The sequence below is a fragment of the Hemiscyllium ocellatum genome, chromosome 4 (assembly GCF_020745735.1).
Source record: "Hemiscyllium ocellatum isolate sHemOce1 chromosome 4, sHemOce1.pat.X.cur, whole genome shotgun sequence".
In the NCBI taxonomy this organism is placed as follows: Eukaryota; Metazoa; Chordata; class Chondrichthyes; order Orectolobiformes; family Hemiscylliidae; genus Hemiscyllium; species Hemiscyllium ocellatum.
In genome coordinates this window covers 17,693,711-17,942,535 of record NC_083404.1, presented here as the reverse complement: position 1 = coordinate 17,942,535, position 248,825 = coordinate 17,693,711, and the positions used below count along the sequence as shown (strand labels likewise).

The 248,825-nt window shown below is 41.4% G+C and overlaps 1 protein-coding gene across 2 annotated transcripts; it reads left to right on the top strand.

Annotated features, from left to right (window-relative positions):
• The first annotated feature begins 60,687 nt into the window (after window positions 1-60,687).
• Window positions 60,688-241,314, top strand: znf704 (zinc finger protein 704). 2 transcript variants are annotated; one of them, XM_060824157.1, is made up of 10 exons: window positions 60,688-60,956; window positions 71,617-71,858; window positions 189,445-189,554; window positions 191,690-191,919; window positions 195,415-195,515; window positions 206,523-206,784; window positions 210,283-210,384; window positions 237,418-237,515; window positions 238,835-238,966; window positions 240,734-241,314. In XM_060824157.1, exons 1-9 carry the CDS (start codon window positions 60,696-60,698, stop codon window positions 238,944-238,946), a joined length of 1,518 nt encoding a protein of 505 aa, XP_060680140.1. In that variant the 5' UTR covers window positions 60,688-60,695; the 3' UTR covers window positions 238,947-238,966; window positions 240,734-241,314. The 2 variants fall into 2 exon arrangements, with proteins under 2 accessions (XP_060680140.1, XP_060680139.1); XM_060824156.1 differs by lacking the exon at window positions 240,734-241,314 and having other exon boundaries at window positions 238,835-240,489.
• Window positions 241,315-248,825: the final 7,511 nt, after the last annotated feature.

The window sequence follows — 248,825 nt, the reverse complement described above, 5'->3', positions numbered from 1 at the left end:
GTGGACTCCCCATCCCAGACTGACTGAGCAGGATGATCCCATTTGATCACAGCCCACCCTCCCAGACTGATGTCTCACCAGCACCCATCCTGACTTACCTGTAATCCCAAGATAACTTTGTTCTTGACCTCCAGGTCTGATTGTGGCTCGATCCACAATCTGCAAGGGTGTGGATCCCTGCAGTCTGAAAGAACCAAGCACCTGACTGTAGCTAACTCCCTGCAGTGTAAATGGTTGCAAATGTGGTTCCCTTTCACCTCTCTAAGGAATGCTCCCCTTTTGAGTTTCAGACATGGTCATTCACACCACATGAGGTTTGTCTGCGGCATAAGCTGCTAATGCACTGTAGCTCTGACAGTGACATAGCACAATACTGCCTCTCTCTTGATGCTAAAAAGCAATGCAAGCCACAGGCAACCTGCAACTGAGCCCTAAAGACAATGTGTGCTGAGAAAGGAATGCATCTGAAACAAAGCTGGCTGCCTGTAAGTCAGTGCTGACGTCAGTAAGTATTCAGAAAGCAATGCAAAGTAGACAGTGTTTAGCAGTTTCCAAGTTAGCACTAAAGTGAGTGAGTGCTAAGAAGGGAAGCTAAGTGCAATTAGAACATGAAGCTATGTGAGCAGAAAAGCATTCTGTATAAACACATGAGATGCACAGCTATACTTCCCAATAAAGCAACCTGGTGGAAGCATGTAATTGCTAAGTATCACGCTGAGACCTAAATAAATTTATTGAAGATCTGAAATAGTGTTTGAGTAGCTCCAAGAACAGGTGTGTTAGTGTGCTAAGGCTGGTGGTTTGCCAATGTTGATTGAGGAGGATGGGGGCCCAGAAACTGTCAGTGACAGCTGGAGAAGTAGTTACATAATGGCTGGGATGAGCATTCTGTGAGCTGCACCACCAGGTGCCCATTCAGGGCAGGAATTTGACACGTACAGTTTCTGGGGCAGAGAAGGGGAAAATTGGAAGCGACATTGAAATAAGGTGAGCTGGGATTTTAATGAGATACCAATACTGCTTCCAAGATGGGGGCAGCAGAGTTGGGAGCATCCAGAGTCAACCTGCGACTCACCCTTTCCATCCACTTCTCTTTTATTTCCCTCCTTTTTCCCATTTTTCTCTCGTAGCTTATTTTAAAAACTTACCCTGTGGACAGCACGTTGGAGCTTAGCAGCAGTTGAGGGCCCGAGACAGACGGTTAGACAGCATGGAGCAGAGTGGGATGGCCAGATATTAGTGTGCTGGATTGGGGTGGGATGGCCAGATATCGGTGTGCTGGATTGAGGTGGGATGGCCAGATGTCGGTGTGCTGGATTGAGGTGGGATGGCCAGATGTCGGTGTGCTGGATTGAGGTGGGATGGCCAGATATTGGTGTGCTGGATTGAGGTGGGATGGCCAGATATCGGTGTGCTGGATTGAGGTGGGATGGCCAGATATCGGTGTGCTGGATTGAGGTGGGATGGCCAGATGTCGGTGTGCTGGATTGAGGTGGGATGGCCAGATATTAGTGTGCTGGATTGGGGTGGGATGGCCAGATATTGGTGTGCTGGATTGAGGTGGGATGGCCAGATATCGGTGTGCTGGATTGAGGTGGGATGGCCAGATGTCGGTGTGCTGGAGCTGAGCAGAACGGTCAAATATTGGTGGGCTGGAGTGGACGGGACGGATAGTAGTCAACTGACCCAGGAAGGACTGGAGTCACTAATGGGGTGGGGATAGCTAACGGTCAGGAGACCGGGGACCGGTACAGTCAGCATGTCACAAGGAGCGTCAGGAGACCAGGGCCAGTACAGTCAGCCTGTCACAGGAGGCAGTCAGAGGACCGGGGCCCAGTGCAGTCAGCCTGTCACAGGGGGTGTCAGGAAACCAGAGCCTGGTACAGTCAGCCTGTCATGGGGGGCGTCAGGGGCCTGGTACAGTCAGCCTATCATGGGGAGTGGTCCGGGGATGGTTACTGTCAGCCTGTCACAGGGAGTAGTCAGGGGCCTGGGGCCCGGTACAGTCAGCCTGTCACAGGGAGTGGGCAGGGGCCTGGGGCCCAGTACAGTCAGCCTGTCACAGGGAGTGTCAGGGGACCGGGGCCTGGTACAGTCAGCCTGTCCTAGGGAGTGGTCAGGGGCCTGGGGAACAGTGCAGTCAGCCTGTCATAGAGGGCGTCAGAAGACCAGGGCCTGGTACAGTCAGCCTGTCACAGGGGCATCAGGGGCCTGGTAGAGTCAGCCTATTACAGGGAGTGGTCAGCGGCCCGGTACAGTCAGCCTATCACAGGGAGTGGTCAGGGGCCTGGGGCCCAGTACAGTCAGCCTGTCACAGGGAGTGGTCAGGGGACCGTGGACCGGTACATTCAGCCTGTCCTAGGGAGTGGTCAGGGGCCTGGGGCCCGGTACAGTCAGCCTGTCCTAGGGAGTGGTCAGGGGCCTGGGGAACAGTGCAGTCAGCCTGTCATAGAGGGCGTCAGAAGACCAGGGCCTGGTACAGTCAGCCTATCACAGGGAGTGGTCAGCGGCCGGGTACAGTCAGCCTATCACAGGGAGTGGTCAGGGGCGGAGGTCCTGGTACAGTCAGCCTGTCCTAGGGAGTGGTCATGGGCCTGAGAACAGTGCAGTCAGCATGTCACAGGGAGTGGTCAGGGGCCTGGGGCCGGGTGCAGTCAGCCTGTCACAGAGGGCGTCAGGAGACCAAGGCTGGTACAGTCAGCCTATCACAGGGAGCGTCAGGGGCCCAGTACAGTCAGCCTATCACAGGGAGTGGTCAGGGGCCTGGAGCCCAGTACAGTCAGCATGTCACAGGGAGTGGTCAGGGGACCGGGGACCGGTACAATCAGCCTGTCCTAGGGAGTGGTCAGGGGCCTGGGGAATGGTGCAGTCAGCCTGTCACAGGGGGCGTCAGGAGACCAGGATCCGGCACAGTCAGCCTATCACAGGGAGTGGTCAGGGGCCCGGTGCAGTCAGCCTCTCACAGGGAGTAGTTAGGGGCCCAGTACAGTCAGCCTGGCACAGGGAGTGGTCAGGGACCGGGGCCCGGTACAGTTAGCCTGTCGCGGGGGGCGTTCAAGGGACCCAGGCCTGGTGCAGTCAGCCTGTCACAGGGGGCGTTCAGGGGACCGGGGCCCAGTGCAGCCACCCTTTCACAGGAGGCGATCAAGGGCCCGGGAATTGGTGCAGTCAGCCTATCACGGGGGGGCGTCAGGAGACCAGGGCCCGGTACAGTCAGCCTGTCACAGGAGGCGGTCAGGGGACAGGGCCCAGTGCAGCCACCTTTCACAGGAGGCGATCAAGGGCCCGGGGACTTGTACAGTCAGCATGTCACGGGGGGTGTCAGGAGACCAGGGCCCGGTACAGTCAGCCTGTCACAGGAGGCGGTCGGGGGCTGGGGCCCAGTGCAGTCACCCTGTCACAGGGGGCGGTCAGGGGACCTGGGCCCGGTGCAGTCAGCCTGTCACAGGAGGCAGAGGACCGGAGCCCAATGCAGTCATACTGTCACAGGAGGTGGTCAGGGGACCGGGGCCTGGTGCAGTCAGCCTGTCACGGGGGGGGTCAGGGGACCGGGGACCGCTGCAATCCCCCTGTCACAGGGGGCGGTCGGGGGACCGGGGCCTGGTGCAGTCAGCCTGTCACAGGGGGCGGTCAGGGGACGGGGGACTGGTTCAGTCACCCTGTCACAGGAGGCGGTCAGGGGACTGGGGCCCAGTGCAGTCACCCCTTCACAGGGGGCGGTCAGTGGCTTGTGAACCCAGTCAAGGGTCAGCCCAGTGCAGGGACAGAGCACGACTGCGTGTGGAAAGCTGCCGGCGTGTAGTGACTGCAGGTTACAGAAGGACTCTAGTGTTTATCATTTGTCTTTGTTTCTTAATTGCCTAATTTATACTCTGCAGAACTGTAACGTAGGAAAAATATTGTTTATGTTAAGAATCTGAGTGTTTTCATTCCTACCGTATTGCCCTGCCCTCCCCTTTTTTATCATTGCTCACTGCAGGGGATGAAAATTCCCCTAACCTTCCATTGAATGGTTAATACAGAATGTAGAAATCCAGATACCTGAATATAAAACTGTCCCATTCAATTGACTTTTGCATAGGCTTAGATATTGGAGTCCTGAAACATTTTAGTTACATTTTTAACAATAATGTTATGCCAATTTTTCACTCTGTGTGAATGATGAGTTGGAAAAAGTAATCTCCTTCCATAAGAAATTAATCAATTAACCATTACACTAAAAGTCTTCTGACTTCCTCTGTTTCCAATAATATTTTTGATATCCACATTGATAATATGCTTATTTGAAAATGCCATGTTGTAATTATAGGTCACGTCTCTTTAAAGTGCTGTCACACTATCCCTGGTGACAGGGTGCACTTACATTATGAGAATTCTTAATGGGAAATTTCCAATATAAATCTGGACATAAAAGATTATTGCATAAAATGTTCACTGGAAACTTCTGAGATTTAATATTTTGTGCATCAATTATTTGTGCATCAATTATATGTTAAATAAAAATAAAGACAGGGATAATCAGTTAGGTTAGTTCCAGAATTGACTCCTCTTAAATATGAAGAGGAAGTTTGGTATTAAGTTAAATTGGAAACAATGTCTTACATTTTGAGTCTTTTCTAGATAAATCAAACATTACACAAAAAATCGGAACAGAATGTCAGAATGAATTGTTCTAATTTTAAAATGCAGTTATTCCCAGTCCCTTTAATATTGTTTCACCCGGAGGCTACATTTGACCTCAACTCTCGAGGGAGGAAACCTTGATAACCTTGAAAACAGGACCAGTGCTTGCCTCGCTAGATTACCCCTCCCTTGCTCAATATGTTGCACAGCATGTCAACTTTATGTTGTCTGCTCAATACTATGATTTAATGCAAACCCAGCACCAACTGTGCTATGAGTTGTTCCATGCCTCAAAAAGGGGTCAAAACTGAGAGGTTAGCATGAGTTACAACGGTACTGATAAAACCACTGTGTTCTTCTTAAAGTGCAATGCATTATGTCTGGTTGATGTGATGAATGTCCTTGTACAATTCACTGAATTGGGCACAAAACAGACACTATCAACCTTCCATACCAACCTTCCGAAGAGCATCCCACCCAACCCCATCCTATCCCTGCAATTCCCATAGTTCACCCACTTTAACTAGACATCCCTGGACACTAGGGGCAATTTAACATGGCCATTCCATCTAACCTGTACACCTCTGGACTGTGGGAGGAAACCAGAGCACCTGGAGGAAACCCATGCAGACACAGGGAGAAGGTGCAAACCCCAAACAGACAGTCACCTGGGAGTGGAATCAAACAGGTTTTGAGGCAGCAGTGCTAGCCACCGTGCTGCCCTGTTCTGCATACACAAAGGTCATGGGACCAGATAGCTATAGAGATCCATGCTGAGGGTCAAGCACCCAAGGACCTGAATGCAGTTCTGCAAAAATGTTTAATGATCTGAAATGAATGGTAGTGTTTAAGACCCTTAAGGAATCTATGTGTTCCAGTGAGAGCGCCTCTTAATCTTTGAAATTCCAGTGAGTACAGTCCCAATCCGTTTGACCCTTACTTGTAAGACAACCTCTTCACACCAGGGATCATCATCGTAAAAGTTCTGTGAACTGTCTCTGGTGAAATAATATATTTCCTGAAATAAGGAGATCTAAACTGCTCACAGTACTCCACATGCGCTCTCCCCAACACATTGTACATTTGCAGTAAGACTTCCCTACTCTTATATTCCAATCCCCTTGAAATAGGAGCAACATTCCATCAGCCTTCCTGATTACCTGCTGCAGCTGTGTGCTAGCTCTCTGTACGTCTTGCTCAGGCTGTTTCAATATCTGAGGAGTCATGGATAGCGCTGAGCATCCATGCTGAAAATTGAAGTCCCTTTAAAACTGCATTTTTCTATTTTCCCTGTGCGACAGGGGACTTTATAATGGCTACATATAAAGGCTGCAGTAACTCGTCTTCCCCAAACACAAACACATTTCTAGTAAATAAAGGCAAAAGGACTTGTACAAGAAAGGTCACCAGGATCATGACATTCCATTGAACTGACAACAAGGACTTATGTGCATCCTATTATCAAGGCAGTGTTTGGCAAAAAGGAAGTCTGTTCTTAGAAAGAATGACAACTAACCTTCAGATGAAGTGGACAAAGGGACAATGGTTATCCTGATGTGGCTGCTCTGTGTCCATTGAGTTGAAGGATTTAAACAGGCCATTGACACTGCATAAACTACCAGCACATAGGAATAAGGTCAATTGACAAGTGTTCAGGGTCAGAGGGCAAACCTCATCTGGTCGATCTTGTTAGGTTCATTTCCTAGTCAGGGTGATGCCCATGTCAGCTGGAAGATAGACCAGAAGAGATACAGCAGGCTCCAAGGAAAAGAGTTCCCTGGCAGTTTAGTTGAGTTGGCACAGGGGCTCACTGGTTAGCACTACTACCTCACAGTGCCAGGGACCTGGGTTTGATTCCACCCTCAGGTGACTGTGTTGAGTTTGCACATTCTCCTTGTGTCTGCATTGGTTTCCTCCCATAGTCCAAAGATGTGCAGGTGAGATGGCTTGGCCATGCTACAGTGTCCAGATGGATTAGCCATGAGAAATGCAGGGTTAATAGAGTAGGGGGGCTTGGGTCTAGGTGGGATGCTCTTAGGAGAGTCAGTGTGGACTCGATGGGCCAAATGGCCTGCTTCCACACTGCAGGGATTCTATGATTCTTTCAGAGAGCAGGATTCTGCCTTCACAATTTCAATGACATCAATTCATTCCTGCCAGCTGGCCGACCACCCTATGGTATCAGTGAATCATCTTCAAATTGTTGGAAACTGTATAATCTTCTTTGTCTGTTTAATTAATGTATCATATCTACACTGCTGCAACTAAAAAAACAATTAAACCTTTTGAAAATTCCTTAAAATGGTTGACTGCCTATATTTAGGTAACTGTGATAATGAACCCCAAAACCTAACAAATGGCATCAGGAGTGGGATCCAGAGGAGTCGAGGTATAATTAGATTAAAATTTGAGAAGCAGCAGTCTTAGATTATAGCTGAATATATGTTGAGTAATTCTTAAGTGAAACAGGAAGTTACAATAGCATTCAAATATTCGATAGACAGTTTAACAGAAAAGATAATAGCATCAATACCAGGAGTTGTACTGGAAATTGTGGAAGAGTGTGATGGATCAGCCTTTTAGAGAGGTTCTGAAAGGAATAAATGAGATAGAAACAATCTGGAATGTCAGCTTACAGTTGGATATGGAACAAAAAAATCTACAGGAGTTTTTTTTAAATTAGATTACTTATAGTGAGGAAACAGGCCCTTCAGTCCAACAAGTCCACACCAACCCTCCGAAAAGCAACCCACCCAGACCCATTCCCCTACACCTAATACTATGGGCAATTTAGTATGGTCAATTCACCTAACCTGCATATTTTTGGATTGTGGGAGGAAACCTGAGCACCCGGAGGAAACCCACACAGACACGGGGAGAATGTGCAAACTCCACATCTGAGGCATGGATTGAACCCAGGTCTCTGGTGCTGTGAGGCAGCAGTGCTAACCACTGTGCCACCATAAGTTGGTGCAAGGGGATGATGATGGCTGACAGGATTTGTTGCTTTCCAATATAATACAGTGTGCAGCTGTAAATGAGACAAAGAAAAACTATTATTAACCCCGGCATTCAAACTGGATATTGATTTGCAGACAGAAAATGCCAATTTCAGTCAGAAGCTGGGGCATGACTTCTCCTAGTAAAAAATGAGGTCTGCAGATGCTGGAGATCACAGCTGAAAACGTGTTGCTGGTTAAAGCACAGCAGGTTAGGCAGCATCCAAGGAATAGGGAATTCGACATTTCGGCCTATTCCTTGGATGCTGCCTAACCTGCATGACTTCTCCTATAATGGTTAGCTAAACTGAAAGAGCATCAACTACAACTAGGCTGTGAACATGCAAAGCTACGGCTACTGTCTCTAAGATTAGGGTTGGTAAAGTTTGGCTGTGTTGGATTTTAGTTGAGAATACTCCCTGTACTGCTCTGCCTCTCCAATGTAGTGAGTCAAACCTGCATGCAATATCACCTAGAACAGAGCAAGGACAGGAGAAGAAGGGATGGGTGAAATACCCTCCAGGGTAGTCACCAACTTGCACAAATTCCTTATCTTCAATCCCTCACCCCCAGTGAAGCTAAAGAGACGCTCACTGGAAATCAGACCTGAGAGATTCTACGACAGTTACAATGAGACCACACCTTACATTCAAAACAAGTCGTTACTAAAATTGTTTGCAATAATCAAAGATTCAAAATTAGTTTGAGGAAGACATTAATAAGTATGGAAGAACCTGACAAGAATATGAAGTATTGTGACATCCTTTGCTGCAATGGTAGTAGCTGTGAAAATTTGCAATTTATTCCCATAATGTGCAGATCAGCTGAAATTGGCAGATATCCAAATTGAATGCAGCATTTGAAAAGTGTTTGAAGAATAAGAATGGTAAACAAAGGAGATAGGAGAATTATTATGCTCAGTATGCTTGTTTTTTTTAAACTTAGTCTTACAAAAAGTACTAAAAAGATTTTGAGATAATTGGAATATTTGAGCAAAGTTAAGGAAAAGGCAAGTTTAAAAAATTCTGAAATAATCAGGTTGTGTTTTGTTCCAAGATATAATGTCATTTGGTGAACTTTTCTCATATCTGCAGATAACTCTTTCTGCTGCCTGTGTTTTTTAAACCGAATCGCTTAACTATATTGCTAGATGTGTGGTTTTGGACATTACAAAATATTGCATTTCTAAATTTATAGATGGGACTGGGCGTTATTAACCCACTGGGGTTCTAACCACAACAGAGTTTGATTTTTGTGTTTTAAATAGGTTTCAGGCACTGATACCACAGCCAAGGACTCAGCACTGGGGAGATGATGACCTGGTGGTATTATAACTGCTAATCCAGAGACCTAGGTAATGTTGTGAGGACCTGGGATTGAATCCTGCCACAGCAGATAGTGAAGTTTGAATTCAATTTTTAAAAATCTGGAATTAAGAGTCGAATGATGACTGTGAATCCATCTTTGATTGTTGGGGGAAACCCAGCTGGTTCACTAATGTCCTTTAGGGAAGGAAACTGCCATCCTTACCTGGTCTGGCCTATATGTGACTCCAGTCCCACAGCAAAGTGTCTGACTCTTAATTGCCCTCTGGGTAATAAGGGATGGGAAATAAATGGTCAGTGATGCTCTCATCCAGTTAATGAATTAAAAATAAAGAACTTAGTACATGTATTAGATTTAATCTAAAGTCTTTGCCTTCCAGAAACATGACCTTGATTTGTCAAGCCATTTGTTGTCTTCTGAGGCAAAGTGTTTTGAGAATGGGAGAAGCCTAAACTGGATGCGATCACTTGTATCTCTGATATAAAAGCACTCTTTAAAAATACCACCTGGACAGAATTATTTTCAAAATCAAGATTGACAAAATAATTGATGTAAATTAATATTTCAAGAATTCAAAGGGAAATTTACATTCAGTTTAACAGGAGAAATAAATTTAGAAGTTTAAATTTTATTTTAAATCAATAGTCAATGAGAACAGCCTAAGTAGTATTAAGTCATATCAATAAAAAGAAAAAAGTTAAAAAGTAAAGTAAAAGGAATTTGGGGTTGAGACAACTGAAGATTGGGAATGTGGATGGAAAATACTTAATAATCCATTGGGTAGGTACTGGAGAATTTTCTGATGTCCATGTGTAATATCTTAGAAAGCCTGACTAGAAAGGAACATCATTTATTCTTGAACACCAAAATGGAGGCACTATTTGTGGCATGAATAGGCTAGTCCCAGCCTAGACCAGAGACTTCTGCAGACCCAAACCTAGGTCTGATTTATTTATTTCCACATCAACATGTTCAGCTATGTGTCTTGTGTAGGTGGGACTTGCACCATATCTTCTAGCTGAGAGGTAGGGACACTACCATTACGTCACAAAAGCCCTCTTGGGTCTGTTCTTTTTGACTCTAGCAATGTTATCACGGACAACCAAATGATGTTCCCACCAGAAACTGAATGATTTTTTTTCTTGTCTTTCCTGTATAAGCAGGGGACCTCACCTATTGGCTGCTATCACAAAAACTAGCCTTCTCTAAGTATAATCAAGTTTCTAGTAAATAAAGACAAAGGGAAGATACAAGGAAGGTCTCAAGAGTCACTAGGTTCACTAAGATTATGATGTTCCATTGAACTGATATCAAATATATTTATCTGACTCCATCCACTGTCAACATCCTGGGGATTATCATTGACCAGAAACTCAATTGGATCACCACATAAACACAATGGCTACAAAAGCAGGTCAGAGATTCAGAATATTGTGGATAGTAACTCATCTCCTGAATACCCAAAGCCTGTCCACAATGTACAAGGCACAAGTCAGGAGTGTGATGTAATACTCCCCAGTATATTGAGATAAGACTATAAGATGAACTTTATTATTGTATTTTTATTTCTAGCTTTATCTTCTGTGGTTTGGTTTATTTTTTGTGCTTTAGGTTGGCTCCAGAGAGTGGCGACACTAAACAAGACTTTTCACTGTATTGTAATAAGTACAAGTGACAATAAATCAAATCGGATCAAAATGCTTCAGCGTTGTCTTTTGCACTGATGTGTTGGATTATTATTTGGACAAATTCTGTATCTGGGGAATACCTCAGGGATGAAAAAGTGGCAAAAAGCAAAATCCAGGATGGGTTGTTTCCCCACAGAAAGGGCTGAAAGACATCATAAGTTGTTCACAGGTTTGTGCAATTAGAGTCACAGAGCTGTACAGCACGGAAACAGACCCTTCGATCCAACCCGTCCATGCCGAGCAGAAATCCCAACCCAATCTAGTCCCATTTGCCAACACTCAGCCCATATCCCTCTATATCCTTCCTATTCACATACCCATCCAGATACCTTTTAAATGTTGCAATTGTACCAGCCTCCACCACTTCCTTTGACAGCTCATTCCATACACACACCATCGTCTGTGTGAAAATGTTGCCCCTTAGGTCCCTTTTATATCTTTCCCCTCTCACCCTAAACCTATGCCCTCCAGCTCTGGACTCCCCCACCCCAGGGAAAAGACTTTGTCTATTTATCCTATCCATGCCCCTCATGATTTTTTATAAACCTCAATAAGGTCACCCCTTAGCCTCCGATGCTCCAGGGAAAACGGCTCCAGGCTATTCAGCCTCTTCCTATAGCACAATCCTCTAACCCCGCCAACACCCTTGTAAATCGTTTGTGAACCCTTTCAAATTTCACAACATCGTTCCAATAAAAAGGAGACCAGAATTGCACACAACATTCCAAATGTAGTCTAACCAATGTCCTGTACAGCTGCGACATTAATAAGAGGCCTTGGTATGCTTTTCCTTTCTAGATGCTCTCTGTTGTGCTGCTTTCAGCATATGACCTATGCTGTCACTTTTAAAGTAATTTTGTTTGTGTTTTGTTTTAAGAGAGAGTTTAAGGCAGAGGTGCTGAACTGGCTACTTGAAGACGAGTTAGGTAAACAACTTCTGAGGCCTTTAGGTTGTTTTTAAAGTTGGAACAATGGAAGCAGCTGAAATGGGCGTGGCCAGCTGGGTTTTGATTTATCAGTAACATCAGAAGCTGATGGGATTTCAAAAGAATTGGAGGCATCGTGAGTGTTTCTGGATGGCTACACTCTGAAATTTCTCTTGATTGTTTTTCCTCCTGGGCTGGAGAACTGCATGTAAGAAACTGTGTCTGAATCTGCTTTTCTGCCAATGTGTGTGTTTATGAGGATGTTACTGTATTCTAACAATTAATTAGTAATAGGTACTGTCTCTATTATTCAGTTAAGTTTTCCAATAGTTAAGTTATTCTAAGTCCCTCTTTCTTTTGTTTGTATTTTAACTACAGTGTTTACATAGATTGTGTTTTGCTTAATGTTGAATAGTTTGACCAATTGCATTGCATCTGGAACACACACTTCATATCCACATTTACAATAAGAAAATATTAGAGTCTAGGCTACCTTCTTGAAATATTTTGAGGGTGTCTGGTCTGGTCCATAACACCTGACAAGAAAATGGGAAAAGATTGGCTTTTTAAGCCAATATATTTGATGGTCTTCAAGTCACCATTCTATTTAATGGCCTTGCATGACCTCCAGTTGAAGGAGAAATGCAAGGTTTAAAATGAAAATACTTCAGCTATCTGAACGTGTTCATTTCCATACTATTGATTGAAATATCTCTGAGCGAAAAACTTGAAACAAAATAGTTTGTACGACCTTTCAGAATTTCTTTGTGCATTCTTACCACAAACGTAGCATTGAAACAGCTTTATGTTGCGGTTAATCTTGTGAAGCGTATGTGAAAGCTCATTATGTCTCCAAAGAGGAGCCTTTCAGTCCCATTTCAGATGGAATCTTCAGATTCAGGCTGCATTTGCACTAAAAGCATTTTCTTTGGATGCTGTAATTATGACATAATTTCATCATTAAGCACAACAAACAAATTGTGATTTGTAACATTGGTTATTTGAGAATATATCATGCATGAAATGAAAGTATCATTTTTGAATCTGTTTTATTTTGCAAGCAGACAATCAAGTGGACATTTGGGTTTTAACAGCATTAAATGTTTCAAGCTCGATTCCTGAGTTTTGGCTGATGTTTGTATTACATTTCAAAACAAGCAGCTCTTACTAGACAATAATTTAAAAGGCTAATTTCATTTCAGGATGGGAAATGGAAGAAGCCTTGGTTATGCTCTTTGAATGCCTGGTTTCATCATAAGGTAAAGCTAAAGAAAGCATGAACCCAGTTTTCCTCAAAAACAGCAGTCTTTGAAAATATTATAAGACCAAGACCATAATCTTCTTGTTGGCTAAAATACCCCTGGGGCTAATAGAGACCAGTGATAGATGGACAATATTGAATAATCTGAGATTTTAAAGATCATGAGGCTCAGCATAAGAAAATTTAAGGTGAGTAAAGATCTCTCACTGAAAGTGTTGTGAATCTTGGGAATTCTCTACCCAGAGGGTTGGGAATGTTCCAGTATTGAACATGTTTAAGGCTGGGATTGACAGATTCTTGGTATTTCGTGGAATCAGGGATATGAAGAAAGGGTGAAAAATTAAAGTAGAATCCCTACAGCTTGGAAGTCAGCCATTCAAATCCATACTGACTCTCTGGAGGGCGTCCCACCTACCCTATATTTGGACTGTTGGAGGAAACCCATACAGGCACAGGGAGAATGTGCAAACTCCAAGCAGTCAGTCACCTGAGGCTGAAACTGAACCTGGGTCCCTGATGCTGTGAGGCAGCAGCGCTAACCACTGAGCCACTGTGCTGCCCGAGAAAAAGCGTAAGGTCAGCCATGATCCTATTGAAGGGCAAAGCAGGTTTAATGGAGTGGTTGATATGGTCTTCTCCTGCTCCTGTTCCTTATATTCTTATAGTTTATTATTAAGATTATAGATAATAAAAACAATTAGGAGCAGCTCAATAGCTGGTGAGCTGTACTGGTGGCTGATTTACAGGGTTGGCAATGGTCTTAAGTCAAGGAGAGGGTGGTGTGATTGTAATGGCCTCATTTCAAAAAGAATGAGACAAACTTTTAAAAATTACTGTACAAGTCTCATGTCTGTTTTCCTCAAAAATAAACCAACGTAGATTGCCAGTTCATTTATAAAGCTCAACAGTCGTTTATTTAATCCATGAGATCTGAGCTTTTTACAACTATATGAATGCAAATGAAAATGTTTTACAAATAAATCTTTTATAAACCCTTATCTGTTATCCAAGTCAGGTTGAGCCTACAACCTGAAGGTGAGAAGAAGAGTCCAAATGCCACATGGTCTTCTCAGAGGGCAATGTGGAAGCAGGTCTCACAGCTACTGGAGCCTGGGCAGGAAGGGAAGAATCCAAAGCTAGGTGGTTTGGCCATACTAAATTGCCCCTAGTGTCCAGGGATATGCAGGCTAGGTGGGTTAGCAAGGGGAAATGGAAGATTACAGGGATAATATGGGATGCTCTTTGGAGGGTCGGTGTGGACTCGATGGGCTGAATAGCCTGCTTCCACATTGTAGGGATTCAATGAAGAGTGTTCCTGTTATGATGTTGTGATTCTATGGCAGCATCTATGGGGTTTGCACATGTAGGAGGTTTTTAACATGCTGTTAAGAAAATAGTATTTTTTTACCTTCAGAGAGATGGCTGTGTCTGCTTCTTACTCCTATGTCTTCCTGTCAATGGTGTTATGAAGGTGCAGGTAAGTACTGTACCTTCAAGAGAGAGAGGAAGTTGGCAAGGACTGACTGAAAGCTCAGAGTGTGCTGAACAATTTACAAATGTAACACTTAGTTGAAGCAATTATATGAAGTTGCATTGCCATGGAACAAAAACAAATTCAAATTCGGCCAATCAGTTTAAATTATGCCCCATGTACCAATTTTCAATTGAATTTGAATTTACTGTTTGGGATGACATTAAACCGGTGAAATGATGCAATATTTTGGGTTATGAAACCAGACATTTTGAACAACTGGGGGAGAACAGCAAAGAGCATCCACACATACAGACTGCTGGCTGAATAGCTCTCTTCAAGGTACCTGTCCATAAGAAAAGTTGTGCTGAAGAAAAGACGACCAAGAAAAATACAAAGGAGAATCTACCGAGGAAAATCTACGAAGGAGAATCGACAAAGCTGGTGGGTTTTTTTTGAAACGGGATTATTTTCTTGTAAATCTTAATCTGGGTTTGTTAATCAGACCAGTACTGTAGAGTGGGAGGTAAAAGATAGGTTTAAGAGAAAAGAGTTGTAAATATTTGTTGTTTAAAAGTTCTTTTTTGGACTTAAAGAATAAAATAATTAATTTTTACTTTAAATAGTGAGATCTAGGATAGTTCTTTGTCTCTTGAAATTTAACAGATTCTGACATGAAGTGAGCTTCGCTGTGTGTCAGGTTTAAATTAGTAGAGGGGTTTACCCCATGTCGTAATAATGGTCAACCAGGTGGACCTCATAGAATACGAAAGCTGGCTCTGAGGAAGCCGGACCAGTGTTAAGTACTATGGACTTGTAAGTAAACGGTGACCTGGTGATGGGATACCAGCCTCTGTGGAGTTACTTAAAATAGAGCAGTGCCGGAACAAAGGTTAGGAGACCCAAGAGAGTTTGGAGGGCCCAGAAAAGTGTGAGGAACCTCAGAGAGCAATTGGAATGATGGTAGTAAGGCTCAGAGAGCATTTAGGCACAGCACTGGAGGAGTAAGCATGTGAGGTGGAACGAAAGAAAAATTGGAGGCTTTATTAACCTGGTCACAGATGGAAAGTAGACTTTTTCTGAATTTTCCAGGGTTTGAACCAGAAGTGATGTCATTCTGACCAAGATTACTGCTGACTTACTTGCATCAGTGCAAGTGCCACTAACTGGAACTAGAGTATGTTTAACTCCGTATAAAACTGGTTTTGTAATTCATTTGAATCTTTTTGTTTCTATTTCATAAGAGTACCTACCATGCACTTATCAGGACCTGATCTTAATAACCACGTTCTAGGTGTTGATTCAGAGATAATGGGGACAATCAAGAGCCATAAAAGAAGCATTTTATGAAAACCAATCACACATTCCAAGAATCTAAAACAAATTCACAAATGGACCTTAATTTTGCTTTGAAATTGTAATAAAATCATGAGTTGACATACCTTAAGATATAGGATTGGAAACTCAATTCAAGGTTGAACATTTTTGTAGTGATTATAATGTGGTCAGCCAGGTGGACCTCATAGAATATGAGTTCCCTGACTGGGGCTGTTAACCTGCTCCAATCAGGGATCCTTGGCCGTCAGATAAAAACAGGAGTGTCAGAGGTTCTGTTCACTCTGAGAGCTGACTCTGAGGGAGCCAGCTCAATATCAAGCACTCTACGTATATAAATAAGGGCTCATATTCGAAACGTCGATTCTCCTGTTCCTAGCATGCTGTCTGACCTGTGGCGCTTTTCCAGCAACACATTTTCAGCTCTGATCTCCAGCATCTGCAGTCCTTACTTTCTCCTAGTGACTTGGTGACAGGCTGCCGGCCTCTGTGGAGCTATTTCAGTTTTATTGAGGAAGTCAGTCTGGTTGAGCCTTAGGCAGTGGCAATGGGAGGAAATAGAGCTGAAGGCGAGGATAAATATCACATGAGGGAGGCCCATTCTTTGCTTTCTCACATAACCAATCCTGTACTCTCAGGATACTGAGTTTGTAAATTGAAGACAGTCACAACAAAGGTGTGTGGGTTTTTAGTCAAACAGAACCAGAGATAAGGTTAAAGAAAACCCCACACAATTATTTACAGAATTTATTCTATAAATTGCAAAATGAACATATTTTTCAAGTACCAAACCCTGAGTAACATTTAGGAAGCTCAAAAAACTGGGTTTCTCAGCCCCTGAACAAGTAGGCAATGGCAAGTCAGTTGGGAAAATAAAGCGAAATCGTTAAAATGACATTCCTAATGTTGTGAAAAACAATCTGATTTCCAACCGATGTTTGAACAGCGACATAAGAATCTTGTTAGTGAGCATTAGTGGCCTATTTTCATATATTCACATCTCATTAGTACCTAATCTCGCCTCGTTTGTATACAGTTTGCTATTCTCCCTCATTGCTAGATGGGAGCTAGATGCTGACAATTCCTAACATGTAAGTCAGTATGGGTAATTGGCAGCTTCAGCTTGCAGTTTGCTCTTTTGGGTCTTCATCTTGCACAGGCGCCCCCAGCATCTCAGCTCACTCCATGGACAGGAATTGCCGGTGACCCCCGTTCTCAGGTGTTACCATCAGCATGCATCAACCTCACCAGATCATGGCACATGGAGTCATAGAGATGTACAGCACGGAAATAGACCCTTCAGACCAACTTATCCATGCTCACCAGATATTCTAAACTAATCTAGTTCCATCTGCCAGCATTTGGCCCATATCCCTCCAAACCCTATTCATATACCCATCCAAATGTCTTTTAAATGTTGCAATTGTACCAGCCTCCACCACTTCCTCTGGCAGTTCATTCCATACAAGCACCACCTATGTGTGCAAAAGTTGACCCTTTTATTTCTTTCCCCTCTCACCCTAAACCTATGTCCTCCAGTTCTGGACTCCCCATCCCAGGGAAAAGACTTTGTCTATTTAGCCTATCTGTGCCCCTCCTGATTTTATAAACCTCTATAAGGTCACCCCTCAGCCTCTGACGCTCCAGGAAAAACAGCCCCAGCCTGTTCAACTTCTACCTATAGCTCAAACCCTCCAACCCTGGCAACATCCTTGTAAATCTTTTCTGAGGAGAAAGTGAGGACTGCAGATGCTGGAGATCAGAGCTGAAAAAGGTGTTGCTGGAAAAGCGCAGCTGGTCAGGCAGCATCCAAGGAGCAGGAGAATTGACGTTTCGGACATCCCTTCTTCAGGAATAAGGAAGGTGTGCCAAGCAGGCTAAGATAAAAGGTAGGGAGGAGGTACTTGGGGGAGGGTCATTGGGAATGCAACAGGTGGAAGGAGGTTAAGGTGAGGGTGATAGGCCGGAGAGGGGGTGGGGGCGGAGAGGTCGGGAAGAAGATTGGAGGTCAAGAAGGCGGTGCTGAGTCTGAGGGTTGGGACTGAGATAAGATGGGGAGAGGGGAAACAAGGAAGCTGGAGAAATCTGCATTCATCCCTTGTGGTTGGAGGGTTCCTAGGCAGAAGGTGAGGCGTTCTTCCTCCAGGCGTTGTGTTGCCATGGTCTGGCAATGGAGGAGGCCAAGGACCTGCATATCCTTGGCAGAGTGGGAGGGGGAGTTAAAGTGTTCAACCACGGGGCGGTTGGGTTGGTTGGTGCGGGTGTCCCAGAGGTTTCTCTGAAACGTTCTGCAAGTAGGCAGCCTGTCTCCCCAATGTAGAGAAGGCCACATTGGGTGCAGAAGATGCAGTAAATGATGTGTGTGGAGGTGAATTTGTGATGGATATGGAAGGATCCCTTGGGGCCTTGGAGGGAAGCGAGGGGGGAGGGGTGGGCCAAAGTTTTGTATTTCTTGCGGTTGCAGGGGAAGGTGCCGGGAGTGGAGGTTGGGTTGGTGGGTGTTGTGGACCTAACGAGGGAGTTGCAGAGGGAGTGGTCTTTCCAGAACACTGATAGGGGAGGGGAGGGAAATATATCCCTGATGGTGGGGTCCGTTTGGAGGTGGCGGAAATGACGAAGGATGATATGATGTATCTGGAGGTTGGTGGGGTGGTAGGTGAGGACCAGTGGGGTTCTGTTCTGTTGGCGATTGGAGGGGCAGAGTTCAAGGGCGGAGGAGCGGGAAGTGGAGGAAATGCGGTGGAGAGCATCGTCAACCACGTCTGAGGGGAAATTGCGGTCTTTGAAGAAGGAGGCCATTTGGGTTGTTCGGTATTGGAATTGGTCCTCCTGGGAGCAGATAAGGCGGAAGCGAAGGAATTGGGAATATGGGATTGTGTTTTTACAGGGGGCAGGGTGGGAGGAGGTGTAATATAGGTAGCTGTGAGAGTCGGTCAGTTTATCTAGATAGCTGTGGGATCTTTTCTGAACCCTTTCAAGTTACACAACATCACTGACCCACTTAGAATGCAATGCTCCACTTCAGTGCTACACTTCGGCGCACACCAGCATGTTACATTGTCATAAAATACCGAGGGAACTGTGGATGCTGGAATTCAGAAACAAAAACACAAATTGCTGCAAAGGTTCAGCACCCAGCTCAGAACTGTTCCAAAGAACAGTCACTGGAGCCAAAGCATTAATCCTGCTTTCTTTCGGCAGATGCTGACAGACCTGTTGAGCGTTTCCAGCAATTTCTGTTTTTGCTCCTTACATTGTAATGTTACTGCGAGGCTGCTATGTGCACAGGGAAAGGCAACCATCAAATTGCCTTGGAGGATGGTCAACTTCAGGATTCTTTACTTGCTCATTTTGTGCTTAACTGGCCCCTCTCAGCATCTCTGTCTTGCCTTCCCTTTTTGTATTTAGCTTCTTAATTCATTACTTAAAGGCTCAGTACTGCTGTCTTACCTTCTTATTCTGGTCACTAAGCCAGGCAGCTGGGTATGATAATGCCATTGGAGGATATGGGTTACTGCAGGGGCTGTGTTGGATGAGGAGGCGGAAGTTACTGGTGGTCACCATTACCCTGGCTTCAGTGGAGAGACTGTACAGTGCAACAGTTGGCTGTAGACAGGGTCTCAGGGATTAATGTTAGGAGATAATGATTTAACTGAAAGAGTTGGGTGGGAATGTGTGAAAACTCAATATTGATGAGTTTGACCGAGAATGTGAAGAAGGAAGGAACATGGAGGTTTGAAGGGGTCTGGCTCCTGGATTACCAGCCTGCAAGCTACCAAGTGTGACCTACATTCACTTCCATCCTCACTCACATCATAAATGTGCAATAGAAATGGAAAATGTCTCCGACAGCACAGAGTGGGAGGAGTGTTTCTTTTCTGTCTGAACAGGCAGAATAGGCTCTCTTTGTGAGTGGTGTGAGGTCTTTAAAGGTGCAATTGCATTAATTGGGCACTTTCTCAGTCTATATTGAAGACATCTGTAATCATCAACACAGTATGTGGTATACATGTAGTGTTCAACTGTGTAGAATACCTGGCCACAAGCAATCTTCACTGTGTCATTGGTTATTGCAGAATAGTCATAATCATAGTCATCTCTATGAAGCAGAAGTAATCACAGGTGACCATAAATTCACAAAGACAAACATAAGCTGCACAAGGGCATGGAGCTTATCTCCTCTCACCTGGAGGTGTAAATATTCACCGACATACAATGCTGCCTTTCTTGGGTGATGTGAAGATGGAGTTGGAGTTGGAGGTGGAGGTGGTGGGGCAAGGTGTCAATAATTATACAATACTTACAATCTCGAGATCAATTTGCATGACATGGCTTACGCTCCATTCATCACATAAGATCCCTATGTCACACATCCATGTAGAGACATTCCATGGTCCTCCTTATCTTAATCCTCCACTGTACGGTGGACTATGCTAAACCATCATTTGTGAGTGATGCACATACCAACTGCTCATATTGGGAAGAATGTATTCTGTTTCTGAAAACCCCCACACAGGTTCTTTGGAACCAGGACCAATGGATCCAGCTACAGCAGGAATCATCATTGCCGTGATTATGAGGCTATGAAGGCACAGAGGAATAGAAGAGGAATAAATACATCAACAAGACCAGGACCTGTACCAACCTCCAGCAGATGCCAAACAACCTCCACATGAAGAAGTCACAACTGAAAGTTCCCTCTGAAAGCAGAAGAGGTGCAGGAAGCCCAGAATCCACTGTCCTTGATGCCATTTTCTCCAGATGACAGTTGTGCTAATGAACTATGTTATCTACTAGAGCATGACTTGTGACCTGAAATGGTGATTGGACATCCCATCCTGGTTGCAGTTGAGGTGACAGCTGCATTAAGTTTTACATAACCAATTGCTTCCAAAGATCCTATGCGGAGCCCCTCAAACCTCAGCCCACAAGTGTATCAAGACAATGACCACTGTAACTTTTGCCAGATCAACCTCTTCATTTAATTTCCCTGTGATGAAGACAGTATTGCTGCCTGGGCAGAAGGCTTTACCAACATAGCTGACATCCCCAAGTTACAGGGTGTTATAGACTGTTCATACATTGAGTTGAAATCATGACACAGCTGACTTCAATGGAAAGGGTTTCATTTTATCAATGTACAAGTGATCTGTAATCTGAATGCAACCGTGGCTGATAACTCAGTTAAGCAACCCTCTGAATGTAGGTACATACTGTTGGAGGTGTTCTGTCTAACTGGAGCAGACAACAAGGGAATGTAAGGAATGCTGAAAAGCTGAGACAGTGGCAGCAGGAGGATAATGAGGACATTACGCAGTAGGAACATCACCTTTGAAGTAGTAGAGCACTGCAGCATCATGCATAACAAGCCAGACATGATCATCCATTGACTGTAAATTTGTTGTTGCTCCAAAGGAAAGCAACTCCCATTGGTTCTCAGTAGCAAAGGCTACCTTCTATTATTTGTTTTTTTTTCTCATGTTATTCAGTAGAGGTTACCGTTTTCAACCTTTTGAAGGCTTTCTATGAAATTCCAACACTGAATAACTACAAGATGTTCTGCTACCTCGGGTGAAGGGGAAAAGTAGTGCTTACTTAAATGGTTCCAAGATGGTGTAGCTTCAATCTTATAGCTGCAGTTAATGACAGTTTATCACTCAGGTGATGCATTACATGTACAAACCTGACTTTGAGTCATAGAATCTCTACAGTGTGGAAACTGGCCCTTCAGCCCAACAAGTCCACACTGACCCTCTAAAGAGTAACCCACCCCCCACCCTATTATCCTATATTTGCCCTTGATTAATGCACCTAACCAACACATCCCTAAACAGCTAATTCACCTAACCTACACATTAGATTAGATTACTTACAGTGTGGAAACAGGCCCTTCGGCCCAACAAGTCCACACCGACCCGCCGAAGCGCAACCCACCCATACCCCTACATTTACCCCTTACCTAACACTACAGGCAATTTAGCATGGCCAATTCACCTGACCCGCACATCTTTGGACTGTGGGAGGAAACCGGAGCACCCGGAGGAAACCCACGCAGACACGGGGAGAACGTGCAAACTCCACACAGTCAGTCGCCTGAGTCGGGAATTGAACCCGGGTCTCAGGCGCTGTGAGGCAGCAGTGCTAACCACTGTGCCACCCACACATCTTTGGGCTGTGGGAGGAAACCCACACAGACACGGGGAGAATGTGCAAACTCTACGCAGACAGTCGTCCGAGGCTGGAATTGAACCCAGGTCCCTGGTGCTGTGAGGCAGCAGTGCTAACCACTGAGCCACCATGCTACCCCCGTTTGTATTTACAATGAAATGGCACCTGTGCCCACTCAGGAGCTTTTCCTTTGTTTCCCCTTCCCATTACATGTGCTGTGAAGGGTGTTTGATGGCTGGCAACCATTGATCTAAGTGCACAGCTGGGCTTTAAATGGAATGCTGCCACTGGAAATCCCAGCAATGGTCAGTATTGCCACTGGCAGGTGCATGACAGCACGAGCATGGTCCCAAAGAGGTGAGCAGTGCAAAATTGTGTGAGATAGACCTCACAGCCAGCAAAGCTCCATAAAACTGCCCCAAAATTGATACGTAGGCAATTTTTAGTAAAATTCCCTCCAACATTTAAATGCTGAAACAAACAATAAAATGCAGTCATGCCAGTTTCTAAAACAATCTTGGTTTTCTATTTGTTTTTGCTGCTTATAGACCAGGCAATAATTGTGAAGTTATTGTTCAGCAAGGTAAATCAACTCATGGTCAGATCCTTTAAGATGAAATACAGGCCATTACAATCTCTTTCTGTTATTCTTGCAAATGGCACTAAGAAGCTGTTGTGAAAAGAAGGCAACTCAATTTTGGGAGAAATTAAGTTGTTAACTATTGTTAAAAAAAAATGTCATGCATGAACTGGCATTCTTGGTAAACCAGCAACAATTATATTGCTGAAGTATCAGATGTGTACTTTATTATTGTGATCTCCACAATGCCAGTGCAGTCGGTTGAGGGTGCGAGTGAGAAGGCTGTCTGCCAGTAAGTTCTATTTAAAGCAAGTTGTGTTATTATTTAAGTGCACAGCAGTTCAGGCAACATCCGAGGAACAGTAAAATCGACATTTCGGGCAAAAGCCCTTCATCAGGAATAGGCTTTTGCCCGAAATGTCAATTTCGCTGCTCCTCAGATGCTGCCTGAACTGCTGTGCTCTTCCAGCACCACTAATCCAGAATCTGGTTTCCAGCATCTGCAGTCATTGTTTTTTACCTTGTTATTTAAGTGAACTATGCTGTTAGTAAAGTATAACAGTGATGTGTATTCCCCCTGCATTACGTTTCTATTGCTGAGTGTGTGCTTTTACATTGATGATGTGGATCTCTTGATCAACACTCTTGGTCCTAAAGGTACCAGTTAATAAAAAGCTTGCTGATATTTGGAATTTTTGAGAATCAGTTCACTAAGTAAACACCATTTCCCCAGCCTCTTTAAACAATCTTTGACAGTAAGTACAATTCATTATTTGAATTCCTGCAGTTTTAAACCAATACTGTCCGAGAAGCGATCATTTCCAAAATGAGCTGGCAAGCCCTAACATATTACACTTTATCCCAACATTACCAAATTGTTCACGTAAAATAATACATCGGAGATCACAACAGTTCGATTACACAACAATTAAATATTACAAGGCATTAAATGGCGTTGAAGTGGAAGATCAGCCAGCAGCTGATGAATGGTGGGGTGGGCTCAAAGGGCTGACTGACCGATTCCTGCTTCCATTTCTTATGTTTGTTTGAATTGCTCTATGGCTGGTCCCACTCAATTTCTGGTCAATGTCAACCTTCAGGCTGTTGATAGTGGGGGAATTAAGCAATGGTAGTGACATTGAATATCTTGGGACAATGTTTAGATATTTTCATTTTGGAGATGGACATTATCTGCCACGAAGACTCAGAGAATCATAGAACACTTACAGTGGGGAAGGAGGCTGTTTTACCCATCAGGTCCACAGGAAGCGAATCCCACAAAAGGGAAACCGGAGCACCTGGAGGAAACCTACACAGACATGAGGAGAATGTGCAAACTCCACACAGACCGAGGCTTGAATCGTACTTGAGTCCCTAGTGCTGAGCCACTGTGCCACCACTTGTGTGGCAAGAATGTTATTTGCAACTTATGTGCCCAAACCTGAACATTGTTCATGTCTTACTGCATATGGTCACAGATGTCTCAGTGTTTGAGGAGCTGTAAATGGTACTGAACATTGTGTGGTCTCAGCAAACATCCTTATTTCTAACTTTATGATGGAGGGAAAGTCATTAATGATTGGGCCTAGGACAGGACTCTGAGGAACATTTGCAATGATACCCCAGAAGTGAGATGGTTGACCTTCAACCAACAGAATCTTCTTTCTTTGTGCTAGCTTTGACTCCAATCAATGAGGAGCTTAGTCCTGATTCCCAGTGACTTCAATTTCGCTAGTACTCATTCATGTCACACGGCATCAAATTCTGTCTTAGTATCAAGGATAGTCACTGTCATTTAATCTCTAGGATTTAGCTTTTTTGCCCATGTTAGAACCAAGACTAATGAGGTCAGGGGTTGAGTGGCCTGGCAGAGTTGCAACTGAGCATCAAAGGGGTGGATTTTCCAAATTCATTCATGAGATGTGGATGTCACTCATTAGGTCATGTTGCCCATTCTTAATTGTCCAGACAGCTTTTAAGAGTCTTAGAAATATAGAAACTAAGAGCATTCAGCCCTTTGAAATTGCTCCACTATTCAAAATGTCCATGGCTGATCCTCTATCTCAATGGCACATTCTCACTTTCACCCGATACCCCTTAATGCCTTTAAAATCTCAAAATGTAGCTATCTCTTTCTTGAATGTATTCAATGAGTTCGCCTCCATAGCCTTCTGTAGTAGAGAATTCCAGAGGTTTACTACACTTTGAGTGAAGAAATGCTCCCTCATTGAAATGTTTCCTAAATGGTTTATCCCATATCCTGAGACTGAAATCCTCAGTTTTAGATTCCTCAACCAGGGAAACATCTGCCCTTTATCTAGTCTATCCAATCTGTTCGAGGTTTATAGTTTCAATTATATATTTCCCCTCTCATTCCTCTAAGCTATTGTAAATACTGGGGACAGGTTGAATCAATCGTTCCTGAACGGATAGTTCTGCCATCTCAAGTCTTAGCCTCATAGAACATAGAACACAGGAAAATACAGCACAGTACAGGCCCTTTGGCCCTCGATGTTGCGCCGATCCAAGCCCACCTAACCTACACTAGCCCACTTTCCTCCATATGCCTATCCAATGCCCGTTTAAATGCCCATAAAGAGGGAGAGTCCACCACTGCTACTGGCAGGGCATTCCATGAACTCACGACTCGCTGAGTAAAGAATCTACCCCTAACATCTGTCCTATACCTACCACCCCTTAATTTAAAGCTATGCCCACTCGTAATAGCTGACTCCATACGTGGAAAAAGGTTCTCATGGTCAACCCTATCTAAACCCCTAATCATCTTGTACACCTCTATCAAATCACCCCTAAACCTTCTTTTCTGCAATGAAAACAGCCCCAAGTGCCTCAGCCTTTCCTCATACGATCTTCTTACCATGCCAGGCAACATCCTGGTAAACCTCCTCTGTACCCGTTCCAGTGCCTCCACATCCTTCCTATAGTATGGTGACCAAAACTGCACACAATACTCCAGATGCGGCTGCACCAGAGACTTATACAACTGCAATGTGACCTCAGGACTCCGGAACTCAATTCCTCTACCAATAAAAGCCAGTACGCTAAATGCCTTCTTCACAGCACTATTTACCTGGGTGGCAACTTTCAGAGATCTGTGCACATGGACACCAAGATCCCTCTGCTCATCCACACTACCAAGTATTCGACCATTAGCCCAGTAGCCCATCTTCTTGTTACTCTTACCAAAGTGAATCACTTCACACTTACCTACATTGAACTCCATTTGCCAGCTTTCTACCCAGCTCTGCGCTTATCTATATCCCGCTGTAACCTGCCACATCCTTTCTCACTGTCAACAACTCCACCGACTTTCATATCATCCGCAAACTTGCTCACCCAACCTTCTAGCCTCTCCTCCAGGTCATTTATAAAAATGACAAACAGCAATGGTTCCAAAACAGTAACTGCACTCCAAGATGAACCTTTACCATCAACTACTACCCTCTGTCTTCTTCCAGCCAGCCAATTCCTAATCCTAACCTCCAACTCACCCTCAATGCCATACCTCCGTATTTTTTGCAGTAGCCTACCATGGGAAACCTTATCAAACGCCTTACTAAAATCCATATACACCACATCTACCGCTTTACCCTCGTCCACCTCCTTAGTCACCTTCTCAAAGAATTCAATAAGGTTTGTGAGGCACGACCTGCCCGTCACAAAACCATGCTGACTATCCTTGATCACATTATTCCTATCCAGATGTTCATAAATCCTATCCCTTACAATTCTCTCTAAGACGTTGCCCACAACAGAAGTGAGACTCACTGGCCTATAGTTACTAGGGTTATCCCTACTCCCCTTCTTGAACAAGGGAACCACATTTGCTATCCTCCAGTCTTCTGGCACTATTCCTGTAGACAACGAGGACATAAAAATCAAGGCCAATGGCTCTGCAATCTCCTCCCTTGCTCCCCAGAGAATCCTAGGATAAATGCCATCAGGCCCAGGGGACTTATCTATTTTCACCCTTTCCAGAATTTCCAACACGTCTTCCCTACATAACTCAAAGCCATCCATTCTAATTAATTGTGACTCAATGTCCTATTCCTGAATGTACTGATGAAAAGTATTCATTCAGTGTCTCCCCAATCTCTTCAGCCTCCACACGCAACTTCCCACTATTATCCTTGACTGGACCTATTCCTACCCTGGTCATTCTTTTATTCCTGACATACCTATAGAAAGCCTTTGGGTTTTCCCTAATCCTACCAGCAAGGACTTTTCATGTCCCCTCCTTGCTGCTCTTAGCTCTCTCTTTAGATCCTTCCTGGCTACCTTATAACTCTCAATCGCCCCAATTGAACCTTCACGCCTCATCTTTACATAGGCCGCCCTCTTCCCTTATACAAGGGATTCCAATTCCTTATTAACCCACGGCTCCCTCAAATGACCCTTTCCTCCCCGCCTGACAGGTACATACTTATCAAGGACACTCAATAGTTGCTCCTTGAACAAGCTCCACATATTGATTGCACCCTTCCCTTGAAGCCTACTTTTCCAAGCCACGCATCCTAAGTCATGCCTCACCGCATCATAATTTCCCTGCCCTCAGCTATAACTCTTGCCCTGTAGTGCACACTTATCCCTCTCCATCACTAGAGTAAAAGTCACCAAGTTGTGGTCACTGTCCCCGGAGTGCTCACCTACCTCCAATTCTAACACCTGGCCTGGTTCGTTATCCAGAACCAATCCAGTATGGCCTCACCTCTTGTTGGCCTGTCTACATATTGTGTCAGGAAACCCTCCTGAACCTCGTGAACCTCCACAGCACTCCCTCTGTGGTGAGTGAGACCAAAACGACACACAATATTCTCAGTATGGTCTCACTAAGAACCTGTATCACCAAGAGACAACCTAATAGCTGTGGGTCTGGAACCAATATTTAGGCTAGTCCAGGTAAGAGTAACAGATTTCTTTCCCTGGCAGACATTAATGAACCTGATATGTTTTCTGCAATAATCGCTGATAGTTTAATTGTCACCATTATTGATATTAGCTTACTATCCTGACCTACCTTTTTAACTCTCCTTTTGTGGAGGAGATTTTACTTTGAATCATAGTTGGGATAACAAACACTAGAAAATATTTTAAACTTTTGCCAAAAACTGATTAAACTGCATTATTTTTTCATAATTTAGTATTGTTAACAAAATTGTAGGGAAGCCTTGTGTACTTCCTGTAAACAAAATTTTGTTATTAAGATTGAAAAATGCATAACAATAATGTGGACCACCTAACAAAGCACTTTACTGCACAAATGTTATAATGCAATTGTGGAATGCACCATTTTTGCAATAAGTGGTTCAATGAGAATTGAGAAAATGCTGCAAATGTCTCCATGTATCAAGGAACATTGTTGTAATCCTGCTATGCTTGCTTGGAAAACGTGAAGTGTACAATGCAATTGTTATATTGCTTCATTGGAGCAAACTGATGAACCAAGCTGGCAAAATTATACCTGTGATTTCTCAGGCTTTGTTTTGTTTTCACAAGTCTGAACAACTCATCTCAGCCTCAAAACGCCTCTTCACCAAACTTCAATTTGTTTTATTTATACTATTATGGCTAGGTGAAGAGAGGTCACATACTCGGTCAGTTCACATTTATCTTTTTGAGCAGGTTGTGAATTGCAGTTCACTTAAACTAACAGGTTACAACATCAAAAATGAAGGAAGCCAGTTCCAAGGTTACCTTGAGTAAAAAGCAGGGTAAGTGATGGCCTAGGCAGCATCCAAGGAGCTGAAGAAGGGCTCATGCCCGAAACGTCGATTCTCCTGCTCCTTGGATGCTGCCTGACCTGCTGCGCTTTTCCAACAACACATTTTCAGCTCTGATCTCCAGCATCTACAGTCCTCACTTTCTCCTAAGTGATGGCCTAGCAGTATTGTCACTGGACTGTTAATCCAGAGACCCAGGCAAAGTCCAGGGGACCTGGGTTTGAATCCTGTCACAGCAGATGGTGGAATTTGAAATCAATAAATCTGGAATTAGAAGTCTAATGATGACTGCAAAGTCCATCTGGTTCACTAATGACCTTTAGGGAAGGAAACTGCCATCCTTGCCTGGTCTGGCTTACTATGTGACTCCAGACCCACAGCAATGTTGTTGATTCTTAACTGCCCTCTGGGCAATTAGGGATGGCTCATAAATGCTGACCTAGCCAGTGATACCCATATCCTGTGAATTAACTTTTTAAAAAGTGGGATTTCATAAAGATTTTTGGTACCTGGAAAAAGTGTAGCAAAATACAATAACAACACACGCACACAGGGAGAGATGATGTTCTTACACAGATCCAACTCTTTAACTTCAGTTTTGAAGAAGAGTCACTGGACCTGAAACATTAACTCTGATTTCCCTCCATAGATGCTACTAGACCTGCTGAGTTTTTCCAGCAATTTCTGTTTTTGTTTCAAATTTCCAGCATCTGCAGTTCTTCTTGTGTTTTTATTTAGCTGTCTGTATGGCAACATTGTCAATATCTTAGAAGTCTTAATAACTCACTGTTGTCATTCCAAGTTACTTTTCATTTCTGAGCTGGAGGTTGAAAGAGAAAAGAGCTTTTGTATCCCTGCTCTTAACTTCCATGTTGCTTTCTCTGCCTGCAACTCAATCAAAGCAAGCTACTGAAATAGTGTGCTTCCAATTTAACCTGTTGGACTATAACCTGGTGTTGTGTGATTTTTTACTTTGCACACCCCAGTCCAACACTGGCATCTCCAAATACTGAAATATAGTTCATTTGTGTATTCCCACTCTTGCTCATTGTCTTTTTCAAACTGAACACTCTGCACACTTTAGCTTTTCATCTTCAAGATGTAAAGTTATCATGTGAACATGAATAAAACACGAGATGCAAATTTCTTGATGCATTTCTGTGTTTCAAGGCATCTTGATTAAAATGCTATTCTGAGGCAGCTGGATTTGTATATTCAATGTGAGTTGCCTGTGTTTGCCACATGATCATAACAACCAGCAGTATCCTTTTCTAAAGTCTCAGGTTATAAAGTCATAGAGTCTTATAGCACAGAGACAGACCCTTTGGCCAAACTGGTCCATGCCAACCAAAATGTCCACCTACACTAACCCCATTTCCTTGACTTGGCCCATATCCTCCTAAACCTTTCTTATCCATGTATTTGTCCAAATGCCTTTTAAGTGTTGTTAATATAACCTCAACAACGTCTACTGGCAGCTCATTCTATATGCATGCCACCCCTTCAGTCAAATGAAGAAAGTTGAATATTGAAAGTGCCTTTTCAATATATTAGTAAGAATATATTTAATTTATGTTGCTATTTCAATAAACCGCCTTGCTCTCATGTTTAAATTTCCATCTTTGGGAAATGATGGAATGTTCCAATGAAACTAGAGAAGCAACACCCCAGTTTTCAACTTCAGCACTTTACAGCTTTTGGGACTCTACATTGAGTTCCACAACTTCAGTATTTACCTCTGCTTACAATCACAAACGTCCAGTTGCTCCGCCACTAATGCACAGTAGCAGCAGTGTGTACCGGTTACAAGATGCATTGCAGAAATTCACCACAGCTCCTTAAACAGAACCTTCCAAACTTACAATCATGACCATTTCAAACGACAAAAGTAGCAATAGAATCTCTCAAAATTCTACATTCTTGTTACGTTTCTGTCTTCCAATTTATTTTTTTTAAAATTCTGCAAAGTGTCAGAGAAATACTACCGCCTGCAGGTTCCCCTCCAGTCCATTTACTATCTTGATTTGGAAATATATTGGTTTTTCTTCAGTGTTGCCAAGTCAAAATCCTGGAACTCTCTCTCTAACTGCATTGTGGGTCTATGTACACCAAATGGACTGCAGCAATTCTAGGAGGCAGATCATCACCACATTAATTACTGAAAGGAAATTAATGCTGGTCCAGCCAACAAAGCCCACATCCACTAGATGAATTTTAAAAAAGAGCCATATTATGGCCATCATTCATATAGTAACAACTAAACCAGTAATTATATTCTTCACCTCCTGGAACAGATCTTTAATTTCAAGTCTGAGAGTGAGATGAAGTGGTTTAAAATTGTATAGAACTTTTAAACAAAATAAATGATAATCACTATGAATGGGAGAAGCTTTTAAATCTTGCATTTTTCATTTTTAAAATTTATTTGGTAATATAAAATCAAACAATTATTAATAATGACTTATTTTGTAAAAATTCAAAAGATGTATATTAAAGTTTCAGGGCATTGATAACATTGTAACTATGATCAAGACAAGAATGTTATTATTTAATACATTTGTAAATTTATTATGTATATTACTGATGTCAGCATTTTCAGTAATAAAGTTTATTTGGGTAGAATGAACTATCTGTGGGATATTGTCAGTATTATTCCTATGCTAATGCGTAAAGAGAGTTTTCTCAAAATTCTACATTCTACGTTTGAGTCTTCCAATTTATTTTTTAAATTCTGTAATTTGTCTTTATTGCAGCTTCCACATTTTTTAAAACTAGTCAGAAGAGGAAAGCTCTTTTAATGTCAGTAAAATGTATTCACAAGAAGAATCATATTTCAAGGTATTAGTTGTGGCACAGTAGTCAACACTTACCTCGAAGTCAACAGAGGTTGTGCTTTCATTGTCCCATGCCAGACACTTGAACAGAAAAAGGTGGCTGAAATTTCAGGGTGGATACTGAGACAATATTAGGTGAAAGTGGGTACTGCAGATGCTGGAGATTACAATCAAGGTTAGAGTGATGCTGAAAAAGCACAACAGGTCGGGCAGCATCCGAGGAGCAGGAAAATTGACATTTCGGGCAAAAGCCCTTCATGATTACATTTTGTCAGAACTGCCATCTCTCATTTGAGATTCTGCCCCCCGAATAAATGTTAAAGATCCCATAGACCATTCAAAAAAAATCAGGAAAACTTTGAAGAAGACTAATGATTTACCTTTCATGTATCCTAAAAGATGATTTTCTCACTAATAAATTATTTCCTATTTCATTACACAACTTCAACAATGAAAAGTAATTTAACAAATCTTTGCAAATATGCACACTTGACATTATGTTAAATGGCTTTGTTAAAGTACCTCCATGAAGCAAATTTCACAGCTGGTTTACGAAGGCTACCTAGTCTCCTCATATGTGGTGCTGTACTGTCAGATTGTGGACTGTTTGATCCAGTCTGGCACTCACAAAAAATCTGAAATTAATCCTTCAGACACTATTTTTGGATCAGAAATCTACGGTCTGCTGCTTAATCAATGCTCTTAAAGTAGAGCCCTAAATACAGGTTTTGTATCATATGTTCCATGTTCTCCATTTCTGGTAAATGTTCACCTCATTTGACTTACATTGTAGTTGTTCATAGTAATTCAAAAGAAACTCTGCAAAATTCCACTATTTCACTCCTCTGATATGTATTCCTTCTTTAAATGGAACCACTTCATATTTTCACAGAGCTTCTCCGAACACCCAGAAATCCTTTATAAATCAACAGGTAAAAAAATGTAGATTCTAATCTTAACTCCTTCTGATCAATGGTACAATTTATTATTATACCATATGATACCATAACACCCTTCAGCATTATAAGAGATCTTCATTTCAACAGAAGTTCCGAAAACACTTCCACTTCCTATCAAATCTATCATTTTGAATAGAACAGGAAATCAGAATTACTGTGACCTAACCCTACTTACTCAGGCATTTTTATTTTTATTTTTTGAATCATGAGGTTATATTTCACTTCTTCTTTATGAACAGGATGTGTGTTTAAACTAAGTTATAGATACTAGAATAAAAACATCTTCCCATTGCCTTAGCCCTACCACAATCCTGTCCCAAACCACGGGTATGGGATCATTACCCAATCACATTCCCATCTCAGCATAGCAGTGCAACAGGAATGCCAATGCAGCAAGTCACACACAACCTCAAGGTGCAAGGACATTTTATAATGGTGGGTTTAAACCAGTTGAGTTAAACATTTAAGGTGGGCTGTTATCTTCACTGTTTTCTCCCATACTGGTAGGCCCAGAATGAGGCATTCATTATTAGACATTTAGCTCTGTGATTAAATATTTAGAAATGCTTTTATTATTTTCTTTTTGGCATAATACATTTGCTAGGAGAGAGCACTTGAATGACACACAGTACATGCTACATTTCCTGTCTCACATTCAGTCTTTCTTATTAGGATACTCCTTGACATATGAAGAAAAAGTACATTACGTAAATATTGCATTTCTCAGTTGTTTGGACAACACTTTCCCATATTTTTTATAAATATATAAAGGAATATCCATTAAGGAATAATGCATCAAAGCTATTATAAAGAGGTGAGTGTATCTCATATTGAACAAGCTGGGCAAATATGAGGAAAGCTACTGGTTGAAATAATGCATTAAAAAAATGGATCACGATACGCACTTAGAAGTTATAGTGAGAATTCAAAGATTTTCCTGTGCATAGTCTAAAGCCTAAATAATAATTTGCTTCAACATTTTCCAGTTTGCAAACCTGAACAGGAATCCCTTAACACTTACAATTTACAATGTGGTGCAGTTGTCCGGTTAATGCTGGATTTTGATCTGACCATAGATGAAATAGTTCTCCTAAGGAGACCTAGTGTAAAGCAGATGATTTAAAATCTTTGTTTTGGAAGCACAATGAAGGAAGCATTACTTTTATTGTGGAGTAGAAATTAATGCACATTTCACCCATTTCTCGGGTGTAAAATAACTTAATTGATCATAAAATGATCTATTCAATCAGTAGAGTTGTGGAGAATTTGCTGTTTAAACTGTTAGAGTTGTTACCTCTCAAGATACAGTTGAATTATTTGAGTCTCATAGCAAAAGGAAACAAAATCCAAGTTTGCATTGGAGTGTGAACAATGTTACCATTTTAATCTTTTTGACTGCACCATAAAAATATACATGCAATATTGCATTGTATAATGATTTATTAGCTGGTTTAACACAATTGTGTTTAAGACTATTTCATGCAATTATAAAGATGATCTGTAAGTGTTACAGATCTCTCAGTTAGTCTGGGCTGCTGGAAGGAATTGAGTTATTGCAAGGAATTGAAGATTGATAACCAACCTGTATGGACACATACAAATGTACCTTCCTTAGGCATCAAGATATAAGCGGGACTCAAGTGAGGAGCTTCTGATTGTGCTACAAACTCCTAAACTTGCCTGACAAACCTTCAAATAGCAATCTCTATCATGGGGAATATGAAATGGAAGGCAGATGATTACCCAGAATGAGCCCTGAGGGTGTATTACACTCAAGGTATTGTTGTTGACGAAAGATCAGGGAGCATTTTAACAAGAAGAGTTGGATAATCCAGATATTCATGTGGGTAGCCTGCTTGATACTGGACAATTATTAAAAACAAGTGAGTTGGATACCAAGATTTGCTAATCCTAACCCAAAACCTAACCCTAAGCTCCCTTACCAAGTTAAGAATCTTTGTTTGAGTATTATATGAATAATTACATAGCAGCAGAGCTTATAATTCAACAGTGAAACCAAAGCTGATTCCTGACTGCAGCAGTAAAAGTCATGATGGATTTAGAGTCATAGAGTCATATAGATGTAATAGTATGGAAACAGACCCTTTGGTCCAATTTGTCCATGCCAACCAGATACCCCAACCAAATCTAGTTACACCTGCCAGCACCTGGCCCATATCCCTCCAAACCCTTCCTATTCATATACCCATCTATATGCCTTTTAAATGTTGCAATTGTGCTAGCCTCCACCACTTCTTCTGGCAGCTCATTCCATACATGTACAACTCTCTTCGTGAAAATGTTTCCTCTTAGGTCTCTTGTATATCTTTCCTATCTCATTCTAAACCTATGCTGTCTATTTCTGGACTACCCCATCACAGCGAAGAGACTTTGTCTATTTACCCTATCCATGCCTCTCATTATTTTATAAACCTTTAAAGGGTCACACCTCAGCCTCCGATGCTCCACAGAAAATAGCCCCAGCCTATTCAACCCCTCTCTATAGCTCAAATCCTCCGACCCTAGCAATATCCTCGTAAATCTTTTCTGAACCCTTTCAGGTTTCACAACATCCTTCCAATAGGAAGGAGAGCAGAATTGCACGCAATATTCCAAAAGTGGCCTAACTAATGTCTAGTACAGCTGTAACATGACCTCCCAACTCCTCTACTCAATACTCTGACCAATGAAGGGAAGCATACCAAACACTTTTTTCACTATCCTATCTACCTGCAACTCCACTTTCGAGAAGCTATGAACCTGCATTCCAAGGTCTCTTTGTTCAGCAACACTCTCTAAGATCTTACCATTAAGTGTATAAGTCCTGCTAAGATTTGCTTTCCCAAAATGTGGCATCTCGCATTTGTCTAAATTTAACTCCATCTGTCACTTCTCAGCCCATTGGCCCATCTGATCAAATTCCCATTGTAATCTGAGGTAACCTTCTTCACTCTCCACTATACCTCCAATTTTGGTGTCATCAGCAAACTTACAACCTATACCTCTTATGCTCCCATCCAAATCATTTGTATAAATGACAAGAAGTAGTAGACCCAGCACTGATTCTTGTGGCACTCCATTGGTCACAGGCCTCCAGTCTGAAAAACAACCCTCTACCACCATCCTCTGTCTCCTACCTTTGAGCCAGTTCTGTACCCAAATGGCAAGCTCTCCCTTTATTCCATGAGATTTAACTTTGCTAATCAGTCTCCCATGGGGAGCCTTGTCGAACGCCTTACTGAAGTCCATGTGGATCATGTCTACTGCTCTGCCCTCATCAATCCTCTTTGTTACTTCTTCAAAAAACTTAATCAAGTTTGTGAGACATGATTTCCCATGCACAAAGTCATGTTGACTATCCTAATCAGTTCTTGCCTGTCCCTCAGGATTCCCTCCAACAACTTACCCACCACCAACATCAGGCTCACTGGTCTATAGTTCCCTGGCTTATCCTTACCACCCTTCTTAAACAGTGGCACCGCATTAGCTAACCGTCAGTCTTCCGGCACCTCACCTGTGACTATTGACAATACAAATATCTGAGCAAGAGGCCCAGCAATCACTTCCTTAGCTTCTCACAGAGTTCTAGGGTACATCTGATTAGGTCCTGGGGATTTATCCATTTTTATATGTATCAAGATATCCAGCACTTCCTCCACTGTAATATGGACATTTTTCAAGATATCATCAACTATTTCCCTACATTCTATATCTTCCATGTCCTTTTCCACAATATTTGAATGCAACCAAAAAAGAAAATCTACAGCTTAGTCCAAAAAGGACATGCAGGGCAAGTTTTTTACACAGAGGGTGGTTTGTATGTGGAATGAACTGCCAGAGGAAGTAGTGGATGCAAATACAGTTACAATATTCAAAAGACATTTGGATAAATGTATGAATAGGAAACGTTTGGAGGGATATGGGCCAAATGCAGGCAAGTGGGACTAGTTTGGTTTGGGAATCTGTTTGGTATGGACTAGTTGGATCAAAGGGTCTGTTTCCAGGCTGCATGACCCTATGACTCTATAACTCCAGCCAAAGGTAAAACTATACATTCCTGAATATCCACAATATCACGGTCTAGAAAACTCAAACTTAAGAGCTGAATAAATCTAAATCCCCAAATATGGCATTGAACAAGATTGGGTTATGCCAAATTGTAAATGCTTTCTGATTTCCTTACTTTGAAAAAGAGCATCTCAGAAAGAATTTGCTGACTTTTGAGAAGGATAGGTTCACTGGAGTGATTGCAGTACAAAAGGGTTAAATTATGCAAAAGGTTGCATAGGTTTGACTGGTATCCCACTGAATGTAGAAAATTAAAGGTGGCATGATTGTGGTTTAAAATATGACCAAAGAAGTTGAAATGACTGACAGAGGGAAACTAGATCTGGAGGATGCAGTGTGGAGATGGGAGTGGGGGAGGAGGAGGTGATGGTATCTAGAACTGTGAGCATAATCCTATTCAGGGATGATGTTAAAAACAAGGGTCAGAAATATAAAAATTAGGAACTGTCTGCCCCAGAAAGCAGAAGGTTTATGGGTTGCCAGGACTTCGCGCATGATGACAGGCAGCTCGCTAACTGAAACATGGGAAATTTAGTCACTTCCTTCAGAGCCCTTCAGCTGAAAATGTGCACTTAAAGTGGGAAGGCAGGAAACATGGTGGGACTTACAATTCCTCACTGCTGGCCTACAAATATATGTTGGTGCTTAGAATTAGTTCGCAACACGCAAAGCCACTTTGTGACAGAGGTAAACCTGAAAGCATTACTCCATGAGGAAATGCGTCCAATTTGATGAGTGCCTTTGTACTGCCACAGATCCTCGTGCATAATTAAACTGGGGAATGGGGGAGGGAGTTACATTTTGACTCCATGTGCCAGTATAAAACAGGTGATAATGAGCCAGCAGTCTGTTAAACATATCGCCCAGCTGCTGACACACTATCACATGGAGCTGAGATCTGCTCTCTGGAGTGAGGAGAAAAAGTACTATAGGATTGAAAATGCAAATGACTAAACATGAGTGATTGATAAGGCAGCTGGCTGTGGTCTGCTAGTGACTTCATTATCAGATCAGCACTTGAAAATTCAGGAAATTTCTCAGCTTTTTTTATTTTCTGGAATGGGTAAGCTGAGCCCATTAGCAGACTTGTTTTTGTTGGCTAGGGCTGGTCAGACAGACTCTCAGAAGTTCATCTTGCTATAAATGTAACCATTTAACTTGGTAATAGCCAGTAGTTTAAAAGCGATTAGTAAGTGGAGCTGTTTATCACAATAAGCAATGTCTCTACAACATCGGCCTGACACAGACATATTCCAGAAACAGGAATCACTGCTATCTTCTAGCTCCTCACCAATCTGAAAACATTGATTTGACATCTGTGTTCAATTGGACCATAATTTATTCTGGCAGGGCATCAAAAACATGTGTGACTGGTTAGACTTGCCCATACAACTCATTTTTGAAAATATTTTTGCATGGCTGGTTGTGGTAAAGCAAGAAAAATTGGGCATCTGGAATTTAAGAGCAAAGAGGAAGTAACAGTGCATTTCCTTAACCAACTAGACTAGAGCACAGTAAAGTGAACTGCAAAAACTGAACAGGAAATGCACATAAGAGCAAATAAGGGTGAATTCTATGTGAATTCTGGTACAGGAAGGGAACTCAAGGGCAGATTCTAACTGTTTGGCCAGAGTTGGGGGTGTGAATTCATGTGCAAGTAGTGGTGAAGGTTAACTCCCAAAAATATTGGTGATTTTCAGACAGAAACAATGATCTTGCTCACTTTCACATCTTACCCCATGCGTTGAGAGGCATGTGGGAAACCCCCAAGGAAATATTGATTCAGTTTTGTAAATATTTGAAGTTAATTCTTACCATTAACCCAGAATTCTGGCTTTGACAATTCTAGCTCTTGGTGGGTAAGAGTACAGCAGTAACTCATTGACTAATGAAGCGTTGGGAAATCTTTAAAATGTGCAGCTTTGCTGCTTTGTGAAATGCTTGTGCCCATAGCACTTGTTCTGAGGGCATATTTTCATTGGTTTACAGGGATTTTCACCTGTTTGGAAGGCCTTTCATTTATAATTGACTTTGTCCATTTTGATCTAAATTTCATGCTTTCACTGCAGCATGGGGAATGTATATATAATCTACCTCTGACAAAGAACAAGAGGGCTATTCACACTGAAACTAACATCACCAACAGAAGGAAAATTATGGAAGTAACAAATTCCTTCTCCATAGCTACCTGCAAGTCCACAGGATGGAAGGGGTAGATACTGATCTCCAGCTCACTCAAGTGGATCAACTTCCTAAACATGATGGAGCAACACAGCAATAGGAAGATCAGGCTTTCAAGGCAGGTTAGAGCTGACATCAGTAACCTCTTGGAACAAGATCTTTTTCCAAAAGGTCCAGGCATTGTCAATGGCCATCAATCTCAATTCAGCCCAAAATATTTTCATCTCCAACTCCTGCAAGGAATCTGGCTGTTAAACCTGCCACATTTCACAATCTGTTGCCTTCAGTGACAGACTGGTACAGAAAAGGTTTACAAGGATGTTGTCAGGTTGAAGGGTTTGTGCTATAGGGAGAGGCGAAATAGGCGGAGACTGTTTTCCCTGGAGCATCGGAGGCTGAAAGGTGACCTAATAAGGTTTATCACATCACAAGAGGCATGGATAGGGTAAATAGACAAGGTATTTTCCCCGCAATAGGGGAATCCAAAACTAGACAGCATAGGTTTAAGGTGACAGGGGAAAAATATTAAAGGAAACTATGGACAACTTTTTCATGCAGTGGGTGGCGTGTGTATGGAATGAGCTGCCACTGGAAGTGTTGAAGGCTGGTTACAAGTACAACATTTAAAAAGCATCTGGATGAGTACATAAATAGAAAGGGTTTAGAGGGATATGGGCCAAATGCTGGCAAATGGGACCAGTTTAATTTAGATCTGGTTGGAGTGGACGAGTTGGACCAAAGGCTCTGTTTCTGTGCTGTGTAACTCTATGACCCTATGATTCAATATCACCCTTGTCAAGGCTTGACTCTGTTGAAGCTAGTCAGATACAAAGTCTTACAATCGCTGCAGTGGCTGCATTCCCAAAGGTACAGAGTCAATACATGTGGCATCCACTCCAACAATATTCAGTTGCTATGTGACCACTGGAAAGCTTTTGTATCTGTCTGTGTGAGGTGTCATGCAAGATGCCATTTCCTGAAGATTGTATCATCAGTGTGAAGGAAAATTCACCTGTAGGAGACAGAAGCTGAGTGAGCTTATCAGAGAATTTGGTTCGAAGTAACAATTCAACTAGTAAATCTTTATCAAGTTCATTTTTGGAGTAAAATTCAGATTCTGATCTAGATCTAATTGCCTTTGAGTAAGTTACAAAAGCCTAGTTAAACAGTCTGATAGTGGCTGTAATTTACTACTCATCTGAAATCCTTTGATTACCATAGCAGGACATTAAGCTAAAACGTGACTTTTCATGGTTATTTCTCAGAAACAAATGTTTAAAGTGCAGTCAGGCACATGGTTGCTGTGAGGAAGACATCACCTGAGTGACGCAGAGACTGACTGAATAAATCTGGAAACTTTGTTCAAAGTGGGAATTTAGTGCCGAGGTAGACAGACACTTTTAATAAGGTTCACGATGAGAAGTAAAGTGCAGAGTGGGCATTTGGTGAAGGGTGGAGAGGAAGAGCTGTTTTCTTCTATCTTTCTCAGTGTGTTCTAGTTGGTAAGAAGCTGCTATTAGGGTTTGTCTTTAAATTGCTGTGAACTAGAAAAGTGCATTATTTTTAAAGAGCTAGCTATAATTGTAATTCACCAAGAAAAAGGAGTAAGAGAAATTCAGGGCTATTACAACAAAGTAGCGTGTGCAATCTAAAGCAGAATAAAGTTGACATCAGAAAGCAAAGATACAGCAGCTCAACCCAGGCAAATGGAATGTCTGGCCTGTCGTATTTGAGAAGTCATAGATCTTACCAGTGTCTTGCACGACCAAATGTGTAGGAAGTGTTACCAGCTGCACAGACTTGAGTTCCAGTTTTTGGAGATCCAGTGGAGGTTGGAGTCACTGTAGTGTATCCACAAAGCTGAGAGTTATATGGATAGCACAACTAGAAAGGTGGTTACATTTCCCCTTAAGGATGTGGGCCCTAAACTAAATGGGTAGCCATCAGGCAGCCCAAGAGAAACAGGGAGGTATTGCATGAGTTCCCTGGGGTCCCAACCAAAAAAATCAATATTCCATTTTGGATGATGATGAGGGTGATGGTTGTAACAGGCAGACAGACAAATACAGCAGGCAAGTGCCAACTAAGGACATTTTGTGAACTCAAAGCTGAAACCTGACAGAGGCAAGTCGGGGCATGTCGCAGTTGATCTCTTTTCTGACTCTATATAGGAAAAGGGCTCTTGGAGAATGAAAAAAAATCTCCATAACCGGTGGAATCACCATTGCAGAAGGAGAACCCTGAGTCGAAGGAGAACAACAACTCTGAGTCAGGGCCTTGCAGAGAATGACACTGAGTCAGGGATTCAGAGAAGACAGCAGGAACCCGAGAGCAGCACTCATAGGAAGGAGGAGCCTGAGCTCGGAGCTCAGAGAAGATGAACATCGTTGTGGAAAGAAGACCCTGAGCTCAGAGCTCACACAAGAGGAAGGTATCCATATTGAATGACTGAAGCCTGGCCAGCTCCTTCACCAGTGTGGATAATTCCTAGATCTCAGTAATAAGCCTGAGTTGTCCCTGTAGTAGATTCACAGAAATCATGATTCGGCTAGCTCTTCTGAATAGAGTAGAGTTGCACTAAATTTAAGTATCTTTATGGTGTTTACCTCAGTCAATCAAGTAAGGTTTTGGTTCCTTAAGGAAGTGCGGTAAAGAGAGGGGGAAGAAGAAAGGACAATGGACTTGTTTTTATGGAGAATATTAAAGGACTAGTATATCTGTGGCTGTAGATATCACTACAGAAGGGTATGTTGCCTCCTTGGGTCAGGTTCAAGGATGTCAGAGTAGTTGCAGGACATATTTCTGAAAAGGTGAACTGCCAGAGATCTACATTGGTACCAATGATTTAAATAGGAAGGGTGGGGGTTGTGGTCCTGCAGTTTGAATTTAGGGAAGTATGTAGAAAATTAGCAAATCGCAAAGTCGAAAGCATGACCTCAAATGCATGTTCTGAGGAAGTGTTATATCAGACTCAAAACATTAACTCTGTTTCTCTTTCCATAGATGGTTGAAAGACCTGTGGAATTTCTCCAGCACTTTTTGTGTTTACTTCAAAGTTGGGACTCTCAAAGTTACTCCTAGTGCCTCGTGCAAGTGAGTACAGAAATAGATGATTAGGCAGATGAATGCATGGTTGGAAAAATGGTGCAGGAAGGAGACGTTTTGATTCTTCAGACATGGGATCAGATGCTGAGGAAGGGGCACTGGTACAAGTCAGACACATTGCACCTGAACTGATCTGGTACTGGGTTCCTTGCAGACGGTTTTGCTAGTGCTGATGGGAGAGGTGTGGGAACCAAGAGAAAATATTAGGCAAGAATAGTGGTGTTCAGACAAGATTTCCAGATACAGATAGCATTAGCATACAGAAAAGGTGAAGTCAGAGTAAGTAATAGAATCTAAACCAGTGTTACTGTGCATGTATATGAATGCACAAAGAATAATAAAGATGCAGACATAAATTCCCATGTGGAAATATGATGTTGTGGCCTACCTCAAAGAACAGAAAGATTAGGTGTTAATTATTCTTGGACACAAGGCATTCAGAAAGGGTAGAAAAGGAAGACTAGGTGAAGGAGTGGCAGTATTGTTTAAGGAGAGCCATACAGTACTAGAAAAATAGGTTGTTTCAGAGGGTTCAAAGAAAAAATTAATATGACTACAGCTGCAGAATAAAAAGGGTGCAATTATATTGATCAGTGTAGTCTACAGATGACCAGTTCGTGGAAAGGGTTTAGAGGAACAAATCTTCCAGGAAATTACAGAGATGACAGCATTATAGGCTAGTTATAATGGAGGACAGTAATTACCCGAATATAAACTGGGTTACTGATAGTGTAAGTGGTAGTAAGGGGCAAGGATTCCTAGTTGCATTCAGGAGAATTTCCGATGATGGTATGTATCCAGCCCAACAGGAAAAAATGTCCTGTTTACCAGGCTTTCGGAAATGAGGTGGACCGTATGGATCAAATTTCTTTATTTTAAATCATTCTAGGGATGTGGGTGTCACTGGCTGGGACAACATTCATTGCTTATTCCTAATTGCCCAGAGGGCAGTTAAGTGTCAACCACATTGCTGGAGTCATATATAGACCAGACCAGGTAAGGATGGCAGATTTCCTTCCCTAAAGGACATTAGTGAACCAGTCGGGCTTTTCTGACAATTAAGAACAGTTTCACGCTCATCATTGGACTCTTAATTCCCAACAAGAGTGTGATGCTGGGAAATGACAGCAGGTCAGGCAGCATCCAAGGAGCAGAAGAATCAGCATTTCGGTCAAAAGCCCTTCATCAGAAAATCTTAATTCCAGATATCAGTGAGAAAGTATTTATGAGACAGTGATCAGTGATTGTAAGGTTTAGGATGATAGTGGAGAATGACACGAGTCAATCCAGCGTGGGAACAATGGGTGACACAGTGGCTCATTGGTTAGTACTGCAACCTTGCAGTGCCAGGGACCTGGGTTCAATTCCCACCTCAGGCGACTGTATTTGTGGAATTTGCATATTCTCCCTGTGTTTGTGTGGGCTTCCTCTGGCTGCTCCGATTTCCTCCCACAATCCAAAGATGTGCCCATCAGGTGAATTGGCTATGCTCAATTGTCCATCGTGGTATGTGCATTAATCAGGGGCAAATACTGGGTCGGGGAATGGGTCGGTGTGGACTTGTTGAGCCAAAGGGCTGTTTCCATACTGTAGGGAATCGAATCTAATCTAATCAACTGGAGTCGATCCAACCTCACTGGAGCAAGATGAAGCTGGGCAGGGTAGACTGGAACAAAGGTTAGGTGGAACCACTGTAGCTGACAGATTGGCTACCTTTAAAATGCAACTGTCTGTGTGGAGTTTGTACATTCTCCCCGTGCCTGCGTGGGTTTCCCCTGGATGTTCCAGTTTCCTCCCACAGTCCAAAGATGTACAGTTTAGGTGAATTGGCGGTGCTAAATTGCCTACATTGTTCAGGGATGTGGAGGTTAGATGCATTAGTCAGAGGTAAATATAAGGTCGGGGAATGAATCTGGGTGCATTACATTTTGGAGGGTTGGTGTGGACTTGTTGGGCCAAAGGGCCTGTTTCCACACAGTAGGGGTTCTAATTCTAATTCAAATGAGTCAGGTCAACTCAGTTGGTGGGAAGGCTTCTAGAAACAACTCTTTGGGATAGAGTTAGTAGTTACATAGAAAAAGGTGAGTTGAATAGGAAGGACCAGCATAGATTTCCCAAGGATAAGTTGTGTTTAACTAACTTAGTGGAGTTTATTTGAAGACGTAACAGAAAGGGTAAATGAGAATGATGCTTTGATGTGGTGCACAAGGACTTCTAAAATGCACTTGAATAGTGTCATACATCAAACTTGTGAGAAAAGTTATAGCTCATGGAATAAAAGGAGTAGTAACAAAGTATAAACAAAGTTGGCTGAGTAATAGGAAACAGAGAATAATAGAAAATGGATATTTTTCTAGCTGGAGGAAAGTTTGTAGTGAAGTTCCCCATGGTTCAGAATTGGAACCCATAAATACATTATCCAGATCTTGGCATGCAGGGGACCATTTCAAAGTTGGCACATGATATGAAAGTTGGAAGAAGTGTAAACTGTAAGGAAGACAGGAGAACTTCAAAAGGACATTTACAAGCTGGAGGGTTGGTGGAAAGGTAGTAGATGATGTTCAATGAAGGGAAATATGAGGTGATGGTAGGAGGAACACAAATAGAAAATATAACAGGGAGCATGAACACAGAGGCCAGTATGTATATTCACACAGATTGTTGAAGGTGACAGGACAGGTAGAGAGGGCAGATAGTAAAACATACAGTATCCTGGGCTGTATTAGTAGGGGTAGAGAGTACAAAATCAAGCAGAGGATACTGAACTTGCATCAGGCACTTATTTGACCTCAGCTGGAGTATTTTATATAGTTTCAGTTGCCATACTATAGGTAGGAGAGAGTGCAGAACAGGCTTACAAAGAATGTTTCCAAAGATGAAAAACTTCAGTTACGAGAATAGATCGGAGAGACTGGCACTGTTCTCACTGGAGAGAAAGAAGGCTAGGTGGAGAACTGATAGAAGTTTTCAAAATTGTGGGGGTGCTGAATAGATATGGAGAAACTGTTTCAATGGATCATTAATGAGAGGGCACAGATTTAAAGTAATTTGCAAAAGAAGCATGTGTGTTCAACATAGGACTGCAGAAAGAGGATGATGCAAACAGATAACATTGTCCAATCAGGTTGAGGAATCCGATGTGACCAGGATGATTTTAGCCACTCACCTGGCTGTCCAAGAAACCAATAACAAGTTCATACAGGCATGCAAGACATAATCTGAATGTGTAAGGAAGTCTCAAGTGACAATCCAGTACTATACCCATCTGCAAGGACAAATTTCCTCAGCCATACATCCTTCCAACAATTTCACACCCTTCACTATTCTTCCACTGTGCTCATACCATTCTCCCCAAGGCTAATGTCCATTTGAAATTCACTATGCAACAGTGGGAATGGAGGAGAAAGGAGAAATTAAATGAAGTGCTTGATTCACTGAAGTTTCCACAGAAATAACAGTATTAACATTATCATAGGTGCACAGGTGAATCTCATTGTGCAATTACAAAGTCTCCTTCTTCTCATTTGTATTACTTCTGGATGATGCTGTCCCTGTGACTTCAACAGAATTAGGGGCTTATTCCCACAGTTCTGACACATGAAATATGCAGAAAATCCAAACACTGGCTTTTGGAGCCATTGAAGGAAGAGTAGACACCATCGTGTGACCAGGACAGAATATATGGGGCTCTGGCTAAGGCTGTGAGAGATGGGGGGAGCAAAGGTTGAGAGTTTTGAGGCCTCAATTCTACTTTCCCAACCTCTGTATTCTTATAGCCCATGTCCCTGCTAGCCCCATCACACTGTACTCAGTCAGCAGCAAAGTGATAGAAGGTGCAATATTGTTAATGGTATCATGACCAGTGTGTATTTACTAATAACCTGATCACCCATGCTCAGTTTGCAGAGGCACTTAACTCTGGGAGTGTATACAGCTTTGGTACAAGTATGAGCAGTAGAGCTGAGTTCTAAAGGTGAGATGAAAGAGACCACTCTGGACATCATGGTACCATCTGACCATTTGTGACATTAAGGAATTTTACCAAGATTGAAGTCAATGCAAATTGAGGGAAAATTCTTCACCAGTTAGATTCATACATAAGTCAAATAAAATGCTTGTAGTTATTGGAGATCAATCATCTCAGATCAGGGACAGTGATGTAGGCTTTCCTCAGGATTCTGTGTTAGACCAAACCATCTTGGTTGCTTCATCAATGACATTCTGTTTATCATAACTTCAGAAATGTTGATGTTTGCTTGCCAATAATTGCTGCATTCAGAACTGTTCACAACTACTCGGATATTGGAGTAGTCAATATCCATATGCAGAAGGAGCTAGTTAATATTTAAATGTTAGTTAATAGTGTAAAGAACAATTGTTCCACACAAAAGTTAAGCAATGACCATCTCAAGCAACAGAGTATCACCTCTCTCTGATATTTATCATCATTGTTTAATGAAAGATCATGGACACACACTGCACCTGGTTCAGCTCAACAAATTGGGTGACAGCCATTATCTGGTTAATTTTTTTCAGGGCAATGTTTTAAAAAGAGCTTAAAACTCACACAACACCAGGTTATAGTGCAACAGGTTTATTTAGAAGAAAGCTTGGCAGTTAACTTTTCACCATCATTGAACATGGTACATCTCCATAGTAATACCTCCACTTGCCAACCAATCAGGTTTTCCCGTGCCAATATAAATGTTGTTTCTCTTATCCCTCGGCATTTCTTGTTTATTGTCCAGCTAAGTGTTTTTGTTTTTCAGCGATATTCATGATTTTGTATCTCTGCAATGCCAAAGGAGGTCAACCGATATAACTTAACAAATGGTTTGCAAGTTTTAAACATCTGTGACTCTTCCTATATTCCATTAGACAACTGGCCAAGATTGAGGAAAGTGTTTTCAGTGTGCATTTAGCTTACTATCAACTGAGTCCAAACTTTGATTTTAAACATTGCCAGTAAAGTAATACCCACAGTTGTCTAGCCATCTCTAACCAACTGGAAACTTGTTAGGCGGGCTGGGTGAGGCAGGCCAGAGGTATTTTTAAACACATCAAGAATTACAATCAAAGTGCTGATGCAGAGAAAAACCGTGAGAAAAGAACTAACCGCATGAATTTTAGTTGTAGCCCTTTGATAATCTTGGCTTTTGATTTTATAAATTCAGAGGATGAGGGTGCCGCTGGCTAGGACAGCATTTATTGCCCATCCCTAATTGCCCAGAGGGCAGTTATGAGTAAATCACATTGCTGTGGGTCTGGAGTCACATGTAGGTCAGACAGTTTCCCTCTCTGGAGGACATTAGGACTAGATGGATTTTTCTAACATTCGACATCATTAAACTCTGAATTCCAGATTTTTTTTATTGAATTCAAATTTCACCATCTGCTGTGGTGATGTGACTGTGCCATATCGTCGACATTAAGCAGAGTTAGTTACTGATAATATTGCTTCTCGATTACACAATATAAAAATCCTAATGTTCAAATTTGCAATGAATAGCGGCTGAGGCAATGGAGATATTGAAATGCCTTGATTGTTCCTTGATGTTTTCCCGATGTGTTCAGTTTAGAAACTAGTGTCTGGGTCCATGTATTCCTGGCAAGTACAACATACACAACTTCCCACAAAAACAGAAATTACTGGAAAGACTCTAGCATCTGTGGAGAGAAATCAGAGTTAACCTTTCGAGTTAGTGACCCTTCTTCAGGAATGATGGTAGCTAGGAAAAGGTTGGTATCTGTGCAGAAGATAGGGTGGAAGGAAGAGGGAGGAGTGAATGACAGTTGGAGATAGAGCCCAAAAAGAGAGAAAAGCAGTTGGATAGGACTGGGTAACGGTCAGCCTGAAAGCTGCTAATGGGGATCATTTGTAGCGACAATAGATTGTTGGTGGTGGCAGTCCACGTGATGTTAAGACCTGGTGTTGGGGTAAGGGCTTTGAAGAAGGTGGTTAATCCCTAAGATTGTTGAACTCGATATTAAGTCCAGAAGGCTGCAGAGTCCTCACATGGAAAATGAAGTGCTGTTCTTTCAGCTTGCACTGAGCTTCTGCAAGCTGCATTTCCCTCAGATGCGGGCAGTCATTGATTGTAACCAAGTAGCCATCAAGCTACTGACTGAACGGGATGGCTAGGTAGCTCAGTAGTTAGCACTGCTGCCTCACAATGCCAGGGACCTGGGTTTGATTCCAGCCTGGGGTGACCATCTGTGTGAAGTTTCCAAATTCACCCCGTGTCTGCATGGGTTTTCTCCATGTCCTACAATCCAAAGATGTGTAGGTTAGGTGAATTGGCCATGCTAAATTGCTCATAGTGCTCAGGGATGTCCAGGTTTGGTGCATGAGTCAGGGGAAATGTAGAGTAATAGGGTTGGGGAATGTGTCTGGATGGGATACTCTTCAGAGGCACGGTGTGGACTTGTTGGGCCAAATGACCTGTTTCTACACTATTGGGATTCAATTGATTCATATGAGCAACCAGGGCAATCCCTTCATAGAAAGGGATTTCACATACAAAATGTCCAACTGGTTTGTAACCACAATTGACATTACATGCAGGTGGATGCCCTGTATCCTGGTAGCTGCCAAAACTAGTTCAAGCTCAGATAATCAAAGGTGCTGCAAATCTTTTTGGCATCTGAAAAACTTTGCTCAAGGACAGGAATATCACCTGTAACTGAAATTGAAATGAAATCCTGCAGAGAGGCAAGGAGATGCTATAACTGAAACCAACATCTCACTGCCCTCAGAGAGGTGTCGACCAAGAGGAAGAAGCAAGGGAGCAACACATTTTCTCAGATCATGCAGACAAAGTGACAATGGAGGATTATGTCCAGGATCGGATTAGTGGTCACGGCATTGAACATGACAGCAGGGAAATTCAAAGCTCTTATCCAGGATTGTTTATCCTGAGCTTGCCTCATTCTAGAAAACACTTTGGTTTGATATAAATTTTCATTAAATTAATTACCGCATCCATGCTATACACGTTGAAGAAGTTTTTCATTGTTTCTGACATTGAAAGAAGCACAATTCGCCACTGGTCACAGGGGTGGCACAGTAGCTCAGTGGTTAGCTCTGCTGCCTCACAGTGCCAGGGACCCAGGTTCGATCACAGCCTTGGGTGACTGTCTGTGTGGAGTTTGCACATACTCCCTGTGTCTGTGTGGGTTTCCTCCGGGTGTTCCGGTTTCCTCCCACAGTCCAAGAGGTGTGCAGATCAGGTGAATTGGCCATGCTAAATTGCCCATAGTGTTAGGTGCTTTAGTCAAAGGGAAATGGATATGGGTGGGTTACTCTTTGGAGGGTCAGTGTGGAATTGTTGGACCGAAGGGCCTGTTTTCATATTGTAGGGAACCTAATCTGTAAATCTGACATATGGACACAGGAATATCCATCTTGTGTGTCTCTTCTTTGACTGTGCTCCTCTGCTTGATTCAGCATGGTTATGTCTATCTTCCATTTCAAACAGGGACAGCCCGTGGCTCCTCTATCTATCTCTCCCTCAATTCCTCCTGTTCATCATGGAGCAGTGATTAAAGTTACTGGTTTGGCATGAAGGAAACTGGGGAAGAAGAAACTTCATCCCTGTCATCTGAAGATGTTCAAATCATTTCAGCTTATTTTCAATTCATTCCAATATCACAGTTTGCAGTTTTTATGAAGATATGTTAGTAGCAGGAGCTACTGTCTGTCCTGATGATATTGCGATTTATTTACGGTAAATATTAAGCTTTAGTCTTCATTTTGTCTATTTAGAAATTTGTGAGATAGCCAAAATGAATACCAATGTTGTGGTTCTGTTCACCGAGCTGGGAATTTGTGTTGCAGATGTTTCATCCCCTGTCTAGGTGACATCCTCAGTGCTTGGGAGCCTCCTGTGAATCACTTCTGTGATCTTTTCTCCGGCATTTATACTGGTTTGAATCTGCCGCTTCCGGTTGTCAGTTCCAGCTGTCCACTGCAGTGGCCGGTATATTGGGTCCAGGTCGATGTGCTTGTTGATTGAATCAGTAGATGAGTGCCATGCCTCTCAGAATTCCCTGGTTGTTATCTGTTTGTCTTGTCCTATAATAGTAGTGCTGTCCCAGTCAAACTCATGTTAAACTAAAGAACTACAGCAGAAACTGAAACACCTGATCAGCGGATCCAGACACTCTATCCAGTCAACACAGGAATTCTTGGACATCATCAGAAATATATAGATAGACAAGGAAGAAACTATGGTCTCATTCGATGTAACGGCACCGTTCACCTCTATCAACAAAACCCTAGCCAGAGAAACAATAGCCAACCTACTGGACATACAGAACAGACAACAAGGCAGTGAACCTATCAACAAAGACTGCATACTCAAACTACTGGACCTGTGTCTCACAACACACTTCACATTCAACAATCAAATATATGAACAAATCAACGGCACACCCATGGGCTCAAAACAGAAGCTGTAATGCAAAGATTAGAACAAACAGTCTTACCGCAAATTCAACCGAAACTCTTGGTCAGATACATGGATGACACCTTTGTAATCATTAAAAACACAGAAATAGAGAACACACACCGGATCATCAACGTCACACTCACAGGAATCCGATTCACTAGAGAGGAAGAAAAGGACGACCAACTCCCATTCCTGGATGTGATGGTACAGAGAACACCGAACGAAGAATTCACCACAAAGGTATACAGGAAAGCCACACACACAGACCAAGTCCTGAGCTACGAAAGCAACCACCCCAACACACACAAAAGAAGTTGCATCAAGACACTGTTCAAAAGGGCCACAACACACTGCAGTACTCCAGAACTGCAAAAAGAGGAAGAAGAACACCTCTACAATGTATTTGCCAAAAACCGATACCTCCGCATTTTCATCAACAGATGCCTAAGGGAAAGACAACAGAATGAGGACATGCCACAACTCAAAAGACTAGCCACTTTGCCATACATCAGGAGCATTTCCGAACTGACAGCCAGACTACTGCGACCACTAGGATTCATAACAGCACACAAACCAACAGCCACTCTCAGACAACAACTCACCAGGACAAAGGACCCGATACCCAGCATGAGCAAAACCAACATAGTATACAAAATCCCATGCAAGGGCTGCACAAAACACTACATAGGACAAACAGGAAGACAGTTAACGATCCGCATCCATGAACACCAACTCGGCACGAAACGGCACAACCAGCTAACCTTAGTAGCCACACATGCAGATGACAAGCAACATGAGTTTGACTGGGACAACACTATTATTATAGGACAAGCCAAACAGAGAACAGCCAGGGAATTCCTAGAGGCATGGCACTCATCCACTGATTCAATCAACAAGCACATCGACCTGGACCCAATATACTGGCCACTGCAGTGGATAGCTGGAACTGACAACCAGAAGCGGCAGATTCAAACCACTACAAATGCCAAAGGAAAGATCATAGAAGCGCTTCACAGGAGGCTCCCAAGCACTGAGGATGTCACCTAGACAGGGGACAGACTACAAATTCCCAGCCACACAACCACAACAACGAGCACCCGAGCTACAAACCTTCACACAAACTTTGAATACCAATATTTTGAGTACCAATTAACTGCACGAAAGTAAGACGTTGAGTCATTTGCTTAACACACAGATTATTTGAAAGTGATGCAAACACAATTAAGTATGACATATATAACAGAGTCAATATACAAGTCCTTTAGGATTCACTACTTAAAATAAATCAGTTTACTAGCTGTAAGGTGATTAATAAGGTACATTTAGCGTTCATCAGCAGAGGGATTGAATTCAAGAGTCGTGAAGTGATGTTGCAGCTGTACAGGACTTTGGTTAGGCCACATTTGGAATACTGTGTGCAGTTCTGGTCGCCTCACTTTAGGAAAGATGTGGAAGCTTTGGAGAGGGTGCAGAGAAGATTTACCAGGATGTTGCCTGGAATGGAGAATAGGTCGTACGAGGATAGGTTGAGAGTTCTCGGCCTTTTCTCGTTGGAACGGCGAAGGATGAGGGGTGACTTGATAGAGGTTTATAAGATGATCAGAGGAATAGATAGAGTAGACAGTCAGAAACTTTTTCCCCGGGTACAACAGAGTGTTACAAGGGGACATAAATTTAAGGTGAAGAGTGGAAGGTATAGGGGAGATGTCAGGGGTGGGTTCTTTACCCAGAGAGTGGTGGGGGCATGGAATGCGCTGCCTGTGGGAGTGGTAGAGTCAGAATCATTGGCGACCTTTAAGCGGCAATTGGATAGGTACATGGATGGGTGCTTAATCTAGGATAGATGTTCGGCACAACATCGTGGGCCGAAGGGCCTGTTCTGTGCTGTATTACTCTATGTTCTATGTTCTTTCTATGTACGCTATTTTTGCTAAAGTCTCCCTCAAAGGCCTTTGTTACAACAGAAAAATAATACCAGGTCAAAAAATACTGCAGCAACAGGGAACTTCCTCATTAGCTATTTCTCAATGAACAGAGAGTTAATTTTGCTGACCACAGATTTCTCACTAAATATATCAAATTCTCCATTAGATTTAAAAGTCAAAACTGTTTTTAATGTGATGAATCCTAGAAAGTAATAAGTGTAATTTTGACTTTGGGTATAAGCAGAAGTGGTGCATCATCAGATTAGAAAGCTAGGGAAGTGATTGCTGGGTCTCTTGCTGAGATATTTGTACCATCAGTAGTCACAGGTGAGGTGCCAGAGGATTGGAGATTGGCTAACATGGTGCCACTCTTTAAGAAGGGTGGTAAGGACAAGCCAGGGGACTATAGACCAGTGAGCCTGATATTGGTGGTGGGCAAGTTGTTGGAGGGAATCCTGAGGGACAGGATGTACATATATTTGGAAAGGCAAGGACTGATTAGGGATAGTCAACATGGCTTTGTGCATGGGAAATCATGTCTCATAAACTTGATTGAGTTTTTTGAAAAAGTAACAAAGAGGATTGATGAGGGCAAGGCAGTAGATGTGATCTAAATGGACTTTAGTAAGGCGTTCAACAAGGTTCCCCATGGGAGACTGGTTGGCAAGGTCAGAACTCATTGAATACAGGGAGAACTAGCCAATTGGATACAGAACCAGCTCAAAGGTAGAGGTCAGAGGGTGGAGGTCGAGGGTTGTTTTTTCAGACTGGAGGCCTGTGACCAGTGGAGTGCCACAAGGATCAGTGCTGGGTCCTCGACTTTTTGTCATTTATATAAATGATTTGGATGCAAGCATAAGAGGTATAATTAGTAAGTCTGCAGATGACACCAAAATTGGAGGTGTAGTGGACAGCAAAGAAGGTTACCTTAGATTACAACATGATCTTGATCAGATGGGCCAATGGGCTGAGAAGTGGCAGATGGAGTTTAATTCAGATAAAGGCGGGGTGCTGCATTTTTGGAAAGCAAATCTTAGCAGTGCATATACACTTAATGGTAAGGTCCTTGGGAACGTTGCTGAACTAAGAGACTTTGGAGTGCAAGTTCATAGCTCCTTGAAAGTGGAGTCGCAGGTAGGTAGAATAGTGAAGAAGGCATTTGGTATGCTTTCTTTTATTGGTCAGAGTATTGAGTACAGGATTTGGGAGGTCATGTTGCAGCTGTACAGGACATTGGTTAGGCCACTGTTGGAATATTGCGTGCAATTCTGGTCTCCTTCCTATCGGAAAGATGTTGTGAAACTTGAAAGGGTTCAGAAAAGATTTACAAAGATGTTGCCAGGGTTGGAGGATTTGAGCTATAGGGAGAGGTTGAACAGGCTGGGGCTGTTTTTCCTGGAATGTCAGAGGCTGAGGGGTGACCTTATAGAGGTTTACAAAATTATGAGGGGCATGGATAGGATAAATAGGCAAAGTCTTTTCCCTGGGGTCGGGGAGTCCAGAACTAGAGGGCATAGGTTTAGGGTGAGAATGGAAAGATGTAAAAGAGACTTACGGGGCAACTTTTTCACACAGAGGGTGGCACATGTATGGAATGAGCTGCCAGAGGAAGTGGTGGAGGCTGCTACAATTCCAACATTTAGGAAGCATTTGGATGAGTATATGAATAGGAAGGGTTTGGAAGGATATGGGCTGCGTGCTGGCAGGTGGGACTAGATAGGGTTGGGATATCTTGTCGGCATAGATGGGTTGGACTGAAGGGTTTGTTTCAATGCTGTACGTCTCTATGACTCTATGAGTCTAATAACCAAAAATAGTCCATTTTGCTGACCATAGATTTCTCACTAAATATGTTGAAATCTCCATTAGATTTATAAGTCAAAACTGTTTTTAATGTGATGAATCCTAGAAAGTAATAAGTGCCATTTTGATTAGATTACTTACAGAGTGGAAACAGCCTCTACAGCCCAACAAGTCCACACCAACCCTCTGAAGAGCAACCCACCCAGACCCATTCCCCTACACCTAACACTACGGGCAATTTAGCATGGCCAATTCACCTAACCAGAACATCTTTAGACTGTGAGAGGAAACCGGAGCACCCGGAGGAAACCCACGCAGACACAGGGAGAATGTGCAAACTCCACACAGACAGTTGCCTGAAGCAGGATTTGAACCTGGGTCTCTGGTGCTGTGAGGCAGCAGTGCTAACCACTGTGCCACCATGCCACCCATATTTTGACTTTGGGTATAAGCAGAAGTGGTGCAATATCAGATTAGTTGTCCATGAAATCTCCTCTGAAATCTTTCTACTGCTGTTGCAGAACATTAACTAATTACTAAGCCAAAGCAAGTTTTGTTTTGTTCATGGGATGTGAGTCTTGCTGTACTTCCCATCCCTGTATTGGTCTTGAGAAGGTTGTGTCAAAGTGTTACAAGGGTTGAGCAAGTCTCAATCATCACTAGTACAGCCATATCCAATATGAGACACACAGATTTCTCTTTGGCCCAAGCTGGTGAGCTCTTTTCCCTGGGTTAAAAAAAAAATCGCCCTTTATTTTCAGTTAACTTATCTCAGAACGACAGTTCTGAGCATCACTAACTTAGTCTCATTATATAAAACGTACCATTTACATTTACATATGGTAATGACATTAACACACGGAACTATCCTAAAGCAATACAATGTCCACTTGTCTGTCCCTGTGACATTATTTCCCTTTCCCATGGTACCTTCCCATGCAAGCACAGGCAATGCTATACCTGCCCTGTTATCTCATTCTTTCTCATTGTGCAAGGCCCACTCCTTCCAGGTGAAGCATGTGCACACATGCATTTCTTTCAGTTTAGCAAACTGTGCTTGCTGTTCATTTTGTGGTTTCCTTTATTAAATACAGATTGGGTAATCACTTAGTGAAACGCCTCTGTTTAGTTTTTAGGCATGAACCCAAGTTTCCGGTCGCTTGTGATTTTAATTCTCTGCTTGACTCTAATTCTGACCTTATTTGATTAGGCATCAACATTGAATTCAACCAGTTCAAATCATACCTTCTGTTCCCATTTCTTTCTTGAGGCCAGTTGCTATTTCTGGATGGTAGCTTTTGGTAATGGCACTACATTTGCACAATAGCAATTCCACCAGGTGTGGGGAGGCATGGTCGTTCAGTGGCTAGCACTGCTGCTTCACTGTGCCAGAGACCCAGGTTTGATTCCAGCCTCGGGTGACTTTGTGGGTTTCCTCTGGGTGCTCTGGTTTCCTCCCACAATCCAAGGATGTGCAGTTTAGATGAATTGGCCATGCAAAATTGCCCATAGTGTTCAGGGATGTGCAGGCTAGGCGCATTAGCTGGGGTAAATATAGGATAATGTGACAGGACAATGGATCAGAGTGGGTTGCTCTTCGGAGGGTCAGTGTAGACTTGTTGGGTCAAAGGGCCTGTTTGCATACTGGAGGGATTCTGAAACAGAAACATCTTTTATTTCCTTACTTGTCCCATTCTCAAATTTTTTTTAATCCAGCAAAGAACTGCAGATGCTGGAGATCTGAAACAAACAAAAACAGATTTCTGGAGAAACTCAGCAGGTCTCATAGCATCTGTGGAATGCAAATAGAGTTAATACTAACTCTGTTTGTTCTTCACAAACCTGCTGAGTGTCTGCAGTTATTTCTGTTTTTTGTTCGTCCCAAATCCTTTTCTGCCTTGCACTATTACCTCTGCTGTTGTTTAATCTCTTTGGCCTTTCATTGCATTGGAACATTGCCTTGTGTTGTTTTCTTCCCCATCTTTCACGCTCTGCTCCTGTGTTTGCATTAAACTTGTTTCATCTTTGATTTGATTTATTATTGTCACATGTACCAAAATACAATGAGAAACATTGTTTGCGATCTATCCATGCAAATCAGATCATATATATGTACATCAGAGTAATAGAACAGAATGCAGAATGTGGTGTTACAGCTACAAAGAAAGTATAGAGAGAGATCAACTACAATATATGAAAGGTCTCTTCATAAGTCTGATAATTAGTGGGGAAGAAGCTGTTCTTGTATCTGATAGAATGTGTTTCAAACTTTTGGATCGTCTGCATGATGACAAAGGTTGGAAGAGGTGGTAAGAGTTTTTGATTATTTTGGTGGCTTTCCTGAGATAGTGGGAAATGTACACAGAGTCAATAGAAGGAAGATTGGTTTGTGTGATGGACTGGGCTGCATTCACAACTCTCTGTAATTTCTTGTGGTCTTGGGCAGAACAATTGCCATACCAAGTGTGATGCATTGGATTGGATGCTTTTTATGGTGCATCCATAAAAATTGATAAGATTCACTGTGGATGTGCTGAATTTCCTTAACTTTCTAAGAAGGTTATCACAATGCTGGCTTCTTTTTTCTAAAAGATGTTTTTTTTCAAAGATACCATGTCCTTTGTTTTGTCAGAGGGCTAATAAACCGCTCTCAGTGCTGATTAGTCTGGTTTGGAACAGACATTAAAGGGTATTGAGAGGTCGTTTTGATTTTATGTAAACAGATGAGACTTCAGGCCAAAGTGGTCATGTTTTAGAAGTGACCTGTATAATGAAAGGGGAGTGGTCAGTTCTCCAGCTGAACTGTTCAGTTCAATCTAGAACTGGTTCGGAGTTCAACGGTAAGCTGTATGGAAACAAACTCTCTTTCTGCCCTTCTAACTTCAACCTGTTCCATTTTTTAAAATACTGTTTTTCAAGAGGTGTTGCTTATTGGGACTGTAGTGTATATTTTGCAACAGCAAAATTAGGTCTAGTTTAGATAGATTGAGTTCTGTAGGGGTTCTTTATTCTGTTCTTTGTGTTTCATTGTGTAATTTTGTGAATAAATTTCTGTCTGTCTTAAAACTTAGTAATCAACCTAGCTAGCTTACTCCGAGTAATTTTTGCTGTACACTTACTGAAACAAATTGCAAAGTTATTGTCTGGGCTGCCTGCTCAAGAATGTTTTGAGTGGTCTGGCCTAGTCCATAACAAAATAGAGACGTTAGTGTGCTTCCTTGACTGTAGCATCAACATTGATGGACCAAGACAGGTTGTTGGTGTTATTTACTCCTAGGAACTTGAAGCTCAGGATTCTCAGGTCCAATCTCTCTCAGTTATTTACTTCTGTGTCACCACCAGGCACTGATTAATAGTGTTCACCTTCTGCTAGAACTTATTGCAATGATTGACCCTGTCCCAAGAATCAAACCCAACTTCAAAATGAACAGGGATCATTTGCAGCAAATTCACCTGATGATAAAGATATCACCTTGCCAAATGCATTTTATAGAAATAACTGCCTCAACGCATAAAATACAGAATTTATTAAAATTACTTAACAATAAAAACACAAATGAAACAGCTTTCCAGGATTCAGAAAAAAATAGTTGCTGCTCAGTATCGGGCTTAGCCACAGTAACTACTAGTTTTCTGTGGTATCAGTACCACAAATAAATTATAGCTGAGATACTAAATATTCAATTATTTTGATTCTTACTCCCTGTCTCCTCCATAACATCTCCTTTAATTATAATGAATTATAAAGCTACATAAACAATTACACCACATTTTTAATTATCCATTAACAGTGATTATAAAACAAATAAATAAACTGAGTAAAGCAAACATTTGTAGCATTTACTAATAACCAGCAGGGATTACACAACACTTACACTGCATTCACTTCAATTACCAACACCAAATTATGCCTCATGTACACAGTTATTCAACATTATGCAAACCTACCTTAAGCTTTTCTGGATTTAAAAATACCTCTTGTTTTCCATCTCTTGATAGTGCTACTTCATGAGGGACAAGTCCAGAACATTGGCAGGTGCCTGGTTTATTGCTTAAATCACCATTCCTCACCTAAACGTCCTTCTTGTCAATTTAATGGTGAAAGCGATAAACATCAGCTCAGCAACATATTGCAGTCTTGCCTTTTTATACAAAGTCACCAGAGAGGTTTCTACATAGCTACCATAAAATATGGTAGTCATGATTTGGAATTGCCAGTGTTTGGACTGGGGTGGACAATTTAAAAAAATCACACAACACCAGTTTATAGTCCAACAGGTTTATTTAGAGGCACTAGCTTTCAAATTGCTGCTCCTTCATCAGGTGGTTGTGGAGCAGAATCATACAACACAGAATTTATAGCAACAGGATTGCAGTGTCATGGAATGTAATATTAAAAAAATTTAGCTTGAGTCTTTCATCTTTTAGAATGATCTCTTTAGTTTTGGTTCCTTCATTTATAAATCCCAGAACGTTTTTAAAGTTACATTCTCAAGATAGCTTTAGCAATAGGTGCCATCTCGGCTCAGAGAATACATTGAAGGTGTGATTTTAAAGTCTGCCTGTGTCCCAATGTTAAGCCAGACTGATACTATTTGTAAAGTGGAATTTACAAAATTTTACGTGGACCTATGCAGTTTTTGAGCAAAATAAAATGTAATTCTGCAGGTACAAATTCACCCCACAAACTTATGTGTGTGTTGCAGAGACTGGGTGAATGTGTGCATGTGGGTGTGTGTGTCTATGGGGATGTGAGTGTCTGTGTGAGGTGTGTTTGTGTGAGAGGGTGCATGTGTGGTTGCAAGTGTCGGGGTGTGTGTGAGCGTATGAGAAAGAGTCTGCATTGGTGTGTGGGTCTATCGAGTGTGTATGTGTATCTGTGTGTGTGTTTGTGTGTATGTGTATACATGCATGCATGCACTTGTGTGCGTGTGTGTGAGAATATATAGTGCAGTTCCACCAGTTAGGGGAATGCTATAGCGGTCCGGGACATTCAACCTTTGACTTTTGGGTGACTATTCTCCAAGACGGACTTCGGGACAGGCAACAATGCAAAGTGGCCGAGCAGAGGCTGATAGCCAAGTTCGGAACCCATGGGGATGGACTCAAGTGGGATCTTGGGTATGTGCCACACTACAGGTAGCCTCACTGCAATATACACTCACACACACATATACGCACAATCCTACAGACCCACACACCCTTGCAGACCCTCTGTCATACACAAGCTCTCTCTCATATGCTCACACACACACCCTACACTCGCACTCACACACGCACCCTCTCACAGATTTATATCCCATTACACTCACACATACACACACTCATTCAAAGACACTGACACCCCCCCCACACACACACACACACATGCACACATTCACTCAGTCTCTCCTGCACACACACACACACACACACACACACACAAGTTTGTGGGGTGAATTTGTACCTGCAGAATTACATTTTATTTTGCTCAAAAATTGTATAAATCCATGAATTCCACTTTATAAATAGAATCAGTCTGACCTAACATTGGGACACAGGCAGACTTGAACAAACCTAGATTACTGTGCAATATATCTTTTTAATTACATGACACTGATCTTTTGCTTTAACTTCTGTGTCTTATGATCCTGCCCCATTAGTTATCTGAAGGAGCGCCGCTCCGAAAGCTAGTACTTCCAAATAAACCTGTTAGACTATAACCTGGTGTTGTGTGATTGTTCTTTTAAAAAAACAAGACCTCAGTTAAAAATTTTAAGAATATATATTTAATATAATAACCCAAAATTTTGGAAGGTACAGGAGCTAAATGGAATCTGCATGTGTTAAAAACATTGTAACTTGAAAGTATTCGCCAGCAACAACAGTCAGCAGTAGGCTGACCTTCTGCGCTGAGTTAGATCCTAAATTCAACAACTTCTTGGATAATATCCCAAAAAGTATTTTATTCCCTCATTTTTTGCTGGAATATGGTCATACATGTAACAAGAACTAGCTGGCAACTCGCTCAAAGAGCATTTGTCTTCTTTGAGGGAGAACAATGAATTTTGGCAGCATATGCCAAACATGGGAGTATCAAGGCCCAATCAATTTTCAGCAGACACACAAACGTGTTTATCACAAGTGGTCACTGTCTAATGGTCAAGTTCAGGGACTCGTTTGTTCTTTGAGCACCCCCACCCGCGGGTGTCGAGACCGAATACACCCGCCCCTAGCACCAGTGTGATATCCGGGCGGTGCACATGCCCTACTGTATCCTCGGCATAGCGTGGTGGAGGAGGTCTATGTGTGGCTTTGACAGCTCCGTGCATTGAGTTAGTGCTGGAGGAGTGCCCTGCTGCAGCCAATGGGTTGGGGCACCACCTGGAGCTGCACATGTTTACAGAGAGGGGGCGGAGAGCGTTCATTCCGCCGGTACTCAGAGGAAATCTCCGCGAAAGCATGGAAACACTGACAACAGAGTACGGATCGGGTGCCCAGTCTCAGAAAGAGGCAAGGCGTTGCTGAGAGGACTGTGCAACGGGGGGAAAAAAAACCCTAATCCAAAAGCGGATGCATCATGTTCAATAATGCTCAGATGAACCACATTTTAGTGTACGGTAGTGAGTATTTATTTTAACCTGTTGAATGTTCAAGTGGCCACTAAATTATATGAACTCGGGATTAAAAAAAAGTCAAAAATCACACAACACCAGGTTATAGTCCAACAGGTTTAACTGGAAGCACTAATTGTTGGACTATAAGCTGGTGTTGTGTGATTTTTAACTTTGTACACACCAGTCCAACACCGGCATCTCCATATCATTTAAAAAAAAGTCCCACTGGCAAGTCAGCTCATTTGTGGGAAAGAAAGTGTTTGAATTCAAGAAACCAAATGATTTCCTAACTTTTCAATTGTTTACTCAAATTATTATCTTGAGATCTTGATATTTATTCGGGATGACTGTCATTCATGAATGTTCATTTATCTCATCTGCCTCTTTGGAAGTAAGGAACAGGGCAGTCATTCCAGTGTCTATGCAGAAATCCACTCCTAATTTTACAAGTTGCAATGTCAGCTTTGCGAAGGCTATGAAAACAAACAACTGCTCTGAACGCCGGGCGGTGTGAGGCTTGATTGTTTTTTTTAAGATATATGTAACAATTTCATTCGTTATTTTACAATTGCATCGGATTACGTAAAATAGAAACAAGCCAAATATATAATATATTATATATAAAGGGGTGGGTGGGGGGGGCGAAAAAGCTCGCGATGCAAGCCCGCCGTCCTGCAAAGAGGTCGATTTTGGGCAGCCGGGTCTGTGCTCCGAGTCCGGCCGGGGATGGGCAGCTCGTTCCCGGTGTGATCCAGGCGCTGAAATGCCAAAGCAGCGAGTCCGGGGGGCGGTGCAACTTCTACACGGTGATGCTGGAGGATGGCAGCTTGAGGGAATACCCGGAGGAGGAGATTGTGGTGGTGGGACCCGGCTTCCATAACCACGGCAGCAAAGGGCAGCTGAAATGCAGGGAAAAGGTGTGTATGTCACTTGACGTGAACTATGTGTGTGTGTGTGCTCGCTCGCCTCTGCATGCTAACGCTGCCACATCACTCACGGGAGCAGCAACACTTTACAACCTCCCCCCATCCTTCTATTAAGATGCAGTACAACCCGATTGAGTCGATCCGTTCACTCCCCTTGAGATGCTCAAGGTTTCCCCCCTTGACACGAGAGATATATGACAAATTCAGGAGGGCGGATCATTCATTCTGGCCCTGTGTGGACAGATTAAATCGCTGAGCCAGCACAGGTCTGGGTGAATTTAGTGATAGCCGGACTCGAATCCTAACCTGGCTACTGTAGGTTTTCCTGTACCTTTTGTCCTCGACAGGGATACCGAGTCAGAGTGACCCCTTTGGTGAAACGTGCAGACTTGGAATTTCATGCAGGGATGGTCATTTTGTCCCAGTCAGGACATAGATGTGAAAGTGCAGAAATCCCTTTCTGATGCACACTGAAGTCTTCAGACTGAGCGCAGTCGCTCAGTTCCACGCACGCATCAGAGAGAGAGAAAAAAACAGGAAGATAAATAAATACCCATCGGAAATCCCAGAAAAATTCGCGCCAAAATGCTGTGATCGGAGATCTCTCGCTCTTAGCAACCTGGGTTTTATTGTAGGGCAGCTGCAGTGTGTGGAGCGCTTGTTTACTGTGCTGTAATTAAATGCTGACATCAATCAATCCTTGGGGTTGAATGAAACACCAGCATCGTCAGGTGGGGCTGCGTTGTATCTTCTACAAGCGTGCCCCCAACCCTGAAGAATGAGGAGGGCAGGGCTTGGCAATTGTAAATAATTGAATATGTAGTACCCAGCATTTCTGGTCCTTTTTGGTCCGGACGCACCTCAAGGGATATTGGCCTTGGGACTCCGCCTCCCTCCTCTGTTGTTCGTTTATACTCCGTGGAGCTCTGTGGTTACAATGCACACTATAGCAATCAAATAATATGTTTGCTTAGTCACAAAAGAAAAATATTTCCACAGGAAAATATAATAAAAATAGCACCTTTGGAATTGTGCAATTGTATAGACTGCCAGTTTCGATCAATGTTAATGCCGGAGTTGATAGCGTTTCCAGATGTATTGGCATAGAAGTATGCATTTGGGACAAAGTTAGATGTCTTTTGAAAGTTACTGTTGGCCTCACTGTAAACATTGAAGACCTTTGAGATCCTTTGCTTTCCTGTTTCCTTTTTAATAATGTTTGACGCCAACATTTTAATGATAATTTATTACTTATTAATTTATAATATTTAAGAATATTGCATGCAGTTTGGATTTAGTATTCTAGAACTAGAATCTTAACATTTCTGGTTATAAATTACGTTAACATGAAGGTGAAGGACTAACCAAAGGTATCAAAACTAAATCCTCCAATTATTAACTCCCCCTGCAGCATTAAAGTGTATTTTGGGAACATGTGCCAAAATTAGGAAAGTTGTACTATCAGCTTAACATACTTGAAATCACAGCTCTTAACCACTGTCCTAGCTGTCTTCATTATTATTCATGCATATGTACAGCAAATTATACCCACTGGAGGCAGTAGGTCAAGAGGGGGGAGTGATTCCAGACTTCATGAAGGCCCAAGTCAAACAAAACATGGAAACCTCCTGCTGATGACCACCTACATCTTCCATTTGATGAACAGTTGATTCTCCTCTATTTTGATTACAACTTTTAAATAGCACTGAAAGCGGCAAAGTAGCAGAGTGGGAGATGTCAATGACCAACACCATGACTGCTTTGTAGCACCAGTGCTGACAACGCTGACTGAGTCCTTCAGCATAAAGGTAGCATGCTATTAGATTATTATCAGGCTGAGTCTACTGCAGGTAGCACGTGAACCAACATAAGGGAAAATCTGCTTGAGCTGGTCCTCACCAGTGTACCTGTTGCAAGTATAGCTGCCAATAACAATATTGATAGGAGTGATCAACACACCTTGTGGTGTTGAAATCCTGTCTTCTCACGGCAGACATGTTCTCTGGCATTACCATTGTACTAAATGTGATGGATTCATAACAAATGAACAGCTTTACAGGGCATTCATATGCAATAGGGATTGGCAAGATTATAATTCATTTTATTTATAATCTCATGGCTTGACAGGCCATTCAATCTTATCATTCCTATCAAACAATGGATCAACGAGCTGGGAATTTGTATTGCAGACGTTTCGTCCCCTGTCTAGGTGACATCCTCAGTGCTTGGGAGCCTCCTGCGAAGCGCTTCTGTGATGTTTCCTCCGGCATTCCTCCGTCCACCTAGACAGGGGGGCGAAACGTTTGCAACACAAATTCCCAGCTCGGCGAACAGAACCACAACAACGAGCACCCGAGCTACAAATCTTCTCCCAAACTTTGAATGGATCAACCTTTGTTCAGTGAGGAGCAGCATGGAAGAGAAAATGAGGTGTCAACCTGATGAATCTAATACACTGGTCTATGAGCATGCTCAACAGGAATTTGTATACTGTAGGCACAGCTAAGGTACCCTGCAACAAAGAAATCAGATGTAAGTCCTACAACTCTGTTACGTCAGTCATTAATGGTAGTGGGGAATTAAACAATTAAGTGAAGAGGATGAACCATAAACAATCATATTCTCACTGATGAGAAACTCAGCAGATCAGTGTAAAAGTACAAGTTTGGAATTATCTTTAGCTAGAAATGTGATGAGGTCCCATTATCACAAAAGCTAGATTTCAATTCAATTCAATTTATTCTGCATATGTCAGAAAATGGCTGAGCTCCCTGAATTCAGAACCCCAATATCCAGACAGTATTGCAGAATGTTTCTGTTCAAGCACTAGCTGAGCCTTTTGCAAAGCAGCTCCAGTACAGCCAATGGTTTATTCCTGACAACTTGGAAATGTTCTCTATTCAAAAGAACAGGGCAGATCCAGTTCAGCCTAATTTAAATGGTTTTATTCTAAATGATCAGCAGATTAATGGATGATGTAATTGACAGTGCTATCAAGTGTCATGCAGTAATGATCTGCCCATTGGTGTTCAGTTTGAGTTCCATGAGGATCACTTGGCTGCTGACCTCATTACAACCTTGGTGCAAGTGTGAACAAAGAGTTTGACTGTGCCGGTGAGTTGTGTCTGACTGCGTTTGACATTATAGCAGCGTTTGGCCAAGTATGGCATCAAGAAGCTTTCACCAAATTGAAGTCCATAAGAGTCCAGGAGAAACCTCTTCTCTGGTTGGAGTCGTACCTGGCAGAAGGGAAGATGTTTGTGTGAGTTGGAAGTCAGTCATCACAATCCTAGGCCTAACTAACCTCAGCTGTTTCAACAATGACTGAAGAGGTGATGTTTGTACTATTTTCTGTTGTTGCAGAAACTCAAATACTGAAGCAGCCTTCTGGCATTTAACAAGACCTGGACGACATCCAGGCTAGGGTTGATGGTGGCAAGTGACATGTGTACCACACTACTTTGATTAGATTCCCTACAGTGTGGAAACAGGCCTTTCAGCCCAATCAGTCCACACCGACCCTCCAAAGAGTAACCCAGTCAGACCCATTTCTCTCTTACTAATGCAGCTAACACTATGGGCAATTTGCCATGGCCAATTCACCTGACCTACACATCTTTGGACTGTGGGAGGAAACCGGAGCACCCGTAGGAAACCCACGCAGACACGGGGAGAATGTGCAAACTCCACATGACAGTCGCCCGAGGCTGGAATCGAACCTGGGACTATGGTGCTGTGAGGCAGCAGTGCTAACCACTGAGCCACCATGCTGCCCTTTTGCCTGGCAATGACCATCTACTGAAGGACAGAATCTTCCATTCATATTCATTTTATTAACCTTTGTCAATCTCTGGCCATCAACATCCTGGGGGAGTCATCATTGACCAGAAACTTAACTTGGTCACCCATAAACATACATGTAGATTACAGAAGCAGGTCAGAGGATGAATATTTTGCAGCAAGTAACTTGTCTTCTGACTCCCTGAGACCTGTCTATCATCTACAAGGGAAGAGTCAGATGGATAATTCAATGCTGTCCACCTTCTGGAAGAGTGGACTGAAAGACATGAAAAATCATAATCTGAAATCATGCTCTGCACCAGCAGTGTGCCATGGCAGCAGTGTGATCAGCCATAAAGTATACAATAACAACTCACTATAGCTTCTGTAACAACACCTCCTCAAACCACATTTCTTCAGTCAGGGAGTGGTTAATGTGTGGAACTCATTGCCGCAGGAGGCTGTGGAAGCCAAATCATAGAGTGTACTTAAGACAGAGATAGGTTCTTGATTAGTAAGAGCATCAAGGGTTCGAGGGAGAAAGCAGGAGAATGAGGTTGAGAAACTTATCAGTCATGATCAAATGGCAGAGCAGACTTGAATAACGGAGTGACCTCATTCTGCTCCTACTTCGTACAATCACAGACCTCTATTGCTTGAAAGAATGATGACAGCCGTGGCCTGGAAACACAACCATGTCAGAGCTCACCTTGAAGTTGCATGCCATCCAGATTTGGAACTAATTGCTATTCTCTTATTGGGAGAGCTTGCTGCCCAATGTGCAGAATGGAGACAACTTGTCCATCGAGCTATATTAGACTTTCATACCCACTGTCTTATTCATGAGGCAGGCAAATCGCTACCACCTTCTGAAGGGCAACCAGGGATGAGCAATGAATGCTGACCCAGTTAACGATGCCCATGCCCATTGAGCGAAGGAAAAAAAAATTACTGATTCAAATTCTAGAACTTACTCCATACCCCTAATCGCACTGTTGTTGTACTTACATAGTTCTTTGAGAGTTGCATCACAGGCTAACAGGGTGGTTAAGATGGTGTTTAGCACGCTTGCCTTTATTGCTCAGACCATTGAGTGTAGGAGTTAGAATGTCAGGCTGAGGTTGTAGAGGACATTGGTGAGGCCACTTTTAGAGTACCGTGAATAGTTCAGGTTGCCCTGTTATAACAAAGGATATTATTAAATTGGAGAGGGTTCAGAAATGACTTATCATGATGTTGCCAGGACTGAAGGGTTTGAATTATAAGAATAAACTGGGACATTTTTCACTGGAGCATAGGAGATTGAGGGATGACCTTATAGAGGTGTATAAAATCATGAGGCGCATAGATAAGGTGAATAGCAACAGCCATTTTCATAGGGTAGGGGAGTTCAAAACTACAGGGCATATGTTTAAGGTGAGAATAGAAAGATTTAAAAGGGCCCTGAGGGGCAACATTTTCACTCAGATGATGAGTCGTTTGTGGAATGAACTGCCAGAGGTAGTGATAGATGCAGGTACAGTTACAGTTACAATGTTTAAACAGCATTTGGATAGGTACATGGGTAGGAAAGATATGTGCCAAACACAGGCAAGTGGGACTAGTTTAGTTTGGGAAATTTTATAGTCTTGGACGGGTAGGCCTGAAGGGTCTGTTTCCATGCTGTATAACTCTATGACACTAAATCACACAGATTGCAGCATTTCAATAAGGTGACTGACCACCACCTTCAGTCGTGAAGAGCAATAAACACTGGCAGCAGTGTCCAATTTCTGATTGATTTAAAGTAATAATTTAATATCCCCATGTATATTTTGTTCTCATCTTTTCTCCCGTTTTGTGTTATCTTTATAACTGGCATGTCCCCTTGAATACCAGCATAATGAGCATGACTTGTACTGAAAAGCTGCTGTGAAAATTAATAATTGTGCTTTGATATGGTGCAATAACAGAGACCTAAAGCTTCAATATCTTGTGGTATTTGTTGTTAGTCTGGAGGATTTGGACTTATGATTTTACATGGTATACTGTTGTTCCAACTCAAAAGGCCTGCTAGAGAAGGGAGGGTAAAATGAAGGAAGATTTGGCCCAGTTTCCTCTGGCACAACATTAATGGGGTGTGTAGAGTGTAGAACAACACTGCTGCAAACTCAGCAGTAAATCTTCAGGCTGTAGGCTTAGTTGGGCAAGGTGTTTTGCAGAGAGAAGAATTAATTCATTTAAAAAATGCCTGGAATCATTTTGAGTATAATCTCTGACTGAAAGATTGATCCTGTAACTTGTATAATCGCAAGCACATTGTATTCTCTACAGTGCTTGTATTGTTGACTTGCTCACCAACTTTGTAATGTTTGATTAAGTTGCTAAACATAAATGTGCTGCTCATTTCGTAGGGTTTTAGAAGAACTTCAACAGTGCCTTTGTAATGCCTGATGAAGGGCTTATGCCCGAAACGTCGATTCTCCTGCTCCTCGGATGCTGCCTGACCTGCTGTGCTTTTCCAGCAATACACTCTCGACTCTGATCTCCAGCATCTGCAGTCCTCACTTTCACCTGGTGCATTTTTAATGCCAGGCTACACTGGATAAAAACGAAAATGATGAAATACTCTGATAGCATTTGTGGAGAGAGAAAGACAGTCAATGTGTTGAGTTGAATGTGTTTTTTTTCAGGAAAATGATTTGATTTCAAATTTTGAGCATCCACAGTATATTGCTTCTTTGACAGGATATGAGAACCCCTTTTAGCTCTTTAAAGTCAGAATTGAGAAGATTACTTAAATTTGACAACTAAGTTAAATTTGACAACTAAATCATTGTTTTCATTCGTTTCATGCTACACATGTCATTAAAGCCAGTCCCACCTTGCGCCTGCCCAAATGGGCTTGTGAAAATTTTGCACATTTGAATTATTTTGGCTGAGCTTTTTAAGCACCATCCTCCTTGCACGTGGTGAACAATGAAGTTAGTGTTTTCTCTGCTTGAAATGCAGGTCTAAGGGACTATTGTCTCCTGTGACTCTCTGAATCCAGTGCTATACAGGCTACCTCACAGAGAATCTGAAACTATATCCTTCTGTTTGTCAAACCAAACTGCCTGTTTCTGTTGGCAAATATGTTACACAAATGTACCTTTAACACCACATCACATCTCGATGAATGCACTTGAATGCTGTTGTGGGAATGAATGCCGTTAGATGGGAGTGAAATCAAATCATTTTATCTTAATGTCACCCTTTGGTTTCATGGCAGATATGAATAATTTATGTGGTTTATAAAGTTTTATGATTCCCTCTTCCAGAGTTGCAGGCCCTGTTGAAGAACTAACTTGTTTACAATCTGGTTTTGCTTACATTAGATAGTTGATTGAAATAAGTGTAAACCTTAACATTTTTTCAGCTTTGATAGAAGATTATTGTTTAATTCTCACCCATGACCTTCTGAGGTTTACAGAGGTTGGCAGATTTTAGCCTTAAGTAACTCCAAGCTTATTTGAGTCGCATTGACCATACTCTCCATCAAATCTTTCCCATTATTTTCAGGAACTCATCCTGAAAGCTTCCCCCGCCTCCTGTGGAATGTCTTGGTTGCAAGTTAGTTAACAATACAGCTACCTCCCTTAGTGTTTGATTCTCTAAAAAATTATGTTGCATGAAACTCTTTCTTTAGATCTGGCTGTAAGTCCGTAGTTGCTTATCTGGTTCTCAATCTAATTCCCTCACATTTATCTACAGTGAAAAGTTTGATTCATAAAACTGAATGGATATTCTAGGACACGTGAATCATGAACTCGATATTCGCAACAACTATCATGTTGGGTGATCTCAACTTTGTGATATTTTGCCTGTTAAATCTACAATTTGAGGGGGCACTGTGGGGATTCGGGTGGATTATATCCCTTCTGGTCCTATGATCTTTCTCTTGTTATAGACTAACCATTTCTGCAAGAGAGATGCAAAATAGCAGTGATTGTGTTCTCAGTCTGATTGGGTGATCTGCCTGAACAGCTGTAGTTTTGCACAGTGTGTAGAGTTGCATACGTGGCTCGCATGCTTTGTAAGATACAGTGTGAGACTGCTATGGGACAAGTTCTGAGTGTTGGGTAAGCAACAGGATTGTTGTACATTGAGCAGTGTGTTTTTGAAATGCGACGTGTGCATACATTCATACACTTTGACCTCCTGAGTAGGGAGTACAGTACATTCTTTCAGCCCTGCTGCTAGGTCTGTGGTGCTACATTCTGGGCATTGACCGTACTCTCTGTCAAATCTTTCTCATTATTTGTAGAAACTTATTCTTGAAGGCTACCTCCACCTCTGTGGAATAAGTTGGTTGCAAGTTAGTTAACAATACAGCCACCTTGCTTAGTGTTTGAATCTCTGAAAATTAGGTTGCATGAATCTCTTTCTTTAGATCTGGCTGTGAGTGCATTGTAGATGCACACTGACATCCTGTGTTGCAGCCAGCTTATCTGACAACCTTCAACTCTTCCTTCCTCCAAAAAGTACAACAGTGCTACTAATGTAGATATGAGAACAATATCTTCCAAACCCACAACTAGTGCCATCTAGAAGGACAAGGGCAGCAGATATAGGGGAACATCACTACATGCAAGTTTCCTCCAAGCTGCTCACCATCCTGACATGGAAAGATATCGCCATTCCATCGCTGTTGCTGGGTCAACATCCTGGAATTCCCTACCTGACATATTATAGGTCGGCTTATGGCACCGGGATGGAAGGGGTTCAAGGAGGCAGCTCACCACCACCTTCTCAAGGGCAACTAGGGATGGGCAATAAATGCTGGCCAGCTCATGTTGCCCACATCCTATAAGTGAATAAAAAAAGTTGTCAAGGTTCCAAACAGAAACATAAAAAATGAATAAACGAAAAGGCATATCAGTAGGCTGAAACTGTCCATGCCAACCTTTTGTAAGGTTTTTTTAAATCTGCATCTCTAAACAGCACTAGCTGAACTATTAGTATGAATGGTTAAACCCCACTCTCTGCAACTGGATCCTCAGTTTCCTCACCGACAGGCCGCAATCATAAAGATTGGGGACAATATTTCATCCTCACTAACACTCAACACTGGAGCCCCCCAGGGATGCATACTCAGCCCCCTACTGTACTCATTGTATACCCATGACTGTGTCGCCAAATACCAGACTAATGCCATTTACAAGTTTGCTGATGACACCACCATAGTCGGTCGAATCTCAGATGGCGACGAAACAGACTACAGACGGGAGGTGGAAGACCTGGAAAAATGGTCCACTGAGAACAACCTAGCTCTCAACGCCAGCAAAACAAGGAACTCCTTCATGCACCTCCTTCCCCCCCCCCCACCCCCCCCCCCCCCCCACACACACACACACACACCCACACACACACGCATTAACAGCACAGAGGAGGAACAAGTGGAGAGTGTCAAGCTCCTGGGAGTGGTCATCCATAGCAAGCTTTCTTGGTCTCTTCATGTGGATGCACTGGTTACAAAGGCCCAACAATGTCTGTCCTTCCTCAGGCAGCTGGGGAAATTTGGCATGACGGTAAATACTCTTTATAGGTGCGCTATCGAGACCATTCTGTCTGGATGTATCTCTGCCTGGTATGGTAACTGTACCATTCAAGATTGGAGACGGTTACAGAGAGTGGCCCAGACAATCACAAAGGCCAACCTCTCATCTATAGAATCAATCTACCAGGCCCGCTGTCAAGGAAAGGCTATGTGATCTGCCTGTATTGCTCGCAAGACAAAGCTTTTCACTGTGCCTCAGTACATGTGGCAATAAATTCAATTCAATTCAATTTAATTCGATTCAATTCAATCTGCACTGCATACTGGCAGGTTGGAGGAACAGTTATTGTTTTAATGGTGTTCCAGATTTAATTATATGTATCTGATGGAAAATAGATAGGTGCTTCATGGACTAATGAAAGATCAGATCGTAACACTGGACATAGTGTTAAAGTGATTATTAGTGTTACAGTTCTTTGCTGGTTTTTCTGTTTGCCTTTGATTACTTGACATAACTGATTTGAAAATCTACCCTCCTGACTTTTACTTCACATCGTTTTGGAGGAGGTTTTTCAGTATATTTCATCTTACGATCCTTTTATTAAAGATTGACATGTACACACATTTCTTCCAATAATCCATAGTAAGATTCTTCTCTTGAATAAATTTGCTTAAAATTAGTTAACAACAGAGAAGTTTGACACTGAAAGTGCAATTGAAAGAAGGTGAGAGCACACATGCAAATCTATTGTAGCAGGATACATTTACAGCAAAAGATTGGAGTTGCCTGCAGAGTTCATTGTCAATGAATGTTATGTAAGTTTAAGATGAAAGCATATTCAAGAGAATGTTCCTGATCTATCCTTAATCTGTTTCGGTGAACAAAGGAAAAATAGATATTTGCATTTATTATTTTACTAATTAAAATTAATGAGTATTCCAAGGAGCACTTTGAATTCCCTATTCTGCCTGTGAGGAGCATTGTCAATTGAGGACAGCTGGTCAGGATTATGTATTGTTGAATTTTCAAGAACTGTAATAACCTGTTACTTCAGATGTATCAAAAGATTTGATCCGTGATAGAATGCATTGCAAGTGGGCAGCAGGAAAATAGGTCTTTTGTTATTTTTATTAATATATTCAGTATGCCAATGTTCACAACAAATGCCAGGAAGAATATTGGAATTAAAATTTGCTGCTATTGTTCACCAATATTAGATGAGATAAAATAGTGTTGGAGCTTAACAAACCAAATCTATATGCAGCATCCTTTATGGTATATCCTCAGAGATAGGTGGATGAACATGCATTTAAATAGTTCAATGAATTGGATGTTGTGCATTGTTCCTGCAGCTGAATTGCAATGGTCGAGATACATCATCAGTTGTGTCATTGCAAGATCAAAACCATACTGAAAACCATCAGAAGGTGTTGGAACAGCAGCTACCCCTAGTGAGGAAGATTGAAGCTATGAAAATACTGGAAACTAAAAAGATCAGCTGGATTCAGGATCATGAGAAGGATCACATGCGTCCTGTTGTTTCAGATCAGAAAAGAAAAGTTGTTTCTTCAAACATCGATGTGCCACGTACCAGGTAGGAGAGTCATCGTTTTAAAATAAGCAGCTCGTTAGATCATGTTTTTCCTCAGTGTAGTAGCCTTTATTTATAATACAGACAAATAGAACATGCTGGACAACACACAGCAGGTCAGGCAGCATCAATGGAGAGAGAAATAGAGGTTGTATTTCAGGTCAGTTATGTTTCATCACATTTATGGTTAGGCAGGAAGGGAGAGTGTACACGCAGTAGCAAAACCTTGGGTCAGCGATGGCAAAAGTTGGAAGTATAGAAACAGAAGTTGAGCGATGGATTGGTTCTGGTTAAAGCAATTGGGAGAAATGCAATTCAATGTTATGCGACTGAAAATTATTACAAAGTACAAGACAGTTGCAGCTGACGGGAATCAGATCTGTGGAAGATATACCTTCTCAGGAGCAGATAACAAGGAAGATGAGGCTGGAGGCTTTCTCTTGCATTTGGGCAGCTGGCTAAGGCTGACAATAGATCAGAGTTACAATACAAGAAAATAGCTGGAAATTAAAAAAATGTTATTTTTAAATGAGTAGCTATTTAGAGTTCACTATACAACACAAGCAAAAGGGAAATAAACTCAAGTCAATAATGTAAAACAAAGATGCTAGAGATCTGAAACAAAACCCAAAATTGTTGGAGAAACTCAGCGGGTCTGGCAGCAACTGTGGAGCAAAAGCAGAGTTAACATTTTGAGTCCGGTGATGCTTCAAGTCAAGACCAAGTAAGGTAACGTAAAATAAAGACATGGCAGGATAGCACGATTGTGTGGAATGTAACATGAGGGAAGGTTGTAGATGCTACCTTACGTATCCACATGTATTCAAATGACCTTCTTCTGTTCTATGACAATTCAATAGGTGTCCATGATAACCAGATCCAGAGACCCAGGTAATGTTCTGGGGACCCAGGTTTGAATTCTGCCAGGGCTGATAGCAGAATTTGAATTCAATTAAAAAAAAATCTGGAATGAAGAGGCTAATGATGGCCTTGAGTGCATTGTCGATTGTTGGGAAAGCCCATCTGGTTCAGGAAGGTCCTTTATGGAATGAAATTGCCATCCCTACCTGCTCGAGCCTACATGTGACTTCAGACCCACAGCAATGTGCTTGACTCTTAACTGCCTTCTGGAATGGGCAATAAATGCTGGACAAGCGAGCGATATCCCATCAATGAATAAAATAACATGTGCATGATGTGTCATCAGCTGCCGAACCATGAGCTCCAGGACAAGCTTGGAACTTGATCGGCAGCTGGTGGCACTGTGGCGTAATGGAAGGCCAGGAGCCTTATGGGTAGCACATAAAGAACTATGGTCACACCAAAGATTAGAGCAAGAAGGCAGAGAAAGAAAAGGTGACTGCCAAACAAGTCAAGAATACTAGAAGTCCTCATGGAGTCTTCTTCACGAATTGGTTTTCTGTTTCGGATGTTGTTGAGGGCATTGATTCCTTGGAGGAGAGAGGACAGAGCTATTGTTCACCAACACTAGATAGGATAAAATAGTGGTAGAGCTTAAGAAACCAAACCTGTATGCAACATCCTCTATGGTATATCCTTAGAGTTAGGTGGATTAATATGCATTTGATTGATTCTGTAAATAGGATGTTGTGCATTATTCCTGCAGTTGAATTGCAATGGTCTTTGTGGCACCACAGGTAACTCTGCTGTCTGGGAGAGGAGGAAGAAGGAGGAAAGATCATTAATTGGGAGTGTAGGAGAGGGCTGACAGTTGTTTCTGTGAGCTTAGATTTTCTCAAGCATGGTATGTTGCCTCCTAGCGAAGAGTTACAGAGCAGCGACAGCAACATCTTCTGGGGAAGGGTGAAAACCCTCCCAAATTGTTCACATTGATACCAATAACTTAGGACCTTGTCAATTTCTTACCTGAAAGCAGATGCTAAGGAGCTAGTAAGGAGATTGAAAAACAGCAGCTTTACAGCAGTAATCACAAAACTACCTCTGTTTCCACATGCCAGTGAGCACAGAAATAAGAGGATGGTGTGCACTGAAGTTCTTTGCACTTTCTTTCTAGCATTTTCTCCAGACTTGGACAGTGCTACAGTGTTTTATCTTTTTAAATGGGGGAGGGGAACATAGTTCAGTTTCAGAGAGGAGAATGCGAGCACTGCAGATGCTGGAGATCAGAGTCGAAGAGTGTGATGCTGGAAAAGCACAGCTGGTCGGGCAGCATCCGAAGAACAGGAAAATCGACGTTTGGGCATGAGCGATTTCCTGATGAAGGGCTTATGGCCAAAACGTTGATTCTCCTGCGCCTTGGATGCTGCCTGGCCGGCTGTGCTTTTCCAGCGCTACACTTTTCGACGTAGTTCAGTTTCACTTTCAGAGCACTGGTAATATGTTCTACGTCTCTGTCATTTCTCTGCCGTCCACTGGTAAACTTATTTAGTTTTGATGCTATGTCTGTGAGGAATCCCAAGTCAGGCCACTGTACATTTTCTGACAGTTTACTGGGTATTTCATTCAGTTAACATAAATGACTCGGATGAGAGAATCAAATGGAACATTTCCAAGTTTGCTGATGACACAAAACATAGTGGGATTATGAGTTGTGAGGAGGAGGCAAGGAGGCTTCAAGGTGATTTAGACAAGTTGAGTGAGTAGGCAAACAATTGACAGGTCCAGTACAATGTGACTAAATGTAAAGACGTACACTTCGGTGTGAAAAACAGAAAGGTAGAGTATTGTTTAAAAGGTGATTGGTTGGGAAACGTGGATGCACAAAGGAATCTGGGTATCAGTGTGCACCAGGAAGGTGTAACAAGTGATTCAGAATGCAAATGGTATTGCCTTCCTTGCAATTGGATTTGATTTGAGTTCAGAAGTAGGAAGAGTCTTGTTGCAGTTATACAGGGCCTTGGTGAAACTTAGACTTGACCTATTGTATGTATTTTTGATAACCCTACCTAAAAAAGGATATCCTTGCCATAAAGAGAATGCTGAGCAGTTTCACTAGGCAGCTACCAGAGATGTTGTGTTGATTCAACCTTACCTCTATAGAAGGATGAGAGGGGGAATCTGATTGAAATGTATTCATTCTAACTAGACAGATTAGTCAAATCTGAGTAGGATGTTTCCCCAGTTTGGGGAGTCTAAAGGGTCAGTCTCTGGGTGCAATGTAAACCATTTAGGACTAAGATGAGGAACCATTTCTTTCCTCAAATCTATGGAATTCTGCACCACAAGTACGGGAGGCAATGTCACTGAATTCAAGAAAGAGACGGATAAAGTCTTTTATTTAACTGCATCAAGGGATATGGTGAGGAAGCGGGAATATGGCATTGGGATAGAGGATTAACCATGATCAGCTGAAACTAGTGTCCTTGGGGAAGTATTTGCTAGTGCGGTCGGGGAGGGGTTAAGCTAAAATGGCGGGGGAGGGGCTTTACACAGGGGGAGAGAGTGTGTGAGAGAGAAAGAGAGAGAGAGAGAGAGAAACAAGGACAAAATCAAAAAGCAGATTTGGAAATCCGAAAACTAGGCAGAAAATTCAAGCCACCATTCAAAATAAACTAAACATGACTAGAAATATTAAGAGGCCAAGACTTGGGTTTAATGCTTGGAGCATTTGTAAAAAAAAAGTGGGTGAATTAGTGGTGAAAATAGATATAAACAGATACAATATTGTTGGGATTAATGAGATGTAGGTGCGGGGAAACCAAGAAGGAACTGAATATCGAGGGGTATTCAGATTTTAGGAAGGATAGTGAAAGAGGAAAAGGAGGTGTGATATCATTGCTGGCTAAAGAGGACATTACATTGTAGTGAGGAAGGACCTTTACCCCATTAAAGTGGAATCCAGATGGAGAGAACTTAGAAACACAACGAGGCAGAAACCAATAGTGAGTGTTGAATTTAAACTCCCAAACCCCAAATTTACACGGCAAGGGAATGTGGATGAGTGGTGAGACTGACTGTTAGAAATGCTCAAGGGTAAAGCTTGTTTGAATATTTTGTTAGAGTACTTCAATGTTTTTAACAAGCAGATAATGAGGGGCCTGTAGATGAATTGTATCTTGACATCCAGAAGCATTTGATAAGATGTCATACAAAAGGTTAATGCCCAACTTAAGACCACATGTGGTTAGGGATAATATACTAACTTGGGTAGAAAGCGGAGAGTTGGCATTAAGGGACCTCCTTCTGGTAGGCAAGCTGCAACTAGTGGAATGACACAGGGTTCAGTTCTTGACCATTTGTAATCTATAGTAATGACTTGGATGCAGATACAGAATGTAGTGTAGCCAAACTTGACATGGTGGCACAGTAGTTAGCACTGCTGCCCCACAGTGCCAAAGACCTGGGTTCAATTCCCGCCTCAGGCAACTGTTTGTGTGGAGTTTGCACATTCTCCTCGTGTCTGCGTGGGTTTCCTCCCACAGTCAAAAAATGTGCAGGTTGGGTGAATTGGCCATGCTAAATTGTCCAGAGTGTTAGGTGAAGTGGGGAATGGGTCTGAGTGGGTTGCTCTTCGGAGGGTCAGTGTGGACTTGTTGGGCCGAAGGGCCTGTTTCCACACTGTAAGTAATCTAGAACTACAATACAATATTTCTCATATTAGGGCGGCACGGTGGCACAGTGGTTAGCACTGCTGCCTCACAGCGCCAGGGACCTGGGTTCAATTCCCGACTCAGGCGACTGACTGTGTGGAGTTTGCACATTCTCCCCGTGTCTGCGTGGGTTTCCTCCGGGTGCTCCGGTTTCCTCCCACAGTCCAAAGATGTGCTGGTCAGGTGAATTGGCCATGCTAAATTGCCCGTAGTGTTAGGTAAGTGGTAAATATAGGGGGTCTGGGTGGGTTGCGCTTCGGCGGGTCGGTGTGGACTTGTTGGGCCGAAGGGCCTGTTTCCACATTGTAAGTAATCTAATCTAAAATAGGTGGGAACATCAGTTGCAATGAAGAAGCAAGAAATTTACAAATGGAAAAGGATAAATTAGATGAATGTGTCAAAATTTGCAACTGAAGTTTAACACGGATAAATGTGACATTATCCATTTCAGTCTGAGGAAATAAAAGGAACTTATTATCTGAATGGAGAGAATCTTCAAAATGATTCCTTGCAGTGGGATCTGGGTGTCCTCATGCATGACTTGCAACATTTGCAGGGAGTGCAGATAGTTAGGAGGGTAACTGGAATTTTGGCATTTAATACTAAAGGGGTGAGGTATAAAAGAAGGAAAGTGTTGTTGCAACTGTACAAGACACAACTGAAGTACTGTATACAGTTTTGGTCCCCTTACTTGAAGAAGAATGCATTTGAAGCAGTTAGGACATTAAGATAGATTGATTTGAGAAGAAAGGCTTGTATTCTGAGGAGAGATTGAACAGTTTGGGCCTAAACTCATTAGAGTTTGGAATAAGTTTAAAAATCACACAACACAACCTATAGTCAAATAGGTTTATTTGGAAGTACAAGCTTTCAGAGCGCTGCTCCTTTATCAGTTAGCTAGTAGGGCAGGATCATACAACACGGAATTTAGAGTAAAAGATTGAAGTGTTATACAACTGATGCGATGTATTAAATAAACCTAGATTACTGTTAAGTCTTTAATCACTTAGAATGGGTTGCAGGTTTCAGTTCATTAATATGTAAATCCCAGAATGCCTTTCAAGTCACATTCTCAAGGTAACATAAGGTTTTTTAAAATAGGTGACATCTCAGTTCTATATTCCAACCTTGAGTCAGACTGGTTCTATTTCCAACATAGGAGTTTTTAAAATGTCACATGGACAGTCACTGGAAATAGAACCAGTCTGGCTCAAGGTTGGAATACAGACAGACTCTAACCTCACCCCTTTAATACATTGTCTGAGCTGAGATGTCACTTTTTTAAAAAACTCTTAAGTTATTTAGGGAATGTGACTTGAAAGGAGTTCTAGGATTTACATATTAATGAATTGAAGGCTGCAAACCATTCCAAGTGATTGATGACTTAATAGCAATCTAGGTTTGTTCAATACGTGGCATCAGTATGACACTTTGATCTTTTACTATAAGTTCCGTGTCCTAGCTTCCTGACGAAGGAGAAGCACTCACAAAGCTTGTACTTCTAAATAAACCTGTTGGACTATAACCTGGTGTTGTGTGATTTTTAACTTTGTCCACCCCAGTCCAAAACCTGTATGTCAGAGTTTGGAAGGACGGGAAGAGATTTAGTTGAAGTATATAAGATACTAAAGGGGATTGACAAAGTAGACATAGAGCAGCTGTTTCCCCTTTTGTGTGAATCTAGAATGAGAGGGCACAGTTCTAGATTAAAGTCAGATTCAAAATATATGAGGAGGAATCACTTCTCTCAAAGAGTCATGAATCTGTGGAATTCACTTCCTCAGAGTGCAGTGACACTGACTAAATTTAATGAGGAGGTAATAGCCTTGTTCAGATGGTAGAAGATTGGCAAAGTAAATTCAATCCAGAGAAGTGTGAGGTAATGGATTTTGGGAGGGGGAGGGGTAAAATGGCTGGGGAATACACAATAAACAGGAAGATATGAAGGTGGTTGAGGAGGTGAGAGCCTTTGGAGTGAATATTCACAGGTCGTCATATAGGTGGCAGAATGATAGGTAAGGTGCTAAAGAAAACAGGTGAAATGCTTCCCTTTATTGGAAGAGGTATACAATACAAAAGCAATGTTGGAACTGTACGAACCAGTGGTCAGGCTATAGCTAGAGTTTTGTATGCAATTCTGATCATCACATTACTGGAAGGAAAGAGTTGCTGTGGAAGGAGTACAGAGGAGATTTACAGGAATTTTGCCAGGGCTTGAAAATTGCATTGTGGTGATAGATTACATCAGCTAGCGCTCTTTTCTTTAGAATGAAGGAAACTGAGGTGGGACTTAATTGAAGTGCACAAAATTATGAGGGCTCCAGTTAGACAGGAAGGTGCTGACTCCCTAAGCGATGAGGTCAAATTCCAAGGAACACAGAATTAAGATGAAGGGTAGAAAGATTAGAGGGGAGATGAAAGCTTTTTAACCACAGGGTGACTAATGTCAAGATTTTGATGGCAGTGTTCATGGTAGATGCAGAAAACCTTGACTTGTTTAGAAGGAGCCTGGAATCTGCATCTGAAGTGTTGAACAGGCAAGATAGCCTCTTTCTATACTTCACCCTTTACAATGGTTGTGAAACCAGCCATGTCACATTGTGCAGAGACCTTAGCAACATCAAGGAGAGATGAGTGGCTAGATGCTAATGAGATGTATGAAGCCATGAGAAACGGGGAAAGAAATTAAATATTAGTACGTCCTGGTGGGGAAGGTAAGTGAAGAGTCTGGAAGAATTGAGTAAAGTAGCCAAGAAGAATTTGAATTGTTATTATCTGTTGCGGAAACCGAGAGGAAACATGGTGAGGTGAATAATGGAGATGGGATTGATGGGAAGAGAGAGATAAGGAAAACCTAAAGCCAGTTCAGAAATGCAGGAGGGGATGAATTAGAAGCAGTGGGATTTGAAGAGGGATGGATGACTGGCAGGAGGAGATGGAGAAGGGTGATCAACCAGCATTGTGGCTTCACACCAAGTGAAATGGGTGAAGCTGAAAGAATGAGAAGAAGCTTCTAATGTTTTGTAAGAGTAAAATTATGGCAAAACGCGTTGCCTATTTCGGGTTTTCGCTGATACAAACATAATTTATCTTGAAAGTTCATCAACCTGAAACGTTAACTCTGTTTCTCTCTCCACAGAGCTAGGGGGCAGATAATGGAGTAGTGGTACTATCACTAGACTCGTAATCCAGGGGCCCAGGCTAATGTTCTGGATACATGAGTTCAAATCTCACTGTGGCCGCTGGTGGAATTCAAACCTAATCTCATTAATAGTGACCATGAAGCTATTACCAATTGTTGCAAAAACCCACCTGGTTCACTAACATACTTTAAGGAAGGAAGTCCAACCTACTTGTGACTCAAGACCTACATCAATGTAGTTGATTTTTAAATGCTGTCTGAAAAGGCATGTCAGGCCACTAAGTTCACTTTTGGTCTGTGATCAAGTAGAGGTGGATGTGATTGTAGATGAGGACTCAATGGCCAATCATTGAGACGCAATTGTCCAACAGTTATAAGGTTCGTGTGGGCAATGTGTCAACAACGATCGAGTATAAAATTATTGAAGTTTTGCTAAAATTGTCAGAACATACCTGAACTACTGCAAACTGTTTTGATCCCCTTTTATAAAGAAAGATGCCCAGAGGAACCTCAATTATCCAAAAGTTGTGGACAGCAGTATTTCTTTTGGATAATCGAGGTTTCTCTGTACTGGGGTTGGAGATAGCCAGAGAAGGTTCACTAGGTTCATTCTGGGAATGCAAGAGTTTTCCGATGAGGAGAGTTTGAGTCAGTTTGCGTTGTACTCATTGGAGTTTAGAAGAACGTGAGGAGATCCTGTTGAAACATGTAAGATTCTTAATGGGCTTTATAGAAAGGGAGAGGTTGTGAGAGAGTCTTGGGCCAGAAGGTCAAATCTCAGAATAAAAGGCTGTCCATTTAAGACAGAGATGGAGAGGAATTTTTTCTCTCAGAGGTTAGTGAATCCGTGGAATTCCTCACCACAAAGGACTATCAGGACTGGGCCATTATTTGTATTCAAAGCTGACATAGACGGATTTTTAATCAGTAAGGGCATCAAATGTTATTGGAATAAGGCAGGAGAGTGGAAATAAGGATTATCAGATTAGCCATGATCTCATTGAATGGCCGAATAGAGCCGGAGGGCCAAATGGCCTACTTCTACTGCTCTGTCATATGGTCTTGAGCACAATGCCAAATGGACAATAAATGCCCACATCCAATGGATGAATAATGAAAGAAGTATTTCCAGCATTTTCTACTTATACTTTACATCATCTGTAGTATTTGGTGTTAAGAATTACTCTTCCTCTAGTTCATAAACAAAAATCAATATTGTCAGAAAGGCTTTTAATCTTTTTCAGACCTCCTTAACCCTTTAGATATTTCATCTCGGTAATACTATTTGTAATGGTGACACATCAGACATGAGGTTGTATACTTAAGTGAGTGTGTGAACAACAGTTTGAAACACACAGTACTAAACAAGAAGCTGGCCTTCATTGAAGTAATTTTATGAAAATCCAGTTCTGAGGAAGGGTAACCGGATTTGAAACATTAACTCTCATTTCCCTTCACAGATGCTGCCAGACCTGTTGAGCTTTTCCAGCAACTTCTGATTTTTTTTGTAGCAGTGGTATTAACCCTGCTAGTACAAGTAAGTTGTAGAGAAAGGCTGGTTTGCTCAGTATATAGACTTCATGCCACAATTCTACATTATGGTAATAATAAGTGACCAGTGTGGGTGTGTTACAGGGAGCTGCTCGAGTCCCTTAGTTAAAAAGATAAACAAAGCATTTTAAAAAGAAAAGGATTTTTGTCATGAAGAGAACAATTTGATATTTTAAGAATAATGGATCCCTTCCAACATCAGTTCTATCTTGTCTTGGAAGCTTCTGAGATTTTGGTGCAGCTAAAGTGATATGGACTTCTGCTAGAATCTTTTAAGGGAGGAGTGAGTGGAATTTCCCAATAAAACATTTTCTCGCCACAGTCTCTTGATGCAATTGCTTGAATTTTAAAGAGACAGTGCAAATAGAGCAGAATCCCAGCAGAATCAGATTCCACCCAAATGCTTGACTCTGTAGAGGTAGAGATCTTACCCTGTTAGACCCCAAGACATTTGGATATTATGTTGTTCAAACTCTATTGGCTGTTGTTAGGAGGGTTTTGCATTCAAAGCTGCACACATCTTGGTATATGAAATGCTGATGAGTGGATGGTTATTTAATTTTTTGAAATGTATCAACAGCAAACAATGCAAAACCAACCTTTTTCAGGAAATGCATTGGAGTTTCATGAAATTGCAAACAGTGGTTTTGGTAAATGGGGTGGTTGTCCATTCTGCTGTTTCAGTGCAAAAAAATTGTTTACGCTCTCAGTTTATTTGTGCAGGTTGTTTTTAGTTTTCCACATGGATTTTATGTTGAGCAATGTTTTAATGAAAAGTTGCTGCATTTGCACTGTACTCCAAAATATTTTAGCAGTCTATTCCATTTGATCATTACACAATTTAACGACTAAATGAATTTCCATCCTTTATAATTTTGTGCGTATTCACTGATCTTGAATTTTATGATCTAAAGAGAATGACATTCAGCTCAGAGGATATGCTGCACACTTAAAAAATTCTGAAGTAATAAACATCTCAAAGATTTCTGTGGACCTTGATCCTCAGACATTGCAAAAGCTTATTGCAACTGAAAGACATTGTATTTAGCACACCAGAGTGTACACAGACAAAAGTTTCCGCAACATTAAACCAATTTGAATAATCAAATGATGTAATTATTAGGTTACTTTTCTCTGTCGCTGAACTGTGTTCAACTTTGCTGCTCTCCTATTTCGTTAACACTGCGCGAGTTACTTTAGCTACTGTTGTACTGCCAATCTCATTGCTGGTCACAGACAATCTTGGAAGGGTTGCAATTAAATTGTTGCCTTCTGTATGACATCCATTCATGAGGAAGTAATACCACCAACAAAGCTCCCTAACCACAGGTATTGTGGCTCTGAAAAGCGGAGCATTAAGTTATCTTAGTAAATTTTTAAAAGGAAAATTACGAACCAGGTCAGGCAATTCAGATAATTTCCTTTTTGTTTGTTCCTGTCTTGAAGCGTAAATGAAAGCAATTACTAGTTGAAATTGTTTGATATTTATTTATAGACATGCATGCTGCGTGATACAATTGCACCACATTATTTTATAAGGTACAGAAGTTTTGTAGAAGTAACAGTTTTCAAGTTAAAAAAAAGAGTTCAGAAATCATGGGCATGCTTGACTTAATGTGATTTACTCCAACATAAACAATGAAACAAAATTGTTAAAAACGTTAGGGAACTAAATTAGGCTTGCTTCCCTGTAACTACTCATTTGCAGCTCATTCCTTAAAGCAGTCACCACCTTCTAATTATAGTCTTCCATGTCAGCAACTTGGTTGACCAGAAGAAACAGGGAGGAACTTAAAAGTCATTCAGATTTATTATTGTTGGACATCTATAGTAAAGTGGCAGAAGCTGGAAAGCAATCTTTACTGCCACCTAGTAATTGTAATGTTTTATGTTCCAAAACTGTACCATTTGAAATAATAAAGACATTTCCAAGCAGTGAAATTCTCCTCTTTCAATGAGGGTTGTACAAGTGAGGTAGAAACAGGGTTAAAATTACAAACTGAAGACCCACTGACAATTTCTGAGGTCATCAAGCAATAGTCCATGAGCTAAAAGTATTTTATCCATCTTTCACGTTTTCTTGCTGTTGGAAAGACTCCAATAATCTGGGTATGGATTGTTTTGGTAATGATAAGCATTGGCCACAAATTGTATCATGTTAACTTTAGTTGCATCCTCCATAAATGTGAACTTAGCTAATCCGGTTGCCTACAGTCTAATTTTCACCAAGTCCTGCTCCACTCTGCCATGGTCCATTTGTTCTTGATCTGGCAATGCCTAGATTTGAAAAATCTATTCCTTTCATCAAATCTCTCATGGTCTCTCTCTCTCTCTCTCTCTCTCTCTCTACTTTTGTAACCTTCTGCAGATCTGTCAAATTTGTAACTATGTGATTGTACAATTCTGGCTTATTTTGTGCATCGTTGATTTTCATTGCTGCAGTATTGGCGAAAGTGCCTTCAGCTGCCTGAGCCCTAGGCCCACCCTAAACATCTTGGGCGGTGGTGGCTCAGTGCTCAGTGGTTAGCACTACTGCCTCACAGCACCAGGGACCTGGGTTCAATTCCCACCCCAGGCAACTGTCCGTGTGAAGTTTGCACATTCTCCCCGTGTCTGCGTGGGTTTCCTCTGGGTGCTCCGGTTTCCTCCCACAGCACAAAGATGTGCAGGTTAGGTGAATTGGCCATGCTAAATTGCCTGTAGTGTTAGGTGCATTAGTCTGTGGTAAATGTAGGGGAATGGGTCTGGGTGGGTTGCTCTTTGGAGGGTTGATGTGGGCTTGTTGGGCCAAAGGGCCTGTTTCCACACTGTGGGGAATCTAATTAAAAAAAAACTCTTACTCCCTTGACCACCTGTCCCAACATCCTTTAATGCTATTCAGTGTCAAAGTTTGTATGTCAAATGCCTCAAGTCATTTCATCAATGTTAAAAAAAGCTATGCAAATGCAAGTTGTTGTTGCAGTTCTGAACTGTTGTTGAATTTTGTTACCTGTAAATGACTACACGGATGGCAAAGGATGTAACTGAACCATTGTAACAAGTAGTACAATGAATTTACTGTTGCCAAACATCTGCATTTAAATTGAATGCAATCTTCTTAATAGAAGCAAGTAATGACGTTGCTTTTTTCTGACCGTTGTTGAAATTGGGAATACAAACAACCTTAAGATCTTCTTTGACCGCATAGTTATGCCTTGGTGTCTGATGAGGGATGTTTGGGCTCCAGAATTAAACTTTCTTTTCCATTCAACATCTGCTTCAACCATAGATCAGAAAAATCCAGTGAAGCTGTCTCTAATTTGCCACAATAAAGCATCTTACTTAAACCTCAAATGGCCAGCCCCTTGTATTGGCGCCAACAAATGGCCAGCCCCTTGTAATGGTGCCAATGTGCATTTTTCCATGTTCCCTTCCAGCACTTTTTGCTGGCTATTTAAATGAGTTTGCCAGTTCAATATCAATTTTTGTTGAGTTAAGAAGCTGCAGGCTAGTGTACATTAGAATGCACCTTTAAATAGCTTAAACTTAGTCACCTACAACTCTTGAAGCCAGTTTTCTGTCCTATTAATGCTGGGTTAGATTTAAAAAAAGACGATGCTGCACAAGTCCTGTAGCATAATGTGGAATTACATGTACTTTAATACTGTTTACAGCAAAATTCAGTTTGAAGTATTTTGAAATATGAAAGGAGAAAGCAATCTTTGTAAAACACTTTTCTTGTTTGGAATACAACAAAGTTGAACATCAGACCAGTTGCTGATGAAGAAAGAAAAAGTAATACGTCCAGTGTTTTAAATCAAAATGCAAAAAAAAATCCCAAAGAACTGCAGATGCTGGAAATCTAACACAAAATCAGAACTTGCTGGAAGAAAGTTCTGAAGAATGGCCATTGGAGCTGAAATGTTCCTGTATTGTTTTAACAGAAGCAGTCATCTGGACAGAATCAATCTTAGACAAGAACCCCAAATATCTGTTTCCTGATCCAACAAGGATGTCTTTTGCAAGTATTATCAGACGGTCCTATATTATTCAAAGTGCTCTAAAGCAGTTATATTTTGTGCTTTCAAACTTTTTTACAGTGCAGAAGTCACTTGCCTACTCTTGTTGCCTGGAAAGTAGCAGCTTACTAACTTAGTGCTGACGGCCCTCTTGTTTATCCATTCGTGGTATGTGTGTGGATAGCTTAGCCAACCTTCCTTAGTTGCCCTTGAGTAGGTGGCAGTGAACTGCTTTCTTGAACCATTATAATCTATGTGCTGTAGGTGGACCAACGATGTTTTAGGGATGGAGTTCCAGAATTTTGACCCAGTGACACTGCAGGAATGGCAATATATTTCTAAGTCAGAATGATGAGCTTGCAGGTGGTGATGTTCCCATGTATCTGCTGCCCTTGTCCTTCTAGATGGTCGAGATCATGTTTTTGTAAAATGCTGTCTGAGGAACCATGGTGAACTTCAGCAGTGCATCTTGTAGATGCTGCACTTGTGCATCCATGATGGAAGGAGTAGACATGGTGCCAATCAAGTTGACTGCTTTGATCTTGGCTTCTCGAGTGTTGATGGAGCTGCATTCATCCAGGCAAATGACATCACACTCCTGACTTGTGCCTTAAAGCTAGTAGACAGCCTTTGGCAACCAGGAGGTGAGTTACTTACAGAAGGAATCTTAAACTAACCTGTTCTTGTAGCCACTGTACTTAGATGGCTACTTCAGTTTGATTTCTGGTTGAAGGTAACCTCTGGAATATTGATAGTGGGGAGAATCCAGCGATGATTAGATTCTCTCTTGTTGGAGATGGTCATTGTCTAGCAATTGTATTGCATGAATGTTATTTGTCACATCTCAACCCAAATCTGGATATTGTCCAGGTTTTGCTGCATTTAGATGAGGACTACTTCAGTATCAGAAGAGTTGCAAAAGGCATTGAACATTGAGCGGATCAGAGCGCATCCCTATTTCTCAACATATAATGAATGGAAGGCTGAGGTGGACAACTTTTTAATCAGTAAGAGAATGAAGTGTTATGGGGAAAAGGGAGGAAAGGAGTTGAGGATTATCAGATCAGCCATGATCTCATTGATTAGCAGAGCAGACTCATGGGCTGCACAGGCTACGTCTGCCTCTGTGTCTTAAGGTCACTCAACAGTGTTTTCGAGATATTAAAACAACAGAAGTTAATTTCAAATTATCTTGGTTACAAGTTAAATTACCTCGTACTGGGTCCCACCTATATCTGAATCTTTGGCGAGTGACATGTTGCATGTATCTGCTTGATCCAAGTTTCCAAGTAGGATGTCAAGGTCGTAGATCTGAGAGATGCCATGATGGGTCATTCCCAATAAGAGGAGAGGTGAATGGTCCCCATTTGGAGTCTTTCATTCTTCTCCAGTGCAGCTCCAGCTGTGCTATGAATCCAAATGTGACGTGACTATTTGTGATAGAGGCTTTTTTTGTATGGCATCTCCCAGTGTACTCAGCAAATGATACATTTTTATGATGATTCTGAAAACTACATTAAAATATTATTGTTTTTCCTTTTGTTCATTGCATCAGTCTTTATGGCTTTAATAGAGATAGGATACTCTAATGCAATATCAACTAATTACCTCTGCCAAGAAAGTCAGTTTATCTGTTCAAGAAATCTAAAAGCCAAGTACTTACAAAGTTAGGACAAAGCAAATCAGGAAAATAACCTGGAGATTTTATCATGCAGCTTTTATAATGGAACAGAGAGCAAAATAAAATTGGGACACATACATGGAATTGAGTGAGAAGCTGAAATACAAAAGACGTTTTACAAATACAAAATTTAATTTAGCCTTCATGTCAGAAAGATTCTGTAATTATGACTGAGCACTTCATTAAAAGCTGTGTTTCACCTTATTCCACAAAGTGTAACCTTTCAAAATAAAATCCATTCCATCACTCCAGAAAGAAATCCCGTCTGACTTCTCTTCAAGGTTGAATTCCATCTAAGATTTCAATTTTTGTGGAACTAGGTTCCAAGTTTTCAATGAGAATGAATCTATAAAAACTGGACAGTCACATTAATTTAGAAATATTTTGATGGTTTTCATTTGTAAGAGCATCCACAATAACAACGATAATGAAGGGATCATCCTCAGCAGTTTCTGCATATCCCAGTTACCTGCACATGTGCTGATGCATGACGTTGTCGTCAGTTTCACAGTAATGAAGCTGATTGTGTAACTGTCATTACAACTGTAAATGTATGCTATTATAATCAATTTGACCTTATTAGTGCACATTACTTCAATATGTATACAAGTTTCTTTATGGTGATAATGCATCTTGACGTATTTATCTGTTTTTTAACATTTGGCATAAAGCTTTTCAGAATGTTCTTGAGATTTAATGATTGCAAAGATTAAGATTTAGATATAAAATGATTTTTAAAGAATTGTATTACTTTAGAAATAAGGTTGTTTAACTTTACTCTAAGAGTTAAAAATTCAATTATTTGTTAATTCAAGACTGAGAAGCTGATGGAATTCGAGAGCTTGGCAAACTAGAACTTAGTTCCACAGAACTTGAAGTTTAGAGGGAATTCAATCTTGAGTTGCAGTTTCTTTCTGGGTGACTGAATGGATTATCATTTTATTTTGAACTTGTTGCTTGCAGAAGGTTTGCTGAACATATTCCATGTTTTTATCAAAGTCAAATAGAACGGTGGCCGGATAGGGAATCCTATGGTTTGAGCAGAGTACAGAATATGGGTCCTCAGTATATCCAAGGTGTGATTGGGGAATTAGTGTTAAAGGGATATCAGCTTAAAATTGTCCTCAGAAGGGCCATTTTAGGAGTTATTAATGTCTTTATTCAGACTAGAAGGATTTGCTGAAGGAAATGGTTATAGCAGAGGTTATTGAATCATTTAAAGATAAAATGGTGCAGATATTTGGACCAAGAAAGAGGCACAATGCAGGGGCAAGCCATTGGGATTTATTTTGAGTTGTTCTAGAAGAGCCAGCACATGCTTGACCAAATGACTTCCCTTTACAGGAAGCTTATTCTATGGAAAGCTGGGAGGGTCACAATATTCAATGTTTCAAGTAACTCAAGGGCAAAGGACTTTGAATATAATCTTCAAAATGTTGTACATCTTCTGACAAGTTGTGTTTATTTTTATAATGCTTCCGGCTTGCTTTTTTTTAAAATGTTGTTTTATCAAAATGGACAGAAACAGAAAGAGGCTTGACAATGACAATGCCCTCCTACCTCATCCAGTATAATGGATACCCTCCAAGTTGAAAAGATTGGAGTCCATGCTACTAATTAGATTGAAGCTTATGTTTACCATGGTAAATGAGAAACTATATAACATGGCACTCACAGTAACTTGTTACTCAGTGCTGATGCTACATATCAACTTGTTGATTCTTGGAAATGTAATGGTACAGTGCAAAACAGTTGTCTCATGAATCTTGGGACAATTTGAGGCCTTGGCTGTTATTACCTTTAGGAGCTGTGGACATCCATTTGGTGGTTGTGGGAAAGAAACCGACTCCAATGCTGAGTTGGCGAATGGTCAAAGCTTAAGAGCTAACAAGTGAACAAACTGAGGTACTCAAATGACACAGTTGGAGGTTCTTGGTTCACATGGGGAACATTTCAGCACCTCATGACTCTGCCAAAAACATTAAGCAGTGCTTGTGCCATTTCCCACCTGAAACAGGCTCTGTTTGTTCATTTCAGAGCTGAGATATCTGTTTTGCAAGTGTAAACTGGGTGGTGAGAGCCCCAGTGTCATATTTGAGGCGCAGAAGCCAAATTGTATCAAACCGAGGGAATTCAAATTGGCTGTAAGGGTTCCAGATGCCCGGCACTGACTTGTTCTTTGCATTTCCAGGTGTTAAAAAAATACAGAATCATAATCTTGCTGAGAGGTTGGTCACTTGTGGTATGTCTAGTGATTTCCAGAACTGTATGTGCAGATTTCTTGAAGGATGCAAATATTAGGTCATTTAAATAAATCTTGTAAAAGCAACAAACATTGGATCCACTCTGTTCTTGGGCTTTCTCAGTGGTCTGTTGTCTGCTATTCAAACAGCTCACTCACCACGTTGTCCAGATTCTGTAGAGTATGTGGGCACTGAATCAGTGTAGGTGACTATAGGACAAAGTTGGACCATAATGAATGTGAGCGAAGATCTGATTTCAGGCAGCAATATCTTGTTTGCTTTGCCCAAATTGCAGTTGGATGTGACTGTTGGAACTGTTCAGTCCCTTCTAAGCAGGGCCAGACACTACTGTAATTAGACTTTTTTTTTTGACATCATATCTAAGTAGTGCTATACTGCTTCCTTCAAAGGATTGTGAGCTCTTCTGGGATTAGCTCAAGATTCTACATTGCTAAAAGTGTATTAAGTGTTTATACAGCCATACTTAAAATCAGTCTCTGAATGGAGAAATGTTCTCTTTATCTTCACCCAAGTAGGTTTCAGTCAGCACATGTATCAAGAACAGTATATTCCTCACTGTAAATTGTAAGGCGATGAAATTATTTTCAGTTGCAGAGGTTGGTTTGCTAATCACGGCTACATTTCTATTTCCCTGCCAGCCCGTGTTCCTTGAGTATTGTTGCCATTATTACATGTGCATCAGAAATTGCAAGGTGATTGCCCAGGTTTATTCATGCAAATGGCGGCACGGTGACTCAGTGGTTAGCACTGTTGCTTCACAGCACCAGAGACCAGGATCGAGTCCCGCCTTGGGCAACTGTCTGTGTGGAGTTTGCACATTCCCCGTTCTCCCTGCACTGTGTAGATTTCCCCCCGGATGCTCCGGTTTCCTTCCACAGTCCAAAGATGTGCAGGTCAAGTGAATTGGCCATGCTAAATTGTCCACAGTGTTAGATGCATTAGTCAGGGGTAAATATAGGATAGGGAAATGGGTCTGGGTGGGTTACACTTTGGAGAGTCGGTGTGGACTTGTTGGGCCAAATGGCCTGTTTCCATACTGTAGGGAATCTAATCTAATCAAATTCAGCAGAGATGAGAGACTGAAATTGCAGTCATTTGTCTTCAGAGAAAACTGAACAAATAGAGTGGTAGCAGGTTTGGGAAGATAGTAGATGTAACTGCAGTCGTGTGATATCAGCCAAAATAATGTGGTACCATGGTTTTTCAGTAAAGTGGAGAATCTGTTGCTTTTCTCAACAGTTTCAGTCTGTGAAATGGTAAAAGTTCCATAGATCTGTTGATCATATTCCACCTGCTTTAGCATGCCACTTAAAAAAAATCATCAAAATGTGTGGAATCGATAGAAATTATAAACATTTTACTGCTTTTTCAATTTGAAATGTATTAACATTTATGTTTATCATTGTTTTTATGAAATGTTGTAACAAAATTAGCAATTCATGCCAGATACCATATTGCAAACATTAACATCACAAGAGAACACACAGATTTGAAACATTCCAGTATCAATCATAAAATCATCATGGGAATAATCTGTTTCTGAACAAACTAATAGAGCCATAGAACAGTACAGCATGAAAACAATTGGTCCAACCTGTCTATGCTGATCAGATATCCTAATTTAATCTAATCCCATTTGCCAGCATTTGGCCCATATCCCTCTCAACCCTTCCTATTCACATACCCATCCAGATGCCTTTTAAATGCTGTAATTGTACCAACCTCCACCACTTCCTGTTGCAGCTCATTCTGTACATGCATCACCCACTGCGTGATTAAGCTGCCCCTTAGGCCCATTTTAAAACTTTCCCCTCTCACCTTAAGCCTATACCCTCTAGTTTTGGACTCCCCTTCCCTGGGATAAAGAGCTTGTCCATTCGCCTTATCTATGCCCCTCATGATTTTATCAACTTGATGTCCCAGGAAAATTAGCCCCAGCCATTTCAGCCACTCCTTATGGTTCAAGTCCTCCAACCCTGACAGCATCTTTGTGAATCTTTTCTGAACCCTTTACGGTTCCACAACATTCTCCCTGTATCAGGCAGACCATAATTCAATGTAGTATTCCAAAAGTGGCTGAACTAATGTCCTGTACAGCTGCAACATAACCTCCCAACTTCTGTACTCAATGCACAAGCGTGCCAAATGCCTTCTTCACTACCATGTCCACACCACTTTCAAGGAATTATGCACCTACACCCCTAGGTCTCTTTATTTGGCAACACTCACCAGGGCCCTACCATTAACTGTATAAGTCCTGGCCAGATTTTCCTTACCAAAATGCAACACCTCACATAGAGATGTACAGCATGGAAACAGACCCTTTGGTCCAACTCGTCCATGCCGACCAGATATACCAACCCAATCTAGTCCCACCTGCCAGCACTCAGCCCATATCCCTCCAAACTCTTCCTATTCATATACCCATCCAAATGCCTCTTAAATGTTGCAATTGTACCAGCCTCCACCACTTTCTCTGGCAGCTCATTCCATACACGTACCACCCTCTGAGCGAAAGAGTTGCCCCTGAGGTCTCTTTTATATCTTTCCCCTCTCACCCTAAACCCATGCCCTCTAGTTCTGGACTCCCCCACCCCAGGGAAAATACTTTGCCTATTTACCCTATCCATGCCCGTCATGATTTTATAAATTTCTATAAGGTCACTCCTCGGCCTTTGACACTCCAGGGAAAACAGCCCCAGCCTGTTCAGCCTCTCCCTATAGCTCAAATTCTTCAACTCTGGCAACATCCTTGCAAATCTTTTCTGAACCCTTTCAAGTTTCACAACATCTTTCCATTAGGAAGGAGACCAAAATTGCACGCAATATTCCAACAGTGGCTTAACCAATGTCCTGTGCAGCCGCAACATGACCTCCCAACTCCTGTACTCAATACTCTGACCAATAAAAGAAAGCATACCAAACACCTTCTTCACTGTCCTATCTACATGTGACTCCACGTTCAAAGAGCCAAGAACCTGCATTCCAAAGTCTCTTTGTTCAGCAACACTCCCTAGGACCTTACCGTTAAGTGTATAAGTCCTGCTAAGGTTTACTTTCCCAAAATACAGCACCTCGCATTTATCTCAATTAAATTCCATCTGCCACTTCTCAGCCCATCGGCCCATCTGATCAAGATCCCATTGTAACCTGAGGTAACCTTCTTCGCTGTCCACTACACCTCCAATTTTGGTGTCATCAGCAAACTTACTAAGTATACTTCTTATGCTCACATCCAAATCAGTTATATACATGATGAAAACTAGTGAACCCAGCACCGATCCTTGTGGCACTCCACTGGTCACAGGCCTCCAGTCTGAAAAACAACCTACCACCACCCTCTATCTTCTACCTTTGAGCCAGTTCTGTATCCAAATGGCTGGTTTTCCCTGTATTCCAGGAGATCTAACCTTGCTAATCTGTCTCCCATGGGGAACCTTGTTGAACGCCTTACTGAACTCCATATAGATCACATCTACCACTCTGCCCTCATCAACCCTCTTTGTTACTTCTTCAAAAAACTCAATCAAGTTTGTGAAACATGATTTCCCATGCGCGAAGCCATGTTGCCTGTTCCTAGTCAGTCCTTGCCTTTCCAAATACATGTACATCCTATCCCTCAGGATTCCCTCCAACAACTTGCCCACCACCGACGTCAGGCTCACTGGTCTATAGTTCCCTAGCTTGTCCTTACCTCCATTCTTAAACAGTGGCACCACATTAGCCAACCTCCAGTCTTCTGGTACCTCGCCTGTGACTATCGATAATACAAATATCTCTGTAAGAGGCCCAGCAATCACTTCCCTAGTTTCCCACAGAGTTCTAGGGTACACCTGATCAGGTCCTGGGGATTTATCCACTTTTATGCATTTCAAGATATCCAACACTTCCTCCTCTGTAATGTGGACATTTTTCAAGGTGTCATCATCTATTTCCCTGCATTCTATATCTTCCATGCCCTTCTCCACAGTAAACACTGATGCAAAATACTCATTTAGTATCTCCCCCATCTCCTGTGGCTCCACACAAATGCCGCATTGCTGATTTTTGAGGGGCCCTATTTTCTCCCTTGTTACACTCTTGTTCTTAATGTATTTGTGAAAACCCTCTGAATTCTCCTTAACTCTATTTGCCAAAGCTATCTCATGTCCCTGTTTTGCCCTCCTGATTTCTCTCTTAAGTATACTCCTACTGCCTTTATACTCACCTAAGGATTCACTCGATCTGTCCTGTCTATACCTGACATATGCTTCCTTTTTTTCTTAATCAAACCCTCAATTTCTTTAGTCATCCAGCATTCCCTATACCTACCAGCCTTTCTTTCACCCTGACAGGAATATACTTTCTCTAGACTCTTGTTATCTCATTTCTGAAGGCTTCCCATTTTCCAACTACCCTTTACCTGCGAACATCTGTGCCCAATCAGCTTTTGAAACTTCTTGCCTAATAACGTCAAAATTGGCCTTCCTCCAATTTAGAACTTCAACTTTTAGATCTGGTCTATCCTTTTCCATCACTATTTTAAATCTAATAGAATTATGGTCGCTGGCCCCAAAGTGCTCCCCCACTGACTCCTCAGTCACCTACCCTGCCTTATTTCCCAACAGTAGGTCAGATTTTGCATCTTCTCTAGTAGGTACATCCACATACTGAATCAGAAAATGTTCTTTTACACACTTAACAAATTCCTCTCCATCTAAACTCTTAACACTATGGCAGTCCCAGTCTATGTTTGGAAAGTTAAAATCCACTACCATAACCACCCTATTATTCTTACAGATAACTGAGATCTCCTTACAAATTGTTACTCAATTTCCCTCTGACTATTGGGGGGTCTATAATACCATCCCAATAAGGGATTCTTATTTCTCAGTTCCACCCAAATAACTTCCCTGGATGTATTTCTGGGAATATCCTCCCTCAGTACAGCTGTAATGCTATCCCTTATCAAAAACGCCACTCCCCCTCCTCTCTTGCCTCCCTTTCTATCCTTCCTGTAGCCTTTCTATCCTGCATTTAAGCTACCAGTCCTGCCCATCCCTGAGCCATGTTTCTGTAATTGCTATGATATCCTGTCCAATGTTCCTAACTGTGCCCTGAGTTCATCTGCCTTGCCTTTTAGGCCTCTTGCAGTGAAATAAATGCAGTTTAATTTATCAGTCCTACCTTGTTCTCTGCTTTGTCCCTGCCTGCCCTGACTGTTTGACTTGCCTTTGTTCTCAACTGTACCAGTTTCAGATTGAAATCTTTCCTCACTGTCTACCTGAGTGCCACACCCCCCACCTTACTATTTAAATCCTCCCAAGCAGTTCTAGCAAATCTCCCTGCCAGTATATTAATCCCCTTCCAATTTAGGTGCAATCCTTCCTTCTTCAATGTTCCAAAAATGTGAATCCTTCTCCCATACACCAGCTCCTCAGCCATGCATTCCTCTGCTGTATCCTCCTATTCCTGCCCTCACTGGCTTGTAGCACTGGGTGTATTCCAGATATTACTACACTCGAGGACCTCCTTTTTAAATTCCTGCCTAACTCTCTGTAATCTCTCTTCAGAATCTCAACCTTTTCCCTTCCTTTGTCGTTGGTTCCAATGTGTACAATGACCTCCTGCAGGACCTTCTCCCCTTTGAGAACATTCTGCACCTTCTCTGAGACATCCTTGTTCCTGACACCAGGAAGCAACACACCATTCTGATTTTTTGCTACTGGCCACAGAAACATCTGTCTGTACCTTGGACTAGAGAGTCCCCTAACACAATCGATTGCTTAGAACCTGACGTACCTCTATTACATTAGAGCCAGTCTCATTACCAGAAACTTTGCTGTTTGTGCTACATACCCCTGAGTGTTCATCACCCAGCATACTTGTTTGAAACGGGGATAGCCACAGACGACTCCTGCACTATCTGCCTACCTCTCTTACCTTTCCTGGAGTTAACCCATCTATGTGACTGTATCTGAGACTTCCCCCCCTTCCTATAATTGCCATCCATCACATCCCCTTGCTCTTGTAAATTCTTCATTGCCTCTACCTGCCTCTTCAACCAATCCATTCAATCTGATAGGATTTGCAACCAATGGAATTTATTTGCAGATATAATCCTCAGTAGCATGTAAACTCTCCCTAACCTCCCACATCCGACAAGAAGACCATGTCATTCTACAAAGGGCCATTTTGCTTCTTTCAATCTACAGACCCAGAAAATAGCACTGTTTTATTCCCCTACAAAACACTGTTCCAGGTTAAATTAATATTATGGCTTATATTTTAAGTATAATCAAGAGACATAACTCAATAAAACATACAATCATGAAAGAACCCACTCTACTTACTACTGCAAACTTATTTTAAGGCTGCGTTTAAAATTCACTTATCTGCTTCTGTGCTGTGACTGTTCCCATACAGGTTCCTCCAAGATTTGTTGTGAATTTCACTGTTTGTTAATTTTCCCAGATACACTCTGATGTCCAGCGATACATGAATTCAACAGCAAAGGCAGTAACTGCTAACTCTGTCAGTTAGCAGTATGGGTTCTCTCTCTCTCTCTCTCTCTCTCCCCCCCCCCCCCCCCTCTCTCTCTCTCTCTCTCTCTCTCTCTGTCCTGCACTGACCTCACCATGTGCTTCTTTTGTCTGTTCTTCTCCCTTTTAAAATTGCTGTTGTTTTGACTTATGACTTTTTTTTCCTCCAAAGTTCCAAAACAGTGCAACAGCATATAAAATAGTAATTGTTGTTCCTGGAATTCGAGGAAATCACCTCCAGCACCTAAAATACATCAAAAAAGGAGCAGCTGTTACAGCCAGAAATTTTTTCCGTCCTCCATCTTGGATTACCCAGAATTCTTATCTGAATTAAGCTTCATCTGCCACTCCAGGGCCCATTGTACTCTGAGATAACCTTCTTCACTGTCCACTGCACCATCAATGTTGGTGTCATCTGCAAACTTAGTAACTCTACCTCCTACAGACATAACCAAATCATTGATATAAATGACAAAAAGCAGTGGACCGAGCACTGATCTTTGTGGCACACTGCGGGTCACAGGCTTCTAGTCCGAAAAGCAGCCTTCCACCACCAGCCTCTAAGTCCTATATTCAAGCCAATTTTGTACCCAATTGGCTAGCTCCCCCAGATACCATGTGATCTAACCTTGCTGACAAGTTGACCATGTGGCACCTTGCCAAAGTCCACGTAGCCAACATCTACTGCTATGCCTTCCTAAGTCTTCTTCATCACTCCTTCATTAGTAAGGGTTACAGGGAGAAGGCAGGTGAATGAAGTTGAGAAACAAATCAGCCATAGTTGAATGGTGAAGCAGACTCGATGGGCTGAATGGCCCTATGTTTGGGGATAGCACTGTTATACAGTTTTATGGCATGTTGCAAGAGAATTCCTAATCAAAGGTTTCATGCAGAAAATGCATTTAGTTTCTATATAATCAAGGTTTATGCAAAATCTTCAAGAAACCTCATCAGATTTCTGATAAAATATTGTCCAGAGTAATAAAATACCAAGTGAGAAATCTACCTTGAAACATTTTGAAAAGATTTCTGCCTGCAGCGCGAAGAAGTCATTTAATACTGATCTTGATGTTTTAAGATAAAGGTTTACATTTGCAGGGCACCTTTCACAACCTCAGGATACTGCAATCTGTTCACAGCTCACCAAGTATACGATGGACTGCAGTCACTGTTATGAAGAGATGAGCCAAATAGCAGCAGCCTGTCTAGAAATTCTTCCAATGATAATATATAGCCTTTATATGTGCATACATAGACCAGCTCCCCCCAGGGGGTATCCGAGCAGTTAGTCTCGACTCAAACTATTCCGAAACACTGCATTAGAACATCAGCTAAAGGTAGCTAGTAAAGAATCCTGGAATTTTTTGCAACTTATTTCCTGTTACATTGAGCTGAATTTTAACATTTAGCAATGCAAACAAGAACATATGAACCAAGAGAAAGAGTAGCTCATTTGGCCCTCAAACTTGCTGCACCATTTTATAAGATTGTGGCTGATTCCACTGTAACCTCAAATCCTCATTCCCGCAGCCCGTGATAACCTTTAACTCTCTTTCTTACCATGGATCTATCTTACTTGGTCTTAAAAATACTCAGTGACTCTGCTTCTACTTTGCTTACTGGAAGAGAGTTTCAGTGACGCTTATCTGAGGAAAATGCTGCCACCTCTCTGTTTGAAATGGGCGATCCCATATTTTTAATTAATTCCTGGTTCTAGATTCTTCCATAAGAGGAAGAATCCTAAATGCATCCTATCAAGTCACCTCATAGAAACATTAATCATAGAATCTCTGCAGTGTGGAAGCAGGCCATTTGGCCCATCAAGTCCGCACCAACCCTCCAAAGAGCAATCCACCCAGACCACCACCTCCTACCCTATTCCTATAACCACACATTGTCCATGGCTAATCCACATATTCCTGGACAATATGGGCAATTTAGCATGGCCAATCCACCTAAACTGCACATCCTTGGACTGTGGGCAGAAGCCCACATAGACACAGGGGGAATGTGCAAACTCCACACATTCCACAAAGGTGGAATTGAACCCAGGTCCTTAGTGCTGTGAGGCAACAGTACTAACCACTGAGCCATCTCAGAATATTACATGTCACCTCTTATTCCTTTGTACAATCAGCAGATAGAAGCCTAGACTGTCCATGAATTAACAGCACAAACAGATATACACAATTGTTATATCATTGCAATTATGGAGTCATGGCTGTAGGATGTGCAGGCTTGAAACTAAACAGATAGGCGTTTCTGCAAGAGAGAATCCAAGATGATAAATTGCCTCCCTGGTGCCAGGACCAAGGATGTCTTGGAGAGGTTGCAGGGTGTTCTGAAAGGGGAGATGACCAGCCAAAGATTGTGTTACATATTGAAAGCAACGATACAGGTTAAGCAAAGGAATAAGGTCCTACAAGCTAAGTATTGGATGTTAGGATGAAAAATATAAGAGGGACCTTAAAGGTAGTAATCTCAGGATTACTACCAGTGCCACATGCTAGCCAGTGTAGAAATATCAGGGTGTATCAGATGAATATGTGGCTAAAGAAATGGTACAGGGTGGGGAGGGATTTGGTTCCAGAGATTTGGGACTGGTCCTGGAGAAAATGGGACCAGAACAAACAGGATGTATCGTAGCTGGGCAGGACAGAGACCACTATCCTCATGGAGGCTGTTTGCTAGTGTTTGGGAGGCTTTAACTCAGAGTTATAAGGGGATGGGACCCTGAGCAGGGAGACAGAGAAGGAAATAAAGGTAGAAACAAAAGACGGAAGTACAAGGCAGAAAAAACAAAGGTAAGAAACAACTGGGGTCATGGTGCAAAATAAACATAATAAAGCTAACCAGGCTAAAAGGACAAGTCTGAAGGTATTTTGTGTTTACGTATGGAGTATTCACAATATGATAGAATTAACAGTGCAAATAGATAAACATGTTCATTTACATGTGCAATTACAGAGACATGACTGCAGAGTGATCAAGCATGGGAATAAACCTGCAAGGATATTCAATATTTGGGAAAAAATGGGAAGCAAAATTAAAGAATCAGTACAATCTTGAGGAAGGATATTGGCTTTGAAAATCATGATGCGTTATGAGGTGGTGATAAGAAACATTGTGCAGCAGAAAACATTGTTGGGAGTTGTCTGCAGGCCCCTACAGCAGCAGGAATCTAAGGGAAGGCATCAAAGAAATGATTAAAGATGCATGCAATAAGGATGCAATTGTAATCATGGGTATTGTTAATCTAGATACAGATTAGACAAACCAAACTAGTAACAGCACTGCAGAGGAGGATTTGCTGGAGTGTATTCATGATAGGTTTTTTATGTTGAGATGCCAACGAGTGAGCAAGTTATCCTAGAGTGGACATTGTGAAATGAAAAAAAGATTAATTAAAACCTTAATGTGTGGGGTCTTTTGGGGAAGTGTAATCGTAAAATGACAGAATTGTCATTAAGGTAGAGAGTGAAGGGCCCAGAATCTAAATAATGTGTACTTTGAGCATATGAGACATGAGGTGGCAGTGATGTGTTGATAAAGGGTTGGCATTGGATAGGCAATAGCTAAACTTTAAGGAATGTATACATGAATTGAAACAGTTATTCATTCCTATTTGGTGCAAAGCTAAAATAGGAAGTGTGGCTCAACTATGGCTTATAAGATAAACTAGAAATAATATTTGATTCAGTGATGATCCAAAATCCGTGGAATATTTCTTGTTGGAATGTAACTATTTTAAGATATCCCCTTAAATGCCTGCCATCACATTTCTATTGGTTTATCCTATAACCTAACTCACCAATTCACTTTAGCTATCTCTGCTTTCAAGCACTTATAATTACCCTTAATTTAACAAAAAGTTCCAGATCCACTCCTCACTCCCTCAAACTGAATGTAAAATTCAGTTCTATTATGGTCATTGTTACCTATAGTTGCTGGCTGCCATCATTATGAGATCATTAATTAATCCTATCTCGTTGCACAATGCCAAGTCTAATATAGCTTGCTGTCTCTTTTGCTCTGAATCATGCCAATCTAAGAAATTATCCCGAGAATATTCTATGGACTCCTCTTTTAGGCTATCTCTGTCCATCTGACTTCTCCAGTCTATATGCATATTCAAGTCTTGCATGGTTATTGCTGTGTTTTTCTTACAAACTCCCTGTTAAATGCTCCACCCTACCATGGGGTTATTGTTAAGGGGTCCACAAGTGACTTCTCGCCTTTATCATTTCTCATCTCTGTTCAAACTGTTTCCACATTCTGGTTTCCTGAAGTTAGATCAACTCTCTCTATTGTGTCAATGCCACCATGAGCTAACAGAGTCAATCCTTCACCTTTTCTAAGTTGCTAACCTTCCCAAGTGTCCTATCCCCTTCAATATTCAGGTTTCAATCCATGTCATCCTGAAACATATATACCTCTGTAATGACTACCAGCTCTTATGTTTTTATTTCTGTTTATGCTCTCATTTCTTGTGTTTTAATTCGAATGCTGTTTGTGGTCAGATACAGAGCTTCTGGTTTTACTGTTTTATTCTTTTGATATCGTATAGTCACATCTTAAATTTATCCTCTCTATCCATTCCTGTCATGGTTTGTTTATAGTTTTCCATATTAATAACTTTGCTCTTTGCCTTGTCTCTGCTCTATAATTGACCAAATCTTCACAGATTTGATCTCTTGCTGCCTCTGTTTAGTTTAAAATCTTCTCTACTTCCATAGTTATGCAGTTTGCAGGAACATTGGCCTCAGCACAGTTCAGATGGATACTGTTCGAACAATACACATCCCACTTTCCCCAGTACTGGCGTTAGTAGCTTATGATTTGGATTTCACTTTTACCATCATCAATCTTTGTGTCACACATTCATCTTTCTCATCAGATTTTCTCTAACATAACCCATATATTGATATGACATGAAGAGAGACAGGCAAAACAAATCAACTTCCCTACCACTGTATTCACAACACAGTAAAATTAAAACACTTGAAGACCCTAAAATTTGACCTCAATGATTCCTTTTTGAGTAACCAGTCCATGATGTTGTGAATTATTGGTACCAGTCACCAGGTTTGTAATTCAAACAAAAGACTTAAAAATTTTATTAACAATACAGTAACTTTAGCAGAGCAAAGTCAAACGACGAAACAATTGAATTGATCTGTATGATTTAAACCTAGTAATGTTTGTTTTAGTTCCATTAACACAAAAGAAAGGATTAACAATAGTTAAATGATAGAATTTTAAGAAAAGAAAAATAATATAACTAGCCATGTTACTTAAGCAGTTTCCATGATATGTTGTTTCAAAGGTGCATAGAATTGTCTCATGATTGATTTTCTGATGGTGTTGTTCATTGTGCCTTTTCTACTTCACACTTGGAAAGATGCAATAATACTTAGTTTCTTTTCTCTGAACGTCCCACAGCTGATAGGGGGAGTTTAGGAAGTGAGCTATCAAATCCTCAGGCTGTAACATCAACAGACAAACTCCTTCTCTCAAAACCCCCAGTTCAGAGCAATACAAAAAACTCTGACCCCTCCCTCTGATTGAGCATTATGTTCTCTCTGAGACTGGCTGGAACCAATTCCCAGGTACTGACCTCATTAATGGGCAAACATTTATTAACTGATTAGTCACACTGCCTCTCTGGAATTGAAGAGTCTATAAAGCTCTTTGATCAAGAACTAACCTGCAATAAAGTTTCAGGCCTGGCCTCAAAAACAAATAACAGCTTGTTTGTTTTTTTTTCTTTAACACAACCTCTTGCTCACAGTCCAAAAGTCCGCTTTCAGCTTTCAGCCCACAGTTCACAGCTCCAAACCAAAAGTGATACAAAAGAAAACAAAATATCGAAAACTTAGTGAATATTCTAACAATATGGCTCAGATAATAATCTAGAGATGATTCAATGCAAAAAGCAACTGATTCTACCTATTGAACTACCCAAAGCATTCTTTTGTTCCAGTAAATAGTTATTGCAGGAATTATTTTAGCCTGCTTTTGACATATTGTTCTCTCAGTGCGCCAAGTATTTTGCAGAAAGATCTGTATATGGCTGATTGAAACATTGCATTCCTTACATTCTTTCATTGAACAAAATGGTACTTCAAGTCCAATTGAGTTAGGCCAATATAAAATTCTTTGTTTTTACTTTTCAGGTAGAAATATTTGTGATTGTACCCAGTAGATTCTCTCACATTTGTTTAGTTGCTGGTAGTTACAGCAGATATATTGCTGAAACTAAATTATAAATTTGCTGAAACAAGAATCTTGCAGCAGTTTTCATTTGCGTGCCTGAAATACTATGGAACACCTGTTGAAAAGTCTCAAAAACTTTGAAAATGTTGGCAGATCTCAAATTCCTGTCACCCAGCTAGTGTTTCTTGGTACAGTGCTGTTTTGTTTGGATAATTTCCTGCCATCTTTTCAATATGTGCAATTTGAAGCCAACAGATTTCCTGTTAGAGTATTAAATTGGAGAACGGGGGAGATAATGAACCCAAGGCAGAATAAATCATAAAAGTTTTCCGACACTAAGGGCAGAGTCTGATATTGCTTCTAAGTTTGTCGTCACCTCATTTGGAATCATTGTTGCAGTTGTTTCCTTCTTTGAGATGGTCCTAAAACACCTCTTGCAGCATAAGTTGCTGAAACATTTTAAAATTACTGGGTACACTTCTGTGATATAGACTTGGGTTCCAGTCTATTACTGCCTTGCTTAATTGCTACTTACCTTTGTCCTTGTAAAGACCCACAGTTCAGCTGCCCTTTGCATGAAAATGGTTTGAGTAGAACCTTGAAGTTAATTAGTGATAGATTAGGGTTGTTGCAACTTTGAAGTTTGTCTTCAGCTTTGAATATATACGGATGTTTCTTTCTGTGTCCTGTTAACATGATTTGATTATTTCTTGATAACGGGAAGCATGATGCCTAAATTAATGATTGGACCGTTTCTAGTATGGTGATGGCGTTTTACAATATTAGATCACTGAAGTGGAACCTAATGAGTGACAAAAGAATCATACCCTGTAAGCATTGTGCAGCAGTGCAACAGTTAGTGTTTTAGGTGGACTAAGAGGCACTTTTTCAGAAAGGGGATTGACGAAGAGCCGCATTGGCAGGAGAGGAATAGTTTTTTTATGGGGGAGGGAGAGCAGGAAGTGAGTGTATGAACGGGGAGCCCCGCTCGCTGTGGTTCAGCTTACAGAGAGCCGATTGACCTTAATGGTCTCACATTATATGACTTCATCCAGAGTCCCACCTGATACCTGCTGAGATCCCTTACTTGGTCATTGGGCATGAAAGAAAGTTTGGCTTCAGAAGCTGTCTCCGGCAGTTAGCAGGAATGGTCCTCAAATTTCAGTAGGTGCAGAAGAATGCCTTTGCGAGAGGCTTGAGAATTCCTTTCTTACATTGAGAGTTCAAGGATGACTGGGCACTCCCTTTTCTGTGTCGTGAGCAAGACGATGTCAGGGCTGGGGAGGCACAGGTACCTCTTGCAGAGTGTGAGAGAGCAAATCTGTCTCTCTTAGCTGACAAAGAGTTCGAAGAGAGGGACATTTGTGGCTTCTTTGGATAGATTGACTCCTTCCAGCTTGTGTTCACTGCCAGGACACCTCCTGCTTTGACACCTGGAGTACTGTGCACTGTGTTGGTCTCCTTATTTAAGAAAGAATGTAAATGCATTAGAGACAGTTCTAGGAAGACGAATACCTGGAATGGGGAGGGTATTGTGTTAGGAAGAAAGTTTGGACAGGCTCAGCTTCTGTCCACTGGAGTTGAGAAGAATAAGAGTTGACTTGATTGAAAGACATAAAATCCTGAGGAGTCTTGTCAGGGTGGGGAGGATGTTTGCTGTTAGAGATCAAGAACTAAGGTGTCACTCTTTACAAATTAGGGGTCACCCATTTCAATCAGAGACGAGGCAAAACCTTTCTTTCAAGAAATTTGAGTGTTTGGAAGTCTGCTTTTGCCACCTTTACAAGAAAAGAGTTCTTAACTATTTTTGAGGCAGGGATAAATAGACTCTTGTTAACCAAGGGGTTGAAAAGTTATGAGGGACAGATGGGTATGTGGATGTCACGATACCGTCAGATCAGCCACAACCTTATTGAATGGTGGAGCAGACTTGTGAGGTTAAATGGCTTAACCATGCCCCTGACTCGCGTGTCTCTAAGTCTGTCTGACTTCAGAATTAGATAATGACACCATTGCCATTATTTTGAATCTTGAGTGGACCTCTGCAGCTGTTAGTGGAAACCTCATTCAGGGCCTGAATCGCCATCGTTTATACTTTGATACCAGTGAAATCATCAGAATGGAGCGGGGTTTTTGAATTTTGGGATTACAACCATCATTTATTAGCTACTGAGCCACCTTGCCACCCTTCCCATGTGCTGCCTAAAGCCATTCTGGTGTCTGGTAAATTATCTACTGCGGACTTCTGCCACGAGTCATCAATGAAAAAGTTCCTTTTGAGCAAATGCCAATGATTAAAACAAAAACTGGAAGAGAATTCTAGGGATTACACCCCCCATTCCTGGCTGGTTGTGAGAGGGTTGAAAGGTGGGCAGGGTAGTCATGGTTAAGATCAAGCTCGTAACTACTTTGGGTGGGCACTGTAGAGATGTCTGTGGTGAACTGAGTTGGGAAGGAACCTGTTTTTCTCGGAATTAAAAAGATATTAATGACCTCAATTAATGAACCTCCATTATAAACTGCAAAAGAGATCCACTGTCCTCTTCATATGTCAATTGCTTTAGTTTGTTAATTATGGGGATAGAGTTCCTCTGACCAGCAGGTGTTTTAAAATGTTCAGTCCACTTTTTGGAAATAATATTCCGGTTTTCCCGGATCACAAATTCAGGAATCCTCTTGCTCTGTAGTGACATGCAGCAGCAGGGACCTTAAAATCCATTACTACTCAAAAGTACCCTGGAAAGTGTGGGACCAACTAACTGTAGCCACACTAGGTCTCCACTATGAGAGGTGTTGGCTAGACCCGAGGCAGAAGTGGGTACTGCAGATGCTGGAGATCAGAGCTGAAAATGTGTTGCTGGAAAGGCGCAGCAGGTCAGGCAACATCTGAGGAGCAGAAAACGCAATGTTTTGGGCAAAAGCCCTTCATCAGGAATAAAGCAGGGCTTTTGCTTGAAACTTCGATTTTCCTGCTCCTTGGATGCTGCCTGACCTGCTGTGCTTTTCCAGCACCACTCTTATCTAGCCCCAATACTGAGTAGGGTACTTTAAAGTAGTAATGGATTTTAAGGAACACTGCAGTCAGCACGTAGTTATTGTGGTGCCTTCATTTTAATCAACTGGCATGGGTAAATCTTGCATTGCAATCTCACTGCCTGTTTTAGTGGTTGATGAAATTGATATTAGAAACAGAATCCTATTTATTTACTGCTTTATTCTTTGCCTCATTGTCCATTTAGATCTGATTTATGCTCCTTTTGAAGTACTTTGGAAGGGTTTGTATGTTGTATGTACAATAGTGGTTGATGAAAAGTACTAGCACATGTGGCAAGGGTCAAGAAGGAATGGGGACAATCAAGTTAGAATGAGTGAAGTTTGAGGATTGAGGAGATTACAAAAATGAGAAGGTGGGTGTGAGGGGGAGATGCATAAATTTGTACAGGGGAAGTTTGTATATTAAAACCCAACTGCTCATGGACTGTGAGCCTTTGAAACTCAGTGAGCTTAGTTTGATGGTGTGAGTGGGATTTGAAAGTCACTTACTTAGACCACGTTTTCAGAATTCAGCATGCGTACTATAATTGCTTATTTGTCAAGAAATGTAGTTCACTCTTATGTGGTTCATCCACACTGGCTCATTAAGTGCTGTCAGCTTATGCCATACACACCATTGACTTTCCCAACCTTTATACAGATGGATTCTTGCTGTGATCTGTAGCACCAAACACCAACTGAGCTTACTGCAGACCCCTAGAATTCTCTTCCAGTTTTTTTTAATCATTGGCATTTGTTCAAAAAGAACTTTTTCATTGATGACTCGTGGCAGAAGTCTGCAGTAGATCATTTACCAGACACCAGAATGGCTTTAGGGAGCACATGAGAAGGGTGGCATGGTGGCTGAGTGGTCAGCACTGCTGCCTTGCAGCACCAGGGACCTGGGTTCATTTCCTGCCTTGGGCGACTGTCTGTGTGGAGCTTGCATGTTCTCCCCTTTTCTGTGTGGGTGTGCTCCAGTTTCCTCCCACAATCCAAAGATATGAAGTTAGGTGCATTAGTTAGGGAAAAATGTAGGGAGATGAGTTACTCTTTGGAGGGTCGGTGTGGTCTTGTTGGGCTGAATGGCCTTATTCCACACTGTAGTGAATCTAATCTTTTAAAAAAAAGAAGCTTGCTAAATCTTGCCTCAGTCTGTCTGAACTTGAGCCTTATTTTATCCTTTTGCAAATTCTGACTTTGAGTAGCATGTTGCTCAAACCAGGACTGATTCGGAACCTTCTGACTTCAAACTACTTAAAACTTCCTTTTCTCATCTCTCAAATCCCGAGCAAAGTTCTGAGACACATTCAACAAAACTGAAAGAAGAGAGGGCTTTCATTTGTGTTGCACCTTTCCCAACCCCCAAACATCCCAAAGTACTTTACAGACAAAGGAAAACTTTTCAAGTGTAATTGCTGTTATAATTAAGGAAACGCAGCATCCAATTTGCACACAGAAAGCTCCCTCAAATACCAATATGATAATGGCCAGATAAATCTGATTTTGTAACATTAATTGAGGGGTACCTATTGGCCAGGACACGAGGATACGGTCCCTACTGTTCTTTGAAATAGCACTGTGGGATTTATTTGCATCCACCTGAGCTGAACTTATTTTTAACCCAAAAGATAGAACCTCCAAAAGTGCAATTTCCCCTTAGACGTGGTTGACGATGCTCTCCACCGCATCTCCTCCACTTCCCGCTCCTCCACCCTTGAACCCCACCCCTCCAATCGCCATCTGGACAGAACCCCACTGGTCCTCACCTACCACCCCACCAACCTTCAGATACATCATATCAACCTTCATCATTTCTGCCACTTCCAAACAGACCCCACCACCAAGGATATATTTCCCTCCCCACCCCTATCAGTGGTCCAGAAAGACCACTCCCTTCGCGACTCCCTTGTCAGGTCCACACCCTCCACCAACCCAACCTCCACTCCCGACACCTTCCCCTGCAACCGCAAGAAATGCAAAACTTGCGCCCACACCTCCCCCCTCACTTCCCTCCAAGGCCCCAAGGGATCCTTCCATATCCATCAGAGATTTACCTGCACCTCCACACACATCATTTACTGCATCCGCTGCACCTGATGTGGCCTCCTACGCATTGGGGAGACAGGTTGTCTACTTGCGGAACGTTTCAGAGAACACTTCTGGGACACCCGCACCAACCAACCCAACCGCTCCGTGGCTGAACACTTTAACTCCCCCTCCCACTCCACCAAGGACATGCAGGTCCTTGGCCTCCTCCATCGCCGGACCATGGCAACACAATGCCTGGAGGAAGAGCGCCTCATCTTCCGCCTAGGAACCCTCCAACTACAAGAGATGAATGCAGATTTCTCCAGCTTTTTCATTTCCCCTCCCCCCACCTTTTCTCAGTCCCAACCCTCAGACTCAGCACCGCCTTCTTGACCTGCAATCTTCTTCCTGACCTCTCCGCTCCCACCCCCTCTCTGGCCTATCACCCTCACCTTAACCTCCTTCCACCTATTGTATTCCCAATGCCCCTCCCCCAAATCCCTCCTCCTTACCTTTTATCTTAGCCTGCTTGACACACCCTCCTCATTCCTGAAGAAGGGCTTATGCCCGAAAGGCCAATTCTCCTGTTCCTTTGATGCTGCCTGACCTGCTGCGCTTTTCCAGCAACACATTTTTCAGCTCTGATCTCCAGCATCTGCAGTCCTCAATTTCTCCTAGTATTCCAGCAAACTCCTGACTTGTGCTTTGTTGGTGGTGGACAAGTTTTGGGGCGTCAGGGGTGAGTTATTTGCTGCAGGATTCCTAGCCTCCTACCTGTTTCTGTTGCCACATTATTGTCATTCCTAGTCCAGCTCAGTTTCTGGTTAATGGTTACCGCCAGGATGTTATTACAAGAGGAATAAAGTTACTATCGTCCTCCTACTTTCTTATTAGAGAGAGATAATCTGTAGTGGTTATCATACCTCAGGCAATGGGAGAGATAGAGAAGGAACATCCTTCATAGCCAGTATAGGAATTGAACTCACACTGTTGGTATTAGTCTTTATTGCAAACCAACCAACTAGTGAACTGAGCTAACCTATATCTACATCGAAGGAGCAATATTGGTAATGCCTCATAAAGAGAACCACATTCAGTTTTCAATCAAGTGAGACGAAAAGTTCAAACTTCTACAATGTAATACTTTCTCTCTAGTTTCTGACCTGCATTCTGACTTTTCAGCTTTTTCAGTATACAATTAACAACTTTAACCTTTCCAAGTGCTGAATATAGCACAGGGTTAAGGACCACAGTCAGCAGTCATTTTTTTAAATTCATTCATTTGGCTGGATTTACAGCAAAAGGATAGGGGAGGAATCCAGCTTTTTTCGGATGGAATTCTAACACCTCAGCCCTGCCCTCCCATTGGGACTGCTCCTGGCCCATTTCGCGGGGATCTGAGGTCACTGTTTATGCAGAATGATATCACTGTCAAGAACGGCATCCAGCAATGAATGTGATAAAACAGGTCTGCAGCAGGTCATTACTTTGGTGTCAAGTGGAGATGAAGGCACTTGCAAGGCAGCTCTGCACCTTATCTCAATTCTGGGACCTTCCACTACCTTCCACAAGGTAATCCAGAAAATAACCTGAGTGTAGACACCAACAAACTCGAATTACAGGCGGATAGTTAGGAGCTGGACTCATGATGTTTTCAGCTGCTGCTTTCAGGAGTTTAATGAGATAAAGTTTGGCAACAAGCCACATCAGGGGATATTAGGTATTAAGCCAAAAACAAAACATTTGGCTAAAGCTTGATCAAAGACCTGCGTTTTAATAAGACTGTTGGAAGAGAGATAGAGCTGAAAATGTGTTGCTGGAAAAGCACAGCAGGTCAGGCAGCATCCAAGGAGCAGGAGATTTGACGTTTTGGGCATAAGCCCTTCTTCAGGAATCAATCCTTGTCGAGGGAGGAAGAGAGCATCTTCGAGGAAGGCATCCTTGCAAGAGGATTCGCAGTAGGTTAAAATCTTCGAGGAGAAAGTGAGGTCTGCAGATGCTGGAGATCAGAGCTGAAGAATGTGTTGCTGGAAAGGCGCAGCAGGTCGGGCAGCATCCAAGGAGCAGGAGATTCGACGTTTCGGGCATAAGCCATTCCTGAAGAAGGGCTTATGCCCGAAATGTCAAATCTCCTGCTCCTTGGATGCTGCCTGACAGGAAGAGAGATAGAGAAAGGGAATTCCAAAGCTTGGCTATTAGATAGCTGACAGCATACCTGTTAGTCCAGTGGTGCAGTGTTTGAAACTGGGCATACACAAGGTGCCAGAATTCCTAACAAAAACATGGCAAGCTGTACTCCTGGATGTAGGAGGGATGTGGACATTACTGTGAAGAGATCATGTCTTCGCTTTTTCTAGCCTAGAGCATATTAGTGATCATTCTTTTTATTGACTGCTGTAACGTTGATGTGAAAACTGAAAAGAAATATAAATTAGAATTTGAATTAGATTTTATTGTCGTATCTACTCAAGATAGAGGAGTACAGTGAAAAGTGGGCAAAGTTGTCAATCCTGGTGCCATCTTTGATCAAAGGTAGCTATGCACAAAATATCAGGTACAGTACAAAATCTTATAAATTGGTTTATAATGACGTAAACAGTGGTCAGTCAGAAGATCAGGGATATTTCTGACAATTTATTTTGACAGCTTTCTTTGTTAGTCATGATGAACCCTGTCATTTTTGCAGTTCAGAATACTGGGAGGGTTGACAAGGGAGGGAAGGTTGGTAGCGACAGAAGGATTGGTCGGACAGAAGGTCCATAGCACCTAGGAGGATTAGGAGGCAGGAGATGCTACTTCAGAATGGCACTGATCTACTCATGTGAGCTTACAGCAAGCCCAGCATTGGACACTGTCAAATGAAACTCATGACATTAAGTGCATTACTGTCCTGATAAACAACTGCTATTAAAGTGGAATGGCTTATAACAGGGCCTTGCTGTATGTTTTTATCTATTCCTTGCATTTTAAATTTACAATGTTATGAAATATATTTATTGAAATAAGTACGGGGGGGATTAACCTTTGAGATTTTGTAGCATAGTTCCCTTGTGAATTTGTGTTAGTGCTGATTCTGTCATTTATCTAGGAGGACTGTTATTTAAAGTAATGCTATAAAATGCTGCTCTACTGTTGACAAATAAATGGGATGTTATTTCAGATCTACATTCAAGAATAGAGTTTGTTGTGATTTTGTTAGGAGCTAATATGATAGTTTTCTCTTTTTTTTAATGGCTATAGCTGTTAAGTGGTATAGTTGAACAGGTACATGATGTGTTTTTAGCTAAAACAGTTTTGTTTGATGCTATTTGTTTGGTCAGCCCTAAAATATTCTTGGTACTTTCTGCGTGACCATTATGGGGTTTTCCTTTCCTCTATTTGTGAAATGACTATGTGACTTCCTGCGTTTGCTCTTTATATATCTATCAGTGAGGCAGATCTGACCAGGCCACTAACTTGCTCCTCATGTACACCTCATTGATGCTCCATACCCTACCCTTTGAGGTCAGTGAGGCCTTGCTACCCGGGATTACCCTGTGACATCCAAAGCAAGATATCTATCCATCTCCTTTGCTCTGTCCATCACCAAATAGTTGACAAGAGATCACAAGTTCAGATCCCCAGAAGTTGTGAAACTGAGTTTGATACAAATCCAATAATTTGTAGGCTTAACAGCAACTAATAATAAGTGTAGCTATAACAAATAACAGTAACAACAATTAATAAGTAACACTTTAATGGTGTCGCCCATGTCTGAAAAATACATACGAAATATAGACATTTGGCGCACAACCTAAGATAAAGCCTGCAGTTTAAACTTGGATGTCCCCCCTGTATAAGACAACTACACGAACACTAAGTTGTTGGACTAACTGTGGATTTCCTTTTCATTTTGTGCACAGGACGATAGGGTTGAGAAACAGGAAGAAAGTGCATCAGGAACTGAAACATGTGACCAGCGCTGGCTGTTTAGGGATAATATGACTTCAGTCTACAGATCCATGTATTGTGAAAAAAACTGTTATGTAATGTGGTATTTTAGCTCTTACTGGCATGAAGCCTAACCACATTTGCAGCTGCATGAAATACTTTGGACAATAGTAGTTTGTGTTGTCAGATTACAAACCCACCACGTATTAACTTCCTTAAAGTACAGACCATTTTAAGAATTGTTTTTCTGGCTAGCAGTAAATTGAGTTAAGGGAAGGCATGCTTGAATGACCTATATTAAAGGCAAGTGTATGTATGCACACTGTAAATACCCATTTAATTCCTGGATTAGATCAGTAGGCCTCAACATTATTGGTCACACTAACATTCCCTGCTGTAACTTCAAACAAACATACTATTTTTGACAATTCTTAGTTCTTTTCAGTTATCTCTGTGGTATGCAGTGCAGAGATAGTAAAATATAATGCAGGAGTCAAAGTAACTTGCATAGAATCCCTACTGTGGAGAAAGTGGCCATTCAGCCTACTGAGTCTGCACTCACTCTCTGAAGTAATCCCACTCCCCAATGCTCATAATCCCATGTTTCCATGGCTAATCTACCTAACCTACACATCTTTGGACTGTAGGAGGAAACCCATGGGAGACACAGGGACAACATGTAATTGCCACACAGACAACCGCAAGGGTGGAATCAAACTCAGGTCCCTGGTACTGGGAGGCAGCAGTCCTAACCACCGTGCCACCCAGTTATTTGCAGCCCCCTTTGTTTAACTGTTAAAACTAAGTTCCTCAAAGAGGGACTTCACAGAGTTTACAGAACAGGAATTAATGTAAAACTTAAGAATCAGAAATTATCAGACTTTTCCCCAGTTCTGATGAAAGAACATCAAGCTGAAACATTAACTCTGGGCTGAATTGTTTATGTTGGGTGTGTGCAGTACATGTCAGACTGTTTCCTATTTTTGTTTATCGATGGAGGGTTTGGGCTTGTGCAACAGTTTGGATGTGCGATGGGTTTTGAGAGGAGTGTCGGTGCAGATGCAGCTGGGTTAGAAAGCTTCTCTCCATTCTTGGAGACAGTAACCCAGTTCCTAACTTCATATAAAGATTCTTGTAAACCTTCCCCCACCCATGCCCACGCCCCTTCAATGGCCCTTCATACCCATTGCCACCCCATGCTTCCTTAGATCACCCATGTCTTTTCCAAATCCACAACGATCCTCCATAACAACTCGTCCAATATGTACCAGGTCCGTGGCCGTACAATAGTAATAGGAATACTTTAAAACGCATGTAAAAAATTTCAGTGTCACAATCCAGTAAAACTCTTCTTTGATATTTGTCATTGGTAGTACAAAGAAACAAAACTGTGTTCCTACAAGCAAAGGGTTTTATTCCTGAAGTGGCCACTAAGTTTTTCAAAAAAAACTTATGGCTGAAACTACAGCAAAAACAGATTATTTTATAACTATGTCCTCAAATGGTTAGCATTCTCTTGAGCCACTATTTCAATAGACTGTTTGCACGCTCAGATTCTTCTTAGCTTTTGAATCTCAGCCAAACATTTATAGTAACTACCGCTATCAAAGCAGACCATCACAAAACCAAATTAAAACAAACCATTTTCAGCTACAAGACCATAGAATTGAAAGAATGAATAATGCCACATTTCCATTTCAAAATAAACTGCTTGTCAATCGAGTGGAGTAGGTGCTTAGTTTTCTTTTCAGATTCAACAGTATGGGAATTTCTTTTCTAATCAGTATTGCCAGTACATTTAAACCTCTGATTCAAACACAACAGGAGGACTTAACAACACTTCTACATTTTTGAATGCATTTTAGCACTTTCTCCAAGAGAAAAAAAGTACCTTGCTGCATGTCAACAGTTATGCAATTCTGATCAGTATAGTGGTCAAAATTAGGTCAGAGCCCTATGATAATTCATTGCATTATAGACACGTCTACATTATAATACAGCGTCTGATAAGTGTAAATTGAGGAGGCAACAGCTAGTGGTATTATTGCTAGACTGTTAATCCAGAGACATAGGTTAATGCTGTGGGGACCTAGGTTTGAATTCAACACATGGAAAATTTGAATTCAAATTAAAAAAAAATCTGGAATTGAGGACCTAATGATGACCATGAAACCATTGACAGGAAAAAGCCCACCTGCTTCTCTAAGCTCTTTTGAGAAGGAAACAGCTGTATTTAACTGAGCTGGTTGACTCCAGACCCACAGCAATGTGGTTGACTGTTAACTGCCCTCTGGGATGGGCAAAAAATGATGACCTAGCCTCATTTTCTGAATGACAAACAAGAATTGAAGGTATCAAAGCATTTTACACTTGTTTATTAGAATTTTACTAATTCCTCACATGGCATTATTCTGTGTCACCAACTCTTCAAGATGATACTCTTCTGATTTGCAAAGCTTGCACCAGCAAACGAAAATTAATGTGCAGAAGGAAATTGCTGTAGGAGAAACAATTTTGGGAACTGATTCCCACCTTCTTGAGGAGATAAAAATCTGGCCTTCTTGATATCTCTCTCCAGAAGTGCTGCCTAACTTGCTGAGGATCTCTAGCATTTCCTGGTTTTATTTGAGATTTCCAGCATCAGTAGTATTTTGTTTTGTAGAAATGGATGCTTGATCGGTGATTATTGGAAGAAAAAGCCATTAAATAAAGCTAGACTTAATTTCTATGTAGAAAATGTAGTAAACCCTTTATCTTTGCCGAGACTGTAACCTGTTTGTTGGATTTCTGCTGAAAAATCTCAGTAAAATGCTGATTTATTAACGTATATCTGTACTCGTATTAATTTGTCAATTAACTGGAAAGATCAGATAATGGTTTAGAAAACTGCAAACATTGACGTTGTTGGTTTGCTGCTGTTTTATTTTCATGTTGTGGATGAAGTCATTTGTTTTTTCTTGAGCAAACCTTTACCTCATTGCTGTTCTCTAAAAAAAGACACAGAATGGACCACAAACTGAAAGTACTGGAGAGACTCAGCAGGTTTGGCAGCATCTGTGCAGAGAAGCCAGATAGACCGGTCAGGTTAACTATGGAATCCCAATTCGAATTGATCTTAGGTTTGAGACCATATTAAGAATCTTTAATGAAGCATCCTTCTGTGCAATCTTGCACAATCCTCTCTCTCCATGAAAACATAACGTAACATGCAACAACAATTTCAGCATTTATATTCTAATGAAATTGCCAACCCTGTCTCACCCCTTTCTGTCAGTAATATGTGACAATACAGGGTTTGACTGATCTAGCAGCAGAATGCAGTTTTTCTATTTTGTGGTGAGTTTTACAGAGAGCCGTATTAGTCCATGCATTTATTGGACCTTGGGGATCTAAAAGTTCAATAACCTGCAACATGGATGGTCTATGCCGTGCTGTATTGGCATTGATATTTGTGTCTAGGAATTTAACAGTGGCTTAATTATCATGGCTAGGCTGCTGGACAGAAACATAAAATTAACATTTAAGTTCATTTTATAGACGTCTTTTGATTTTCATTGCAGACTTTTTTCCTTTTATTAATGATTCCTGAGCAGACTTTATGATGGAAACTTTGTGAGATTTTATTTCTTAACCTATCAATATCTCTCTGTAAACTATTTGTAATACTTTCACAACATGGCTTTCCACCTATTTTTGTGTCGTCTGCAAATTTGACTACACTTCCTTTCTTCAAGTCATTAATATGTACTGTAAATAGTTGTAGTCCCAGCACTGACGCCAGTGGAAACCTGCTTGTTACAGGCCACCAACCAAAATAAGAACCTCTTATCCCCACTCACTGATTCCTGTCTCTGAGCCAATTCTTTAACCATGCCAATATGTTACTTCCAACACTGTGGGCTGTTATCATATGAGGTAAATACCTTTGTAGATAGAAGGCGTTACCTTTTGTGGGATACCTTGTCAAATGCTTTCTGGAAATTTATCTACTGGCTCCTCTCTATCCACTTGAAAAGGTCTAATAAATTAGTCAGACATGATTTCCCTTTCACGAAGCCGTGTCTGACAACTTGATTAAAATATGGTTTTCCAGATGTTCATCTATTACTACCTTAGTAATTCATTCCGCTACTTTCCCACCAAAAGAAGTTCGGCTAATCAACCTATAGGTACCCACCTTTTGCTTCCCTTTCGAATAGGGGTGTCATATTTGCAGTTTTCCAATTTTTTGGTATTTCTCCAGAATCCAAAGATTTTTTGGAAACTTATAACCTTTTTTTAGGTTAGATTTACAGTATGGAAACAGGCCCTTCGGCCCAACAAGTCCACACTGACCCGCCGAAGCGCAACCCACCCGTACCCCTACATTTACCCCTACCGAACACTACGGGCAATTTAGCATGGCCAATTCACCTGACCTGCACATCTTTGGACTGTGGGAGGAAACCGGAGCACCCGGAGGAAACCCACGCAGACACGGGGAGAACGTGCAAACTCCACACAGTCAGTCGCCTGAGTCGGGAATTGAACCCGGGTCTCAGGCGCTGTGAGGCAGCAGTGCTAACCACTGTGCCACCGTGCCGCCCACAAACCTGACTACAGTTTGTAAGTGACTGCTGTTGTGATACCTTTTAAGCAGTCTTGTCTCGTAACCTGTGCATCCACTGTTTGTGAGGATGTTGAAACAGCAAGGCCAATGCCAATTACCACCAAAATTGTTTGGAGGGTTCTGAGTATCATTTGATGTACATTTCTATGTAAAGAGGCATCTACCTGTTTTCATCAAGGTGTAAATTGCTCATGCCTTCACTCATGGGAAAGAAACAGAGCAGACTTACCTCCAGCAATCTCTTGAGAGTTTAAAACAGAATGATTTTTGTTCTCTTTTGCCTCATTTACAGTTTAAAAAAAGGCAGAAGCAAATGAAAATGAACTCCAGTGCCTTCACATAATGGCGTCTGGTTTAGATTTCAAAATTTCCAGGTGCAGTTGGAAGTCAGTCTGTTCGATTCAAATTCAGATTTGGGTAAACTTTAGCCTGTAAATTTAGTGGACATTCTAGTTGAACATACCATTTTGAAAGATAGCAGCCTTCCATCAAGTAAGACAATGGTTTGCATCATGGTGCAGTCAACTCTGGCATAAGTTAAAAATCACACAACACCAGGTTACAGCCCAACAGGTTTATTTGGAAGCACTAGCTTTCGGAGCGCTGCTCCTTCATCAGGTGATTGTGGAGCAGGATCATAAGATACAAAATTTATAGCAAAAGATTACAGTGTCATGCAACTGAAATGATATATTGAACAAACCTAGATTGCTGTTAAGTCTTTCATCTTTTAGAATGGGTTGCAGGTTTCAGTTCATTAATATGTAAATCCAGAACTTCTTTAAAGTCACATTCTCCAGATAACTTAATGTTTTATCAAAAAAAATGACATCTCAGCTCAGACCATGTGTTAAAGGTGTGAGGTTACAGTCTGTCTGCATCCTAATCTTGAGTCAAACTGGTTCTATTTCCAATGTATGAATTTATAAAATATTACGTGGATTGACTGCCTGCATTAACTGACTGCAGATTGTGTGCTTTTTGAGCAAAATAGAATGTATCTGCAAATATAATTCTATAAATGCAAATTCACCCCATAGACTTATATATATGTGCATGTGCATGAGAGAGAGTGAGTGTGTGCATGTGAGGGTGTGTGAATGCGCATAAGAGTGTGTGCTTGCGTGTGTGCAAGCTTGGTAAAGGGTATGTTTGAGTGTGACGGACTATAAGCCTATGAGAGGGTATGTGCATGCGCGTGAGTGTGAGGGCTGTATGTGTGTGTGTACGAGAGGGAGCATGAGTGTGTGGGTATGTAAGAGTGTGATTGAGAGTGCATAGTGCAGTGGGGTCACCTGTAGTGTAACACGAAACCAAGTTCCCTGTTGAGGCCATCCCCATGGGGACCGAACTTGGCTATCAGCCTCTGCTCAGCCACTTTTTGTTGTTGTGTGTCCTGAAATCCACCTTGGAGGATGGTCACCCTAAGATCCGAGACCAAATGTTCCTGACCACTGAAATGTTGCCCAACTTTTTCTTGTGTGAATACTGATGAAAGATATTCATTTAGCCCCTCTCTTATATCTTCATACTCCACACACAACTTCCCACTACTGTCCTTGATTGGCCCTAATCTTACCCTGTAGTTTCTGCTGCATTGGCTGCAGTGGAAGTCTGGACTGAGAAGGTGCTCAACCTTCTGGTCAAGTGACCTCTCTTTTCTCTGAGTCCTCTCCTCAGTCAACTGAGTTATTTGTTGATAATGCATCAATATTAAGAGAAGTATTTTGTCTCTGGTTTGCTCTGCTCCACAGCCGGTGGTCAAATGGGTGCAACTCATTTCAGTCCTCTGTTCTCTGTAAAGTGCCTATTTGCACACATGAACCTAGACAGAACAGCAGTTTGATTGTGTGAAGGGATCAGAGCAAAACCCCTGCTGTGCTCATCAGACATTCACACACCCTGGGCATCTGTCATCCAGCAAAAAACAGGGAACCTCCTGATCTGTACTCTGTAAACTGCATTTACTCACTAAGCCATCAGAGGAGTTTGCAGTGTTAAAGCAGTGCTGGTAGGAAAGAGCACATTCCCACTGATTACTGAAACCACTTGCTCAGTTTGTCACCAGCGGCACACTGAGCCTTGTCATCTGTGGTGGCATACTGCCAACTGCTCCACCTCTTTCTTAGAAAGCATTGAACATTAACAGCATGCCTTTAGAATAAATGGAAACATGTCAAGTCTAGAAAGCCTGTGGAACAATATAAACAACCTGATTTATTTGTAGATTCTTTTCCCTTCCTTCCCTTTGCTTACAGCTGTCCCTGGCTAGGTAGGCAGGCCTTCTGCAGGCCTCTCAATCTTCCCCAAATGTTGGCTCAGGCATAGTCCAGAATGAATAAGCTATCTGTAACTTGGGATCCTCACTTCCCTTGCTATCTCCCACTGATAGCTCAACTGTGTTCAAGAGTTATCAGAGAAGAGTGGGCTGATCAATATTCCTCACACCTACAAAACTAGTTAAACTAGTCTTATATCTCATGAACTATTTGTGAAGCCTTACGGTGTGGTATTAGCTGTCAAAACTTTTGGTGCTGGAAAAGCACAGATGATCAGGAACATCTGAGGAGCAGGAGTGTCAATGTTTCGAGCATAAGCTCTTCATCAGGAATGTTCAGAGGAATGTACAATTATTTGTTACATTTGTCCAATTAACACTGATTGTGTTTCCGATGTGACCGTTCATCTGTCCCTCTCTGTACAGATGGATTCGGATCTATTGAATTTCTCCAGCGTTCTCTGTGTTAGTTTCAGGTCTCCAGCATCCGCAGTATTTTTATTTCAGTAAGATTTTATTTTGGTAATCAGGACAAGGGCAGTAGATACATGAGAACACCCCACCATTTGCAAGTTCCCTTCCAAGCCACTCACCGTTGTGACTCGGAAATGTATTGCAGCTCCTTTAGTATTACTAAGTCAAAATCCTGAAATTGCTTCCCTAATGAGATTATGGGTCAACGGTTCAAGAAAGCAGCTCACCACCACTCTCTCTCAAGGGCAGCTGGGGATAGGCCTGCAATAAATGTTTGCCCAATCAGCGACGCCCATGTCCCGTGAGTGAATAAAAAAGAAATCTATTAATTTTGAAGCATTTTGAGATGTTCTCAGAACATGGTGAGATGTTGAATAAATGCAAGCTCCGAGGGGTTTGTTAGTGTCCAAAACTCAGTGATGTGTTGAATTAGAGCTCTTCAAGTGGGAGAGATTGCAGGGTGAAGTGCAGTTTCAGGTTTCGATACTTTTCCAACTGGGCTTTCTGAAGAAATCCATTAGTTCTTTTTCTGTAGCAGTGAATTTTGTAATCTGTTATTAATCATGAGATTGTTACATAATGGAAAGGAATAAGGATATAGATAAAAAGCATGCTTTTGGACAGCAGGTATGAGTTTATGCTTCTTCTCTGCACGTTTGACAGAGTACTGTAACGATGATGTTTTGGGGCTTTGTTCGGACAACTGTCATGATAGCCCAAAGAACATGTTCAGCTTTCACCCTGGCAGGTCAACAATTTTGTTTCAGATTTTTAAAAAGAGTCATAAAGTTGTCAGTAAAAGTGATCACACAGCTTTTTGGTTGTTGCAAATGTGCAACAGAGTCAATTTCAGCCTCTCTCTTTTCGGGCTGGAAACCTGCAATGCCATCTGGTCTCGTATTGAATTTAAATGAGGGAGAGATTTGTAGGATTCTGCCATTCAGAGGGGTCCAGGTGTTCTTAAAACCAAAACCAAAACAGGTAGGAGCAGAAGTAGGCCATTCATCCTATCTAGTTTGATCCACTATTCAGTAAGATCAGGGTTGATCAGATGCATTTTCCCCATAACCCTTGATTCCCCACTTACTGATTAAAAAAAATCTGTCTGTCTCTGACTTGCATATACTTAATGGCCAAGCCTCGTCAACCCCTTGCAATAAATAATTCCACAAACTGAGCCACAGTGGCTTCCAGCCTCAGGCGACTGTCTGTGTAGAGTTTGCACATTCTCCCCGTGTCTGCGCGGGTTTCCTCTGGGTGCTCCAGTTTCCTCCCACAGTCAGGTCAGGTGAATTGGCCAGGCTAAATTGCCCATAGTGTTAGGTGCATTAGTCGGAGGGAAATGGTTCTGGGTGGGTTACTCTTCGGAGGGTTGGTGTGGGCTGGTTAGGCTGAAGGGCCTGTTTCCACACTGTAGGGAATCTAATCATTACCCCTCATGAAGCAACTCCACCTCATCTCTGTGTTAAGCGTGTAACCTATTTTTCTGAGATTATTGCCCTGTGATCCTAGACTTTCTGACAAGGAGAAAGAAACTTTCCTGTTGAGTCCTCGAAAGAAGCCTCTCGTTTTTCTAAATTCCAATGAGTACAGGTCAATCCCACTCAACCTGTCCACATAAGACAGTCCCTCCATACCTATCAGCCTTGTGAACTTTCTGTGGACTGTCTCCAATGCCAGAGTATGTTTCCTGAGATAACAAAGCTAAAGTTGTTCATAATATTCCAGCTAAGTGTGATTAGTGTCGTGGATAGTTTTAGCAAAACCTCCCTACTTTCACATTCTTTTTGAAATAAAGAGCAATATTCCTATCACTTTCCCCATTATGCACTGAATTTGGATACTCGCTTTTATGTGTTGTGTGTGAAACACACAATGTTAGTATGTAGATAAAGCAAGTAATTGGGAAGGAAAATAAATTGTTGCTGTTTATTGTGGGAAGAATGAAATATAAAAATTGGGATCTTTTGCTGGAGTTGTAAGAAGTATTCATAAGGTCACATCAGGAGTACTGTATACACTTTTGGTCTCCTTGCTTAAGAAAAGATGTCACTGCATTAGAAGCAGTTGAGAGATTATTCACTCTATCAATTCCTCTATCAAACTTACTGTGTCTTTTGATAATGAAATAACTCCACAGAGGCTGATATCCCATCACCAAATCGCCCTTTACTAACAGGTGTTAAGTCCTTGACACTGATCCAGCTCCCTCATAGCCAGCTCTGAGAATGAACAGAACCTCTGACACTCCTGTTTATATCTGTCAGCCAAGGCTCCCTGATTGGACCAAGTTAATAGCCCCAATCAGGTAACTCATATTCTGTAAGGTCCACCTGGCTGACTTGGTTACAGTCATCACAGGTAACTGTTCCACTCTTTCAGGTCTGATTGTCACCTTTCAATCACATCTCCACAATTTGACATTCCCTAATCCTTCAAGAACCATAAGACCATAACACATAGGAGCAGAAATTAGGCCATTCAGCCCATTGAGCCTGCTTCGCCAATCAATCATGTGTTGCTGGAAAAACGCAGCAGGTCAGGCAGCATCCAAGGAACAGGAAATTTGACGTTTCAGGCATAAGCCCTTCATCAGGCTTTTGCCTGAAACGTCAAATTTCCAGTTCCTTGGATGATGCCTGACCTGCTGCGTTTTTCCAGCAACACATTTTCAGCTATGATCTCCAGCATCTGCAGACCTCACTTCCTCCCCGCCAATCAATCATGCCTGATAAGTCTCTCAACTCCTTTCTCCCTGTAACCCTTGATCCTCTTGATACTCAAGAACCTGTCTATCTCAGTCTTAAATACTGTCAATGACCTGGTCTCCACAACCTTCTGTGGTAATGAATTCCATAGATTCACCACTCTGGCTGAAGAAGTATCAGAATTATCTCTGTTCTAAAAGATCTTCCCTTTACTTGAAGGCTAAACTGTTGGGTTCTACTCTGTCCTACCAATGGAAACATCTTCCCAAGATCTATTCTGTCCAGGTTATTAAGTATTCTGTATGTTTCAAATAGATCCCCCCCTCATCCTTCTAAACTTCATTGAGTACAAACCCAGAATCCTCAAACATTCCTCATAGGTTAAGCTTTTCATTCCTAGGACCATTCTCGTGAAACTCCTCTGAACATGCTCCAGGGCCTGTACGTCCTTCCTGAGATATGGTTGCGCATAATACTCCAAATATAATCTGACAAGAGCCAAGTAGAGCCTCAGAAGTACATCCCTACTTTTATATTCAAGTCCTTTCAAAATAAATGCTATCATTGCGTTTGCCTTCCTAACTACTGACATAACCTGCAACTTTACCTTGAGGGAATCCTGGACTGGAACTCTCAAGTCTCTTTGCAGTTCAGCCTTCTGAATTTTCTCCCTATTTAAAAAATAGTCCATCCCTATATTCTTTCTACCAAAGTCTATTCTGTTCTTTTCTTTTGAACAGAAACAGAGCTTCTCAAAAACATCCTGCTTGGTTTTCAACAAAAATATCTTTCCCTGTTTCTCCTCAGAAGTTTTCTTTGTTTTCTTCCTGCTGATCGTGTCTTGGCAGCATCTTTTTGATTGTGTGCTGCTGCGGAAGGTGCTAAACTAAATGGGTATTCATTACAGTTATCTCCCAGTGGCAACCTGAGATCACATGGAGATTTCCCTGAACAGAGGTATTTACCAGAAATTTGCAGAAACCTCTTTCAGAACTATATGTTTTCCATTTAAGTTAAAGAGAAAACATTATTGTCTTCTGAAGTTCAGCTCTGACCAAGAGGTCATTATCACAGATTTCTACCAGTTCAGACAAATTCCCACACGTCCCTCACTATTCTGAGAGTGATCTGCTGGACAGACACATTCAAGGACAGACATTGTAGGTTACCCAAAGAGTGTGGCCTTGAAAAACCTCAAGATTGACTTTGCACTCAATGAGGTTTCATGATACTCAATCTAAAGATGGAGAAGGAAGCCTCTTGCTGATTACCATCGAACACCCTCCCTCACCCAATGAGTCAGCACTCCTTTATGTTGAACACCAGATGGACAAAGCATGGAATATCGTAACAGCCCAGAATGGACTCTGCACGGGCACTTCAATTTCCGTCATCAGCAGTGATACGGCAACATAACCATCGATTGGGTTACCCAAGTCCTGAAGGACATAAGATGTGACCACCATACAGTTTCCAGGGAGTCCACTTTTACCACTTTTTTTTCCACGTATCACTGCTATCGCACAAAAGGTGAAAGATTGGACAACTCCGAACTGCACATGCATAAGGTACTGTGAACCTTCAGATGAAACCAAATTGTATTCCACCACAATCTGTAATCTCATGTCCTGGGATATTCCTTGGGCTGCTTCATCATAACCAAATACAGATGCCTAACCAACTCAGTTAAGGGTGTGGTAGAGCATTGTCCGCCGCATGTACCTGAAAATGAGGTAGGCGGAAGTGGGTACTGCAGATGCTGGAGATTAGAGATTAGACAGCAGGTCAGTCAGCAGCCGAGGAGCAGGAAAATCGATGTTTTGGGCAAAAGCCCTTCATCAGGAATAGGGCTGGGAGCCTCGGGGGTGGAGAGATAAATGGGAGGGTGTTGGGGCTGGGGAGAAGGTAGTTGAGAGTGCAGTAAGTGGATGGAGGTGGGGGTAAAGGTGATAGGTCGGAGAGAAGGATGGAGCGAATAGGTGGGACGTAAGATTGACAGGTGGGACAGATCATGAAGACGGTGCTGAGCTGGAGGTTGGAACTCGGGTAAGATGGAGGGAGGGGAAATGAGGAATCTGGCGAAGTCCATATTGATGCCATGGGGTTGAAAGGTCCCGAGGCGAAAAATGAGGCGCTTTTCTCCAGGCGTCAGGTGGTGAGGGAGTGGAGGAGGCCCAGGACCTGTATATCCTTGGCAGAGTGGGAAGGGGAGTTGAAATGTTTGGCCACAGGATGGTGGGGTTAATTGGTGTGGGTGTCCTGAAGATGTTCTCTGATGCACTCTGCGAGAAGACATCCAGTCTCCCCAATGTAGAGGAGACCGCATCGGGAGCAACGGATACAGTAAATGACATGCGTGGATGTCCAGGTGAAACTTTGATGAATGTGGAAGGCTCCTTTGGAGCCTTGGACGGGTGAGGGGGAAGGTGTGGGTGCATGTTTTGCAATTCCTGCGGGGGCAAGGGAAGGTGCCAGGATGGGAGGGTGGGTTGTTGGGGACGTGGACTTGACCAGGTATTCACGGTGGGAATGGTCTTTGCGAAAGGTGGATGGGGATGGGGAAGGAAATATATCTCCGGTGGTGGGGTCCAATTGTAGGTGGCGGCAATGTCGGCAGATGATGCGGTTTATGCAGAGGTTGGTGCGATGGAAGCTGAGGACCGGGGGGTTCTGTTCTTGTTACGGTTGGAGGGGTGGGGTTCGAGGGCAGAAGTGCAAACATGGATGAGATGTGAAGGAGGGCATCTTCAATCACGTGGGAGGGGAAATTGCGACTCTAAAGAAAAAGGCCATCTGGTGTATTCCGTGGTAGAAGAGGTCCTCCTGAGAGAAGATGCGTTGGAGGTGGAGGAATTGGGAATAAGGGATGGCATTTTTGCAGGAGGTAGGGTGGGAGGAGGTGTAATCCAGGTAGCTGTGGGAGTCAATGGGTTTGTAAAAAATTGTCAGTGTTGAGTTGGTCATTGTTAACAGAGATGGAGTGGTACATGAAGGGGAGGGAGGTGTCAGAGATGGTCCAGGTGAATTTAAGGTCAGGGTGGAATTGTTGGTGAAGTTGATGAACTGCTCAGCCTCCTCATGGGAGCACGAGGTGGCGCTGATGCAGTCATCAATGTAGCGGAGGAAGAGGTGGGGAGTGGTGCCTGTGTAACTGTGGAAGATCGACTGTTCTACATAGCCGACAAAGAGACAGGCATTGCTGGGGCCCATACGGGTACCCATGGCTACCCCTTTCGTCTGGAGGAAGTGGGAGGATTCAAAGGAGAAATTGTTGAGGGTGAGGACCATTTCAGCCAAACTAATGAGAGTGTCAGTGGAAGAGTACTGGTGGGGACGTCAGGAGAGGAAGAAATGGAGGGTTTGGAGGCCCTGGTCATGACGGATGGATGTGTCGCAGGACTGGATGTCCCTGGTGAAGATGAGGCATTGGGGGCCAGGGAAATGGAAGTCTTGGAGGAGTTGGAGAGTGTGAGTGGTGTCCTGAACATATGTGGGGAGTTCCTGGACCAGGGGATAGGACAGTATCAAGGTAGATGGAGATGAATTTAGTGGGGCAGGAGCATGCTACGATGATGAGTCAGCCGGGGTAGTCAGGGGTGTGAATCTTGGGTAGGAGGTAGAACCGGGCGGCATGGGATTGCCGGACTATGAGGTTGGAAGCTGTGGGTGGGAGATCCCCTGAGGTGATGAGGTTGTGTACGATCTGGGAGATGATGGTTTGGTGATGGGGGTGGGGTAATGATCAACAGGATGGTAGAAGGAGGTGTCTTTGAGTTGGCGCCTGGCTTCAGCGGTGTAGAGGTCAGTGCGCCAAACTACCACTGCACTCCCCTTGTCCGCTGGTTTGATGGTGAGGTTGCTGTTGGAGCAGAGGGAATGGAGGGCTGCACATTGTGCTCCCCCATTCCAACCTCTCAGCTTCTCCAGCACCACTCTAATCCTGAAAATGAGGTGCTAACCTGATGAAGCCACAATGCAGGACTGCATGAATGCTAGACAATAAAAACATGATGATATAAATAGAACTAGATGCTCCCAAAGCTGCTGAAGTTATGCTGTCCTACCATGTCACGGGTGAATTATAGAGAGCAGTTAGGGAACTTATGGAGGAGGAGGCTCTGTACGCGATGCTATCTTCAATGATAACAGAGCCAGCATGTGAATGAAATACAAGATTGAATTTGTGATCACCTTTAGCTCGAGGGGTGTGTGGATGATCATTCTGAGGCTCCTCCTGGATTTTCCTTTCGAAAGTGAGATTCTTCCCTCTACTCCACTTGTGTCAGAAAATGACTGATTTCAAAGACTACTGCCCCTGACAGTGTGCTTGTTCCAGTACACTGACATCTGCTGCCATCTGGTGAGTAAATGATTTAGTTGGCCCGGTACTGATCCACATAGTTTAGAAAATTGAAGGTTTGATCTCAGTGCTAAGTTGGTTATTCACAGTTGGTCTATAATTAGTCATAATGGTCAACATTTTCCTAGCCCCTAAACAACATGGATCATGACAGGAAATTGGGAAACGGGGGAAATGTCCAGTGACCAGACTTCTCGCTGAAAGGGATGAAGAGTCAACTTATCCAACCAAATGTTGAACAGTGGGATGGCAAGAGGCCCACTTGCATGGGTTGTCACTCATTATCGCCCTCATTACTCCTTAATCTGACTTTGTTAACATGCCTGCCAGATAGGAGCTGGACACCGAGAATTCCCAAATGAAATTCTGAGCGGTTACTTGGCAGCTCCAGCTCGCCACTTGCCCCTCCAGATGTCCATGTTCAAGAACTGGCACCAACATCTCAGGGCACACTGCATGAAACCCCATCCGTGGACATTGCCACCAAAAATGTACCAGCCTCATCACAACTACATGGCACATCTCTGCTCCAGTCACTGAATGGTTCTGAACTTCAATGCTGCTCTTTGGACCATGCTGGCATATCTCATTGCAAGGCTGCTGCAAGGACACTTGATGCACTGGGCTAGTGACTCATCTCAAGCACTGGGTAGGCTGCATCTCAGGGCTGCTGACTTGCTCGATTAGTGTCTTTGAGCCTACCTGGCTCCCTGCCTAGCTAACAGGCTCTCATTCCTTCTGTCTTGTCTTATCGTTTAACACAGGCACACAGCTCCAGGCAGTTTATCATATTTTCTCAGCAGTGATCAGTTAAGGGGTGGATGTGTTGCTAAACAGCACATGCTACATTCATCTCACACGTGTACCTTGTGCCAGCAGCCCGTGCGCCTAACCCACTGCATGTGTTTCAGGCAAACAACCACCTATTAAAGTGAAAGTGCGTAGACCTCAGTCAAGACAGGGTCTGGTGTCTGCAGATCCTCTGCAAAGAGGACGGCCCTGTTCTGCATCACATCTCTCCATCAGTACCTCCAGATGCTTGTCTGCAAAGTGGGCATCGGTTTCCCTTCAACTGCCATATCTTTGGCAAATATCATGAACCCAGCAGGGCAGCCTCCTGCCCAGCATTTGACCATGTAGTACTTAACCAGGTGCACCATGACTTTTTAAATATGGGACTGGTGCAGGGATCCTGGGTTAGCCTGGCAGTGGTGGGTACTTCCACTAACAGCGAGTGGGAGATTCAGGCTAGCGTCAGATGAGCAGGGCACGTAGGGGTGTGGTACATAATGAATGAGACTCCTTTAGGACGATAGCATTAGAAAACTTGTTTATGATGTATAGCTGATATGTGGTAAGCTTTAGCTCAATGTATATGTTAGGGATGCAGAGGAAAAGCTGTCAAGATTTCCTCCTCCAAAACTCCTGTGGTCTGATATTGGATGTGGGGAAGGTTGGGTTGGAATGTGGACCTTCCTCAATCAAATAGTTGATCTCTCACTTGAAGAATGACCTACCTAAGACATGAAACCAATGAAATGGCTGCACTCGTCAATCATAATTCCAATTTAAGACTGCCTCTGGGTAAGAGGAGCATACTGAGTCCAAATTATGCTATTTTCCTCTGAGCTCCATCCTCAAAACATTGAAATGAAGATTTTCTTTTTTCTGTGTCTCACACCATCAATTTCATGAAAATATTTACATCTGTCTAACTTTCCAATGTCCTTGTAGATTTTCAGACCGAGTCACCATCTCCAACTCCTTTATTTTCAACCCTTCACAATGGGTTTCTCTCTTCAGTTTAGTTTCTTGACAAGGAGAATGTTCAAGTCACTGGAGAGGGAGTTATGAAGAATCTGGTGGTGGAACATTAGAGCAAAGTGAAATCTCAATGACATTCTTTGCTTCCTAACCTGGTGCCCTGTTCCCTTGATTCATATTGTCAAATCTGCATGGTATGCTATTGAAAGATTGGAGAACAATGCAAAATTAAGATGGCTTATTTGTAATGAATGTGGCTTAAACAAAATTCTGTTGCCACAGTTGTGGCTTACAACAGAACCTCATTACAGCAAAGTGACCTTGCTCTGTTTCCCCTCGTCTTGTCTAATGAGTGGAATGGAGCTGCACAAATTAATCCTGTCTTGAAGATAGATAACATAGAAGACAAGTAGAGACAGAAAAGCCATATTTCAGTTGCCCTAACGTGTGGATCTATATTCAAATAATGTTAATTTACCTCATCCCAGAGTCAGCAAACCCCACACAATCCTGCCCCCACCCACCACACTACATTTCCCCAAGTCCCATTCCACCTTCTTCCTACACTTGCAGAAGAATCTATGCATTTCCCCCTTTGTAACCATAGTCATTGCATTAGGTAACAGCTTGTTTTGTTCTGAAATGACAAAAGTGTAGAGAACTGAACTCTCAAAGATAAGGCTGGATAATGGCATTAAGATTTGACGCATCAGTTTTTAAACAAAATCATTTGTGGGTATCCAAAACCTTGCTGCCAATGAATTGGAAAATACATTATTTGAAGGGATGAGTCATTGTCTTAAAACTAAGTTTATTTCTTACTGTAAACGAAAACTCAGCAGGTCTGACAGCATCTGGGAAGAGAAACCCCAGTTAAAGTTTCAAGTCTGGTGACCCTTCTCAAAATATCCTCCTGAGGAAAGGTCCCCGGACCCGAAATGTCATGTCTGATTTCTCTTCACAGATGCTTGCAGACCTGCGGCTTGTTTCCAGCAACTCCTGTTTTCGTTTTGGATTTATAGCATCCACAGTTCTTTCAGTTTTTATTTTTTTATTGAACACAGCATGTTTTCCGATAAAGAGAAGTGATAGTTAGACTGAGGTGATTGAAAAGAAGGAAGGCAGAACAATTAGCAAGACTATTTCATAAAAATTAAAAATGCACAAGAAACCAGGAGAATGGGTCAATTCTAGTTTGCAGATGACACTCAGATTGGAGGAGTAGCAGATAGTGAAGGGGACTGTCAGAGAATGCAGCAGAATCTAGATAGATTGGAAAGTTGGGCAGAGAAATGGCAGATGGAGTTCAATCCTGACAAATGCAGGGTGATGCAGTTTGGAAGATGCAATTCCAGAGTGAACTATGCAGTAAATTGAAAAGACCTGGGGCAGCAAGGTGGCTCAGTGGCTAGCACTGCTGCCTCACAGCGCCAGGGACCCAGTTCAATTCCCGCCTCAGGCATCTGTCTGTATGGAGTTTGCACGTTCTCCCCGTGTCTTCGTGGGCTCGGGTGCTCCGGTTTCCTCCCACAGTCCAAAGATGTGCAGGTTAGGTGAATTGGCCATGCTAAATTGCCCATAGTGTTAGGTGCATTAGTCAGGGGTTAAAAAAAAAGTAGTTTAGGGGAATGGGTCTGGGTGGATTGCTCTTCGGAGGGTTGGTGTGGACTTGTTGGGCCGAAGGGCCTGTTTCTGCATTGTAGGGAATCTAAAAAAACTAATCTAAAATCGATGTACAAAGAGATCTGCATGTTCAGGTCCATTGTTCCCTGAAGGTGGCTACACAGGTCAGAAATGTGGTCAAGAAGGCATATGGCATGCTTTCCTTCATCAGACAGGGTACTGAGTACAAGAGTTGGCAGGTCATGTTACAGTTGTGTAAGACAGGTTCGGCCACATTTGGAATACTGTGTATAGTTCTGGTCGCCACATTACCAAAAGGATGTGAATGCTTTGGAGAGGGTGCAGAAGAGGTTCACCAGGATGTTGCCTGGTATGGAGGGTGCTAGCTATGAGGAAAGGTTGAGTAGATTCGGATTATTTTCATTGGAAAGATGGGAGGTTGAGGAGGGACCTGATTGAGGCCGACAAAATCCTGAGAGGTGGAGACGGGATGGATAGCAAGAAACGTTTTCCCAGATTGGAGGACTCGATTACTAGGGATTGCGAGTTCAAAGTGAGAGGGGAAAAGTTTAGGGGCGATATACGTGGCAAGTTCTTCACACAGAGGTTGGTGGGTGCCTGGATTGCGTTGCCAGCAAAGGTGGTAAGGGTGGGGACGATAGTGTCATTTAAGATGTATCTAGACAGATACATGAAAGTGCAGGGAGCAAAGGGATTCAGATCTTTAGAAAATGGGTGACAGATTTAGATAGGGGATCTGGATCAGCGCAGGCTTGGAGGGCCGAAGGGCCTGTTCCTGTGCTGTAATGTTCTTTGTTCTTCGTTCTGAAAGTGAGAGGTTAGAGAAAGTATTAGCCATGGTGAAACGTATGAGATAAGGTCCTCATGAAGCATGCGTAAGGATGTTTTATTTTGCAAACCCCGTGTTACAGTGCTTTAATCTGCTCGTTCGTCTTCAGTCAGTTAGACTGAGATGCAAAATAAAAATCAGCTATAAATAGGTATTGCTTGTGTTGTGTAAGTTTGTCAAAATTAAGCCAGGTTTTCAGATACCCGAGCATTTGTCCTTAAATCATGATGAAGGCCATATACACAAATGGCTGCAGGATTTTTTTTCCCAACCTATGTCCTCTGAGCAACAAGAAAGACCAGGAAAACAGTTCACCAATTCCACTGAAACTGATTGAACAATCGGAAATGAATCTTGGGAAGAAGAAAAGCCTTCCTTGACCTATACACGGTAACTCAGCAGAATGGCTGTGAACCTACCTGAAGGGCAGTGTGATTGACTTGTTGTCAGTACTGTAATTGAATACCAGCAGAAGAATATTTCACAGCAATTCTGTCGGTCGGTAGACCTGTAACCACAGAATGATCACTTCGAATCAAGGTCAGGTTTGGCAAGTTCAGTATTGGCACCGAAATACTTTTGAACTGACAACACATTTGTTAATTGAGAGGAGCAGGGGCTGATGGCAAGCACGTTTGATGTTGTAGGTGACTAATTTCCAAATCTCATTCTATGTTGCTAAGCAGAAACTAATGGAGGTTCAAGTTTTCTCCAATGTGTATCTGACAAATCAAAGATCTTGCAATCTACAACTTAGTGTTGAGGACAATTTATCCTCTACAAAAGAAGTATGCACTTTTGCCTCCCTCTTCTTTTTTATAGAATTAAAGAAGCTCTTACTGTCCATCTTCAAATTACTTGCTTGTTTGCCCTCAAATTTTATTATCTCCCTTTTTTTGGCTGTCTTTTGTTGCTTTTATAGACTTTCCCAATCCGCTGGTTTATCTAATCTTTGCATATTGTATTTTTTATTTCAATTTGATAGTCTCCTTAATTTCCTTGATTAACCATGGTCTTTTTTTTAATGGGGGTTAAACCAGGAGAGTGGAGTTGAGGATTATCAGATTAGCTGTGTTCTCTTTATTAGGAGAGCAGACTCAATGGACTGAATGGGCTCCTCTGTTGCTGCATCTTACATATGTGAGTTGTTGTTCAGTTAAAAGGTCCAGTGCTTTACAGTTGGAGATGTTGGACTACTGGTAATCATGAATTTTAACGTGGACGTGCCCTTAGCAGTCACTAAAGTACACTATGTATATACTTTGCAGTTAACTAGAGGAAAACCAGGACAGTTATTGTGTTGCACAAGGATAAGATTGTATGCTGAAGGCTATGTGTTTGCAAGCTCTTATCAGTCTCTGTGTGGGATAGGCACTGGATATGTAACAAGTGCTTATAAACAGTTGAGTTTCAAAAGGTGAATGCGCTTGCCAAGAAAAGGTAGTGCTATAAAAGCACAGAGCAAAGGTCAGCAAGATTAGTGAGCGGCTCTTTAGTTCTTGACCTGCAGCATATATTCCTGCAGTCTACTCAGTTTGGAAAAGAGGCAAAAACAAAATGTCGCTTCATAGTTCAATTTAAACATTTTTAAAGCAAAATGTAACTCTAATGGAGAAATTCGTCATCATTATGGTAGCGATATGATGAACTAAAGTGTTAGGCTGAATTGTAAGAGTTGTACTTCAGCAGATGTGATGCCTACGTGAGAATAAATTTTACTGAGGTAGCAGTGTGTTCGAGAAGCTGAAATTGTCTGGAAAATGTCTTTTGAGAATTAACCTTTTAATGATGATAGTCATGTTTTCACTTAAACTGCAAGGAATCTTATGACAAATGAAATTAATGAGAAGTGTCTGCTAATATGAAAGTCAAAAGGGATCTTTGTGGAATAATGTTCTAGCAAAATACTTTGATAGGTTACTGAATATAATGATTCCAGTAGTTAGTGCTAAAGTCAACTTTGCTGCAATTTTTTTGGAATTCAATTACTATGAAAATGATTCCGTTTTGCTGTAGAGTTTGATCTTGCCTTCATTTAACATGCATGTGCACACACCTGGAATCCCTATGGCGTGAAAGCAGGCCATTCAGCCCACACTGACCCTCCAAAGAGCATCCCACCCAAACACACCTCCCTATCTTATCCCTGCATTTCCCATGGCTAATCCACCTAGCCTGCACATCTTCGGACTCTGGCAGGAAACTGGAGAACACCCACACAGACACTGGGAGAATGTGCCCACTCCACAGGCAGTGGTGTAAGGGTGGAATTGAACCTGGGTCCCTGGCACTGTGAGGCAGCTGTGCTCGCCACTGTGCTGCCCATCTTGTAGAAGTGTCTGATGATTAGTGATCAAGAGTGGGAAGCCTGAATGATGTGCTACCCCTCCTTGAGCCTGGGGACAGTGGCACAATTATAGTGGCCTTGTTGCTGAGGATGGTCAACTCAGCAGAAATTTGTGTAAAATCTGATGCCTCCTTGATTTCTGTAGCTTACTATACAATGGTTTGTGCATCTTATTGAGCTAACTTTTTACTCCAAACTTATTAATGGCTTTACCACTCTTAATTAGCTAGAATTATCAATAATGTAACTTGCTTCCTTTATGGTTTCCTGTGATTTGATAATACTCTGCATTATTGCTTCTCTTTCTGAGCTACAGTAAAGGAGAATACTCCTTGGATTATCAGGACATGTTAACTCAGTAGCAAGAAGAGGATGAATTTGAGGGGTTTGGGTAACAATTGGGCTTGAAGGAGAATCTAAATGATGGTTTTAACTCATGGAGCCCTTCTGCATTGATGAAGAATTGCATTTAATTAGCAATTGGCTGGACTATGGGAATAGACAGATTGGAATAGAATGAATGGACCCAGACTCATTGAATATTTTGGTATTGTATAAATGTGACTTTCATTAAAATATTAAGTTAACTGCCTGACCTTTCAGAGAATGTACCCATCTAGTGACATCAGTGAGAAATTGTGAATCATATAATATCCTGAAAGTGCACTGGCCAACAAAATATGACATGTATTTAATTTATTTTTGTAAATGAGCAGGGATTGAAATAATGTGCAAGTGGAACTGGTTGGATCAGCATCTGAGCTGTATGATCTGAAACCTGGAAGAACAGTCCCTATCGCTCATTTAGGTGGTTAGGAATACGTTGGCAAAGTCTCATGTTTGACAGGGTGAGGGAGTGAAGCCTGGGATAAAGGACACCCAGGAATTCCTGTTGGGGTGTGAATTCTTCTCAACCCACAAGAAGCAAAAAATGTCTTGCCCTTCTGAGCCCCTTATCTTCCTGACTTCTCTTACTTCCAAGTTTCCTTTGTCAGGAAGCACAATGACTCAGATATACGATGCTATCTTCCACCTTCTGCATGATGGTCTGCCAAGGTGTAATCCTCACCAATGGATTCACCACACACCCAATACAAGTGCAAATAAGTCAAGCAAGGCTGTAGCATTTCAATAATGATCCTTACCACCTTCCTTGCCATACCTCACCTCATATCCATAAAGCTGAAAAATGTGTTGCTGGAAAAGCGCAGCAGGTCAGGCAGCATACAAGGAGCAGGAGAATCGACGTTTCGGGCAGAAGCCCTTCTTCAGGAATCCTGATGAAGGGCTCCTGCCCGAAACGTCGATTCTCCTGCTCCTTGGATGCTGCCTGACCTGCTGCGCTTTTCCAGCAACACATTTTCAGCTCTGATCTCCAGCATCTGCAGTCCTCACTATCTCCTCATATCCATAAAGTGTCCACCAGAGTGGAATTTCATTACAGTGTGAATGGGAAACTACTTAATGTACATTATTTCTAGTACAGATTACACCCAACTAGTGTCACTCAGCTTCAGTATGTCATTTAATCAAAACTGCCACTTACCCAAGATTTTTGCATTCCCTACCAATCAGCGAGTTCCTGGTGATCTTGTGATGACATTTGAGGTCTCAAGAGAGAGCACAAGCTGAAACTTAAACAGATTATAGGAATTCTGGACACAGTAATGTGCTGATTGGTGGAGTGTCAGAATACAGAAATGTTACCCTCAGGCATAACACAATTTGACTATCAGTACAGTCTCCACCAGTTAGTATAACAGAAAGGGCCAATTTGGCTGAATAATCTGCATTGTCTTTTGTAAGTTCTGTATAATTTAATAACTCACTCAGCAGTAAGAGTAAAATAGGTGGAAGTCACCAGTGGCAGGTCCAACAGATGTTCTTTGGTCAATCTGCCTGGTGATAGAAATGGACCCATGAAAGGGAAACATCGGGTACACAGGGAATTAAATGTATCCTGGTGATAACACTAAGATTAAAGTGAGCCACACAGAAAAATAAACACATGCTGCTCACAATTTGCCTTTTCAGTGAAGAGCTAGGGTATAGGTTTGCTCACTGAGCTGTAGGTTTGATATACAGAGTTTCATTACCTGGCTAGGTAACATCATCAGTGGCGACCTCCAAGTGAAGCGAAGCTGTTGTCTCCTGCTTCCTATTTATATGGTTTTCCTGAATGGGGTTCCTGGGGTTTGTGGTGATGTCATTTCCTGTTCGTTTTCTGAGGGGTTGATAGATGGTATCTAGATCTATGTGTTTGTTTATGGCGTTGGGGTTGGAGTGCCAGGCTTCCAGGAATTCTCTGGCATGTCTTTGCTTAGCCTGTCCCAGGATGGATGTGTTGTCCCAGTTGAAATGGTGTTTTTCTTTCATCCGTGCGTAGCGCTACGAGGGAGAGGGGGTCGTGTCTTTTTGTGGCTAGCTGGTGTTCGTGTATCCTGGTGGCTGACTTTCTTCCTGTTTGTCCTACGTAGTGTTTGTGACTGTCCTTGCATGGAATTTTGTAGATGACGTTGGTTTTGTCCATGGGTTGTACTGGATCTTTTAAGTTTGTTAGTTTTTGTTTGAGAGTGTTGATGGGTTTGTGTGCTAGTAGGATTCCAAGGGGTCTTAGTAGTCTGGCTGTCATTTCTGAGACTTCTTTGATATATGGTAAGGTGGTTAGGGTTTCTGGCTGTGTTAGTCTGCTTGTCGTGGTTTGTTCCTGAGGAATCTGCGCACTGTGTTTTTTGAGTATCAGTTCTTCTTGAATACGTTGTATAGGTGGTTCTTCTCTGTTGTCTGAAGTTCGTCTGTGCTGCAGTGTGTGGTGGCTCGTTGGAATAGTGTTCTGATACAGCTTCGTTTGTGTGTGTTGGGATGGTTGCTGGTGTAGTTAAGTATTTGGTCAGTGTTTATCGATTTTCTGTAGACGCAGGTTTGTTGTTCTCCTTTGTCCTTTTCTTCGACTGTGACGTCCAGGAATGCAAGAGAGAGCTGTTTGGTTTCAAAGCTCCTGAACTACTGTTCCCTTTGTAAATAGCTTTCAAAATTTAACATGGAATCATTGTTTTGAACATTTGGTTGATTTCACCTCCAACATGAGTCATGCTGACACCTCCCACAAACTTGGATTTACTTTAGGTTGGTAACCTTTTTATTGCGCCATAACTTCAAGAGAAAATTGGTACGGGCAGCAAATGCTTATTTTGCAAGTGCTGTTTACTTGCCAGCTATAAATGAACAAAAGCAAAATTAACTTTGTGAGTTGAGTAATTAAAAAGTTACTGAGTTTGGGAGAAACCACCATATGATCGTGAAATCATTGTGGATTGTCAGAAACCCATCTGGTTCACTAATGTCCTTCAGGGAAGAAAATCTGCCAACCTTACCTGGTCTGGCCTACATGTCACTCCAGACCCACAGCAGTGTGGTTGACTCTCAACTGCTGTCTGAAATGGCCGAGCAAGTCATTCAGTTGGATCAATTGCTTTGATGAAATGAAATCAGATGGACCACCTCTTGGTGACGGATGCAACCGAAAGAGCAATTGCACAACAACACAGCCCTGTTGCCTTTACAAAGTTCTTCTCACTAACTTACTAACACCTGGAGGCTTGTACTAAAGTTGGGAGAATGTTGTGGTTGTTGAGAGATCAGTCGTCTCAGCTCCAGGATGTCTCTGCAGGAGTTCCTCAGGGTTATGTCCTCGGCCCAACCACCTTCAGCTACTTCATCAATAACCTGCCCTATGTCACAAGGTCAGGAGTGGAGATGCTCACTGTGAATTGCACAGCATTCAGCACCATTTACAACTCCTTACATATTGAAGCAGTCCACAATCAAATGCAACAAGATCTGGACAATGTCCAGGCTTAGGCTGACAGTTGACTATTAACAGTAACACGACACAAACATAAGGCAAAAGTGAGGACTGCAGATGCTGGAAATCAGAGTCTAGATTAAAGTGGTGCTGGAAAAGCCTTATGAAGGGCTTTTGCCCAAAACATCAATTTTCCTGCTCCTCGAATGCTGCCTGACCAGCTGTGCTTTTCCAGCACCACTCTAATCTAGACTACATAAACGTAAGGCAATGATCATCTCAAATAAGAGACAATCTAAACACCCCTCCTTGACATTTAAAGATGTTACCATCATTGAATCCTCAAAGATCAACATGTTGGGCGTGACCATTGGCCAGAAGCTCAAATGGACTTACCACAAGAATACAGTGGTCCTAGGTCAGAATCTAGGAATACTGAGATGGGTGAATAATTCACCTCCCGACTCCCCAAATCCTATCCACCAGCTACAATATGTAAGTCAGGAGGGTAATGGAATACTCCCTATTTGCCTGGATGGGTGCAGATCCAACAACATTCAAGAAGTTTGACGCTATCCAGGACAAAACAACCTGGTCAGTTGGTGCCACAACCAGAAATATCCATTCCATCTCACTGAGACTCAGAAGCTGCAGTGTGTACTATCTACAAGATGTACGACAGAAGTTCACCAAAGATCCAGAGAGAGCACCTTCCAAACCCATGACCACTTGCACCTAGAAGGACAAGGGCAGCAGATACATAGGAACACAACCATCTGCAAGTACCCCTCCAAGCCACTCACCTTCCTGACTTGAAAGTATATCACTGTTCCTTCACTGTTGTTGGGTCAAAATGCTGCAATTCCCTCCCCAAAGGCACTGTGAGGAAACCTACTATACATGGACTGCAACAGTTTGAAGGCAATTCACCACCTGTTTGTGAAGGCAATTGGAGACAGACAATAAATGCTGACTAGCTGGCAAAGCCTGTGTCCCACAAGCGAATAAAAAAATGTCAATAATAAAATCAATAGTACTATATTCATGGTGTGTGATTGCTGTTAATGATCAAAGAAGGGTCACCCACACCTGGTGCTGTGCTCCAGATGGCTGTTATTGAGATATATTTGTGTCCTTTATTGAAAGTATTTTTTGCTACAGGAGTTATTTTGCTATGACAATGGCTTTAATTGAGTCAGTGCTCTATGCAAATGAACAGCCTTTGTGGAGGACTAAACAATTTCCAAAAACAAATCTCCATTGTTTTGTGCAGGGTGGTTCTGATTGTCCTTTCACCACAGGCCATCCAGTTTTGTCTTTGATAAAGCTTTCTTGAAAACTTCAAAACTTTAGTCATCTTCCCTAACTTTCAGTCAGTATGTCCAGTACTGACAGACAAGGTTTTTACTTTTGGATTTATAAGATACAGATTGATAATTCATCGTGATATGTCTCAACCCGAAGTGCAACAGGAGAGCCTCGTGGGCTCAAATTCTGGGGGGACTGTGATGACTCGAAACATTTGAATATTGAGAGTGGAGCTGAGTGGCAGTAAAGAGACAGAAAAGGTGACTCTGTTCTTTAAGCACTATTTGGGTGTGGGTTCCACAGAGATTCCTGAAAATGAAAATATCTCTGTAAATGGCACAACTATGATGCTTGTACCATTCTTCCAAGTGTTTACAGCTTTTCAGCTGAGATTATGTTGGGAAAGTCAGTGAGGAAACCTTTAACCGTCTGAAATTGTGCTGAGGTCAAACAGGACAATTGTGTCAATGAAGCTTGATTTTAGTTTTGGGATAGGGTTTGGGACCTTCAATTCTTCAAACCATGTCTTAAACCTAGGGATTAACCCTCAACTGTCTCATGCAAAAGGCACCGTCACATGGTAGTATCTGACTCTCATATAGTGCCTTAACCTTCAGGTTTCAGATTCTGATTAAGCACAAACAATAGGATAAAGAATTTGTTAGCAGAAGATTAAGAAATTAAGAATAGTCCAATTGTGTGGCACCTTCCTTGTCATTTTGCAAGTTTTTGTTTTCTTCATTCAAGAAAATCTTGTGAATTTACAATAAATTATAAATATAGACATTGAGTGTTATTTAATTATTAGAAAGTGACACTTAATAATTCTTATATAAATAAAAGAATGATTAGTTTCACATTATTAAAAACATATGGTTAGTTGGTGTATATTATAGGGTTCACAAAATTTTAAGATGCGGAGTACCAATATTTGCAGAGTTCCTCTGTATGGAAGAATTAATATTTGTCGATCAGGGATGATGTAACTAGGTGCCAGTAATTGCAGTTAATAAGATTATGTATAAATCAGAGTGATTGAATATTCCATGGGACAAAATTGTTATTAAACTGCAAGCTGGACTGGAAATGAAGTTGGGGTAAATATGTGAACGAATTTATGTTCTGGAGTTCTTATACAGGCTTTGGGAATCAGGTAGTATTGTTTGAGAAAATGCACTCAGAAGATTCCAGGACGCATGATAGGTTAGATTACTCAAGGCCTGAGAAACAAATAATTTTCCCAAGTTTCTTCTTGTGCCATTGTTCTGCCCAAATCTGTGTTCCTTGAACATTTTGGAAGCTTATCTCTTAACATTATTTTGATGTATTTACTGAGATAGTAGGGTCATACAGATTAATTTAGTGCAGAATTAGTGAATATACCAATTACTAATATTTTCAGGTGGTAGTACTGTTTCTCATTGCATAAAGTGACTGCAGCAGATGGCAAGGGTGTGAGAAGGCACCAAGCAAGGGAATTGGAGCAATCGAATGAACCCTGTTTGGAGTAAAGGGTGTCCAGTGGGGGAAAAGGAAGACTAATGTGGAGAAGGATCAAGTGGACCAAGGGTTTCCTCAACTAGATGTAAACCACAGGTTTGATTATTTGCAAATATTGTGTAATCAATGTTTAACTTTAATACCTACTCATATTTGAAATAACCAATGTCAGTGGAATACGAAATAAAAACCTAAAGAACTGTGGATGCTTGAAATCAGAAGCAAAAACAGAAATTGCTGGAAAAGCTCAGCAAGTCTGGCAGCATCGGTGGAGAGAAATCAGAGTTAACATTTTGTGTCCCATGGCCCTTCCGTGGGGGCTGAGCTTTTCCAGCACTTTCTTTTTTTCATTCATGAGATGAGGGTGTTGCCCATCCCTAATTGCCCAGAGGACAGTTAAGAGTCAACCACATTGCTGTGTGTCTGGAGTCACATGTAGGCCAGACCAGTTAAGGATGGCAGTTTCCTTCCCTGAAGGACATTAGTGAACCAGATGGGTTTTTCCAACAATCGACAAAGGTCATCACTATACCCTTAATTCCAGATTTTTGTTGAATTCAAATTCCACCATCTGCCATGGTAAGGTTTGAACCTGAGTCCCCAGGACATGAATTGGATCTCTGCAGCAATAATATTGCTAGGCCATTGCCTTCCTGTTCCTGATGTCAGTGGAATCCTTACTTCAAAATCTTTGGGCTGTCCATTCACGTTTCATCTTAGAAAATGTAGATGAATTTTGCGGAAGACGTCAATTAACCTTTAGCAAAAGTGTCTTGAGGCCAGTAGTAATCGCAGCTGAAAATGTGTTGCTGGTTAAAGCACAGCAGGTTAGGCAGCATCCAAGGAACAGGAAATTCGACGTTTCGGGCCAGAGCCCTTCATCCGGAATACTACTATACAGTAGTAATTGCAGCCAAACCATGCGAAACAAATGATAAAAATCACCTGACTTTAATTGATGCAACATTGGACCGAGAGAGTTCGTGATATTATACATCATTTGTAAGTGAGACATTTAGTGTGCATCTGATCATTTAACAAAACGCGTTGTGAAGTGTGTTTTGTTTTTTTTCTCCTCTCTTCATAATATTCATAAGAAGCTGCACAAATTAATGAGAAGTATTCTTACTGAAAAGTATAAGTTTTGGAGTGGACTTGACAGGGTGGTGCTGAGAGGCTGTTTCCCTTTTGTAGAAGAAACTAAAATGTAAAAGTCAGGGTTTGGATTTTCTCATGGCCAGACATTTGTTAGTCCAGCATAGATGGGCACTGTGCTTGGGAACCTGCAGCATCCCCATTGTAATGGACTCAGAAAAAATAACCTGGGAAATTGAAGATTCTGCGGGGCAATTCCTCTCCACCTGAACCCTCTGAAAATTCCCAGTGATAAAATAAGTAGTTATTCAGGAATACCTAGGTAATTAAATTTGTTGTCTAACTCCTAAGTAACTATTAAACTGATCCCATACTTACATCTCACAGCACCAACTATAGCTCTCTCAGACTGCTTAAACCCCAAAGATCCAGAGCTAACACCCCTGGAACCTGACACTACCTTCAACAACTGAACCCCTTAGCTCTAAAGTTTCCAGCTCTCCAGAAATATCCTGGAATGTGTGGGAGTCATAGCTAACCTGCAAGCAACACGGGACAAAAGAGTGAAACAGTATTTTGCTTAGGGAATTCCTTACTTACGGAATTTCTAGATGCTATAGTGAGAGCTAATGCTTCAGATGTACGTGTGAATGGTGGTCTGCAGTGTTGTTAAAACCAAGAAGACACCAAGCTAACAGCAGATTTAAGAAAGGAAAGAACAAACCACAGACAAAGACACTAACCCTACTGGGGATTCTACTATCAGAAGGTATGTGCAATACCGTTTCCAGAAACTGGAGAAATGCCACATTTTTAAACCTCAGGTGTTTGTCCAAACAGAGCTGGCAATTTTAGAACATTTGGATTGTTTGGTTGCAAATTCAGACAAGTAGCAATGATAACTAGATCAGGCATGTTGCTGAAACTTGCTGCCAGAATTCTTACAACCTGTTTAGCCAGTGCAAATTCCTCTTCTCTAAGGAAATATGGTCAGCTTTCACAAAAGGTTTGAATTGACTGCTACTAATCCACTATAACTATAAGGATTTAATGTGAAGAAACAGTAGGATTTGATGCTTCATACAATAGGAACTACAACATTAGACAATGGTCATCAACACCAGGAGGACATCAGTGTTTATGAGAGGAGCAAAATACGCTGATGTATTTCTGATGCTAATGACAAGATGAATATAATGATCCCTTCTTCAGTACTGACATCCTTTCGCTTAATGAGCACAAAAGAATTCTCCCAAAATAATATTTAATCGCTGTTCTTAGATGTAAAGTAACATATAGTAAAAGCTGCAAATTCTTAGAAAAGCAAGACCTTTTTTCCACACTTGGGTAAAATCTTTGTCAAGGCCTAATTGTGAAGAGCTGGTTTGATTTCAAGTTGAAATCTGCATTCATCTGATACACAGGCGTTTGGCAGAGGTCTTTGGTCATGTTTTTAGTTAAAACACAATCTTGCCAGTTAAAGAGCTGTGAACAGCATCCTAATGTCATGAGTTAGACTTATGATGCCATATAACCCCTCCATTGCATTCCAGTCTCCAATTCACTAACTGCCATTGCTTAACTTCTATGTAATGTACACAGGTCCTGTTATTTTCCAGATATCACCCACTGATTTATCACTCAGGGAGCAAGCAGTGATAATTTGGAAATCATCAATCCTTCAACTATACAAGGAGTCTGTTGTAACAGATATTTGCCAAAACAAAAAGAATCCTAAATTAAGTGAAATGTTCATAAAGTCATATAGCACAGAATCAGACCCTTTCATCCATCTTGTCTGTGCCGACCAAGTTTCCCACTAGATTAGTCATATTTGCCTGCATTTGGCCCAAAGCCTTTCCTATTCATGTGACTGTTTAAATGTTTTTCAAATGTTCTAAGTTTTACAAAACATGTTGCAATTGTTGATTGGTTCTTCGATTTTTCATTGATCGTGAATCCTATAATCTAGTCACAGCTGCTGTCTTCTGTCAATTTCAATTGCACATAGATTTTTATTTCATTTTCATTAGAAATTATGTCAAACAGCTGTTGTCTTTATAATGTGAAATGAAAAATGGCACTCAATTTTTAATTCCCCAAAGGGAAGTGAGCAAGGAGATGGACAGCTGTCAAAGCAGCCTGCTAGTTCCCCAGTGCAATGTTGTCTCTCTGTCACTTTCCCAGATATGGGCTTCCCAAAGGGGGCAGACTGGGGTTCAGCCAGACAGGAAGACTTTGAGGCCTACTTGCTGGTCCGGCTTCAGCTGTGCTCCCAGGCTTCCTTGTGGATTGCCTGTCACAGTGGGGAACAATCCTGTCGGTGTCAGATTCTATTTCTGTTTTAACAGTTTAAACAGTTGGAGAGTAGTATCATTAGATCTTCCCTCAATAAGTGAACATAACAGGTTTTATTCAGCATAAGTGTAATATCAAGAATGAGTAAAAAAAGACATCTTAGGGCACCCCACAAATACAGGTCCTGGTTTCATCAGATCACATGTCAACAAGATATCATTGTCAAAAAGTGTGGTACTGGGAAAGCACAGCAGGTCAGGCAGCATCCGAGGAGCAGGAGAATCGACATTTCAGGCATAAGGCTGATGAAATCCTCACTTTCTCCATCATGATATCATTGACAATATATTACCATAATATATTTTATGTAAAAATAATATTTTATACATCATGTATAACTATAGTCATGTAAAATATGTTATCTCATTACACTGCACCTTCCCTAAGACTTTAACTGTACCTCTTTTAACCATTACTATTTAACCGTTAATAGTTATTGGCAAACTTTCTCTTCTTTGCTCTGATCTTCCCTAACCAAAGTCTCCTCCTGCCAAGATTTTAGTCTCCACCTGTATTCTTAGCCATTTTTGAGGATGGGTAAGATGGCTGAACTCCTGAGAGGGATAAACTTTGGGATGTTGGAGATCCAGACTCTGACAGTAATCTGCATGTTAAGACTGTGAGGCTACTTGCTTACTTGACTACACTTCCAGATCGATAGTAAGAATTGCTCAGGTCGTGGGACTGTCAAACTTACCTCAACTGTAGGCCTCTCCTCCATGTGGGGCAAAGTTCTTGGATAACAAAGAAAATATGGAGTCGCATTCCCACGATTTAGTGGAAAATCTGTGAAATAATTCCACAGAGGCTGGTGGGATTATTTGCATGTGCACAATCTTTGACACTGGTCCGGCTTCCTCAGAGTTGGCTCCTAGAGTGAGCAGAACTCCTGACACTCCTGTTTATATCCTTCAGCCAAAGTGCCCTAATTGGTCCGGGTTAACAGCCCCAGTCAGGGAACTCATATTCCATGAGGTCCACCTGGCTGACTGTGGATCAGTCACTGCAATCTGAACATACTGGGTCCTCAGAGAATCCTTCATCAGGTTTAGATGAACGTGGCTGTGTTGGGATTCCATCATTGGGGGTGGCATCCCTCAGAAGCTCCTCTGCAATATTCAGATCCAAAGACATGATGGAAGATTGGATAATAGCAGGGCATTCAGTGTCCATTGCTCCTGCCAATTTTAATCTTGTCTGAGAGTTTCGGCTGGCTTGATATTGCAAGCTTAAGATGTGCATTTTCTTTCACATTTTTTTAATTCCACCTTCAAAAATCATAATCATTATGTCGTTGATTTCTTTCATTAATTAAGACTTTTCCTGTATAGACTTCTGCAAACATAATTGACAGTCAGTCTTTTCCATCGATGGCTCTTTCATGCATCAACTTTCTCACGAGAACTGGCTGTCTCTACACTAGATGGTCCGTAAATTCTCTGTAATCACTTTATTTTCAGTTGTAAGTTTCTGCTTTTCTCTAAGCACTCCTGGAGATCAATAACAACTCCTCCTGTTCTTGAAGCAGTTATGTTTGTCCATTTCTGATACCTTACTGTTCATCTGGACGTCTTCTGATAGATAATTCATGTTGGACTGTGAGACTTTGTTTTGTTGCATTGCCATGTAGCTGCTGCAACTGTTCAAATTTCCCTAAGGAACTGTTGGTTTTCAGTCTCTGAGGCTTTCTTTTCCATACCTTGATATGTGCACTCAAAATAATGGATTTTTATTTTGTTCAAAAATGCTAGTTGGTCAAACTGGCATTCCTTGTTCTTTGATGATGGGATAATTGCTTCCAGTTCCCTTAGACAATAATACTAAGTCCGAGTTTTGGTGTAAGTGTAAATTCAGGACCGCCTTCTCCACCAAATCATTAATATCCCATACACTCTGTACTGAAAGAACATTTGCAGATCTAGCATGTCATTTTGCAACATAGAAACATAGAAAATAGATGCAGGAGTAGGCCATTTGGCCCTTTGAGCCTGCACCACCATTTAATATGATCATGTCTGATCATGCAATTTCACTATCCCACTCCCGCTTTCTCTCCATACTCCTTGATCCCTTTAGCTGGAAGGGCCAAGTCCAGCTCCCTCTTGAAGATAACTAACTGACCCGCTCCAATAGCTTTCTGTGGTAGAGAATTCCACAGGTTCACAACTCTTTGAGTGTAGAAATTCTTCCTCATCTCAGTCCTGACTGACTTACCCTTATTCTTAGATTGGTCAGCTTCACTTCTAGTGCACCCCTATTTCTCCTCAAAAGTTGAAGTATCTATCTCTGGTCCTGGGGGTGAAGTTTCGTTCATAAAGGATGGTACATCATGCATGGGAACAACATCAGTGCTTTCTGCTACTGCTGGATTAAGAAGATTAAAAACTGTAGAAGCGTTTCCATTTAACAAGAGACCGACCAGCAATGATGTATCAATGATCCCTCTCTCTCTCTCTCTGTCTCATATTTTCAAGATGGCAGCAATATGCTCACATACTCTTACTGGAATAGATCCTGGATCCTGAAGCTGATATCAAATATTGAAGAAGCTCACGACTTCATCTCGGTGTACGGTATGAAGGAATGGAAGCCACTGTAGTTAAAATAAACATAGTTTCTTTGCCATTAACTATCATGTTAGAGACTAAAAAAACTGTGGATGTGGGATTCCAAGGTAGACAAGCAGGAGGCTGGAAGAATACAGCAAGCCAGGCAGCATCCGGAGATGGAGAAGTCGACGTTTCGTGTGTAATCCTTCTTCAGGACTGGGGGTAGCTGTAGCTCTGTACAGCTCCCCCTATAGAGGACTCCCTCCCTCCTCTGTAGGGGGAGCCGCAGATAAAAAGGGGGGCTGGGGGCAGGGTGGTGAAGTGGGGAATAGATGAACACCAACCGGATTCATTCCTCCCATTGACCAACCAGGTCATATCATCCACCTGTCTCCTTGTATCCCCACCTCACCACCCTGCCAGGCCCCCCATTCCCCTTATCTGCACCTCGCCCTACACCAACTCCCCACCACCCCAGGCCTGAAGAAGGGTCACAGCTGAAACATTGACTTCTTCACCTCCTGATGCTGCCTGACTCTCTGTGTTCTTCCAGCCTCCTGCTTGCTAATTATCACGCTAGCACAATAGAATTCACCTTGTGTCTCTGTGAAATCGAGGAAGGTGAAATCCTGCGGTGAGTTGTTTGATCTGGAAACCAGAAATCCTGATTTAGTGAGTCAGTTATATCGCTGAAGAATAATTTATCCTGCTCCTCAGAATCCTCAAATAACTTGAAATACTAGCAGACTGTTGTGGTAATTTACTTTTTGTGCTGTTGAAACTGTTTTGAAATAGCCTGTCTCCTGCACCCATGACCCTCGTTAATACTGGGAGGACAAAGCTCCCTCTGACAGAGTCCTTCAGTCATGATGACTGCATCCTGATTCCTCCCAAACTTTCAGCTGATGGACTTTCTATGTGCCTTTTCATTTCTCAACTCTGTGTGTCGTTATACTTTGCAGTTAGCCAGCTTTTTCTTGTTTCTCCCCCTTACCTTCTCAACCAGCCTGGACAGTGAGACCATCAATACAGTCCCACTGATAGTCTTCACCCACGTTGACTGTCTTGTCTACTGTCTTTTGAGGTTATTGCCCTGCTGTGGAACCTTTGCCCTTCTGTGTCAGAGGGCCCTGTTGACTGTCTCCAGATCTCATTGCCCTGCTGCACTCTTATCTGCCTGACTGCTGTGTTGCTTGGCTTGGCTTTATTTAGTATAACAGACAAGAGTTGCTAAGAGGATATTTTTTGGGCACATGCAACAGGGGCCCTGGTGCTGTCTGATTACATGAGATCACTAACAAAATCTATTAATTACCATAATTTAGATTGCCTTTTCATCTACAGAGAGAAGACTCTTCCAAATCGAGGTTCCTTCAGTGATTGTAACGAGATCAGTCAGCTTTACCTCATAAAATATGAGTTCCCTGGTTGAAGTTGTTAATCTGGTCCAATCAGGGAGCCCTGGCTGACTTAAAAGGGTGAATGTGAGGGATATTGAGCCTTGGAATGCTTGATTCAGTGAAAGATAGTGCTATTGTTAAATTTCATGCATTTGTAAGTAATGAGTGGTTGGTGATTGGGTGCTGGTCACTGAAGAGTTATTTCAGTTCCCTTTCCCGCACTTGCCTGAAAACGCCACTTCCTGCTTCTTCACTGTTGGAAAGTCTCATTTGGTCTCCCATTGACGTGAACTTCCTATCCTTATTTGGATTGTGATTTTGTCTTCTACTCACTAACTAGGGTGTAAGTCACGGCTGGGTATCCTCAGGGTCAGTCTCCTCACCTTCATTCGATTCTGGTGTCAGAAGTCTGAAACCCATATGGAAAACCCTCCCCATTGTACCAGAGCCAAAAATATCTCTCTGTGCACATAACCAAGGGACTTCAAACTTCAAATTCAAACCCACTTGAACAGATCAAGATGTGTCAAATTAATTGGAACTCCATTGATTTGCATGAAAGGATTAAAGCTGCAGCAGTGAACATTACCTCATATACTTTAAAAGAGTGGAAGATGAATTCTATAGGATTACTGATGTGTATATCTGCAGTTACATCACAATCAGGCTTCAACAACATCTATTTGATATTGCATTTGGTTGATGTGAAAATTGTTCACACACATACACACTTGCATCATACAGACCCATCTGTTTGTACGGAGGTGACTGGTGCTTGTACATAAAGCACATAATGTGCAAAGCTGTGTAGACACTATTGACTTAAGAATCTTTAATATAAAAGGAGGATGTCATTAATAAATATTTCATGAATTTTTTTCAATATGAAATCAGTTATTTTTCTCTTTATTGGACATTCTGCTTCTTTCTATATCAGTTATCCCTACATGTGTTTATTTAATCCTTGTTTCATTTTATTTTGTTTCAATCTGTAACACCCATTACTTTTTTAGGGGTGGGGAGAAATGCTTTACTCTGGGTAGTGGCAGCAAGAGATCTCATAAATCAGACCTTTATCTTTTTATTAAAAGTAGTCCCTGTTTCAGATTTTCTAACTTGACCTCTTTGAATGTGACTGACTCTTAACTTCACTGAGGGAATCACAAGATGATCTGTTATTGTTCGGTCTTGTGCTCCCCAGCAAATTGAAGTAATCACATGAATTTACACAGAGACAGGATTAGTCATCAAATGTTTTTTCCTTGTGCTTCAGAGATTTTAGTTGGATGCATAAACTATAGTGTGGTACTGAGTGTTGAGGCAACCTGGATAGTTATGGATAAATTCACAGTACAAAATAGTTCCCAACTATTTCTGAATAATACAACACAATGGTAAGGTCCTAGGGAGTGTTGCATAACAATGAGACCTTGGACTGCAGGTTCATAGCTCCTTGAAAGTAGAGTTGCAGATGGATAGGATAGTGAAGAAAGCGTTTGGTATACTTGCCTTCATTGGTCAGTGCATTAAGTGTAGGTGTTGGGGAGGCCATGTTGCGGCTGTACAGAACATTGCTTAGGCCATTTTTGGAATACTGCATTTAATTCTGATCTCCCTGCTATAAGAAGGATGAAGTGAAACTTGAAAGTGTTCCGAAAAGATTTTGAAGGATGTGTAAATGAGAAAGGTCTTTTTACCTAGGTTGGGGAGTCCAGAACTAGAGGGCATACATTGAGGGTGAGAGGGGAAAAATTTAAAAGGGACCTAAGGAGCAACTTTTTCACACAGAGGGTGATGCATGTATGGAATGAGCTGCCAGAAGAAGTGGTGGAGGTTGCTACAATTACAACATTTACAAGACATCTAGATGGGTATATGAATAGGGATAGAAAGAAATAGGTCAAATGCTGGCAAATGGGACTAGATTAATTTAGGATATCTGGCCGGCATGGATGAATTGGACCAAAGGGTCTGTTTTCAGGCTGTGCAGCTCTATGACTCAATATCAATATAATGGCTTTTAAAAAACAATATTGTCCACACATATCAATGTAATTGTTCCAGTCATTAAGTGCTTTTTCAAATTTTGTCTGAAGTAAAGATCAATAATCAGTTTTTATACTGAACTGAACATCTTCATAGATGATTACAGCTTTTTTTGTCAAAAGTATAATTGATGTTACTGCTTAGGGTATGAGATGTAATACTTCCACCTTACGGATTTGATGATCAAAGTTCTCAGTGGTTAATTGGCATTTTGTATTGGCTATGTTGTATGTAACTATAAGGCAATGCCTGGATCTTCCTTTGTTGCTCAGCATTTTAGACCATTCTTTAGACTGTCTGATATGCTTTATAAAATTGTGTCTCCATTGCTAATGTGCTGAGATGGTGACAGTGAACCGATACTATTCAACAAATGACTTAAATTTTCCAATTGGTGAACTTAGCTCAATTATCAGAAATCCCTTGCTCAGATACAGAATGCTGACTGCTGAGATGATTGTAGCTCTGAAATTTTTCACAGTTCTGATAAAAAGGGAATTTTGAGCATTTTTCTGCTAATAAGATGTCCTTCGTGAATTTGTGCAAATGAAGCAGCTCCCGCGGTATGACATACTGTGGGTGGCACATCATTAGCTGTCATCTCTTTTTTTCTACATTGTTTTTCTGCCCTTCTGGCAAGCCTTGAATGTAGATAATATTCTTTCAGTCTCTTTGAAGATGCCTAGCCAGTATATCCATCTGGATATCTCTCCAAGCTATCTTGCGAGCTAACGTTTCAGTTCTATTAGTACTTTAAGTGGAGATGAATTGCTGGTTTCCTCAACAGTAGTGTGATACTTAAAATCTTCTGGCCATGCAAACTCGATACATTTTGAACAAATGTTTCATGTTTCTGATCAGGAACCACTTTTCAAGTTTGTACTACCCAAAAGACTCTGTCATCTCACGGTTTTCTGAGATGAAATGCAGCTCTTTGCTCCTGCTCAACTCTAGGTAGCAGAAGCATCTGTTACAGTGATACAGAATATGCCGTGACATCCTTTCCTTCCTCTGTTGTCACAATGATATAAAATATGGACCAACTGATTTCTGAATGCCATCGTCTTATTTTGTACTTGCAACATAGCCAAAAAAAAGTATGATTCAACTCCACGTATATGTGCAGTGGAATAACTGTTGTAAGCTTGGTACATGTACTGTCATGCAGTAATGAATAATGAGGCATTCTGGATACATTGCACATAACAATATAGTTCCTAATTGTCTTGAATAGTTCTGAAATAGAACAATTACCAAGATGCGTGAGCGAGCCCTGAGATCATGAATTTTCTGCTTCCATATTGCCTGACTATGGGACAAGTCTGATCTTCGCTTGAAGACATGAGTCCAGTGTAAGGAATTGCAGATGTCAGCCTAGGCTCTAATGAACTTGATTCTAGTCACATACTCTGGTGGAAATGTTGCAAGCATTGCACTATTCATATTTAAAAACACTCATTAGTGTCAGTGTAAACAGTTTTAATAGTGCTGTAGAAAGAAAGTTGAATGCTGCAAATATTATTCTCCTGAACTATTGCACTTGAGTCAGTACAGTGATGTCTCAGGTGTTAGTTTAACAAGTCATTGATAGCAGTGTCTTGGTGAATTGCTTTGCAGCTGCTTTTCAGGGTTCTATTCCGGAGAAGGAAGTGAGGACTGCAGATGTTGGAGTGCCAGAGTTAAAAAATGCGGTGCTGGAAAAACACAGCAGGCCAGGCTGCATTCGAGGAGTAGGAGAATCGATGTTTTGGGCATAAGCCCTTCTTCAGGATTTTATTCCTGTCAGGTTGAAGTGATGTTCATGATGTTTCCCTCTGTTGTTTCTTCTGTGACAACAAAGGGACATGTTACTACAATGTGGGAGTTGGCAAACTCATTAACACTTCTCAAAAGGCCGGTTTAGTTCAATTTCAACGGGCAACATAAAGCTTTAATGAAGCTATGGGTTGAAGATCGTGTTTCGGAAAATAGAGAACCACTTTGAGATGTCTGTAGTACTCACCTCTGACTTGTTTGAATACATCTCATTTGCTTTATTATGCTATCTATGAATTCCTTTAGGGTGCAATGATTATGATTCATAACAGGAAGACACATGAAAAGAAGTCTCGTTTCTCAGCCCAGTGTAATGCAGAATTTCTGCGGGAAGTGGAAAAAGCAATTTGCAGCAACAAAATTAATTGGCAGTGAATTTCTTTTGGGCAATTATATCTAACAAACTTGAAATTCAATTTATAACACTGTCAAGCTTGTTAAATAGTCTGTTGTTCTGTGAAAAACTGAATTCCCATATTGAGTTAGTAATCTAGCAGGGAAATGAAGTTTGGGCACATAGATGTAAGAAGCTACTACATAAACCTTGTGAGCTAGGAGATCTGGGTTCAAGTCCCACCTGCTCCAGAGGTGTGTAACAGCATCGCCAAACAGGCTGATTAGGAAATATCTAGGATTCAGTCGGTATTTCTTCCACACCATGCATTAAATTGTGATTCACCAGATGTACAATTCTGCTTAGGTGTAGAATGCACAAATTATCTGTAAAGCAAGCGTGACTGAGCAAATAATTAGTATTTCTTAAGGCACTGCAGCTGAGTGATTTACTTTGGGACTGTTTATGCATTCCAAATTGGAGTAGAATGTAATGGGAAATAAGAGATTTTTTTTGATCTTTTATGCTTTACACTTGTTCCAAATGAGAAATTCAATCTTAGTCTTTCTTGTTGTGTTTTTACGGGGAGCTAAATTTTATCAGACATCAAATGAAATAGGGGTTCCATACCCCCCAGCTGGCAACAGTGAGACCAGCTTACCAATCTTCCTGGTGGTGACCCTTTAGTTGACCACCTCCAAGCTTACCATCTGTCAGCCACTGGCTTAGAGAACCACTTATGTTGGTGTCTTTCCAGCACCCCAAGTGGGCACAGCTGAAGCAATTTGATGGTCGTGAGAGTGGGCATGGTGACTAACACCAATGGCAATTGAGGGAGGCATTGTCCGAGCAGTATTATCGCTGGTTTGTTCATCCAGAGACCCAGGTCAATGTTCTGGTGATGTGGGCTTGAATCCGGCCATGGCAGATGGTGGAATTTGAATTCAATTTTGAATAAAAATCAGGAATTAGGAGTCTAATGATGACCATGATCCATGGTCGATTGTCAGGAAAAACCTATCTGGTCCACTAATCTCCTTTAGGGAAGGAAACTGCCAACCTTACCTGGTCTGGCCTACACATGACAACAACGTGATTGACTCTTAACTGCCTTCTGGGCAATTAGGGATGGATAATAAACATTGGCCTGGCCAGCGATGCCCTCCTCCTGTGAACGAATAAAAATAATAGCTCCAGGGACCGGTTTCAGCTGGATTTCAGCCTTGGGTGACAGTCTGTGTCGAATGCTCCCCGCATCTGCGTGGGTTTCCTCCGGGTGCTCCAGTTTCCTCCAACGGTCCAAAGATGTGCTGGTTGGGTGGATTAGCCATGCTATATTTGTCCGTAATGCCCAGAGATGTGCAGGTTAGTTATGGTAAATGCGGGGTGACAGGATTAGAGTATGGGTCTGGATGGGATGTTCCTCTTCAGAGGGTCAGTGCAGACTTGATGGGCTGGATGGCCTTTTTCTGCACTGTAGGGATTCTATGAGGGTAAACATGACATGGATTTGAATCTGAAATTATGAGGGGCAAAGATGTTAGGCCCCTCAAGATGGATCCATCTGGGTGAATGTGCTGGTGTGCAGCCTTGCCTGTTGGCAGTCATGTCATGTGACCCATTACAGGGAGTCATCCTCCAAACACAGTGAGTGGATTGCTACTCTCAAAATGCCAGCGCTGTAAAATCACCCTTAAAAGGGGTTTTAAGCATTTTAATTGCCTTTCCACTTGCCTCTGTGAAACAATTGTGTTCCCAGCTGCACTTGGAAAAATGCATCTGGGAGGCATTCCAATGCAACGTGCCTTGTCAGTTTTCCAAACAGACACACCCCCTCCCCCACCTCCAGCCTTCCAAAGCTTTCATCGAAGGGCTGGGTAAACCCAGTCTTTCAGCTCGCCTTTTTTATTGTTTTTTTTACCTGTTTTCAAACCAACCTGCTCAACAATGTTATTATAAACCTCTGCAACAGGTGGGACTTGAACCTGAGCCGCCTGTCACAAAGTTAGGGCAATGACCACTGCACCACAGGAGTCTTTAAAATGACAGAAACATGTCAGTCCAGAATGAGCACTGGCATCAGCCACTAGGTGGTGCATCTGAGTAAGCTGTGAATACCAAGCTTACATCATGCAAACAAAACACCATAAATATTTGGAAAATTGTCCTGCAATAAAAAGGTGCATAAATACAAAAAAAAGCTCTTCTTTTCTTTTTTAAACAGCCGCTGTTTGGTAGCGACTGAGATCTCATGGGTCTTTGCGGGGGAAAGTGGGTAGTTTTTGGAGAGATATGACTGTTGCCTTTCTTTGCAATGGCTGAGGAGCTGGCGTGGTTCAGAGGATCACTTTTCTCCCCCCCCCATAGGCTAATTAGGGGCTATGAGTGGGGCTTCCTGCCCTTGATGGTGTTCATTCTCCCGCTGGTCGGCATTCAGCCACGTGGCAAGAATACTGGGTATAAGATGTCAACCTTCGTTCGTGGCCCATGGTTCTATGCGTACCACCTCCCCCCACCCTCCACCAAGAGATAAGGGCAATCCCCACATGAGCACCACCTCCCGCAACCCCCAACCCCTGCACCAGCTGAGTCCACCTTAGCAGAGCCTGCCTGAATGGGCCCAGTCATATTGAGCACACTCACCTCCATTCCAGGGCCCTACTCCTTCGCTGCTGCTTCTGTCCGGCTGCAGGAGCACCATTGTCAGTAGACCAACAGAGGACAGAACAGGTACTGAGCCTCCGATTGAGAGTGGAGAGGCAAAGAGTGCATGTAATTCAGGGAGAATTAGCCATATGGATACAAAATTGGCTCGAAGGTAGGAAACAGAGGGTGGTGGTGGAGGGTTGCTTTTCAAAACGGAGGCCTATGATCATCAATATTCCTTAAGGATCGGTGCTGGGTCTCTTGTTTTTTGTCATTTATTTAAATGATTTGGATGTAAATATAGCAGGAATGGTTAGTGAGTTTGCAGATGACACCAAAATTGGTGTGTGTGGTTACCTCAGAGTGCAATGGGATCTCCATCAGGTGGGCCAATAGATTGAGGAATGGCAGGTGGAGTTTAATCTAGATAAATGTGAGGTGCTGCATTTTGGAAATTGAAATCAGGGCAGGGCCTATACATTTAATGAAAAGTTTTGCCGAACAAAGAGACCTTGGAGTGCAGGTTCATAGTTCCTTGAAAGTGTAGTCACAGGTAGATGGGAGTGAAGAATCTGTTAGTTACACTTATCTTTATTGATCAGTGTGTTGAGTAAAGGAGTTGGGATGTCCTGCTGTAGCTGTATGGAACATTAGTTTGGCCACTTTTAGAATACTGCATTCAATTGTGGTCTCCCTGCTATAGAAAAACTTGATAGAGTTCAGAAAAGATTTACAAGGACGTTGCCAGGGTTGAAGTGTTTGACCTATAGACAGAGTATGAATAGGCCGGGGCATTGGAGGCTGAGAGGTGATCTTATGGAAGTTTATAAAATCATGAGGGGCATGGATAGGGTGAATAGCCAAGATCTTCTCTACAGAGTAGGGGAGCCCAAAACTAGAGAGCACAGGTTTAAGGTGAGATGGGAAGAATTTAAAAGGGACCTAAGGGAAATGTTTTCATACAGAGAATGGTGCATGTATGGAATGAGTTGGCAGGGGAAGTGGTGGAGGCTGATACAATTACAACCTTTAAAAGGCATTTGGATGGGTATATGAATAGGACGGGTTTAGAGGGATTTGGGCCAAATGCTGGCAAGTGGGACTAGATTAATTTAGAATATCTGGTCAGCATGGACAAGTCAGAATCTCTATGACTGTAAAGGGTGCAGCATCATCCCTTAAAGAGATGTGTACTCTGCTACCAGGCAGGCAGTTAATTGCCTACTTTGTGTACAACCAGGTCAGAGCTCTCTCAGCTAATTGAAGCAGCTTTCTGGCCTGTTGCTAGGGTCACTATTGACTCTTGAATCCCCATCATGCAATGAATCAGGCTTGAAATAGTGAACTGGCCTAGGCTAACTTGCTGCAGGAGTTAAGGGTGTTGGATGGCTGGTTTGCATTGCAGAGCGATACCAAAAGCACAGGTTCAAGCACACTCTGCACTCCACAATCTCCGCAACCTCTCCCCTTAGCTGAGGTGTAGTGACCCTTGGGTTAAACCACTATCAGCTGTCTCTCGTTCTCTCTAACAGGAGAGCAGCACAAAATCTGGTAGGACTATGGTAACTTTACCAGAGTTAAGTTGTAGATTGGCTATCATGTTAGTAGAGGCTCATGGGGCCAAATGTTTGTCCTTGTTCTTATAATGCTTTTTTCTTCTGCTTGAGATGTTAAGCCTCCCGCCTTGCCTGCTGTTCATTACCATGACTGAGAAATAAGTTTGTAATTTCACTGATATTACTGGTATGGCAGGCACCAGTCACACTGTGCTGAAAACATTTAGTGGCATCACTCTTACAGTTTATGATAGTATCTTAACTTGGTGATTTAACTTATTGCTTTGTATCTCACAGCTCGCCATATATTCTGTACCTAAACATGCTCTATGCTTGGGTACAGAATTTGAGCATCCTGTCAGCTGCTAGATTTTTCTTCCAAAAATTTTTACATCTCACCAATCTGTAACCCTTTCAGTCTGATTTTTGACATACATTAACTCCACCTGAGATCCATTCTTAGAGATTACTCTGCACTTAAGTAGCAAGAGCAGGGAGTATTAACTTTTAAAATATTGAGATGCCATCCTGTTGGAATCATTGGAGATGGCAGCAGAAAAGTACTTGTAAAGCTGAGGCCTACATTTAACTCAGTCTGTTGCTGTGGGAGACATCTAGATGTTGGATCTAATTCATCCCTGGAGTGACTGTACCGCAGTTTTTGCAGTGGGATAACCCCACTGCCCTCCCCCCCCCCCCCCCCCCCCCCCCCCCCCCCCCCACCCCATGACTGGGTTGGTAGGAATTGCCCCTTTGTTTTTACATTACAGCTCCATTGTTGTAAAATGGGCTATAGTGTGATGGAATCCCTGCATTTTCTGTCCAACATTGCCAACAACTTTAGGCTTCTTTGCAGTCTGAAGTAATCCATGTGAGAGTGAGTTGCCTTGGTCTTGTTTTCATATTGGCAATTAGAATATATTAATTAGTATGTATCTTCATTAATACTTCATATTATTAACATGTATCAGTTTGAATGAGCCTTCCTCCTATCTTTAGCAAACCAAATTAAGCTACCTACAAATTACAAATTAAAGATCTCTTCAATATACTTTGCATGGAAACAACCACAAATATTTATGTGCAGTGTTGAAAGCAATGCGTTTGCTGTTCTGTTGCATTTTATTGACATTTTAGTTCTTGCACATACTTTATCAGATGGTGGATTTGAGTTCTGTTTGCCAGTCTCGAAGTCAGTGTCATGTATATTAAGCAAATTAGTGTCTGAGCCTGGATTTGCTCTGGAGACTGGCCAGACTCTTGTTTATACTTTCTTTGCTAAGGGGTGTGTGGTCTTTTGGCAATGAGTCATCCAATCAGAAGCAAATGTTTTCCTCCGCTTTAAAATGACCTGTGGTAACTCCGCATCTAGACATGTTAAAGCTTGGTGCAGGATAAAGTGCGGAGGCATGACGCTGTTCTTTACTTAAATTAAGTTTCCGCCTCTGGGTAATCTGGCTTGTTTTAGTGTCTTGCAAATTGGATGAGACAAAAAGAGGAGATAGATGTTGAAGAATTGTGGTCAAATTTGTACTGGTTTTTAATGTTGATGAATTTAACAAGGCAGTGAACAGACTGTTTCAGCAAACTCTTTGGTAATTTACTTGGACAATGTTTCCTGGCAAATATAATGCTTAGAACTGGTTTGTACTGGATGATATACAGTGGGGGTGGGACTGAATAACTATTGTCCTCCAGGCGTTTGGAAACTGCCAAAAAAACAACAGTAATAGACCTAACAACATAATGCCCTTATTATGAGACTGTATGGCTGTTGTACATCAGATAAGCAACAATTAGATATACACATCAATACTTTCTTTCCCCATTTTATGGCCTTATCTCTTAAATAAGAAGAAGCAGACAGAATGCTGTCTATCCTGTACACTTTCCATCTGGCCACAAGGAGATATATGGACTCTGATTTGGGTAAATCATTCTCTATTATCTTTCCATCTGAAAAATCATGAGAAGCAACACTCTGCTACCCCACCCTTGCCCGCGGTCCCCACCCAGTAGTCAGGCATACATCACCATTTCAGTGAAGGGATTCTTTCATATATTCTAAGATTTTGCTGATTTCCATTACTACAAAATAGCAGAAAACGTGAACCTGAAGCACAACACAACATGCACCGTGTTGAGTAAACTAAGGTGGACAAATGTGGACAGATGCCATGAATCCTTTTTCCTGCTTTGAATGAGTTTCATTTATCTTCGAGAGTGTGGTGCTGAAAAAGCACAGCAGGTCAGGCAGCATCCGAGAAGCAGGAGAATCAGCATTTCGCCCTTATGCCTGAAACATCGACTCTCCCGCTCCTCGGATGCTGCCTGACCTGCTGTGCATTTCCAGCACCATACTCTCGACTCTGATCTCCAGCATCTGCAGTCCTCACTTTCTCCCCTGGGTACCATTTAGTCAATAGCGGGGCATCCTAAAATTGCTCTGAATGGAATTTCCACTCCCTTCCCTTAAGCAGCATGAGTAAAGCCAAGAACAGTGAGAAAATATGGCGATAATGGAAAATATTGGAATCTTAACATTGAAGAAAAAATGTTTTAATTCCCTTCTAAAGATTTAAATGGTGACTTCAGAGTGTACTATTAAGTGCAACTCCTAAGGTAATCCTCGATATACCTTTGTTTCATACATTTGGATCTTATTATTAGCTCAATTTGCCCATTTTTACCCCACTTTCAGTTCCCTCCTTCCCCAAGAAACTAGGCAGGACATGAAAGTCAGAGAGATAACCATGTGGCATTATTGCTTGCTTCCCTAGGTCTTCATTCAACAGTGTCTTCACCACAATGTCCCGTGTGCACTGTCCCCCTTTACCTTTCTTCCACGCAAGTCAGAATTGAAAACCAAGCAGCTGCACCACATCATCACGCCTGCTCTCGATCCAACTCTCACCACTTCAGCCATTCAACTTTGGAATTCAAGGAAAACTCTGTCCTGCACACTACGGCTTGCTCTCTTTGCATGCAAGAACACATACGCATTTCATTTATCGACACAGAATGCACCTTAAGTTTCTTAGCTTCATTTCTTAGCACTCACCCATTGCATGTGCTTCAACCAAATGGTCATGTCTGAAAGTCAAAGGAAAACAGTCATGTTGGAGTCAAAGAGAGCTAACTACAGTCAATCAATGGTGTGACACCATAGCCAGTCAAGGCCAGGTCCGATTCTAGTTCAGAGAGTTAGCTACCCTCTGTTAGTCAATCGTTTGGTCCTCCCAGAGTTGGGGGTTCTGTATCTTTGCAGTCCAGGGATTGGGCCATGGTCTACTGTGCAAGCCAAATATAACCAGCCCTGGGCATTATCAGTCAGGGGCTGTCAGTCAGGGTGCTGGGTTTGGGGTAGTGTTTCCTGTGATGAGGCAAAGTGAGAGTTTGTTGGAAGGGCATGTGAAAGCCATTAATGATGATGCAGGAGGAGGAGAGGTGGAGGTAATCCCACTCAGAGAATAGGATGCACAGAGCACAGGAAGACTTATTTGCTTGGAAGATGAAGTGGGTGAGAGTCATTATAAGACCACAACACCTAGGAACAGAAGTAGGCCATTCAACCCATCAAGTCTGCTCTGCCAGCCATTGAGACCATTCAGTCTGCTCTCCCATTCAGTAAACCCAGTCGGTGTTACCAGAAACCATCCATCCTTTACAGCGGTCAACCTTCCATTGGTCCTGCAGGATTATAAAGCAAGCACTTGCAAATTCCTCATAAATGAAACAAGAATTAGAGGAATCCTGTTACTCCTCATTTAATATCTCTCTGCCTCTCTCTACTAGATCAGTTAAAAAAGCTGGCGTGACTGACATGCAGTAATGGTACACATTCCCACTTGCATGGTATTGTCTGTTTAACAGGACCATAACCCTATATTGGGAGAGGTGTGTAAACCTGTGGTCTGGCCTTGGCACACAGTTAAACGTTAACTTTGCTTTCTTTCTATAGATGTTGCCAGACCTGCCAAGTTTCTCTATCAATTTCTGTTTTTGCTTCATGTTTGTAGCATCTGAAGTTCTTTGCTCGATTGAAGGTAATTTAACCTGTTAGCACCCTGGTGTCTCCCTGCTGTAGGAAAGATGCTGTTAAACTTGGAAGGATTCAGAAAAGATTTGCAAGGATGTTGCCAGGGTTGGAGCTATAGGGAGAGGCTGAATAGGCTGGGACTGTTTTCCCTGGAGTCTCAGAGGTTGAGAGGTGACCTTATAGAGTTTTATAAAATCATGAGGGGCATGGATAGGGTGGATAGTCAAGATCTTTCCCCCGGGTAGGGGAGTCCAAAACTAGATGGCATAGGTTTAAGATTAGATTAGATTAGATTCCCTTCAGTGTGGATGCAGGCCCTTCAGCCCAACAAGTCCACACTGACCCTCTGAAGAGCAACCCACCCAGACGCATTCCCCTACATTCACCCCTGACTAATGCACGTAATATTATGGGCAATTTAGCATGGCCAATTCACCTAACCTGCACATCTTTAAAATGAGAGGGGAAAGATTTAAATGGAACTAAAGGGCAACATTTTCAAGCAGAAGGTGGTGCATGTATGGAGCAAGCTGCCAGAGGAAATGGTGGAGGATGGTACAATTACGATATTTAGATGGCATCTGGATGGGTACATGAATAAGAAGAGTTTAGAAGGATATGGGCCAAATGTTGGCAAATGGGACTAGATTAATTTAGGATATCTGGTCAGCATGGGCGAATTGGTCCAAGGGTGTGTTTCCGTGCTGTACATCTCAATGACTCTATGTTTAATTACAGACAAAAGGGAGCAACAGTCAGCAACAAACACAGAAAATTCTGGAGAAACTTACCAGGTCTAGTAGCATTAGTGGAGAGAGAAACAGAAAATGTTTTGAGTCTGATATAGTTCCTAATCTGTTTGTCTCAAGACTGATGCTGCCAGATCTGTTAAGCATTGTTTGTGTTTGCTTCAGATTTGTAGCATCCACGGTATTTTGTTTTTATTTTGTTAAGATTTTGTTTTTAGTAATTAGGACAATGGGGGCGGATACATGAAAACACTTCCTCCTGCCACTCACCATCCTGAATTGGAAATATATTGCAGTTCCTTCAATGTTGCTGACTCAAAATCCTGGAATTCCTTCCTTAGTGAAATTGTGGGTCTTCAAACAGCAAATGGATTGCAGTGGTTCAAGAAGGCAGCTCTCCGCCATTCTCTCAAATGAGGATGGGCAACAAATGCTGGCCCAGTCAGCGACATGAAGGAGGTGGCTCACCACAGCCATCATTCATAGAATCCCTACAGTATGCAAGCAGGCCATTCAGCCCATCAAGTCCACACTGACCCTCCCACCCACATTTACCCTATAACCCTGCATTTCTCATGACTTACCCACCTATCCTGCCATGGGCGATTTAGCATGGCCAATCTACCCAACCTGTTCATCTATGGACTGCGGGAAGAACCCACAACACCCAGAGGAAGCCCATGCAGACACAGGGAGAATGTGCAAACTCTCCACAGAGAGTCGCGTGAGACTGTAATCGAACATAGGTCCCTGGCGCTGCTCGGCTGCAGTGCTAACCACTGAGCCACCATGCCACCCCATCATCTCCTGGCAGCGACTGATAGGCAGGAACTGTGACCTCACCCGCATCACCCATGAAAACAAAGAACAAAACCTTTACGATTGAATTGCACTAGAATGATTTTAAACTTGTCAGTCTATGACACTGTAGTGCTGTAAGTGTTAACATGTATTTATATTCCTGCTCTAAATGCCAGCGTGCAGGCTTGGTGTCAGCTGCCACAAGCAAGAACAGAATCTCTGCTTCACCTTCTTCCGGAACTGCTAATTTCATGTTTATTTATAGCAACAGCTTAAATGAGTCACAGTCGTGGAAATTTAGACAGCAATGATAATTAACAATATTGTTCTTGAATTGACAGCCAAAGTATTGATGAAACACAAGAAAACAGCCTTTATCTCCATACTGGAATATTTTGTGCACATTACAGACATACTTTCACAACTCTCGGCTCCATTCCCCCCAGCCCCACCCCCCTCTCGTTTATCTCTCCACCTCCAAGGCTCTCAGCCTCATTCCTTATGAAGGGCTTTTGCCCAAAACGTCGATTTTCTTGCTCCTCGGATGCTGCCTGACCTGCTGTGCTTTTCCAGCACCACACTCTTGACTCTAATCTCCAGCATCTGCAGTACTCACTTTCACCTAATACTTTCGAAACTGTTTAGTTCGTAACTTTTGCCAGTACACAAGTCCTTTCTTCCCATTGACATACAACCCAGCACCAATATAATATCATATTGAGAGTCTCTGAGAATATTGGGCTTTGTTTTTAATTGGAAGGCCCTCTTGTGGAAGTAATTGTCCATGCTCCATCTTTTAATACATTAGGTTCAGAGATATGAAAAAAAAACCAAGTCACACCAAAAGGGAAATTCAAAAAGAAGTTAATTTTAGGAAAATGCTATGTAGGATATATATGATTAAATAAGTAGGATTATGAATCCATCTCAACAACACGGAGTTGTGAAGGGAGGCAACATGTGTCACATTTTAAATCTGATAGGATAATTTTGGTGTAATGATCTTCTGAAATGTGCTTAAAAAATAGACTTTTCTTAACACAATGAACATTCAGCCAATTCAGGTGGAAATGTTTTGAGGGAAGAACAAAATAAAATCATTCCATTCCCAAGCATTGAAGATGGACTTATTTCTGTTACTTGTGTTGTCTCCACAAGTAGGATGACAAATCTTTATTAGACGTTACATGGTAACTGGATGTCTCTGTGTGATCTGCATAAATGTATTCACTAGCATTGTATAAAACCGTGCAAAGAAAAATTGATGGTAAGTAATAATTATTTACTATTTCCATGGTCCTCAGAGGATGTGCTTCCCTATTAAAATGACTTTTATGGAAGGTTCCAAGATGGCAGCATCCAGTTAGGATTGTGTTTGCTGGGCTCCACACTACAACATCAACCCGACAGAGCTGGAACCCATCCCATACACTTTACTGTGAGTAAAAACACAGTAAAGGAGCTAAAACCCAAAAAAATTAACTTTGTCCTTGCAGCTGGAGAATGCCGAGAAAAGGAGGAAGCTCACCCTGGGGCCGGGGCTTGCTTACTCACCAGGCCCTGGGTGAGGAGCTGGCCAAATCTTGCGAGGTCCTGGGGAGGCAGATCCAGGAAAAAAAATCAAAGAGAAGCTGGCTCCTGTATCTGCTATGTTGTAAAACCTGGGTAAAAGGACTGATGAGCTCCAGTATTGGGCTGCGAGGTAGAGGCAGAGACTGACCCTGGATTGAAGCCCTGGAAACATGGGTCAGTGGTCTGTTGGATCTGGTAGATGACATCAAAAACAGGGGCAGAAGAAAGAACCTGCGCGTTGTTGACATACCGGAGGGGATGGAAAGTGAGCGGCTGGTGGAGTTCTTTGAGAAGTGGTTCCCGGAATTCCTTAGTTTGGAGGCTGAGAAGGGAAGGATAACAATGTAAAGAGACCACTGGATCGTAGCATGAAAGCCTGGCGCAGATCAGTGCCCATGGTCTGTCCCGGTAAGGTTCCATCATTATAAAGAAGAGTAGAGGTTCATGGAAACCTCTTGTGCAGAGGGGAAGGGAAAGTCCGAGGACATTGGCAGCTCTACGGTCATGTTTTTACAAGACAACTCGACGCCATTGGTCTAGAAAAGGAAGTCCTACGCTGGTGTCAAGAGGAGATTGAGAGAGCTTGGGATGCAGTATTCTTTAAGATATCCAGCAGTGCTTCAAATCAAGATTAATGGATCCATACATTTGTTCGACTTGCCAGAGAAAGCAAAGAACATTGTGGACATGGTGACTTTAGTCGAACAGCCGAATAGGCGTAGAGGACAGAGCTATTCAAGTTTGTTGTTCTTCAAAAAGGACTTGGTATAGTCTCCTTTCCGGCAATATGTTGCGTGAAATGGTGTCTGGGATGTATAGAGTATTTATCTTTAATCTCTTAAGTTATGTTAAGGGATGGGTGACATATTTATTTTTACTTGTCTGTCGTACTAACCTTGCTCATGGTGGTTTTTGATTTCTACCAGGTGGTTGGTGTATGTGGCGTGACGCTAGCTGGTAAGAGTTGAGAGGGCTGTTGGGATGGTTAGTAGGGTTATCGGATGTGAAGATACCCCCTTTGAGTGGGGGGTAAATTCCTCCAATCAATGCCTTTCGTGATTTTTTGTTTTTCTATTGTTGCTGTATATAGTTTTTGTAAGTTTTATAGATTTGTTGGCTGTAGTTATTTTAATCTGTGTAATTTTGGGGTTTTGTGGAGTTTTTGCATTAAAGCTCAACAATATGTAGTTTGGGATCTTCCTCTCTAGAGTCTAAATGGTGCTATGGAAGGTTATGGCTAAGAATGTGTTTAAGTGGTGCACCTGGAATATTAAGGGAAGTCATTCACGTGTCAAGAGGAAGAAGGTACTTTCCAGCCTTAAAAGGGAGAGTGTGAATATGCCTTATTACACGAAACACACCTGGATAATGCAGAGCATTTGAAGTTGCAACAGAATGGGTATGACCAGGTTTATTTTTCACCTTTCAATACGAGGAGTGGAGGGGTGGCCATTTTAGTTGGAAAGAATCTCCCATTTAAGTTAGCAGAGTGGATTAAAGACACACACGGGAGATTTGTAATCCTTAAAGCTTTGATACATGGGGAAGGATATGGGATCTTAAATGTTTACTGTCCCCTGATCCACCCCCTTCAGTTCTTGACAGACACACTTTCTAGACTGGTTAATCTTGCATCTCAACATATCATAGGAGGGGATTTCATCGTCTCATAGACCCTACGGTAGAGAGAGTGCCCAAAAGCCCGCTGATATCTTTTTTGCAAACTAAACAATTAAGGGATTTGTGTAGGTCAATGTTTGGAGGCACCTTCACCCTCCTGGCAGAGACTTCACATTCTTTTCAAACCCACATAAATGCTATACCAGGATTGATCTTTCTCTGACCCCCGCAACATATCTGGGCTCGATGGCGTCATGTACAATTGGCAATATCACTGTTTCCAATCAAGCCCCAGTGTATTTAATGGTTAAGAGTAAGGATACTGTGGTAGGCTCGAAGCACTGGTGACTGGACCCCTTTATCCTTCAGGATAGCAAGTTTATTGAATTCTCTTCGACTGAGTTCAGGGCTTTTTTAGACATTAATTCAGACTCGGCCTGCAGCCCATCCATTCTCTGGGAAACAGCTAAAGCCTATGCTAGGGAGTTGGTTAGTTCCTGTTGAGCCAGTAAGAAGAACAGGCAATTGAGCAGCAACGTTTTCTTGAGACATGTCTGAAAGTAGCTGAAAAGGCATATTTTGTCAGGCCTTCATTGGTTAAACTGCAGAGGATCACGGCGCTTTGATCAACACTGAACTCTATGCTCACATGGACAGCCAAGAGGGAGCTTACATTTGCATTTCAAAGGCTGTTTGAGCATGGAGACAAGCCGGGCAAGTACCGAGCATACCTTGCTAGGAAAAGGAGTGCCCCCGAAGCCATTACCTTGATCAGAGAAGACACTGGAAATTTAACCTAGGATTCTAAAAGGATTAATGCAGCATTCTGGAAGTTTTACCAGAATTATAATTATACCAAGCTGAAAGCTGTGAGAGTGGGCAGGTTAAGATGGAGGCTTTTTTGAAGAACTTGGACCTTCTGGGATTGACCCCTGAACAAGAGTCTCTCCCCAATGCCCCATTGTCAGAGTAAGAGTTGCAGGAGGCTGTGAGGCAGCTGCAGAATGGGAAGTCACTGGGACGTGACAGGCTCCCCAGTGCGTTCCATAAGGAATTTATAAGTATATTGTCAGGGCCGATGCTTAGTATGTTTAATGACTCACATAGTTGTGGCCTCCTCCCACCACCTCGAAGAGGCGAACATCTCTCTCATTCTTAAAGAAGAGAAGGCCCCGGAGGACTGTGCTTCCCATAAGCCCATCTCACTCTTGATTGTCAACGTCAAAGTCCTATCTAAGACTCTGGCTTTAAGACTAGAAACTGTACTGCCCTTCATCATTAAGAGGACCAGATGGGGTTCATAAAAGGCCTCAGATTGATGGATAATGCCAGGAGATTACATAACATGATCCAAGTATGCCAACAACAATAGATATAGGGATTGGTGATCTTCTTTGATGCAGAAGAGGCATTTGACAGGGTCGAGTGGCCATATCTTTTTCATACTTTGAAGCGGTTTGGCCTGGGAGAGACCTTCATCAGGTGGCCGGACGTTTTGTATTGTGATCCTCTTGCCGCGGTCCTCCCCAATGGTGTACCATCAAGCAATTTTAATATTTGTCGGGGCAGTCGACAGGGCTCTCCTTTACCACCGTTGCTTTTCACATTGGTGATCGAACCGCCGGTGGAGACAATACGTAGGGGTCCCAATGTCTCCACCCTAGAAGTGAGGACCAAGTCACATAAAATCGCGCTGTATGCGGATAATGTTCTTGTCTTCTTATCAAACCCAATAGTCTCAGTGCCACACGTGATACAATGCATCAATTTATTTAGTGGCTTCTTGGGTTATAACATCAGTTTTGCAAAGTCAGAGGCCGTGCCCATGGGTGGTCTCCTGAGAGGGCCTGATCTTGAGGATGGATCTCGGGTCCCCTTTAGGTGGTCGCAGGAGGGCAATCTCTACTTACATATATTTATTACTCCAGTTTTTCATTGGCTATTTAAAGCCAATTTTGCCCATTTATTTGACAGAATCAGGCAGGATCAGATGTGCTTCTGATCTCTTGGTTAGGTCAGAAAGCCCTCATTAAAATGAACTTTCTGCATCACCTGTTGTATCCTATGCGAATGCTTCCTTTGCTTTTTACTAAACAAATATTTAGGAGACTGAACAGCTGGTTCAGTTCCTTTATCTGGTATTGCAAGTGGTGCCTAATTAAATTGACTAAACTGCAGTTACCTCACAGACTGGGAGGAATGGACCTCCCAGATATCAAAAACTATCAGTTAAGCTTGTTGCTCTCTTAGGTGAATGATTGGGCCCTGGAGCGACTCTCACTCACCTTGGTTGGACATTGAAGCATCTCAAGCATGATGCCCCCTTATTAGCCTGTTGGTCTTAGACAAAATGAGAACAGTTAAGGAACATTGCCAAAGCCTAATATCATCAATACTGTCAAGGCTTGGAGGGCAATATGTTAGGATGAGGGCAATATTGCCAAAACATCATTTTTGACCACCATAGTTGGTATGCCGGCTTTCAGCCAGGGATGATGGACTCTGGTATTAACTATGGGCAGCTAGGGGCGTGTCTTGCTTGGGTGATATATTCGAAGGGGACATATTGATGTCCTTTGACCAGTTGGAAGTATGAATTGCCCAGTAGGGACCTCTTTTGTTTCTTTCAAATTAGAATTTAATACAAAAAGAGCCCACACTTCTAACTGAATCGTTATAGGTCCGAAATTGAGAAGAGGGTGTTGAATGCTGAGGGTACATTATCTATTAGCAATGCTTATCACGTATTGGGAGAGGGTCCCTTGGACAAGATGGAATGGCTCTGTAAGGTATGGGAGAGGGAGTTGGACATTGAGATCTCTTCTGAAATATGGGAGAATTTCTAGGAAAATGCAAGAAGGATCTCAATTTGCAACAGAACCCATGCCTTGCAATTGAAGATTCTCCACAGGGTCCATCTGGCCCAGACCACCTTGCTAAATTTAAAGCAGGAACATCTCCAATATGTCCTTTTGGGGCAGCATGGTGGCTCAGTGGTTAGCACTGCTGCCTCACAGCACCAGGGTCCCAGGTTCGATTCCAGCCTTGGGTGACCGTCTGTGTGGAGTTTGCACATTCTCCCTGTGTCTGCGTGGGTTTCCTCCGGGTGTTCCGGTTTCCTCCCCCAGTCCAAAGATGTGCAGATTAGGTGGATTGGCCATGTTAAATTGCCCATAGTGTTAGGTGCATTAGTCAGAGGGAAATGGGTCTGGGTAGGTTACTCTTCGGAGGGTCGGTGTGGACTGGTTGGGCCAAAGGGCCTGTTTCCACACTGTGGAGAATCCAATCTAATCTAAATGTGAAGTGAGCATGGACACGCTCACTCATTGTCTTTGGTCCTGCCACAGACTGCAGACATACTGGAGTGCTGTGGTAGGCGAATTTGAGAAGGCCTTGGGGACAGAGGTGGAGATGGAATCAATATCTCTTCTTCTTGGCTTTGTTCACTCACTTTCATTCGATACACACAAAAAAAAGCTTTTCAGTATCTCCGCATTTTGTGCAAGAAAGAACATTCTATTAGGGATGGGTGTCTGCAAATCCCCTGGGGCTGGTGGGTTGGCGTAAGCTAGTTATGGAGCAAAATCGAACCTGGGACCCTGGTGCTGTGAGGCAGCAGTGTTAACCACTGAGCCACCATGCTGCCCCAAAAGGACCTATTGGAGATGTTCCTGCTTTAAATTTAGCAAGGTGGTCTGGGCCAGATGGACCCTGTGGAGAATCTTCAATTGCAAGGCATGGGTTCTGTTGCAAATTGAGATCCTTCTTGCATTTTCCTAGATACTCTCCCATATTTCAGAAGAGATCTCAACATGCAACTCCCTCTCCCACACCTTACAGAGCCATTCGATCTTATCCAAGGGACCCTCTCCCAATACGTGATAAGAATTGCTAACAGATAATGTACCCTCAGCATTCAACACCCTCTTCTCAATTTCGGACCTATAAGGATTCAGTTAGAAGTGTGGTCTCTTTTTGTATTAAATTTGAACTTTCTTACAAAAATGGTGAGCCATAAATATGAGAATTTCTGTAAGACATGGTGGCCCTTTTTGGACTACCTGGGTACAGATTTGTCTGCCATTTTAATGAGAGTCTTGATATAGCCATAGCAATTCTGCGGAATGAAACTGGTATCCAGAGGGGAGGAACTGTGCATATATAAATATGTATAAATTTATGCGCTCCATCACCAAGGGCTGTTGTTTTGTTTCATTGAGCTGTGTTATGGTTATTATTATTATTATTATTATTGTTAAGATTTTCCTTTTTTAGTTTAGTTATTAGTTATTTATCTATGTAATTAGTGGGCTTGTTTTTTAACATTGGTTTGAGTTGTTTGATTTTATATTTATTGTAATATTCAAAAGAAAAGAAATCCTTTTTAATAAAAATAGATTTTTTTAAAAAATGACTTTTATGTCAATACTTTCAGATCTTGGTACAGACATGACGGACTGAATGGCCTCCTATATTTTCTATAACATTCAATGATATTGTTAATTCTAAGCACGTGTTTCACAACAGATTAACCTAACGGATTTTGAAAATTAGTATTTGGGTTTTCAACCGGCCATTAATTCTCCAAAGGTTACCTAACTATCTCCAATTCCGAAATTTTGAGATAAAAAGAAATCAAAATACTACATCCAGCAGAATTCAAGATAAAAATAGGACATTCGCTCACACAGAATATTTCTAGAGTAATGTTTCAGATATGGACCTTAGTCAAAATTGCCCTTGAGTTTGATGCCATGCTATAATTAAACATGCAAAAACTAATTAAATAAGTAAGAATTCACTCAGCTTGGTGGTATTTACATAGAGAATACTAAACTCAGAAAGAGTAACTGATGAATTAGTGGTAGTTATCATGTAAACGGCATAATTAAACTCAGCCAAGTACTTGTTGGATTATTCATCAGCTCAAAACTGACAACAAGAAGCAACCTGATTTCCAGTAGAGTCAAGAAAAAGAACATTTCTTCATTCCTGAGCTGTGGGCTTTGTTGGCAAGAGCAGAATTTGTTGCCCATTCATGGTTGCCTTTGAGTGGGTGATGGTGAGTTGCCTCCATGAATTGCCAGAGTTCTTGAATTATAGGTAGACCCACAATGCAGTTAGGAAGGGTGATCCAGGATATTGATCCAGTGACTGCAAAGGAACAGAGGATATATTTCAGATGGCTGCAAGTCCATGCATCTGCTGCCCTTGTCTTTCTAGGTCGTCGCAAATGTGGCATTCGAAGAGTCTGTTGAAGGAAGTTTGGTGCATTTCTGTAGTGCTCCTTAGAGATGTACTTACTGCTCCCAATGTGCATCAGCAATGGAGGGGATCAATGTTGAAGTTAGTGATGGGACACAGGCTGCTTTCTCCTGGACGATGTCAAGCTTCTTGAGTATTGTTGGAGCTGCACCCATCGGACAAGTGGGGAGTATTCCGTCACACTCCTGAATTGTGCTTTGTTCCAACCTATGGCTTACTCTTGAAGCCACAGTATGTATATGGCTGTTCTGATTGATTTTCTGGTCAGTATTAACCTCCAAGCTGTTGTTAATGGGAAATGCAGTAATGATAATGTTGAAAGGAGATGGTTACATTCTGTCTTATTGGAGATGGTATTTACCTGGTGCAGGTTGCTGCAAATATTACACAGTGAAGTGGCAGTATCCATTTTTCATCCATTTCAGGATGACAGGTTTAACTGACCAGAAATTTGGACGCACATCTCTGCAACAGAAGTAACCAATACTAGTTGGTTTGTGTTTTTATAGTCTCAAATAATTAAACAATTTAGTAGTGAGGGAAAGTTTCATTTTGCCATTGAGCTACATTAGTTGACAAGTGTTTTTGCAACATATGTTCATCTAGGATTTGAGACCATAAGACATAGTAGCTGAATTCGGCCTTTTGGCCAATTATGTTTGCTCCACCATTCGATATGGCTGGTATGTTTCTCAATCCCATTCTTCCACCTTCAACCTGCAACTCCCAATCCCCTTAGTAATCATAAACCTATCTATCTCTGTATTAAATTACTCACCGATTTGGCCTCCACAGCCCCTCCGCAGCAATGAGTTCCATAGATTAACCATTCTCTGGCTGAAGGAAATCCTCCTCATCTCAGTCCGAAAGGGTTGTCCCTTCACTTTGAGGCTGAGCCCTGAAGTCCTAATTTTTCCTACTAGTGGGAACATCTTCTCCACTTCCACTGCATCCAGGCCTCTCAGTATTCTGTAAGTTTCAGTCAGACTCCACCTCATCCTTCTAAACTCCATCAAATACAGACCCAGAGTCCTCAACCGCTCCTCAATGAAATGCCCTTCATTGCTAGAATTATTCTTGAAAACCTTCCCTGGATTGTCTCCAATACCAGCACATCTTTCCTTAGATATGGGGCCAAAACTGCTCACAATATTCCAAACATGATCTGACTAGACCCTTATCCAGCCTCAACAGTACATCTCTGTTCTTATATTCGAGTTCTCTTGAAATAAATGCTAACATTGCTTTTGCCTTCCTAACTCCCTATTGAACCTGCATGTTAACCTTAAGAGAATCCTGAACAGGACTTCGAGTCCCTGTGTCCGTTAGATTTATGAAGCTTCTTCCCATATAGAAAATAGTCTATGCCTGTATTTTTCCTACCAAATTGAATAATCTCACACTTGCCCACATTGTATTCCGTCTGCCACTTCTTTGCCCACTCTCCTAAGCTGTCCATGTATTTCTGCAGCCTCCCCACTTCCTCAACACCACCTGTCCCTCCACCTATCTTTGTGTCATCTGCAAACTCAGTTCCTTCGTCCAGATGGTTAATCTATAATGTGACCCCTACAGAAGTTTCCAACCTGTAAAAGAACCCTTTATCCCTACTCTCTGCACTCTGCCAGTCAGCCAATCCCCTATCCATGCCAGTACCTTGCTCCCAACACCATGGGATGTTATCTTATTTAACAGCCTCTTGTGCGGCACCTTGTCAAAGGCCCTCTGGAAATCCAAATAGATCACGTCCAGTGATCTCCTTTGACTAACTTGCTCATTACCTCCTTAAAGAATTCTAACAGATTTGTAAGGCATAGCCATGCCTTGATGATGCTGTGCTGAGTTAGATGTGTTTTATAATGCACTTCTGTGTATTTTGCAATCTCATCCTTAATAATGGATCTCCTATACATTTGACTTAATTAGAATGTTTCTATTGCTGCTTCTGTCTGTGACAAATTCTGCGTGATCATCTTGGAGCATTGATCAAGAGGTGCCAGTATTGACCTGGGGTGGACAAAGTTAAAAATCACACAACACCAGGTTATAGTCCAACAGGTTTATGTAGAAGAACTAGCTGTCGGAGCAAAGTAGAATATATGTGCAACTACAACCCTGCAAATGCAATGTGTGTTTGTGTGTATGTGTGTGTGTGTGTGTCTGAGAGGGAGAGAGTGTGTGCATAAGAGAGGGTCTGCGTGAGTGTGGGAGAATGTAAGAGTGTAGGAGAAAGTGAAGACTGCAGATGCTAAAGATCAGAGTTGAGAGTGCGATGCTGGAAAAGCACAGCAGGTCAAGCAGCATCCGAAGAGTCAGAGAATCGATGTTTTGGGCATAAGCCCTTCTGTGCTTTTACAGCACCACACTCATGACTATGTAAGAGTGTGTGTGTATGTGTGCTTGTATGTGAGTGTGTGTGTGAAAATGTATCTTGTAATGGGGGTCACCTGTAGTGTGACATGAACCCCAGGTCCTGCTTGAGGCCATCCTCATGGGTACTGAACTTGGCTATCAGCTTCTGCTCGGCCACTCTGCGTTGTTGCATCTCCCGAAGTCTGCCTTGGAGGATGGTTACCTGAAGATCCAAGGCTAAATGTCCCTGACCACTGAATGTTCCTGATTGTGAGGGAACATCACTGTCTGGCGTTTGTTCTGTGGTGTCCATTCATCCATTGTTGTGGCGTTTACTTGGTCTTGCCAATGTACCATGCCTCAGGATTTCCTTGCCTGCAGTGTATGAGATAGACAACGTAGGCTGAGTCACATGAGTACGTGTCATGGATATGGTGGGTAGTGTCCCCATGTGTAATGGTGGTATACATATCGACACTTGGACACGTGTTTGCCATGGCAGTGGTTGCCATGACTGGGTTGTACGGTGTTGTGGTCAATGTTGTTCTGAAGTCTTGTCCTTGGAGCGTGAAAGTGTTATTTCATTGACTTGCTATTTACATATTTAATCAATGCAGCTTTAAACACTTCAGTGTTTAGATGGACTGTTTCTGATGAGAGAATTGGAGAAGAATGCCATCCGAACAGGGCAGTGAAATTTATAATATTGCTGCCAATATTTTATTGGTTTTTCCAAATATGGATGTGGCCAAGCCTTTTTCGTTAGCATTTCTTCGAGCAAAGATATTTGATCTTCCCCTAAGAAACATATGAGGTCTAATTTTAATCCATTCACCAAAGTACAGTTAAAATCAGGCACGTTGGGCTTTGAACCAAGACTGACTTCTGTTTAACTCCCCTCTATCTTAGGAAGCACGGTGTTTAAATTCTCCGATGACTGGGTCAAGTGACTAATGTGCCTGTGGTAGTCACAGCCACGCCAAGTCCAACCTAGACTTTGATCCATACACTTTTCAGGAGATGATACTGAATAGAAACCAGGGTTTGGAGCCTTGGCTGAATATTTTGAGCCCCTTTGTGCTTGGAATAATTGATGTGGAGGTGCTGGTGTTAGACTGGGGTGGACAAGATCAGAAGTCACATGACACCAGGTTATAGTCCAACAGGCTTATTTGAAGCCACAAACTTTCCGAGTGCTGCTCCTTCATCAGGTGTTCCAAAAACTTGTGATTTTAAACAAACCTGTAGGACTATAACCTAATGTCATGTGACTTCTGACCTGGAATAATTGAGTGGTCGTGATCAATTGACCATATATAGACTACAAATTGAATCTGTAATTTTTCAGCTCAGTACAGGTCATTGAGCACCGTGTTGCAGACCACAGATCTGGAATATGATTAGTTTAAAACATTTGGGAATACCTTTGAATTTAATGATTCTCCTTAATGCATTTGGGTCAACAACACAGTCACCTCATCAGCTTTTATGATCAAAATTTTCTTGTTAGCACCAAACTTGGTTTTCCAACTTCAACTGCCCTCTGAGCTTGTGCACAAATGGAATGTTCATGTTAGGCGCCCACTGCCCTGTACCCAAAATCAAATTAGCAAAGGTCTTAAAAGATAGACATTAAGGTTATGACCATTCATCCCCTTTCCCTGCTGCTAATTGTAGGCAACAGTTTCTTGGTAATGGTACATCTAAACACTGAAGGATTGGAGGCTATATTGATTAAATATGCAAGTAGCAGTCAGTGGAATAACATTTACATGCTCCAAAGAAATTGTAGCTTGATAGAAACCCTGGTTGACCTATTGAATTTTGCTTAGATATGTGCAGACATTATGTGGTGTGGATGATTTCAGAAACCCAAGATTCTGTAATATTTTCTATACTTTTCAGTCAAACACTGCCACTTTGGTTTTGTACAAAGTTAAAAACCACACAATACCAGGTTATAGTCCAACAGGTTTAATTGGAAACACACTAACTAGTGTGCTTCCAATTAAACCTGTTGACTATAACCTGATGTTATGTGATTTTTAACTTTGTACACCCCAGTCCAACACCGGCATCTCCAAATCACGACTTTGGTTTTGGGCACTGGAAGAAGGTGAGAGCAGAATGCAAGAGTAAGGTTCTGTGTTTTCTTGTGAATATTCATCTTTTTTCCACTTGCACTAAGATAGCGGTGTCCTTCTTATCTCTCACTCAAGTGACCATTTTGCATACGCACAGGAATTTTAACTTCACCATTGCTAGATCAATCATGTGAGCTAACAAACTATTTCCATCTGTCTGTGGGGCAGTTTGCACAGTCTTTCCTTACCCCTTGGACTGGGACACCTGGGCTCAAGTTCCACTTGCTCCAGGTGCCTGTAATAACATCTCTGAACAGGTTGCTGAGTAAAATATGTCAACACAGTCCTGACTACCCCCTCTCTCAATATTATATCCTGCAACTTCATATGCCAATGAGCCAGCCTTTCCTTTCAGATCTGCCAGTAGACTCATTGAAGAAGTTACTGAGGAGCTGAGGTGTTGTCCTTGAAGCTCCTTCTTCTTTCACCATGCCAATCCTCTTTCTCTCTCTCTTTCTCTCTCTGCTTTCCTCAAATCCAAGTATATCTCTCCTTTGAACATCTCTAAATAAGCCTGTCTGCTGACTGATGATCAACCAATCAGAGTTGGGAATACCAGTGAGGATTCACCCGCCCTGGGAAACGGTGGGGGGTTCTGGCACTGCCCTGTGCATGGTGGATCACAATGTCAAGGCAGTTTTGAGGAGTAGCTACATGAATAAGGTACGAGAAGGCGGGGGCACCCAGTGAATCCCAGCAGCTGACTTCAAAGGATAAGAGACCTGGAATATGGTTAGTTTAAAACATTTGGGAATATCTTGGAATTTAATGATTCTCCTTAATGCATTTGGGCCAACAACACAGTCACTTACCCAGCAGAAATTAAAGAAGATATTTTAAAATGTGGAACTATGATAGAGCTATGGAAATGATTGCGGCTGCTACCTTATTTCAAGGTTCAGATGAATGCTCCGACCAGTTTGAGGTTTACGTGAACAGTTTACAGTATTATTCAAACCCTCAAGAGTGGCACGGTGGCTAAGGGGTTAGCATTGCTGCCTCACAGTGCCAGGAACCCGGGATCCCATGGATTAGCCTGGGAAATGCAGGAATAGGTTGGAAGGCTGGGATCTGGGTGGATGCTCTTCAGAGGATGGGTGTGGACCCGAGGGGCTGAATAGCCTACTTCCATGCCATAGCGATTCTATGATTCAGGTTCACTGTAGCTCATAGTTGCTCCTGAGCACCGAGTAAGGTCCTTGTTCACTCCTTCACAATGCAGTGCCAGAACATTGTATATAATATTCTTTCAATTTAATATTGAAATAGAAGGTAATTCTGGTGGAAAATAAACTCAGTTTTATAGTTCTTATGTTAATTCTTCCCAAGAGATTTGTTTTTTCTCTCACAATTAAAGACTTTGTTAGAGTTGCATGATTTGATTCCAGCTTTGGTAGCTACCTACCCAACTCCTTTGTGAAAGCAGAATTTCACACCCGACCAGTATGTTCTGAAGGGTCTGATTGAAACTGAAGCCAGGTGAAGAAGGGACTTTTATTCTGTACTATTTGTAACTGTTCTACACTTTTCTTGCCTTTCTCAAAATAGACCCTAATGATTAATCGCCCTGACTTGCTTCCAGTGATATCAGTGACAGATTTAAAAAGATTTTCATCCTTTCATTTCCTGTAATTATGCTTGTCAGCATTTTTACTGCAATAATGAAATATGTTTTTATACTAGGTTTTTAATCCTTTTTATGGGAGTTCTATCTCACACATGCTCGCACACACATTAAAAGATGTCCTGTAATATTATTCATAGTGAATGGAATCACATTCCTTTCTGAACCAACAGTGGTGTCATCCCAAATAATGTACAGTGCATTGTCAGTGCTTTGGTGACTCCATTCAGTTCCTATTACTTGGTGTTGTTGGAATTCATGCATTTTATCCATTTTGTCACACTGAAGTCTAGTTGAGTAGAAAATCGGAGGATTCAAATGCAATAGGTGTGATCTTGGGATGTGTTCTGACAGAGAGTAGGGGGTTGGCTCTTTAGGGATCTGCAACATTTTGGAGATTCCAGAAAGTGGCAGTCATTAACCAGAAGGAAAAAAAACGGTCCAAATCTCAATCTAATTTGGATGCCTGGAGATTCAGGACTTCATTGATTTGATATCGTTACAATGAGTTCTGAATGCAGGCTGTAACCTGATGCTATACCTGTACGTTCACTGAATGTAGATTCCCAACACGAAAGTAAAAGTAAACAGTTGAAATCCTGCTACGTTCTCAAAATTGAGATTCAGCAGTGATGCTTTCATGGAAGTATTTTCAATGGGATTTATGTGGTTAGTAACCTTTCTTAACCTTTTATCAGCATCTGGTGTTATTTTGTTCCTTCTCCTCATTAGTTTAAAATCGGGTAAAGGAAGAAAGAATTTAAATTTGTACAGCATTCTCACAAACACAGAATACCCCAAAGCTCTTCGAAGCCAGTGAATGTTTGATAAAGTTTAGTCACTGGTGTAATGTAAGAAAACTTAAAATGATGAATTTGACCAACTTCCCAAAATTTTGAATAAAAACCAAAAGAACTGCAGATGCTGTAAATTAAAAACAAAGACAGACGTTGCTGGAAAAGCTCAGCAAGTCTGGCAGTATCTGTGAAGAGACATCAAAGTTGACGTTTCAGGTCTGGTGACCCTTCCTGCTGAGCTTTTCTGACAACTTCTGTTTTGTTCCCAAAATGTTTGAATGATCCTAATAATTCGGCATCTCTCTTTCAAACTCCACGTTCTCATATTTGGTTTGTTGCTTTCATACATGATTAGTTTCTGATTGACAGATTTCAAGTCACTCTTTCAATTTATAAGTTGTCTACTCTCAAATTTTTGATTCATAGTGACTTTATAATGGGACCTTTCAGTTCTCAACTGGTGGATAGATAAAGTGTAACATATGAAGTGTGACATAGTATTAATGGGCGAGATGTGTGCCAGATAGACCATGTTTTTATATATATAGCAAGTCAGGGTTTACCGTGTGTTAACAAGGTAGTCTTCATACGGAATTTTGAGGATAGCATAGATTACATGGAAAATAATTTAGAAAGAAATAAGAGAAGAACATTGTGCCCATTGAGATCTTGGTGAATTCCTGCTTAAATTCTTTTGTTTAGCAAAATCTTTTACTGTTTCATTATTTCCATTAAGTTGACAAAATTCTATTGTATATATCTATTAACTGAATAGAGCGTGGGTTTCCTCCGGGTGCTCCGGTTTCCTCCCACAATCCAAAGATGTGCGGGTCAGGTGAATTGGCCATGCTAAATTGCCCGTAGTGTTAGGTAAGGGGTAAATGTAGGGGTATGGGTGGGTTGCGCTTCGGCGGGTCGGTGTGGACTTGTTGGGCCGAAGGGCCTGTTTCCACACTGTAAGTAATCTAATCTAATCTAATCCTGTTGCTGACAGTGACCTAGGACTTGCCTGCTGTTATGGCTGAGATGGATGTTGTGTAGTTTGCTGAACTGCAAGTTAAATAAATATGACTCTTGGGTAAATCAGTGTATATTATTTTCAGTGATTATAACCACTTACTCTGGAATTTGTTTTCGAACACTCAGCCAAGGATGTCATCCAAAATAGAAGCAGAAATTAAAAATGTACTTTGTTAGTGAAACAGCACAATGTAGTGGAAGAACAAAGAAAAGAACAGCACAGAAACAGGCCCCTCAGCCCACCAAGACTGTATCGGCACATGTTGCCTTTATAGAACATAGAACATAGAACATAGAAGGATACAGCGCAGTACAGGCCCTTCGGCCCTCGATGTTGCGCCGACCGAATCCTACCTAACCTATACTAGCCCAATAACTTCCAAATGCCTATCCAATGCCCGCTTAAATGACCATAAAGAAGGAGAGTTCACCACTGATACAGGCAGGGCATTCCATGAACTCACAACCCGCTGTGTGAAGAATCTACCCCTAACATCTGTCCTATACCTACCACCCCTTAATTTAAAGCTATGTCCCCTAGTAACACCTGACTCCATTAGCGGTAAAAGGTTCTTAGTATCTACCCTATCTAAACCCCTAATCATCTTATACACTTCTATCAGATCTCCCCTAAACCTTCTCTTCTCCAATGAGAACAGCCCCAAGTGCCTCAGCCTTTCCTCATAAGATTTTCCTACCATTCCAGGCAACATCCTGGTAAACCTCCTCTGCACTCGTTCTAAAGCTTCCACATCCTTCCTATAGTATGGCGACCAAAACTGCACACAATACTCCAGATGAGGCCTCACCAGAGTCTTATACAACTGCAACATGACCTCAGGACTCCGGAACTCAATTCCTCTGCCAATAAAGCCCAGTACACCATATGCCTTCCTCACAGCACTATTTACCTGGGTGGCAACTTTCAGAGATCTGTGTACATGGACACCAAGATCCCTCTGCTCATCCACACTACCAAGTAGCCTACCATTAGCCCAGTAATCCATCATCTTGTTATTCCTACCAAAGTGAACGACTTCGCACTTAGCTACATTGAATTCCATTTGCCACATTTCCGCCCAGCTCTGCAACTTATCTATATCCCGCTGTAACCTACCACTTCCTTCCTCACTATCCACAACTCCACCGACTTTTGTGTCATCCGCAAACTTGCTTACCCAGCTTTCAAGTCCTTCCTCTAGATCATTTATAAAGATAACAAAAAGCAATGGTCCCAAAACAGATCCTTGTGGTACACCGCTAGTAACTGCGCTCCAAGATGAACATAATCCATCAACTACTACCCTCTGTCTCCTTCCAGCCAGCCAATTCCTAATCCAAACCTCTAATGTATCCTCAATGCCATACCTCCGTAGTTTTAGCATTAGCCTACCATGGGGAACCTTATCGAACGCCTTACTAAAATCCATATACACAATATCTACTGCTTTACCCTCGTCCACTTCCTTAGTCACCTTCTCAAAGAACTCAATAAGGTTTGTGAGGCACGACCTGCCCTTCACAAAACCATGCTGGCTATCCCTGATCACGTTATTCCTACCCAGATGTTCATAAATCTTATCCCTTACCATTCTCTCTAAGATTTTGCCCACCACTGAAGTCAGACTCACTGGCCTATAGTTACTAGGGCTATCCCTACTCCCTTTCTTGAACAATGGGACCACATTCGCTATCCTCCAGTCCTCTGGTACTATTCCCGTTGACAATGACGACATAAAAATCCAGGCCAATGGCTCTGCTATCTCCTCCCTAGCTTCCCATAGGATCCTGGGGTAAATGCCATCAGGCCCAGGAGACTTATCTATATTCATCCTTTCCAATATTCCCAAAACCTCTTCCCTGCATATTTCCAGGGCATCCATTCTAATTATTTGTGATTCCATATTCACATCAGCAACAGTGTCCTGTTCCTGAGTGAATACTGATGAAAAGTACTGATTTAATGTCTCTAAACTTTCTAAACTAAAAACCTATTGCCTTTATGCGGTTCGTATGCCTATCTATTGACATGTCTGTCAAGGTGCCTCTGAAATGTTGCTATAGTATCTGCTCCTCCCACATCCTCTGGCAGTGCCCTCAAGGCTCTTACCACCTTCTTTGTTTAAAAAAGAAACTTGCCTCTCAGCTCTGTTTTAAACTTACCCCCTTTTAGTTAAACCTATGTCCCCTAGTAATTAACATTTTGACTCTGACTATCCATTCCATCCATGATTTGGAGACACCAGTGTTGGACTGGGGTGTACAAAGTTAAAAATCACACAACACCCGATTATAGTCCAACAGGTTTATTTGGAAGCACTAGCTTTCGGAGCGCTGATCCTTCAACAGACAACCACCTGATGAAGGAGCTGCGCTCCAAAAGCAAGTACTTCCAAATAAACCTGTTGGACTATAACCTGGTATTGTGTGATTTTTAACATGTCTATCGTAATTTTGTAAACTTCTATCAGATCGCCTCTCATCCTTCAAAATTCAATTTTAAACACATACAGTTTGTCCAATCTCTTCTCATAGTTAATATCTTCCAAACTAGACAACATCCTGACAAACTGTTTCTGTACCCTCTCCAAAGTTCCACATCCTACTGGTAATGTGGTGACGAGCACTGTACACAATATTCCAAATGTGGCCTAACTAAAGTTCTATACAACTGCAGCATGACTTCTCAATTTTCATACTTAATGGCGCAACTGATGAAGGCAAGCATGCCATATGCCTTCTTGACCCCCAAATACACTTGTGTTGCCACTTTTTGGGGAACTATGGATCTGTGCACCCATATCCCTCTATATGTTGATGCTACCAGGATTCTGCTATTCACTGTATACTTCCCTCCTCCAGTAGATCTTTCAAAATGCATCACCTCCAGTCTTTCTATTCTATCATTCTCGGAATCCTGTAATATTTCCATGAATATACCAGAAAACAGACTCGTGAACATGGAACTGCTATCATTTCCAGGTTTCTAGCATATTCTCACACCATCTTGACCAAGACAACCATTCCATCATCACCTCTGTGTCAATATCCTGGAACTCCGTACCTAAGTGTTATGAAGGTGAAGGTGTGTACTGTACCTTGAAGAGAGAGAGGATGCTGGCAAGGACTGACTGAAAGCACAGAGTGTGCTGAACAATTTAAAAATGTAACATTTGATTGAAACAAATAGCTGGAGTTGCATTGCCATGGAACAAAAACAAATTCAAGTTCGGCCAATCAGTTTAAATTATGCTCAAGATACCAAAATCCAATCGAATTTGAATTTTACTGTTTAGGATGACATCAAACTAATGAAATGATCTGATGTTTTGGATCAAACTGCACATTTTGAACAGTTAGGGGGAGAACAGCAAAGAGCACCAACAAGTATAGACTGCTGGCTGAATAGCTGTCCGACAGGTACCTGTCCATAAGAAAGGTTGTGCAGCAGAAGACTGAAGAAAAGATGAGCCAGGAAAATACAGAGGAAAACCTACAGAGAAAAATATATAAAGAAGAATCAACAAAGCTGGCTGGTTTTGAAACATGGTTATTTTTTGTAAATCTTAATCGGGTTCTTTTTTATCTGACCAGTATTGTAGAGTGGGAGGTAAAAGATAGGTTTAAGAGAAAACAGTTGTTGTTTTAATGTTCTCTTTTGGACTTAAAGAATAAAATGGTTAACTTTTACTTTAAATAGTGAGATCTGGGATGGTTCTTTGCCTCTTGAAATTTAACAGATTACTGTGTGGGGTGAGCAACTCTGTGTGTTGGGTTTAAAATTGCAGATGGGTTTACCCCGTGTCATAACAGAAGAGCGTTGTGGATTGCAATGGTTCATGAAGCAGGATCATCAACTTCTTCTCAAGGCAATAGGAATGTATTTTTTTAAAAATTTGTTACCAAATGAACTTTCGTCAGTGGCATATTTTTACTATAAATTTCTGTTGGACCAGAAAAATAATGTTCTGCATATTATTATAAAACAGTAAATCAAAATTAATAATCACACTCTACCATGTGATCGCAACAAGTAAATTCCATTCTGCTGTTTGTTAAACAGATCAAACATCTTCAGGGTAAATCTTCTCCAAAGCATTTTCGCTATGTTGAAGCATAAGAAATTAGAGTAGGTGGTCAAGAAAGCATATGACATGTTTGCCTTCATCATTTGGGGAACAGAGTTTAAAGGTTGGCAAGTCATATTGCAGCTGTGTAGAACTTTAGTTGTGCCTCATTTGGAATATTGTGTACAGTTCTGGTCGCCACATTACCAGAAAGATGTGGAGGCTTCATAATCTGCTTCATTTGGTCCAAAGACAGTTTTTATCTCCATGAACTCAGCAAACCTGGGTTCTGAGTGGCCAAGTAATGACAGTCAATGTATTTGGTTAAGAAGGTGAAATGGCCATGCAATTTCCTTTTTACAACTCAATGTAGTAGGTCTCTGGTATATCTTATTCTGTAGTTTCTTACACTTCAGTGATTTACCACTGATTGATGTGGTAAAATGCATTTGAGGTTTATCCTTTAAGGTCTATTTCTACGCTTGGAAAAAAAGCAGGAGGACTGAATTAACTCATACAATCTAGTGATGCTAGGCAGCTACTTCAAGAATAGCAGTTGACATTGGAATCTGCATTACTGACAAAAAAATGGAAAGAAATTGGTTGAAGTGTTTTGTAAGTCAGGCAGGATCACTGGAGAAACAATCAATATCTCAGGTCAGTGACCTATCATCAGAATATTATACAGTCATACAGCGTCAAAACAGACCCATTCGGTCCAAACCAGTCTATGCCGAACGTAAGCCCAAACTAAATAAGTCCCACCTTCCTACTCCTGGCTCTTATCCCTCCAAACCTTTTCTACTTATCCACATCTTTTAAATGTTGTACATGCATCCACCACTTCCTCCGGAAATTCATTCCACATATGAACCATCTCTGTGTAAAGGATTTGCCCCTCATGTCATTTCCAAATCTGTCTTTTCTCACCTTAAAAATGTGTGCCTTTCCATAGCTGTATTTTCCAGGGTTCCATAAGATTATTTACGTCAGTGCTCATCCTCATAATCTACATTCTGTTGTTAATCAGATCAGTCTTCAACACTGTTTCAATAAAATTAATCCATAAGACATCAGTTCCTGACATATAGTAGTGAATCTTCTTGTTCTGCAGCAACATGCCAAGTTAGTTAACCAATTTACCTTTAAATTATCCAGTGAAAACCAATACAGATATGTTAATCTCTTGGGTCCTTAAATTATGATATGTGCTACTAACATGTAAATGCTTCATATGTTTGTCAGTAATTTGTCTCCAGTGTTTAAGGGACATTTTAATACTCGTACGTTACATGTGTAACACCTCCATGAGAACAAGTGTGAGAAAAATTTCACCTGAAAATATACAGGTATCCTGTGCTAATTTCACACTATACTTGAAATGATCTGGATTGAAATTGATCTTGGTCATAACCTCGGACCCATTGAATATTATCAATGCAAGGTCAATAAATCCCATCAACCATTGGCTGACATTGCAAGAATCTTCACTTGTTTAAAAGATTTAAAGTAGGATGTTGCAACAGACACTTGACGAAACGGATATTGCCATTTTTAAATTCAGACTCAAGTGATAATATTTCAGATTTGGAAGTTAAAAAATTCCTAGCTGCTCGACAGTGGTTCTGTTCTCTGCCCTCAACAGTGTTAAATCAATCTATTATAAAGTATTCCAAGACTTCCTCTGTAAAGTTCTCCACTTTCACTATGTGTGGGGACCAGCACCCAGCAAGCACACTAATTACACATTCCATTTTGGTGCATGTGTAGTTGCAAAAATAAAATACATTACTGATATCCTGGGAAATTAACTTTAAGTCTGGATGACAGAAGCATTACAGTACCTGCAGCAGTTTTCCTTGCAATCCCGGGATATACTTTAATTTCTGAAATATTTTCAACAGGATTATTAGCAAGACTTCTTTTAGAACAAGTTGCTGAGGTGAAGCATTAGCCCAGAACGTTCCACTATGCAGCGCAGATGTTTATGTCTAGAAAATGCTGAGTATTGCATGCATCTTTCAGAATTTGCACTGTTTTCTTCTTCAAACGTGAGGAATCACAACATGTCTAAAAATAAAGGAGGGGATTCATAGTGCCTGGCTGTGTAATTGGTAATGACTGAAATTGTAAGTGTGTTCTAGTCAGCTTGATTAGTAATTCATCCCATGAGGAGGTATTAAAGAACAATCAGGATTTACAACACTCCAAACACAAATAAAATTAAAGTTGTAATTAAAATGGCATTTTCTTGCGACATCCTACTGTGTACAACATTGGTGCTATAAATGAAATCTGTAGTGAATTCCTGAATATTAAATATATGCAAATCAAGAGCAGAACCTACATTATGCTCATGCATTTTGAAGAACCAAAGAGAAATGAAGACTCTGATGACTCTGACCCATCTGATATTCTGGTTCTTCCAATCTGCATCCAAATACTCTGAAAACATCCATCTCTACTGACACCACCACTCCCACAACAGATTACCCCAAATGTTTAGCATATTTTCTTCTGAAAACATTCCTTCTGATATCTGCTTTATAATTGCCTTTCTACTCATTTGTTCTTACAGCTGATGCTATCTTTACCTATTTTAGAATTGGCCCATGTTTGGTCTTATTTCTTATATTTTTATTTTCTTTTACTAGATTTACTTTGTCTGAATCATTAAATGTTTTTCTGCTTCAACAAACTTTGTTTCATAGGATGTTGGGACTGAAATCATGAAATCTATTTTTCTTAATTGTATATTATAATTAAAGTCATTTTTTATTGTCTTACCTGCATCTTGACAGTTATTTTCGTTCACATTCACACCATAGCTACCAGTACTTTACTAAGGTCTTTACTCCTCAAGGCAATCCATTTCACAAATTACATGCATACATTCATGTTTCCATTTAAAGTCTATTTTTCTAAGACACTGCCACAAGAAGCATAATCGTATATTATCAATGTAATGGCCAATGCATTGTTTGTTCTATTTTCTGAAGCCCCAGATCAGTTCCAGTTGACATTAAAGATAATTAAATTGTTGAGTTTCTTTTATTTCATAGAACTGTAATCTGAGTCCATAATAGAAAGAAGTGTGTCATCTTAATTTCTTAATTTTTAATTCTCCCTTCCCACCTTTTCCTGACCACTGACTGTCCCTCAGCACAGTTCGTCATCATTTGTAGAGCCCCAATATTTTCTCCATTTGTCACAGACCCAGAATTTACATATTCTTATTCTCCCCACGGCCAATATGTTTTACGATGAGGGAGCTTCTGATTTCTTACCAATATAATGTCGAACTCAATTAATTAATTCCAGCAGCAAGATTTTGAGAGTTTAAAAATAAATACAGTCACTTACTCTTGCTGGGTTACTGTAAGAACAATACAACATTAAGGCTGGGACATTTTCATTGGAGAGTAGGAGGTTGAGACGTGACCTTATTGAGGGACATAGTTAAAGTGAATGACAACAGTTTTTTTTCCTTAGGGCGGGGGAGTTCAAAACTAGGAAACATATTTTTAAGGTGTTAAAGTCATAGAGTGTTCGAGTTACAGTGTTGTACAGCACAGAAACGGACCCTTCAGTTCAACTCATCCATGCTGATCAGATATCTTAAATTCATCTAGTTCCATTTACCAACATTTGGCCCATATTTCTCCAAAACCGTCCTATTTATATGTCCATCCAAATGCCTTTTAAATATTGTAATTGTACCTGCTTCTGCCACTTCCTCTGGCTGAAAAGAGAAAGATTTGAAATGGATATCGGGGGAACTTTTTACATAGAGAGTGATTCACTCGTGTGTGGAAAGAAATGCCAGAGAAAGTGGTGGATGAAGTATATTTACAACGTTTAAAAGACATTTGGATAAATTCATGAATAGGAAAGGTTGGGAGGGATATGGGCCAAACACAGGTAGGTGGGACTAGGTTAGTTTGGGATCATGGTCAGCATGGAATGGCTGGACCAAAGGGTCTGTTTAGAGTCATAGAGATGTATATCATGGAAACAGACCCTTTGGTCCAACCCGTCCATGCCGACCAGACATCCCAACCCAATCTAGTCCAACTTGCCAGCACCCGGCACATATCACTCCAGACCATTCCTATTCATGTACCCATCCAAATGCCTCTTAAATGTTGCAATTGTACCAGCCTCCACCACATCCTCTGGCAGCTCATTCCATACACGTACCACCTGCTGCGTGAAAAAGTTGCCCCTTAGGTCTCTTTTATATCTTTCCCCTCTCACCCTAAACCTATGCCCTCTAGTCCTGGACTCCCCGACCCCAGGGAAAAGACTTTGTCTATTTATCCTATCCATGCTCCTCATAATTTTGTAAACCTCCATAAGGTCACCCCTCAGCCTCTGACGCTCCAGGGAAAACAGCCCCAGCCTGTTCAGCCTCTCCCTCCAAATCCTCCAATTCTGGCAACATCCTTGTAAATCTCTTCTGAATCCTTTCAAGTTTCTGTGCTCTATGACTCTATTTTACTCATTCATCTCAAACACACAAAAGATAGATACAGATGAAGACAGTAGACTGTCAGAGATTGTAATTGCTTTGTACGCTTCCACGGCAGACCTGTAGTTTCTTAGATTACCTTGATGCTGTAAGTTTGAAGGGAGAGTCTTATAAACAAAAGAATCCCACCTGGCTGAGAGATGCTTTGTCAAGTTTCTAGGGGGTTGGGTCTCCATTGAACTCAAAGGTAATGGAGTTCTTTTTTCTATTGGGATTTCTTGCTTGCAAAGAATTGATCATAATTAGTAGAAAGTTAGGACTATAGATGCTGCAGATCAAAATCAAAAAGTGTAGCACTGGAAAAGCACAGCCGGTCAGGCAGCATCCGAGGAGCAGGAGAGTCGATGTTTCAGGCATAAGCCCTTATCAGGAATTTAGGTATTAAAGAAGAGATTTACAAGGATGTTGCCAGAGTTGGAGGATTTGAGCTATAGGGAGAGGCTGAACAGGCTGGGGCTGTTTTCCCTGGAGGGTCAAAGGCTGAGGGGTGACCTTATAGAGGTTACAAAATTATGAGGAGCATGGATAGGATGAATAGACAAAGTCTTTTCCCTGGGGTCGGGGAGTCCAGAACTAGAGGGCATAGGTTTAGGGTGAGAGGGGAATTCCTGATGAAGGGCTTATGCCTGAAACGTCAACTCTCCTGCTCCTCAGATGCTGCCTGATCGGCTGTGCTTTTCCAGTGCCACACTTTTCGACATTGATTGTAATTACACTGGGTGTTTGCAAGACATTTAACTAGATGATTTTTTACTGTAACTCCACCAGATGGTTTCTAGCTATAGATTATAAAAGCAGACAGAAAACATGCCTGTCTCCTCTTCTGACCTTTCATAATTTTAAAGTACTTATACCTTGTGTTGTTGTTTAACACATTGAGGGTTTGAGGCAATCAGTCTTTGAATGATTTTCCTCTCCCTGGACGTGGAAAAGAAGATGCCATGTAGAGCAAATAATTGGATCTATCCCACTTCCCACAACCTCAGCGATCAGTCTTTGTGTGAGAGTTCCATATGTGACCTTCTTGAACCACCATCGTTAAGGGCCTCACCCCACCACCAGCCTGATTATCTGCCCTCCAGGAAACTAGGGCAACCTGCCTTTTGACTTGTTGTGGGGCCTCCATTTGCCAGGAACGTAACTTCTATACGACTGCTGGACAAGCACATTTACTGTAGTAAGTTGAGGGGTGTGTAGGTTAGGTTGATTTTCAATTGAAATAAAATCTCGGCTCAACATCGTGGGCCGAAGGGCCTGTACTGTGTTGTATTGTTCTATGTTCTATAATTGGAGGCTGGGATGGGCTGCTGAAAGGGCTCATCAGATAACACTGCATTGCTGTGTGTTTTATTTAATTCCTTGTCTCAGTCAATATTTGTGACTGGGATTGAGGTTTTCCTTAATAAAAGCAAATTACTGCGGATGCTGGAATCGAAATCAAAAGAGAAAATGCTGGACAAACGGTCAGTTAGACTCGAAACGTCAGCTGTTTTCTCTCCTTACAGATCCTGCCAGACCTGCTGAGGTTTTCCAGCATTTTCTCTTTTAGTTGAGGTTTTTCTTATCTTGGTGATGTCTGTGGTTGTGCTTTTGTGCCTTTGGTGATGGTTTCCTTTAGCCAGCTTTTGAAATCAATTTCTATCATTCCAAAATAGTTTTGCTACATTTATTGGAAAATGAGGTCCGTTTATTCTTCTTCTTCCATTCTCTCTTTGACAGGAAGGTAGTTGATGCAGTTGAGATTGTGGGCTATCCAGTCGTAGCTCTGACAAAAGCGGTCAAGGAATAACCAGCTGCTTGACACTTCCCCACTCCTTGTGAGGAAGCAGCTGGCTGCCAGTTCACAGACTCCCCACAAAATTGCAGCAGGTATTGAGTTTGCATTGAGTACAGTGTTGGTGTTTCATTATGGAATGAACATGAAAAACTGCTGCTTCACCTCTATCACATGACACGTTTTTGTACTGTTGCAGTCCCAAACTAATCATAAACCACTGCGTATACAAATTGCATAATCACCGGAAGTTACATTGTCTAGTGGAAGTTGGTCAACTCATGTCACAATTGCTGAGCACAGCTCTGGTTAGCTGATTGTGGGCAAGATGTTATTGCCCTTGAGAGGTTACGTTGTCAAACCACGCAAATGATTCCTTGTCTCATGGATCTATACCACATGGGTAAGTTAAAAAAGGTTGGGCTTGTTTTCTTTGAAAAAGAAGTGACTCAAGAGTGACCAAATCGCAGTTCTAAAATTTCGAAGGGTGATTACAGGATTATTTCAGCTAAAGTATTCACCACAATAATGACCAACATGTCAATATTGAAATTGGAAACTAAGGAATAACAAGGGATGTAAACGGAATCTTGACACCTAAAGGAAGGACATTGGAACAGAAAGTGCCAAAGATTCACAAAATAATTAGATGTGTGTCTGGAGAAAGAAAGTGTTAAAAATATGCTAAGAAGACAATTGATTGAGTCAGTGTTTGAAAAAGAGACTATTTCTTTCAGCGTAATGGTTTTCCCCTTTCCTCAAATGTTCTGGAGAAGTTTTCAACGTCTGGACACTTAATTATAGCTATAGATGAATGAATACAAATGTTCCAATATATTGCATTGGTAATATTTAATCTTTATCAGTCATTATAGTGTATATTGTAATGAACTGATGAACTTGACCATATTATTAAATGCCTCAAATCCAGTTGTGTATCATACCGTTTTGTGTCATGAATTTTACAGGATTTCTTCATCTACTTTAGCTTCATTTGAAGATCAGTGGTTGCTGGTAAATAGCATTAATAGTTTAAAAAAATCTGGGAAATTAAATTTCCACTAAAGTGATGGCCAGAGGTCAAGGGAGTGCAACAGCAGTTCACACCAATAGAGTGATAGCAGCAAGGTTTGTCATGCAATGACATGTATGAACTGCATGATCATTGGGAAGTGGTAGAAGCAAACATTGATGTCCTCCACCAGAAAGGAAACAAAAGGTAGCAAATGCATGGGTCCAAGAATGTTTACTTACTTTATACTGCCTGGAGACTACCTGCTGTTGGTAGTGGCATCCTTAGTATGGGAATGTTGTGTAGCATGGACAACGAAATGTAGTGGGATCTAAGCTCGTTATTTATATTGTGTGGGTCAATCACTCTGCTGCAACACAATTTAAGTGGGTGTTTCAAATTACAAAAGAACAGTCATTAAAATATTCCTGCAGTTTGCACAATGAGAAATATTCTCATTTTCAGCCATTACATCACACAGCTGTACAAATTCTAATGACATGTCAAGAATTTGTGTCTATTCCAACTCACAATCTTAAACTGAATGGGTAAAAGCTCTAATATGGGGCAAAACATCGCTCAAGACAAAACATTACCCCATTATTTCACAAATTATGTGTATTTCCCCTTCTATTAGATACCCAACACCTTCCCTGTACAAAGTATTCCAAAAATATCCAATCTCAGCCTCTGTAAGAGTGAATTTTTCATAGGTGAGGAGAGTGCTTTCTCCCCTTTATCTGCCAGAAGAGATACATAAGCTGTAAGAAAATAATGTTAATTCCTGAGGACATTCAGACTGAGTATATTTTCATCAGAATCCATCTGATAAACACTGTAGAAGTCAAAACTTGGCAATAGCAATAATGCACTTTATCTATCTCATGCACGTTAGGTCAAAGCTCTGCTGGAGCCAGGCATCTCATGGTCTGTGCCATTAGTTACATCATTTCCAACATGTTTGCCTCTTTCACATAATTTAACCAATAAGTTACTGAAAGTGGAAAGACAATGGAATATGTGTAACCTTGCTGAATGGCAAGACCAAAATGTATTTCCTTGACTGATGAAATTTATTTGCTCCACCTTCCCCACTGCATGTCACAATTACCCTGCACCTGCATTTACCTATCGCCTTCCCAGCTACCTTCCCCCCAGGCTCACCCCACCTCATTATTTATCTCTCAGTCCCCTTCCCCCTCCACATTCCTGATGAAGGGCTTATGCCCGAAACATTGACTGTTCTGCTCCTTGAATGCTGCCTGATCTGCTGTGCTTTTCCAGCACCATCCTTTTCTACTCTGACTCTGCAGCATTTACAGTCCTGACTTTCTCCTAGTCCCTGAAGAAATTTAATGATTGAGAAAGGAACAGCGATACAAGAAAGGATGAATTTGAGTCAGCTCAGAGAATGCTAGAAAGAAGGATTAGAATAAAAGAAAATGGGCAAAATTGCAAAATAAGAGAAGAGTTTTTAAAATTGCTAACAGCTATTTACTTCATGTAGGTATTAGAATCAGTCGTTTAAATCTTTCCTTTTCTGGGCCAGAGATATTAATCAGCATTGAATTAGTAATTATTACATCATTAAATACCAACAAAACACTGTTACGCATAGGTTCTTACTTTATGCATTGAGTTTAATAAGTAATTAATGCAGAATGATAAGATGCATTCTGCACAAATGGAACACAAAATGGCAGGGGCTGAAAGCAAGTTCCAACAATATTTCCACAACCGTTGTAGCATTTTTTGAAAACTCCTTTACTGCCCAGCACTCTTTGGTCTCCCAGGCATACACTCAGCTCTTTGTACAAGCCTGCAGTAATTAATGAACCTATTTTTTATTGTTGATGCAGGAAATTCTCAGAGGAAGGGGAGATGGACAAAGTAACAGCGGCGATGGTCCTGACCAGCCTTTCCACCAGCCCCCTCGTCCGCAGCCCCCCCTCTGCATTCCGTGTCGCAGGTAAGTTGTTAAATTCGATTTATTTACTACAGGATCACTTCAGTAAAATTGAATCCATGTTATGACTCCTGATTTCATTTCTACAGTACGATTTTCCATTGCACACAAAATTTCAAGGGATTGAGGAGTGAATTTAGTTTACCTCTTCTTCTTATGTACACTTTGTAAAATCCCTTGTCCTGGGAGCACAGCCTATTGAATATTAATACATTATAGAATTTTAATGAACATGTTTGACCACTTAGACATGTCAACTCACAGCCTTGCCGAACAATGGCTTAAATCATGGTTTAAAAGCTTTCCCATTTTCAGTGGTGACTTCCTGTGTTTCCCATTTCTTGACCCAAACAATATCCAAGCAATTGTTCAGGAAGGTTACTTCTTATGGGGCACCGAGACAGAAGGGGTGTAGGAGGTGGATTATTAATGAATGGCAGGTTACTAGGAAGCTCAGAGGAACAGGGGGATCTTTGAATGCTTGTCCACAGATCCCTGAAGGCAGCAGGACAGGTTAATAGGGTAGTAAAGAAGGCATACAGGACTCTTGCCTTTATCGGTTATAACTTAGATTCTAAGCACAGGGAGGTTACATTGGATCAGTACAAAACTTGGGTTAGGCCACAGCTGTAGTCCTGTGTGCAGCTATGGCCACTGGACTACGGGATTCATTGTCATCAGATTATTTATATCTGAGAGGGCATAATCTCACCTCCTGCATAGGAGGCTGGGCTGGGCTGTATGACAGACAGTAAAAAGGGCATTGACTGGTTGGGAGGACAGATGTTACCCTCCTGAGTGAGAATAGGATGTTCGTTACTGTATGTCACTTCCCTAAGCTGGAGCACTCAGCAATGCGAATAATCTGCTCAAGGACAGATTGCTGGGCCATTGTAGAGACAGGATGTCCTTTTACACAATGTAATCCTCAACACTGCTGACAGCAACTTGAACCTGCATGATGTTGGGACAGCTTTCTTGTTCTGATTTGTTACTTTAAACACAGAAATATTAGCATCAGTCATAACAGTACCGAATCAGGATTTTATTGATGAGACATCAAACTGCACTGTCCCGCATGTGTTTTAAGCTGCATTGCGACATGAACACTTTCTTTATTGAGTTTATCCAACATGGGTTCCTATGGTATATCGCACTACGCAATGCCATGAGCACAACATAACCCTTACATTAAGTCTGCCTTTGATCATGCAACCATTAAAAAGCTGCACATCAAAGATACCTAAAAGTGACAACAGAATGACAACAAGGTGCAGTTAGCTCTTCTCAATCTGTTATGGTGATATGGCCCATTCAGCTTCTTGTAAATATTATATTACAATAAACACAAGCAACCAGCCAACATCCCCTGGACCATCATGGCTCCTACATTTTCTGACAGTTTCTCATTCATGCCTCAGATCCACTCATAATACATCTCATTTTCAGCAGAAAGCTGTTTTGGCTCATTGCGTGCTGATCTTGCAAACACACCAGGCTGTCACAGTTTGCTGGAAATCTGTAATCTCCTTTCCAGCAAGCTAACGGTCTGAACTTCACTGGATCCCATGGACATGGGATGGTTGTTGCATGTGCTGGAATGGAAGCTGTGACCGTCGGCCATCAGACTAGGCATTGTTGTGGAAGACACAAGTGTATGATTTGATTACTTCCCTGCTGGGAGGTTTAGTTCATGGGGAAATCAAAATCATTCAGGAAAAATAGAGGGAAGAAGTGATGGAGAGAGGTGGATGGGGAAAGGGTGAGTCAAAGAGGAGGATAAAAGAGCAAAAAGACAGAGAGTGGTATAAGAGAAGGGCAGCATTCACTTTCTTTCTAGGGCTAGGTGATGGGCAAAGGGAAGAAGGTGAGACATTGGGGGAGGGGAGCTGACTTGGGGTAGTGGAGAAGAGGGGAAGAAAATGAAGAGGTGGGATAGGTGGAGAACGTGAGAAACTGTCCTGTTCTGTAGCAGCAGCCAGGCATTCAGCTCTGCCACATTCCGACCCAAGTAATGATCTACTCCAATGTGACACAGACAAGAGCATCGCAAGTTCTCACTGGAAGTTACACAGTATCCTGTGAGCTATAGCAATGCTGCTGTTGAATGAGAATTTCTACTGCATTTTGTGTGCCAGATCAGAACGGTTCCTGGAAGGAGGGGGCGAACATGTCATCAAGCTACAGCAGCAGTGGCAACTGGAGCTGGGGTGCCCCGAGTGATCAGTCAAATCCATCCACCCCATCGCCACCCTTATTGGCCGACAGCTTCAAACCTTTCCGTGGAGCTGTCCAACCAGATGACAGCATTGATGAGGCAGACTCCAGCAACCTGTTGTTTGATGAGCCTATACCAAGGAAACGAAAGGTACTCTGAAGATTCTGTAGATCCTGTTTTCAGCTCTTTGTCTGTCTTGCAAACATTCACCAGATCTGGTGTTTTCTATCTAAAATATTTGTCAAGGTTGTTCAAATCTATGATCATCTCACCCACAACTATTTGTTTGATTCTCCAATGTCACCAAAGTTTTCTTTTTCTAAAATTGTAAGTGATATTTTAGCTGGGGATTTGTGTTTTTTTTGGTCTTAAGTATAGGAGGGGCATCTTTAGGAATGATCCCCCCATCCCCCACCCCCGGCTAATGTACAAATCAAACGAGAAAACCTACCAGGTGAAGTAGGGACTTACATGATAACCCAACGACTCGTCAGTGAATCAGCTCCTGGGATGGCACTCCCACCTGAAGCTGCTGGCCAATCAGCTGGGAGGAATCACTGTGGGGACAGGGCCATATTGCAGGCCATACAACCGACCAAGAGCAGAGGGAAGGTGTCTTTTTGACAGGGGATGACTGTGGTGAGGAGTCCATGTGGAGAGGTGTGTTGGGGATTTGGATCAGAGACCAGGGCATGGGGAGGCTTTTGGTTCCCACACCCTCCTGCACTTATCCAGGCCTCTGATTGTCCCCAACTTGGGTCAACTCAACCTGACAAGGAGACCCCCCCCGCCCGCTCCACCACCACCACTATTGTGGCAGTCAGAAAGGCTGTCACTTATCCAGCCAACCACATTAATTGACTGCTTCAGGCTTAATTGACAATGGACCAGGAAGCTGGCAGTATAGACTTTCCTGCCCAGAACTTAATTGCTGAAGTGGCAGGATAGAGGTGGCTTTCTGTCTGGTTCCAAGTTGCCCACTTATTTGTCCTTCACCACTATCTCCAGTAGAGTGAAAGTCCTGGGCCTAATGTGGTTGTAGCTGTGCTGCAATATTATCCTCATCTCTGTCATGCTCAGTCTCTGGGCATAGTCAACTCGACTGTCATCCTCCAGGGTCTTATTACCATTGCCAGCACAGCACAAGTGCCCTCCCCTGGTTACAATGTAAGCTCTCTAGTCAGAGTATCTGGACTAATGGCTTAATTTGTTACCTCTCAATGCTATTTTGGAAGCCTCCAAGGATGTGGCCGTCACTTCCTTCTCCTCTCCATTGACAGTAAGGTGGAATAGAGGAAGGGAAGTGATAGGAGGAATTTATCCCAGAAATGAGGCTGGTACATGCTAAAACTTGAATGTGATTGCAAGGCTGGGTCATAAGAGGAGGGATTTTGGGTGTTTAAGTTCATAATATGATAAAGGTAGCAGTTCAAATCAATAAAACAACGAATAAAATACTTAGGTTTGTGGCAATAATATATACTCTATGTAAATAAATCTTAGTAAAATCACAATTAAAATATTTTTTGCATTTTTGAGCTTCACACAAGCAAAAGGTGCTGGGACAATGCAAAGCATAACTTATTCGTGAGGAAACTGTGTGGTGTTGTAAATAGAATTCCACTGAGAAGCTAGAAAAAAATGATGCTTTCTTTTCATTAGAATGGAGGATATTAAAAGGTGATTTTATAGCGACAATTAAAATTATTGAAGTATAGAGTAAATTGTTTCCATAAATTAAAGGGTGCAGTCTGGGGAGATGGAGATCTAAAATTCATTTTTAACAGTTTTATCTTGTCTGTTCCTCTCCTGCTGAGGTTCTTAGAAAAAGCTTTCTCAAAGTCCTCAACGTTTACTCATTTTATCTCAAGAAGGAGATAGATATACTGTAGTTCTTAGGGCTAAAAGGATCAGAGTGTAGGGGGCAAAAGCAGGAACAGATACTGATTTGGATGATCAACCATGATCATATTGAATAACAAAGTAGGCTTGAATGTTCCTATTTTCCTATTGATGGTATTTTCTATGTATCTATCTCAAATTCCTCAGCCTTTTGATTAAAAAGATATTTTAGTTAGTATTTTATAATTTAGGTACTTTCTACATGTGTATTCTCATTCAACTGTGGATCCCTGGCTTTTAAATAAACGTCCTTTTTCCCTTACTCAATATCATTTGGTTTATCCTTTCTATATCCTATTACAGTATTTCTCCATTGCTAAACCACAGTACTGTTTACCATTGTTTCTTTCTATTTACCTTGTTTTTTATTGCTGTTTTCTGATCTAATATCCTTGCCTTTAATTTTCTTTTGCTCACAATTTCTCTTTTTATCTGCATCTGCCCTGGGAAAAATGTCCCTTACTTCCTGTTGCATTTTCAGCAGCCTGGTCTTTAAACTCATTCACCACATTATTACTATAATTGTTTATCTATTTAACCACTCCCTCTCCTCCACCGCTCATGTCCTGGTCCACTTTCTCCTATATTCACTTCCATCCTAGTAATCCCACAACCCATCTCCCAATTAGTTTCGTTAACTCTACACCCCTCTCCATTGTTCCCTCCACCTTCTTCTGAATTGAATGACGATCTCAATGATTTTTGTTTCTTAGATTAAACCAACTGTTCAGCCACCTTTGAAGCTTTATCCCTCCCTTTTGCATACCAATGCAAATCTCACTCCCATGACACTTGCTCCTCAACCACAGCATTTCTAGTTACTTTACTATCACCCTATTTTCCAAAAGTCTCACCCTTGATTCTGGTCCCAATAAATGTTTGACCATGCAGCTTCCCTTCTTAGCCCTCATACTAGCTAACATTGTAAATACTAGTTTGTAAATTCCCTGTTTTCATCTACTATTTGCCTCCCTGATCAAATCTGTAATAATTTCCTCCCTGCTCAAAAAACAACCCAAACCCCTCAATCATTGCAAACTTTTCAAGTTCTCTCATAGAGTCATATAGCATAGAAACAGATCCTTTGGTCCAACCAGTTCATTGCCAACCATAATCCCAAACTGAATAGTTCCACCTGCCTGCGTTTGGCCCATATCCCTCCAAACATTTCTTATTCATGTACTTATCTAAATGTCTTTTAAACATTGTAACTGTACTTGCATCTACCACTTGCTCTGCAAGTTCATTCCACACGCTCTGTTGCAAAAGGTTGCCCTTCGTGTCTTCTTTAATCTTTCTCCTCTCACCTTAAAAAATACCCCCTAAACTTGAAATGCCTAACACCTGCTATTCACCCTATCTATATCCCTCATGATTTTATAAACCTCTGTCAGGTCACCTCTCAATTTCCTGTGCTCCAGCGAAAAAGTCCCGGCCTATCTAGCCACTCATTGCATCTCAAGCGCTTCATTCCTGGCAACATCCTGGTAAATCTTTTCTGAACTGTCTCTAGCTTAATGTCATCCTTCCTATAACAGAGTGACCAGAACAGAGGGGCACTGTACTTCAGAAGAGGCCTTATCAATGTCCTGTACAACCTCAACATGATTTCCCAACTCCGAGACTCAAAGCTCTCTTCTACACACTGCTTATTTTGGATTTTTTTTTAGTAGGCTGCTATTCTAGGATAGAAGAATTTGAGTAAGACAGGTAGTGTTTCATGTATTGTCTTTTATTTCATAGAACTCCATGAAAGTTATGTTCAAGTGTTTGTGGAAGAATTGTGGAAAAGTACTCAGCACTTCTGGGGGAATACAGAAACATATTCGCACCATCCATTTGGGGTAAGTTGCAGGTCATAGGAAATGAGTATAACTTGTTTTCAGTCATACCAAAGGAAGCTCTCATATCATGGACATTGAGTACATTTGAAATGGACTAATCCTTCAGGTTCGTGAAATATTAGAGGTTGCAATTTTCTAATGTTCCAGTGAGACATCTAATGCACTGATAAGAGGTTGGTTACATTCAGAAGCCTACATAAGTTACTAGTATACCCCTTATTAGCCAGAGGAGATGCCATGAAGACCAAGCATTTTGTCACAGACTCCCAAGCACTTTCTCTCAAATTATAAAGCATTTCGGCAGAAGCCTCAGGACATGTAATCTGCTTGTCTTCCCTAAAAAGGGGGAGAATGGAATCATTGGCAGGATCATTGGAATATGACAACCATCAGGGAAATAGGATGACACAGAGTGTTATAAAGAGAACTTTATTGCAAGCATATTATTCAGTCCTCAGTCTGTCAAAAAATGAACTGCCTTTGGGATCAACTCAAAATTATGTTTATGATTAGTTCAATATAATTTTAAGTCTGAAACTGGAACTGATGTTAGGATGTCATTTGGCCTTTTATATATCGGCCAATGAAATACTATGTGGAGTTTTTTGCTTAAGATTTTGTAAATTTTTATCTGTTATAGAGAACTTTGAAATATGTAAACTGTCATACTGTTGTTACTTTAAGGTTACTGTAATGTAGCACTTGATGGTTAAAATTATAAAGTTAATTTAATTAGATTCCCTACAGTGTGGAAACAAACCCTTCAGTCCAACCAGTCCACACTGACTCTCCGAAGAGTAACCCACCTAGACCCATTTCCCTCTGACTGATGCACTTAACTCTATGGGAAATTTAGCATGGCTAATTTACCTAACCTGTACATCTTTGGACTGTGGGAGGAAACCAGAGCACCCAGAGGAAGCCCACACAGACACAGGGAGAATGTGCAAACTCCACACAGACTATCACCTGAGGCTGGAATCAAACCTGGAACCCTGGTGCTGTGAGGCTGCAGTGTTAACCACCGTGCCATCTCATGTACAGTGGAACAGACATTGTGCAGCATTATAGAGAAGTTTCCTAGAATGGATAATAAAAGCTGGCAGTTAATTAAGAATATTTGTCTTACACATATGGTATTCAAAACCCTGAGGCACTGTTATTGATAATGAGCACAATCATATCACAAGACAAGCACCAGATTTTATTCAGTGAGAAGGGTAACAAACTAAAGGAACATTAAGGGGCCATACCACAAGGTGATGTTTCTGCGAATTTTTATTTGACAAAAACCTTACCAAAATTTTGAGAAGTTAGATAATTAGAATGATGGTAGTTTGATTGCGATTCTCGTTTCAAGTTAATGACATTTACATCAGATCTGGAAGAATTTAATAGTTTTTATGCTGGTAGAGAACCAGGGAGAAGGGAGTTGGGATTGATAGAGAAGATTAAAATCAAGCAGATTGCAGAAAACGTGCATTTTCACAAAATACGCTATATCTTAGCAAAATCCAGAACTACAAGTAATCCTACAAAAAATGCTCTTCAATCATTGTTTTTCTAATATTTACTTGGAGGCTGAGTCAGGACTATGAAAACTAAACCATAATTACAAGCTATTTTGGGTGAAATAAAGCTCACAGATTTTGGAATTGTACCCGTTCAGAAAACTGATATATGTGTGAAGGTTGATATGAAGCAACTCTGGATTTTTATTTGAAGAATCTGTGTTTAATCACCTAATCGTCACAGAACACCCATAGAATGGCAGCTGCTCACAGCAATGGGAGGTGGAATGTGCAGCAGCAGCAAGGATGTCCTCCTGGTGTTTGGGGCAGGCAGTGGCTGCGGCAAAGCTCCTCCAGTCAGCGGGGTTGGCAGTAGCAAACTTTTCAAGATGGCGGCGCTGGCAAGGCAGCATCTTGGAGGAGGTGGCTGGAATGAGACTCTGGGCGAGGCGTGACCTGGCCATGGAGCCAGGCACTCCTGCTTACAGTAGGCCTGGAATGGGGAACTGCTGGGTTTGGCGAGACAGCAGTGGCAGCATGGTATGTCCAGAGCGGGGACTCCTGGCGTCGTTTGTGGGGCATGTGACCTAACATCAGCAGCAGTATTGGTGAGATGGGCCCAGCAGCACAGAGATGGTGCCTCGAGAGTGGCGACTCATACACTGGGGGTCGGGCGCAGATGGCGGCAAGGCAGTGGAGGAGGGGTGGTAGAGCAGGTGCCATTGGTGAAACAGCTCAGGGCACTCTTTCATTCATTTTTTTTATTCTTCAACTAAATCAAAAAGGTTGAGGAGAAAGTGAGGATTGCAGATGCTGGAGATCAGAGCTGAAAATGTGTTGCTGGAAAAGCGCAGCAGGTCAGGCAGCATCCAAGGAACAGGAGAATCGACGTTTCGGGCATAAGCCCTTCTTTCAGGCTTATGCCCGAAACGTCGATTCTCCTGTTCCTTGGATGCTGCCTGACCTGCTGCGCTTTTCCAGCAACACATTTTCAGCTCTAAATCAAAATGGTGCCAGATTGTGGCAACAGTTGAAGCTTTTCACTGTATTTTACAGTATTATTCACTGTAAAATTCAAGTGACAATAAAGCATTCAACTTCAACTACTTCATAAGTTCCTTTCTTTAATAATTTTAATGGTATTATGGACAAAATATTCCATAGATCCACAAGCTCTTCGGTCTCCCCTGTTCTGAAATGAAACATTTTCTCGCTATAAAATGATTCAGATACTTAAAATCTCTGAACTCCAGGCAACAAATAATTTATTCTGGCTACCTGTCAGTTACTATTCATTGACTTAACAGCCATTATCATAAGTCAAATTTAGAAATAATGATTATTATTCCAGTATAGATAAATGTGTCTTTAATGTGTTAATGGATCAAGCTGTACATGGCTTGGTTTTATCCTATAAAATGGCAGCTGTTTCAGTCAGTAATGACTAGTGCAGTGCAGATCCTTCTTTAACACATGTAGCAATAACCAGTAGGATTTTTAAAAGCACCTGTATGAAATATTTGAGTAGCAATTATACATTATTTGTAAAAATCTCCTACAATTAGAGATTAAATAAGCCAGAAATGAGCTTTGTAAAGGATTTGCCAGCATTAGTTTATATAAAACACCATGATGTTTATATCAAATCTCTTTTGATTGCACAGTTTGTCCCATGAATTATGAGAGACTAGGTATGACATAGCTGTAACATAAATGTCAGAACTCACTTTTGATTAATATGCCTACTTTTGATATTGTCAGGAGGGTGAGAAAGGATCTGTAAATAGCCTTCTGTTTCACATTGGAAGTGACCATATAATGTAATGATCACACCTAATGTTATGAATGGACAAACCAAATCCAGGACTGATATCCGGCTTGATAGATCACTGAATGAAAGACAAGCTTATGTCCTGTAGATGTGGTTTTAACAGTAAAACAGAAGGTTTATAATACAAAACTAAAGATAAAATAAAACCCAGCTCCAGAAAAACTGACAAAGTAATCATTAAACCACCTCATATAGACAGACCAAAGCCCATGTATCATTATTTGAAAATCCAAACTCTAAAATAAACGATATTAAATTATCCAAAAAAGCCACATCTTACGCTACAATAGCTGTGAACAGAAATATTAGAACTGATATAGCGCATGTTTAAGAGAGTAGCCAAAAGAAGAGCTGCATCACAGAGTTGGACTGAAGAGAAAAAGTGTCGGGATTGATTGATTGATCCATTGTGTGAGCCCCAGCAGGGAAGTTGATGAAGGATAGAACCACGATCAGTTCCCCTCTGGATATGGCTTATGTTTTTGATCCTGTTTGTTCTCCATGCAGTGGACTGGAAGCTAAATTGCAGGATCTTGAATGTGGCATGACATGAACGTGGTATAGTCACAAAGCAACAACCTACTCAAGGACTTTAGAAAGAAAGTAGAGCTCGTAAATAGGATTGCGGTTGAAGGGAATAGTCACATTAAAGATATACTCTCAAGTAGTTGACTGTCAACAGAGCTACTGAAGGAGATGGGAATGAAAAGAGAAGGAAACATGCTTATGGTGTCATCTCAGTAATGCAACCAAGCTTTTCAAATTGTAGGGACTGTTACATTTTTGGGTCTTTTCTTTCCTGTGCTTTAGATTTGCCAGTTCTCCTATCTTTAACCATTGAGTCTCCTTATGTCTTGATGGTGCTTTCACTAGTCTTTCTCTCTTAGTGTATGGAACAGTAATAAACTCAGGACAGAAGCGATGGGACTGAATTTTCATTAGCATTCTCCCACTTATGTCAGAGTTGCAGATCAGCATTTACAAGGGGTTTCTTTAACTCTTCAATCAAAATTACAGCAAACATGCTGAAGACCCTCTGCAGAAAATCCCCTTCTCTAGCACTTTACATTTGTTGTTCCTGGTCCTATCCCATTCCTCTCCAGGATGAATAATAGAAATCATATCAGACATTATTTTTGAACTATCTGCCAAGTGGGCTAAATAAGCAATGAATAAATGACTAAAAGAAAGTTGCATCTTAGCTCCTAGCATGATTGCTTTGGGGTTATATCAGAGGTCACAACGCAAACATTAAGGGGGCAGGAATTGAAACACCCTCAAACATATAGAACTTCGAGCTTTCAGCTGGCTGGGTTTTCAGGCACACGGCCTTTGAAATACCACTGGGATCTTTCCTTACACCTACACATCCACCCTTGCCCTATCACAGTTGCATGAGTGATGGAGGGGGCATCAGGTTGCCAGAGGCTGGCAACCAGTCTTCACCTTTGAAGTAGGATCCATCACTTAAATACTCTCATGAGGCATCCCACCTTTATTCAACCAGCCATTCCATTTTTGGGCATTGCTGTTTCCCAGAATGCAAGGCAAGTTGAAGCAGATGAGAAGGGCTCAAGCTGCGAGATAATTTCCCTTGCAGCACTACTTTTTTTTAAAATCCAAAAATATACTTCATTCATGAAAATTATCTGTAACTACATGCAAAAGGTGCTAACAGAGTTCTGGACAGTCTTTGCAGAAAGAAAAAGAAACAAACAACACTTTGGAATTTGTAATTCCTGATGAAGGAGCAGCGGTCCAAAAGCATGTAGTTCCAAATCAACCTGTTGGACTATAAGCTGGTGTTCTGTGGCTTTATTGTAATTCCTGAGACCATTCCTGCATATGCAAAAAAGGGCTATTTTCACTCGTATAGGAAACTCTTTATGTTCATTTCGTGGCAATGAGGGGATCTAACAACTCAATGAACCCTCGTTATACTTTGACAGCAAGAAGTTAGACAGTAGTCTTTTCCCACTGCACCTTGGCAGCAGCTGCCTCAAGTTTTAATGCGTCCCTCAGCACATAGTCCTGGACCTTAGGATGTACCAGTTGAGGCCAATTCTTTGCACTGGAAGACCAACAAATTTCAGGCAGACCAGGGAGTGTCTTTCACTGAGGCACAGTCAGTGACTGTCTCGGTGTGCTTCATGGATAACAGACCGTAGAGCACAGAGTCCTGCTTCACAGAACTGCTTGGGATGAACATCGACAAAATCTACAGCATCTTTCTCCAGGTTTTCTTTGCAAAGGCACTTTCCAGAAGGATATGTGCGACAGACTCTTCGCCAGTGCCGCCATTTTGAGGACAGCGTGCAGTGGTGCAGAAAGTCCGGGGTGTACATGGAGGACCTGACGGGCAGTGCCCTGCTCACCAGCAAACAAGCGATGTCTTGGTGCTTGTTGTAAAGTTCAGGTGATGAGACATTCTGCCAAAGGAGTTGGACAGTCTGCTCGGGGAACCATGTGCCAGGATCCACTGTCACCTTTTCCTACAGGGTCTCGAGGACACAATGTACTGATCACTGCCTGAAAAGGAACTGTGGTCAGAGGTGTTCCTTTTTACAAATTGTTCCACAAAGGACAGGTGATACAGAATGGTCCAACAGCTTGGAGTATTCCACAAAACACCAAGGTCAGACCCATCCTTCACAACACCTTGGACCAGGAAGAGCAGGAATGTTTCTTCCAGGTCCATTAAGCAGCTCAGTCATCCCCGGAACTGGAGTTCCATGGACTATCCTTGGGGCCCTGTGATTGAGACATCTCCAGTTCACCTTCTGATCACATGATCAGGACGATGCGCAACAGTACAGATCCACCCATCCCATCTTACCCATGATCCCTCTGTCACATCTGAAAATGTGTTGCTGGAAAAGCGCAGCAGGTCAGGCAGCATCCAAGGAGCAGGAGAATCGACGTTTCGGGCATGAGCCTTTCTTCAGGAAGGGCTCTCTCTGTCACGTCTCCAGTCCGAGCTGTTCTGTGAGCTTCAGCCTTGTGAGACAGGCTCCCTGTCTAAGCAGCCTCTAATATATAAATGAAGCTGCCTGTGTCTCAGCACCGAGAGTATGGTCAGGCAGCAAACGAAGAGCAGGAGAATCAACACTTCAGGCATAAGCCCTTTATCAGGAATGAATCATTCCTGATAAAAGGTTTATGCCTGAAACATTGATCCTCCTGCTCCTTAGATGCTGCCTGACCTGCTGTGCTTTTCCAGCACCACACTCTCGACTCTGATCTTCAGCATCTGCAGTCCTCACTTCCTCCTGTGTGTCAGCTCCCCTATTCCCTCCCCATCCCGATCCACCCAAATCTCTCAAAAAGTTTCAGCAGCCCTGTGCTTGAATTCTGGAGGACATTCGGTGGGTTACCTAACATGAGAACAGCACCAATACATTATTGTCCATTCTCAAATCTTCAGGAGTATAATGAATATACATTTATAGGAGAGATTCTGTTAATTTCTGAAACATGAAAACTAAGAAATAATCAATAAAAAGTAACTTTCTGAGTAGCCATTATATTCACAGGTAAAAACAATGACTGCAGATACTGGAAACCAGATTCTGGATTAGTGGTGCTGGAAGAGCACAGCAGTTCAGGCAGCATCCAAGGAGCAGCGAAATCGACGTTTCAGGCAAAAGCCCTTCATGAATAAAGGCAGAGAGCCTGATGCGTAATAGAGGGATAAGCTAGAGGAGGGTGGGAGTGGGGAGAAAGTAGCATAGAGTACAATGGGTGAGTGGGGGAGGGGATGAAGGTGATAGGTCAGGGAGGAGAGGGTGGAGTGGCTAGGTGGAAAAGAAGATAGGCAGGTAGGACTCCTTCACCGTCGCTCCCTCACCACCAGACGCCTGGAGGAAGAACGCTTCATTTTCCGCCTCGGAACACTTCAACCCCAGAGCATCGATGTGGACTTCAACAGTTTCCTCATTTCCCCGTACCCCACCTCACCTTAGTTCCAAACTTCCTTTTCCACCTATCCACTCCACTCTCTCCTCCCTGATCTATCACCTTCATCCCCTCCCCCACTCACCCATTGTACTCTATGCTACTTTCTCCTCACCCCCATCCTCCTCTAGCTTATCTCTCCACGCTTCAGGCTCTCTGCCTTTATTCGTGATGAGGGGCTTTTGCCCGAAACGTCGATTTCGCTGCTCCTTGAATGCTGCCTGAACTGCTGTGCTCTTCCAGCACCACTAATCCAGAATTATATTCACAGCACTGCTTCTTGTCTCTTGATAAGCTGTTTGAGCTGACTAATATCTGGCTCATTCTCTACGAACATCTTTATTGCATTTGATAAATTACAGTTCAAGAACTGTTCTCATGTTCCTCCTTTTAATGGCTCTCCAACTGCTGCCAAGGCTAGTTACAAATTCATAATAATAACTGAACTAATTACAAAGTCTGCACATTCCTGAAAATCACGTTAGCTACATCCCAACCCATTACCTACCACAACAGCATACAATTGTTTGACGGCTGCTTGAAATCTGCAATGTTGTACCTTCTTTACAGGAATAGCTGCCAAACCAAAGCTCTTTAATTCACCAAAAGAGAGAGCAGCTTGCATTTATACAGTACCTTTAAAGTAATAAGAACGGGAGTAAGTCACCATAATCCCTTCGGACTGCTCTCTTATAAGATATGGTGGTGAGTTTTACCTGAGGGTCATAACCCCTCAGGCAAGGTTGAAAAGGTAAATCCTCCATAGTAATCTCAGCCAGTGTGGGAATGGAAACTATACTATTAACAGCTCCCTGCATTGCAAACCAGCCATTCAGACAACTGAACCTGACTGGCCCTTTACACTAGGCCAGTCTATCAAGTCTGCTGTGCCATTCAGTTTGTACGATGTTTTCCACTGGATTACATTGAGGAGGATACAGATAACGTCTCAGAAAGGTTTGTGAATCTGAAAGTGGAATGGAGTTTTTTTAACAAATTAACTTGTGCTGTGGATAAGGGAAAACAGGTAGATGTATCCTACTTAGATTTTCAGAAGGTGGTTGATAAGGTGCCACATTCAAGGTTATTGAAGTTAATAAAGGACTTTAGTGTAGGACGTATTGGCATTGGTGGAACATGGAGCAAACAGGAAATTGGCATAAATGGGTATTTTTTTGGCTGGCAAGATGTTGCCATCTAAATGACTTGGATGAAGGGACAAAAGGTATGGTTACCAAGTTTGCATGTAAATCAAAAATAGGTAGGAAAGTAAGGTATGAAGATGATATATGGAAGCTGTGAAGTCAGGTTGAGTGGACAAATGGCATTTAGTGAAGACAAATGCAAAATTATCCATTTCTAAGGAAGAATAACAAAGATGCAGGGTAATAGCTAAATGGGGAGAGGTTAATATGCAGGTGCAGCACATAATTAGGAAAGCTAAGGATGCAAATGTAAAGGAAGCTGTTCAGAGAACAATCACTCATGGAATACCTGGAATTGGTGGTTGTCTTCTCAGAAAAAGTCGAATAGGTAAGGTGTATAATTTCTGGAGCTGAGGAGAGTAGAAGGTAATTAGATTGTAGCATGTATGACCCTGGGAGATTCTGACAAGGTGGACAGGATGTGGAAAGTAAAAAATGAGGTCTGCAGATGCTGGAGATCACAGCTGCAAATGTGTTGCTGGTCAAAGCACAGCAGGCCAGGCAGCATCTCAGGAATAGAGAATTCGACGTTTCAAGCATAAGCCCTTCATCAGGATGTGGAAAGGATATTTTCTCTTGTGGGAGATTCTCAAACTTGTGGCCACTGTTTAAAAATAAGGGAATGCCCATTTAAGACAGAGATAAGGAAACTTTTCTTCTCTCAGAGGATCATGAGTCTTTGAAACTTCTTTTCTGCAGAGGCGGTGGAAGCAGGGTCTTTGAATAATTTTCAGACAGATTCTTGACAAAGAAGGGGTGAAAGGTTATTGGGGTTTCGGCAGGAATGGGGAGTAATCAAATTTACCATGATCTTCTTGAATGGCAGAGCAGGCTTGAGGGGCTTACTGTTGCTCCTAATTTGAGTTTGTGAGTGTTCATGTATGTGAGATCATGGCTGATCATCTACCTCAACACCATTTTCCCACACAGTCTCCATATCCCTTGATACCACTTATCCAGAGTAGTGAAAATGTCGATAGTGTTTTCAGATATTAATATAAAAATTAATTATGTTTCAGGATATGGTTGTAACAAGTAATCACATGATTGTCAGTTAACTGCAGAAAACAATAGGCATGGCAAGTAGGGGTAAGCTATTCAGAACTGAAATGAGGAAGAATGTCTTCATTCAGAGAAGGTAGTAATTGTCTGCAGCTCATGAAAAGGTACATTTGATAGAGAGCGTTTCCTAATTTCTTGGAAAGCAAGATGTTAGGTGGGCAATTAGCTCTCTCTCTCTCTCTCTCTCTTTCACTCTCTCTATATGACAGTTGTTCTCTACCAGTTTTCAAAATGTCCACATTCTTACACCGAGGAGAAAGTGAGGTCTGCAGATGCTGGAGATCAGAGCTGAAAATGTGTTGCTGGAAACGTGCAGCAGGTCAGGCAGCATCCAAGGAACAGGAGATTTGACGTTTCGGGCATAAGCCCTTCTTTAGGACCCCCAACATTGAATTCTCATTGATTCAATGTTGGCAAATCAATAATTTCAAACTCAGTTCAGTTTTAGTATCCTGGGGCATAATTTAAACTGATTGGTTAAATTTGAATTGTTGTCAAAACAGCATCCAAAACTCAGGTATCCATTTCACAACCAATGTTACATACTTTCGATTTTCCAGTACACTCTGGGCTTGCCATCTAGTCATATACACAAGTGCTTGTAATCTCTTAGTTCAGAGCAGCATTCTCTCTCTCTTAAAGGTACGGTGCACGCCTTCAACTTCATAACAATGATAAGCAGGAAATAAGTTGAGAGGAGGATACAAAGAATCTTCAAAGGGATATAGATGGGAAATTGAGTGGTAGAAATTAACATAGAGCAAAATTTGAGGCTATGTTCCTCAGGAAGAAGAACAGAAAAACAAGGTATTAATTAAGTGGAGGGAGAGTACAGAGTGCTGTGATAGTTAGAGATCTTATTGAACCCCGACAAGAAATGCAACAGATTAGCCTACCCTGTTTTCACCATGGAGCATAGATTTCAAAGAGGATTTGAATAGTGGCAAGGAAATATTTTGAATAAATAATTAGATGCAGTCACACTTCAAAAATGACTGTTGAAGTAACTGCCCAGGTAAAATGGGATCGCTGTGATTCTCATTTATCATTTTTTTCACTGAGGCTGAAATTTTATTAACAGAAAAGTGATATTACAACAATCGATAGTAGTTGCCATTAGACTAGTTTTGTTTTAGTTCCTTTTCACTGATTTGAACCTACATCCCCAGAATGGACCTCCTGGATTACATGTCCACTGACAATATCACTATACCACCAGTTCCCCATAAGCTTGCAATAAATGAAACAAAACTGTCACATGAATTTGTACCAATATTCTTTGGTGCTGGGTTTGTTCCACTTGTATTCATCAATGTGAATATTATGAACACAAGGAAAGGTTAGTTTTGCTGAATAAAGTGTCTACAATGATCTGTATTATTTATATTCAAATTGTTCTCTGGTCATCACTGGATATAAATGTCCATTTATTTTCACTTTCCAGACGCAGTACAGATTCAGACTGCAGTGATGGTGAAGAAGACTTCTACTACCAAGAGATTAAACTGAACACTGATTCTGTGGCTGAGGGTTTGGGCAGCCTTTCTCCAGTATCGCCATCCGTGGCCTCACCACCTACGCCCTCCAGCCTGGACGCAGGACGATCTGAAGCCAGCATCACAAGAACCGAGGCCAAACCTACCACTCCACTTAGTCGGTCAGCACCAACATGCCTCTACCTCATCCACACTGACCACGCTTATCAGGTAACAGTGTGCACTATGGGATGGCCTGCTGAAATTTCAGTGATTCACCACGTGATTAACCTGTTTTAATAAAGGATAGAGATACATTTTGTGATCTGTCAATGTCAATTAAACACTGTCAATTAAAAATTGAACACAGTTGGTGTCATTGAAGAATTTGAGCATGTAAACTAGCAGGACTCTCAATTTTCCAGCAATAATTCAACTACTTTTTCCTCATGTGGAATGAATATATTCCTGTATTAGATTAGATTACTTAGATTACTTACAGTGTGGAAACAGGCCCTTCGGCCCCACACCGACCCGCCGAAGCGCAACCCACCCATAGAATATAGGAAGAGAGGTAGGCCATTCAGTCCTTTGAGTATATTCCCGCCAATCACAATCATCATGGCTGATCATTCAACTCAATAGCCTGTTCCTGCCTTCCCAATATCCTTTGATCCCTTTAGCCCCAGGTTCTATATCCAACTCCTTCTTGAAACCGTACAATGTTTTGGCCTCAACTGCTTTCTGTAGTCACAAATTCCACAGGCCCACTACTCTCTGAGTGAAGCAATTCCTCCTCATCTCAGGCCTAAATGGTATATCCCCTATCCTTGGGCTGTGACCCCTTGTTCTGGTCTCCCCCACTATTGGGAACATCTTTCCTCATCCACCTAGGCTAATCCTGTTGGAGTTTTATGGCTTTCTGTGAGATTTCCCACCCCCTTATACTTCTAAACTCTTGTGGATATACTCCTAAATGATTTGGGTTCTTACTGCACATCATTGCCTCCATCCCAGGAATCAGTCTGGTAAACTTTCTTAGTACTCCTTCAATAGCCAGAGCATTCTTTCTCAGATAAGGAGCTGAAAACTGCTTGCAATAATCCAGTGTGGTCTTACGAATGCTCTGTACAGTTGCAGTGAGACATCCCTCCTCTTGTTCTCGAATCTTCTTGCTCTGAAAGCCAACATATCATTTGCCCTCTTCACCACCTGCTACACATGCTTGCTTACTTTTAGTGACTATTGTAAGAGGACATGCAGATCTCATTCCCCATAACTGTTCAGATAATAATCTGCCTGTCTATTTTTGCTGCCAAAGTAGATAGCCTCACATTTATTCACATTATGTTGCTTCTGCCATGTATTTGCCATTTAATTCACTTGTCCAAATCACACTGAAGCTCTTCTGCATTCTCCTCACAGTCCACCCTCACACCCAGCTTGCTGCATCTGCAAATTGCAGATATGATATATAGTTTCCTCATCTAAGTCATAGTGGATAGCTGAGATCTAAGCACTGATTGTGACAGTACCCCACTAGTCACTGCCTGCCATCAGATAAAGACTTATTTATTCTTCCTCTTTATTTCCTATCTGCCAACCACTTCTTAATCCATTTTAGTAAATGTAATAATCCAATTTCATGTATTTTAATTTTATATACTAATTTCTGGTGTGGGACTTCATGAAAAGCCTTCTGAAAATCCAAGTAAACCACAACCACTGGCTCACCCTGATCCTTTTTAGTTTCCTCCTTACCCTACCCCCTTACTAGTTACATCCTCAAAACATTCCAGCTGATTTGTCAAGCACGAGCAGATTTGGCACACATGACTTCCCCTTCCTAAACCCATGCTGACTCTGTCTGATCTTGTCACTATCGTCCAAGGGCTCTGCTATTGCATCTTTTATGATGGACTCAAGCATTTTTCCCAGTACCAATGTCAAACTAATTTCCTATTTTCTCTCTGCCTCTGTTCTTAAATAGTGGGGTCACATTAGCTACCCTGAATCCATAGGAACTGTTCCTTGTGTTTATTACTTATTTCATGTATGGCATCAAGTTAGATTTTTACTTTAAGTATCCAAGTACAGGGAATTAAAAGAGATTAATTTGAACATAATAGTCCCACAATTCACTCTCTGTTACATTGTGGTGTGTGTAATATAGTTTTCAGAGTCTGCTTTACACTGTTCCAACATAATACTTGCTTCATCTTCTGTTACAGTTATATAGAGCATCTTTTACAAGTATATTTCATAGCTGTTCCTTCATGTCGATCTATTTCCTGAATAACTTACCTTAACAGTACTGCTAATGCTTCATCTTTGTACCCTTTATAAATCAAGTCATTTCCTTGGACATTTGCCAGATTCCTTGAGTCATTGATCTGCACACATTCATTCACTAATAAATTGCTATTATCAGTTACTTCTTAGCATAGTTAAGGATAATTTTCCCTCATTAAAAATCAATTTGAAGTGTTCCATTAAAGCATTTGTCAGAGCAGCCAGGGGCTAGTTTGAAAATTAGCCTTTTCTTCATTGCATTGTACTCCCTATGCAAGGATAATTGTGAAACAGCTAAGTATTATTCATTAAACGAATGCTATGAATAGGTGTTCATGTTCCATCAATACAAATAAAATCTCACCTCCAGCATGTGTACCTTTCCACACTATAATCAAGTCCATTTCCAAAAAAGTTGACAAGTTCCAGCATGGAATTTGGAACACACTGAAAACATACAGACACAACAGATGTTTCTCCACTTTATCAACTTATGCACTAATAATCCTTCTTAGTGTTGAATTTGTATCGTTTCCTCTGCCTGCAGTCTGTCTGCATCCTGTTCTTGCTTTCTAGGCCTGCATACTAGGATACTGAAAGATGTGGAATCAGAGATAATAGATGCACTGGTTATAGGTTTCCAAAATTTCTTAGATTCTGTAAAATGCCAGCAGATTGTTACATTAGCTATTTTCCACTTTTATTCAAGAAAGGAGGGAAACAAGAAACTATAAGTCAGAGAGGCTAACATCTGTCATAGGGAAATAGTTAAGTGGTAGGAGTTGGAGTACTGAGTAAGTATTCCAATTAGCATGACACGATACTAGTGTCCTAAAGGGATCTGCGTTGGGGCCTCAATTATTCACAATGTTCATGACTGACTTGACTAATGGCATACATGGATTAGTGGTGCTGGAAAAGCACAGCAGTTCAGGCAGCATCCGAGGAGCAGTAAAATCGATATTTCGGGCAAAAGCCCTTCATCAGGAATACAGGCAGAGCATACATGGTCAAATATCTAAATTTCCTGATGACATAAAATGGAGCAGCATTGTCGATAGTGTTGACGACAGCATAAAGCTACAACAGGATATTGACAGATTAGATAAAGCTGTGGCTTCTATCTCTGGTGATATTTTTCAAGACATGTAAACAACATAATCTCATTTACAGGCAAATCTTAGTAGGTAGGAATTAATTTACTTCAGATCTAAAGGATTTAACACTGATCTTTTCTCGATGAAATCCACTGTGTTTTAAAAAGCAAAGCCAAATGGAAGCTTTAGTCCCAGTGTGAATTGATCTGTATTTAATTCAAGCTGTAACTCACAAGGCATGGTCTCTCTGTATCTGTACTGATTAAAAGCAATTGGATTGAAATGTTTTAGCTTCTTCCTGAGCAGTATGGACCGCTCACTTTACTACTTCTTCCAACAGGCCACAGCACCTGTCAACATTCCTGGGTCAAAGTTTACTCCTACCAGCAATGGATTCAGCATCTCTTGGCAATCTCCACCAGTAACCTTCACTGGCATGCCAGTAAGTACACTGAACTAAAAGTGTAAATACCACAGCTCCAGATAGTGGAGCCTTGAAGCACCTAGGCCCATCAAGACGTTGCATAAAATGCAATTCTACTTTGTATAGTTCTAAAGTTTCTTCAAAACTATTGTGCAGTTGCTATTAATAATTTGCAGTATTCTGGGAAATTTCCAGAAAGCTAACTTAAATATTCTGTGGAATTTCCATATAGCCACTCCTAATCAACAACTTCAACAGAAAATTTAGAGCAATGTAAGATGCCAAAACTATGCTTTTTCTTGAGGGATTGTGCCAGCATTATGGCAGTGGATTATAGCACTTGAGATCTAAAGTGTGGATACTCTGATCAGACAACTGGTGGAAGTCTTGTTTAAATCTGTGCCGGGAATGTACACACATTTTTGTGTAATTGATGTTTGGCATATGAAGTGATCATCATATTCATATACAGTGAACGTTTCAGGACTTGAGGTCATTCTAACAAGGCACCCTTGCAATCCAGATGATAATCGACCCTTGTTTTTTGGTGTTTTATTTTCCTTCCATTCTGTTCATCATAAGAGTTTTGGTGCTAAATGTTATCCTTCTGTTGTGAATATTCCTGATGAATAACTTTGTTATTTGGAAGACAAAAAGGAGAAACAAGACAAAGCAGATTGTATCCACTTGACATTTATTTTCGAACTGGACATTCAGGTATGGGATTTATCAGAGCTGTGATTACATTTTAGCCCTTGGATTTTATTTCTTAGGCTTATTCTTGAAGGCCTGGAGAGACATTTGCAACATGGATCAATCCACAATGCACAGTTTGATCAAGTAAATGGATGTTTGCTGACTTGGCAGAGCACACTGGCTGTTATATTTCTACCAGCAGTATGAGACTTTGGTTTGCCAAGTAACATGATTCTCTAAAGACTTTGGCATTATTGACTGGAAACCAGGTGCCTTCATGAGTTCCTACTTAGATTTCCAGTGCATGATGAACTGCACTATCTAACAGTCCAGTTGCCAAATGGCTCAGCGGTGCCATCACTCTGTGATCTGCTTGCCAGCAGTAATTCTTAGGCAATGCGCAGAGTTTGTATTATTTGATAAAAAATTAAGGGTACCAGTGTTAACTGCTAGGAGTCCAAAGCCACCTTCATGAGGCACAGGTCATGATATCTCTTTCCAAACAGAGCCTGATATAGTTCAGCTGACAGGATAATGATCCTCATTCCCATTAGGCATTTTCATAGAATGATGGAAATTTACAGCATTAAGGAGACCCTTCGGGCCACTGTACCTGTACTGACAGTACTTGACAGGTGTGCTTAGTCCCACCCCTATATTTATAATCTGCCATGATGAGATTTGAACCCATTACACTAGAATAATAAACTGGGACTCTTAATTACAATGTCAGTGACATTACCACGAAACCAATGCATCCTCCAAGCTCGTCTCCAACATAAACCTAACAAATAAAGAGCACTTTTCCAGATTTATGCCTCAGAGTATTTTGTATCATGATGACAGATGTGCACTTTACATATAGTCAGACTAGTGCTGTTCTTTGCTGGCTACAGCTTGATTTTTGAATTAATAGTAGATTTGTCAGTAGAGATACAAACACCATTTATTGTTGCCCTAGTCAGGCCCTGTAAAGAACTTTACCCAGACAAAGCTGTCATTTAAGAATCTACCCAGAACAATTATCATATAGGCATTTTAATTTAACTGATATGGTTAGTTTCATCAAACTAAGCAGTGCAACTCTGATGCAGAGTCATCTAGATTCGGAATGTTAGCTTGCTCTCTCTCCATGGATGCTGTCTGACTTGCTGTGATCTCTAGCATTTGTTGTTTAGAGTACAGACTCCAGCATCTGCAGTAATTTGCTCCTACAGTGCAACATAATGGTCACCAATAGGCTGTAATAACCGCAATCAAGTGCAACAGCCAAAACATGAATACTGTACACTTCTAGAATAGTGTTTGTCTCTGCCCATATTAACCAAAGCATAATGTAAAATTTCAATACTTGCAGAAAAGAACAAGCAAACACTGATCTCAATGCTATGTAAATTGGGGCCAACAATATGAAAATTATAAGTTAGTAGTGAACATTCTAATCATTTTCACCAGTGACACGCTAAAACGAAATCAAGTGATATTTCAGATGGGTGTATCTTCAAGAGAAAATTGTAATAGTAGGTTTCACAATATGTAGCATTAATTACATGCAATCCAAAACCCACCATTATCATTAATTTACACAGTGCATTTGGTTTTAAAATTTTCACTGATGAGGCAGATAAAGGCGCCTTTGGATTGTCAGCATGCATGTAATTACTTTACAGTTTAATAATAGCTCCACGTGTTTTCATTGTTCTATTTGCAAACAACACTATATCTGTTGTTTGGTACATATGAAGTTTTAACTTAAGTTGGGGTATCGTCAGGTGTATGACACTTTTACCTTGGAATTGCTGTGAGTTCCACTTAAAGTTTTCAATGCTCTAGGTTCCACTTGCAACATAATTCCAAAGATGACACTGAATCTAGCTCCTAATAGCTGAATTCTGCTAATCTGATGTTTTGTACTCTGCTTTGCAAGAATTCCTGTACAGATTTTTAAAAATCCCACTCTTTGCATAGTTTATCCCGGTTAAGATTTGTGCATGAGAAGGAATGAGGAAGATTCCTTTTCATGCACCAGTGACATGTTGAAACTATAACAGGAATCGGAGAGGATGATGGAACAGCTTGTGTGAACTGAAGAAGGAGAAAAATGTCAGTGTACATATAGAGAGAAGGGTTCATGAATTGTGACTGAGACAGAAGGAAGAAACTTCCATGAACATGAAGGAGCTTGTTTTTTTTCAGTCTAGATACTGGGCACGTGAAGACATGCTGCCTTCCACAAACTGTGTGCTCACTTACAGAGCCTGTTTGCGTTGTTGAACTCACAGGGAAAAGTCTAGTGTTGAAACCCTGCAAACAGAATGTATTGTATTCCATGCTGCTAGAACTTCATTGTTATAACTCCATTTTGTATATTGACGATTTCTATGTTACTGAGTCAGGAAGTTAATAAAAATCAGAGGTTAATGAAGGTCGCAATGAGAGACAAAGGGAGGACATTAGCTGAGTGAGGGCACCATTTCTCTCAAATTTCCATGACATACTTTGAGTCAAATAGGCCATGGATTGTCCCCTCATTTTGGGATAAATAATTTTGCACTGTCAGCAAGGCCGTCAGTGATATTAAACTGAAGAATTTCAAAAGCATTGCTGCATGAAGAAAAAGTCAGGTCATCAGTCCACAGCTGAAGGCGTTTAAACAGCTGTCAGTTAGTACACACTTGTGTAAGCTGTAGAGCTTGTATTCTGAGGCTACCTGACCTGGGGATAAGGCACAGACAAGGCCTGTGTGGGTGACAGATAGTCAAATTCAAACAGTAAGGGAACAGGGAAGAGTTACAAAACAACTGAGATGTGATTGGATGTCAGAGCTGCAGCAGTAAGTCAGATCTTTAAGGGAAAAGATAGAAAACCAACTGGAACATGAAAAACCCCAGTGATTTAAATGAAAGGAGCCAACTGGACCTCATTTTAAAAAAAAAATTCATTAACTTAATTTTTGAATTAATCTGTTCGGAGACATTATTACACACCTCTGGAGTAAGTGGGACTTGAACCCAGGCCTCCTCCAGGGGTAGGGACATCATCACTGTGCCACAAGAGGGCTGGCTGGACCTCACAGAATATGAGTTCCCTGATTGGGGCTGTTAATTTGGTCCAATCAGGGAGCCCTGGCTGACAGATAAAAAGGGTGAGTGTCAGGGATACTGACACTCCGGTGTCTAACTCAGTATGAGGCAGGACTGTAGTCAAGGACTGTTCATGTGTCAATAAAGGGTGACTTGATGAGGGGATGCTGCCCATGCCCTTTGTGGCGGCTGAACATACACTGAGGTGACAGTTAAAACCGCTATTACTGTCTGGGTGCCATAAAAGATACAACTGCAACATTTAAACCAGGATCAGAACTTTATTTAGAATTCGGGAATGTTGAAAGCAAATGTTGTTGAGTCCACTACAGACGTTAATTAAGATGAGTAACATAGTTCAGAGACAAGAAGTTATGCATTAGAAAATGAGAACATTTTACTAAAAAGGGGATAAAATTTAACGAAACAATAGAAAAAGAATGAATGAGCCATTTTGGTAGGGGGTAGGGAGATTCAGCTGAGACCAACAAAAAAGGAAATGTGCACTGACCCTTCCAATTTTTTTAATCGGTGGGAATTTCCAAAAAAAAAGAAGGTAAAGAGACATTCCTAAAGCCAGGAAAGTTATATTAATATTGCAGCAAAACATATCTAACTTAATTGACAAGCTTAGAAATGTTTGAACTCATTTTAAAGGCTTCATTAGAAGAATATTGCTTCATTGCAGAATCGTAAAACTCGAAAGAATTTTTAAGATACAAGTATTTTGAAAAACAAAGGATTTCAGAGCAAAAGCAGTAATGCATCACCTGGTTCACATTATCTCTTGTATGGGGAGGTGGGGGGTTGGGGGGGTGGATGTGGGGGACTGTCATACAATCAATGGCTGAACAGGTTGGAACTCACTGAAAGTTAGAAGAATGAAAGGTGATCTCATTAAGACACATCCGATTATCAAGGAGGTTGACAGGGTAAATGCTGAGACTCAAGGATCAGAGGGCACAGGCTTAGAATAATGGGGTGCCAATTTAAGACTGAGATAAGGAGGACTTTTTTTTTCTCTCAGAGGGTTCTGAGTCACAGAGTCATTGAGATGTACAGCACGGAAACAGACCCTTTGGTCCAACTTGCCAAACCACGTATCCTAAACTAATCTCGTCCCATTTGCCAGCACTTCACTCATATCCCTCTAAACCCTTCCTATTCATATACCTATCCAGATGCTGTAATTGTACCAGCCTCCACCACTTCCTCTGGCAGCTCATTCAATACATGCACCCACTCTCTGTGTGAAAAAGTTGCCCCTTAGATCCCTTTTATACCTTTCCTCTCTCAACCTAAACCTATGCCCTCTAATTCTAGTCTTTCCTCCATCCCAGGGAAATGAACTTGTCTGTTTACCCTATCCATGCCGTTCATGATTTTATCTACTTCTGTAAGGTCACCCCTCAGCCTCCAAAGCTCCAGGGAAAACAGCCCCAGCCTATTCAACCTCTGCCTATAGCTCAAATCCTCCAACCCTGGCAACGTCCTTGTAAATCTTTTCTGAACCTTTTCAAGTGTCACAACATCCTTCCGATAGAAAGACCAGAATTGCACGCAATCTTCCAAAAGTGGCCTAACCATTGTCCTGTAAAGCTGAAATATGACCTCCCAACTCCTATACTCAATACTCTGACTAATACCAAACGCCTTCTTCACTATCCTATCTTCCTGCGACTCCACGTTCAAAGAGCTATGAACCTGCACTCCAAGGTCTCTTTGTTCAGCATCACTCTTTCCAGGACCTTACCATTAAGTGTATAAGTCCTGCTCTGATTTGCTTTCCCAAAATGCAGCATCTCACATTTATCTAAATTAAACTCCATCTGCCACGTCTCAGCCCATTGGCCCATCTGATCAAGATCCTGTTGTAATCTGAGGTAACCTTCGCTGTCCACTACACCTCCAATTTTGGTGTCATCTGCAAACTTACTAACTACACCTCTTATGTTCACGCCCAAATCATTTATATAAGTGATGAAAAGTAGTGGACCTAGCACTGATCCTTGTGACACTCCACTGGTCATAGGCCTCCAGTCTGAAAAACAACCCTCCCCCACCATCCTCTGTCTTCTACCTTTGAGCCAGTTCTGTATCCAAATGGCCAGTTCTCCCTGTATTCCATGAGATCTAAACTTGCTCACCACTCTCCCATGGGGAACCTTGTCTAATGCCTGACTGAAGTCCATATAGATTACATCTACTGCTCTGCCCTCATCAATCCTCCTTGTTACTTTTTCAAATAAACTCAGTCAAGTTTGTGAGACATGATTTCCCCTGCAGAAAGCTATGCTGATTACCTCTAATCAATCTTTGCTTTTCCAAAGACATGTGCATCCTGTCCCTCAGAATTCCCTTCAACAACTTGCCCATCACCGACGTTAGGTTCACTGGTCTATAGTTCCCAGGCTTTTCCTTACCACCATTCTTAAATAGTGGCACCATGTTAACCAACCTCCAGTCATCTGGCACCTCACCTGTGACTATCGATGATACAAATATCTCAGCAAGGGGCCCAGCAATCACTTCCCTAGCTTCTCACAGAGTCCTGGGGATTTATCCACTTTTATCCGTTTCAAGACATCCAGCACCTCCTTCTCTGTAATATGGACATTTTTCAAGATATCACCATCTATTTCCCCACATTCTATACCTTCCATGTACTTCTCCACAGTGAACACTGATGCAAAATACTCGTTTAGTGTCTCCCATGTCTCCTGTGGCTCCACACAAAGGCTGCCTTGCTGATCTTTGAGGGGCCCTATTCTCTCCCATTTAACCTTTTGTCCTGAATGTATTTGTAAACTCCCTTTGGATTCTCCTTGACCCTATTTGCCAAAGCTACCTCATGTCCCCCTTTTGCCCTCCTGATTTCCCATTTAAGTATACTCCTTTATACTCTTCTAAGGATTCACTAGATTTATCCTGTCTATACCTGACATATGCTTCCTTCTTTTTCTAACTAAAACCTCAATTTCTCAAGTCATCTAGCATTCCCTAAACCTACCAGCCTTTCCTTTCACCCTAACAGGAATACACTGTCTCTGGACTCAAATTATCTCATTTTTGAAGGCTTTCCATTTTCCAGTCGTCCCTTTACCTGCGAACATCTGCCCCAATCAACTTTTGAATGTTCTTGCCTAAGGCCGTAAAAATTTGCCGTCATTCAATTTCGAACTAATTTAAACTAATAGAATTATGGTCGCTGGCCCCAAAGTGCTCCCCCACTGACACCTCAGTCAGTTGCCCTGCCTTATTTCCCAAGACTAGGTCAAGTGTTGCATTTTCTCTAGGAGGTACATCCACATACCGAATCAGAAAATATTTTTGTACACACTTAATAAATTCCTCTCCATCTAAACCCTTAGCACTATGGCAATCCCAGTCTATGTTTGGAAAGTTAAAATCCTGTACTATAACCACCTATTATTCTTATAGATATCTGAAATCTCCTTACAGATTTGTTTCTCAATTCCCTGCTGACTGTTAGGGGGTAATAATACAATCCCAATAAGGTGATCATCCCTTCCTTCTTTCTCAGTTCCACCCAAATAACTTCCCTGGATGTACTTCCGGGAATATCCTCCCTCAGTACAGTTGTAACACTATCCATTATCAAAAACTCCACTCTCCCTCCTTTCTTGCGCCCCTTTCTATCATTCCTATAGCATTTGTATCCTGGAACATTGAACTGCCAGTCTTGTCCATCCCTGAGCCACATTTCTCTAATTGCTATGATATCCCAGTCCCATGTTCCTAACCATGCCCTGAGTTAATCTGCCTTCCCTGTTAGGCCCCTTGCATTGAAATAAATGCAGTTTAATTGATCAGTCCTACCTTGTTCTCTGCTTTGTTTCTGACTGCCCTGGCTGTTTGACTCGCTCCTTTTCCCAACTGTACCACTCTCAGATTGATCTCTTTCCTCACTATCTCCCATAGCCCAGCTTACTCGTCCTCCTGAGCAGCTCTAGCAAATCTCCCTGCCAATATATTAGTCCCCTTCCAACTCTGTTGTAATCCATCCTTCTTTTATAGGTCACTTCTATATCAGAAGAGATTGTAATGGTCCAAAAATTGAACTCTTCTCTCCTGCACCAGCTCCTCAGCCAAGCATTCATCTGCTCTATCCTCCTATTCCTACCCTCACTAGCTCGTAGCACCAGGAGTTATCTAGATATTACTGTCCTCGAGGACCTCCTTTTTAAATTCCTGCCTAACTTTCTATATTCTCCCTTCAGAATCTCATCCTTTACCCTTCCTATAACATTAGTTCCAATGTGTACAATGACCTTTTGCTGGTCCCTTTCCCCCTTGAGAACATTCTACATCCTCTCCGAGACATCCTTGATCCTGGCACCAGAGAAGCAACACACTGATCTGATTTTTCACTGCTGGCTGCAGAACCTTTGGAACTCCTTGTCACAGAGAACAGCGGCTGCTGAATCATTATGTATATTTAAGGCTCAGACAAATAGATTCTTGATCAGTCGGGAATCAAGGATTATGGGGAAAAGGCTGGTAAGTGAATGTGAGGAATGTTGGATCAGCCATGTTCCTATTGAATGGTGGAGCAGTGTGAAGTGGCCAAACTACTCCTATTTCTCATGATTTCTTATGGCTTCTGGTTTCTCACAACTGGTCAATATAATTTAAAACTACATCAAAATTGTCAGTTCAATAGTAATGCATAAAGAAAAGGTTGCAAAGGCGCAAGCAAGCTTTGCAGTAATTGTAAATTAAACTGTATTTTTGAAGAAGACAACTTATAGTACATAAGATTTAAAGCAGTATTGAAATTATATGCTTTAAAATACTTCCACACCAATAAGATTGATCAACAGATTAAGGAGAAATGGAAAGAGCCATCATGCTTCCGAGCAGATGCAACATCAGAAATAACTTTAATTGAAAACGTTATTGGAATTTATAGAAAAACAGTTCCTAAGTTGCAGAATTGTTTCAAAATTGAATACCAAACCAGAAGCAGAAAAAGTTAACACACCAGTGTATTCAGTCAATTCTGTAGCCGAAAATAAATTAAACATTCTTGTTGATGTTATAAAAGCTATTGACAATTACATTAACTTGAGAACAACTGGAATTTTTGAACAGTAGATTTAAACTTCCAGGAGAATCTATAGAGAATTTTACTGTCAATCAACTGGGCATGGGGGTGTCAGTGGAAATGAGGGGTATGTTTTGGAGGCATACCTTGGCATGAGACTTTCAGGGGCTTGTCTTGATATGAGGAGTGTTTCAGCAGGTATACCTTCGCATGAGTGTGCAAAAGGAACATCTGAAAATACCTTTCGAAAGGTTTCTCTACACAGACTGTGGTTCACAACGCCCTGAACATGATCCTTTAAAATGCTGGCCAACCATGAAAATTCCATATGTGGACCATGCCAAGCTCCACAATGGAGCTTGCCTAATTGAGACTGTTGAGTAAGATCTGATGACTCAAACCAATCTGTGACTCTAAAATGTACTTCATATTAGAAACCCTTGCCGATTTTTCATTATTTTATTATCAATTTTGTTTTGGAGCTGTGAACTGTGAGCTGAGAGCTGAAAGGTGACCTTTGGACTGCGAGCAGCTGCTTGTGTCAACAAAAGAGAGAAAAAGTCTTTTGTTGTTTGTGAGGCCAGACCTGAAAGTTAATTGTACATTGGTTCTTGATCAAAGAACTCCACAGACGCTTTGGCTCTGGAATAAACAGATGGAAGATGTTTGAAAGATAACAGGACTTCATCAGGAGATAAGTACTCTGGTGGGTAGAGCCCAGAGTTTGAACTGATTTTTGAACTTGGGGTTTCTGAGAGAAGGAGTTTGACTGTTGATGCTACAGCACTAAGATTTGAAAGCTTCCTCCCTAATCTACTATTATCAGCTATTGGAAGTCCAGAGAATTGAAGCTAAGTTACGATTATTACTGAAACGTCTTCACAGTGAACTGAAAAGATGGTACTATTAAACATCTTCAGAAAATCAAACAGGAAATCCTATAAGCCTCCTGAACAAGGCTTTGTGAAACCTACTTAAGTAATCTGCCCAGTTTTGTTATTTTTCATAAATTTATTCCTTAGCAGACCCTTCGGTCCAACTTGTCCATGCCGACCAGATATCACAACCCAATCTAGCTCCACCTGCCAGCACTTCACCCATATCCCTTCAAACCCTTCCTATTCATATACCCATCCAAATGCCTTTTAAATGTTGCAATTGTACCAGCCTCCACCACTTCCTTTGGCAGCTCATTCCATACATGTACCACACTCTGCGTGAAAAAGTTGCCCCTCTCACCCTAAACCTATGCCCTCTAGTTCTGGACTCCCCCACTCCAGGGAAAGACTTTGTCTGTTTATCCTATCCATGTCCCTCGTGATTTTATAAACCTCTGTAAGGTCACCCCTCAGCCTCCGACGCTCCAGGGAAAACAGCCCCAGCCTGTTCGGCCTCTCTCTATAGCTCAAATCCTCCAAACCTGGCAACATCCTTGAAAGACTTTTCTGAACCCTTTCAACTTTCACAACATCTTTCCGATAGGGAGGAGACCAGAATTGCATGCAATGTTCCAACAGGGGCCTAATCAATGTCCTGTACAGCCACAACATGACCTCCCAACTCCTGTACTCAGTACTCTGACCAATAAAGGAAAGCATACCAAATGCCTTCCTCACTATCCTATCTACCTGCGACTCCACTTTCAAGGAGCTATGAACCTGCAGTCCAAGGTCTCTTTGTTCAGCAACACTTTCCAGGACCTTGCCATTAAGTGTATCAGTCCTGCTAAGATTTGCTTTCCCAAAATGCAGCACCTCACATGTATACAAATTAAACTCCATCTGCCACTTCTTAGCCCATTGACCCATCTGATCAAGATCCTGTTGTAATCCGAGGTAACCTTCTTCATTGTTCACTACACTTCCAATTTTGGTGTCATCTGCGAACTTACTAACTCAACCTCTGAGCTGAGGATCCTCTATGGCTGAGGATCCTGCGATTGTATTCATTGGAGTTTAGAAGATTAAGGGGAGATCTAATAGAAACTTACAAGATAATACATGGCTTGGAAAGGCTGGACGCTAGGAAATTGTTTCCGTTAGGCGAGGAGACTAGGACCCGTGGACACAGCCTTAGAATTAGAGGGGGTAAATTCAGAACAGAAATACGGAAACATTTCTTCAGCCAGAGAGTGGTGGGCCTGTGGAATTCATTGCCGCAGAGTGCAGTGGAGGCCAGGACGCTAAATGTCTTCAAGGCAGAGATTGATATATTCTTGATGTCACAAGGAATTAAGGGGTACGGGGAGAATGTGGGTAAGTGGAGTTGAAATGCCCAGCAGCCATGATTGAATGGCGGAGTGGACTCGATGGGCTGAATGACCTTACTTCCACTCCTATGTCTTATGGTCTTATGCTCACATCCAAATCATTTACATAAATGATGAAAAGTAGTGGACCCAGCATCAATCCTTGTGGCACTCCACTGGTCACAGGCCTCCAGTCTGAAAAACAACCCTCCACCACCACCCTCTGTCTTCTACCTTTGAACCAGTTCTGTATCCAAACGGCAGTCTCCCATCTTTTGTTTAAACTACAAATGCAGTGTCTAGAATAGATTATTTACAAAGTCTGGAATTAGTTATTCAAAGGTCTGTGTGGGAAACATTGGGGTCAACTTTGAAGGACTTTGAAGATTTTAATTCTACTGTGTTGTGAATAGGGAGGGTAGGGAGGCTGATTTGCTTCAGTGGTCTTGCTGCATGTCATAACTTAATTGGGGACTCATCTGTGACCTTGAAACACAGACAACACAGGTCTGGTATTGGACGTTGGTACTTAAAGTGGATATACCATAAACATAGACATACACATAGACATTGTACATAGACTTAAGATGGCACTGAAAATTGTTAAAGATTTTTTTGAAGTATCAGAAGTTACCCTGGTTTGGAAATAAAACTGTCAGAGCAAGCTAAGAAGGCAAACATCTCACATTAGTAATGGAACAATTGGGTTTAGTGGACATAGAAAGGCCAAATGGTACATGTAGTACATCAGATCCAAAAATCACAAAGTTTGGATTGTGATTGGGAATTCTGGAATTGGAGCTCAGCTGCCATTTTTAGAAGGGCTGCCAAGTTAACAGAAAAATGCAAAAATAGCTAGCTCATAGAGAGAGCTTTTATGAAATATCTTGAAGGAAGCAAGGGAGGTGGAGAGCCACAGCAAGGAAATCTCAGAGCTTTGTACCTAGGCATCTGAAGGCACATGCACCAGTGATGGAGCAGTTGTAATTGAGAATGAACAAGAGGCTAGAGTGAGAGAAGTACAAATATCTTGATATATTGTGGGGTTGGTGGAAATTATAGAGACAGGCTGGGGCAAGGAAATGGATGAATTTGAAAATGAGAGTGAGAATTTTAAAATTAATGATTTGTGTGATTGGGCTGCTCTAGGTCAGCGAATGCAGGTAATGGAGGAATGGGACTTGCTGTGTGCTCAGACATGGAGAAGAATTTTGGGTGGTCTGAAGTTTATGGAGATTATAATGTGGAAGGCCAACCAAAAGTGCTTTGAAATAGTCAAGAGTAGTAACATTGCTGCCTCTGTAATCATATCATCATGGGTTCAAACAAGTGATGTCATAGATAAGAAATATTCTCAGATGAGAACTTTAAGTTTGTGTTCCAGTCTGGTTAAGCACCAGTACCTTGTCTGTTTAAATCTGACAAAGTTTGAAATTCCAGGGGTTTTCTAAAAGAATAAAGCCATATGATTCTATGGCTTTGAACAAACAAAATAATCTTTACAAAAGTAAAGCAATTGGTAATATTTTTATTGGTTATGTCCTCACAATGTGTGATTCGACAGTCAGAATTAACATGAGGTAGATATGAGTTAACAGGCAAACTGTTGTCAGATACCCTACAGAGCAAATCAAACAGCAGATTTGGCCAAGATAGATCTCATGGATTTTTCAACATCCTGCTCAGATGCATATAATTTAGTGGATCACCAAATTTCATCAAAACTTTGTTTCTTTTGCAAGGGATTCAAGTTCTTCATTTTTCAAAACCTAGCCTTTAAACTCTCAAAACTGATCCTCCACACACTACCTCAATAGCTGACCTAATGCTCACTTCTCCTAAGACCACGTTATCCACAATTCCTGGGACTATAAGTGCCTAGTTGCTGGCACAATGCCAGCCTTTACCAAGTAACCAAACTGCTGCCCTGAATTTCTGTGACCTCCAATCTATCTCAACTGCACCAACTAAATCCTCTTTGTGGGCTTTCTTGTTATCACTTTCAACAACACTGCATTGTCAGTGGTCCTCAGTTCTTTACCTCCACTGGATGAACACAGCACCTCACTGCATGTTACATTCTCTGACTTTCTGCCCTGATTAAAATTCACTGCCTCTTGAACTGGCTGAAGGGAAATATTTAAAAACTTCACAGCAAGCCCCACCTTTGTTCCAGGGCAGGATTAAGTGCAACCAACCTTAGAATATTTTGCACTTAAATGTTATTATCTTCATCCAACTAATTCTCCACAGCTGCCAACTTCATACACAGAACAAAAGCTGATTTTATTACAGGTGGAATAGGCGATCCCAGAGATGGCATGAATATGAGGTTGAAACTTATTTCAAGATCAAATGTGACTCTGCCAAGGAGGCAACATTAATATGTGTTTTGAAACATCTTCTAGTTATTTTCCCTACAGATGTTTTACATTCCATTTCTTTGCTTTTGAAGAGTGGATCCACTGTCTGGTTGAATAACAGTAGTTTCCCAAATTAGAAAGAAAATGATGAAAACCCTTCAGTGGCCTTGCTTGTTATGTGTAGCACAGAAACTACCTTTCTCATCTGCTCTGATTTCAGACCAGAGGAGAAAGCATAACTCAATCTATCACCTATAATTAGACTGTACATAAACTTCTCTTAACTGGAAGCTGGCCATAATCACCAAGGGACTGTCTACCCCTGCCTCTGAAAGTTTCCAAATTTTAGAACAAGTCCACAATTAAGAAGGATTATTTCGAATTGTCAATGTAAACCTTCCATATGTACGAGTAAAAAGTGAGGTCTGCAGATGCTGGAGATCAGAGCTGAAAATGTGTTGCTGGTTAAAGCGCAGCAGGTCAGGCAGAATCCAAGGAACAGGAAATTCGACATTTCGGGCATAAGCCCTTCATCAGGAATTCATTCCTGATGAAGGGCTTATGCCTGAAACGTCGAATTTCTTGTTCCTTGGATGCTGCCTGACTTGCTGCGCTTTAACCAGCAACACATTTTCAGCTTCCATATGTACGGCCTATACTCTAGAGCATTGAAAATATTAGCACTTAACATCTGCACTCCAGACACAAGCACAGTACACCTGTCTTCCTTTCCTAGTCAATATCAGCACCTTCTTCTTCTTTTCTCTTCAGTTGAGAGGACCTCCTTCTTCTCTCTCAACTGCTTTTAAATTCTTCTGCTCAGGTATTGTATCCCCTTCTCAAAATCTTACCTCTTTGAGCAAAGTCACAGTCAAAATATTCATTGCCTATGTCACTTATCTAGTACTACCTGCATCCCTTACCCAACACACCTGCCTAATTCCCTATCCCTCCACCACTAGAACCACCTCTCGAATTCCCTGCTCTTCTTGACTCCAGATTCTTAGGTGTATGCTCTATCTTGATCCACTTTTGGAGGAATTGGACAACTCGGTTCCAATCTCGGTTTCCTGACTTAAACCCTCCGCATCTCTAAGTCTTTTGTATAGACCCTCCTTGAGCCACTGTCTTGGAACAAGCTCTCAGTTGGCCTTCACTAATTTCTCCTTTGATTCAACAGTGAACCACCTACCTTGCAGAAATTCATTTTGTCACAACTGCTAATTGTTCTCCAGTCTTCCAAGGCATTTCTATGGAGGAGAGACCATAGAATCTCTACAGTGTGGAAGCAGGCCATTTGGCCCATAGGGTCCACATCAACCCCCTGAAGAGCATCTCGCCCCTCTTACCCCATCCCTGTAACCCTGTATTTCCCATGGCCAATCCACCTTGTCTGCACATCTTTGGATTGTGGGAGGAAACTAGAGCACCCAGAGGAAACCCTTGCAGACTCGGGGAGAATGTGCAAACTCCACACAGACAGTTGCCTGAGGGCGAAGTCGAGCCCTAGCACTCTGAGGCAGCAGTTCTAACCACTCTGCAATGTGCAATGACAGAACTGTTACAAATTTCATGAGTGGCTTAGTTTGTAGTTCCCACATCCAACGCAAGCGTGTACTTAGTTTATAATGCCAATGTAACCCCATCTTCAACAGTGTTCTCTAATAAACCAAGATCTTCTTCAAGATCATTATTTTGCATTTTGGGCTCCAGAGCTGCCACTCCCTCTGAAATGAAGTTTCTTATTATCCTCTAATTTGTGCCGAATACTCTTCTTATATTTTTAATGTTATTTTTATTTATGAAACTGAGTCATTGCATCAGTGCTTAGGAGTAAGAAATTATACTTAAGGTCAGTAATTTTGTTAGTTTGGTTAATTTAATTTGGTTTCATGTCTTAATATAAAACAAAATATATTTTAGTCAATGTGCCGTTTTTTCCAGAGTTCCTACAGAATTATTCAGAATCACGTAGAATATCAAATGCAGCATCAGCCTGTTTCACTAACATTAATTGCACCGTGCGTTTTGATGAAAATAGGTCAATCTGTGGGGGAGGTGTAGGACTGTGGAAGCTTTGGAGCAGATCCAAAGTAGCAGAAGGCTTGCTTTCTATGCTGTTTAACAGAATAAAACAAAATGCAGTGTGATTTATCTATTAAGAAAGCGTTTTTCATTTCTTAATAGCACAGCTAGACAGGACCTTTAAGTATGTACAAATACTTAGGTTAAACCGTGTGATGACTTGTTCCTAGGTCACAGGATGGATAGGATTGAGGAATGACATTTATTCATTTCTCACTGGACAGACCTCCAATCCCATCTTTTGTCATCATATTATTCTTCTGTTTCTGAAGTCATTCTATTTTTTGATTCCTTGATCCTACCATTTCTTGGAGACCACATTTCATTCGAAGTATCTCTGGAAATTAGTTTTAAATTTTAGACTGCCTCATAACATTATAATTCATTTATTTCACATGAACATTGAAAGAAATCTATGATATGTTTATGTTGGAATTGGATTACAAGCAGTAGTTTTAATTTGCTCTCTGTATTGTTCTGAATATAGTTAACGCTGGATTTAATTACATGTATTGAGTTCACTCTGCTACTGGGATTATGCTCCATTACAAAACCATCAATAATAATAAATTAGGTTAAAGAATGCTTCTGTGCAGCATTGTAAGGAAGGTGTTTGTCATTTCAATGTATTAGAACATAGAGCACAGTATTTAGTAGCTTTTGGGATGAGAAAATGAAAATAATTGACAGTTTTAAAGGGAATGAAATATGTTATGGGAATGATTTCTTCCACGTTAATATGCAATAGAGTTTTTTAAAAAATCTTATTTATTAATAGGACACATAAAAATCCTTTACCCCAATCTTGTTATTATTGATGGCTGTCTCTGATATTGAGGGTTAATGCTGAAATTCTCAGCATTTCTGCTGATTCTTGAATGGCAATAAGGTCTATAAGTGAATTGGATAGCTGGCTCATTACAAGGCTAAGTTCACTAAGTATATGGGAAGGAGATATTAAATCCACCCTTCCTCATGTGCTGGAATAGCTCATGTTGGGTCTCACCTTTGTTGGTTGACTGTTTGAGAGCCAATTGTTTCTTTGTACCATTTGAACTATGGCTAATCTGTAATATGGGTGGGTAGATGAATTTTATTTTGATTAAAAGGAAAAGTATGGATTTTGTTTCAGCAACAAGTTTCAGTCTGATACACTGTTTCAGTTTCATTGTCACTTTGGCTAAATTGTGCTTTTGGGCCAGGAATTGAACTTGTGGAGTCGAGAAGATATTTCACTGCAGTAGTGAGTTCTGCGTCAATGGAGGTGTCACCTATTGTTATAACAGCAAACCAGGATACCATCTACCTGTCTGTGTCATTAACTTACGGCACTATTCTTTTTTCTGCTTTGGCAAAGAGACTGCCAATCCCTCAGCCAAAACCTCAAAATACAGAATAACTGGTGATTTATGATGAATTGAATGTTGCGTAAATGTAAAATTTTATTTTGAGTTATAACCCAGAATTTAGAATCAGTTACAACATGCTTTGTGTTCAAGGAAAAGCTCCTCAACTATTCCTTAATAAACACAAGCTTTGCACCAATATTTAATAATCCTTTTCTTCATGCTTCGGAAAGTGTAATATGTAAAATTCCTGGAGGGCTTAACAAAGTAGATACTGGGGGTCATGATCTCAGGATAACGTGTCAACCAATTGGACTGGGATGAGGAGAAACGTCTTCACTTAGAGATTGCGGAATTCCGTCTCCCAAAATACTCAGTTAATGAGTATATTCAAGAATGGAATTGGTCGATCTTTGTACTCGATTGGAAACCTGGCATGAGGATGGGACAGGAGGTGGAGTTGACGTAACAGAACAGCCATGATAATCAAATGATAGAACTCAAAAGAGCAATAAAGCCCATCCCTGATTTTATTTCTCATGTTGTCAATATGCTGTCATTATCAGTTACTGTTCTTTCGTATCTCTTAGTAGAACAGAGTCCAGTAGTAAATTCTGATAGATCTATATTTTAAGCTTGCCCCCATAAGAGACTGAACAGGCTGATTTTTGTTTGAAATTCTTGCAGTATAGAATGTTACAAGTCCCAGAGTTAAAAGGACATTATCATTGTCACGCTACCTTGGTCGCATTACTTAGGATATAAAAACAGTAGTGATTGCAAAGATGTTGTGGCCAATAAAACATGGAGGTGGAAAAAGCACAGCAGGCCAGGCAGCTTCAGAAGAGCAGGATGGATCTGATGAAGGTTCCTGCCTGAAACGTCAACGCTCACAGCTCTTCGGATGCCTGGCCTGCTGTGCTTTTTTATCGACTCTGACTTTCCTGCTTCTGCTGTCCTTACTATATCCAAACTGCAAAGAAGTTGTCAAGAACCTGCCTTTGGAGAGAAAATACTATATGACTGCTGTAAAAATCAATTTTGTGCTACTTCATAGTTTTAAGTAAAAGGTATTTAGAGAACTGTGGGAAACTGTGGCACATCTTATGAGGGTATTATCTAAATCCAAATATTGTTCATTTGAGGTTTTGAGACTTAAAACTAGGTAAACTAGGCACGAATCAACAAATTTACCCACTGCCACACTCCAGATCCTGTCAGGACATGTGTTGCTTTCAGTGCAGCCAGCCATCTCATAATCCTCATTATCACCTACCTCGCTTTTTTCCCTTGGTGTACTATCAACAATCGCCTTGTCTTCCAAACTTTTTCTCACCCTCTCTCTCTCTCTGTCTCTCTGTCTCTATGTGGCCATTTCCATATATAAGCTCACTCTTTTTCCCCTGCACCCCTGTCATGAACCATTTTCTCAAATGAGATCAATCTGACAAAGGGTCAGTTGACTCACAATATTAGCTCTGTTACTCTCTACAAATGCTGTCAGACCTGCTGAGTAACTCCAGAAATGTCTGTTGTTGTTTCAGATTTCCAGCCTCCATAGTTGTTTTTTTTATTGTTGTGAATCTATAAATCTGAGGACCATCTGATTTATGCTGGAATCCACCAGATGTGTTTATGGCAATGCTTCCAGTTCTGAAGCAGTACCTTAGATTAGATTCCCTACAGTGTGGAAACAGGGCCTTCAGCCCAACAAATCCACACCGACCCTCCAAAGAGTAACCCACCCAGTCCCATCTCCCTCTGACTAATGCACCTAGCACTATGGGCAATTTAGCATGGCCAATTCACCTGAACTGCAATTCAATGGACTGTGGGAGGAAATCGGAGCACCCACGCAGAGAATATGCAAACTCTGCACAGGCAGTCACCCAAGGCTGGAATTGAACTTGGGACCCTGGTGCTGTGAGGCAGCACTGCTAACCACTGAGCCACAGTGCCACCCAAAACAGAATATATTCCAAGCAGCATTAAAAAATAAGCATTCTGCTCCATCCACCAACACTGGCTTTCAGTTGCATGTTGATGAATGAATATAACCTTGACCCAAACCTTTCTGACCATCTGATTATTAAAGCTGACTGCTGGATAACATTGGAGTCTAATGATGGAGGGAAAAGACTATGTATCCCTCCTAAGTTAGCAACTTCTTTTACCTGGATGTGGAAATACTATAACAGAAATCAAACAGCTAAATATAGTGTGCAGTTTTTGTTTTCAATGTTCTAGCTTGTTGTTCAAGCTGCTTTTAAAACATTTTTCAATTAATTTTTGCTTGTAGGAGCAAAAGTCCTTGGGAGTTGCAGTGTGGTGATGAAGAAAATGGGCTGAATCATTTCTCGGAAATGTCATTGTGCCCATCCGTATTTTATTGTTTATGATATACTCCTGCAAACTTTTACTGTGACAGATACGATGCCTGCTGTTGATTTTTATCTCTGTGCTTGTGAAGGATACAGACAACCACCAATGTCATTGCTATCTGCAGAGGACAGTGTGCTGCAGATGATTTACAATAATTACGGACATAACCCTTCCATGTCCTGAAATAACATCTCTTTGTGATTTATAATGTAACAACCTGAAATTTCCTGAAAATGAACCTATGCCAAATTAGCTAAGGAGTCAGTGTGGATTTCATTGTTTTTCATGGACAATAATGTGATGCAGACATATCCATGTACAGTCCTTTGAAGTGAGACACTTGATAGACTGCATTGCTCACCAGTCCTCGCTGAAGTACATGCAGCATTAATAATATTGGAGTTGTTGTTATCTGTGATTTACTGTAATTTTGCTCAGTGTCTCTTAGTGAATTACCATATTTAGCTTATTACAGCAGACTATTAAGACTGTTTGTCAGCTCTGAGAACTTTAATATGTACAATTAATGACAGTGTTTCAAAGCTGCACTGCACTGTTATGTCCTACTTCAATTCCCCCTGGCAGTCAGCTTTAATAATCGGATGATCAGAAAGGTTTGGCTCAAGGTTATGTTCATTCATCAACATGCAACTGAAAGGTGAATCAAATCAAAAGTTATTATGCTTTCTGCAGGAATGGCTTTTGCAGTGAGATGTACTTCTTGTCAGATGTGGGAGTTTAAAGAGAGTTTAAGGGATACTGCAGATTACATCAGCCATAAATGCTGTTGGATGCGAATCTTATCAGACCGAATGGATCAGTTGGAGAGACAGATAGAAGCGATGAGGAATTTGCAACAGCAACAGTATGTGATAGATGGCAGTTTTAGGAAGGGGGGCAAGTCTCAGATACAGTCACATAAATGGGTTAACTCCAGGAAGGGTAAGAGAGGTAGGCATCTAGAGCAGGAGTCTTTTGTGGATATACCCATTTCAAACAGGTATGCTGTTTTGGAAAATGTAGGGGGTGATGGATTCTCAGAGGAACGTAGCACGAACAGCCAAGTTTCTGGTATTGAGACTGGCTCTAATGCAACGAGGGGTACGTCGGCTTCCAAGAAATCAATTGTGTTAGGGGATTCTGTAGTCCGACGTTTCTGTGGCCAGCAGAGAAAGAGCAGAATGGTGTGTTGTTTCCCTGGTGCCAGGATCAAGGATGTCTCAGAGAGGGTGCAGAATGTTCTCACGGGGGAGAGGGGCCAGCAAGAGGTCATTGTCCACATTGGAACCAACGACATAGGAAGGGAAAAGGTTGTGATTCTGAAGGGAGATTACAGAAAGTTAGGTAGAAATTTAAAAAGGAAGTCCTCAAGGGTAGTAATATCTGGATTACTCCCAGTGCTACGAGCTAGTGAGAGTAGGAATAGGAGGATAGAGCAGATGAATGCATGGCTAAGGAGCTGGTGTATGGGAGAAGAATTCACATTTTTGGATCATTGGAATCTCTTTTGGGGTAGAAGGGACCTGTACAAGAAGGACGGATTGCACCTAAATTGGAAGGGGACTAATATACTGGCAGGGAAATTTGCTTGAACTGCTCGGAAGGATTTAAACTAGTAAGGTTGGGGGAGGCGGGGGGGTGCCAGGGAGATAGTGAGGAAAGAGATCAATCTGAGACTGGTACAGTTGAGAACAGAAATGAGTCAAACAGGGCAGGCAGGGACAAGGTAGTACTAATAAATTAAAACTGCATTTATTTCAATACAAGGGGCCTAACAGGGAAGGCAGATGAACTCAGGGCATGGTTAGGAACATGGGACTGGGACATCATAGCAATTACAGAAACATGGCTCAGGGATGGGCAGGACTGGCAGCCTAATGTTCCAGGATACAAATGCTACAGGAAGGATAGAAAGGGAGGCAAGAGAGGAGGGGAGTGGCATTTTTGATAAGGGATAGCATTACAGCTGTGCTGAGGGAGGATATTCCCGGAAATACATCCAGGGAAGTTATTTGGGTGGAACTGAGAAATAAGAAAGGGATGATCACTTTATTGGGATTGTATTATAGACCCCCTAATAGTCAGAGGGAAATTGAGAAACAAACTTGTAAGGAGATCTCAGCTATCTGTAAGAATAATAGGGTAGTTATGGGAGGGGATTTTAACTTTCCAAGCATCGACTGGGACTGCCATAGTGTTAAAGGTTTAGATGGAGAGGAATTTCTTAAGTGTGTAGAAGACAATTTTCTGATTCAGTATGTGGATGTACCTACTAGAGAAGGTGCAAAACTTGACTTCCTCTTGGGAAATAAGGCAGGGCAGGTGACTGAGGTGTTAGTGGGGGAGCACTTTGGGGCCATTGGCCATAATTCTACCAGTTTTAAAATAGTGATGGAAAAGGATAGACCAGATCTAAACATTGAAGTTCTAAATTGGAGAAAGGCCAATTTTGACGTTATTAGGCAAGAACTTTCAAAAGCTGATTGGAGGCAGATGTTCGCAGGTAAAGGGGCAGCTGGAAAATGGGAAGCCTTCAGAAATGAGATAACAAGAATCCAGAGAAAGTATATTCCTGTCAGGGTGAAAGGAAAGGCTGGTAGGTATAGAAAATGCTGAATGACTAAAGAAATTGAGGGTTTGGTTAAGAAAAAGAAGGAAGCAGATGTCAGGTATAGATAGGATAGATCGAGTGAATCTTTAGAAAAGCATAAAGGAAGTAGGAGTATACTTAAGAGGGAAATCAGGAGGGCAAAAAGGGGACATGAGATAGATTTGGCAAACAGAATTAAGGAGAATCCAAAGGGTTTTTACAAATATATTAAGGACAAAAGGGTAACGAGGGAGAGAATAGGGCCCCTCAAAGATCAGCAAGGCGCCCTTTGTGTGGAACCACAGAAAATGGAGGAGATACTAAATGAATATTTTGCATCAGTATTTACTGTGGAAGAGGATATGGAAGATATAGACTGTAGGGAAAAAGATGGTGACATCTTGCAAAATGTCCAGATTACAGAGGAGGAAGTGCTGGATGTCTTGAGAAGGGTAAAAGTGGATAAATCCCATGGACCTGATCAGGTGTACCCAAGAACTCTGTGGGAAGCCAGAGAAGTGATTGCTGGGCCTCTTGCTGAGATATTTGTATCATCGATAGTCACAGGTGAGGTGCCCGAAGACTGGATGTTGGCAAACGTGGTGCCACTGTTTAAGAAGGGCAGTAAAGACAAGCCAGGGAACTGTAGACCGGTCAGCCTGACCTCAGTGGTGGGCAAGTTGTTGGAAGGAATCCTGAGGGATCTGATTATGGATAGTCAACACGGCTTGGTGCATGGGAAATCATGTCTCACAAACTTGATTGAGGTTTTTGAAGAAGTAACAAAGAGGATTGATGAGGGAAGAGCAGTAGATGTGATCTATATTGACTTCAGTAAGGCATTTGACAAGGTTCCCCATGGGAGACTGATTAGCAAGGTTAAGTCTCATGGAATACAGGGAGAACTAGCCATTTGGATACAGAACTGGCTCAAAAGTAGAAGACTGGAGGCCTGTGACCAGTGGAGTGCCACAGGATCAGTGCTGAGTCCTCTACTTTTTGTTATTTACATAACTGATTTGGATGTGAGCATAAGAGGTACAGTTAGTAAGTTTGCAGATTACACCAAAATTGGAAGTGTAGTGGAAAGCGAAGAGGGTTACCTGAGATTACAACAGGATCTTGACCAGATAGGCCAATGGGCTGAGAAGTGGCAGATGGAGTTTCATTCAGATAAATGCGAGGTGCTGCATTTTGGGAAAGCAAATCTTAGCAGGACTTATATACTTAATGGTGAGGTCCTAGGGAGTGTTGCTGAACAAAGAGACCTTGGAGTGCAGGTTCACAGCTCCTTGAAAGTGGAGTCGCAGGTAGATAGAATAGTGAAGAAGACATTTGGTATGCTTTCCTTTATTGGTCAGAGTATTGAGTACAAGAGTTGAGAGGTCATATTGCAGCTGTACAGGACATTAGTTAGGCCACTGTTGGAATGTTGCGTGCAATTCTGGCCTCCTTCTTATCAGAATGATGTTGTGAAACTTAAGGGTTCAGAAAAGATTTACAAGAATGTTACCAGGGTTGGAGGATTTGAGCTATAGGGAGAGGCTGAACAGGCTGGGGCTGTTTTCCCTGGAGGCTGACGGGTGACCTTATAGAGGTTTACAAAATTATGAGAGACATGGATGGGATAAATAGGCAAAATCTTTTCCCTGGGGTCGGAGAGTCCAGAACTAGAGGGCATAGGTTTAGGGTGAGAGGGGAAAGATATAAAAGAGACCTAAGGGGCAACTTTTTTCACGCAGAGGGTAGTACGTGTATGGAATGAGCTGCCAGAGGAAGTGATGGAGGCTGGTATAATTGCAACATTTAAGAGGCATTTGGATGGGTATATGAATAGGAAGGGTTTGGAGAGATATGGGCTGGATGCTGGCCGGTGGGACGCGATTGGGTTGGGATATCTGGTCGGCATGGACGGGTTAGACCGAAGGGTCTGTTTCCGTGCTGTACATCTCTATGACTCTATGACTAGAACTTGATGAGCACGGCTCCATAACGGCTGATGACTGCTGGTTTGTATTTTACTGTTCTATCTCCAAAAACCAGTTTGGTACTATTTTACTTTCATGTTTTTGATAAATCTTGAGCTTAGTTGCAAAAAAGTAACATTTGAGCTATTTAAGATGACTGAATTTGATTCTTAGCTGGTTAATGTTTATTTTAAAAAATGTCATAGAGATCGTCAACATAGGAAAAGGTCCTACAGCTCATGGCATCTGCACTTATTGAAAACAGCCACCTAAATATTCCAACCCCAGTTTCCAGCAGGACTCCGATACAGAAATCTGAGGAGCAAATCATGAAAACTGGAAGTTCTGAATAGCATTCATCAAGCACTTGTTTTTAAAATGTTCAATTAGCTCTCGCATGGCATGTTTCATGGGTGTGGGTGGAGTTGGCATTATATCTGGCAGGAGAGTAGTGGCTGGGAGCACTGGTGTAATCTCTCTGATGCTCAGGTTAAGTCCTTGGCAGGAAGGCCTGTGAACAGCTTTCCCAACTGATTGCCCATTGATGCCCATCATTGGGAAATTTATGCCTGCTCAAGGACCTTACTTGACCTTACACTTCTACTGGTATTCCCAACCATTGGCAAATGGGGTCTTGCTGTTCAAGAGGCCCCCAAAAAGCCTTTGTCAGTTTGCTTGCAGGATCCCTTGGGGGTCCCTCATTCAGGACACTCATTGAGCAACCAGCGTCAGAAATATCAGAAATACCCTGATGATTATCAACCCCCACCCTCCTCCAGTTGATAAGTATGCATCCATGCTGAACAGCACTTGAAGTGGTACTGAGGATAGAAAAGGCACAAACATTTCTGGGTGGTTCTGGGTGGCTCAGTGATGGCATTACTAATTGATCTGGCCAAGTGCTGAAAGACATCCCTGCTAGACTGGGGCTGACGCAGGTGACGAGAGAACAAACAAGAGAGAAAAGCCTACCTGCCCCATACTCACCAATACATGTATCGCCAATGTTTTAGTCCTTGACAGTGTTGGTAGACATGGACATCACAAGGTCCATTTGAAAACAAGACTTGAAAACAACTCTTGTCCTCACACTGAGGATACCTCCATCATGTTGTATGGCATCTATGAAATGCTGTGGGCCACCAGCTGTAGAATTGTGGTTAGCCACAATCTGTTACCTCATGGCTTAATATATCCTTTACTGCAACACACTGATTCTCATGGCCTTCAGTCTGATCGGATTTCCAGTGCTAAGGCTGTATCAATTATTGCCAGCATCCTGAAACTGGGTGTTAAGTATCTGAAACTATCAGAATTAGATGGGGAACTGGGATTGTCCCTTCTAAATCATTAACATATTATTACCCCAAAGCAATTGGAGACCTGACGTAATAGCCTCTGCCCCATTTTCCTGACCTTTATGCCTGAGGAATGGGAGTTTGCAGAGGCAGCACATTATAAAATGAGACATAAACTTCATCCCAACTGCAGTGCAGTTGGCACTGACAGTAAAATAGGAATCTGTTAATCTTTAACCTAGGGGATTGCAAAACAGTGGCATATAGACGACAGTCTAAACAATGGTGAAGGGGAAGAACTTTGTGAAGTAACCACATTGACATTAACATATGCAATAACTTACATATTGCTTGGAAAATCAAAATGAATGTTTGCCTAAACATGTTACAAATGGTTTGACTGCACTGTGATGCGAGAAACAAAACTCAATTAAAACAGAACTTTATTCTTTTCAAATTTAATCAACCTGAAGGTTTCAAATTGCATTTTTTTTTACAGTGGCCCATTTTAGTATCCTGATTAAAATATTTTTTAAAATATAATTTCAAAAAAGCAAGAAGTAGAATTAGATGCTTTGTATTATTGTAATTTCTGCTGACTGACATCCTGATCCATGTGGCTGGACTTTCCCCTCCGAGATCAGGAATCAGAGATCTGCATTGTCTTTAGAGACTGGACATTTTTCTAATCCATCTGTTTAGAGACACTGATGCACCTCTTTGCAGCTGGTGGAATTTTAACTGAGGCCTCCTGACTCAGAGGTATGGACACTACCATTGAGCCACAAGATGGCATCGTAAGTGGTGACTTGTAAATCTTTCACTGTGCTCATGTGAGTACACCTAATTCAATTCAGGTCACACGTATTTTTCTCCCCCCAGGCAGCCAGTTCATGGCTGAGGGCAGCTTCACTGTTCAATTAAATAAAGTGAAGAAAACTGCTTGAAATTGAGAACGACATTTATAAGTAAAAAGTGAGGTCTGCAGATGCTGGAGATCAGAGCTGAAAATGTATTGCTGGTTAAAGCACAGCAGGTCAGGCAGCATCCAAGGAACAGGAAATTCGACGTTTCGGGCCAGAGCCTGATGAAGGGCTCTGGCCGAAATGTCGAATTTCCTGTTCCTTGGATGCTGCCTGACCTGCTGTGCTTTAACCAGCAATACATTTTCAACGCCATTTATAAACTTACCAGCTTTTTAAAACGTCTGTAATTAAAATACAGGTTCAGCAGTCAGGACACCACCTTGATAATGGAGGGAATTCCTTTACATATAGGGAGGGTCTCTAGGCTTACTGGCCTCCTGTCAGTTGTCCACTTCCAGGCACCTATACTGGCCTGCCTTCTGTAGGGACAAGGGGGCTGGATGTTCCTTATTGACCATCTTTAGTTGACCTCAATTAGGCTCCTAATGAGCCTTGTCAGAAACCCTCAGCAGACAGGAAAGCCTTGTCAGCCTCAAACTTACCCTCTGCGACAAATGGCCCAGATATGGGATGAAACGTCAGAAAGGGGCGGACCGCAGGGCTTCATCTGGTCCCAGCCTGACTCTGTCTCCAACCATCATAGGTCTCCAACCCCTGGAACTGGAGTATTGAATTCTGGTTAGATCATCAAAAGAATTGTTGAGCTTGATTTAGTTTTTACAACTTGCTAGCCAGTTAGGTTTCTTCAAGGACAGAAAAGGAAACAAGTTCTTGGTCTGTTTGTTAGAAGGTGAAAGCATGCGATTTACTTGGAGCAGGAAGCAAATGTAATTGGTGGTCCGTAATCTCTTTTAAAATTAAATATTTATAATGCAAACAGTGTTAATTTTATTTGACAGGCTTTCTATCCAACAAAAAGTAGAATTGCTGATTAGACAGATCCTCTGGAGTGGTATATTAGAGGCGCTGATGCAAATGTTATGTTTGTGTGTGTGCTAGGTTTCACCAACCCATAGCCATCCCGTGGAAATTGGAGACCAGCGCCAGCAGACCCTTCCTTCACTCTCGTCTCCACCCAGACCTGTGGTTGGAGCAAGGTACAGTACTATTTCTCACTAACAGCAGTTAACTCAACCCCACTTCAAATCCAGCCCTTCAAAAATCCAAACTTCATCTGTGGTTGAGATTTAGCACAGAACGAAACTTACTTATGAAAGGAGTAAGGTTGATACAATTGAAACTGACCTGTTTTCAGTATATGAAGGTACTTTTTAATAGAAATACATTCCTTATTAGAATTGCGAACATGTTAGACTGTTTTTTATCAGGCTATTTATATCATTATAACTTTGTATTGATTTGGTGCACCATTGTATCAAATATCTCAGAGCACTTTACCTGATGACATATTTATGAAGTGCTGTGATTGATATTATGAAAGTAAGCATATTAATTCCAGCTTCACCAACTAAATATAGGAAGGATATTATTAAATTGGACAGGAAAAAATTACCAGGATGTTGCTGGGACTGCAGGATTTTGAGTTATAAGGATCAGCTGGATTGACTGGGATTTTTTGAACTGGAGTGTAGAAGTTGCGGAGTGACCTTATGGAGATTCATAAAGTCATAAAAGGCCTAGATTAAGGTGAATAGCAAAGGTCTTTTTTTCCCTAAGGTGGGGAGTTCAAAACTAGGGGGTATCATTTTAAGGTGAGAGGAGAAAGATTTAAAAGGAACCTGAAGGGCAACATTTTCACACAAAAGGTGGTTCGCATGTGGAATTAACTGCCAAGGAAGTGGTAGATGCAGGTTTAGTTACAACATTTAAAAGATAAGTGCATGAATAGGAAGGGTTTAGAGGAATATGGGCCAAATGCAGGCAAATGGGACTTGTTTAATTTGGGAAACTTGGTTGGTATGGACAAGTTGGACTGAGTAATCTGTTTCCATGCTGTTTGACTCTTAAATTAGATGAATTTTGTCTTTTATTGATAAATGAACCACAGATTTGTTTTCTCTTAGTAAGGTAAAGTCATCATAGTTATGTCAGACTATAGGGTTGATCTCTCATTATAGAGAGATGGCTTTGGTGGTTTAACCTGAGTGCCACCACACCTCAGGCAAGAGCAGAGTCCTTCATGATAACCTCAGCCGGTGTGGTCTTTGAACCTATACTGTTGGTGTCACACTCCATTGCAAACTAGCCATCCAACAACTAAGTAAGCTCTGCAAACTAGATTGCATGACATGAATTTTTGAAGTGTGTGAATTCAGGATTCAACTTGTTTAACCAGCTGGTAACTACATTTGTGGTTATTCATTCAGACATATGTCATTTGAGAAGGACTCTAAGAGGACATACACTCTTGAGACCATCAAAACGTCCAACATTAATTTGTTTATTTCACTCCTAGGAAAACTCGTGGGGAAGGAAAGAAATGTCGGAAAGTGTATGGCATGGAAAACCGAGATATGTGGTGTACTGCGTGCCGTTGGAAGAAAGCTTGCCAGAGGTTTATTGATTAGAGAAACGTTGCGAAAGGCCTGTAAGAAGATTCTTTAGGCAGCTATTATGTAATGTTTTGAAGCACTTAACTTTTTCTAAATAAATTTATAAGTGTAGCAACAACACTTACATTCAACAAAATGCACTTAAAAGAATCCTGTGTGGAACCAAGCAGCAAACAGACGGTTCCAATGTCAGTGATAAATAGTGTATTACAAAGAGATCTCTTTCTATGAGCAGCTGGAACAGAATGATGAAGAAATTCTGAAGCAAATGTTTGTACAAAAGTTTGAAACGTAGCTGACAGGGAGTTGAAGTATATTGTGTTCCAATTTTATACCTTATTCTTGGAGGTTTCTCGGGAAACCTAATATTTGTGACCAGCGTGTCAACACAAGGAACTCTGTTATGAAACACACGTGATTTATCTTTTTGGTGTAATTTCAATGTTCTTCTGAGCGGTATAAGCTATTTTTTAAGCTTTTTACTCGCATTTACTTTTAAACTACAGCAAAATCACTAATGGGAATATTGCGTTCTGTTGGCGACATTGCAATATGTGTCTTATTTTCTTGAATGTTGAAGGAGATGTAAAATCAGGGTCACATGAAAGGTGAGTGAAATTATTTCTTTGCAGACCCATGATAAACTTCCAAGAAAGCAAAATTGATTGTTTTGCAACATTAATAAGACACCATGGAGCAGAAGCCAGGCTCAGCAGGAATTTATGTTTCTTAGAAAAGCAAGATAACAAATAGCTACATAGTTTTGCATTAAAAGCTAGTGAACTCTTTAGGGATGTGCATTAAGCTGGATCAATGAATGAAGACAATGCAAGTGAATTGATGCCAGTTTTGTTCGATATTAACACTGGGGTACATTAAGAACAGCAGTGCTTTTTTTAAAATGTCTTTTTGGCTGCAGTTCTGTACAAACTTATAAATTTACTCCAATAATGATTTTGACAGTTAATCAGAAACACATTCTCAGTGCTAGGAATTATGTGTTGCTCATCTAACAGACATTATACTTAATGTAGGGTTAATCAAAGGGACTGTTCACTGTTACCAGCTAGGCAGTAAATGCACAGAGTGGATTGGCTACTAACAGTTGAGCTTGCGTGAAATCAATGGAGTGAAAATCAGATAGATTCTACAATGCATGGGTAATCCATTAGACTATTATCAGGACAGTGATGGTGAAAATTACCCTGAAAGTGTTATCATTTCCCTGAGATAATAAAGCTGCTCAGAGAAATGATGCCATTCACTATTAGTATACTGATTGTGTAAGAGTGTTCACAGCAATTTCTTTCAAACCAAATAGTATGATAATTAGCTTAAAGAACAGCTGAAAGAAGGGTCTTACTGAACTGAATTTCGTACAATCCACATTTCACTATGTCCAGCTAGGTAAAGCTGCCAATACAGTAAATTCTAGGTAGTTCAACTGGTTTCTTTGTAAACTGAGATAATGCCATGAGTAAACTGATTATACTACATTATGTGAAAGCAAATCATACACAGGAGCAGCTATTCAGATAATTTTGAAACACTTGAACATTGGGCTTTAAAATAACAGTTAATGATGATAAGCCTAATGCAGTGTGTGTTTCTCCTAAAACATAAATTTTAAAGTAAAACTATTGTCAAAAATGGGAAGGCCTGTTTAGGCTAATCATTGAAACCTCTCTGCATTTATTGTAGCAAATTCAAATTTGAATATGAAAATAAAATGGTTATAGAAGATAATGTTAACCCTTTATTAATTGGATTGCGTTTAAAGTTTCTAATCTATGTACCTCCAGAAAAGATAGAGACAATATTAACAATGGAGATTCTGCATAAGGGACAATGGAGACCAGAGATTCTTCTTCAAAAAGAAAAATGGCTGCACAAGGAACATTGAGAAGAATGTTGGGGCCCAAAAACATTATTTATCTTATACCTATCATTGAGACCCACAGTCGGGATTCTCATTTAATTGGTCTTGTCACCAGTCCATTGCTCTTTACTTCTGGCTGAATCAGGTAAGAGTCTGTCATGTGTTAAATTGGTGCATTTATTTCATTTTGGCCATATTTGAAAACTGGCAGTAATAGATAAACTGACCTCTATACATCCCCCCAGTTTAGTATACTTGAAATAAGGAATGCAGATGCAGGAGTGTATATCAATAACACTCCATGGTACCCATCTGGCAGTGACTGTCAAAATTGTTGATTTGAAACAACAATTTCAAATCAAATTTTTCCCCTTTTTGCCCCAGATTACTACTCAAATTGACTCACTGTCCAAAAGTCAATGTTCCCAATGAATCTCTTTATAGCTTAAAGAACTATTGTGATCATATTTCATGTATTATTGAAGGTGAAGTATAAAGGAAGTACTGAGGATATGATAGGACTAACCAAAAAGTGGATCTATCTTCTTTCTATCTATGATGGTGCTTTCTATCATTTCTGCACACCTTCTAAGCACGTTAGATTTCATTTTCATGAAATATCTGAACTAGTGATTTAATCTAGAGATCTTGTTAAACCTATATAATATTCATATTTCATGTCATACATGACTTGAAACTTCAGTAATTGTTCCTTGTATTAACAAATCTAAAGTTATTCTTTTGATTTGTCTAACTAGCACTGATTAATTTTTACCCCTGCCTGTTTTCAAATTTTAGATTTCCTTCAAAAACATTTTCTCTATCCTGATATGTATTTCTCTTATTAATTATTTCCTCATTGAGAGTTTTCTACATTCTCTCCTTTACATTTTAGTGATCACAAGTGTACTAGTTACACCTGACCTAGTTTTCCATCCGCAAATATCTCTGATTAACAGTGGTAAAAGTATTTCTCCAAAACCCTTTCCAGTTTTCAGCATTTCTTATTCTTTACCCAATTTCTTCAAACACAGGTTCTATATATCCTCAACTTTACAAGTGTGCTTATCAGTACTGAAAGCATCATAGGCGTTTCTAATTTTTCTGGTTATAGGCATTGGTTGTAACCATTATATGTGGACACGGTAGAGATTTTACAAAATTGAATAAATTCTGAAATTTTGGAAACTCCGATGTGATAGATATATTTTCCTGTATCGATGGATTACTGACATACAAGGTAATACTATCTTAGAGAAACATATGGTATGGTCAGTTCAAAAGTGTTGACCATGAAATTCCCTGGAGCTGCTGTCTCCATTGTCGTAACTTCATCGTAGGAATCTACAGCACAAAAAAAAGACCCTTCAGCTGTTTATCAATAACACTCCACTGTACCCATCTAGCAGTGACTGTCCAAATTGTTGATTTGAAACAACAATCTCAAATCAATTTTTACCCTTTTTGCCCCAGAATACTACTCAAATTGACTCACTGTCCAAAAGTCAATGTTTCCAACTAATCTCTTTATAGCTCAAAGAAATATTTCATGCATTATTGAAGGTGAAGTCCGCCCTGGTCAAAAACAACCACCTAACCATTTTAATCTCATTTTCCAGCACTTGACCTGTGAGGGAACCCCAATTAAAAAAAACATCCAAAGAAAATTCTCAGCTGAGTCACTTAGCTTATTATTTATTCTCTTCATTGAGAGATGGCAATGCAGCCAATGTCTTGATATAGATAGGATTTCTTGTTCCAAGTATTTGATTCCCTAAACAAGATATTTTAAAGGTCTTTTTGAATCATGAAATTTATAAAATTGATTCGTGCAGTCCTGAAAAAATAATTAATCCTGGCAAAAATAATGAGTTCAAACTTCAGAGTTTGACATAGAAATATTTGGAACTTGGATTCTTGTTTTTGTAAGACCATTTTTCATTTACAAGGTACAATGGTGTTGACCATGTTTATTTTTGAAAAGTGATTTGGAATACATACAGCTTGCAGTACCCAGCAGCATTATTCAGCAGAGGACAAATGAAGTGTGAAGTTGCTTTGAACCACACACCATTAATAGGGTTTCTTGTCATTTAACCACTATGTTTTTCCATCAACAGTAGTTCCCATTTTTTTTAAATAAAAAATTTTGGAATAATAAGAAAGTACAATTTGTTCAAGAATTATATTTTGTCAAATAAAGTATAGAAGTTATATATTAAAAATATGGAATTCACAGAATTTGGGAGCAAAGGTTCCTTAAATTGTTTGTTGTGCATTATGGCGTTGTTTGTAATTACGTGATGGAATCATTACTTCCTAAATATGCATGTTGTAATCAATTCTGGCAGCCTTGTTTGCACTGCTAAACCAAATGTGACAAAATTTCTGAAAGATGCACTTAAGGACGTAAGAAAGTAGATAGTACTGAAGTTCGTTAAACATTCCAGAGTTTGATGAACTTTTTTTTGGAAAAAATAATTGTCAGGATGTTTGCACATCCCTACATTTTCTTTATTTTATATATATATTACATATATATAAATAATGTGTGTGTCTGTGTATATAAAGTGCATATTGTGAATGTATCGTGAACATGCCTCGTGTTTTCCTGTGTGGTAGTTCCAAGGGGCATCTGTTTCCCTAGATTACAGGAATGCTCCCATTCTCTGTTGAGCCGGTGGTGCTGCTGCATTTTGTCATTGTCTAGTCACATTGTGCTACTGTACTGTGAGCTAGAAACCATCTAAAGTACAAGGTGCTACATTCTGCAGGATGTTAAAATCAACCAAAGCCATACTTTTATTTTTCTTGTCTAGCAGATGTGTCAATAATTATCTACAAGCCAAAAAGAAATGTTTTACACAATAGTGCATAAAATTTATGCCATTAAACTGGCCATTTGACTGGACAGGTCCATGGCAATGTATTGACAGAACATGAATATCCTCCAACTTAGCTCTTATCCTATTAATATATCCTTCTATCCCTTTATCCTTCATCTACATATTTAGCTTCCCCGTAAGTACATCTGTGCTATTCACCTCAGTTGTTCCATCTCTATGTGGAACTGAATTCCACAGTTAAACTACAATTTGAGCAGATACTTTAGTTTTTGGTGTTTTTTAAAGAATAAATATTCTAATACCCCCTACTGCAAGATAGTTTAAGCTCTCTGGAGAATACAGTTGATTCCTTGGTAGTACATTTGACTGAGTTGTAGCTATGTATTCAGACTACCCAATCAGAACTAGCTGTCTAATTAATGTTTCACATTATTATGTTCCAAAGGATGCTTTATGATGCATAGTACTATTTTGCTAAAGTTGTGAAAACTCCAGAAGATTTATAGAAAACATGGACCCATGGAAGAAATGGAAATGTTAGTTTGCATGGATACTCAGGTCACGTCACTTGCACAGAATTATATGTCAACAGTCTGCTTCTTTCTCTCAAAACCTAAACCATTCCTTTCTAATATATATCTTGCTCTAAGTTATAATATTTGGAGAAAGCAGGTAACTATATATCTGTTTTTGATGTTTTCAAACTAAATTAGCCTTGTTTCACTAAATTACAATCTTTTTAAAAATGTGCATTTGGGATCTAGTAAATGTTAAAATATTAAGTGTCTAAAGCACTACTTCTAAAAACAACTTGGAAGACATCAAAAAGTCTCATATCATTGGAAATTTCCAGTGATATCCAAGCAATTGTGTTATTCTTAACCCATTTTCAGATGTTACAAGTGGCTGTCCATTAGTAATGAAAAATGTCTATGTTCTTGATCCCCTAAATCCAAATTTATAATAGTCCAAGACTATTGTCATAAATGTGCTTTTGTTTATATTTTATATGATGAAAATAATATGCATATTTATTATAAGGAGTTAATCGCCTTTCTGGCCAAAATAAAAACAAATCCAAACATTTCAAATCTAATGCGATAAAAATAATGTCATTACAACAGTACTCTTTGTTTTTCTCTTCACCCCCTGAGTATCCCCCAATTTCTCTAAACAGTACTATTATTCACTCTATTTAACTTCCCATTCCGACACTACACTAAACAGAAATGTCTGGAAAAGGTCAACATGTCTGGCAGCATCTGTAGAGAGAAATCAGAATTAATGTTTCAGGTCTAATGACCCTTCCTTCGAACACTTTCTCATTACCTAGTCTAATTACCCTAATAATCCATAATATATCCTCACTAATCAATTGTAATGCTTCACCAGTCCCTATTGTATTGCTGCCATTCCCATCATTATTATTCATCTGAGTGCATCACCAGATCTCTTCCATTGTGATGCCAGCAGCTATGTCAGCAATTAATATAACATTAAAATATTACCCAGTACAGAGTTTATCCTCATATCACGACCTTTTCCGAAAAAATAATTTTTTGTTCATCATTCTTTCCTTTCAGACATAGAACATAGAAAAGTACAGCATAGAACAGGCCCTTTGGCCCATGATGTTGTGCCGAGATTTAATCCTAATGTAAAATAAAGTAACTTAACCTACGCACCCCTCAACTCACTGCTATCCATGTGCATGTCCAGTAGTCGCTTAAATGTCTCCAATGACTCTGCTTCCACCACCACAGCTGGCAACACATTCCATGCATTCACAACTCTCTGCGTAAAGAATCTACCTCTGACGTCTCCTTTATACCTTCCTGCTAATATCTTCAAACTATGACTTCTCGTACCAGTCAACCCTGCCCTGGGGAAAAGTCTCTGGCTATTGACTTTATCTATTCCTCTCATTATTTCGTACACCTCGATTAGGTCTCCTTTCTTCCTCCTTCTCTCCAGAGAGAAAAGTCCGAGCTTATTCAACTTTTCAGTAGAAAAAAATCTTATGTCAGTAAGATTTTACCCGGTGTGACACTCCCAACATTAAAGTGAGGAACACTAAAACAAACTACCATGGCCAACTTAGATATTGTTTTAAAATTTCAAACTGGAATGCTAAAGTTCACTGAAACTTTTCTATACATTTGGGATATGAGTTTGGATTTGTCGAAATTTTAAAATTATTGAAAATCATTTCAATTAAACCCAGTTTTTATTATAAATTAAGTTTTATCCTTCTTGCATCTACCCTATGAGTTATCTCAAAAAAACAGCAATTTAATTCTGGTATGTATGTGAGGTGGAGATTTGCCAACTTGCCTCACTGTGGACTTATCTTGCATCTGTTAGACAAGACTTCTGATTGTCTGGCTGAAAAGTGACTTGATATATTTTAACTGAAGAAGTAACTACTTACCAGTATCATCAGGTGATTCCCTGGTGCTGATAAACACAAACTGCAGTTACCACAGGCAGCACAGGCAAAATAGTTTTTAAACAAAAAGCGAACTACGTAAAATGTTATAAACTTTTGTACCAAGTGTTTTTCAAGTTCTTGGCTTTTGTTTAGTACCAAAGGACATTGTCTTTGCGAAAATGTAGACTAACATTACTTGTTAGAAAAATAAATGGAAAAAAAACCTCAGGATTGCTGTTTTCACAGGTTTGTTAAATGGCAGGAAATGTTGGGCAGAAACTTTTTCAAGCCATAACCGATGTTCTTATGTTTGGAATAGTAAGACTTATCTCAGGAGAACAGGCATGGTATCATTGTCTGTTATTTTAAGAGGTTTAAGTGCACTACAACTACACATCATAATTTACAATTTGACATTTTTAATCGTCTTCACAATTAATTGCATAAAATATTGGAAGCAGAAAATGACACTTTGGCCCAACAAGGCTGCTGTCATTTTCATTAACCTCACTTTCCCCCATCTTCCCTTCTCAAGCAGCTCTTGCCTTTCCCACTAAGATGATTTGTATTTGTGGCACTCATTGGTCCTAAATTTCATAGTTGGTTATCCTTTGCAAAATAGTTCAGTTGGAGTTTGATGTTTACATCTGCTTTTTAAGCATTGTCCTTTTTTTATTCAAACACTTTGTCAATTGAAACGTCCTTGATGGCCAGTGTCAAGACCAAAGGTGTAGCTGGAATGTGCAGTTGTTGCATGTGCAAGAATTCCTCTTTTAAAATGGTTGATTGAATGTAAAATACTGTAAGCTATGCATCTTGTAATGTTGCCTGTGACACGGCAGTCGGATCATTCAAATAATGAGTAAAACATTCCTCTGTCCAAATCTGTGTGATTGCCAAACATCCTCGTAACTACATTATCTGCTTAAGGTGTAAACTTTATATGGCTTTAAACAATTCTCTCAAATAGTTGTGCTGACATTTTTTGGGGATTAAAAAAATGGAGAAGCAGTGTTATTATAACGAGCAGTGTTATATGAAGTATTTTGTTACTATTGAACAATGATTGGTGCATTTAACCTAAGGCTTGTAACTACATACTCTCATTCTCAATAGAAAATGTCTGCAGTTTTCATTTATTTGGCAACACTTTCTGAGCAGGTAATTAGCAGTTCAGGATACTTGTTTTCTTTGTAGATAATAATGTAATTTTTCTCATTACCATAAAATTACTGAGCAAATTAAAAACAGTGCTAGATAGGAACAGCCCAAATTCTTTTGAAGGTGTGTCAATCCTGCGCTAACAGGGTGAGAATTTCCAGGGTCCTGAAAGGGGGCAGGGTGTGGGTTGGACTTCAGGTGGAGACAAGGACAAAATCAAAAATATTAACGTTGGATCAGAAGGCCAATATATTTCCACCTCCAGGCGATGTTCCCTGCGGTGGCTAATCACTTGCAGGGGCTACACCCCAATTTGCATAACGAAGTTTTCATTTGTAGGTTTGCCGTCCTGCTGCTATTCTTTTAGCTATAGGCCCTGCAGCCTCAGGAACCTGCAATACGAGTTATGATTGGCTACCTCCAAGTGTGTGCCCAGACACCCAATGCAGGAGTCAGGACCTGGAAAGACCCAGTTTGAAAATGCACAGGATTCTGCGCTGAAAGAGGAGAAACTCTCTCGATAGGGTCTGTGAGAACTTAGGAACACAAGTAGACTATTTAGTCCCTCAAACCAATTCCACTATTCAATATCTAATACATACCCCCTTTTCCCCTAACCCATAAAAGCTTTGGTAACAAAAAGGATCTATTTCAGTTTCAAAATTTACAATTTCTATTTCCCTTTCCATGTAGAAATGAATCCAACTTTCACTCTAAATGTTCAGGCTCTAATTCTTGCACTGTGCCCTTGGCCTTAGACTCATCAGCCAGAAGACTTAGTTTAGTTCTATCTAGCCAAGTTGTTCTCCATAGTATTTGAAAATTTTAACAAAATCATTCTTTAATTTCATGCATTCTGATGTATATAAGCCTATTTTATGAAATTCCATCTAGCATTTTACTTTTTGGAGACCATGTATACTTCTGGTAGTTTTAGATTTCATTCTTTCCAATGCTAATATATCCTCTTAAGATGAGGTGTCTCGAACTGCTCACTGTAGTCCAGGTGTTGTAGTTGAAGTATGCCCCTACTATCTTGTATTCCTAATCTTTTGGCAATAAAGACCAACATTCCATTGGCTGGTTTGATTATTTTCTGTAGCTGTTCATGAATTTTAATTACCTATGTACCGGGACACCAAGCCTCTTGAGACCGCCAAGTCTTTCCTCAATTAGAAAGCACATTTTCTTTCATTTTTAATTTAATGTGAACTCTTGCTTACCTACCCTATAATTCATTTGGAACAGGTTTGTCTTCACTTTTTCTAGCAAAATATATGTCAATTCACTATTCTTTCTGTACTGCTTGCGTTGCCATCTATCTTTGAGTCTTTGCAAAATTAAATGTGGAGCTTTCTGGTTAAGTATACTAAGTTGTTAAGAAGTCCTGTGAGTAGTTGAAGTCCCATTACAGATCCTAGTGCAGCATCAGCAATCACATCACGTCACCTAGAGTACCTACCTATCATTTCTAATATCTCAGCCATTTTCTTAACTAGATGAACAATTTGCTTCAGTTTAATGGGATTCAGCTTTATCATAGGCTTTTATAAAGTACTTTATCAGATGCCTCCCAG

What these genes read in the sequence shown, in the direction of transcription:
- znf704 (XM_060824157.1), top strand. Translation starts at nt 60,696, where the DNA reads ATGCAAGCCCGCCGTCCTGCAAAGAGGTCGATTTTGGGCAGCCGGGTC. An exon ending in ATCGATGTGCCACGTACCAG is followed by an intron (nt 71,859 to 189,444) that starts GTAGGAGAGTCA and finishes TTGTTGATGCAG; the next exon opens with GAAATTCTCAGAGGAAGGGG. An exon ending in ATTCGCACCATCCATTTGGG is followed by an intron (nt 195,516 to 206,522) that starts GTAAGTTGCAGG and finishes TTCACTTTCCAG; the next exon opens with ACGCAGTACAGATTCAGACT.